Source organism: Falco cherrug, chromosome 3 (genome assembly GCF_023634085.1).
Source record: "Falco cherrug isolate bFalChe1 chromosome 3, bFalChe1.pri, whole genome shotgun sequence".
Taxonomy (NCBI): Eukaryota; Metazoa; Chordata; class Aves; order Falconiformes; family Falconidae; genus Falco; species Falco cherrug.
Window position 1 is genome coordinate 40,786,451 of NC_073699.1, and position 288,358 is coordinate 41,074,808.

Consider the following 288,358-nt stretch of genomic DNA (forward strand, 5'->3'; position numbering starts at 1 on the left):
TATATTAAAATATAATTCAGAAATACAAATTTGAAAATACTTAGCCACTGCTTTTATTTCATTTTATTGATGATAAATGCAGGATGTTCTGTTCATTGGCCATATGTGTTTTCCTCCTGATTTTAAGTACTTTTAAAAGTAGCGTTGGAGGGGGTTTGAGCAATTGATTCAACTTAATAAATTCTTTCTGGAGCTACTTAAAGTGAGGCTTTTTAAAATTACAAAACAAGAGCATTTTCAGTAACTTTGCAGTTTCAAAGTAATTGCTGTTATAAAGTGGCTTCCTTGAAACCGATGTGGGTTTCATTCAGATAATTATTTTGTATTTAAAAACCAAACTAAATGCACTATCAATTGACCAGGCAGTGTATGACATCGGTGTAGAGATCAGATTTATAAGCCTCTGTCCACAGTCTTTTTAGTATAATACTCCACAGGAGCATTTAAGACTTGTGTCAGTGATAGTAGGTTAGACTGTATTTAGCACCCTTAAATTTATAGATATATATGCTATCTGCAAGCGTGACTTTGTCTTTTGAAGTGTCGTTTTTCTCTTGACTTCTGCTCGTGGAAGAGCTGCTTACAAGAGACTGATTTTCTGGGATAGGAATCAGTGAAGAACCAAAACCAATAATGGTAGTCTCAAAGAAAGATGTAACAATCTGAAAACCCATTACACTGACCACAGTTGTTTCCCTTGTGCTGGTCTGCTTTTGGTATTTAAATCTCCACGATAAGATCTTAAAACTTATGTCTTGCCCACAACAGGTAGGAACCTGTTCTCTTGGAGCCCTTTAGAGTGTTTTCTGCCAAGTAGGTCAGGGTTAAATCTGTTCAGGTGAACATTCTGGACCCTTCCTCATCCCTGGAGTGCTAATGTACTTCTCCAGGGCATTTTATCTTTGAAGATAAAATCAAGCAGGGTTCCTCCTGTTCAGAGTCTTCTCTTAGTTTACTGCTACTGAAAAGGAGGAATATGTACTCCTCCTTCCTTTTCAGCCTCATGATTCACATTCCTACCTTGCATCTAGTTTTATTAGCTTTATTGACTACACTGAGATGATTTAGCATGTTAAATCAGTAGGAAACTGTCTTGAGAAGAAAAAGTGAAAATATTTCTTAACCAGCAAATCAAGTCAACTTGCTGGATAATTAAGAGTTTCAGAGGTAGTGCAAGAAATGAAAAGGATTCTGCAGCTGGAGTTTGAGAGGTGATGGCTGAAACCTGATCTGTGTCTTTAGACTTTTCTGCATAATGTAGAGTGCTAGTAGAAACCTTGTTTTATGCAAAAGCTGCATTATGTGCTATAAGAAGCCTGGGAGCTGGAGGTCTGGACTCCCTATGACAGTCTCAGTAGGGGATTCTGTCTGTTGTAACTGTTTTCTAGTCAAAATTTTGAAGTTGTTCCAAAGCCTTGGAGTGATCTATTACCTCTCCATTTAGATGCCTTGAGTTTCTATGCCCAGAATATTTTTGGTTGACTTTTTGGGTATTGTTTCTTCAAAATAGCAAGGTTGCTAAGCATTGCTCTGTGTGGATATTTTTGGTTAAGTTTTTATCAGACCAGCATTGTCAAACCTTCATCAAATACAGAGTTACAGAGTCGGTGAAGCTGCTCAGAAAATGCCCAGTTATTTTCCAAATGGCAGGCAATTATTATGCTACAAATCAAATATTCTTGAGATTAGATAGGAAGCCAAATGTGGTACAGTCATCTTCTAATACAGAAAACACTTGAGACAAATCTCAGATACAGATCTCATTTGTGTGCTTAAAGAACAGGACCTTTGCGCTGTGGTAGGAGGTTTTCAAGATAAAACCGCACTATTCCTTGTCTTACCCCTTCCTCTGAAGGGCTTGTTCAAAAGATGGATGAAATCTGGTGGTTTTGATCTCTGTTGTTTGTACTGAGTCAGTAAAGAGTGTGTGATAGCTGTCATTCTGACCGGTGATGAAGGATGAATAGCTCTTATTCATGTCTCCAGAAAACATCCTTACCTGTATTTCAACTGCACAAAATAAAGTACGTATGTAGACAATTTACTGAAGGTTAGTACTCTGAAAGTAGCAGTATAGGAAGTACACATCACTAAGTAAACAAGTCACAAAGACTGATAAAGCACCCAATCTCCAGATGATTTAGAGTGTATTGAGCCTGAAGTCTTGATCTGCATAAGGATTTGAATTTAGGAGGAAAAAAGAAATTGGGGGCATCACCTTGCACTAATGTGTTCTGTATCACGCTGAGTTTTGGACTGTAACTCTTTTTCAGTCTCTTAAATATCTGTGCATTATCATATGCCTCATGGGGTAACTTCTGTCTCCAGCATCATGCTGGAGTAACAGACTAATTCAGCTTCCTTGAACAAGTAGTAGTCCGGGCAGTCCTGTGTTGGGAATGATCTTCCAAGCGCTCCTGCAAATTGTGTTGACTTAACACAGTGAGGATGCCATATGGAGATAAGCTATGGATATGGAGATATAACATATATGGAGATAATACAGTGGGGTGGGAGGGAGAAATGAAAGGGGGAACCACTAGTTCTTGAGGGTAAGTCTGACAGATTTCTGAAGATTCTCAGAGAATGGTGGTGCAGTGGGTTTTTTGTCGCTTTTTGTGTGTGTGTGTGTGTTTTTGTTTTTATGAAGAGCACATCAATAATTGCACTGAGCTGTAATTCTGATGTTACGAAGTTCCTCGAAAATGGAAGAGGGCAAATGCAGTGTAACTATGGTCATGATGCAACTGAACGATCAAGGTCCTGTATGAAAACCAGGGTCAGAGTTTGTTGGGATATGCTATACAAAGAAAAACCACTGGTCCAATCAAACTTTACAACTGAGAGGATGGATAGCCCTCTCCATGAGCTGAGGTAATAGGTTTCTTTTTGCCTTTGCAATAATGTTTCCAGAAGCCCTAGTAAACTCGGAGCAAAGCAGACTTCATACTGTGCCTGAAGAGGTTCTGAAGTCTTTCAGGTGAGAAAAAAGGCTGGAGATACTGATTAGCCTTTATCCCATATCTCAACAGTAGGAGGAAAAAACCAAAACAAAGGTACAGTAAATGTAAAGAGTGGCTAGTAATGCAACTTAATTCTGCATATATGTAAAGCTCCAGCAGAACACTATCACAGACTTAAAATTATGATAAAATATTTGATCCTTTTTTATACCTGAACAAAATTAGACCCAAAAGTAATCAGTGTATTTAAAATTATATGTATATACTAAGTTTTTGAACACAATTTGGTTTTTTGTATTCAGTTTTCTTTCAGCTATGTGCCTTCTGCCACGTAAAAGGTATATTAAGATACGAGATTCTTCTGAGTTGATACATAATACTTCAACATATGTTTTAAACTAAGATTTTTAGCTTTGTAGCAATAGCATTATTATAAAAATGCTAGGTATTGAAATAATAGGACAGACTAGAGGCTTGTTGGAATTATATTTATCTATTGCAGAAAGTTCGGAAAATACCCCTTGTAACCTCATGCTGACACTCATTGAATGCATTTTTCTGCTGGGTACACTGACACTTAAGTATATGCTATACTGTGTGGTTGTTCTTCAAACTTCTAACAGTAAGTAAAGTAAAAATAAAATTTGATGTAAATAAAAAAAAACCCACAAACTTTTGTAGATGACATTATTGTGATTCAGCACTTGAATGAACTTTACTTACGCAAGAACTTGTAGTAAGTAGACTTATGAGAAGTACTTGCATTATTATCCATTGCTAAATTATATCAGAAGAATACATAAGAAATGGTGTACTTCTGTGCTCAGTTCTTAAAAAAAGTTCTTAAAAGGGGTAAGGAATCTCAGAAACAGAAAACTAAACAGAGGAGGAATGAGAAGGGGAAGATGACAAGCTACCACGGCTGAATACAGGGTATGTATAAAACTGTCTTAGCCAATGCTGGGTTTCCCGGAGTGTGTTTAAACAAGTTGTAAATGTCCTGTTAGTGTTCTGTTAGTATGAATAAAACCTTGCTATCACTTAGATACTCATGATACAGCCCTTCTGCAAAGTGTTGTTATCTGTGTTTGGGGTGTGAATTGTCTACAATATATAAGCTTACTACCAAAATTCACCTGGTTTATGTGCTGTACGAGTGTGTCTCTACCATGAGTGCTTGTAGCTCAACAGGATTCCCATCTTCATCTTTTTTTTGCTTAGTTTTCATATTGATCCACCGCTTGGTTTCAGGTCTTCGTTTTAAAAAAGACAAATCATCTCATGGTATAACAGATACTGGAGGAAATACGAGCTCTCAATTCCTTCTGATCTTGGCTTAAATAGCTGCTGTTTTTCGAATTACATTTGCTGTATCAAATGTTCTAACTCTCATAGCTATCATTAAAATACAATTGCCCTAGTAAAAAGATACAGGCATCTTTAAAGGAAATAAAAAAAAAATACCTGGTTTTGTTTCTAAGCCTGGGGAGTTTTGTTACTGCAGTCTTGCAAATCAGGTAGGGAATTGGTTGCTTCAGGTTCTGATGCTTCTACCTGGCTTTATCATGGATTTAGAAATTCCTGCTTTGTCTCACTTGGCAAATAATTAGTTGAGCCAATCAAAAAAGCAGATTTTTACAAACTAAATTAGGTGGCTTGTGGATTAAACTTGCAAGCCTTCTGTTTTTAATGACCAATAAAGTTTCTATTACTTTGAGATAAAGAACTTGAATATTCTTTTTAAAGCTAAAGATGATAAATTTGATATGTGCCCATTTTATTCTTTAAATTAGAAATTAAAAGGAAGACTTCACGAAACTATTTAGCCTTCAATCTCAGTTTGTGTATCCCCAAATCTAAGTGCTTTTATTTTTTTTTTTAATTATTTTTTTTCTGCTGCCTAGCTCTGCCTTCTGTAGGGGACATGTAAAAAAAACCTTGAAGAGGGCAAGGAGAAAAAGACCTTCCGCTGGCGGAACCCCGGGGGGTGTTGGGTGGGAGGGCACGGACTGGGGCTGTCCCAGCAGCGGGACCCCGGCCCCTCCGGGCGGGGGGTGGAGTGGGGGGGCGGCGCGGGCCCCCGGGGCTGCGGCCCCTGTGCCTGCGGCCTCGCCGGCTGCCTGCGGGGCAGCGCCCGGCCGCCGCGTCAGCTACCCGCCCCTCACCGCCCCGGGGGGAACGTGGTCTGACCGAACGCCTGCACTGGACGTTTTGCCATAAATCCCGAGGTTGTGCCCTGCTGCGGGAGCCGCCGTCTCAGAGGGGGAAGGAGCTGAGCTCGGAACTACGCCGGGGCGTTCCGGTGCGACGTAGAGCGAGATGAGCGACACTGGGGTGCGTGCGTGTGTGTGTGGGATAAATCCGGCTCTCTGTTATACTGTCTTGTTTACCCGCCTCTCCCTCTATTACTGCAAGCCTTTATTTTCTTTTTGCTTGCCTTAAGCCGCGCTGTTTCGCTCCTTCACGGCTTAATCTCTTTAGAGAGCAAGAACCGCCCGCCTCCAGCGCCGGCAGCGGCTGTCGGGAAACAGGCAGCAGCGGTTAGAAAACACGAGCAGCGCGGAGGCGAGAAGCTTGCCTGGCTGTTTCCAACACGCAGCAGCGCCGGGGCTCCCGTCGCGCCCAGCTGCCGGCAGCGCCCCGGCGGGGGAAGGGGAGCCCGGGGAGCCCCGGGCCCCGCTGGGGCGGCGGGCGGAGCGGGGGCCGCAGGGCCCCGCGTCGCCGCTGGGGGCGCTGCGCGCCGCCTCGCCGGGCCGGGAAAGGGACGCGGACGGGGCCATTCGTGCCGCGGGAGAGGGGGGGAGCGAGGCCCAGGCGCGGCGCCGGGAGCCCTCCGCGGGCGGCGGGGCGCGGCGGGGGCGGCGGCGGAGAGGCGGGGGAGGCCGGCGGGGGGCGGCGGGCGGCGCTGAGGCGGCGAGGCGGGGCGGCGGCGGCGGGAGGGCGCGGGGGGGGGCGGAGTGGTTGGGGCCGGCGGCGGCCGCGGCGGCGGCGGCGGGGTCAGTTCTCTTTAGTGTTTGCCGATGTTGGAGGCGCCTCCAAAGTGTCCCCGGGAAGCAGGTAACCGGGCCCGCGGGGCGGCCCCGCGCCCCGCCGCCGGTCGGGGAGGTCGCGGGACGGGGGGAGCCGGCCGGAGGGGAGGGGGCTGCTTCAGCCATCATGTCCGAGTCCCCGTCCCGTCTTCCTCCTCCTCCCGCCGGTGCAGCGGCTCCCGGGGCGAGGGCTCCGCCGGCCCCTCGGCGCCCTCCACCTCCCCGGGGCCCGGCAGGCGCTTCTGCGCCACGGCACTGTCGGCTCCGCTCCGGCGGGGGGCAGCGGTGCCAGAGGCATCGACCCCGCCATCCGGCCCGGGGCCGCCGCCCGCGCCCGGCCACCCGCCGAGGGGTGGAGGAGGCGGGTGGGGGCACAGGTGGGCCGCCCCAGCGCCGCCGCCTCCGGGGGCCGCGGAAGGCCCCCGCCGCCGCTCAGCTCCCCCCGCCCAACCCGAGTCTGGCCGCTGGCAGCGGCCGTTGCGCCAAGGCCGGGCCGCGGCCGTGCCGTGCCGTGCGGTGGGGCTGGGCTCGGCGGGGAGCGCGCCGGGCCTGCCCTGCCTCGGACCTCGGGAAGTAGTTGGGTGCGACCTGAACTTGCTCCTCGTCCTTTGGCCCGCCCCGGCCCGCCGTGCTGCCCCGGGCCCGGCGGCGGCGGGCAGAGGTGCGCGGCCTCGGGGGCGCTGGGTGGCAGCCGGCCGCCGCGGGGCGGGGGGCGCTGGGTATTCCTCGCCCGGCCCCCGGCGCGGACCTGGCAGCTCGGCCGCCGTCCTTTCCTGCGCCGTGGTTAGCCGCCCTCGCCATGCACGTCTTGTACAGCCCCCAGACTTCGGACAGGGCCCGAAACTTTGCCGGCAGGACCGGGCTCCCCCGCTCCCAAAATGGATGTCGGCGTCTCTTCCACAAAGCGATGGGCAGCGGGGCCGTTTGCCGGCCTTCGCCCGGCACGGGGGCGCCGGGGCTGGCGTCGAGGTGGGGGTGCGACCCGGGGGGGCACCGCTGTTAAATGGCGTAGCTCAGGCGGCAGGCAGCATTTTCCCAGTGTTCAGGTCTCTGCTAGTAGAAAGTTATCTCAGTCGCAGCCAGGCCTGGAAGTGTCGGCCATGCTCTCCTGGGAAAGCCGAGGCTGCTTGGGGTGTGCTGGGAGGGTGAATCCCACAGAGGAGCTGCTTGCCTGGTAGTGCTCAGGGTCCCACCTGCCAAGCCTGCGATACCCGAGTGAAAAATTTCCCCACAGTGCATCTGCCCGGTGTTGCCTTACGGCCAGCAAGTCGTTTCTGTGGATATCGAGACGTAAGCTTCTCGGGCCCTGCATGGAATGCTCCCTGCGCAACTACCATGGTACTAAAAAAAAGTTCATGGTATGCAAAAGGGTAGATGAAGTGTTGCTGTTGCAGCCCTTCTCTGCGTGAAATGTTGTCTTGAACAGTAGTGAGGAGCATGCATGAATAACCGTGGCATTGCAAGGCACAAGTAAGACTATTTCCTCTGGCATTGAGCTGCTGTAAGCAAGCAAACCTTGCTGTATCTTGCTTACATTACTAGTAGCATCGAGCTATGCAGGAGTAAGGTCTTCCTGAGCTGTGCGGTAATTCCATGTTAGCAATCTACACCGGTGTAGTAATGTTAATGTATTTAAGCCACTTACTAAATACAGGGAGGTTCTGTACAGGCTTTGTTGTGACATTGCTGCCTATATAAACAGTGTCAGGCTGACAGATTTCTGAATGACTTTTTTTTTCTAGAAAGCCAGCAGCAGCACGAGATTTCCCACTGCTGAACCTTGGATTTGCCCTGAAAAAACTCCTGGAGACAGATTTCTGGCTTGCCTGTCATTGCTAAGATTCCTGTTGGTGGCAACTAGGAACAGGATTGACACCACCTGCTTGCTCATAGTTTTGAGGGGAAGGGACAGATCAGATTTTCTTTGCTTTGAAGAGAACTTTTCAGTAATGTTGCTTAGCTTTAGCAGAAGTCATATAGCTTGGGTTTGGTTCAGGCTGTAGTCTGGAGGCCAACATCTTTATATATCTTGTTGCCAGTTTAAGCTACCTCATTCTCCAAGAATTTTGTCAAAACAATAATAAATTTGAATAATCTTACATCCTGAATTATGAAAGTAGGTTGTAAAGGAACTTCCTAAGTTTGCTTGCAGAAAAACCTGATCAGAAGTGTTTTAATGACTTGACCAAGTTTAAATAAACACTTAACTTGATCAGCCCCTTCCTTGTGGGCAAATATCAAGCTTGATTTTCCTACACAGTTATATAAACAAAGCTCCACTGTAATGCTGGTTCACGTTGGTGTGAATGTGGGAAGTGAATCAGATAGTCTTGTGTTTTATTTGTAAAGTGTCATGAAAAATGACCTTGGGAAGGTTAGGCAACAGGCTGTAGTAAGGCAGATCCTGTGATTCCAAGACTGCTTCTCCAACCACTAGGAAAGGTGCACCTGTCATGCTCTATCTAGACTGTTTTGACTTGCCCAAAATATGTGGCTATTGATTTGTCGGTCTTTGAAAAGACTGAAGAAACTCTCATCAATTATGTCCAGTCCTTCAGCCCAAAATACACCTTATAATACCATATCATTGGAGAGCGAGCCTTATAAAGTGTGCAGATTTTAGTGTCAGACTTCTTCGGTGTATACTTTGTAAATGCATGTATACGTGGGCACAGCTTTGCTCCCATTGGAGAGTCAAGTATCTCCTTCCTCACGTGGGTCACACTGATGTGGTGGGGCAGGACCTAACTGCTTTTTTCAGGATAACCTAACAATTTGACTTCTGTTAATAGGCTACTGAAGCTTCACTTCTCCTTCCCTTTTCCTTCCCTTGCTTACATTGATTTCCTATCAGCAGTAGCGAGATGTATAAGATAAGAGTTAGGCCTGTCTTTTGCCAGAACCAATTATTTTGCATTTCAGATCTTTGGGTCATGCATAGCCTGTATTTTTCACAACAGTTCTTCAATTTCTGTCTCTTTCCAAAAAGAGGAAGAGAAACAAGGGCAGAGAATGGCTCTCTTAAAGCTGCTGTAGGTACTGATGTCAAAATCTACATGGGAAACGGGGAATCCCTGCTACCCCTTTCTCCCTTCACACTTCTTGGCCGTTTCTGTTGCTGTTTTCACCATGTCAATGCTTGTGAATACACCCATGGAGGGGTCTGGGCTGCTGGAGGCCCTGCCTGGGGCTCTCACCCCACCACCCCTCTTTTGTCTGCTTGCTCTTCCTGACGGGTACCATACACGTGGTCTCTGAAACCTGCAGGTCGGAAGGATAAGGCAGGGGGTTCCGTTTGGTTGACGGGCATATAAAGCATAAGTCTGGGGTCCTGCAAAGGCAGGTCAGGGAATGGGGCTCGCAGTTTTGCTCAGGGAGGAGAGGATATGTGTGGTGCAAGGCAGGGAAATAGAATTGGTGAGAGCACATGGCAAAGTCTGGGAAGAGAGGAAATGGAACCTGTGTATAACATAGCTTATATATATATGTATAAGTCAAAGGCTTTGTGTTTAGGAGGTCTGCTCATTGTCAGCAACCAGTCATGATCAGCATTATCCAAAGTATGTTTGCATTAAAAGATCAAGAGTTCAGTAAAAATCTGAGAGATGTCTTGTCAGGCGTTGTTCTGGAAACTATTTAGAATAAAAAAATGGCTTGTCACAACTCCTAATCTAAAAATGAATTTTGAAAAACCATCTGTGATAGTGTAATACTAAAGTCACGTGCATGTCTGTAGCTGCTGAAGTTTGTTCATACTTCATCTCAACAGCAACTGTTTTGTCTTTTTTTTTGTTTTGTTTTGTTTTTTTTTTTTTTTAAGCTGGTAGTATTTGGAAAGTTTCCCAGTAGTGAAATCTGTACTCCAGGGTCACAGTGTGCTCACCTGTGACATACTGCATCTTTCCTTTCGCTTTAGTCAACTATGCTTCTGCGTAGGTCATCACTAGTATGTTACAAATTTATTGACACTTAACCAAATAAAACCAGACTATGAATTCTAATTTTTTTTTTCCTGACCAATAACACTTTTTTTCACACAGTAAATTATTTAATTTTGTGACTCCGCTATATTTCTGTATCCCCATAATCTTCTGATCTGGTGGCCATTAAACTGATGGGGGAGGGGGCTCTTTTTAGGTTAGTTAGACATCGGGGTTTGAGCACAGATTCCCATTGATGTTGGGGGAGGTCCCCAGTGATAGCCAGTGGCCAAGTATTATGGTGAGTATGGTTAACCTGCTATCTGTAGTTTCTGGGAAAGGGCAGCTTGCTAAGATGTTTACCATAGCACCACACACTCAAAGGGTATGTTTACAGTCTCATCTTATCCTGAAAACTTCCAAACAATCGTGCTGGCAGTGATCATGCTTCCAGTTTTGCTGCTTGCCAGCTTTGAGGAAGCTGTTTGCCTCCAAGCTGAAGGAAACTTTTTTTGAGCATAGGAGACCCGATTTTCTGGGGAAGTTTCTTGCAATGGAAATGGTCACCTGTTGGAACAAGAAGAGTTCTTTAAGAGTCAAATAACTTAATTTTTATTGCTGTTCTTAGTTTCTTATTTTTGGCAGCTGCTACATACTTGTAGTTTCCAGTTTCTTATACAGTAACCCCAGTTAAAAAAATTAGTGTTATACAAATATAAGGAAATTTCAATATACTGAACATGCAGATTGATGTCAGTACCTGCAGTTCTCCGGGTAAGTAACTGGGTGTAAGCGACAGAGAACTTCTTCCATGTCACCCAGAGGGCACACCCAAACAGCTGATACATGTTGAAGGGAAGAAATCAAGATACATTGTTCCTAAGGTGAAAATGCAGAGCTGATAGGAGCAATGTTGGGTCAATTTGTAGCATATCCAGTTGTAGCAATAGAAATAATGAAATAACAAAGTCTGTAGGAGCTTTGGCTTTGTTAGACAAGATAAGGACAAGAAATAATCTAAAATACCTTGTTGAAAAGGGATGTGTTCTTTTTTTATTTGTTTCAATTCTCGCCCCCCCCCCCCCCCCCCCCCCGATCCTTTTTCAGTCCTAGATACTGGGTTGCAGGGCTTTTTCCTTTCCAGACTCTGGAAAATATTTTCTCTGCTTACTGTTTCAGTCTTCTGTATCTGATAGTACTTAAACCTGCCTGCTTCAGACTGTGTTTCATCTGTGGTGGCAATGTCCCTTGAATGGACATCGCCAGTGGGTATTTTGCTTAAGAGTATACACCCAAGAGACATTCCTTTTGTACCTGTTTAAGGCCTGGGAATCTTAATGAATGATTCTAGATGGATTTTCTTGAAAACCCTTCTGACCCTTTTATAGTTCAGTGCAACACACTTACTAGTCTTTTATGAAATAGATATGCTTTCAGCTTCTGCATGGCAACTAAGGCTGTCTGTCCGTGCAAGGGGATGAGAAGCTTATCCTGGATCAGGAAGCAGGTAAAGCTCACCCTAGTTTCTCAGAGACATCTCTCAGCATTCTCTCTTAGCTGAATCCATGGGGTTAAATATGGGATTTGACCTCTTTGGAAAGAAGAATGATCTGCATCTTCTTTTCTTCGCCCCTCTTCAGCTGAATGGTCTTTTATCTCTTAGATCCTTAAACAAGTGAAAAGTCATTCAAGATTGCCAAGGCTGGATCCCATTTCCATGGACTTGATGGAGTTGTCATTCTGGATGTGGACATGCAGGCAACCATAGGTATTTGCCAGATCCCAGGAGGATAATTAATAAAGCACTTTTCTTCAGCTGTTATATTACAAGACTCTTCTGAAACTGACCATTCCACAAACTACTGTCAGTGGCAACTCACCAGAGAAGGTGGTTTTGGGGGACCTTTTTCATGTGACCATTAAACTATACCTAAAACTTTGACTCTCTTTTTCTGGTTCTGTTCACATCCCACTGCAGTGGGAGCCCCGTGATACTTTGTAACATACACCTTCATTACAGGTAGATAGGAGAGCAAACTGCTGCTGTAGCTGGTGAAATGGATCTTGTAATACTATAGCTTTAATACCATGCTTCAAGTATTTTAAAAGACATGCAAGCAACCCATTCTGGATCTGATTTTTTTTTTTTTTTTTTTTGTCACAGTAGTACTTTGAACCGTTTCAAGGCTTTTAAGCCAACTCTGCTCGTTAGGAATTTTGACATCTAGCACCAAAAAAGAGGCAGTTTTATTTGCTGTCATTGCAGATACTGCCTGGTACTGTTTACCTTTGCTGATGCACCCCATAGCTGACAGGAGCAAGGGAGACATAGTTACCATCAAAGTAATATGCCTGATATATCCACAAGATAGGGCACAGCAGAACACTGCAGGTGAACAGGCTTAGCCGAGACAGTTCTTGTTCCAGGGCCTGCTCTGCTTTTCAGATGTGGGTGTCTGCTATTGCATGGGATTGTAGACCTCTGCTCCACAGCTCTAGGGTCTGCACTTCTACCCAGATTTCTGCTGTGTGTCATCACAATTGAGATGTGGGGTGGCCTTTGGGCTAAGAGTACTATTTCCCTTTGTTAGTGAGGAGCATCCTTTTTTGCAGGAGGTGAGACTGTATTAGGTGTATATATGTAGCCAAATAGCACATGTTGCGTTGGAGATCCTAGAAAATGGGGCTCTTCCCTTCTAAAGTGTTTTTTGTTTTTTTGATTTTAGATTTGAAGGTAGGGAATGGGAGTCTTAGCTCAGTAATGAACAGAAGTTCTAGCTCCCTGCAAGTTCAGAAGCAAGTTTGTTCTTTCACTCTAGTTTAGGGTGGTTCCAGTGTAAAAAAATTATCTGTATTCACCCTGCTGAAGCTAATGTCCTTGGAGTCCTAAAAGTACAGTAAATGATAAGAAAGACATTCCTTTAAATGGCAGCTCAGTGTGTCATCCATCCATATTGTCTCCAGGTAGTTGTGAGCTTATGCTGTTGCAAACAGGGTTGCAATTCCTCGTATATGCAAACATCTTTTTCACTTTCACTCATTTCTAGGTGCCGCTTTCTTTTATTTGAATCATTTCATGTTACAACTGAGTCAGATTGCACTTTTAGCCAGTTGTCCTTTGTTTTATTTCTGACTCTTTATCTGTGTAAAAATACTTGAAAGAATTCCAGATTTTACTTCAGTTTGTTTACATTTTTTGCTCTAGTAGTTATAACTCCCTTTGGTCTGGGGAAACAAGTTATTCTGAGTCATCAACTGTACGGATGAAGATCTCTTATTTGCTGTTTTATGATATATCCTGCTTGGTACTCCTAACCACTAGTACATAAGGAGTTGGAGGAAAAAGTCTGGTTTTGTCATGCTGGTTCTGTACCCTCGCAGCATGCTCAGTTTGAACCAAATCTCCTTTTACTAGTACTCTTCCTTTCTGTTGTTGGTTGTTAGTTTAGTGTCCTTGCTGATTCAACTCCAGAAATTAACCTTTTGCCATCCTACCAGATGTGTGTAGTCTCTCTGCTGCAGAGATGTGTGCTTAATGTGTGAAAATTTGTAATGTTTAGCTAATGTTTAGTACTGGTGATGGATCCAGTAGGTTTTCTTCAGTGCTTTCTGCTTTTGTTAACTCTGAAAGGATCTATAAGTATGCCACTAGGATTTTTTGCCTCTTCCTGGGTTGTCAAGATCTTCTATAATCTGTAGCTTCTTCCAAAGATAAATAATTTCTCTGACTATGTTTCATCACACAACTTCATAATTTCTGTCCAAAGCATGGGCTTGCTGCAAGGAATCAATAGGCAATTACTGTCCTTTAGTACTTTGCTAAGTTGATGATTCTTTTCATTCTCAGGATACTTGAGGAGTGCCTTGATATGCTGCTAGCTGCATGTGGCTGGAATCAGTTAGCTCAGTTCCCTTTGGTGTTCTCTTCAACTCTTCCAGGTGCATGTCTCTTCCCATCTTGTTTGTTGGAGTCCAGTGTTAGTGGCCCCAGGTCACCACGGGCTACATATGATCTGTCTACTTCCTTAATTTTTGGAATCCTTGTTTTCATTGTTGTCGAGCTGGGCCCATGTCATCACTTTTGCACCAGTTCATGACCTTGCCCCCAAACATAACATCTCTAAACTGTTAATTTTCTCCAGTTGAAAACATGGGTTTTGTGCTTTTCTTCAGTCAGAAAACTTGGTATGCCAAATCCAGTATTCAGTAATTATTTTGCCTTTATTTGTCAACTGAGAAGAGCTGCACTTAAAACAGGGAGGAGGCTCTTTCAACTTCTTGTGGAACTGATCTGACAAGGTGCTTTATGACTGTGGGCAGAGGTCCCATTCTGTCCCCCAATGAGCAGGGAGTTAGTCTCATGAGCTGTATGTCAAAACTGTCTTACATCTAAGCATCGTAAAACGTGTCTATGGGAGAGCTGAGAGAAGGGAGAACTCCAGGAGTGATTCATGAACAGGAGATGTTCATTTGACCCCAGCTGTGTCTGGGAACTGTAACTTCTTGGAAGCTGTATGAGACTTCAAGGTGGGCATTCATCACTCCAGCTGTGAAATACTGTTTTGTTTAAATACACTTGTGGAGAACAAACAAAAAAAAAAAAAAAGGTGCACAAAACAGAATTTTGTCAACTTCTAACAACAGAGCAGAACGCCCACTGCTTTGTCCACTGAAACCACCTTCTCTGAGGATCTGGTAGCTGTTAATGATAGGGGAGTGACTACAGTACGAGGAGGGGTAGTAGCAGGAGCTGTGACTTTGCAAAGAAAAAGGCATGTTTCTGCTACTTCACCAAACTCTGTTACTTGAAATGATACGAGAAGTAGTTTGTCACAGGCAGTCAAGGAAAACAGAGATAATTTTCTGAATTCCATTAATAATATGCAGTTTCTAGTTAGGGAATAGAATTACTAGTTGCTAGCACAAATTGAAAAAAATACAGCTTGTAGAAATATATATAAGACAAATTTTAATATACTAATTAAATAAGAAGCTGGACTCTTGGAAGGAGCTCTGATTAGAGTCCGATATCACAAATAAGGAACCAATTACAGCTTTGATGCAAACGAGTCTGTAGTGGCAGTGTGTCAAGTCTGAGTCATGTTTTTTTCATTTACTTACTTAATCCCTGTCTGCACTTTTAAGCAGATGATTGATTGTTAAACTAGTGGCTTAGGCTTCCCTTCTTTTCATCTACTTTTCTTCATGAAAAGCTTAGTAACTGATTTTTGTTTAACCTAAGGTGAATGTGGTTTACCTGCCTATCATCTGCTGTAAGATAGTATGGTAACCGCTGTATGCGATGGCAACCAATAACCATTTCAATATAACACTTCGAGTCTCAGTGGAATATTTTGCACTCAAATGACTTATGCCAGAAAGTAAAAAAAAAAAAAAAAAAAAAAAATATTTCTAATAATTCATTCCACATTTTTCTAATCTCAGCTTCTGTGTTCACAGTTTCTGAAGTCACTAAATTAATTAGTTGTCTCCTTGAACCTTTCTGATATGTTTTGTGTGGGTAAATTTTGAGGTGGCCCTGGAAATTCAGCTCAATTTCTGTCAGTGTTGCAGAATCTCTCTTGGTTGTCCTACTCTCCTTTCTCTAAAGACTGGTGGACCAGGTGAGGTAATCTTGTCAAAAACATTAGATACAACTGTGTATCACAGAGTATCTGGGGAGATACAAGTTTTCAGTTTTCAAGAAGTCATAGATAGTTTGCAGTCACCATAAGGAAGAGGTCTAAAGAGTTACAATACTGGATAGGCAGCTTTTGTCCTTTGTTGTTGCTCCCAGTTGCAGTAAATGAGTACAAAGAAGGACATTACCCTCTTGTGTTAGGGATTGCCTGTGATGTCCTGCCACTGATCTGTAAGACTGTATAGACATCTGTAAGCTAGTTTTTTGGATACACCTCAAACCGTGATGGGTTTTGGATGTAGAAGGCCTTCCACAAAGAAGGCTCTAGTGACCACTTTGCCGTTTCACAGAGGAGTTTCACGTTTTCTTCTCTGCAGTAATTCAGGGTATCCTCGTGGGGTCAAACTGACGGTTGTGTCTGAACCAGTGCTCTGTTGGATGGTTTGGAGTCTTTTCTGGGCATAAAATTTGTGGTAGTGTGAGAACTGGGTTAGCTCATATCAGCTGTTGGAAACTTCCACATGTCTTTTACCATTTTCTCTGTTTTCTGGACAGCAACAATAAATTGAGACAAACTTTCTGATGAGTTTATCTTTTTAAGGTAGCAAGCTTTTATATAAAACAGCCTAATTCCCCCCTCCCTCCCCTTGGGCTTTAGGTTATAAATAGGTTGAAAAGTGTTGAGATGCCCAACTGGGTATTTCTGGTGCACCAGATTGGCTTTCCTTTTCTTTTATTTTTTTTTCTGGTATTGAAATTTTTGAGTTGATAATCTGTTAGATCTCCTTTGTCATTTCAAATTGGAGTTTTGTAATTAAGCTTCCCAAACTGCCCTTGTGCCAAGCAGCTGTCCCCATGAAGTGTTTGCTCTGGTTGCAGACTGTCTTCTCTAAGGGATTTCCGTGTTTCCAATTGTTTTGTTTCAGCCTTTGCTTCAGTGATCTTTGGTGTCGGTGAAGTTGTTTTGTGAGAGTAGCAATCCTTTTTTCCATCATGGTTTAAGATTAGCAGTAATACAGTTTCTCTGCTTAGGACCTCTGTTTCATGTCTGCCTGTGAAGTCTCCACTTAAGATTTCTAGCGGCTGCCCAGTGTACACAGGACCTGACTATAATTTCTCTGTTTGAAGAGAAAATTGGCTGTGTGTACAGGCTGGGATCATTCTGTTTTGCTGTACGTGGTAAGATACACTGTAGCCCAAGTTGATTCTTTCTCAGCTTTTTCATGTTGGCCTCGCTGTTGCCAGGGCTGCAAGGGAAGAGTTGCATTCCTGCCTGTCAATATGCTCCATTTTCTGTTAAGTTTCTCATTAAAAGTTTTTAGGCTCTTGCATATGCAAGAGTTTGATTCTGTAATTGTGTAGGTTTTAATAAGGTCCATGGTTGTTTATTTGTCTAAGACAGGTTTGGTGGTAGACTTTGGCTAGGCTTCAGTTGCCTGTATTCTGGCATCCAGTGCGGTTTGTGACACTAAGTTATCCTGTCAAGTCTTCAGCTGCCATTCAGCTGCGTGGTTTAGCTAATCCTAAATTAGAAGCCTACTTGATCACCTTGAATAACTGCCTGGGTCCACTGGCTGTATTGACTAGTGGTGTAACACATTTGTTTTAACACATACATTATTGCCATTTCATTGCCTTTTCATGCTGGGGTTTATCTGACCCATCTGCCACATGCAGTGTCAGGTGTGGCATGGGTCTTCTGACAGAGGATTTCTGCTTGTTGGAGCAGCAGCTGATGGAATGTGCAGGTATCCAGATACGATATCTTAGGACATCTCAGATGGCACTGGTAAACCATGAGTAGACTACTGATGTCCATACTGTATTTCCTTTTACTTTGGTGGTAGTTTAGGCACCTTGCCTATATTTGGGAACCTAAACTATAGATGTCTAATCCTTAACGTGAATCCTCATATCTTGCTGTACGGTGTATGGGTAACTGTTTTGGTGTGAGTACACTGTGCATGTAGATGGCCTTGTAGATCATGTTTTTCATATTAGTTACTTGTCTTTTGCTGTAGTGGCTTAAACAATTTACTACATCCAAAATACCTGCTTATTATATTTGCTGTGGGACATATGCAGTGTATTTCAAGTTGTATGAATCTTGATTGCACGGGGAAGCCTTTTCTGTCCTATCCCCCTTGCTAGCACATCATAATTAAACGGCAACAAAAATCCTCACTATTGGCCATTTTATTCATTGAGAAAATCTTAGGTTTTAGTCTTTGATTCCATAATTAGTTACCTTATTTGTCTGCTTTGGTTTTGTTTGGAAATTTTCCTTTCTTTTCAAAATTGCACAAAGCTATTGTAAAGAGAGTTGTTAGAGAAGGATGGGTGACAGATGTAAATAGTATGTAATGGTATTCTGGTCATTGATTCAGAGACTCATGCTTCGTGTAGCATCTCGGATCAACATAGTATTAGAAAATAGGGAACCAATACAGTTTCTTGCAAAAGAAGTCTGCAAGGTAAAGCAGTTTCTAGCTCAGCCTTCTGAGTCTTAAGTCCTTTTTTTACTTGTTTGTTTTAATGTGCTTGTCCTGTGTAGTAATTAAAAAGGGAAGCTGAGATGACTGCTGTTTGAAGAAGTGGCTGAAAAGTATTATGAGTGCAGATTTTTAATCTGTTCAATTTCCTACTTGATTTTTTTTTTCTCAAAAATACCTTCCTGTCTGTCCTCAGAGACCTTACTGATTGTATATAGGAGTTTTACAAAGGCTATTCCTCTCTGGATGATCATATCCTTACAAAAACAACATTTGTTTTCTGAAAGTGCGATGGCAGTTAATGTTCTGACCTGGTGTTCACTGCAGCTGCCTGGCCCTGCCTTGCCTTCCCAGGGGTTGATCTGCAACACTGTCCTGACTGTCCTGCTCCAGTTCAAGAGCAGAGGAGGCCGTCTGTAAGGAGCTGTAGTTTTCAGTCAGTCCTCAGGTACTGGGTTTAGTGCTGAGCACGTAGGGAAACTTTTTTGTAAGCCTTGCAGCTACTTGGTTTTTGAGTATTAGTCATTAGTCCCTAATACTCTCTGTCAATTCACCTTCCTTTTTGTGTGCATTTTTGTCTTTGGTTGTAAATTATTTTATCAAAATAACCAAAATAGAGTTAATTATCATTTCCCCACCCCCATACTTCAGGAAAGTAAAATGCTTATAAGGCCTGACTTCAGACTTCACTTGCTTGTCATGTATTACTTTGGTGTTAATTAGCTGCTAGCTATGTCCAGATTTCCACTGAAATTAAGATACACTAGTATAAGGCACTGTAAAACAAACAAACAAACCCCAACAAAAAACAAACAAACAAACAAAAAAACCCCACCAAGCATGCCCAGAAACAGGCCACAGGTTTCTGAAGATGAGGGAGGGATGAGATGGTGAGTTTTGTGTGGAACACTGCAGGAGCTGAACTTCAGCGTATGGTTTGACAGCGAAGCTAAGCTGGTTAACAGGAGTTGAAAGAGCTAATTCCTTGCACCCACTTCAGGTCAGGAGTTTATTGCCTTCCCTCTGCAGGCACGGATGCTTCTCTGATCTTCCCCCTTACCCACATGTGAGCTTGTTCAGTGAGGTAAATGGACAGAAAAATACTAGCTTTTTGCTGTAGGGGAGAAAGGACACAGGATTGTCCCTTGCTGTGGCAGTAAGTCATTATATTGGTTAAGGCTGTTGGCAAGCAACCCCCCTGGTAAGGCAAAGAGTAACAAAGTGATGGAGGAGAACTGGGGAGGACAAACAGTGGAGTCCAGCAGTACCATAGAATATATGTGGGTCCTGTGTGATTTCATGTGTAGTTTCTCAATTTTGCCTATATAAAATGTATAAACAAGATACATTTTGTTAATAATTCTAGATAACAGTCTGCTGACTGTTGCTTCAAGTCATGCTCTTGCTAAACTGCTACTGTGTGCTTATGTCATTACTTGATTTTGTAGAACAAAAAAGATTGAATTAACAGCTGCTCTAAAGGTAATGTAGAGCTGTGTGTTTTCTGTCATCCCTAAATAAGCTGCTAGAAATAACACAGTAAAAAGGAATTACAGAAAGCTTAGGACTTCTCTAGTACTTCTTATAATAATGTACATATGTATAAATACTTACCGTAAATGTGAGAACTGGCACACAAGAAATACATTTTACCTTCTGGCAGTTGTGTATGCTTATGTGTAACTGAGCGAGTGAAGTAATATCAGAATAGAAGGGAAATGGAGAGTTTAATGGAATTTTAAGGCTAAAGCTGAACCCAAACCTTCCATAGTTAGGAAGCTGTTAACTCTATTAGGGTTCTGTGACTTGAGACTTTTACAGAAGGATCGCATTAACAAGGTGCTAACAAAAGCAAGGGTTTGTCTGGAAGAAAACCTTGAGATGCTGCCTGCCTAGACCCTGCCCCCAGTCTATTGTAATGCTGTTCCTGAACCTTTCAATATTTTCATTAATGATGTGGATGAAACAGTACACTTATTAAATTTGTGGATGCTATAAAGCAGGCTTAGAGGAGACTAAATATTTTAGAACTAGAATTAGTCTTCAACGTGATCTTGAAAAATTGAAATTGTCTTTTAGCCTTTTTTTTTTTTAATAAGAGGATTCAAGGAAGGCAAGAACAAAGTCTCATTAGCTGCAGAACAGTCAGATTCACAAACAGCACAGGCTAGAAACTTGCTGGGTAGCAGTTCTGCAGAAAAGGAGCTGGGATCATTATGTGATACTGTTGTGAAAACCAGGCACTGATTAGAATGTATAAGCAGAAGTATTGGGTATATGAGATACAAAATATGTCAAGTAATTTTTCTCACTCAGCAGTGGCTGGCCTTCAGTTGTTAGCTTTGCAAAGCACTTCACAAATACGTAGTACGTGCTGTGTGTTGCGTACTTGTACACAGACTAGATTTGGTACGTTGGGTTGTATGACGGAGCAGTGTGAAAGTGTGGTAACACCCTCCTGCAGACAGACATTTTCATTTTCTGCACAGATGAAGTCTAGTCTTCTGTTTTGGCTGTTCAGGTCATTAGTTTCTCTGACTGTTGGTTTTTCATACAGCTACTTGTGTTTCAAGTCAGGTATTGCTTTTTAAATTTTTCCATGTTGTAAAAGTGTGTTTAACTTGAACGCTCGTTTGTTTTCCACATTCTGTGCTATCTTACCTACTTTATCTGTCTTTATTTATTCAATTACTGTGACATATTCTTAGAATCATTTCACCTGAGCATTTATTTCATATCTTATGTCGTAAAATCTAAGGACACAAAGTGATTCATGTTCCAGAAAAGTACAAGAAATTACAATAATCAGAAAAAACAAGAGTAATTCTTTACATTGTATGGTACTTTTTGGCATGACACAAGTGTTCTGCATCTGTGAAAACAACTAAATTAATGCTTGTGTTTGGTTTGCATGGCAAGGTTTTGGTGTCAGGGAGGCTACAGGGGTGGCTTCTATGAGAAGCTGCTAGAAGCTTCCCATATGCCTGATAGAGCCAGTGCCAGCCAGCTCCAAGGTGGACCCACAGCTGGCCAAGGCCAAGCCCATCAGCAGTGGTGGTAGTGCCTCTGGGATAATGTATTTAAGAAGGGGAAAAATATACTGTGCAACAGCAACTGCAGCTGGAGAGAGGAGTGAGAACATGTGAGAGAAGCGACTCTGCAGACACCCAGGTCAGTGCAGAAGGAGGCAGGAGGGGCTCCAAGGCTGGAGCAGAGGTTCCCCTGCAGCCCATGGTGAAGCCCACGGTGAGGCAGGCTGTCCTGCAGCACATGGAGGACCCCACACCAGAGCAGGTGGATGCCTGAAGGAGGCTGTGACCTGTGGGGAGCCCAGGCTGGAGCAGGTTTGCTGGCCGGGCTTGTGGCCCTGTGGGTGACCCACGCTGAATCTGTCCATTCCTGAAGGACTACATCCTGTGGAAGGGACCCACACTGGAGCAGTTCATGAAGAACTGCAGCCCATGGGAAGGACTCAGGCTGGAGAAGTTTGTGGAGGACTGTCTCCATGGGAGGAAACCCATGCTGGAGCAGGGGGAAGTGTGAGGAGGAAGGAGCAGCAGAGACAGCGTGGGAGGGACTGACCGTAACCCCCATTCCCTGTCCCCCTGCGCTGCTGGTGGGGAGGAGGGGGAGAAATCGGGAGGGAGGTTGTGCGCAAGACAAAGGGAGGGGTGGGGGGAAGATGTTTTTAAGATTTGGTTTTATTTTTCAATATTGGACTCTGATTTGACTGGTAAAAAAATATTCTTATTTCCCCAAGTTCAGTCTGTTTTGCCCATGATGGTAATAGCTGAGGGATCTCCCTGTCCTTATCTCGACCCAGGAGCCTTTTGTTGTATTTTCTGTCCCCTGTCCAGCTGAGGAGGGGAGCGACAGAGCGGCTTTGGGGGCGCCTGGCATCCAGCCAGGGTCAGCTGATTACAATGTTGTGTTTCTAGACTTAGAAGAAAAATGAATGCAATAATGGACAGCAATATTTTGACTCTGAAATGTGAGGCAGTTTTGTTCAGTTGTTTTAATAGGAGTTTGTTTTGTTTTGGTTATTTTTATTGAGAGGAAAATTCACAGCTTATACATAGTTTAAAAAGACAGTTAATACCTACTGTTTAATGAAACCCCTGTATGCCTATGTACAAATTGCTTTCAAAAGCAGAAGTGAAGTAAAATGCAATTATAGTATATTTACATCCTTTAAATGCCTGGTGTAGCATTTCTAATACAGCTGTGCGGTTTAGAGTAAGAGGTGAAAAAACAATGCAGCATTTCAGAAGGCGCCATAAGCTCTAGAATAGAACTACAGAAATGGCAGCACTGTGACTTGCAGGCTTTGACTGGGTAGACATGTATGTGATTAAGACTGCAAGAAATATCATTGCTGTGGTGTCTCAGCATGGCAGCTGGCTGCTCAATAAAGACACAAAGCTGGCAGCCACAGCTGCGCAGTCCAGCTTTCTCGGAGAGATCTAAGCCTCTGTAACCTCTGCCGAGCGTCGAGGGAAACTCCTGCGGAGACACTGGGGTGCAGTGGATTCCTAGTTGTGAGATGGGTTAGCCACCTGAAATGAGGTGTGGGGGCTTTTCTAATTGTATTCGCCACATCCTAAATTAACAGTTCCTTTTGTAAATGCCAGATTTTTCAAGAACATCCATGTAGAAGATTTAAAAACATTTTGATTACATAACTGCATTTCATCTCTGACCAGCTTAGTGAAATCTCTCTCCCCCAAGTCCTACATTTGGTTGTGTAGTAGCAAACTGGTCTGTGCTCATGGCTGGAAGGCCGCGAAATGTTTTTGCTTCACTTATGTACCAGTAAGTTATACTATTATATATGTAAAAATGTAAAAAATGTAAAGAAAAGATGCATCATGTAGGTTTTGTCCCCTTTTTGTCATGACATCAAAGATTATTTGCTTGTTGGTGTGAAGATGACATCACAGCACTATATCAACTATATTCTCTCTGTTGTCTCTCTCTATTAGTTCATTTTTAGAACCGATTACAAATTTATTGTTCCGTATCTCATGTACTTAAGAGTTAGTTCCTACAAGTATAATTACCTCCTGGGTATCTTTGTTTATACAGATTAATTTACAAAATCGGTATAGTTTCCTGTAGGAGTTCTGCACCTTTAGATATATAAGAAAACCCCAGTACCTAATGGGTGATGATTCTATTTTGATTTCACAGTTTAATTTCCTTTGTACTTTACTGTAGGACAAAGAGTGTCTTTGTTCTCCTAAATTTTATCTTGTTCATTTTTACAGTTCGTTGATACTAATATCAAACTGATTTTTTAATTCTTAATAGAAAAGGATCAATACTACAGTTTCTCCCTTTAGCACAGCAACACTATAGAACATATTTTATTTGCTTGTTAGGAAGTTCCGCTTTCTTGAAAAGAAGAATAAACTTTCAAAATACTGGAAGCTGAAAAGGATAATTCATAACTGGCAGGGTCTGAGAATAGGTGTTTGGTAGTACCTCATACAGTACTGTATGAGTGATGGCATTCCCGTACTCATATTTAACTGCTGAAATGTAAATACTCTAAGGATTTTCTTAAACTTTTAATTTTTGTGATGACTTTCTATATTGTCGGTTTAATTTTGAAGGTGTTTAATATATATGGCACGATTCTGCCATGTTTACATGACTAATGTTTACAGTTAATAAACTTTCTAAATTCATTCTGATATATACCAATATATTTACAATCAGTAGTATAGCAAAGAATTCTATAGTTACACACATTCTCAGTCTTTCAGATAGGCCCTTCTAACAATACTGCACTACTGTATGACATTTGCTGTTAAGTCACAGTAGGATTTTTAAAGTCTGAATTTAGTCCATATTTTTGAGCACATGAAGTACTGGAATACATCTCAGCTGATTGCATATGTATTTTTAAAATCTGTCACTATTAGCATTTTACTTATGATCCTTATGAAAAGGGCAAGTGATTGCATCTCAGCTTCATTTTTAATTTTTTTACATTTGCCTTTCCGGAGCTTTAAATCTGTTGTCTGTCTTTCCTCAGTAATAAAAACGGCATTCTAGTCTGAACCTTTTCTCCAAAGCACAGTCACAATAATAGGATTTATTATTTTCATTGTACTAGTGCAACTGTGCTAAAGTAGTTGCACTGTGTGGTGTACTGAGTAATTTGGGATCTCAATCCAACAATACTGTCCATCTGAGTAGAGATACTTGGATTTTTTTAACAGATCTGGGGAGGGGGGCGGGGCAGAAATACTGATGTAATCAGAATGTTTTATATAGTTGTACTTGTTTCAATAAGACCTTTGTTAGAAAGTTCTTCAGGTGTTGGATGGCATTTTTGCTTAGGAAGACAGAATTACCGCAGCAGAAGTAGCAAAGAGCTTACTAGTAAGGGTGCTGCTCGTGACGGAGGAGGGCTGGGCTCCTGTCCTCCTCTGCCTCAGCCAGAGGGACCAGAGATGCTGGTGAGAGAGATCCCAGTCCTCGGGCTGCTTGTTGACTGCTACGGTGTTTGCTTTTATCTGCTCTGTACAGATCATATCATGCCTGTGAACCCTAAAAAATACAGTGTACGTTCATGTTACTGAATTAAATACATCACCCTGTTTGGTCCTGATGCTAAAAGGAGAAGCCCAAGACTTTTCCCTGGAGGACTGAGAATGACTTCCTCTTTGCTTATTTGAGTGGATTGCCTAGGGTGCTTGCTGGCCTCTGAACTGCTCCCACGTGGTTTTTGCGGGAGTTCTTTGTCAGTAGCCAAAACTTTGCCAAGGAGCATACTTTCAGTGAATAGTATGAAGGAGCTGTGCCCAGCCCCTGGTTTGTTTATGAGTGTAAACTTAGTCAGAGAACATGTATTGGTAATAAACTCACTCATCTGGGCAGATGGAGAGAGATAATTAGTACCTAGCATATTCCAGGTAAATGCTTTAGGCACTGGGTTAGAAGCTGATTTAAGAAATTCTGGTACCTGTGCTAGTAATTTGTAGGATTGAAATGCTCCACCTGTTGACTGGATAAACAGTGATTTTTTCAGAACTTGTTATTTGGTGGGGTTTTTTAGTTGTTTGTTTTCTCATCTTACTTTTTCTCTTTTCTAGTTTGGTAGCAGGCAGAAAAAAGTAGGGATTTTCTCTTGTGGGCTTATTTGGTATTTTGTGTGCACTTTACTGAAAAACTATGGGAAAAGATTGCTGTGGCAGTTTGTTGCAAAGACATCCTCTGCTGAAGAAATTGGCAGGTGCTAATCTCATCTGCAGAATAATTATATGGAATTTTATTCTAGGATAATCATTCTTCCTGCTGTATTTCAGGCAGGGTCACCCCACAGTTGAGCAACAGAACTTGGAGTCAGGGCATGTGGATTTGCTCTGGTCATGTTCTTTGACTGTGAGCTCTGTGTATCTGTTTGGAAGTAATGTTTGCCAGGGGTGTGACTTCTGTGGGTAGTTTTGTGACCCAGGTCTAGGAGCAAAAATAAGATCTGTTGTTAATATCACTACCATCATTTGACATGCAAAATGCAAAGTTCCCTGCTTACAATATTTTGTTTATTGCAGTGATAGGCAATGGCACAAGTTAAGATGCAGACTACAGCAAACCTGTCTGGCCCTACCATGTCTCCTATGGTGCTACCCCTACCAGTTACAACTACAAATACGCTGGGTCTGCCGTCCTCAATGAATGGATCCATTTCGGAATCAGCTGCCAGCTGTAGCAGTCCTACGGCTGGCCTTGTAGATCCTGCGCCTTCTAGCAACTCACCGGGTAAGTTGGTCCAAGTATATTTTCTTTGGTCTTCAAATGAACCTTTTTGATGACTCATTAATTAAAAAAAAAATAAAAATTTGGCTTTAATGAGGATTAAAATAAACAAAAAAATCTCATAGAAAACTATTTTGGCTACATAGGCTGTTTACTAAGCTAAGTTTCTTTAACTGAGCTCAGACTTACAGTGAAGTGTTGGTCAATGATATAAAAGCTCAGAAAAGAACATGTCTGTTTTGTCAAATTCTGAGTGTATCTTTTACAGAGAAGTTTTAGTGGTGCAGGAAGGTCTCCAAGTGTATTTCTCTTCCCTAGAACAGAATGTCTTCAGACTGCTTGGCAGTATTTGGTGTTTCCTTTGTAGCCTAATAAATGCTGTAGTTCCTATGCTGAACTGGGTATAAAATACAGAAACGTTATCCTAAAAAATTAAGCACAAAATGGCTGTGGTTTAGGGATAAATACAATTACATTGAAAAAGAAATAGCAGAAAGTTAAAAAATAGTAAAGCAGTATACATGAAGTAAGTTGTCTAAGAAAAGCAGAACAAAATCCTTAAAGGGGGAGAAAAGGTGTTTGGGAGCGCTCTGAGAGTGACTTCACTGTTGTGAGAAAAGTCCAAAACACTGGGAAGAAGCAGGGAGAGGCAAGTGGGGACCACAGGGTTTCATCTGCTATATTTATCTTACAACTCTTATACTATCCACTTCCTCAAAGTGTTGAGAAAGCATTCTGAAAGAGTAGTGAATTCCTGGAACCAGTGTATTCCTGATGAGTAAACTTTGGTGATGTAGAAAATGTAGCATATGTGTATGTCCTTCTACACTGTTATCTTTTATAGAGGCATTTTGGAAAGAAATAGTTGTATTTTTTTAAAATTGCATGTAATCAGAATGGTTTTGTTAACCATTTACAGTGGTTATTGTAAAATGCTTATTCTCATATGATTAATATATAAATGGTTTAAAACATTGTATTTAGCATGTGGAAAAATTATTTTTTAGCTGAAGTATTTTCTTTTCTAAGCATGCTGCTGCTTTTGCAAAGCTTTGCGAAGTGCTGAGGAATACATTTCTCCACAAAAACTTTACAGACTCTTTATTTACAGCTCCTCTCCAAGATAACATGGCAAACCCCAAAGAGAAAACTCCAATGTGTCTGGTAAATGAGTTAGCCCGTTTCAATAGAATTCAACCCCAGTATAAGCTTCTGAATGAAAGAGGGCCTGCTCATGCCAAGGTAAGGTCACAGTTCCAGGTGATGAGCCATACCTTAAATGCTGAACAGATAATGTCATGGTCTGGATGAGTGCGCTTGTCAAACACAGCCCCATTTCTAGTGTAAGGGGTTTCTCACTGTTCTTTATTTTGCTTGCTTTTTTTTTTTTAACACTTTCAGAAAGTGTGTATTTATGTTGAAGCCCTTTAGATCATTTTGTACCTTACCTTGACTTCCACCTTTGAGTTGATATTTGTTGGCCTATATAAAGACCTTGTGACATTCTTTCCAGGGTATCACCACCCTTTTTTAATCATGATGGAGCATTTGCTTTTTAAGCTGCATGAAACCTTCTCCCCAGTCAGCATTCATCTGATAACTCACCTCTGCATTTGTGTCATGGTAGTGCAGATGACAACAGAGCTAGTTTGTGTCATTTTTTTAAAGTACTTACTGATACAATTCTCTGTAAAGTTAATTGCATTGATACCGTATCTTTGGATCTTGCGTTATAGGGCACAAACTTCTATACTGTTCTTTCCTTTAAATTCTGTGCATCTTTAAGATTCATGGTGATACTAAGATTCCTGATACGATTATAGCATTAAAGTTTCTACTGAGCTGACAGTTAATTCTGGTCAGTTCTCATACCAATTTGGACATCCAACTTAATTTCATAAGTACAAATCAGGGTGCTTTTGGATGATGGGGAACACAGAGGGATATTCTCATAATAATTTTCAGACATAATTTTGAATTTCTTCTCTAGTTAGGAGCAATCTGGGGGAGGAGAAGAAAACATGAAAACTCAGAGAGAGGCAATGGCATAGTTAATAGCTGCTTTATACTCAGTATTTATAGAGTGGCAAAATTGCATAGGACAGTGGGGTCACGCTGCAGATCAGTAACAGTTTCAGCTAGTCATGGGCTGTGTTGCAGCCGTTGCCCCTTGTTTCTCAGTTGCACATTCTGTTGTGAGCTGGCACAGAGTTGATGCAAATCACTGACCTTCTGGTCTGGCTGGTGTTCATGCATCCTTTGTGCTGGTGGAAATGATGTCAGCAGGTGCAGGGCTGCTGAGAATCGGCAAGCTTTTAGGATCCCTCATTACAAATGGAAATTGAAGTGCTCTTCTTCCTGGAGGCGTTTGGCACCACAGGATACACTGGTTGGTGGGTTTTAGGTTGCGACATGTTAAATCTGTTGTGCTTTCTGTAACTTTTCACTGTTGTGTTGTATATTTATTTTGCTACCTTTTTTCCATTATTGTGAGACAGGAAGTGCTTTGGTTGTACCAAAAGGTGTGGTTTTGGCTGCTCCTGTTCCTCAGCCATAAAGGGATTTGAGTTACACTGCATTCATACTATACATTAAATTCTAGCAGTACAAGAAATAGTTCACATATATTTGTTATTACTTTTAAAGGAATTAATGTAATTGAAATTACTTGAGCCTGTATTGGCTGCACTTTTGAAAGCCAGATTTTCAATGGATTTCTTAATTTTTCAGTTTTTCAATTTACCTGTTATTATTTTTAATTGCACTCATAGTGGTCAAAAAAAAAGATACGTATGTGATCTGTGTACTCAGAAGAATATTAAATCTGATTTTGACCTGTGCAGCAAACGAGAAGAACAAAGGAGGGAAAAGGATGAAGAACAAGACCTATAAAAAGCAGAGAAATTATTATGATTGTTAGGAGTTTACTATTAATGTTTTCCTAGCAATATGATGACATACCTGATATAACTTATGGAACAGAGCTGAGTTTGTCCTAGAAAGCATGACCTGAAGGATGTAATGCTGCTGCTGCTGGTGGTGTTTGCTATTTAAGGATTATCTCGTGTTGCTTTCTTCCTATACATACTTGTTCCTGTCCACTAGTGGTTTTCGTGATTTTCAGAGACGTGCTCTACAAGACAGCTGTCTGTGTTGTGACCACAAATGCTAGTAAATTTCTATATCCTTTTTTCTAGTTGTCTCTGGAAAGTAAGTTTTGACAACTGGAGTGACATGGGAAACTAGGAACAGTGGAGCTAGGGGAGAACTGATGGCTCCTGACAGTGTAGTTAGGATTTCTAGGAGTCTGCCCTCCAGGTGCATTTTTTATCATAAGTAAAACCAGAAAGTCTTTGTTAGCATAAACTACGTTTTTGAGTACGTTAGTCAGATTGATTATTTCTTCTGTGCTTCTATGTCAATGGCATCTCAGGAGACAAGTTTAAAAGAAGCAGTGGCAAAAGAAAGTGGATGGTGGTACAGAGAAGAGGGAAAAGGGTAAGGGATGTAGCACTTCAGAAGTCTGGGAAGGAGGAAAGTTCTACATGCAGAAAAAGTGAGGAGGAAAGACTTTCCAGAGCCAAGGGTGACTGACCTTATGAAGACAGCGGAGTGAAAACAAGCACAAAGTACAGTGGCCTTTGCATTTCTGCTCTCTAGCCATCAGGTAAATTAGGTTGGATGTAAGGAATAAAACATTGCTCGGAAAGTTGGTGAGAAATGCCTCTCATTCCATAGCAGAACTGGCAATCCGGTGTTGCAGATCTTGAGTACTTCATTGGCTGCTCCAGATTTTGGTTTAAGGCAGTTTTATTCCTTGAACTAAATTCCCACCTACTACTGTGTGTGGGTTTTGCAGGAGTTTTTTTTGTCAGGTGGGCAAAGTGAGAAGGTTAGAGCTCTGGCTATAGAAATTTATTGAGCAAGCCCTTTATTATCTTGAATTCCTGTTTATTGCTCTAAGTGCTAAGAGGACGGTTATAGGTAGATAAATAGCCGTTATTCATATTTTTATTTAAATTAATGATATTATTCTCCTATGAAAATACTACACTGATAACTGTCTTATAAAATATAATATATATAAACTTCAGATCCAGAAATCAAATTTCAGTTCTTCTAGTAATCAGGATGTATGTTTATAGATGATTTATATAATTACAGATATTTAGCTCTAATACCCAGCTTAGCTTTCAGGTGGGGATAGGGTTTGACAAAGTGCTGTCTCTGAGGAAATTGTCATGACTGCTGTGGAAAAAACAACATGGCGATAGGAACTGTGATACGGGTACTTGGCACTGTACTTCTGAAAATTACAGTATTCCAAAACTCAAGCCTGTAATTGAGACACAAGTAAATATTTATAGCATTCAGTCCATATGCACTGTATGCGTGTGTATAGGGCTGAGTTGGGAGGCACATACATACTTGTGTTTAAAGGCTTGTTTGCCAGTACATGCTAAATGAAAATACAGGTAAAGGCAAATTTAAAGTTTGCCCATCTCTAGATACCTGGTCCTGAATCTAGCTAGTTTAAATAATTTTAACAATTATAGAGCAAATAACTATCACAATAAAAATTTTACTTTATATGCTGCTCACACTAATATGTAGATTTCTTTATGTTGCCTCAAGTCAGTCAGTTTTCTGAGGTAGGTATATCTTAGTTTACGGTGCGCACCTGACTATTAAATCCTGCCTTATACGTATGGAATTGATATGGAAAAGACCTTGAGTTGTTACCCTTTCTCCTCTCATTCTTAGATGCTCAAATTTAAACAGAATGTGTATGTATCGTACAGAAGATAGACTCTAATATCTCAAATAGGCATTGAGTTTTATCTTCACAAGTCACACAGCATGGATACTGCAGATTTGAAAATGTATATGGTTTTTATCAGTAGTCCATTTCTGACCTCTGAATTTTTACAGTTCTGTCTTCACTATAGAAGCCACATTAAAGAACTGCAGTTTCATTCAAAAAGATAATACTTCTTTTCTTTCTTACTTTGTATTTTTGAACATATGTGAGTTGTGACTCAGCCCTAACAATACACATAGTTTTCAGAAATTGGATTGTGTGAGAAGTTCTTGCACTGGGTAAAAGTATTTGGGCCAAATTCTCCACCTCCTTGAAGAGTGTGCAGTCATTTATAGCTGTTCAGAATTATTACAAAATTATCGGTTATTTTTAATAGCATTGTTTACCTGTTTTCTACAGTTAAACAAAGCGACTAAATGCATTCAAATGTGTGAGGAAATGAGGTCTTAACCGACCAGTATATAGTCTTCCAAGAGCAGAGGATCAGCTTACAGTTATTATTACTTGGTTTAAATATTATTCTGTTCTTTGGTAGTTGACGTTAACATTATGCTACTTTGTCACTTGTAAGGCCAGATATTGGCCACTGATAGACTCACTGATGTCTGTAAGAATCAGATGTGTTATCTGGGAGTTGAATATAATGAAAAGAGAGCATGGTTTCTCTTCAGCCCTGGAAGTTTCTATACAGGTTGGTCTAATCCACAGTGATAATTTTGCTAGGGTTTACCTGTTCTTTGTCTTTGAAGATGTTCACAGTGCAGCTGACTCTGGGAGAACAGACTTGGGAAGCTGAAGGAAGTAGTATTAAAAAGGCCCAGCATGCTGCTGCTAGCAAAGCATTGAATGAAACTACCCTTCCCAAACCAACGCCTAGACCACCCAAAAATAATGTTAACAATAATCCAGGTATGACATTTTCCTCTGTGTGTTAAATCTTGTTGAAGTATTGGAATATTATACCACTAATAAAGACATTTTAAAAGGTGTAAGTTAAGTTGGAGGATGAGAATCAACATAGCTGTCTTATAGGTATGATAGTATAATGAAGAACCCCTAGTGAGTTTGCTCGGGAGAATTTTTAACGTGAATACCAAAAATGGTTGAACTGTAACTTAATGTATTATTTAGATAAGGCTCAGATGTATACAAAGTGATTGGATGTGATCAACAGTGGAAAGATGGGACAAAACCAGATTGAACTGACCATTATTACCATAGTAAAGCATTTTTCCCAAAGAGTTATTTTAGCTAACTTTCTAGTGAAATTGGAAATTTTATCCAGTCCAATCCTGTGAAATCACATCTGTTATGTAAATAAAAGGTCAGGATTTGGCATGAGAACTTGTGCAGGTATTTCCTGCATCGTGAGTTTTCCTTCACAGCAACCTGTGCTTTTGAAAAGCTTTCAGATGGCTTTAGAAACTCTTGTTTGAATAATAGAATTTATATTGGTGTCTTTACATCCTTCATTTTGAGGTGTTACCTGTGAGTTCCCTTCTATGTGTGCAATACCTTTTGAGATACACACCTCAGCCATGTGCTCAGTGATCTGTTCTGTCTTGTTAAAATAAATAAAAAAGAATTCCTAACTGTATTTCAAACTAATATAAAAGAAAGCAAACAGTGAGAAAAAAGTAATCTTTTTCTTTTTTACACTTCTTTTCCCTTCTTCCCTTTTTATTTCCCTCTGCTCCTCCCCCCTCCCTTTTTAAAAAAAGTCATCTTTAGCCACTTTCTTAAAATAGAGTAATTTTGCAGTTAATCTTCTCTATGTTGGAAAAAAAACCTGGAGTAATTTTGCTTTAGAGCTTGTATTATCCTGAGCATTAGCCATTAAGGATTGTTGGAGAGGGGTGCGGTAGTATTCTCTTGCTCCTCTGGATATCAATACATTGCTTCTCCAGACCCAGGACACTGGTTTTGCCCTGTGTCCTTCACAGTCACTGTGACTTTGGCTGTTAAGAAAGCAGGAGGGTCAGACCTCTATATAAAGAGATGCTGGGTTTGATTTTTGACATCGCAGAGAATCTCTCCACTTGTAGATTATTTTTTTTTTGGCTTTGAGCGTATTCTTAAAGGGAAAAGCTGATAATAAAAGAAATAAGCTTTAAGGGAATTCATTAAAAAATTGTGTCACTTAACACTGTAATTTTGCTCTAAGAAATGTGTATTGTATATGCACAGAAGTTTCTCATCAAAATGGCATTTTGCATTTTTACTATATAGTTGAATTCATAGTCATTCTTTGCTGTGGAAAATATAAAAATTGATGTTGATAGAAGTTTTTGAGTAAGTATTGCATAAATTTTTTCGTCATTTGTTATATAAAACCTCAATGGCTGACTGGTAAATTCATCATAGCTGTTTTAAGGCTAGATTCATTTGAACCTCTTATGAAAATATTTTGAGAAAATATTAACTGCTTTTAATTGGAATGTACATTTAACTTATTTAGGATTTTCTTACAACAGTACGAGTGGGGAATACAGTAGCTGAACATTTTATTTTAAAAACTAAAACAAAGTCATAGTGTAGCTTTTTATTTGGCATTTTGGAGACCATGCAAGTGGGCAAGTGCTGGCTGTTTTTCTATTTTTGTATTCTGTCACCAGTAGACGGCTGTAGTGACACTGATTTCCAGTAGTATTTTCAGCTTTTTACATCATTCTTGTTAGATCATTAGTTTTTAGTCATGGTCTCAAGTTTTCAAGTCTTGCAAATAACACATTTTTTTCTGACTTGTTGTAAGATTACCACATGACTGCAGTAATGCCTATTACTGTTTGCTTGTTTCAGTGCCTCTTTGCTGTATTTGTGTTTTTATTAAATGGTATTCAGCAGGATGAGATATTCTTTTATCTTTATAATTTCAGTAAGCGTCATAACGTATTATAAGCAGTTTGGAAAGATGAAGAACCAACTTGATTATAGCACTAACTTTCTCTTTCATACGTGAAGACTAATCTACTGGAACTGTATAGAGAATGCATTGAGATAAAGTTTAAATGTTCTTTTTCATTGCTTGTGATTAAGTTGGCATCTGTATTCCTGTCTTTTAGAGAAAACGAAGTGTCATTCAAGTTGTTTATTTTTTATTTAAGGCAAAATAATACTATGCAGCACTCTCTTTGCTGCTTATCTCAGTCCTGCTTGTGTGTTTTGCAGTGTTTGTGGTTTAAGTGCCTTACATGTATTTTCGGTTTTTGCAGGCAGTATAACTCCAACAGTGGAGCTGAATGGTCTGGCTATGAAAAGAGGAGAGCCTGCCATCTACAGGCCATTAGATCCAAAACCAATTCCCAATTATAGAGCAAATTATAATTTCCGGGGCATGTACAATCAGAGGTTTGTACTTTTTCTATTCTTTGATGTTTATCCTTTGCTTATCAATGTGTTCTAAATCTTTATGAACTTCCTAGATTATTTCAGGGTAAAATAAAACTAACATTTTTACAAAAGAGAGTCTCTGCAACCTTATTTAGAAACACACAGGATTTCCTTCTAAAAGAATACAGGTGCCCTAAGCATGTCACAAGGAATAAAGACATGTAAACCAACTGTTTCTATTTTTTTAATGTATATACTGGAGTTACAGTCTACAGCCGTGGCAGTGAGGAGGCAGAACATTTTAACTCCAGAGAGAGGTTTTGCTTTTCTATGCTGTGCTGTCATGTGATTTAGAATCTGTATCATTAAAAATGAAGCATTCTTTTCTAAGAAAAAAAATGGATATAAAATTAGGAAGGCTGCATTTTGAAAATTGGCTGGAAACCATTCTCAGGTTGCCATTTTTTTAACCATTCTGCCTGGTCAGCTTTCTGAATTCCTTAATCCTCAGTGTTTGGTTAGGAAAAATCCTTTATTTCACAGTTTATAAACCTATATGCAGAGAGCCCTCTATCAGTTCTGTCATTACTGTAGTAAGTTGGAGTAATTGTTGAGAAGATGGTATTCAAAATTTTGTTTGTAACAAGTTCTTAAAGATTAAAATAAATCAAAAATTTAAGTGGGTGGAACTGTTTTCTTAACTGACCATCCAAATACTTGATGCTTCAATTTGTTCTAAATTTTTGAAACATCTTCATCTTTGGTATTGTAGTATTTTGGTATTTGTAGTGCAGATAGAAAAACTGTTCTAGCTCATCCTGAATTAAATGTAATTTGTATCTAATGCAACAGTCTGCGATAAACTTAAGGTAATATATATATGTGTTAATTTGCAATCCCAAGAGCTGCTTTCTCCTTATTTTTTTCTCCATTTTTCCTTCTTTTTCTTGCAGAACAACTATATTAGAACAGGTCCTTTGGAGCTCCAAAAGTTATTGAGTGTAATCTGTAAAATAAGAAAAAAAAAAAACCAAAACAAAACAAGTCAGGAATTTCTAACAGCATGTTTTTCTCCATGGAAAATGTTTACTTTTTTGTAAAGGTTTGATTAATGGATTTCCTATAAATTTTCATGCATCGCATAGTTATCAAAAAGAATGAGGTTATTAGCTTGGAAGAAGTGTTTTGGTTCAAAATTACTCTTCTATTAAAAATTGAATTTATAGCAATGTTTAAAAATTAAGGAGTTTGAAATGAAAATGCAGCATTTCAGTGTTGTATAAGGAAAGTTTCAGCCAATTTAATCTTACTTTCCTTTTCACCTGATTTTTAAATCATGATAATGTTAGAGTTTTAACATTTCATTCTGTTGTTTTTTAAATAGCAGCAATACCTAGATCTGTAAAAGACAAACAAACATAACCTGAAAAAAGTCTTTCATTACTCTACAGAACAGTGCCTGTTTATTGTATACCTGTGTTATATTTCTAGTCACTGCTGACCTGAGTCTCTGCTTACCTCTGCCGTGGTTTAAACAGCTAAGTATGGCGCCTGAAATTATTTTTCTTAATATTTAGAAATCCTACATTTATTTGATTTGTTTTTATAGTGAGATTAGTTCGACTAAGGTAAAAAGGCTAGGCTGGAAAAAGCGTAAGCTAGTAAAAACCATGAAATGGGGAAATCTGGAATCTGAACTGAGTTACTGAAACATACTTGTTGGAGTAAGTACCAAAATACTTAGCAGTTGCTAACTTCTAAGATTTTATTTATTTTCATACAAAATGTTTAGTACGTCTAGTGCAATTTTTACATTTGCTTCTTTGGGAGCTTGCTTTCATGGGACCCATGCTCCCATGTTAGGGTAAAATGATACCTGAACTTTATTTCTCTGAGTGTATTAGGTAGTCAAGGGCATTTGATATTTCTGATCACAAAACAAAGAGGCGGGGTGGGCCAGAAGACCAGAATCTGTGCTTGCCTGATTCATCGTGCTTATTTGAGTGAGCACAGCTGCCAGTGGAGGATGGCCAATAATACTGCAGCTAGTAAACTGATAAATAACTAAAACTAAGTAGTAAATAACTGGATATGCGTGTCTGTCTGCATAAACACATGCCCTCTGTGCATATAGCAGCTCACACACAAATTCCAGAGTAAAGAGGAAACAGAAGAATGATGCCATATAGTACTGGTTTGGGACTACTTTTGTTTTAGAAATAATTGTTCATCACCTTGTTTTGCATTGGGAGGTGCTGGTCTGTTATGATCCCAGTAAGAAAGGCACTTAGACTCTGCAAGGTATCATTTAAAATGCTACTTATTAGAGCTGACAGTGTAAGAAGAGAATAGCACAGACAATCTTCCACCCCTTCAGATGCTGGGAGCCCTGAGCAGTGTAGCATCGAACAGGACTACGACCATGTGCAGCGTGCCACGTAGACCTCGGCTGCAGCAGAGATTCTCCCCTTCTCAGTCATTCACAGTCTTACAGGATTTTCTTACAAGGAGACAGCTCTTGTTGCAGTGATCAGAACAGGAACGATGTTCACCTGAGACCTTGCCGCGCGGTTAGGTAAAGGCAGGGCCCCACGGGTGGCACGGCGCGGGAGCCGCTTGCAGCGGGTCAGTGCTGCAGCCAGGCAGTTCGTGCCGCTCAGCCCTGCCCTGCGAGCCGTGCTGGGCACAGGCCCCGCGGCACGCTGCAGCGCGGCTCACGCTGGCTCGCTGTGGGTCGCTGGCTCCTCAACGCAGGATCCTTCCCCTCTGCCAGCTGGGATCGCTGTGCACCTCCTACCCACCCTCACCTCACCGGAGGGAAGCCTGCGACCAGATTCTGGATCTGTTCTAATAGCGAGCGAAGTCCCAAGTATGAAGCACATACTGTAGTACTGTATTATTTTCCTGTGATATGTTACATTTATTATCTTCTACTGCCATGTTTTATTTAGCATTCATTTGCTGATTTTTAGCAGTTGGGCAGCAGAATAGAAGTGTTATTGGAATTCCGAAATAACTGTAGCCCACGTAGATTGTTTAAAAACAAGATTTGAAAAATAATGTAGGTAATATGCTGTAATCAGTATTTTTCATTTTCATCAGTTTCTGACTGTAGATTATTATCTGTTATTAAAACAGATCCAATTTACTTAACATATTTTGTAAGCTGTTTTTGTCTTTTATACTGTATCTAGATTCCCTTTACTGATCTTCATTTAAAAAAATATACTTTTCAAATAGGTGAAGATACAGATTAAGATTAGGAGACTGTGTTTGGGAATTTTGGTTCTGGTAAAATGAATGGTTTGAGGAAACAATAAAGTGTTAAGTTCATCCTAGGGCATATCTTTAGACCAGTTGAGCCTAGTGTTTCAAGGGGCACAAAAGATCCTTTTCAGTAATTCAGGGAAGTCTGAGAGCTACTATTTGTATGCAAAGTTGAGGGCTAGCTTCCGTGTGGGCTAAGGTGATTTGTGTTGAGGTGGTGAAGTGATTCCTCCTTCCTTTGTCCCCAGCCTTTGTGTCCCTGCGAGTTTCCTGGCTCCAGCACTGGGAGTTGAGCAGCTCAGAAATGCATCAGTCCTGTGGAGGGGAGAGGAGGGAAGAAGTTAGTCCTAGACTTACAACTGTGCTTAAACACATCCTCACCTAGTCACACAAGAGCTTGTGCCCTCACCAGAGAGGGGCCAGGAATGTGTGTTTGGAAGTTAAAGGCACTTCAGGTTGATCTAAGCCTGTGACGAGCTACACTCTCACATGCAGTAGAGCATATTTATACGGGCAGTGTGTTGCAGAGAGGATGTTGAAACAGGTTTACATGCAAGGTGCAAAGATCCATTTGCAACCTCTGCAGCTGATGGCGTAAATTGATACCGAGGGTGAAAATTACTTTCGTAGAAAAAAAAGAAAGCAAACAAGTGAGCGGGGAAAAAAGGGAAAGGGGAAATGTTTTCCCAGTGGCCAGCTTGGAAGGGAAGTGGTGGGGTCTTCCAGAGGAGTGTCCTCCTCTGAGTGTCCTTCCCCATGCAGCAAGTGTTCCCCACAACACCTTCCCATAGTAATTCTGTGGTTTTCATGAGGACCTGCTGAAGCTCCCTGTTGCTTGTTCCTGCTTATGGTGCTGGTAGTGCTGCACCAGGGCCAGTGTTGAACACTGGCTGTCTGTTGAGCTTTGTGCATGCATATTGTTGTGCTCGGTGATGTATATCAAAAGCTGCTGCCAAGGGACAGGGAAAGGACAGGAGAGAAGGGCTATGGTGCCGTACAGATGCAGTCCTGACAATGTGTTGGTATTTGCAGGTGAAGGGCCTTAAGGAGAACAGCACGGGGAGAACACCAAGGGAAAAATACAGCAAGAGAAACTCTGGTAAACACTGGTCAGGCAGCTTAGGTGAAGGGTTACAGAGCTGCAAGTGGAAGGCAGGCACGAAATGCAAAACTGTTAGGCAGAGGTTAGGGCATTTAGGGCAGTGTCTAGTGCCAGGTACGCTTAGCGATTAGCCTTGTAACTCTTCCTGTGCTAAGATAGGAGTGCAGGGCAAGTCTGCTCCCGCCTTGGGGGAGCTAGGTAGACAGTCCAGCCTGGGAGTGTGTGGGGTGTGGATGTATTAACTTGGCTCTTCACTCAAGTTAGCGAATGCAATACTTGCTAGATTGGTAACAGGGTTGGGTCATTGCCATTACAATGCATCTCAACCCGAGCTGAAAAACTGTGTGATGCTGAGCTGAATCACGTGCAGTTATCAGCTTAGATCTCTGGTAGGTTGGGTATCTGTATACTGCTGTCCATTTCACAATATAGATCAGAACTTCAAACTTTTTTCATCATACTATGAGACAGCTTGGGAGTCCGCTCTGGATTTAATTATTCAAGTAAAATTTATGCAAGTTCGGTACTAGGAATCTTGATGGCCTCTGGTAAGGCAGAGCATTTAAAAAACCCATCAGCCCTGAATTCAGCCATGTTAGACAACTTTTTTATTTAGGAAAGGTTTCTATATTACTACTAGAGATTATAATAAAGGAAAAAAACACCTGTTTTGGCACTTAAAATTTACCAGTTGTGTACTACTTATTTAAAGCCTCATAAGCTAGAGTTCTGAGCAATTTTGCAACAAAGGGATGTGAGGACCTTTCAGTTAAGAAAAGCTGGAAATGGTGAATGTTGCAATTTATATAGCTTTATTTATGTAAGAGCTTTACAGACTGACTCTGGGGAAGGAGGTGCTGATGCTTTCAGGGACTGTTTGCTAACTGATGTAGGTTTTGTGTTTGTCAGCACATTTGGCACAGTTCAGTAGAACTGGCACAATACTAAGAGGCTAAACCTTGGAACAGTGGGTCAGGTTTGAGAAAGATTGGCAGAGCTGCGTATGAAACATGCGTAGTACTCATATCTATAGCCAGTGCTAGAACCCCTACTCCCTCGTATACCTGAGTGTGCAGTTGGCTTAAATCATGTTTAAAAAAAATTTAAAAATGGCTGTTCAAATTAGAGCAACTAAACAATGAAATAAGGTAATGATTCTGACTACGGGGTCATCCAGCTTGCCTTGTTGCCATTGAATGCTGGTTTATTTTATTTTAATTTACGTTTTTTCTTCAGTTAGAATTGATGAGAATAATTCCTGAAGTTTAATTGTCCTGCAGTATTTTCAATTATAGAATGTCTGTAAGCCACAAAACAGAAATGGTATCTTGCAGACTTACCTAAACTAAGTGTTTTCAGCTAAGAAATAAAACTACTAGAGACTGAACAGCAGCTTTTGATGTTTTAGTATGGAAAGTAGTGTTTAAGAGATCACAAAACTCAACCTTTGTTTTTTGGGAGAATTCAGAAGTTATTTGCTTATTATAGAAAGTTCCTTAAAATGTCTCACCACAATCTAGAGAGCTTGAAAAACCTTTATTTTTTTAAAAAAAAAGCTTTCAAAATTAAAACCACTTGTGAAGTATAAGAACAAAGAAAATACAAAACAATGACAAGCTAGAAAAGGGAAATAAAGTAATTGAAGCAGTTTCTTGCTTGGTTTTGAGGAATTTGGATGGTGTCATGCAAAGTGGTAGTGTCCCTGGGATAACCTACTGCTTCTGTGCACTTCGACAGTTTCTGCTGCACTGAGCCTTCATGTTAATTTTGTGTATGGTTGCTTCTTCCTGCGTGCATATTGTATACTACCGACTAAGGAGAAAACTATCAATCACCTTGTTCTCAGTGCATGGGAGGAAAGTGCACAGACCATTCCTCCTTTTCTTTTTCTTCACAGCCCTGCCATTCTGAGCACATACTTCTTTGATGTTAGTGAATGCTTGTTTAGAGTGCTGTTTGCAAGACCAAACTCAGAGAAATAGAGAAGCAGCATATTCTTGCCTCTTCTGGAGCCAGCCAAGCTGCCTGGCCACAAAGCACAGGGCATCACCCTACGTGGGCATGTATTTCCTACTTATCGGGTAGGTAGCTCCCGTGCTGGGTACTGAGCTGATGCATGGACTGTTTGCTTATGTATATCAGCCCCGTGCACCAGTGCCCTAAATACTGAATGAGCCCTTTAGAGATGAGGTATAGTAAAAGGAAGTTTGTGGACCAGTCTTTGGCCAACTATATCTGCAACTGCCAGCTTCATAGTGGACTAACATGTTCTCCAATCTAATGATTGAAAAGAGAATAGACTGGTGCAATTATTAGATAAATTACTTAAATTGGCAGATCAGATTAATGAAAGATTGTATGGTGAAAGAATGGAATAAAATGAAAAGTTTGGGGTTTTTATGATTGCAGAGTTAAAGATTAAGTATGTGCATCAAAGGGATCAGATTTGAAGCTAGTGTTGACATGAGTGCTTAGCAATGTAATCAAAATCCTCACCCAATTTCATTTGTTTCAGAAAAGTTACATAGTTCTATGAGGAAAGAAAAGAAAATTACCAGAACAGCTATAGAAGCCAAATATTGAAGTGAATGGGTTGCATTGCAGGAAACAATGTAAAATCTGTTGAGACTGTCCCCAGAAGTACACCTACAATTATACAACCCAGTTACCTAATTTACAGAAAGAGAATGAAGTCTGAAAATGTCCTGGCCTTTAGAAGTCCTTCTGCGCTGCCTGAGCACCCTCTTTACCTTCTGGCAGGAGACCTCTGTCTGCATGGAGAACATCCATTTAAAGCACAAATACTACAGTGTGTCATGTAAAGGGTTGTTGGATCTGAAAGATTTTGATCTGGTATTGATTAGATCAGCTGTAGCCTGGAAAAGGTGAAGTCTTTCCACGACTCTAGGCACGTGATTAGCCTATTATTTGTTGCTGGATTCCAGTTATCAAGTCTTTCTGCAACAGAGGAGGATTTTATGCACAGCTGTGTACAAAGCAGATTATTTTTTTTTTCCCCAAGCACGTGTACTGTGGCAGATGTGAGGAACATAAGTTGCCTAACCATAGGCCTCTAGTGCCGTTTGAGACATTGTAGGGTGTTTGAGACATGCACATGGGGCCGGTGGATTTGGTAGAAGACCTAGAGGAGACCTTTACTAGAGTCGCAGCTGAAGGGCAGGCAAGATACCCTAGAGCATTTCAAATGGCTCCATGTAGCTAAGTTTAGGCAGCTGAAGGAATCCCTAAAGGTGGGTTTCAATCATCATACCATTTCATGTAGTCCACCAAGACTCCATGGGAAACTTGTGCTTTTCGTGGATCAGTCCTGTGTCACATCATGTGCGTGTCTTAGGTTCACGACTACATCTCAGATGGTGCAGTGTGCCTGTGTTTAGGCAGCTAGATGCTGCTCTTTATAGTGCTGATGGGATTCAAAGCCAAGCTCATGTGCCTCAGATAGCCTCTGCTAGTGCTCTAGAAGCCCAGTCTCCCATTATAACCAGTGGAATGTCTAGTCAGAGCAGGCACTGGTGCAGAGTGCTGTTTGTCATGTCGTAAACGTGTCGTAAACTAGGATGTTTACATTTTGTATGGATCTCTCCAGAGCTTCACTCTAATAGTAACTTAGCTTCTACACATTAACTACCTACCTATATTTAGGCATCTAAATCTGAGAGTTAATCCTAAGAATGTTGATTTGCAGTAGTTTTATGAGTGCTATAGTGGGAGTCATCTGACTATTGCAGTGGGAGGACTGTAAAAAGAAAAATCTCTCCCTGGAGAGAGAGAGAGGGAGAGAAAAGTATCAGAAGAACAAACTCTTTAGGGACATATATTGATAGTCACAGTTCTACAGAGAGGCAGGCATGCAAGTACTGAAATGCTTTTGGTTGAACAAACGAGTATTTTGCTGCAGAAAGCTGTTAGGCTGTTGGCACCAGTGCTCTCACGCCCCAGGTGAAGCAGGCCTTCAGTGAAGCCTGTTGCCTTAAGCTGAATTAGTCACAGCAGAATAAACCCCTTAGGAGCAGTGTGGGGTGGCACTGGGATTTTTACCTTGCTAACAGTTGTCAGCTTCAGACTTCAGCCATAGGGGTATGACGTCCGTCCCCTAAAAAGGCCATAAAGTCAGAGGTGCTTTGCCGGCATTTCCAGTCAGTGTTGCAAAGTTTTGTCCTTAAAATTTGCGTTGTATGGATTAAGAGGTGTAGTGATAAAATGCTTACTGGCTGACTTTGAGAAAACTCCTTTCTGCATTCCTTGCCCTCCTCCCACCTTCTGGACAAATGGACAAAAACTCTTTTGAGAGAAATATAAAAACTACTTGGAAACAGAAATTAAGAGTTTGGTTAGAATAGGTTATATCTCCTTAAATATACTGTCATTGCATTCTGAACAACAGATATGGATTTCAGAAAGTTAAAATTTTGGGAAAGAAAGAATAGTCCTGAGAGTAATGCAGATAATTGTTCAGATTAGCCATTTAGTTGTTCAGCTGGAAATGACTGGTTTAGACCATTAGATGGCAGCATGAATTTGTGTTTTGGTGCAAGAATTTCACAGCAGAAGCACACTTTCAAAAGTTGCCTTTTTCTATTCTGAAGCTTTTCATTGCTTCAAAGTGTTGTAATTCCAGCATAATTAATTTAAACCAGATTTGCTGCAATGTTTTGTCTCATCATTTTCTTCTCCTATAATGATCGAGGTTGTAACACAATAACTTCAACGGCTTTTTCCCTTTTTTATGTAAATCTAGTGCGAGTAAAAGGTGGCAGTTTGTCAGCAATGAAAATTGAAGTGTTTGGTTTATCCACACAAAGACAGCAAGAATTCTGCGTTTCACTATATTATTTCATTACTCAGGTTTGACTTAAAAGGCATTTCCTTAAAGGTAAGGCTTCAGCTTGGCCACCAAACCTGTTCATATTGATAAAGCTTTCTTATGATTTGAACAGTTGAAGGGATTGAGATTGCCAGCTGATGGTTGATTCAGTTTTGTACTTTACCAGTTGAGATAGGATTTAGATCATATCTTAAAGCAAGGTCTTGTATATCACACTGTTATTAGCCTGCTAGTGTGTCAACATTGTGGTGTAATAATCCATTCATGGGCTTTTAAATGAATTCTTTGTGTTCATCTTTTGCATGCTGCATTTCACTTCCCGTGGCCTGTTTGTTCCCACTCATTGTCTGCCTCCCACACAGGCATATTGTTATAAGGAAAGTGTTGAGTACAGCTGTGCTAGGATTTTTCTTAGCTAGTGTTTGTTTCTAGGAAAGGAAAAGGGAGAAAGTCAGTCCATTTCCTGTTGGTTTCAAACAGCAGAAACATCTGTTTGTCTTAAGATAGTTTTTCCCAAAAGAACAGTGGCAAGGGAGCTTGCAGGTGATGAGCTTTGCCATTGCCAGTAGCTATCAGTTTAGACAATAATGATTAGTATGGTTGGCTTAAAAAAATATAAAAATTCCTTAAATGACAGAGGATATTTATTCCTGCAATAAAATTTTTGACAGCTAATGTTTAATTTCTACAGTGTTTTAAATCATAAAAGTACATAGAGCATCTGGGATAAGAATCTATAGACACCATTAAATTCTGTCCAGAATTGGTTTTTCTGCGGTCTTCTCACCCTGTTACAGTGAATTTCTACATTGCTCACAAAATGGTGTTAGGCAATATGTCCTGGTACAGCGTGCATGTAATCCTTCCAACAAATAAATCCTATTGCTACCACCCACTGCATTAATTGGTGCATTTAACCTATCGGGGATCAATGAAGTATATACTCTTAAGTGTATTTACAATATTACATTGAACAGCTGTTAAAATAATGTTAAGTAGACTAAAAATCAAGCTGTCAGAATAGAGAACAAGCTTTGTGGGTAGTATTCCCCAGACAGTGTCTGTTTGTTCTCCAAGTCAATGCACTTACCTGGTATCATAAAAGTCTTTTTAGCCTTAGCTATGGAGCATCTAGATGCTTCATCACTCTTCGTTCCTAAAATGTGATACATAAGGCATGACATTTTGCATTATTGTGGTGTTCTAAACTGTATTCACTCAAGACTGAGCAGTTTTATCATGGAACGTTTTGGGTTGGAAGGGACCTTAAAGTTGATCTAGTTCCAACTAAAAGCTGCTTTTATTTTAATCGTACAATGGTTTCGGTTGGAAGGGACATTACAGATCATCTAGTTCCACCCCCCCTGCCATGGGCAGGGACACCTTCCACCAGACCAGGTTGCTCAAAGCCCCATCCAGCCTGGCCTTGAACACTTCCAGGGATGGGGCAGCCACAGCTTCTCTGGGCAACCTGTTCCAGTGTCTAACCACACTCATAGTGAACAATTTCTTCTTTGTATGTAATCTAAATCTACCCTTTTGCAGTTTAAAGCTGTTACTTTTCTGTCCTATCACTACATGCCCTTGTAAAAAGTCCTTCTCCAGCTTTCTTGTAGGCCCCTGTTTAGGTACTGGAAGGCTGCTATATGGTCTCCCTGGAGACTTCTCAAGCCTGAACAACCCCAACTCTCAGCCTGTCTTTATAGGAGAGGTGCCCCAGCCCACGGCTCATCTCTGTGGCCCTCCTCTAGACTCGATCCAACAAGTCCATGTCATTCTTTGGGGACCACAGACCTGAACGCAGTGGTGGGGTCTTATGAGAGTGGAGTAAAGGGGAAGAATTGCCTCCCTTGACCTGCTAGCCACACTTGTTTTGATGCAGCCCAGGATTCAGTTGGCTTTCTGGGCTGCAAGTGCTTGTTGCTGGGTCGTGTTGAGCTTTTCATCCACCAACACCCCCAAGTCCTTCTCCTCAGGGCTGCGCTTAGTCCATTCTCTGCTCAGCCTGTGTTTGTGCTCGGGATTGCCCAGACCCACGTGCAGGACCTTGCATTTGGCCTTGAACTTCATGAGGTTTGCACAGACCCATCTCTCAAGCCTGTCAAAGTCCCTCTAGATGGCATCCCTTCCCTCCAGTGTGTTGACCGCACCACACAGCTTGGTGTTGTCAGCAGACTGACCTTGTGGCCCTATTTATGGAGTAGCTCCTAAGCCCTAGTACTTTATTCTTCTCTTAATTCATATTTTTCTTAATTTTATTTCAGCATATAGTGACCTCCCCAGACCACTTGCTTTCTTGCTCTGTCTGCTAAGAGGATGGCTCTTTCCTTTGTGGTCCTTGGCTCACATTCTGGCTATTTCTTCTGAAGCTTCCTTTAGTGGACAGGGTTCTTTTTCTTTCAGTTTTCAATTTCCTCAGATCTGTCTCTGTTCTGGAGTGGGTACATCTGGCTCCAGATCTATCTCTCCAAGTTTCAGCCATGACTTCTTGTTTTCATTTAGGCCAAAAGCATATACATGTGAAATACAGATCCTCCTCATCTTTGGTTTCACAGCGTGTGTCTTTCAGCACTGCTCTTCCACTTGAGAGACTTTCTGTAAACCTTCTGATTCAAAGATCTTCAGAGGCAACAGCCTGCTGCAGCACCTTGAGAATCTTTTCAGTCTGTGGGCTTGGCAGCTCCCCAGGTGTCCTTTCTCTAGACAAGGCAGCTTGACTTTCAGGATATGGACAGAAGACTGGTGTTGCAGGAGCAAGAACATTTTGGATGCGTGTGTTTCTTTCCACAGTTAGCTTTTTATTCACCCTTATCTTTTTCCTGTACTTCTGCTAAACTGTGGATATTTCAGTTGAGAGCCCTGTGGGATAACGGGTCTAATGGAAGCAAGCCTGCGTGGCCTCCTTTCTTGTTATGACCTTTCTGCTGTGTCCAGAACCTGAACATCAGTTACCAGTAAAAATACATTCTCTTTCCTTTGCCTGCTTTTTTGGTAATGACACAGGTGAGCTGCTGTTAGAACTCAAAACATTAGTTTCAGAGGCTGTCATAATTTTCCTGAGGGAAGCAAGCAGAAAGGTTAGTGGCTAATTTTTAAAGTTTCTAAGTCAGTAAGATCTGACTGGAACGGTACTCTCTTCTAGTCCAAGTTCTTTGTCCCTTTTGAACTCAAAGTTCTGCCACAGATTGAGGAAGTATTAAAGTTTCTCAAGAAAATTTTTCAAGATTCTTCTTTGACAATATATGGAGTCTGAATGCAGACTCCATTTCTCACCAGCAACCACTGTATTATAGTTTCTCTTCAGGTCTTGTGTACAGTAGTGACTTCGGTGGCTGTTTGTGTTCTGTGAAAGAAAGTACAGTTAACATCTCTTCTGAAATGCTAACTCCCAGGACCTTCTGAAAACCTGTTTGCCATTTTTGATTATTTTAAAGAGCAGTGCCAGTTTAAGTTGGCTATTGTAACAGAAAGGATAGTTGCACTTACAGCATCAGATACTTTGGCACCATGATTTGTTTGAATGATTTGTTTCACTGAAATGGGGCTGAATCCTCCAGTGATCAAAAGGGAAATAATTTCTGGAAAAAAAAAAACCCAACCCAAAACCCTCTTAGCTTTGAGGCTTGTTTCCATGACAGAAGAGGAGAAAGTGGAGTCTAATCACCTTACTGGTTTAGGTTCAAGCCTGGTATTAGTGTTAGTGAAACAGAAATGGGAATTCTTAAGGAGGTGGACATCAGCAGCTAGCCTTAGTTCTGTTCGGTAAAGGTAATCTCTATACTGACCTTGTTTACTAAGTCAAAAGTCTTAATAACCATTTCAGATGGGCATACGATCAACAGAAAGAGATTAAATTCTTTAGAAGGGAGAGGCAAGGAGGGACAGGCAGTGGATAGCCTAACATAAAGGTTAGGGAGTGTTTTGACTGTCTAGAGCTTAATGATTGTGACGATAGATAGGGTTGAGTGTTTATGGGTGAGAATCAGGAGGAAGGCCAACAAGGCAAATATCATGGTGGGAGTCTGTTACAGACCACCCAACCAGGATGAAGAGGCAGATGAAATTTTCTACAATCAGCTGAGAGAAGTCTCACAATTGCTAGCCCTTGTTCTCATGGGGGACTTCAACTTACCAGATGTCTGCTGGAAATACAACACGGCAGAAACAGTCTCAGAGATTCCTGAAGCATGTGGCAGATAACTTCCCGACACAGATGGCGGGTGAGCCAACCAGGGAAGGTGCCCCACTAGACCTGTTGTTTGTGAACAGAGAAGGAATTGTAGGTGATGTGATGGTTAGAGAACATCTTGGGCATAGCAATCACAAAATTATAGAGTTTTTGATTCTTGGACAAGTAAGGAGAGGGGGCGGCAGAACTGTCACCTTGGATTTGCAGAGGGCAGAGTTTGGCCTGCTTGGGAACCTGGTTGATGGAGTCCTTTGGGAGGCAGTTCTGAAGGGCAAAGGAGTCCAGGAAGGCTGGACATTCTTCGAGAAGGAAATCTGAAAGGCACAGGAGCAGGCTGTCCCCCCGTGCTGAAAGCCAAGCTGGTGGGAAATCAGGCAGCCCTGGCCGAACAGAGAGCTTTGGCTGGAACTCAGGAAGAGAGGGACAGTTTATGGCCTTTGGAGGAACGGGCAGGCCACTCGGAAGGACTACGGGGATGTCATGAGGTCATGCAGGGAGAAAATTAGAAGGGCCAAAGCCCAACTAGAACTTAATTTGGCTACTGCTGTAGAGGACGATTAAAAATGTTTCTGTAAATAAATTAGCAACAGAAGGAGGGCTAAGGAGAATCTCCATCCTTTATTGGATGTGGGGTAAACACAGTGACAAAGGATGAGGAGAAGGCTGAGGCACTTAATGCTTCTTTGCCTCTGTTTTTTGTAGTAAGACCAGTTGTTTCTGGCATACCCATCCCCCTGGGCAGGAAGACAGGGATGGGGAGCAGAATGAAGCCCCACTAATCCAAGGGGAAATGGTCAGCAACCTGCAACACCACTTAGACACACACCAGTCTATGGGGCTGGATGGGATCCACTCAGGGGTACTGAGGGAGGAGGTGGAAGTGCTTCACCGAGCCACTTCCCATCATTTATCAGCAGTCCTAGCTCACTGGGGAGGTCCCAGTTGACTGGAGGTTAGCCAGTGTGACGCCCACCTAAAAGAAAGCCCAGAAGGAGGCTCTGGGGAAGTACAGGCCTGTCAGCCTGATCTCGGTGCTGGGGAAGATTATGGAGCAGGTCATCTTGACTGCCATCATGCAACATGTACAGGTGATCAACAACCAGGAGATCAGGCCCAGCCAGCATGGGTTTATGAAAGGCTGGTCCTGACTGACTCACCTGATCTCCTTCTGTGACAAGGTGACCCGCCTAGTGGATGAGGGAAAGGCTGTGGACTTTGTCTACCTAGACTTTATTAAAGCCTTTGACACCGTTCCCCACAACATTCTCCTGGAGAAACTGGCTGCTCATGGCTTGGATGGGTGTACTCTACGCTGGGTAAGAAAGCTGGCTGGATGGCCAAGCCCAGAGAGTGGTGGTGACTGGAGTCACATCCAGCTGGTGACCAGTCACAGGTGGTGTTCCCAGGGCCCAGTGTCGGGGCCAGTCCTGTTTAATATTTTTATCAATGATCTGGATGGGGGGATTGAGTGCACTCTCAATGAGTTTGCAGGTGACACCAAGCTGGGTGGGAATGTCGATCTGCTTGAGGGCAGGAGGCTCTGCAGAGGGATCTGGACAGGCTGGACCGATGGGCCGAGGCCGAGTGTGTGAGGTTCAACCAGGCTCAGTGCCGGGTCCTGCACTTGGGTCACACCAGCCCCACGCAGCGCTACAGGCTGGGGCAGAGCGGCTGGGAAGCTGCCCAGAGGAAAAGGACCTGGGGGTGCTGGTCGACAGCCGGCTGAACGTGAGCCAGCAGTGTGCCCAGGTGGCCAGGAAGGCCAACAGCCCCCTGGCTTGTGTCAGAAACCGTGTGGCCAGCAGGACCAGGGCAGTGACCGTCCCCCTGCACTGGGCACTGGTGAGGCCGCCCCTCGAATGCCGTGTTCAGGTTTGGGCCCCTCACTGCAGGAGGGACACTGAGGGGCTGGAGCGTGTCCAGAGACGGGCAGCGAAGCTGGTGGAGGGGCTGGAGCACAAGGCTTATGAGGGGCGGCTGGGGGAACTGGGGGTGTTTAGCCTGGAGAAAAGGAGGCTTGGGGGGCTACCTTGTTGCTCTCTACCACTGCATGAAAAGAGACTGTACAAAGTGGCTGTTGGTCTCTTTACTCAAGTAACAGGTTATAGGACAAGAGGAAACAGCCTCAAGTCACACCAGGGGAGGTTTACATGGCATGCTAGGAAAAATTTTTTCACTAAAAGGGCTGTCAAGCACTGGAACAGGCTGCCCAAGGAAGTGGTTGATTCACCATCCCTGGAGGTATTCAAAAGATGTGAAGATGTGGTGTTTAGGAACTTGGTTTAGTGGTGGACTTAGCAGTGCTAGGTTAATGGTTGGACTTGATCATCTAAGATGTCTTTTCCAATCTAAACAATTCTATTATTCTATTCTAACAGTCCTTGGTATCTCTATCCTCTAAGTATTTTTTTTAATATTTTTTTTTTTTTTTTTAGTCTCTGCTTTCTGGAATAAAATTCCACACCACATTACAAACATTTCCTACCTTTTAGCAAGTCTACTACCTTATATTCTAGTATATTGATCTAACATGATCTTTTTTCTGTATGAATATTCAGTACTAAATTGTATTCAGTGGGCCAACTGAAACAAGTCGCTGTGCATTGGTGACCACTACTACTGCACTCTCATTGCCTCACTTATACATTTTTATTAGCAATTATTTTATATTTACTTGTCAGTCATTGGTGTAATTCCATTATGCCCGTTAACGTTTGAAAAGTGAAGAGTATTATGTTTGCTCTTCATGAATAAACTTCCCAAGAAAATCTGTTCTTTTTATGGTTTCAAGTAGAAAGGAATCCGAGCGCTGAAAGACTTTACCACTCATCCTTTTGGTTTCTGACCTTTTTGCCTCTTCCAAACTTCACAATGATTGATTAACAGACGCCTTCCCTAGCCCTCACGGGTGTGGGTAAAGCTTCCGTTGTAAGACCATCCCTGTTGTTTTCAGCATCCTGATAGGTACCGCACAGGGCAATACAAAATGCCCTCCCTTTCCGATTGACCAAGGTCTCATTATCTGACGTTTCATTTCTTTGCAAATCTGATGGCACAGGTGGGAAGATCTCTAGACAGAAGCTGTAGTATGTGATAGTACATTTTCAGAGGATGCAGGAATGATAACTGGTAAGGTAGGAGAGTGTGCATCCTCAGTTAACTGCACTCAGCTGCTGAGAGGTGGCTTGTTAAGACAGAATTAAGTGTGGTTTTTCAGTCATTTAATTGCCAAGTTTAAAACGATAGGTTACATTTTTTACTCAGGATAATGCAATTTAATGCTTGTATGTTTAGATTCCTCCAAGTGGGAGCAGAATGTAGCCCAATATACACTAGTTATTTCAATTTAAGTTAATTTGGATGGTGAGAATCGCTCTGTAAGCTTTCTTGGGCTGTTTTCCTTTGTGGACTTTTAGGTTAATTAAGTCATGTGATGTCCTAGGCCTGAGATGATTTTATTAGTAACATTTTTATTAGCATTATATTACCAGTATAAATATATGATAAAATTAAATGCGTGCAGTACTTCATTCCCATTTGCTTAGTCTCTGGGCTGGCAAGTGACATGATTTTTTTTTTTTTTTTTACATGAGTTTCTTGTGTAGAAAGAAAATGATATTGTAGTCAGATACGCAACATTGTTTATGTTCTTTTACTGTAATAGATATTTGGACGGCATTCTCAGTAACCACTCTGCATGCTTGTAAAGATTAGTGAGTAATACAGTTCATGGGAAATTTTATGAGCTGAAGTAGATAAGAGTTTGAGATGTTTGTTTTCTGGATGTCTGCTTTAACCTCTAAGTATACAGTGTACATCACAGCTTCATTATGTTTTCCCTTCTGTTCTTATTGTACTTGTTTTTATGTCACAGAAAAGAACATTTTCTTTTTCCTTGTATTTATCTTTTCCTCCCCCCTAGGCCCATCTCCATTTCAGCATTGTCCACTTGACATTTTCCAATGCCTTAAACTCTGGATGTAGTATTCCTGGTATGTTCTTGTATTAGTTATATGTTTTTGCGGTCAAGAATAAGTTGAAGTTCTGTTGACCATTTTCATTACTTAGTTGTTCAGTTGATAGATAAAAACATTTCTTCAGAGGTATGTAACATTTTGTTCTGTGCTCTCTTCTTGAATATGATTGTTGTTTTTCACTTGTTGTTTATACCTTAGTCTCTGACGTATTCCGATCCTTTAATTGCCAAGTTTAATTGCCAAGTTTAATTTCCAAGTACTTTGGAAGGTTCATCTTATAATCCTTTTTTCCCGAGGTTTTTTCCTTTTACTTCTTTGTAGCCCTCCCTTCCCCCCCATATCTCTTGCACTAGTTTTATTTTGTTTTAAAAAAAAGGTATTCAGGCTGGTTTTGAGACCCTTGTGGCACTTTAAAAAGTGCTTCTTCTAAACTTTAAGGTTTTAGACTGAAGGAGAGAGAGCGATAAAAGTGGAAGCAGAGATCTGAACTTACTATGCCTGGAAGCATCTCTCTGTAACTAGTATTACGTTGCTGGCCCAGTGTGTTTGCTGTATTACTTGTTAGCTTAATCCGTGACTGTTAAAGTATTTAACTTATAATGTCTGTAGCTTTCAGTTGGTTTCTTATAATTACTTTTGATGAGCAACTGTTTTTTACTTGTCAATGTACATATTTACTGCAAATAGTAAACAAAGTAGTGGTATGTGCAGGGAGTAAATAGTGAAGTATTTATTTCAGTCAAATGTCTGTATTGAGCAACTTGGAATTCAGACATACAATGATGTGGCAATATTATCGTCTTGTCATCACAAATTCTCCTGGGAAGATTCCATGTTAAATAATGTTACATTAAACCAAATCCCCCTCCCTTTTGTTTTTTACTCAGGAAAGTTTCAACTTGTGATCATGAAAACATGAGTCGATTTTTTTGATTAAGTTACTCATACTGCTTGAAGGAACTGCATAGTCTCTAGCCCGGGAAAAGAAGGGGAAAAAAACCCAGGGAATCATAATTAAACTTCATTAAATATTCACAGACTAAGCACAAAGTTTAAAAGAATGTATAAATAAATGAAGTAGAGAAGGATAAAAATTAACACAAAGTTACTCTGTACTAAAGGTAGATTGTTTCTAACTAATGTGTTAACCTTAAATGTTATGTGTCAACTTATTTTGTAGGTAAAGAGAGTAAAGCAGATGTTATATTTGTGTTATATTTGTTATATTTGTTATATTTTATAGCTTTAGATAAGGACACTGTTTTCATTAGGTAGGAAATAGGGATTTGTAAAAGAAATGCAAGGTGGGAAAGGAGAAAAAAATAGTCAGCGGTATTAAAAGTCAAACTTGGAGGAAGATTATTAAGTACAGTTCTTTCAATCTTAGAATCAACTTTTAAAATTTTTTTTGTTAAAGGTGCTTGTACAAAATGTAGGGAAAAGTTCATGGGATGTAGAAGGTATCATCGCTACACAGGAAGATCAAAATATCCAGGAAGAGTTGGATGATCATGAGGACTGACACATTAGGAATGGGATGAGACTAGACTTTCCAGTATAAAATGTAAGACTTAAGACTGTAGGCACTAGTAGTACTGACTCTGTTGTCACCTGAGGGTTATTCAGTTGGAAATCACAGAACAGGAATGTTGTCTAATACTATTAATTATTTGCAAGGTAAACTAAGAACAGCTAATGTGATTGAACCAGAGGAGAGGCAAATGTGATTTTTTAGGTATGTTAAGTGAGAAATTTCTGGTAAAGATATATAAATTGCTATTACACAGTACAATGTTAGCCTTTCATATGGTATATTGTCTACCATTCTTAACTCTTACATTTAAGAGCAGGAGCAAGTGTAGGGAAAGGCTGTGAGGGATTGTGAGGATAGTAGGTAACCTTTTATACAGCAGACTTCGAAAATACTGTGACTTGTTCCCTTGCAGAGCAAAGGCTGAGAGGGAATGGGAAAGCTCACCTTGGAGGGTAAACATAACATAAAAGTAAATGAACTGTGTAAGTCAAAGGATAGTATTGACACAAAACAGATTGTAAAAGTATAGCCAAGCTGAACAGTAGGAGATTCTTAAGTATCAGCTCAGCTTCCTAGATCATCCTCCCAAAAGAACTGGAAGCAAGTACTCTGTTTTCTAATAGACCTCAACAGGTGAAGATGACTATGCAGTTGCCTCCTGGATCTTGTCTGTTTAATGCAGGATTTGCTTACATTCTTACATCTGATATAGAGAAGGTTTGGGGTTTCTGTGTCTTGAAATAAGAAGCATCTTTGTTACATTTTCTCATTTTTTTAAAAAAAAATTAACAGATGTTTTTGAATCCCTTCTGTTAATATGTTTTCATCACATGGTTGTTCTTTACAGTTTTTCCATAGTCAATTAAACATTCTATTGCATAGGGGTTTCCTACAACTAGGTCAAAATTGGTTTAATAAACTGATCATAGCAAATGCTATATAGAGATAAAATATTGAATCATTCAGAATTAGTTAATTTTCAAATTTTAAAGATTTGGATTATAGTTTTAAACCATTTTTCAAATGAAGGATAACCTGGGACAAGTGTACATATTTTTTGTGGGTTTTAGGTCCCATCCTTGTAGCTGAGGGGAGGTCAACATTAGAAAGGTAAAAACAATAACAAGCTATATAAATAAGTCAGCTGAATAGAAATCTCAGAAAACTACGTGTCTAGTAAAGGATGTCTGTGATTAAAAAAATGTGACATAGTGCTTTGTCTTGCTTGTGTTACATTAAGAATGTTTTTGGAGGATGTGAAGGTAATCTAGAAGAGGACAGACAGACTGATTCAAAGGTAATGGACTACAGCTCTTAAAAGGAGTACTTGGAAAGGAGAGCCTCTTTGTTCCCAGGTGGTGTTGTGGACCTGCTGAAAGAAGCAGAAGGTGGACTGTATGAAGACAAAAGTGGCTATACTGGATGTTTCCTTCTTCAAAGCATAGAACTCACATCTGTTAGAAATGCACGTGGCTAATGGACTGCTTAGAAAAATAGGCCATGGCCTGGGAACAGCTGCATTAGACAACTTGCTCCCCTAGAGAAATTTCAAATGTTAGGAGAAAAAGTGTTCACAGCAAATGCTGTTTCCTACTCCCCTGCGTGGTCTGTGGCTCTATTCCTCCACTCGCAAAGCTCACAGCATTTTCCTGGTTAAGCAGTGTCAGCAGGGCTGCCAGTTTGACTGAGTTGATACGGAAAAGGAGCCGGAGGGAAGAAGTGCAGAGAATGACCCTTTCAGCACAGAGCTGGCATCTGAAGAATTACTTTACTGTGCCATGTTGTATCTCATATTTTAGTTGTCTTCATCTTGGCCAAAACGGGCCCTGTTCCTCATCACTTTGTATTATGAAATGGGAATAGCGTAATACTTGCTCTAACATTTGTGTAGTGGGGAAGTAATTGGGTTGATTTGTTCTTTTTTTATGTAGGTGAAGAATACACTGGCCTTTAGAATTTAGACAAAACCTCTCTGGAGTTTTTAACAGTGAAAAGGGGGCTAAATCTAAATAAACTTCTTGGTTTCCGTGAGCTGCAGCTTGCACTTGTTTTTTTCCCCCCTTCTATGAATAAAGTAACAATATTTATCAGAAACATTTATGCCATTGAGGAATCCAGAGAAATGTAGGATATGCAGTATGAACACATAACGTATGTACTAATACTTTATTTGTCTTTGTGTGTGTGGATTTGATGGCCAAAAAGGAAGAGGCCCCAAGGGCTCCTTAGTATGCAATTAATATTTTGGCTAGAAAAGCAGCAGATTGTTTCAGTATGCTTACATGTTATGACATCATATTCCAGTAAAATTATAATGAACAGAATTTTTGTTTGTCTCTGTGGCAAACCAAAATGAGTTTTCTAATTGTCAACAGACCTTGGTGATTTATTTAATTATAGTGGCGCCTGCTCACACCAACTTAGTTAAGGTCTGTCAGCATTTCTGTTATGAACCCCTATTTTCAGGGGTTTATAACTAGTTGTAAATATTTGCTCATTGCTGAAACTTGGCATTCAAGGTCACAGTCATAGAGCAAATATCCTTTTCCAGGTTGACTATTCTAAAGTGATATCAATAGCATTAACTAAAAAGTAGATTTCTGATGCTATGAAACTTAGAGGGAATAAAGAGAACCTGCTTTTCAGGCCTCTTATTTGAGGGATCTTCTTAAGAATCTCAAATGTCCAGAAGAGCCAGAGGAAAGTTGTTTTAATAGGTTATACATAACTAGTTGTTAAAGCATTATCCTTTCTCACTTTTTTTTTCTTCCAGTTTCTTCACATGTCCTTTTGCTGTCTTCTGGTCTTGTAATCTGTCATTTGGCTGTGTCTTGTCAGCTTATGTTCTGAGGAGTGTGCCAGTATCATCTGGGAATCTTTTTTACATCTCAATTTTCTGCAAAGGAAAATCCTAGCCTTTGTAGCTGCTGTGTAGAATGCAGGGAGATGCATATTCTTTAAATGTAGGTATTTTTACAACTTTCAGAAAATTAATGAGTCGCTATGTGAAGCGTTGCTGTAGGAAGTCCTGACTTTATCAGTTCTGTGGCTGAACGGAGCAAGAGAGGGCTGAGGAGTGCAGGACTGACATGTAGGGGTTCTTGTGATGGAAAATATTGTGCTGATATGTTATTGCATAATAATCAGTAAATTCTATATAGATATTCCAAAGATTGTTAATGTGTTCAGTCCTTTTTAGTAACTCAAATGTGATATATTGAGAAAGTCTGTTAATGATGACTGGCAGATATATCATCTTAACTTTGTATGGGTTTGTTCCTTACACGAGTGTGCATCTTCAGGATGCAGAATAATTCCATATTAAAACTCAATGTAATGGTTGCACTGTAGTTTCAGACTGTAATATTATGATTACTTGTAAGGCTTTTGTTAATGCAGTCTCTGTCCTCACCACTGGAAAGAGGAGGATGTTTTCTTTCTCTTTGACACGCTCCATATTGTAGAAAAGCCAATATCCTCACAGATTTAGTCCATTTTCTGAGGATTTCAGGTGCTCCTTTGCATTTTCCTGGGAATGTTCACATTATCAGTACTCTGTTAAATCTGCTTGAGGCCAAGCAGAGCAAGAAAAGTTTAATCAAAACCATGTAAAAGTCTAATCATTGTGCCAATGCCAAAGACCCGCATGAGGCTCTAGAGCCACAGGCTGAATATCATTTTTCCATATTATCACATAAATAGTTCCCTAAACACTCTTTAAAAGAAAAGGTGGGGAGGGAAAACTTGAGGGCCTGTTGTGGGATCTGAGTTTATAAAGTGGATTAAGGTTCATGTGCTTTCTTCCTTTGCATGTAACAGAGAGAAAGATAGGTCTAACAACTCAACAAGAAGCGGGAACTTCTGATGGATGTTGTATTTTCCCTCAGTCTAGGTAGCTGCTAACAGCATTTCCACCTTTCTTTTTATTCAGAGGACTGTGAAGTAGTGAGCTGGGATGTGCTGTCAAGGTCCCTACTGCTTTTGCGTGACAGAGCTTATCCTGTGCTAAGTTGCAGCTAACACAAGCAGCCAACAGATGCAGTGATTTCCATGCTGTAGTTCTAGGTCTTCCAAGAACTTCTGGGGTGGGGGAAGGATTACTGGGAATTCTGAGGAACCTGAGGATGCCTGTTGCTGCGGGGAAAGGATGGGAGGCTGCAGCTTCTAGCAAGCTCTAGCAGCTGCCAACAAGCTCTGTCAGCTACTCCTGATCAAAAGCTGCACTGAGCTTTTCTTCCAGCTGTCTCCTGATTAGAAAGAGTCAAGCACCCTTTCAGCAGGTACTAAGGAGAAGCCTGTATAAGCGCAGGGCCTAGAGCACCGCTCCCAAAAGCAGCTAGAAGATGCAGCAGTTTGCACAGCAATTCATGCTGAAGGGAGCCAGAAACTGCTGAGGACAGCACATGTGCGCTCAGCAAGGGTGGTGATGTGCCACATGGCACAGTTTCTAGCACCATCCAGAGCAGCTGTCCCTGGTACCTTGGAGACCTTGAGTCAGATCTAGATCCAGAGCTCTAGCTGGGATGGGGAGACCGTGGTCTTGTCTGCAGGAGATGTGCACTGTCAGAGAATCTGTGTTACCAAGTAAAGGAGATGTGGGAAGATGTCATCAAACTGTTGCTGAAATCACTGGAGCTGATGAGTAAGTGATCAATTGGATCTTCTCTGAGACCCTGCAGGTACCAGAGCCTGAATCTCCAGCCATACAGGGAGAGTCAGTGCTTATTGGGCTCTGAAGTGGGGAGTCCAATGACAGTGAAGGCTGGAAGCTTGTAATTTTGGGCACCAGGAGGACCCTAAAACTACAATTTCAGTGTTGTGGCATCAGATGAGGGCCTGGGAGCTCTCAAGGCATCCAATCCAGCCAACTCTGAGCCCTGCAGCAGCACCAGAAGGAACCAGCAAGTGGTAATAGTGGGCAACTTCCTACTGCAGGGGATGGCGACCACCATCTGTGAGCCTGACCTGCTGTGCAAGGAGGTTTGCTTCTCACTTAGGGCTTGGATTGGGACATGGTAGATAAACTGCCAAGGATTGTCTGTTCCTTAGACTGTTACCTACTGCTGATTTTCATTGTGGGTACCAGAGACACTGTAAGGGGACACATGGTGCATAACAGGCATGACTAAAGAGATTTTATTTTTACAACTGTGGCACTCGCTTTGAGGATCAATGCTTGGAAGAGACAGGATCCACCTGATCAAGTGGGGCAAGCGTCTTTATCAACAGGTTGGCCAATCTGGTCAAGAAAGCTCTGAATTGAAGGAGAGTGGAGTTGAGCAATAAACCAAGGGAGGAAGTTAGTAGGCAAAGACTTAAGGGTGGTGTTGACAAGAGATACCCTAAAACCAACAAAGCAGGGCTGAAGGGGTTCCACCCCAAGAGTATGCACACAAGTAAGGAAGAGCCTACAGGACAGCATGATGGGGGAAGTCCTTATACCCTTTCTGGGAAATCAGGACACTTGGGTTCCTATCTGAAGTGCCACTACACTAACACACTTAGCATGAAGAATGAACAGGAGGAATGAGAGGTCTGTGTGCAGCTGCTGCAGGGATACAACCTCACTGGGGTCGCAGAGGCATTTTAGTATAGCTCACACAAATGGAGTCCTGCAATCAATGTGTAGAGGATCTTTAGCAAGGCCCAGCCAGGATGGCAAGGACAGAGTGTCCTTTATGTGAGAGAGCAGTGGGAATGCACGGAGCTGTGCCTGGGGGTGAGTGATGAGGCAGCTAATAGCTTATGGGTCAGGGCTGGAGAGCATACCAATGCGGGCGATACTGCAATGAGTGTCTGCTGAATGATCAAGAAGTAGATGAAGTCTTTTTTAGGTAACTGGAAGAAGGTTAATGGCCATGGCCCTGGTCCTCATGGCAGATTTTAACCACCCAAGTATGTGTTGGAGGGACATCACAGTAGGACACAAGCAGTCCAAGGATTCTGGAGTGCATGAGTGACAACTTTCTGACATAGGCAACTGAGGAATCAGTGAGGATGGGCATTCCTGCCACAGCTCACACTTTCAAACAAAGAGGAACTGATCAGAGATGTGAAGGTTGAACTCAGTGCAGTGACCGTGAGATAGTGGCAAGATCTTGAGAGGAGAGAACAAGGCAAATATCACAGATCACAAACTGGACTTCAGGATGTCAGTTTTGTGTCTCTTCAGAGACCTGCTTGGAAGAATCCTGGGGAATACAGTCCTGAAGAGAGGAGTCCAAGAGAGCTTGTCAAGGTTCACCTCCTCCAAGTTCAAGAATGGTTTAGCCATACATCCTGACGTGCAGGTGGTCAAGAAAATGCAGCAGGAAGCCTGCATGGATGAACAAAGAACTGGCTAAACTCAAAACAGGGTTTGTGATGCAGGTGAGGTGACCCAGGATGAATGTAGAGACACTGTACAAGCATGCAGGTATGGGGTTAGGAAAACTGAAGTCCGTATGGAGTTGAATCTTGGAAGGTATGTGATGGGCAACAAGATGGGCTTCTACAGCAGCAAAAGGAAGACCAGGGATCCACTGTTGAGTGGGGCAGAGGGCCATGGAAAAGATGGAGGTACTCAAAATGCTTTCATCTCAGTCTTTAATGATAAGGCTGGCCTTCAGGAATCCCAGGTCCCTGAGATCAGTAGAAAAGTCTGGAGCAGGTAGGACTTACCCTCGATGGAGAAGGATTAGGTTGGGAAGCATTTAAACAGACAGGACAGGTCCCTGAGGCCACAGGTGCTGAGGGAGCTGAATGATGTCATAGTGATGTCACTCTTTATTATCTTTGAAAGATTGCTGTGTTGGGGAGGTTTCTGAGGACTGGAAGAAACCAAATGTCACTCCTATTTTCATGAAGGGTAAGAATAAGGATCTGGGAAAATAGTAAGTCAGTCAGCCTCACTTCAGTCCTTGAGATGATGGTGGAAACTGTTTCTGATCATGTTAAGAGTGACAGGTGACTGTAAATAGTCAGCATGGATTTAAGAAGGTCAGATTGTGCCAGGCCAATCTGCTAGCTTTGTACAGTGAGACAACTAGCTTGGTGGATGAGAGTAGCGGATGTGGTTTATCTTGACTTTATCATGGCTTCTGACATTGTCTCATAACGTCCTCATTGACAAACTTGTGAAGTATGGCCGGAATAAATGGACAGTGAGACAGTTTGAAAACTGGTTGAACTAGTCTCAAAGGATTATGATCAGTGGCACAAAGTGTAGCTGGAGGCCAGTTACACCAGTGGTCCATACTGGGGCCAGTATTGTTTAATATCTTCATTAATGATCTGGGTGATGCGGCAGAGTGTACCCAAGGTGAATTTGCAGATGGTACAAACCTGGGAGGAGTGGCTGATGCACCAAAGGGTTGGCTCCTCTGCCATCCAGAGGGACCTCAACAGGTGGGAGAAGTGGGCGGACAGTAACATAAAGTTTAGCAAAGGGAAATGCAAATCCCTGGACCTGGGCAGGAATAACTCCATAGATCACTACACAGTGGAGGCCAACTGGCTGGAAAGCAGCTTTGCAGAAAAGGACCCGGGGGTCCTGGTGGACACCAAGTTAAACATGAGCTGGTAATATACCCTTGCAACAGAGGCGGCCAGCAGCATCCTGGGCTGCATTTACAAAAGTGTTGTCAACAGCTTGAGGGATGTCATCCTTCCCCTCTGCTCAGCCCTGGTGAAGGGACTACATCTGGAATGCTGGGTCTAGTTTTGGGCTCCCCAGTACAAGAGAGACATGGACGTACCAGCACAAATCCAGGGAAGCACCACTAGAGTGATTAAGGAACTGGAGCATCTCTCATCTGAGGAGAGAGTGAGAGAGCTGGAACTGGTTAGCTAGAAGAGAAGGCTTGGGGGGATGTTTATCAATGCGTATAAAATCTGTGAAGGGGGTGAGTAAAGAAGGTGGAGCCAGGCTCTTTTTAGTGGTATCCGGTGAAAATGAGGCACAAACTGAAATACAAGAAATTCCATGTAATCATAAGAAAAGTAACGAACTTTTACTATGAGGGCAGTCAAACACCAGAGCAGATTGCCCGACAGGTTGTTGAATCAGCCACCCTCAGAGATACTCAAAACCCAACAAGAAGTGGCCCTGAGCAGTCTGCTTTAACTGACCTGCTTTGAGCAGCAGGGCTGGACTAGGGGATCTCCAGAGGTCACTTCCCACCTCAGCTATTCTGTTTCTATGATAAACTAGGGAAAGACTTTCAGAGGAATCACATTAGTAGTGTAGAGGAGCCAGGGACAGACAGCTTTAAGCTAGCTGTGGAAGAAGAGTTGATGGTGACTGTACTGATTGATGAAGCTTTTCATTGTTTTTCCCTTGATTTTAAATTAGTGTAATAATTTTCACTTTGGAAATACAGTTTGACCTATGATGTCAAAGGCCTGTTCCTGATTCTTAGATGTAAAATCTTTCAGCATATTATTTATATCTATTGCCTGCATATTCCCTAAATTTATTTTCTGTATTTCCTGAAACAATGTTGCAAACGAAATAAAACTAATAAATCAAGGGAAAATGCTGATACAGGAAATATTATATGTAAACTCATCAAGTGAAAGGAAACGGTGAAATTCTGCCTTTCACTTGAAAAACTGCCATTCTTTTTGAGGTAGATCTCAGTCTGAAGCCACTGTTTTTATTGTAGATTTTGTCATACTGATAGTGGCTTGGTATTATGTTTATACCTTCTAGAAGCAGAGGGAGGCAGAAGGTGAATGCTGCATGTCAGAAGCAATGAAGGACACTGTGGGGTGGGATAGAAATGAACGTTCTCGAAGTATCTGTTTCTTTGGTTTGACAGCTGCTTTGTGAACAAATTGCACCATGGTGTTTGGAATTCATTATGCATGTGGGACCTTTCTAATGTTCTTCCAGAAAGAGTGGTCAAATGCTGGAACGGTTTGCCCGGAGATGTTGTGGAATCTTCATCCCTGGAGATATCCACAATACCCTGGACAATGCCTGAAGAAGACGGTGTAAATTCAGAGCCTGACCCTGCTTTGGGTGCTGTGTTGGACTAGATAACCTCCAGGAGCCTTTCCAACCTGAGTTATTCTATAATTTTATGAAAATCTTACATCAGCCAATGCATTTCCAGACCTTAATAATTCCCTATAACTGTGTTAAACTGTAAACAGGAAAGCAAATACCCACTTTTTGCATGTCGTAAAGGCAACTTAGCTCACCCCTCCAAGGCCCTATAGCCAGAGGCTTGTTGGAGCCAGTGTTATGGTTTTGCCGTTTCCATATAAACGTATTTTTAGAATTAGGCACAAAGTTCAGGGACACTGAGACTGGAGTGCTTATTCACACTTGTTTGGGTTTGAAGTGTGCTGCTATCTGAAAAACTTTTTGTTTTGTAGTTGAAACAAATCAGTTACAATTATTAATGAAAAGTCAGAAAGTCTTCATACAAAAAAATCACCATCCCTATCAACAGATGAAAATAGAGAGAGCACACTCTAATAAAGATCCTTTAAGAGGAAGAAGGAAAATGTAGTATTCTGTTGTGTTTTTCAGTGGTTCAAGTTTTGTTGCGATGGACCTAGCTTTTGGCCATGCTTTTGGATTGCTGGGCTTTTTTACATTGCTGTAACATAAGTACAAGTTATTTGTCATAAATGAGAAGCCATTTCTGATAGGTATATATTTTTCCAAGGACTACATCTCCAGCGTGTTAGAAAATCCTTTGTTTGAGGAAGGAGCACAGGCAGACTAGACCACAGAATTAAGAGTTTAAAGCAAATTCCTTCACCTGTGTAGAATATAATTAGAGGACCTTTTGGAAATGTTCTATTAAAAGATTATAATTTTAACAGTGATTGGAACTAATTATCTGTGCTGAATTGCTTTTTCTGGGTGTGTGAGTGTGTGTGGTGGAATATTTCTTTTCTGTAGAAATTCATTATAAGGACAAGCTCTTATGTTTGTAGTTGTCACCATGCTGTGACAGGACCTCCCAAACCTGAGAATGGCATTATGCCTCTTTCTTCATTCTCTGCTAGCAAGAGACACGTTCCAGGGTAGGGAGTATGGATTGGGTTAGCTATTTTTATTACTGAAAATAGAGATGTGGAGCTGATATGGATAAAGATACTGCTTTCTTTGAGGAATAATAGCTGTGCCATTTCATAGGAAAATGTTACATTTTTTGCTTCATCTTTCTTTTGGGGCCTTTCAGACATACTCAGAAAAACAATCCCTGCCATTGTATTTGGTAATTTTTCTGTAGGAAGGAAAAAAAAAAAAAGGAAAACAATGTGGTGGTGATTGCTGCTTTTCTTTCAGTGCCCCGAAAATGTTTGGCTATTACAGTGTTGGAGGAGAGCTTCTACCTACCCTTCATTATGTTTTTGGAAGAGAACTCCTCGCTATCCTCTACAACAATTTCAATACTTGAACTTTAAAAAGAGGCTAGAAGTATGTTGTCCAGGTCCGTCACTTTCTGCCATCTGACTTTTTGTTGTCCCCAGGAGCTGAGCTATGCCAATAGGTTTCAAATGCGAGACCTATCGATCCTTCTTCCTCCGTGCCACTTTCCTGTGGGACAGGAGATGGCTCCCCAGCATGGTTTCCACTGGAGCTTTCTGTTCTTAGTTTAATCTTCTCAAGATGCAAACCAAGAATAGAGCAGAGCAGGGCTGTTGGGCTGAAGTGTAGCAGAGCTCTTTGCAGAGCCCTGCAAACATGAGTGAAGAGCTGGTTTGCACATAGGAGCTGCTGTCAGAGTTACTGATGGCTTTGCTGAGGCATAGTCCGTGTATTTGAGTCTTAGGTCTCACTCTGTGAGAAAATATAATGTTTTATCCCTAACTACTGCTCTATATTACAGAAAATTAATAGTTAAAAACTTGTAACTTGTATTGTTTTCTTTTTGTGACTTCTTTGTAGGTATCACTGCCCAGTGCCTAAAATTTTCTATGTCCAGTTAACTGTTGGCAACAGTGAGTTTTTTGGTGAAGGAAAGACTCGTCAAGCTGCTAGACATAATGCTGCAATGAAGGCCCTTCAAGCTCTCCAAAATGAGCCTATTCCAGAAAAATTACCTCAGGTTTGTGTTTCAGAAAACTGTTCCTAGTCTTCACGTTAAGATACCAAATCGAACAATTTAATTGCCAGTTTTTCAATGTTTAATTTTTAGTGTTTTTTTCATACTAGCTTCAATAATTAAAGTTGTAATGGTAACAAATTGTTACTATTATTTCTTTATAACAGCACACCTAACACGGAGCTAGAGTTAAATAACAAAAATAAGTGGGCATTTTAAAGATGGGATTGTCAACAGTGATTAAGTAAAAAATAAAATCAGAATAAAATCAAATATTTCTGTTTGTACCAAAAGTGGAGAAAATGTCCATTGAATCAGTGGCTTCATGGAGAATGAATTATTAATCTTAAATGTGTGTTGTGCCATGAATGTGATCTTTACAGTTGAAATGACTTGTCCCCAGTGTACCAAAGAACCTGACGGAGCTCGCTGACAGCTACTGATCACCTCTCTGATGGTTTTGGCCACTTAGTACCCTTTTTAATGGCTAGCTTTCTCACTGCTATGTTTCTAAACGGTATATATTGCTACATAAAAATGAAAATGTTGTGTCATATGTTAAAAAATATTTAACATAACAATTATTCTCAGAATAATCTTTGCAAATTGAAAGGACAAATATAATAAAATTGTCCAGTCAAATAAGCCAAAATAAATGCATAGGAGACAATGTTTTTATTTTGCATACTCTTTCCGATGATGTCTGTTGAACTCCTGTGCACAGTACAAAACATTACTAATAGTACCTTCAGTGCCTTGTGTGGTAGTTTTGAGCTGCTTTTGAAGGCTGGAAACAATTTACTATATTAAAAAATAATCTTTGTTCTTTCTGCCTCACCCTGGATGTACATCCTCCTTTTGATCCAAAGAGAGTTTGACTCACCCTTTTGTTTTGCCGTATTATTTTTCTGGATCAGGAAATTATCTTCAAAATCATTCACTATAATTAATATTGATTTTTTAAAAAAAAACAGGAAAAGTATTAAAAAATAATACATAAAGTCTTAGGAGGAATCCCTGTTCCTTCCTCATTGTGAATTTCCTTCTTTTCCCTTTTAGTTTACCGTCAAATATTTCGGTAATAATTAATCCTTAGCACAAACCTGTGGGAATCTCATATTATTGAAACATATTTTTAGGTCAGCATATTCTTAGGGTTTGAAAATGGTATGTTTCATATCATATTTTATCAAAAGAATCTTTGAATTCAAGATATCCATTAATCAGAATGGAAATCAAACCACTAAGTGTGCATAGGATAGTAGGTAGTAGGCAGAAGTAAATTGTATAGATAAGTAACATTGATATGTACCTGGTTTATATACTGAGTTTTCATAGCCATGTGCATACGTAATGTACCTAGCAAAAATAATAAAATCTTTAATTAATATTCTTGCCTAATTGGGTCTATTTAGTGTTTATTTACATCAGTGTCTCTTAGGTTGTTCAGACTTTTAGAAGATGTACTCATAGCAAATTGAGCTTCCTAAATTCTTGTGTTGACTCTCTCATGAGCTAATGAAGTAATGTCACTCTTCTCTTCACCACCGTAAGCTGTAAACTTATTATTCCTGTAAACTGAATGAAATCTGCAGTTACCTATGAGAAAAATAGGGAAGACTTGCCAGGAAACAAGATTGTAGAATAGCTGAGACATTCACATACTACTTGCAAGACCTGTGAGAGCACTGTGAGTTTCTGGTGCAGCAGTTGAAGACCACTTGGGTGTAGGATCTCAGTAGCAGGTGTCTGTGAGTAGGAGACTAAATCGAGTCCTCAGTCAGGAAAACCTCTGTGGCTTGGTTATGCTGAGAGTAAAGGGCTAGTAAGGGTTGCAGGCTAGTCATGAAGAAACATCTCTGTCACTTCATGGAGTTGTAGGTGACTGGAGAAGGCTGGAGGTAATGCTGTGCCTAGGTCATAATGAAGTACAAAAAGCTCCATCATGTGGAGCTGAGTGTAGCTCCCCAGAGGACTGTAGTTTGGTTGAAGTAGAGTTTAAGGGCTTCATGGTGCCAAGGTTCAGGCCCCTCCCTGCTGCTGGTCACATGAAGTGCAGGCAGGGCTGCTGTGTGGTGGTAGGATGTGCCCTCACCGTGGGACCTGGTCCAGCTCAGTAAAACTCTGCTTCCATCAGCAGAACTGATCTGCTTGGGTCAGCTATGGAAGGTGATCGATTCACCATTTCTCAGAACGTCATGCGTGGATCAGATCCAGTACACATGTAGAGTCTGGCTGGCCTCAGTTACATGGCTAGATTGAGCTGCTTTATTCCCCAGTCACTGCCACTGTGCTTCCAAGGAGAGCACAGAGGGGAGCGAGGACAGACCTGCTGGTACCAATCTAGCCTTGTATCCCATTAGTGACTCAGTGAATTTCACTGGAATAGGATCCATGGAATTTACCTTTTAGCTTTCATAACCCTGTTTGCTTAATGCAGCCTTCTATATATTCTTTCATTTCAAGATAGACTTTTTTTTTCCTTTTTTAAAAAAAGCAGTTAAGGATAAAATTTTTTATCCATACTAAACCACTGAAGAGGAGTATTGCTATCTTAATACTTCATTGCACAAATGTGTAGAAGAGCATAAGGTGAGCAGAAAGAAGAAGCAGTCAGCAAACAGGGCAGGGTTACAGGTTTCATAAAAGAGCTATTGTGTGTCTGCCAAAGCACGTCTTCTGTATCGTAGATGTGAGGCTAAGAAAGGCCTTACAATTAAAGTGTCAGTTGTGGAATGAGGATCAAATTTAAATCCAAAGTACTTGAGACACTCTGAACGTATTTTATCTTCCTTAGGGAAGTCATATGACTGAAGCCTGAAACATTATTGCTCCATACTAAGGTCTAAGTTTTAAAGTCTGCAATCCTCCCTATTCTGCACTCACAGTTAGTCTCTCTACTGTGTTTGGTGGAAAAATATGCAAAGAGCTAAATTGTGAGGGCAGAAGGGACAACCAGGGATTTTCTGGTCCAATGTGTTTGTACTAATCGTGAAATTTTAAGCAGTAATTTCTACGTTAGACTCTATATATCTGGTATAGCTGGAAAACCTAAACATTCTCGACCTAAAGGCTTGGTGGCAGTCCAGCGGGCTGTATATTATTTTATGTAAATTATGCCAGTGATTTATTATTCCCCATTTCAAAGATAATTTGCAAGGTATTTCTTCTTCACTCAGCTTCATTTTGTATCTAATTGGTATTTTCTTATCTTTGCTAAACGTGACAAGCAGGTATCAAAAATCTCTCCCCCTTATGCGTTTGCAGATTATGCTTAAGTAATTTTCAGTCTTTTTGTAGAACTGATTGTTTCCACTGTCTCAGTGTAAAGTTGTTTCTTCTAATCAGTAGTTCATCCTTGTGGCTTTTTTTGTCAGTGTTTCGGATTATCAGTGTCCTTTATAAAACACAAACTTAATTGAATACTAAGATAGTCATTAAGGTTTTTTACAGAATAGTAGTACCCCACTCTGTATGAATGAAACTTTTTATATCCACAAAATATGTTTTTACTTTTAAATATTGTGCTTTTAATTCTGTTCAGTTGATCTTTCTCAGTGAACCTAATCAGTGCTTTGCCTGTCTTATAACTAATGACCTACATCCTTGCTTTCAGTGTTACTTCACACTTCATTATATGAAATGAGCTAGAGGTCCTACATAATTTCATTCTAACTACCCTTGTTACTGCTTTGCACTGCACCCTTATTTTTTCCCAGCAGGTTCTACAAACTTTATACATTTTTATTTGTATTTAGCTCCAAATCAACACCAGGGATGTAAATTGCTTTTTTAGACTCAAAATTTTGCAACCATTTAATGAGAGTAGTTTGCATGCTGCAGCTGACTGCTGTATTTTTGGTCCTGTGTTATCTTAAAAATTGATACATTAAGAGTTAACAAACGGCAGGTAAACGATTGATAAATGTCACTTTGTGTAACAAATGTTAATGTGAAGAACGTAGTGATTTTTTAATGTTATTTTATAACTTCGGTATCTGCATTTTGTAGCTATGCTGGTGGCTGAAGGTTTAGATCAGGCTTTGTTATGTGAGATGGGGACTCTGCAGGAATCCACCTAATCCAGCCCAAGTTTCTTTGATGTTTACCTACACTAATAAAAAATTAGGAGCCTGGCCAAGGTTACGTGGTTGTTGAGAGATCCCAGTTTGAAACATTTAGAGCCTTGCAGTGTGAACGTAGCTGAAAGTGAAACCTCTGAGAACTAAGGAAGATGTGGCCTGGGGGACAAACACCAACAGGTAGAGGTTGTAGAAGGTGGTAGCTCCTTGACTGATCCCTGTGCTGGTGGTTGTGAGAAAAGTAAGACTTACGTAAAGGGTAAAACAAAGCTGAATTGTAGGCAGGATAATGTTTGCATGTGCCTTGTGTTGTTTTATCTCTTAGCCTCTCTGTTTGTTATGTTCCTATGGATAAATAAATAATGTTCTGTGTTGAGCAAGCTGTTCTCTGTCACTACCTTTTCACACTGGTCATAACTCCCAGAGGGAAGTTGATGGAGGGGCCATTAACCAGCTGGACCTGCTGAGGACACCTGTAACCTGGTGACCTAGTCAAAGTGTGGGGGTGATTCACTAAATTTCTTCTGAGAGAAGTACAGTCTTCTCTGCTTTCCAAGAAGCACAGAAAAATTCCTCCTTGCTTGGAAGGGGTACCCACAGAGAGACTGAGAAACAGGTCAAAAGATCTGTTTGATCCTCATGTTTGACACAAGAAGTGTGTATTCAGATGATTATTATCTATGTCATTAATAGGACTACAATCCATAGAAGTTATTTTGCCATCTATCATTTATTTATAAATTAATGTGTATGTCTTCCTTTATTATGAAGCATAAGTGTAGCATATATGGCTTCGTGGTCAGCAGGTGTCTGATAATGGGGTGCTGGGATGGATGTACAAACACAGATTTACAACATGACAGGAGAACTCAAAAGTCTTTGAGAAATTGGGAGAGAAGCATATTTATTTTTTTATCTTCTAAAATTTGTAATGTGATTATGTATTCTTCATTTTCAGAATGGAGAAACAGGAAAAGAATCAGAAGAAGATAAAGATGCAAACAAGTCTGAGATCAGTGTAGTGTTTGAAGTTGCTCTGAAGCGCAATATACCTGTCAGTTTTGAGGTATGTGTTACATATTTATCTGTTTACTAAGAAGTTATTAAAAAAATGTCACTAAACCTCAACACAGTTAATAATATTAATATATTATGAATATGACATTTAAAGTAATGCAAATTATAAATAATTAATTGGTAGGGTATCAGTGTCTAAGACACTGAGTTTGTATTATTAAATTGGATGCTTTTTCAGAAGTATTAGAGACCTTATATTTGGTTGCAAACAAGTGGATGGCAGAAAAGCAGTTCAGCCATCTTCTGTATAGTGCTGTGGGATTAGAATCAGTAGCCACACTCATTCTGATTTGAAATAATCTTCAAAACAGTTATCCAAAGTCTTTACTTCAACTGTAGGCATTCATACACTCTAAAATTCCCATTGAAGCATTTTGCATCTGATGTGCTGTTTTCAGAAAGTCATGAGTATCCTTTTAAGCTTCCATGCGGACTTCTTGTATATTTCTACTTAAGTCTTCATGATTATTATTTTTCATCTCATATGATTTTATGTATGAACCTGCTTCTGACACCTTTGCTTACCTTAAATAGTAAAGAAAATTGTATTGGAATAGCTCTAATACTATCAATGAACTAAATACAGGAGAATGAGTGATAGGAAATTTTTTTCTGATGAGAAAGTTCTTACACAAACGGGTTGTAAATATCTAATGTTATTGTGGTAGGAACCACCAGACTTTCAAGCTGTGGTTTTTTTCCTTTTTCCCTTTTTTTTTTAAAAAAATGCAGAAAATGTTAATGTAAGTGGCTCTTTAAAGTTTTATTTTTCTGCTTTCTGTTTTACATTTAAAGTGAGTATATATGAAAGGCATGGGTATTGCCTATACTGGTGATGGCTGTTTTCTCCAATGCTTTTTCCTTTTGAAGTATAGGCACATTATTTGCATGCCAAACAAATAAATTATGCTATGGCATGCCTTACAGTGTGCTGTACGCGGTTTACTGACATGTTTGGCCCATATCCATGAATTGGCCAATGTCAAATGAACTATTTGGACTTCCTTGGAAATCTGAGAAGTCTCTCAGAAGGTGGGTAAGAGAGCCAAAGGCAAAGATTATTGGTTTGGACTAAGGAATTCCTCAGTATAACAAATGCGTATGTGCTTCATAGATATGTTCTATGTAATATGGACTAATTAGAAAGTTGAGTTTAAAATCTTAAGGGTAAAACTGGGGTGTCTGGGGGTGTTGGTGTATCAATTTGTAACTACATAGAAAGAACATAACTCTTACATAAGATCAGACATAATGGAAACACATGCTTGTGTTTCAAAATGGAAGCTCATAATTAACATTTCAGTTTTCACACATCATTTTCTACCTTAAGTATTTTAAAGTATTTGAAATAGTTCCATACAAATCACTACCCTAAAATACAAAGAGATGTATGGTCATGGGTTACAGAGTAGCTTGGAGCTTGTTGGAAAGGAAAGAGGGACAGTGCTTTGAATGTCTTCTTAACTTCATTCCTGTGTTTCAGCTCATTTAAGGAAGAGCTTTTGATAAGGAGATAGTGAAGGCAAAGATACTTACTACAGGAAAAGTCTAATGTGTCACTTGCCAAAGAATGTTAACAACATGGAAAAAAGACAATTTCTTGCTCTCCTGACAGGTTTTGTGTTATTTCCTGCCTTTTAAATCTAAGTATAGGTGACATTCTTAAACAGAATTTTGGTTGAACTTGGTACTGGCTTTTACTTCAATAAAACTGCTAAGCAATTATGGGTAATCCCCAGGATCTGATGTTTCTAATAGGATTTTATTTACAAATGGTTTTGTGTTATTCCAGGCAGGCATCAAAGCTTTCTTTCTCTAGCTTTTTGCATGTGAGAGCTATAAAACTTCTCTTTTCTTCATCTGATGAAGCTTTAGCCAATATTCCAACAGTGCTGTGTTATGCAACAAAGTAACGGTTGTAAAGATATGTAAAGCTCTATGTAAACATGTCCTCAGAATTGCACGAGGGGTGGAAAATAAGAAGAGCATGCAGAACCCTGTGGGTTTCTTCTGTCTATCCTGTTCCATGTAATATGGGTGGTTTTAATTGCCTAGGAACTTTAGGATGAGTTTTAAGGAATTATTATCTATTGAATAATTAACAAAAGTAAAAGCATTCAATTCTAACAAAGAACAAGCTTTAGTCCATACTTATCACTGGTGCATCCTTAACTAACCTTTATTCATCAACTTTTAAGTCAAAATACAACTCCTCTAAGGCATTTGTGGGACTCTCAATAAACAATTTTTAAGGAGGTATACAAACCTGATTGCTGTAGGAATTGTTAGAATAGCTGTAAAATGATCATAATGCTTCTTTTTCCCTCCTTGACAGTAGGCTAACATCTTGCTTCTTTCATTTTTTTTGCAAGATATATGTTTTTTATTTCCGACTTGTCAGTAAGGAGTTGGGTGAGCCTAGAAGACATAACTGAGGTCAACAGCTTCAGGTATTAGAACATGCTGGGGTCTTTCAGATTGCCATTTTATTTTCAGTATTTTTCTTTGGATTGGATTGTTCTTTCTTTAGAATAGCAAAACATTAATATATTTATTTTTTTCATTCTCGGTATCAGGAGTGGGAGGATAGGGTGCCTAAACAAGCAAATTTTCTGGCCCTCCATTCCCTACCAGTGTTCCACTAGGAAATAAGTTGCAGTTTCTTGTGTCCCAGTCATACCGCAGTGAGGCAGGGATTCTGTATTTTGAACCAGGAGCAGACCGTATTGCTGACTCTGGGAGACTGAGCAAGTTTTCAGCAGGAAGTTTCACACCCATCTGGCTCCTGCTTTCCTGGAGATTAAGGCTTTCAGACTGGATGATTGACATACTGAATAGCTCTCATTCAGGTTTCGCGTGAAAACATCCAGGCTATTTTTTAATTTTGGTTTTTGAACTGTAAAAATCTGGTATGTCTGCCTGCACACATGGAAATATATTGGTATTTTAAAACTTCTAAATAATTGTGGATGTAGCTGACATGTTTTTGTTGACCTACTTTTTGTCTCTCTCTTTTTTTTTTTTTTTTTTAAATGTCCATTTAATCTTGTCATAACCTTTTGAATTTTCTACCTGGAATCTCATTAATAATTGAAGCAGTGTTGCACTCTTATTGTAATTGTACTGCTGGTTTTCATTTGTCAGCGTGATTCATTAAGTTGAGCCAAATTCACTCTTGATGTAACTTGACCTTAGATGTGTTTTGGCCCCATGTGTTTTCTCTTGCTGGAGTTATTCTCTAAATCAGTGGAACAGAAAAAGAAAAGTGTATTGAACTGTCACCCTTAATCAAATTCTCAGCTTTAAATTAGCCATGATTTGGTCCATGGGTCGTATCTGTCAACCAAGGAAATAGTTTAATGTACTAATGCATATAGTATTCTTGGACAGCAAAGGCTGAACTTCTTTTTAGTGTTTTCTGTCCAAGGCTTATAGCACAACTGTTTGAAATCATGTGGAGTAAAAAGATCTAAAATCTGGGGCTAACCAAAAATGTTGTTAGGTAATTTTTTTTTTTTTGCTAAATTACCAAATTTGGATGCGTAGCTTGATCTGAATCCCATCTGAATCCTATGGGGTTCATTCCATTGACAACACAAGACTTTTTTTCATTTACACACTAACAAAGAAATAGTTTCGAGTGTTTTCCAGGCAATTATTGACCTCGTGTCACATATTTAAAAGTTTAAAAGATAAAACCCACACCAAAATACATTAGTTTTATATTAAGAAATGTATTTTCATGTATATGAAAATATAATCTGGTTTTGTATTAGCATTCTTTTTCATATATATTTGTGTACATTTATATATATATATATATGAGAAAACTTATATAAAACTAATATTTTAGGAACTCAGCAATCATATTTCTTAAGCAAGTTACTTTGTCCTTTTTCATCTGGTCAGTGTAGACATTCTTGTATATTTTATTAATGCATTATATTGCATCTAAGTAAAAACACCTATATAATGGTATTAGTAAGACCACAGAAAGATTAAGGACCTTAGTAAGGTTAATTTAGCCACATTTTACAGCCAGCGTGTTGTAATACTTGGATAGCACTGTACGGGGATGGATTAAGATATGCCTTTAGAACAGATGCGGTGTGAGGAAGGTGTTGAGCACGGACAGGAAGCCCAGCTGCGCCTGCGAGCAGGAGATCCTGGGGCTGGGACTGGTGCGGGCAGTGCAGCCTCTCGTGCCTCAGCGTGGGCCAGTGCCTCAAAAGCACCGCTGCCTTCTCACGTGCTGAAGCACTAGTGGGTGACTTTCAAGTGAGGTGAATCCTGAAAACAACTTCCAAAACTATTATCTGGAAACTTAGAGTGGGAACACTCCTGGACTACAACAGAAAAATCCCATGCTGGCACAGATGTTGTCTTGTTCTGGGAAAATGTGGACAAAGTTGTCAGTTAATTTTCATTTTGTGTTTTTTTATTGATATATACTGTGATAATTGTTTTTGCTGGGTGAAGTTGCCACAAAAGAGAGCTTAAAAAAGAAATACAAGCCTAAGGAGACCTCATTACAGTGTAACAGCAAAACTAAATAATGCAAGGGACATGACCTTGATAAAAAGAACTTTAATACAAAACATGTTGTAATAATATTAAGGTTGAAGGTTTCAGCCCATTAAAAATATAGTTATTGCACCAAGAAGGCCCTAGCACCTTTACCTCAGTTCCCTTGCACTCCGGCATGATACTTCTTCAAAAATGGTTTGATGTAATTGCACCTACTGAAAAAATAATGTGTATTTGTATTGATTTTGAAAATAATACAAAGAGGTGCCTGTCAGATGCTCTAATATCTCCTTATACACATGTAACAAAGATTAAATTAGGTAGCTGCTTCCTCCCATCAAACAAAATAACTGAACCCTTTCCCAAATGAGGTCTTTAATTCCTGATGGACATTGTCCAGACCAGTAAATGGCGCACACATGAAGAGATGACTATCTTAGCACTTGCAGTGCTGCGGGTTGTTGGTGAATGAATCCCAACAGTATAGCCTCCGAAATGGAGACGTGTGTGTAAAAATGAAGACAGAACAGCAGCTAAAGGAAGGTACAACTTTCAGAACTTCTTTTTTTTTCCATATTATTGTAACTTTCAGTAGTGGAGATGTACTTCAAGTGGGTTCTCTCGTTGTCATCTCGAATATGTTGGGAAGGGAATGAATAAATGAAACCTTTCAGAACTGATTGGCTTTTGTGTGAGTTATGGTGGCTTTTTTGATAATTGTTTTTGGTACTGTTGGGAGGGACAACTGAGTCCTGGAGGCAAGACCGTGGCAGCCTTTCAAATGTATGGAATGTCACTCTGAATTGTGTACAGTGGCAAGGTAAGAGTTGAGAGCAGGCATGCTGCCTGCAGCTAGGACAGTGTAAAAATACAGACCTTTAAGACTGAAGTTTGGGACCATACATGAACTTCCTACATTTTAAAATGATAATAGAAGAAAATTATGAATGGGTCAAAGTGATGCCATATAAATATAGTTTTCAATATGTTTTATGTAAATAAATGGCCAAAGCCCGGTGGACCTTCACGAATTGAATTCCTTTAGTATGTGAAGTACCTTGCAAGGGAAAAACCAGCGTGTTGGTTTAGATATGCACTGTTACTGTGTTTCGTGTCATTGTATAAATCTTTTTGAAAATATAGGTCTGCTGTATTTTCTTTGAAAGACTGAGTGCAATGGTTAGATGTCTTTTATCCAATTAGCTTTATTTTTCTGTCCTCAAACTCGGTATTGTCATTAATACTTGTCCAGATTTTATGAAAATCCATGTGATGCCTTCAGTTAGCAGGAAAACTGCATTAGTAGTAAGTGCATTCCAGAGATACAAACACTAATATTCTTGTGGGGTGATCTGACTCAATGTTACTTTTGCTTAAAAGGTGATTAAAGAAAGTGGACCTCCTCACATGAAGAGCTTCGTTACACGAGTTACAGTGGGAGAATTCACTGCAGAAGGAGAAGGCAACAGTAAGAAACTCTCAAAGAAGCGTGCTGCAATGGCTGTCCTACAAGAACTTAAGAAACTTCCTCCTCTTCCTGTGATTGAAAAGCCAAAACTTTACTTTAAAAAACGTCCAAAAACAATATTGAAGGTATGCGTCCGCCTGTGACAGAATTAAGAATGTTTGCTCAGAAAGTAACAGAGTTACTTAAATTTAAAAGCAGTAAAGGCTTATTTGTCATTTTCTGTCAATATTGTTACTTTTTTGCCTATGCTAATATGTCTGTGCTTTTTTAAATTCTGAGAATGCTGTGAAATTCTCCAACATAATGGCTTGTAAAGTGCTCAGCTTAAGCACTGAGCTCACATCACTGAAGTCTTCGGGGGTTTGGTTCAAGTCTAAGGGAGGATGAAACTCCAAGCAGTTCCGTACAGCCCTGTGCATTTTTAGCATCATCTCCTCTGGGAGGCCCTACTAGGATATAGAAATATAGAATCATTTAGGTTGGAAAAGACCTTTAAGATCATTGGGTCCAACCATTAACCAAGGACTCCCAAGTTCTCTTCCTGGTTTCTCCCCCTTCCCCAGTTTGAAGAGGGAGAGAGATACGTGAAATAGTAGATGTATGGGGAAGTGGTACCCAGTCCAGCCTCCTCGCCTTGTGTAGCTAGATGTGGGAGTTTTGTGGCTTCAGCTTCAATTTGATATTTGAAAGATTTGAAAGAAGGCCAAGAGTTTGTTGACATCTCAGCCTAGCGTGTCACTTGTCAAGTGCCAAAGGACAATACTTTCTTTGTTTCATGTTCCTGTGTTAAGGTTGGCGTGTGTTTGATAATGCTCTTTAGCTTTCAGATACAGATAGAAAATGCACTGGAGACCAACCCATGGAGGACTTGCAGACTTTGAACGTCCCTCTATGAAAACATGCCCTGTCTCAGAGGATATTAATATGCTTCTTGCTGCACTGATGAGGCTTCCTTTTAGAGGCTCTGCATTCTTGTGAGCTCAGGCTCCTTAAATGGTGCTTTTATGCTTGGTGGCAGTAGATTTATTGCTACTTCTACAGTTCAGTCAGTCTGTGGTGACTAGCTGTGGTGTTTTTACTCATCCCAAATTCTTACAAAACCAAAGGGTCATCTGAAGTAATTAGTCTTCCAAATGTTCTAATGAAAGCAGCCACAGTGTCCATATATTTTTTGTGAAGCATCACTACCTAGTCTCAGCAGTGAACAATTAATCAGATTAACTTGTCATTTGTTCAGTGCAGAAGATGAGGCCTCGCAAGTGACCAAAATCTGCTATTTTTAATTTTATCTTAGGAAGTATTACTTTTTGAGGAAGCAGTCAAACTCTTTGTACATGATTTTCTCTTGTCTGGCATGTTGGATAGTCATTCAGGCATGCATAAGGGCATAATAATAGCCTTTCATACTCATTTTAGGTCAGTCCAAATAATGGTGGAGAGTACTCACTTTCTCTCTGATGTACAGAGAAAGTCACCTTTGCCCCATACTATGCAGATCAGTAACTTTGAGATTCAAATTGCAGGAAAAAACAGGAAACCTTCATGTCCAAAACTTGTGCTTCAGAATATAGTTTAGGACCTAAATTTCACCTCTTTTTCTGTATTTGCCTTTTGTTAGTTTTTAAAAAAAAAAAGTCTTCTGTTTTTCTGAATCATGTTATGTCCGCAGCTTGCATTATATTAGGCTGGATAACATTATACCAGTATAGCTTGAACTCAGTCCTCAGCAAATGTTATGTTGATAGATTGTAAAAATAAGTAAATCAGTACTTATTTTACTAAAGGTATTACCATCAGAAATCTGTATACTCAGTACACTGAGTGCAGAGTTCTGCAGGAGCAGCCAACCAAAAAGCCATTTCAAAAAAGCAAGTGCTTTGGAGAGTGCAAAACTGGGTTTGGAAAATGTACAAAGAACTTACTTCACCATCTTCTTTTAATTTCCCTTCAAAACAGAATGAGTCATTTTTCAAAAAAACCTGAGATTAATTAGATACCCATCTCCTACTGAAATTCCGGGGATCTAATTCTCAAAAACTTCTAAGATAAAATGGGCATAAAAAAGTATTTAATGGTAAACTATTAGCATTAATGCAGCTTTAAAGCGGCAAGAGCTGAAAGGCTATTGGCTCATTTTGGAAAGTTTTTCACAAGAAAGATGCTAAGGGTATAATAATGTAAAAATCTCTTCCATTACCAAATACAACTTACCATTACAATCTTAGATAGAATTATCCAAAGTTGGCCATGTTAGAGACATTAATATGTAGAAGGTTTTTATTTTTTGAATAACTAAGCTGCTGAAATTCTTTCAGTGTGCCCATTTCTTTCAATTTAATCTGCACGTTTTGAGTATCAAAAAAAGTGACAATAACTTATTTTTATTTGTATATGTATTTATGAGGCTATTTCTTATGGCCTGCACTTTATTTAGCCTGCTCTGCCTTTTATCTCTGCCTGGCTTCTTGCCCACACAGCTGCCTTTGTCCATGACTTTGTCTTAATTCTTCCACTTATATCTTCTCTAACAACTTGAGCAGTTACACTAAGTAGAATTCATTGCACAGCTTTCTTAATAAAATATCCCTCTCTGGTCTTTGCCTTCAGCTGCTGATCATCTCTTTAGCTTCTGGACCACTTGTTTGCTCTTATTTGAGAAGTTCAAACAAGCATGAGTGCTGATCTTCTTTTATCCTGCATATGAGTTCATGAAAAGGAAATCGCTGAATAACATAAAAACAATTCTACATTTAAATGCTGTTTACATTTGCAAGTTCATTCTTTGTGTTATGGTATATAAATCAGTTAAATATGAATTCAGATAATTTTTGGGGGTATTAATTTCTTCTCCCCAAGATCTACAAACAAATATTTTCATAGCTATTTGCTTTGAGAAAGCATTTGCCATGTGAGTAATAACATACTAAAAGGATTTCAGAACTAGGTTGTTAAGAACTGTTGTTTTTCACCTGCCTGTAATCTTGGACAGACCAGTCTCTCAGTCCTTTTGTTATCCCCCCATCAGATCAATTCCCCCACCAACCATATATTTTGACATGTTATTGTTTGGGTTATTGTCTGTTAAGCATTTGAAATACTTTGTGGGTGGCTCACAATATGCAACATTTCTAGCCATTGGAGACAGTCTTCCCTAGCTTCACTACATGAAAGTATTTTGAGGGTGAATTCCTATGACACACAAACAGAGTAAGCCTTGTACACCTTTAATTGCATTGTAGGACAGAAGGTAGGAGTGCTGAGAAGGAAGGCAGGAAGGCTGAGAGGCAGCTTCCTTGTAATATGGCAGACCTTGGTTTTCCCCGTGTAAATCCCACCTCTTCTTAGTGTACTGCATATTCCAGCGTTGTAACAACCTATTTTAAGGGGTTAGGGGGAAGGGTCATAGAAATAGGGCACTAAGATATAATTGGCTGATGAATCTGCTAGTTTTCATACATCCACATAGGACCTCCATAGATACATGAGGGTATTAGTAACTTACAGATGCTAGGTATGCACACTACCTGCAACAGTGGCAGAAAATAGGTGTATATTTCTTGCCACAGTTTTGCATTTGAAGATTCTTATCTTCTGTCTCATTGTCAGAAGACAGGAAAAAAATTACTTCTCATTCTCTCAAAGGGAGTATTAAAGAAGAGGTAACCCTAGTAAATGATTTATTGAAGCAGTATAATAGTTGTATGGAAATATGCTGAAATAATGGTTCTTTCTTTTAAACCTGTTTTAGACTGGACCAGAATATGGTCAAGGAATGAATCCCATCAGTCGTCTGGCTCAGATCCAGCAGGCCAAAAAGGAGAAGGAGCCAGAGTATGTTCTTCTTTCAGAGAGAGGAATGCCTCGCCGTCGAGAGTTTGTTATGCAGGTATCATCTGCTATCATGTTAGAGATAATACCCGTGCTATGTTATGTTAAAACTCAGGCAAAACGGTGGCATAATATGAAGTGGATCCTCCTGTGTTTAGCTTTTTGCTTTACAGTCAGTTGTACAAAAAGAGTATGAAATACTGTATCAGAAAGCCTGTTTGAACTTTCTTCTTTCTCTTGGTGAAACAAACGGCAATTAGGTTACGTGCCTTCTAGGTGCTTTTCTTGTAGTGGTTTTGCATTTTTTATACTCTTCTTATTTTTATTTCACCTGATGTTTTCTGTCTTTATCCCTGACAGTTCATGATTTATTTACTCATCTCTTTAAAAAAAAATAATTTTTTTTGCTATTGTTGATCAGAAGATTGCAATACAAACAAGTATTCTGAAGTATGGATATTAATATCTCCATATTACCAAGAATTTTGGTTTACAAAATAGTGTTGTAGTCTTTTCAGATTTTCAGCTTCTTTGTGGCTTTGTTCATGTCTGAAATACCACAAAAAAAGCCTTCCATCACATGTTCTAGCCTGTCCAGTTAAGGGCTCTGGACCTAATACAGAAACAGTAGATCATTAATGTTTCTTTAATTTTTAAATTAAGAACATATACGAAGATTTGATATAATCATGATATTTTGTTAGATAGCACAACAGGAGGTTGAGAAAGATTAGGAACAGGAAAGAATTCTTGTGTTTTCACTCAGGGGCAATTTTGTGCTGGAACAATTCAGAACAGGCATACCTCAACGTGTTTTGACTTGTCTACAAACCACACCAAAATGCCACTTCTGATCACAAGCAGAGTTTATGATGTTCCAGCACCTCCTTCTCCAGAAAATTAATTACGTTTTCACTTAAAACTCTAAGTCCCTCCTTCGTGTCTATCAAGACAGGCTAGCAATCTTAATTTCCTTGGACCTCAGTGGTCTTTCCTGATGATTTAGTATTTTTCTCTCTGAAGTAAAAGAAGATATTGGGTTCCTTTTGTTGCAGAATCTGATTTATGAATATAAACTTGGATTTCCAACTTTTTATGCTACCTGAAAGTATTTGAAAAAGAGTGGTCTTATCACAGACAGTCCATTTTCCCATGCTCAGAGCCCCCTGGGACTGTTTAAGAGATGGTTGTGTGAGGCATCGGAAGAGGACTGTGTAATGCAGTCCACTATTGGAAAGATGGGCTGGGAATTTGGTTTTCTAGTGGAGTAGTCTCAATAATGGCAAAATCTTTGGTTTGAATAAAAAAGAGAATCTTAAAAGTAGTGAATATGTAGAAGATTCCCTTATCTAAGAAGACTTGTGAAAGTCAAATAAATTCCATAGAACAGTTGCTTTATTATGAATACTTTTAAACAGCGTAGCTCCATTTTTCCCCTTTTGTAATATTTTCATACTAAACTCATGCTGCTGTTTCTCCCGCCTTCAGGAAGTCCCAGTGGATTCATTATGACATGCAAAAAACCTTATCAGAATAAAAAGCCTTTGTATAAACTACTTAAACAATGTTTTCATTTAATTTAATTGAATGTGGAAGTAAAATATCCAGAGATAATATGTTCATTTTTATCTGTCACACAAAGAGCAAGCTTAGATGTGATGAAATGGATCCAATTACTTGTCCTGACCACTAGATAAACAGAAGAAAACCTCTGATGACATTAGTTGCTGTTCTGTTCCCAAAGTTAATTTCAGAAAGCTCTTTCTCTTTGTAGTCAGACCTTTAATCCTTGATAGAGGTTATAATAATAGCTAAACCAGTTTTACAGGTCTGAGAAATAGCAATGCATTGATTGATTGTGAGCTATGTTATAAATTATCATTTTGACTTGTCCCATTAAGGTCTCTCAATTTTATTGCATATAAACTTGTAACAGATTGGCTATTTTCTAATTGTGATTACAGAACCACATAGAAAGTAAGGTTTCTATTTCAAGATTATTAATATTTCTGGTTCAGGTAGCCAAATCTTTTTGCTTAATTAGATATATATACTTTGAGGGAATATTAATGATCATTATTATTTATTTACATTCTCTTCGTTGTATTTAGAAGTAATAGGCATTCAGATAAAGAAAAATTAGAACTTTTATGAAAATACATATATGATGATTTGAGGAAAGTGAATAATAATTTAATAATATAAATTACTAAATAATATTAATTATTTATTTTTATATGTATTTTGTATGCCTCTTTCTACAACTTTTTTAAAGCTCCTTCCAGACTGTTTCAGGTCTTTGACCTCTAAGGTTTCTTCTGTTCAGATGATCTTGGCTATTTTACTGTTTTTATTCTGTATTAGTGTGCTTTTTTTAACACGCTTTCAAAATGTTAAACTATTTTAAGAGAAAATTTGGCAAATGGCTTAAGGGACAGAATGAAATACACTTTTCTAAGAGCTGTGAATGTTGCATAAGAATAGCAGTGACAGCGCTAATATCACAAACCAGACACATACAGCTTCAGGAGTTTGAGAATGATATCAAAGTCAGGGCATAAGTTAGAGCCTCACTCTTGTGGCTATCTATTGTCTATAATTTGTCTTTGTTTTGAGGTTCTAATTTCTCCTGGGTTTATGAAAGGCATCTTGTTTGTTGGAAACCCTTTGTGCAGTACAGACCACAGGTCCAATGAGGAGCCTTCTTTCCAAAGACTACTTTAATAAAAGCTTGTCAGGTGTGTGGAAGAAGAAAGCAGCCTTAGCCGCCATCTTCCTTGCAGCACAACAAAGTGGGCGGAATACAAATATTGTTTTCATCTTCCCTTAGGAACCACTGTCATTTAAATATCCAGGTCATTGTTTTTCTCTCAGTTGGTCTGGATACTATCCCAGTGATGCTGGGGAGCTGCTGCAGGCAACAATCCTACAAGAAAGTGGAGGTATGGATCCTGTAGCGCTTCCTGCACTAAGAAAGAGTGAGGGAGATGTTCAGCAGGGAGAGTGGGGTTGACACACAGGCTGGTGGAAGAGAGAGACAATGTGTGTGCACAGAAATACAGAAAAATGGGGCTCTTTGGTACCAGTTTGGGGACATTCTGAAATATCTAAACAAGATCTTCTGTGTGAAGCAGTATTGTAGTCCCCTTTTACACTATTCTTACTTTTTCAAGATTGCGTCTTCATCAAAAGAGCTGACAGCTGTTTGTAGGTCAGCGAGGTTCTTACATGGTGATGTTAGGGTGTCTTGCATTTATTGTTTTTATGATCAATGTTTTCTTTTTAAGGTAAAAGTAGGCAATGAGATTACTACTGGAACAGGCCCAAACAAGAAAATAGCTAAAAGAAATGCAGCAGAAGCTATGTTGCTACAGCTGGGTTACAAAGCCTCTACTCCTCTTCAGGACCAGCCAGAAAAGGTGAGAACCAATCGTTAACGATGCCCACATTTTACCCTTGTCTAGATTTTTAGCATTATCAGCTAATCATTTAGTAAGAACAGGAGCTTAAACTTGCACACACCCCTCTTTTAGGGAATTGCTTGTCAGAGATCAGCCTTTGTTTAGCTACACCTAGTAGTTAGTGCAGCCTCTCCTCCTGTAAGAGTAATTAAGAACAGAAATGTAGTTCCATAGAGTAGTGTTTGTGCAAAAGTGTACCTGTGATGTGTGCACCTATTTCTACTTGCAAATCAGTATGAATGTGGCTCTTGCTTTTATTCCATTTTGGGCATCCATGCGAGTACTGAGAGGAGTGATAATTAGTAATTTTCATAAATGAAGTAGCCACAGTAGTCAATGTTTGTATTCCTGCTGCATATGCACTAGAGGCATTCCAGAAAAATAATGGCCTTTTCAGGTTTGATGGCAGAGAAGGAAAATGTGTCTTTTTTTGGTTTTTTTTTTTTTTTATGGAGAAGGAATTACATTTTAACTTCATATATGTTCCAGGTATGTATTTCCATGTTAGTGATGTGCAACTTAGCACTCCTCTCTTGTCTTGAGTTTATTGATGGGAGGGTTTGTATCTAAAATTGGGTGTTAAGGTTTTGCCTTTTGTATCCTGAAAAGATACTTGGTAAGGTATTTGGCTAAGGGGTGGACTGTGAACAGCTTCTGTCATATGCAGAGCCACTGCATGTATATATTTTGATCATGGTTTAAATGTTTGCTGTCCCTGCATGAGCTAGCTCAGGTCAACAAAATGTTCTGCTGGGCTTTTCTAGGGACCACATGAAAAATCTGAATATAGTATATAACTATCTTCTGAAACACCCTTTCTTTTTCTTTAAAAAGTAAAATTATTTACATTTATGTGAAGATACACTGTTCTATACATTCTGTGCTCTTACCAGGAAAAGATAAATGCCATACTGGTTACTTGGCTCCACCTCCGTCTGTTTCCCTCTCCCTTGAAAGGAGCAGCCAGATCTGTGTATACTCACAGATCACAGTGTATGTTCACACTCACCTTCACTATGTTCTTCACTATATATTTTAGTCATGTACAAGTGTGCAATGCTCTAAACAGAGTACTGGAAAGCTAGATGGTGTTCCTTGTAAGAACACACTAGAGAGTCTAGCCATTTTAAAAAAGGCTTATGACAGTCAAGTGATAATTAATTTTCATCAGAATGCTGAGACTTTTCTGCTGCACAAGATACTTTCTACCAGTTTCAACTTTTTCTTCATTGCTGATTTGGCCATCAGACTTTTTGAAAAACAAAGCAAAACAGGAAAGTCAACTTTTTTTTTTTTTCTAATAGGAAAACATAGGTTTTCATTCTTGGATTTCAAATTGGCTGAACTATTTTTACTCAGTAATTTTCAGAGATAAAGCCTGAAAAAATTCAGCCCACAACATAGCTGCTTTGGAGAGCTCTACACAGTGGAAACTTGTGGTTACATTGAAATCCTTAAAAAATCTGAGTGCCTAAAAAGGGGCACTGCTGCTTTGTTTCCCCGTGTTTATTAAACTATTGCTTGCAAGTGCATTGTCTTTAAAAAAAACAGTTTAATTATGTACTTGCAGACGTAGATATCTTGGAATTGATAGAGTAGCATACAGTGGCCTAATGTTATTCTGAACACAATGAGCCAACGTGATAGTATCCAAAAAATGTGAACTACTCAAATTTGATGTAGTGGCAGTATTCAAGATCATAGAGCAAATTTTTATAGCTTTGTTGGGGTTAAGGACATAAAATATCTAGAACATCTGGCTTTATCTTCTGTATATAACAGACTGAACATATTTGCAGATACACAAGTTAATTTGTGTAGATAAAAGCATTTTAATTCTCAAATTAAACTGTGCCGGAGAAGAGGGGAAATAGCCCTCAGATCTCTACCAATTTGAGCATTGCAAAATTCCTTCTGTATAAATTGCACAATAAAGATGTACCATTAGAAGATACTTGTTTCTCTCTTTGTATCCAAGATGGGGCCCAGTGTAGATTAGTTGATGTATCATGTTGGCGTCAAAATGGACAATTTTCATTTATATTGGGTTTTATGCTTTCAAAAAAGGCAACTTCTCTTTCCCCTGCACCCCCCCCTCCCCTGCCCCGAGTCCTTTCATCCCCTTCCTCCTCCCTTTAGAAAAAGGGAGCTTTTTCCTTAACTCCACTGCATAAAATGTGACTGTATTCATTGTTTTAATGAAGACCTAAGAGTGTTACAAGAGCCATGCATGGTGCTGATGGCAGCACAGGTAAACAGGTAATCCAGGTAATGTAAAAAAGTAAAGGCTCTGCTCTTTTCTGAGGTAATCCGAGTCCTGGAAGAAATCAGTAATGGTTGTGCAGAGCCCTGAGGAGAGCAATTTGAAAGTGTCCTGGGAGACTTTTTGCAGCTATCAGAATTTTAGCTTTATGGATGAGAACGGAGAGTTGTATGTCTTCATTTTTTCATGTTTCCATCTTTTCATTTCTTGTTGCCACTTTTATTGTCTTAGAGAGAGGAAAACCAGAGTAGATCGCATTCCTGTGAGACAGCAGCATTAAGGATAACTTACTGATGGATAAATTCTTGTTAAATTCCCCATCATGATCAAGTTAAACAGTAAAAAGAGAGGAATGAAGAGAGTTGGAAATGTTCTTCTCGTATTGTAACAGCATGCTCATACTGATTTTCCTATCATGTTATGGATGCACAGCATGGATTCATGACAAAACCACACTGTTACAGACAGCAGTAAACGCAGACCTATTGTAAATTTCATATTGCTTATTAATTTGAAGAACTTCCATGTTTTCCAGTATACATATTATCTACTGCACAGTATGATTAAAAGGAGTTGTGTGAAATTAAAGTGCATGGAGGTAGGTGACCAGTTTTAGAGTCAGGTCTAATACCTATCCTCTGTTTCCACTAAGTGTCTCCCATTTTGATTGCATGTTGCCTAGGCTGTAAGCACATTGGGATGTACATGGTGAGGAAAGGCAGGGAAACAATCACTGGAAGAGCTGCTTAGCATAGTGTGCTCTTTCCTCCTCTTTCCCAAGGAAAACGTATCATCTCATAGTCTGCATTACAACATGATAGTAATCTAACCGGTGTTCGTACAGCCTCTGACATGCAAAGGCAGGTTTCAGCCGGCTGATCCTCCTTTGTGACTCTTCTGCTTTCCAGTCAGCCCCATCTTCCAGAGCGAATGGATATGACTTTGTCATGGCATATAGACTGCTTTGCTTTGAAGTTTTCTGTTTGTATAGAAAATCCCAGTGAAATCTAAAAAGTATCATTTGTTTCACATTCGTAGAGCTGGTTGTCAATAGCTCCTAGTTCATGAGGAAGCTTGGACTTGTTTATCCAAATTTACACATAAATCTAGAAAACTACCATGTTATTTGCTGTGTAGCCTTCAGGACTGGCCTAATTTTGAACTTCTGTGTTAATTGCTCCTCTTTTCTGTGTCACAGTAATACCTGGTGTTAAACGTAGAATTATTTTGAAGACAATTAGCTTCCTCAAAATAGCAGTAAAATATAGTAGTAAAGTAATTATAGTAAAATAGTGGAAAATTGCAATCTTTTCTTGCTTCCCCTTCAGTAACTAAATGGATTCCTAGCAAGTAAATATTTTAACATTACACCCAAAGTACTTTGTAGTGTTTATGCATTCTTTCATAGGCAGCTACTAGGATCTTCTTGTTTTAGAATGTAATTTCCCTGTTGTCTGTCTACGTTTCAGTGCTGCTTGAAACATTTGATTTTAAGTCTGATTTGGTATGAGTTGAGCCTAATCTTTGGGGGAACATTTATATTTCAGTGTTAGGCAATAGTTGTTAATGTTTATTTATGAAGGGTACATTCCTCAAATAACCTATTTTAGACAAAAGTTAAGATGTATTAGCAAAGTTTTGTGAGCAGATGTGGCAATCCCAAGTCATCCTTTTCAGAGTCTTTCAACTAAATTTATAAACATGAATGTTCTGTTTAAGAGTAGTTTGCTCTTTACTTATCTGCCTTTTTCTACCTGTTTCAGCTTGGAGAAAACAAGAGTTGGAACGGCCAGAATGTTGGGTTTCCTGAGCCAACAAGTAACAGTAAGTATTGCTTTCTAAATTTATATTTATTCTTCTTTGTCTCTGTAGGATTTGGATTATTTGAGACAATTAAAATGGTTTTTGTAAATATTTTAAGGTTTTTTTGGCAATTAGATGAATTAACTCTTGAGTGTCCTGCGTGTGAGTGTAAGTATTGAATGAGTGCAGGAACAAGGAGATTTTTATTTACTCACTGAATCATTGAATCCTTCAGGTTGTAAGGGATTTTAGAAGGTTGTCTAAACTGCCTGCTCAAAACAAGGTTGGTATAGACTTCAGACAAGTTTGCATATGTCTTTTTTCCAGTTCTCCAAGGACAGAGATTCCATAGCTTCTCTGGGCAGCCTGTTCCAATGCTTAATTATCTTCACATTGATTTTTTTTCCTTTCGTACCAGTCAGAAGTTTATAAGTATCAACTCCTGTTCTTCTGCTACATACCTCAGTAATGTTCCTGGCTCCATCTTTTTGGCAACCTCTTCTTAGGTATTGGAAGGCTACTATTAGGTCCCCCAAAGCATACCACTGTCCTCTAAGCCTGATTATCCAAACAGATTTTCATCATCTAGTAATTCATCTACCTAGACTCTAACATCACAGCTTGGATACAAGGATGCTGTCAGGAAGCCTTGACATGATGTCAAAATATTTGCTAAAGCCAAAGTAAATTACATCCGCTACTCTCCCTTCATTCATAAATGCAGTCATTTTATCATAAAAGGCAGTTGAATATATCCTTGGTAAATTCATGCTGATTGTTCCCACTGGTTTTTTTTTCTCCTTTGTGCACTCACAAATGGCTTTAAGAGGACTCACTGCATGATTTTCTCAGAGCTTAAGGTAAGGCTGACCAGCCTGCCTTTTTTTATGATGATGATGATGCCTTTCTCCAGGCATTGGAGACCTGTCCTGATTTCCATGGCTTTTTGAAGATTACTTAAGCCAGTTGACTCAGCATGCTAATTTTCATCCCATTTGGTCCAATGGACCTGTGTGTGTTGCACATTTCTCAAGACGTCCCTGACTCTGATCAGGTTCCACCACTGGTAGCTTCTCTCTTCCTTGAGCTATGTCTATAGACACAAAGGCCTGAGAGACCTCGTTGGTGAAGACTGACTTCAGTTTCACTGCAACAGGTAATGAACAGGACAGACCTTTGTGCCTTTATAACTAATTGCTTCCTTCCAGCCCTATTATCAATCCCCATCAATACTTCTAGAAGATTGCCGTTTGCATTGTCAAAATACCTAAGGGCATGGCCTGTGAAAAGTTTTCAGATCTTAACATCTTCAAATGTTAATGTATTGGACTTTGGGACAGCAGAATAAGACCTCTAGCTTTTCTCTCCTATCCTTGCAGTGTCTTGTAGCAAAGATATTTGTAGATGACATCACAACCATCTACTACTCCAACAAGAAAAAAAATTGCTTTCTCAGGCTTCATCTGGCAAGTAAATCCAAATCTAGAAAGAGAACCAAAGACAAACTCACTCAACAGGAGACAAAATCAACAAAAATTGTATTTTAAACCTGTGCTGACCAGAAAACTTATTTTTCACAGATTGACCTGCTCACAGACCTTTTTGCAGCCACCACAGGCCACAATACAGAAAGAAGTTTTAATTCTGGGATGCTTTTCTAAGCACAAAAGACATTTCTAGATGCCTTCATTTCCATTCTTCTGATCTCCAAGTAAATTGTATGTCAAAGGAGATGTAGCTATCATGTCAATAAACACAGAGCATTTATTTCTGATAGTGCTGTTCAGAGACCACTGTGCTTAATCCCCTAACTCACTTTTCAAGGGTTCCAGTCTAGAGGCCACATTTGTAATAATCAGTTGCTTAGAGTGTGTCATTTTTCACTGCAGAGGGACTGTGCTATCCTTTTGCAAAATAGGAAAGGTTTGAACCCAAAATGTTATCAACAGGCATGTATTTTTTTACTGATTTTTTTAACTCTTCACCTCATAGAGGGCCTTTCTCTTCTAGGATATTTTCTTTAAAACTTAGACTTTAACTGCGATAAAGGCATAAGAGGAGAATGAATATGTTGCAGTTGTGTAGAGGACAGACCAGTCTTTCTTCACCTTACAGTCTCACCCAGGATGCATGGAAGACCTAGAAATGAATTTTGCTTCTCTAAATGTGTTAATGTGGTATCACCTCTGGCTGAATGAATTACTGACAGGTCTTTTTGCATTTCTGATTGAAACCTCTGTTGGTATTTCTAAACTAAAATGGCCTTTCTGATAGAGTTATGACTCTGCTGTACTGATTGGCACTCTATTAAAGTATATTTTTATATAGAAAACCACTGTAGTAGTTTCCATACTGCGGATCTTTCAACATATAAATATCACACCATTTGTTTGTAATGTATAGGAAGGAACCACAGATTCCTGTATAGGAAATGTGCAGAATGTTTTTGTGTGTTATTTAGGTAACCAGTAAGTTCAGTTAATACCTTCCTACTGAATAGCTCTGTGAACAGGCCTGGGTTTTAGGATGTGACTGAGGTTAGGAGATTGCCACATTTGGAGAACATCTACACAGTATCACATGATATTTCTCACCAGTTTTCCATAGATATGATTATTTGTTGGAATACTGTGCTAATATTTAGTAGGGGGGTGGTCTGCCAGTATATGTTTACCTATGAGCACTTTGCCTGCTCTGCTTCTGGTAGAATATTATGTGTTAGTTATCTACACAGGGAATGCATGAAAAATCCTGAAGAACTAGTATCAGTAAGAAGAGTTTTACCTGTGCACACCCATTGATCTTCTTCTAAGCCCCAGAGTCCAAGGTAACTTCAGAGCTTTGTAGTTAAGGAGAACAGAGGAAATTTGAAGTGTCTTCTTTTAAATAAAAGAAATCACTTGCATGCATAACTTCTCGTGCACTTGTGAAGTGCAGGGGTTTTTCAAGGCAGTTCCAAGCAAGTTCCACTGTTTGAGATAAAAAATGTCACATCCCTTCAGGTATGAATATGCTAGTTTATATTTAAGAACAAGTTGTTGGTAGGTGAGTCTACTCTTGCAGTGTTATCGTTACTGTAGGAAGTTTTTTAAAGAGGGCAAATGGAGCAACTTCCTCCTTTCTGTATCCTTGCTTATAAGATAAATGTACAGTTTGCATTTTTTGTTACCCTAATACCTAACTTTCAGTGGTCTTGAAAATCTGATGCTCTGAGATTGCTACATCTACCATTTGGCAGCTCTTACTCAGATTTCCAGTAATTTTATTCCAGGAAAACAATTGTGTCCTGCTAGGACAGCACGTTGTGCACCAGTTTCCTCTTGCAGGCAGGTACTCTTTTGTTGTGTGCATAATGCACTGTATTTCAATCTGAAACTGTGTGAAATAAAACTGGAATAGTAAAGTGAAGTTGTATACTTCAGTACAACAAAAACAAAAATCATAACAGTTACATTTGTTAGTACAGTTGAAGAACAGATTTCTTTGTACCCCTACTATGTAGTTTGCTTTTGCTGAGAAATATCCTGCAGTCCCTATCCTCCTACATGCTCACTTAATGCATTTTTAGTGTTCCCTGTTAAATATACTTGAAAATTAACTTCTCCTGTTCCTCTCTATCATGTTACGTTTGCACTGGCAAAGCTTCTTCCCACAGGTTTATTTCTTTACCTTTCCTCTTCATTTCACAGTCTTAAAGATGAAACAAGAAGCTGTTGGATTCTTGCTTTGGGATATCTTAGGCATTTTTCACACGTTGAGTGTTTTTTTCCTGATACTTCTTGAAAAGACTGAGATACTGTACGCAGACCACAAGCATTTGTAGCCCATATAGGAGATGTTTACTGTCAACAGAATACTCATTTATTTCTCTGGATTTGACTTAAGTAGTTAGCAACAAAAACAAAACATGAAACAAACAAATAATCCTAATGCAAAGTGCATTTTCTTGGGAACATGTTCTGGTTTTATATTTCTGGATGGGGTAATCATAAACATCATACAGTATGTGTTCTAGGAGAAGCTGTAGATGAGTTATGAAGAACAAAAATATATAAAAATAAAAGGAAAAAGTGACAGTGTTTTTATAGATTATATTTTTAACAAGGAAAAAATTACCCTAACTGTTTCTATATGTTCCCCACCCTCCATTTTCAAGAATATAAATTTCCTTCATCTATTTCAAGCAATTTTGGGAGTCACAAAGTAAAGTATTAAAAAACTAATAGTAAAAAAACCAAACTTTCAGAGCAATCCTACCTCTCTGTAAAGGACAGGCTCTTTGTTTTTCTTGCCTAACATTTTATTACTAGGGATTCGTTCATAACTTTGCAGTCTTTGTTCTTCAGAGTACATCTGCTCCTGCTGTTTGTTCACCACCTGAAATCATAATCATTTGTTTGTGACATCACAATTAGTTACTGTGAAGATTATTAGATTGTCACCAACAGATGATTATGATTTCAGATGGTAAATGAGCAGCAGGAGCAGATGATCTCCTAAGGAACAAAGATACTTGATCTCATGCAATTGTTCTCAGTCAAAGGAAAAAAGCAATGAGAAAAAAGCAAGTAGATATTCAGAAGAGTTTCTTAAATGGGTGATGAGGCAATCTGAACATTTTTCCATAAATAACATGTATTTCAGTATTTTTTAAATCTACTTAAACAATAAGAGATTAAGAATATAAGAAATATAAAAAATGTGAAAATATATGGTGTTATTGTAAGCCCTAACTGTATGGTTACATTCAAATACTTCATTTAGACGTTTCTTTCCAGGTTTTGGGGATAAAACAGATGCAAAATAAATCATGTCATTATGAAATTTTGCATACTAATACATCTTCACTTCAGAGAAAACAAAACTTATGTGAACTTTATGGTTCTGGCCCTTACTAGTTTCATGAAGAGGTTTTTTTATACTCTTCTACATGTTTATTTTTCAACAGAGGATTTTGGGGAAGACTTCCAGTAGATAATTAATACCCCTGTATTTCCATGAACAGTAACTGAAGCCTACAGTTTGGGAATAAAGTTTTTCTATTGTATTTCAGACATTTTAAATGGGAATTTGTGTGTGTCATATTTTGCTGAAATATGTAATTCTTTTGGATGTATTTCAAAGGTGATTTGCAGTGGATTGTATGCAATTTTGCTCACTAAGTGCTGCTGTTTCATTGGACTTCACTTTCGAATTGCTTCCAAATGTACTAAGCTTCATCAATTATAATACACTCTTGCTAGGAGTTAGAGTGATACATCCATAAACATTTGTTGAATTATTTCTCATTTTGAATAGAAACCACAGTAACAGGGGTTGACAACACCGCTTATTTGAGAAAGCACAGGCCACGGAACAGTAGTTTTCCACCTGTTTGTTTGGTTTGTTTTGTGGGTTTTTTAGCAAGCATACTGTCAGGTGAACATTATACCATCACTGTGTGTTTAAGGGAGCAGTTTCATCAGCTGAGCCACTTGTCTACACTGTATGTCTCACAACCTTGGGTAGAGTTGCTTATGGCAGTCCGTTATGTTTAAATAACACCTCTCCTATGTTGCTGCTGAATGGATGTGCTAATTTTCAACACAAAACCAACAAAAGGATTCATCCCTTCTTCTAGCAAGGGTCTGAGATAACTAGATTTTCTTTCTAAATGAAGACATAGGAATATTAAATTTAGAAGCAGGGGAGATTTGTCCAGCTTTGTTTCTTCCCTGAGTTATTGAAGCTAGGAAATCTCTGCTGTATTTGACATTATTAATAATGTGTTATTTTTCAGTTTCATCTAGCATTGAGAATGAGTAACAATTTATCCAGAATAATACCAAATAAATACAACTTGCTTTTTTTTTTTTTTTTTTTTTGGAAGTATTTGAAAAAAACTTCTAAAACACCTAATACTAAAAAACACCTCATATTAACAAAACTGGGAAGGGAGCGTGGTTATTTTTTCTTTGCAGTTTTGAAGACTAGTGGCAAGATCCAAAATAGCATTTTTGTGGGTGAGTGGGATTTGGACACATTTCAGGTGTGTAAGACCACAACTGCAATTGGTCCTGCCTTTCCCCATGTTTCCACTTTTGAACTGCTCAGTGAGGTGCTTAAAGTACTGCAAGTTTCACTTCTTCAGGTGTGATGCTTTCTTTCTGAGTTTAGGGTACAATGTGTATTTCTAAAGTATCTAGTATTTTAAACACATGCCCAGAAAGTTGGAAGATTTAGATTTCATTTCCTTCTTCACCAGAAGGAGAGTACTTATGGGGTGCAGAGTCGTCTGTATAATGACAGCTGGCTTTTGGAGATGTGTATCTAGTGTAATTATGATTTGCAGACAGAAAATAAAAAAAACCAGATGCTGTCAAAATCTAAGAAATCCACAAAGAAGGAGTGGTCTAAAGGAATCATGTCTATCTGTTGATTTGTGAAGGAAGGTGCAAATATGTGTTCTGGTGTTCCCTGACTGGTTTTACAGGTATTATATTCTGCAAATATTAGATACAAGTTAAAAAAAAAAAAAGTGTTGCAAGCAACCTGCTGCCTGGTTCTTGAATGGTATGGATTGTGCTTATGTAAGAAACATACACGTGGGCTGTGAGGCTTGTCATTTGTACATCCTCAGGCTGAGAAGGATTCCAGGTCTGCTTTCTGACTGCTTAACTGTTAAGCACTTAATATATAAAATATATAAAGAGGGAACAGCCATCATGACATCAGTTAGCCAGCCCTGTGGATAGAGATAATTTCAGAGGAATTATCTTTTTGCTTTTCCTGGTCCCCTAAAATCCCTATATGAGTTACATTTGTTTAAGGTTGGTAGTTTATTCCTTTGAAAAAAACTGCATGTGAAAAAGCAACACAGAGCTCTTTGTGATGTTAACTCTCAAATTCATATTTATAATGTAATTATGCAAATTACCTGCATTTCGATTTCTGTCCTCAGCCAGGCAAATGGAGATGTACCATACAATTAACCTCAAGACTTGTTTCTCTAAATACATCCAGTTTTCTGGAAACTTTTCTCCTTCTCCTACTCCCTTCCCCACAACCTGGAACCCACCATGTACCTCACCCTTAGTCCAGGATAATAATGCCCTTGAAGAATCGAATCACTTGAACTAAGGCTTTATTACTGTCAGAATGAAGACTTAATTCTTTTCTCCATCCCCTTTCCTTTACATCAAACATATTATCCGTATGACTTCCACTCCCCCACCGCTTTCTCCTCCTCTGATTTCATCTTCACTTATGCTGTGCTTGTTGATGTTCCCCTTGACCTTCGTAGCTTCAGCAACCTCTCTATCTTTGTCCAGTAGACTTGCTCATTCTTTCATTTCTTCTATGTGTGGGTCATGCCTTTGTTTTCATCATCACCATTCTCATTCCCTCTTAATCTGTTAATGAATAGTCTTGCCTGCACAGGTCACCTCCAGTTACACTTAGGCACTCTCCTAATTGCTTTAGCCCCTCAAAAATCTCTTTCTTCAAGCTTTTGCAAGCACCTTGATCTGCCAGCTCACTAGCTTGATTTGCTTCTGCTCCAAATTCGCTGGTCCTCTTTACTAATAAGAATACAGTCCTTTCTTCTGCATGTAGATTGATTCTTTTCAGAACCTGCTTCATCCTAATGTTACATTATCTGGTACACCAGTAAATTGTTGGAAACTTATTATGGAGAAATTATCATGTAAAAATAATGGTGTAGGCATTACGTCTGTCCATTGGAATATTTCATTAGAATATCCTGTAGAAATTCCCCACTGCAAACACTTTTATTTTTACTAAAATCTTATGTTCCCAAGCAGGAGTAAATCCGTGGGAGATTTCAAAGGACTTTACTCACATGAGTTAAACACCAAATGTTACAGAAATATATACAACTTCAGTCTCCTGTGATACTGCAATTTCCTTTTTAGCTGTGCAGAAAATGTTCCAGTGAAATTAAGGGTATCAGGACCTGACTTCATGAAGAACTAAATAGTATTTACCTCAGTGTTGTGGTTATCTTAAGGTTAAATAAACTAGTATTTTAATGAGTGACATTATATAACACCAGTTTGTTTAAGGTCATGTAGACGAGATCTTTTGATTGAAGGATATTGTGTAATGACAAAATATTTTTTCATGTCTGAATATTGCAGTAGCTGGTAACTTAGAAATACCACAGATAGCTGTGTTAAGTAGGTAATGATTGCATCTTGGTATTTCAAGCCAAGATTGTGTGTAGACTGTTGCGGAGAACATAATGGCTATACTGTTCGCCTGTTCAGTTATTTGGCTGACGTTTTCTGCCTTCCTGCTGAGGTAATAACAAAAATTGAAAATATTCTAGTTTATAAATAGGCTTTTTAAGTGAGTGGAGTGTAGAATGATAATTTCTTTTTATGATAATGTTGACATTTTTCAGTGTTGTTACTGAAATAGTTTCTCTTTTTTGCTCCTGGTGGATTTGTAATGGGCTGTATTCTAGGGCATGTTGAGAACCTGCCAGTTCTGTGGAGAAATTATTGCAGGTCTAAGTCCTCCATGCCTCTTAAGGTTTTGTCCATTTTAACTCACATGGTAGGAAAGTCAGGATTAGGTCTGGGTCTAACTTTTCCTGATTAATGCCTTACTGCAAGATTTTACCGTGTACTTTAAGCAGCACAGTATAAGAAGGCTCTATCCGATGTGAATACAGGTAGCATAATCTGAAAGAAAGCTTTTCAATGGTTACTTATCAAGTGTTTTATTCCGTTCTGAAAATACTGATTATCTCTATGAACGATCTTTTCTTCATCCCGTGATGGTTATTTCAAACATCAGGGTGTTAAATTTAATTTATGAGCATGTCATATACATAAGTATACAATGGTTTACTTTGCATTGTTACACAAGACAGGAAAGCAGTGCTTCAGTGCTTCAACACTGCATGTGCTCTTCAGCGGTGTCAGGGGAAGTCATACATCAGCTGACGCTGCTTCTGACACACCAACAAGTATAGCTTTCCTGTGGGACAGGTGAGAGCCTAGGGAGAAAACTGTAGTTCTCAAAGAAAGAATAAAGTTGTGGTTTAGGCCAAGTGTACTGAGTGTCCATAAATGCAAAAAGTCAATGAGTGATCTCAAACCAGGAAAAGTCATTGAGTGAAGACAGAGGAAGAGTATCCCTACAGTGTTGATCAAGTAGAAAAGAGAAAATTAGCACATGCATGCAGATTGACAATACAACCTGATTCTGTAGGTGAAAAATCAGCTTTTCATGTTTTCTGATCTTCTTGACAGAAATAGAAGATTGAAAATGGGACACCAGCGGTACTGGTGTAGACACTAGTGCCTGTGAGTGTGGAAGCAACACTGTCATCACTGAATTTTTCTTAGCTTAGTAGCCCACTGCTGTGGGGTAACTTGAACTTGTCACTGTCCCTGTATTAGCAAATTCCATTTTGCAGAGTTTTATTACATTGAGGCTCATTTGGTCAAATTGTCAGTTGGTTTCCTTCCTCACCCCATTCCCCATGCAGAAAGTCCTTCCACTGACTAGTTTTGTTTTCCATGAACTCCAGAAGTTGTGAAGGTCCAGACAGTGGGGGACCCTTCTGTAGAAAGGTCTTCCTGTCTTCCCAGCTGAGGGGACCATACAGAGAAAGGGTTAGGAATAAAAATAATACTACTCCAACAGATCTTTCAGAGATTGCCTTTATTACTGCTGCTATGAAAAGAAGTGGAATCAAAGCACTGAGATTACGCTTCAAGGGGAAGGCTTGTGAAGGATAATTGGGCCTTTTTGAATCTTAATTGTACATTTGCCTTGGATTCTAAACTTTTTTGCAGTTGTGTAGTACATGAGAGAAAGTAGACAATGGAAGTTTGAGAAATTTAGTCTTAAATAAGAGACATCGTTGGTGTAGAGTTTTCGGAGATTTCAGAAGATTGTAAGAGACTGCTAGCAATTACTGCTGAAGATGAATAAGACATGTTTTTCAAATGTTACTGATTACATTGCATAGCTAGCCTGCATATTTCTGTAGCACATTTGCCCACAGGTTTAAGTAATATAAATGGAAATTATTTTAACATGTTTCATGAATGTACCTCTAAGTCAATGTCCAGCAGAAGGTACAATGTTGTTGGTCTAAATGGTAGTGTTATAGATCCTGTGACTCCTAATAATTACGATACTACCTTTGGAATATGGTGAAGTCATTATGGAATAAATATTTAGTGGACATAAAATTCGAAATTTGTTTTAGATGAAAGACTAACAAAAATATGAAAATATTCACCAAGAGATGTTCTGAAATGCATGAAGTTGTTAGAGGATAGTATTTCTTTCTCCCATGTCTTCTATTAAAGTGCTTGTTTGAAGACTAATTAAGGTATTTTTGAAGAGTTCTTTTGTTCTTATACTTATTGCTCTGTTGATATCATACTCCTTGTCCTGTGATAACATCTTTACTAGTGTAACAAAACAGTTAAGTATATACTCTTCTACAATAGTGAGGAATGATATTTAAAAAATCCTCAATAATATAATAAAAATAGATCATGAATTACAATTAATATATACTTGATAGAAATTTTCAATGACAGCAAGTTTTATTGGCTTTTAAACACAAGTTTGTAAGAAGCTTCGTGAAACATAGGCCCTGAATATAAAAAATTAATAGCTTGGAACTATATTAATGTAAAGTCTAGAATATTACATTACTTTGTTTTCAGAGGTAATCGATGATGGTAATATAATATCTGCCTCTCAGAGGCAATGTATGATTTAAATTAATTATTGCTTATAAAGCACTTTGAAGTCTTTAGCAGCAAGGTGTTGCATAAGTGTAAAAGTACTATTATTAATTTAACATCACCATTAAAGTCAGTACTTAGGAGCATTTGCTATACTCTGCCTAGTATCTTTTTATTCATCATATGCTGCATATTAGTTATTTTAACATTTAGAAAGCTTAGTAATCTGGAAGTATTCCAAACCATTGTTCCAGACAGCAGTTAGATATTTGGGTGGATCATGTAAAAACAGTGAAATGGCTGAGAAAGCATGTAAACTGTTTGTTTTAAGTAATATTACATCAATGGAACAGACATCTGCAGCACTGGACTTGATTTTAAACTTCTTTAAGCCTTTTTTAAGTTAACATTGTACTCTGTTTTTATAAAATTGATTTGGGGGAGCTATTATCATATTAGTTCTGAACAAGTATACTGTTTTATCTTTTGTTCAGTTTTCATTTCTGAATCTCAAATATTTGTAGGAAATTAGTTTTACAGTGGGCAGGTCTTAGGAGGTGGTGAACACCTGCCACTCAATATTATTGTTGCTGTTTGGCTTTGTAACCTAACATCAGCTATCAATATCTGTATTATCTATTTTAATTTTCATGTATGTTACCTCTTACATAAGACTATTTAAAAATATGAGCAGTGATAGTCTTGGAGGTTATAACCTCAGAAGGAGGGTATAAAATCACTCTACTATACAGTGATTATGCACTATAAAATAATGTTGTGTGTTTACACAGTTGTTGTTATCTATAAGGTTATATTCTAAATTGTCCCAAATGCAGAAAAAGAAATTATAGGGACCCCATCCTCTATCTTTCCCGGTAGCATTTCTTGCATTTGTGCTTAGCTCTAGAGTTCAACTCAGGGTCCACTGGCTTTGGAACCAATTGTGAGACTGGGTAAAACACCTTTAAAGTCAAAGTTCAGGGTGCAGCCAGGCTCCCCAGCCCCGTGAAGGTAGGTGGGGAGAGGAATCAGATGAATAACAGATACATCTTTGTGAATAGTGTAAGGTTTCTGAAAGCAATATTAATTTAAAAGCTGAAAGTGTAAATCAATTAAAAGATTCACCTGTAAGCAGTTTGCTGAGTCAGCAGTGAGGAAGTTCAATTTTCACCGTGTAGTTGAAATGAGGGTATTAATTACTGGTAATATTTTTTGAGTCTTCTTGTGGTAGTCGTTTTATTTAAAATAGTACTTGCACTACTGGGATTAGAGGAATCCTTTCTAGGTAACTGGAAATTAATTTTCATCTCCTCTTTAATTTATTCTCCATTCTGAGATTAATTTAATATGTACTGCAAATGGATTAAGCATTGAACTCTTGATTTCTCTTGGGATTACTAAATCAGTTAACAAACAGGTTTATCATCCCTAGAATGGAATGCCATATGGCTCAGGTTCACCCATGTTGTTTTCAGATATATGCTAGAAGATTCAAGTATGCTATTAATGTGAAATTACACATTTCAAGCTCATTTTTCAATTTATGAATAATAAGAAAGAGGTTTTCCTTTTCTATCGGCAAACCAGGTACTCATGTTTCCAACAAATGCTTCATCGTATATGAGAACTAGCAAACTTCAGACTTAATTCTGCACATTTCCATGCACAGGAATATCAGCAAAAATGATCAAATATGTATTTCTGTTTCCAAGCAGGTTTAGGATTAAGATGTTTTCTAAAAATATATTAAAAATTTTGAAATGTAGACAAATTGTCCCTAATTTACATGTCAGTGGAAATATTTACAAGTAATTCACATAAATAGATTTACGTATTTTTAATGTTTACCCTGACTCCTATTGATATTAATGATGATACGTACATGCTTTCCTTGTTCAGTATAAATGTTGTCCAAGGCAAGTAGCTGTTTGCAAACTATAGAATGCCATATATGCAGCTAAATAGATAAATAAATCCATTCCACTGAAGAGCAATCAGTCACATAAGAGTCATTAGCACAGTAACCATGTGGCTGCAGGGCAATTTAAGGTTATTTAAGCACAGGCTGCCACTGTAATTATAAGCCATCACTTGAGGCAGTGCTGCTACTGCAAGAAGCTGTCCTGCCCTTCTTCTGCCTCCAGCATCTCCTTCTCGTGAGCATCACTGCACTGTCCTAGACGTGCTGGTGCTGGCGCACAAGCAATAGAGCGGCTGGAGGGTACAAACAGCAGCTGTAGGTAGGAGAGAAAAGAACTACTGGTGGTGACAGTTCTGACATGGGCTAGTTTAAATTATTTGTGAAATAACCACCTAAATTATTTTATCAGGTAGGAGTCAGAAGATTGTAGTGAAATAATGATTGTGCAATAACGATTGTGCTACTATTTTGAAGGAGCAGCTGTTCCTCGTGGTGTGTGGATCTCCAAAACTTATTTGTTCGTGTTCTGTATTCTGTGCCAGCCACAGTTTTGCAGTGCAGGTTTGTACCCACTTAGAAAGAGTGGGAGAAGAGGAGCACTTCAGATCTGCATCGTTTCTAAATAAAATATACAGTTTCATTTGCAGTTACAGTGGAAAAAAGATACTGCTTCTAAAGCCTTACTTTGTTTTCCACTGCAAAATATGTTAATGAAAATTGTCTACACGTCAAACATTCTAGAGTAATGAGAATGATCTTTTTTTTATTTTCAGCACCAAAGGGAATACTCCATCTCTCTCCTGATGTTTATCAAGAGATGGAAGCAAGCCGCAACAAATCAGCCCCTGGTACCACTGTAAGCTATTTGTCATCCAAAGAAATGAGCCAGACTTCTAGCTCTTTCTTCAGCATATCTCCTACAACAAATAGCACAGCTACGATTGCCAGGGAACTTCTCATGAATGGAACGTCCCCAACTGCCGAAGCCATAGGTCTAAAAGGAATATCTCCTGCTTCCCCCTGTTCTACAGTGCAGCCTTCAAAACAGCTGGAGTATTTGGCAAGGATTCAAGGCTTTCAGGTATGGGAGGGGGAAAATGAAGCTCTTCAGCCAGAATCATAGCATTGCCATCAAGGTTTCACTCTTGCCTTCTTGAATGTGGGCATGCATGTAACTTATCTTGTAAAATTAGCTGGTGTCCAAGGCAGTTTCTGGGTCCAGGAGATACAACCCTGCACCAATATACATGTCCCTCCTTCTCTTTTTTGTTCCTTCCTTCCATTCACCTTACTGCAGGCCATCCTTCTCTCCTTTGTTTATTCTCCTTAAATAATTACAGGCTTAAATTATGCTTTTTACTTGCACTTCTTTGAGAGTCTTCACCTCTTACCATTAGAAGCTTTACATATTGCTCTGGCGTTGGCTCCTCTCTTTGACTCTGATCCAGAAGGTACTAACGCACGACTTTAACTTTGCGTTTGTCTTCTGGGCCGGGTCGTTAAAGCTGTTACTTTGCTTCCCACCCTGTACCTCTTAGTTGCACCCTTAGAACAATGTTTTGATCAGAAGGTGCAGCCTAGGAGCAGACCTGGTGTCAGAGCAATGTAGAATGTTTTTGACGTCACAGTCAGTGCTAGAGAGTTTACGATGAACCACGCTGGGTCAGCACATGAGTCCTTCAGCACTGGTAACCTGTATCCAGCAATGGCAAATACCCTACATTTCATAGGACAGTGGCAGCCTCTGTAGCACATCCAGTCATTTCTGCAGTGTGGAAGATGGGAAAAGGAAGCCTCTTCCTGATCACCATTACATGCAAAATTACACATGCATATGGGTAGTAGCTCTTTTTACTCTGTTGCACCATCGGAGGACAGGACCAGCTCTGTAGAAATGCTTTTTCCTGTCATAGGTTTTTGGTTTGTTTTTTCTTTTTCCTTTTCAGAGTTGTGAATTTGTTTCATTTGAAAAGTTGGTTTCGTATATTCTAGCACATGTAATCTGATCATGTAACCAAATTCTACAAATGGGAGGTTTCTGTTAGAATTTTTGCATGCCTGATAATGACTTTTTTTCATCAAAGCCCATGTAATTTACAAAGTATTCAGTTGTTGGAAGTGATTTAAAAGAGGCTGCTGGAATTCGAGAAATAGTGTCAGATGTTCTGTTGGCATAAGCAGCATAGTTAAATTACATTTGCATACATCAGATATCACCAGTTGTGGATTTGACCTAATGCTGTTTCTGTCTACAATGTACATTCTGCTCTCTTTTGGTCTTCATTTTTAAAATGTCATTTTTGATTCATTAGTTTGAATGTCTCTTAATGCAAGAAACGGTAAAAGCCTAAGCCTCACCGTAGTAGAGTTAAGCTGCTAATAGGAATTCAGTTTTCCTGAGTTCCATTTGTTACCTGCCTGCAGTAGAAATAGATGAATTCTGATGAAAAGAAATTCAGTCTGTGAAGTTTTCACTGCTCACTTTCACATCTTGTCAGACTGCTTGTGTCTACTACTAACACTTTATTTTCATAGAACTGATGCACAATTTATGTTACTGTTTTGATTCTTACTTGCCTCCAGTATGTGGTTACTGTAAAATGATTAGTTGTGTTTGTCCTGTTTTTTTTTTCTTGCTTTGATTCTAGATGCTTATGTAGAACTTGTTTTTAAAGGGTCTTACCTTGAGCCAAAACATATAGTCCGTTTTATCCGTACACTAGACTACTACTTTTTACTTGGCTCTGATACAAACCAAGGGGTTTGGTAGAGAATCTCTATTATTAACACCTGTCCACTGTGTATGTAATCGATGGTTTTACATCATCCTAGCATGCTTTTTAACACCTCGCTTGAATAAGCCTGGTATTGATGTGAAACTCTGCCGCTGCTGGGTGGCTGAGCTGAGGTGCAGCAGTAAACAGAATCTCTGTGGGAAATGGCTTGGTGGCCTGTCAGGTGCATATCACAGGTCTCTTCACCATTTCAGCCTAGAAAGCTCTTTGTGTTTTAAGAGTTTAAAAGCAGATTTCTTTACAGGTTAACTTTCTCAGGCATATTTACCAAGTAGAAAACTACTGCATTTGCAAACAGCTAGCTTGTTTCATGTTTCCTGAATGACCCAAAATGATTTTTAAACTGTTAGCATGTATTTGTATTCTGGTCCGGATGATAACCATAGTTTTGTCTTTCATTGAAGAACGTATACATTCTGTTCTGTTACAATGTATTTTTGAATTTTTTAAAAAATCAATAAATACTCATATGATGTTTCATTTGTAAATGTAAAAAATGTTATTTGCTTATTTGAATGGTTTTTTTGAACTTCTTTAGCTGCAGGGGACATGTCTTTAAAATGTGGTTATTTAATTTAAATTCTTCTAAACTGTTTCTGTATGATCTCAGCCATGTTCTATTGTAAGCCCTTAATATTAAGAGTTATTGGGACCAATGTATGGAAAAGTACTAAAAATTACATTTTTATGCTTTATGGCTTATTACTCTAAAGATACATATAATTGACAAGCAGCACCTCAGTGTCACTGAAAAACAGGTGTTTAGCTTGGATACTTTCAAGGCTCAGGCTTCAAATTACCAGTGATAATTAAACACAAATACTTCAAGCAAGCCTTTACAAACTCTGAATAAAGCATTTTTAGTGCTTGCTTCATATTTATGAATACGATCTACCAGTTAATTGCTTTGCAGACTTTGCCCGGAGATTGTTTAAAGGAAAATTCAGCTTTGGTAAAATTGTTTTTTTTAAGTAATTATGTGGTATTTTGGCCATTGTTTTGTAACTAGATTAGGAAAGTTACAGTTATTTTTACTGACCATTTAAGTGCAGTAAATTATTCAGAGAGTTTGTTTAAATGGAAACATTTTGAGAAGCTGTTTACACATGAATAATTTGAGCCTCCAGTTTTTACTGAGGCAGAACTCAAGTTGCAGGTAGTCCAGCAGGGAATTCCCCTGGGAGTTTCCATGAAGCAAAGATCATAAAAATTAAAAAGCCATGATTGAGTGCCTACAGTCAGTCCCGGTACGTGGCTCCAGCCATACTTGGCTTGCTGCGTTGGCAGGGCTCAGAGATCTTAACTTTTTCTCCGTGGTGGCTACATAATAAACCTCACACAGGATTTAGTTTCTCTATTATTAGTTTCTATATTTTTCTATATTTATTTCTCTATTCCTTTGATTGCAGTGTTTACACAATTCATATTCCCCCACTCCCCTCCCCACATTTGTTTAGTGGTTAACTGTTCCATTTTATACATTGATGGATTTAAATGTTTTATTGTTGGGCATTTCTAAATGTTTTTCGTTTCCCCAGCCGGTAGCAAAGGCACATGTTTCTGAGAGACGGCACACACAGGAGGAGTCCTGCTGGATGCTCTAGAGTCAGGATTACTTGTGGCTCACACATCCCAGTGCGTGGTTTTGAACTGTCAGCAGAGCTGGGCCTAAACTGAATTTCCATGGTTGTATTAGGGTTGACACTGAGCTCAAACCTTTCCCTACAGTGGCTTTAAACAAAACCAGCACTCGTTTTGCTTTGTTGGAGGGTGGATTGGGAAATCAAGTCTAGGAGTGCTTGGATCTCACTACTGAGATACACATGTAAGGAAAATTTCAGGGAAATTCAACCCTTGGTGAATTTCAAGGAAACAACTATAGTTTTGATCCGGTCTGTATGTAACTGCAAATTTCTTGGAGCAGGTCAGATTCTGAAAAGCACCTAAATACCATGTTCAAAATCAGTACAGGCACTGTGGATGCAAATAGCAAGTCATTTAAAGCTGTAAAATCATGTAAAAAGGTAGACGCTTCTTGGGACTTTCGTTAAACACCTATGCAGATTAGGTACCTGACTTGCCATTTGCTTGTAAGCCTGGGCACCCTGCGTGGTGTTTTGCAAATCTGGGCTATTGCCCCACACTGTGAACTCATTGCCTGAAGTCAGTCACACCTCTGAGACGCCTGTCTGGTGCCGTGTTGCCTGGTGCAGACACGTCCTCACGTGCTGTGCGGTGTCATTCTGCTGTGATTGATAATGGTACTTTCCTTGGTGTCTGCTCACTGCTTCTGTTGAAGGAAATAGTCACTGACAGAAAGAGTAAAAAGGGGGAAGTCTGGCTTCTTCAGACTTGGCGTAGTGTGTGAAGCAGCCATCAGTTGTAGGTCAGGCTGTGCTGTGACCATTTGGTGGTCTCTCTCGGATTTAGCTGTGGCTGCTAACGAGTGCAGCGTCACGGGGCTGGCGCCTGGCTTCCCAAGGAAAGGGCGGTGGGTGACCTTCGCATCTTCCTGCCTGAATTTGGGAAGGTTTGTGAATCCCCACCCTGTTTTACCTGAGATCTCTTTCTCTTTGACCAATATTAAATTTGCTGTCAGAACTTGATGACAGTGTTCATGATGGTTAAATAGTTCCTGCTCTTTTTAATAATGAAAAGTTTGGGCCTGGAAACTCTTTTCTCAAGCAAATCTAGACACAGCCATGAGAATCAGATTTGAGTTCAGTGGGAATTTCTAATACAAAAGGAATGAATAAGGGATTCAGGGTTCAGCCTGAAGGAAATAATTGGCACATAAATTATCCTCATCACATCAGAACTTTCATATCTTGAAATTTGATGCAATTGCCTTTATCTTCCTTCATTAACATTTTGCGTCCAAGTATGCCAACTCATTGGTGATGGCTGAAATAACAATTTCAATTAATTGTTATTTTTCCAAAGCAGGTCACAATTAAGAAATGTTGCTTATTTAGATAAATTAAAGTTCATTGGACTTGCCTAGACGGAAGCAGCTTTCTTTTCATTAGTTCTTGTTTATTACATGACCCAGCAAAATATGAATACTGAATTTGCAAGAGCTCCCTGGAAGTCTTCACATTAGCTTTTTCCTTCCTCCTCTCTTACCCCTGATGCTGTTTTTTACCTCAATAAAAGCAACAGCTTATCCCTTTTCAGTTTCTCTCTTTCTCTTCCCACAGCAAGCAGGATCTTTTTGAACTGAAGTTTTGTTGCTCTTTGCCGTCACACCAGGATCTTTTTTCCGATCTTCAGTATAACTTAGGACTGGAAAACTAAGGCCAGAATGTTTACTTGTACAGTTGTATCTCTGAAGGCAACAGACTGACACACCATTTGTGGATTTGGGCACCAGGATTGCACTTCAAAATTTTCCATAAACTTGTCACATTCACAAAAAAAGCCATCATAAATAAGGAGAACGCTACAGTTAAGATATTTACCGGTGTCTTCAGCTCTTGAAAAGCATGAATCTCTGAATCAGCTTTGAAAATTGCAAGAATTCATTAGTACGGATCGCAAGGTTCAGGAGAAAAACGGGCAGGAAAGAAACCCCAAGCATTCCCCATTGACTTCAGATTCAAATAGCTGCAGTAAAGGGAATGATGAGAATTTTTTTTTTTATTGTTCCAGTGAGTAGAAGTAAGGTGAAATAATTTTGATAAATGCTCAGTATGATGTCTTGTTCTAACCAGAACCTCCCTGCTGAGGAGGCCAGTGGGAAGAAATTAAAACAGACTAACAAGGGTGCTGTGATTGAAGTGAAAGCTTCAATAGAGGGCTTTGAAGCAGCGTGTTAAAATGAAGCTTCTGTGGTTTTGCAGAAAATCAGTGGGCATTTCCTGTCTCTGGGTCTCTGATGGGCTATAGACTACCTTTCCATCCCTAATGTCCTGTCTCAGTTTTTACAACAGATGATCTTCTCGTTGTTTTCATTTCCATTCCTCTTTCAGGATAGAAAGCACAACTTCTCTTTGCTTCTTTCAGCCTTTCTGGTGGCTCACTGCTTTGTGTAAAGTGGCCCCCCACTATGTTGTTCACCTTCAGTCTGAGCCTACAGTACAAAAGTTTTAGTTAGAAGTTTAATTGTTTTGTGGTGATTGTGTTCAGGTGATCATTTATTTAGGGGTGAAATGGAGCTGAGCTGTGGTAAACTGAACAAAACCCAAACCATCTCTTATGAGTCATGAATGGCTGATGTGATTTTCCTCAGATTACCCCGAATCACTTTTTTTTGGGGGGGGGGGCGGGGGGGAACCCACAAGTAAAATTTTACTGTGTTTTGGAGGGAAGGGTTCTATGTACCAAATCTATTATAATGAATGTAGTTGTAATTATAGTTAGTTGTCAGAGTGTATTTTGAAAGTTCCCTGCAGATGAATTAATCAAAAGGTACATTTTAGCAAGTCTGCAGCTAAAGCCAATGATGGAGAGTGTAGCAAGTGCTAAAAACTAGAATGTAAACTGGGAAGATACTGTTCTGTCCTTGAATGTGTCAGCTGCAGAAAGGTTTGTGGCCACTGAGAGCTTGGGACTGGAATCCCAGCAAATGGGCTAGTTCTGAGGCATACAAAAGTCTTATCAGTCATTCAAATTAGAAAACCTGAACAAAAAAGAAACTTTTGAAATTACCTCAGGCTTCCTGGCATCATTAATATAAAACAAATTTGAAGGCTGTGTCAGCAAACTGTCTCTATATAAATGTTTCTTTGAAGATCCTATCTCCAGAAATCTGGAGAAGTATGATACTAAAAAATTAAGGTGTTTGTAGAATTATGTTAGAGAATACTTTGGAAATAAGGCTGTTAAAGCAAATATTGCTTCATCCACATTTGAGACCAAATCCCCTATAATTCTATGTATATAGCTGTGCATCTAGCCTCTCCCTCAAGCCATTGGAGACTTCAATCCTAGCAGGATTGACCAGACTGCAAATATTAGTGAAATTGTTCTAAAATAGCAGTGTACAGCCAGGCCCAGAGGGAACTGTGATGATTCACCATAATGTTAACACTCAAAAGGGTGGGGGGAATTAATGACATTTAAAAATAAGTACCCAAGAAACCCCTTGAAGTAGCTGGAGAGTGACTGTGCTGCCATCTATTACCAATACCTACTTCTGCAAAACAAGCTGTGGAATTTGGTTCCTTTTGGTTCCTCTCATGGTGCCTTGGGTCTCAGTCAAGTGTACTAGTGCTGTACTTGCTCATTGGTGAGATTGGTTTCTGTGGAACGATGTGTGGAATGATGTTGTGCTGTGTCATCACTGAAGGTGTTGAAACCTGGCCGTTTACAGAACGGTATCATCTTCCTGTGTGTTTGTACTGTGCCATGCTCAATGGCCAGTACAATAATCTCAACAGCAATGGTTTTCTTCTTACCCATAGGGAGTAGAAGCACCTTTAGAAATAGCTGTCAGAGTCCTCGTTATCTCAGTTTCTCTCTCTTCTTCATACTTTGTTTTTTCTAATGTGAAGCTTGCACTTTCACCAAATAACAAAGTATTGCCTGATGTTCCGATTACTATCGACTTCTGTTGTGGATTAACCCCGGTGGGTAGTTTAAGCCTCACACAGCTGCTCTCTCCCTCCTTCCTGCTGGGATGAGGGAAAGAATCAGAAGGGCATGAGTGAGAAAATTCATGGGTTGAGATAAAGACAAAAGCTGTGTGTGCAAGCAAAGCAAAATAAGGGATACATTCCTGCTTCCCATCAGCCGGCAGGTGTTCAGCCATCTCCAGGAAAGCAGAGCTCCATCACATGTTACAGTTACTTGGGAACACAGGTGCCTTAATGCTAAATATCCGCCTTTCCTCCTTCTTTCCCCAGCTTTTATTGCCAAGCTGGATGTCATAGGTGTAGGATATACCTTTGGTCAGTTGGGGTCAGCTGCCTCAGCTGTGTCCCCCTCCCAGCTCCTTGCCTGTCCCCAGCCTGCTTGCTGGTGGGGCAGTGTGAGAAGCAGAAAAGGCCTTGATGCTGTGCAAGCACTGTTCAGCAATAGCTAAAACATAGGTGTGTTATCAATGATGTTTTGGTCACAAATCTGTGAAGCTTCATCCCAGCCAAAACCAGTATAATTCCCACCCCTTATTCCATACCATTTATGTCATGCTCAGGTCCCACGCTATCCAATAGACCAGGGGTCTCAAACTTTTTATCCAGGGGGCCGGCGCGTGGATGCAGTGGCAGGCAGTCATCTGCGGCTGCTTGGTTTCCCCCCCAGCCCCGGCGGGGGGGGGGGGGGGCAGGGGGGTTCTGTAAATACCGGGGGCCAGATTGAGGACCCTGGGGGGGTGTATCCAGCCTGCGGGCTGTAGTTTGAGGACCCCTGCAATAGATCCTCATTAACCAACCCCCCTTTCCCATCCTTTGATATATATGCAGATATCATTCCCTTAGACTAGGGGCCACCCTTTTAAAGTCTGCAAAATGTCCACTGAGTCCATTTAGTCCATGTTTACTCCATCTGTTACGGTAAATATTTAGAACAGGAGTTTGATGTTGTTACTGAGCACCAAAGTCAGCTCAGGTTGGGTCGCTGTTGCACTTTCACATCCTCTTGTGAGACTTGCCCTCTGTTGGTTCAGATGGTACCTGCTATACTTCCTGTAACATGCAACAAAAAATCTGGGTTACAACAGTTTAAAAGTATATACATTACAGTCTTCATCCCTTGTCCCTTTGGACTAGGCCATAGGGTTTAGCATTGCAGTGAACTCTTACCCTTGCCTCTTGTCCCAGCATGGGCTTAGCCACAGGCCCACAGTCAGGGCACATATGCTCCAGTGTGGGCTTGTCCACAGGCTACTGTCCCTTAGGGACACAGATGTACCTGCTCCAGCATGACCTTACCCATAGGCCGCGGTCCCTTCCAGGGAGTACCTGCTCTGGCATGGACTGCTCCACGGCCACATACACTTCTGAATGTGCCGGCTCCAGCATGCGCTTACCCACAGTTACAGTCCCCTAGTCTTGAGTTTCAGCCTGTCCAGTACAGCAGCATAGGAACAGCAGCAGCGCCCTGGCCACCTGCCAGCTCATTGCTGTTATCGGTGTGTTCCCAGGCAGAGCAGAACAGGGTGATAAGGAGGACGGGAAACAGCAGGAGTGAAAAACTGCCACTAACCAGCACTAGACTAATCTACAGTGAAGCCAGCCAGCCCCGTGGCAAGCCCAGGAGCCTGCCAATTAGTAGCTAAACAGCTATAAATTTGGTCTAGCATACTCTGATCAGATCTGTTATTTCAAACCCCTCATGCCCCACATCATTGGATGCCAGAAGGGACAGGTACGGGTGAACCCCAGGGACAGCTCAGCCTCACGCAGCAGCTCACTCATTCCCATCCCGTGGGATGGGGGAGAGAAGCAGAAGGGTAAATGTGAGAAAGATTGTGGGTTGAGATAAAGGCAGTTTAATAGGTAAAGCAAAGCTGTGTGCACAAGCAAAGCAAAATAAGGGATTCATTCACCACTTCCCACCGGCAGGCAGGTGTTCAGCCATTTCCTGAGAGCAGGGCTCTATCATGCGTAACGGTTCCTTGGGAAGACAAACTCTGTAACTCCAGACCTCCCCTTTTCTTCCTTCTTCCCCCGGCTTTATATGTTGAACATGACTTCACATGGTATGTGATATGCCTTTGGTCGGTTGGGGACAGCTGTCCCCGCTGTTTCCCCTCCCAACACCTTGTGCACCCCCAGCCTGCTCACTGGTGGCGTGGGGTGAGGGGCAGAAAAGGCCTTGGCCCTGTGTAAGCACTGATCAGCAATAGCTAAAACCCATTTATTTAAGACAACTACTATTTTTGTTGTCTTAAGAGGGAAAGAAGTTTCCTCCAAGGAAAAGCAGCAGATCGGTCAGGATTTTATTGATAATTTTAGTGGCATCTCTGATCTGCACAACACCAGGTTACCTATTAATTGAGAGTCCTTACCTGGGTCTCAGAAACTTGCAGGTATCCTGCTACACTGAAAATCAACTTTACACCTAATGGTTATGTTATGTGGGAAAGAGCTTCAAGGTCTCCAAATCCTAATTTATACATGAATAACCAAAAGTAAGAAGACGCTGGGAATGTGAAATAGACGGAGAGATAAAACAGAACAAGCTGATAGCAAGAACTGTTCTTGAGAGAGAGTGCTTCATGTAAAGATCTAAGCACCTGGACTTCATTGCATTCTGGTTTATAGGACTTTTTTAATCAACTGACTTCAGAGGGAAGGTAGACAGTACCACAGTTGATGGCAGTGACCTGGGGTAGATCTACAAGAAGTGATTTTATTAGTTTCCATTTATTTCAGAAATGTTTCTGTGGACTGTAGACCATCTAGTCCACATAATCCTATTTTTGACCTCAAAGGAAGTCAAAATACTGGTAGTCATTCTGCAAAAAAATAGCCATAAGCATCATTCTCATATCAGTTTCCATAAGGAAAGGTAAGCAAATTTGGAAACCTAGCATATTACTTCACTGAGACTACTGCAGGAGGTAATATTTGTTGCAGGAAGAATGTTTCTGAATTAATTCAAGAGTATGCAGAATTAGGAAAATAAATGAAATCTAACTACGAGGGGCAGTACATTTTCTAACACAAAGTCTCCAACCACCTGGCTTCCAGCCCGAAATCTGTCCAGACTAGCTTTCTTCTATTCTGGCCATTGTTACCTTTCTCCCTTTTACAAGGAAGAAGGCCCTTTATTCAAGTGCTGCTGAAGTTTTGCTCTTCTGGCCTCCAGAAACAGTCAGGTGCTTCTTTTTTTGTTTCAGTTTCTAAAAGGAAAGAAGGTAAACGGAGAATAACTGGCTAATGGCATTGCATGGGTCCCCAGGTGTGGTGTGGATGTCACCTTGGTAACATTTTAGCTTTTCTCCTTGGCATCGTGCAAATAACAATTTGAAATCCTCCCACATATCCCTGCCCATAACTTAGTCTGTGGAAAGAATGTGAATTATATTTTCATAACCAGTTTTAGATTATAGGGGGTTTATGTATGAAAAAGTTTAAAAGCTATCAGGATCTCTCAAAATAATGCAGCCAGCACTAAACACACCAGGCTGCGTTCCCTGCCAGAATCTTTCTAAGTAAACCTTAATGGGACTTGATAACTTAGCTACGGACCTTGGCTTGGAATACTGCCCAAACTTTGAAAGACTGGAAGTTTCAGCTGGCAAAAATGTGAAGGTGTGGTGGTGAATTCACAGCAGACCAGGGTTTAGTTTTAGTTACAATAAGGTAACTCAGCTCTCAAGCAACAACACTTAAAAAGAGAAGCAACAAGAAAAGATGAAGAAAGAGAAAAGAGACAAATCATAGATTATTCCTGTTTGTGACTGATGCCAAGGCTTTCAGAGACCCTTTTTTTGGCTGTCGCCTCCTTCAGTCTTGTTCAGAATTGGGAGCACAATGAAACAGGGTAATTTTCAGAAGTGAAATGGTTGTTTCTTGTCTAGATTAGGTGGTTCTTTGCGCATACTGCCCCGTATCTCGCTTAGTGCACAAAACCAGTGTCTGCACCAGTGTCAGACTTCCCAGCAAGCTCAGGCAGCTGGTTTTATACTCAAAATTTCACAGTGATCCTGTTCCCTCTTCATGAGTGCGGCATTTGGGGCTTTCACATGCAGTTCATAAAAAGAGAATAGTTAATATTGGCTTCACTCTTCACTTCAGTGACAACCTTCATCATGAAAAAGAGTGTTAAGAGCATGTTTCCATTCATGCTGTTACTAGAAAGCTATTTTAAACCCAAACAATTTTCTTTCTCTAAACTAACCAAGTTCCTCTCTCATCTCAGTCAGTTGTTCAGGATGATGCCCGAGACAGAGGTTCCTCCACAAATGCTCTATACCATGCTTGTCCTCTGTGTATGTTATTAGCAGAATACAAACTCTTGCACCTCCCTCCTATTTTTTAGGCCGTGTGATGAAAGCAGGAGATCCCAGGGTTGCCAGTTTTTCATATTTCCTTTGACTGTGAATGATAAAATTAACTTCAGCTCCTCTCCCTGAAAATACAGTACTTACCTGAATAATTATGGGTTGAATGGATCAGAGGCAGACAAGTTGTTTCTGCCAAAAACATGGCAGCTATAGTTTACATTATTTTTTAGTGCTTTGCAGTGTTTTAATTTCTGAATAATTAGTTTATTAATTTTTATCATGGTTTTATTATTCATTTTTGGGACGGAATATTGTATTCAGTGTTTTAATTCACTGTGGTTAAACTACTGTCTACTAGGTCTACAAAAAATAAGTATCTTTCTTATAGAATAAAGGAAGTGAACAGGGTAGCAAGGTACTTTTCAGTGTTAAGTGTGTTTTTTTTATAGAAAGCCATGCCCCACCTTCTGATTTCAGCTTCCCTATCACAGGTCTGAAACAGGTCTCTCTGCACTTTTGAATGCCAGCCATTGGAAATAGGGTTGCCTGCTTTGCATGTGCTCCACAGGAACACTGTCTTTATAAATACATACCTGGGTTAAGTTTTAAGAGATGGAAGGTAAACAGTAAGCACCTTAAGTTTTAAGAGATGGAAGGTAAACAGTAAGCACCTTACTGTACTATCCTGTACGCTGCTGCAACAGCAGTGATGTTAGCTAATTTTCTCTTAATTAGAACCAAACATCACATCCAGAGGTAGGACGGAGCTGGGTCTCCCTTGCTTGACTAAGCATAATACATGGCCAAACTTTCCAGATCTCCTGCACCACTGAAACAGGAGCTCTGAATTAAGAGGGTATCTAAATAGCATGAAAAAAAGGACATACAAACTTCTTTGGCTCAGATGATAAACAGATGATATTTAGCAGATATTTTATATATTCTCTTTGGGAACTGGATCAAGTAAGTTTTTTCACTCTCATTTGTACTTCACATGGTTTTATAGATGTCAATGTCTGCCTTACTGTAGTCAGGACTGTAAAATACTACCACAGTAACCTGTGACAGTGCCTGTAGTCTGCTTGTTATGTATTTATGGTACAGTAATGGTTTATTTCTTAGTCTAAACCCTGGGACTGTATCTTAATGAAGATTTAAGACTATGATACAGCTGCTATTCAAACTCTGTAAGAGAAGCCTGTTGGAATAGCTCAAGATTTACTGCTGAACTGTCAGTCTTCAAGCTACCAAGTGTCTTTACCCTTCCGTGCAGTAGCTACGGTGGAAGCTTTGCCCACTGCTGTGAAGCAGACACAGCGATTAATGAACCTGAGGCGCACTAATCAAACATATGTTTTCTTGACACAATGATTGTGTTATATATCACATCCGTATGTACAGGCCTTTATCTTTCCTTAATGATCTAGCAAGGGGGCTTTTTTAAATGTGGGTGTTTTTCATGCACTCCTTAGATTTGTTCCACAGGGGGTGACCGTTAAAAACATCTGACGGGCATGCAGTTAGCCAGCTCCCTGCTGAGATTAGTAAAATACTATATTTAGTAATAGCACTACATCAAGGAACTCCAACATTGCAGGAAACAGTTTGATTCAACACTTTTTTTCTGATTTTTTGAAATTTTTTTTATTGTATGTCTTTTTTTTTAACTGGAACAAATTTTTTCATCTTGGTCTTGTTTTTTATATCTATGCTTCAACTTTTCATAAAAGACTTTGTTCATACAATGGGATTTTTTCATCAGTTTTATTTTATTGTTTTTACTGTATTCCTGTTCTGCTCTCACAAATGAAATATATGGAATTGTAAAGCAGGTAGTAAGAATGTGAAGTGGCATTTGGAATCTCTCTCATGCTGCTCCATGTCTGAAGAGACTAGTTATTATTTGTTAGGAAAGCTCGATGGATAATACAAGGATTCACACTTTTAAGTACTAGAATACTATGCCGTGAAAGCTTCTGAGGAAATGGTTGAAACGAGCAAGTATACTGAATTTATTTTCACACCAGGAGAGTTTCTTCAACAATAAATATGCATGGAACAGAGTTTGAGCTCAAACAGAATTGTTTCATTTCTTTTAGTCCGTGACGTGACCAACAGTAGATGGGCAACAGAAAGAGGAAGATAAAAGATCAATATGGAAAAGGCAAGAATTTCACTGGGAAGCTAAAGAAAGAAAAATGTTTTATGAGACTCTTGTCCAAGTCAAAATTAGTATTTTAACATCTGATTTTTGAACCCATTCTGGTTTGCTTGTCACTGTAAATCCAGAGCAACCTGTATAAAATCTTGGAAATTATTCTGTAAATTCAGGACTAAATAGGGTGCTTTCCCTTTAAAGGGCAAATTTAAAGGAATACCATCCTTTGTTCTAACAAAATAGTCTGGGCTTGTCAATCCATAAGATTTGTGCATTGCTGAACATAATGGCATTTTATTACCTAGTTTATTTCTGTCTAGCATTCTAAGACTCCTGCTGATGCTTTGACTCAGAGTAGTTTCTGGTCTGGAAACATGAACTCCAGTGTCACAGATGACTTCTTTCTTTTGGTAATTCATATTATTATTTTAAGTTATTAAATGTTCAAGAGAGAAAGCGTTTGGCCAGACGGAAGTTGTGTTTCAAACTGTGAACATCTAAGCAGCAGTGTGTGAAAATAGTAGCTTTTATTTTTGCTCCCCTCGGTCTCTTGGTAATGCACAGTTAGCTCATTTCTAACAGCAGTTGAGTCTATTGTAGTTAAGCTTAGCTACTATGTAGTAGTATAACAGGTTTCTCACCTTCCTTGGTTGTGATAGTAAACGACAGCCCTTGTTCGTACAAAAGGATGGATGCTCAGATTCAGCAGTCCCCACTGAAGACCAGCAGTCTATCATGTTTTTGAAGTCAGGGATGTTGTATTTACAGAGTAATTTATGCAGATTAACTATGGCCATTATCCGAAATGGCATATTGATCCAGTGGTTTTAAGTAGCTTATTGCAATATTTTTACAGTTTCTATCAGATCACTAGCACATAGAGAAGTGTATTAAAGCTAGATTCAAGAGACATTTTTATATAAATATGAAATAAATGGGAAATTTGGAGCAGCACTGTGATAGAATTAACTTTACATGTAATGTCTTATGTGGTGCGATTTAGTTTTTCCTTTATAAAATAACATACAAGGTTGAGAATTTTGACTATGCCATTCCACATTCAGTTGTAACATTGTAAACATTCATCATCGTATGTCTTCCTTTATATGAAGCTATAAATGTCCATCAAAATATTTGCATCTCTTCAGTAATTTAAAATATTAAAAACAAGGGCCAGATTTCAACATAGTTGTTGAATTGTTTCAGACCTTTGCATACATTTCTATATACATACACCAGTTAGTAGTACCCCTCCATACATATTCATACCATGCAGCTTGTTCTTGACTGAAGCAATCTGTGAAAAGGATATACAGTTGCATCTCATGCGAATATCGAACATGAAAGCATACATGTATGAGTAAATCTATGGCATGTGCTTGTGGCAAAACTTAATTCTACAATTTATTTCATTATTTTGATGCCTGAGATGCACTTTGCATTTTACACATGGAGGTTTCATGCCCTGCCCACACAGCACAATGGAGCGCTGTGCTTGGGATTCCTGAGCTGGTTATACATGATTTATCTCAGGTACTCCACGTATGTAGTTACCCAGGAGAAAAGCTAGCAATGCTGTATGCTTTTTCCAATAAATGAGCAGGCTCACTTAGAGTTATTGCCGGGATCTTGTTGTTGTGGTAGCGCTTTGTGGTGTGAGACATACCTTGGAGGAGAATTACATGTAAATCACTCATAATAGTCTGAGGCTGGAGTCCTGCATTTTACTCAGAAACTTCCACAACCCTTAGTAGAAATGTCTGTTATGCTGGCCAGTATTTTCCAACCAGATCCTAATGCTGTTCTATAAAATCTCTGCTTATATGTTATCCAAATAAAATACTCTGAATTTTAATGAGTGAAATTTCATTGCTGTTTAATCCTTAAAATGCACTGAGCTGATTTGTGAGTGTCTCTTAATTACAAAAAATTAAAGCCTGAAAATTAGGTCCTGGACATAGATAGTAATTATTTTCGTAACTGTTTTATTTTTATCTTCATAATGTATGAAAAGGGAAAATGACCAATTGTGGGTAGGCCAGAGGCCGTAATGATGGGTTATAGTCCCAGCACTGCCATTCGCTCCTGCTGGTGCCAAGTGAATTTGGATGAGTCATTTAATGTCTGTCCACAAAGTGTCCTTACCTGCCTAACAGAGTTATTGTGGAGATGAGCTGTAGTTAAGCACTCTTGACTCTTAGGGCACTGAGGAACTTAGAGGTGTTATTGTCATTGTGAATCTCAGTAATGGCCACATAATCACCGTTGACCACTTGGCCAGTCTTCAGTCACCACTCCTTGGTCGCAGATACTGAATCAAGTATTTGCCATGCCTCCATGTTCCCCTGCCTAAGACGATATGATACTTTTAAATCATTTTTATAGACATTTAGGTTTCTCCTATACTTAGTCGTAATAACGTGGACATATAAACTGAAATATTTGCAATATACTGATGACCAAGAACCTAGAAGCATCTGCTGCTATTCAGACTATTTGATAACTATTCAGATACTACCATTGCTTTCTGAGTGCCTATTTTGGACATCCGGCTCAAATAGATAAATACCTAGCATTCTTGGTTGACAAAGGAAAAAAACAAAACAACCCCACAACTTTGGATCATAGATCAAATCTGAAGAAGAAAGGAATAAAATAGAGAGTTTGAGAATGTAGCAGCTGGACCAACAAATAACAAAACAGAATTACTGGGAAATTACACATACTCGTGTGAAATGTAAAAGAAATGGGAATGTTTCTGCTGACTGGACAACTCTGTAGACTAGAGATTTGATGGAAGGGCAAAGTTTGATTTTGTCACCCATTCAAAGCCCAGTCTTTTGGGTTTTATATCACTATTCATATAATTAACATATAAAGTGTTTATTTTGCTTCAACTGAAAATCTTCAACAGGGCAAGAGATAATCAGAGGACTGTTGTATAAGAAATTACAAAGTAATGGCCTTGATATATTCAGATGAGGCGAAAAGTGCATCATGAAATTCATTCGGGAAAGTTAAGCCTAGAAAGATACCAAAATTCTGAATTTATTGCAATTTCTATGTGGGACTCTAAAGCGGATGTGGACCAAATCTGCTATTGCAGATAGCAGTGTCATGTAATACTAATTATAATTTTTCTCCAGATATCTCCTGTTCTTTCAACTTGTTAGCCTTGCTTTATTCCAGTGGACTTTAGTGAAGTGTAACCTTATTCATATTATTTGCATTAAAAATAAGCTTACAAACGTGCTATGCAGTTCAGAAAGTGCTTCTTTTCCATATCTCCGTATGTGCTTTAAGACATGTACTTTTCTCTGTCACCAGATTTTGCCCCTTTTGCTATGTCATATTTGCAGTACAGAAACATCCTCTTTTTCTGCCCCATTTCTCTGCATCGCATTCCCACAACACGTACTCAGCAGAATATCTAGCTTGCAACCAGATACCACAGTTGTGGAAGCTTGATAAGTCCTTGTCATAACAGTAGTCCCTGATGTTTAAAGAACTTCGGTTTATATTTGCAAGCCAAATTTCATACCTTCATACCTCTTTCAATTAATCAAAGTTAAACCATTGTATATGTGAAGGGGCCTCTTGTGGTTTCTAAGTAAGTAGTATGGCTTTTCTGGCAGAGAGCCACAAGCAATTTAGTAGGCACATATTGTGGGGGTTGAGAGGAAGAGAGACAAGGATAATACAGAAAGCTTTAAGAAGGGCTGAGTGAAATCAGTATTTCTATACACAGTACAAGAACTTTACATTCAGTATCTTAGTTTTGGCTACAACAAAACTGTTTTGATGTCTCGTCAGTAAAGTAATTCCGAAATCCAGCACCGACTTGGTTTCCCTCTCACTCAGCCAGTTTAGCACTGCTTTTGCTCTAGCTGAGGTATTCCCAATTTACACCTGTGGCAGAAAAGAGGCACAGGGGATTTAATATGGACAGTGTGCAATTAAGTATCATATGCGTCACTAAATCATTTCCACAGGAATAACTCTATACAGTTCCTAGTTGTCTTCAGAAATAATAAAGTTTGATTGTGTAGCCTAAATGTCAAGATGAGGCTTTATCATGTAACTTTTGCCTGAGAGCTATACAGTTGTAAATAGATACTAACATAAAAGGTCTGTCTCCAGCAGAGCTGATCTCTCTTTCCATTTCTGACAGGGGTCACATAGCCAATGTAAATTACCACCATAAACTAAATTCCACCTCTCCTGTAGAACAAAGTGCTTGATCTGCCTGTCTAGAAGCCAGAAGCTATGCAGAGAACTGTAACAGTTCAACAATTCAGCATGAGTGGCAACCTGTTCTCAATAACGAAACACTGGCAACGTTCATTTTCATTTTGTTTCAGCATACTAAAATCCCCTTTCTTTAGGAGATTTAAGAACTATCTGAAGGGTACCTGAAGACAAGGAGAATAGTTCAAGTAGAAACACTACCTTCCTCTGTATTTCATGCAAGATTCTGGTTCAACATGCACATCTTGACATCAGTAGGGAACAAGTTGCTCTTAGAAAGGGATAGTCTAGACATCTCAAGAATAATGTGAATTCTTCTCCATTTTATCTGTCATTCAAATTCAAATATACAACATCAGCCACTTAAAAAGAATTAGTGGATTTTAGTAGAAATGGAATTACCATTGAAAAATTTAAACTATTAATGCCAAGTTTTGCAGGTAGAATGATTTACATGGATGTTTTATAACTAAGTTACACAATGCTATTAAAAATTACATCTAGGCTGGAAACTATAACTTGAAATTAGTTTCTTATATAGATACAACATCTTGAATTCAGTCTCAAAGGTCTCAGAAACTGAAGAACACAGCACTTGAAAAACTATCCAACAGACACATCACAGAAAATTTGGCCCCAGTTCAATATGTGACTACCTAGAATATTTTAGACACTCCTTGTTTTATATTAAAGATGAATTCAATGTAAATGTTCGGAATTCTTCTTACAAACTTGTTGAAAAGGGACAGTATTTTAGCATGACTCCCTTGTACAAACCTGGTGTTTAGCAGATTACGTATGTTATTCTGTTATAGGTACACTACAGTGATAGACAAAATGGCAAAGAGTGTATGACCTGTTTGACACTGTCTCCTGTGCAGATGACTTTCCAAGGTATCGGAAGCTCCATTGAAGCCAGCCATGACCAGGTATAATACCTTCACCCCACACTCTTGTAATTTTATTAATATCTAGTAAGGCCAGAATGTCAGCATTAGTAAATTTTAAATATCAGCACATCCTGTGCTTTTCATATGGCATGTTCTTCTCACTGGGATTTGCCTGTATTGCCATAGTAAAATCCTGATTAGATCTAAAGAGTGACCCAAAAAGGAGACAAAACTATACTGCCTTTTACATATTTTTAAGCCATGTTAGGAAAGCCTGAAGAGCTTGCTTTGCTTTTGAAGTCAGATGTAAGGTTTCTGCAAAGTTTTTGTTTGATTTTATGTATGTATCAGGTCTTGTCTGTCCTATTTTTACTAGAAGATTATGGGTCGCTGGGAAAGCTGAGAGATGAAGCCATCATCTCTAGATATCATCTGTCACAAGAAACTGGTATTTGAGAGAGGAAAGGGATTTTTAATCAGACTGTGTAATATTCCCGTTTTATTTGTCTGTTCCTAAAATGTTTAATTCAAGCTTTTGGCAAAAAGCCAGGAGAAAAAAACCAAAACCCCAAAAACTCTCTGTTAATTACTTATCACCCTGCTGCTTCAGATGGGAACTGAGGGGGACTTCCATTCTAGTCTTCTTGTCCTCCAGCACTCTTATGTATAAAAGCTAGACAAGACTTTGATACTCCTGGAGTTTTAAAACCAAAAAGGAAACAAGTAGAAGAAAACATTAAACTGAAAGTACCTTGCACTTTTCAGATCTTCAGTAGATCGGAAAAAGTACCATTTTTACTTGCCTTTGCAGGCTATCTTTAGATTGTACTGTGTTCACATTTACCATACAATTTATCAGACGGTCTGAGATTCTCTAAGGAAAAAGGAAAAGTCGCCTTAAGAATTATCAGAATTAGTAACTTTTGGGGAAAAGTTTCAGGCACTCTTAGCCATATTTTTGATAGGTGTTTTCTTTATTGGAAGTTTCTAAGTTGTTAACATAAGCTAAGCCCATTAGTTATTTACATGGTAACATGAGGATACTTCCTGTCCTCAAGTGTTTGGTGTTTTACAGTAATGGAGAGCTGTGGTAAGTGAGACCATACTTTGACATTCAATTCTCATTTCATCCAGCAACTCGTTTATGCTGTTCTAAAGTTGCTCCATTTTTCTTTCAGTAAAGATTGCCTTTTAAAATTTAGGTATAACTCAAATACAATATTTAGACTTTTCAATTAATTTAAGGTGATCCCTGTCAAACTGGTAACAGCTACATTCTGGGCTACCAGCCAGGTTGGCCTTTGTCTTAGCATTTATGTAAGCTAGAGTATGATATGTAAACAGAAAAAAGACTTTGTAAACAAAAAGCACATTTAAACCATCTGAATAATTATATATTTAAGACATCTAAATTAAAAAGTGTTATTGAGCCTTCGAAGCCAAGCACCTAGAAATCAGGAAATTCCAGATTATGTGCAGCATTAGTTTGATCCCAGGTATACCCACCCATTCAGTGCTCCAAACGGGACATTCTTCTGGCAGGAAAAAAAAATGCGTAAAGTCACATACATAAAGAATGTATCCTAGCATGTGTAGAAATAGGTAGAATTAAGTTTGCTTGGGCCATTATGTAGCTAGAATATCTTAATCTGGCTTCAATTTGAAGTTTAAAAAATGTTCATCATTGGTTTTAGTTAAGTCATTTTCCACAGGGTTCTTAAAAAAGGAAAGAAAAATGTTTTATTGTGTGATGGGGTACTGGTTGTGTTACTGAACCCACATCACTTGTGCAAAGATTTCATCTGAGCTGAGAGCAAAATAAAATAATCATCTAAAAGCCAAATGACAACCAGCGGGTATCAAAATAGATCCACATACTGGACACCATTCACAAATTTCTGCTTGTCCCCTTCCTAAATTTCAAAGGAATTCCACTTTCTGGGGAAGAGGGATGCTGTTGACTGGTTGTGTTTGATAAGGAAGGTGGCAGGACTGGATTGAAGCTTTATTTGCCATCACCTGAATAAACAGAGAAAAATTAATCAGCAAATAAACAGAAAGCTCACCAAGTGTTTGTCAGGCACTGGAATTAATTAGTATTAATATATATATAATTATATATAAATAAATAATTAATTAACTGGAAAAAATTAAAGCTCTTAATGGACTAACTAGAACAAAAATCCCCTTTTCTTTCTTGTTCCTGTAGGATTGGTATGGTTTTGCTTGGTTATCTACAATTCCCCATACAGAACTGCTGTACCTTTCTTAAGCTGAATTATCTACATCTTAAAGTTTCAAATGAAATAAGTACAAGATAGCCATATGCTATAAAACTTAGGTTCTAGAAACTCTTCTTTAACATATGCAATCTGTTGCTTTTAAATCATCTCTTTTGTAGTGTGTGGTAATTGGGACGGACTAGTCACCTCAAAGCCTGTGTTTTCATGGGAGGCATGTTGATTTGTGTCAGCTATGAAGCCTGACGTAGTTTGACCTCAGGATCCGTCCACTTCTGTGCTTATGAAGATATTTTTCCTCATGTTCATTCTAAAATATAGATTTGATAATTTCTAGGTTTTTAAATGGAAAACTGTCTGAATGAGACTCTGGAGTAGTTTGTGGGTGGGAAAGTGATGGAATCTGTTGGGTGAGAATGTCTAAGAAAAAACCTGTATACCAGATTTGTCACTATATTGTAGCAGAAGAACCATAGCTGACCATATATACCTTGATCAAAAAAAAGAAACAGAAATAATATATATAGAAAAAAAGAAAAGAAAAGAAAAGAAAAGAAAAGAAAAAGAGCAAGAGGTTCCCAATGGCATCTCCAGCACTATAGTCAACCTTTGAGATTGGGCTTGTCCTTCGTTATGTATCTCTCTACTCACATCCAGTGGGAGATTGTTACCCAGCAGATACCAGTGTGGTTACAATCCTACATAAATATATTATCTTGCTTTTTCAAATATGCCAAGACTTGACACAGCAGTTTTTCAAGTCACTTGGTCTTTTCCTATACTCTGTAGGGTGTTGTCATTCTTTAGATTGCTTTAGCTTGTGGTTTTAATGAGTTTAATTTTTTCCCCCACATACTTCATTTGAGCAGTTTCAGATTAAAATAAACATTTCATACTGTTACACTAATTAGAGTGTATTTCAAATGTGTGATTGACAAGGCATATCTCGTTTCATCATGAAGCGCTATTGTGGAACCAGTTGCTGAGTCTATCCTTTTTCTTTTGGCAAACAGTAAAAAAGGGAGAAGTTCATAAAGTACCACTGCATTCTAGCCTGCCACATGTTTTGTGGGGTTTTACATTCAGGTATGCCAACCTCTTTAGTAGAAATTTAATGGGGTTTAGAATATTTTTTTCCTCAGTGATTTCTTTTCTATTTTCTGTTTCCCAGTGCCTGACCATAGTTAGAAATATCTCTTTCCTTATGGCCACTATTCTTTGGGTTTTTTTCAGTAGAATGTAGCTACAAGAAGCTTTTAGTTAAAGTGGTCACCACTTTCTAGTGGCTTTCTTAAGCAAACTTGAGTTTGTCCTTAACAGTAATGAATCCTGGTACTTTTTGCCTTACTGTGGCCTGGAGAAAATGTATTCTCAGGGCTTCTGATGGACTTTATGCATGGAGTGTGAAGCTGAGGAATGAATTGAATGTATGCAATACAAAGTAGTAGAAAGGAAGTCCAGATAGTTATTCTGTTTGCGTCACTAAGACAATTCAAGGTATGAGGAGTGGGAGGCAAAAAAAGGGAAAATTCAAAGATAGAGGCTATATAAGCAAAAGCAGGTGGAATGGAGCAGAAAACTAAGAAAGTGCAGGTAAATGGGGCAGTAAATGTCTAAAGGCCACAGAAGTGGGATAAAGAGAGAAAGTCAGAGCTAAGTGGAAGTGGGTGCTCAAAAACCCCAGCAAAATGAATAAAGACATCTTCTCTCCTGCTTAGTCTGAAAGCCTTCGAGAGTTCTGCCTGCTTATCTTCTTAAATTATTGAACACTTAGCTGCTTGCTACCAATACAAATAAATATCTTTCAGCTTTAGTGAACTGGGTTATATGGACAGCTCTTTGAAGTCTTGAGCAAAGACATGCCAAGAACTTTTAGTTAGAAAATACAATGGTATCACAGCAAACTATTGGAGGAAATAGAGATTTCTATTTCCCATAAAGAGTCCTAGTCAATACCATAAAGTTGTTAGAGATGTACCTCACTCGGTACAAATTACTGGATTCCCTATAATGGTAGCTAACTTAAAATTTGATGGCCTGTGTCATACAAGATGTCCTGTGATGAAGTTTTGTTCTAAGAAGTGACACTTCTATTTCTGCTACATCTTGAACAAGCCAGTGCAAACTCAGCTTCCATGTTTGCATGTATAATTTGGAAACTTGTAATGTTACCGTCTTTAGTGGCTTTGTAATGATTGCTGTTTTTCTGAATGCTTCATCTCTAAGTGACTGTAGAGTTCTGCTTCAGGGGTATCATACCCCTATGGCTGTCATAACTGTGAAGAAAACCTTGGAAAAAACATCTTGGGTGCATTCTTAAAGCTTGCTGAACAGCAGCCAAATTGAAAGTATGAACATTCATTTTAAAATGAAATTAAATTCAGTCCTGGTGGTGAGGAAGAACAGATCTAGCCCATTTTGAGATTTTTGAATGCTTGCCATGGAGTACTCTGCCTGTACAACTGAATTTTTAACCCCCAGTAACTTGATGTTCATTGAGGGGTGACCAGTTTTCTACTTAAATTTCAGAAGACAGATCAAAGACCAGTGGATTTTCTTAAAGTCTCATTACTTCAATACTTTTTGATTATTTTGGATGTTTTAAATTATGTGTGGTTATTTGGAGCTGGCAATACTGCTCATTTGTTTACTATTGACTTCTGCTGTTTGCTTAACCCAACAGTCCCAATGAGATGTGCTGTTAAAGTGATGACAATGAATCTTTTATACTTATATTTTTAGTTCATGTTTTCTTAATCCCATCCATTATATTTGTGTTGTATATTAGACCATTGTTTTTAGAACTCTCCTACATGTTACAATGCATAAAATAGAATACTATTATTTTCTAGGACGGATAACAATTGTGTAATGTCGTATGTAATCTACCACTATTATCACTTTTATTCTCAAGTATAAAAATAGCTGGAATGAGAATAGGCAGGGGCGGAAATTATAGAAGTGGAAGAGCTACTGATGAGATAGACTTGATAAGAGATTCCAGCAGGGAGGGGCTGTACTGAAAGGAAGATGCCATGCTCAGCAGTTTCAGAAATCACTGATGGACAGCTTGACAGACAGCAGTGACAAGCGACCTGAAATATTGTATGAAGCAAACCATCACTGTTGACGGGCAAGCAGGCATTTCTGGGCAGGGTTAAGGGATTATAGTGATGCCCAGAGGTGAGCAGTTCCTGATGTCACTTGAATACAGCAAAGGTGGAAGTAGTTCTCTAGGGACAAAAGACCTCAGAGATGGGTGACAGGCTCGAGGGAGGGTGCTTGAAGCACTGAAACTCAAAGTTTAAGAAGAACTTTACCTTGTCACAGGAAATACATACTACATACAAAGGTCCACATCTCTGTATTTGTTACGGTCTGAGAATTGTTTGTAGAACATGCTCAGGAGGCAGCATCTAGGCAATTTATGCCAGCCAGTCACTGATTGACTTATCTGTAAGAAAAACAAGTGCCAAAAAAACTAATGGTGTAGTCAGTGAATGTGCAGAGGATGAGAATTTTTCCAATGCTGTAAGCAAAAAAGAGGATTGGGATTGGGGTTTTTTTTAGATACCTTTCCACATCAGAAAAAAAGTTTATTTACTGGACACTACATTAACTCCTTCTTAAAATTAATTGTTCTAAGGCAAAATTAGTATTTTCTAGATGTTCAAAAAACACAGTGGCTCTTTGTGTCCTGGTCATAGCCAAAAAAATAAGAAAATGTTAAGACTTTCTTTAAAAAAAATATATGTATTCCTTTTTTTTTGGCTGGTGTTATGTGCTTCACTTGTCAGCTCATTTCTACTTGATTTACTGTAAATGCAGTTCTCATTCCTTTGTGGTGGTTTCTTGAGTAAAATAAGAAAACTTTAGTTTGACTCAGTAAAAATCTAGCAGTTTTCTCCAAGCTTGGTGATTCCATCACTGTCCCTTCAGCATCAGGATTCCTACCCGATCTTGTAAAAACAACTCATGTAACTGGGTCTCCTTCTCCTGCCCGTGTGATCTGGCTGGCTGCTGCCTCCTCCTTGACAAGTCTGTAACCTTCAGGGTGGGTATGGCATGGCCACAGCTGAGTGCCTGGTGTTCCAAAAGAGGTGGTCCACATGGAACAGAAATATAAACTGCTTTTGATATATAGCTTGCTCTTCTCTTGTTATGTCGGGAAAGTTGCACCTCTAAGGCTGACGCTGTAGTCAGGAGTCATCCCATCAGGTTTTAGTTAGGCTCACCAGGTTGTTGTCTGCTATTTGGTACTTCTTCGCTGTCTGTTGTGCTCCCCACGACTGTGTGTGGAAGTGATGGTACATTCTCTCTGTATTCTTCACCTTCTGTTTTGCATTATCTCAGTCTGGCTGTACGTGACAGGACATTTGCTTTTCCCTGGCAGCTGCTGAAGTTTTCCTTGATGAGCCTGAGATCAAACGTTTGTATTTGTTCAGGATGTGTAATCTTTCATTTTCAAAAAGTGAGTTACTAATTAACTGCCAAATGGGAACAGAATGTAAACCAAGGCATGGCCATCTCCCTGCCAGACCTTTTCAGTGCTCTCATTCAGGGCTTCCTGAGTAGCTTCCCAATGTGACTGCCTCTTGCTGAAGGTGCAGAATAGGATTTTTCAGTGCTCTGTGTATGCATGTTTGTTTACACAGTAATGTCAGCAGGATATGAAATGCTACTGTTGCAGTCTCTGAGTGTTTTACATGCTTGGCATGTAAATGATGACAAACAGACCACATAAGTTTTGGGGACTGCTTCCTCCTCTGATGGAAAAAGAAGGTGGTGAAATATCCTTGTGACAACTATCAGTGAGGTTTCACAAGACTGGTGATGTTCAGAATGGCTGAGGTGTGAAGGGACCTCTGGAGATCATCTGGTCTAACTCCCCTGCTCAAGCACGGCCACCTAAAACAGGCTGCCCAGGTCTGTGTCCAGGCAGCTTTGGAATATTCTCAAGGTGGGAGACTCTGCCTTGGTTGTTCCTTCCAATTGACTTCATCTCCAATCCTGGCTGCTTCCTAAACCACTGAGCTGACAGAAACTAACTCAACTCGAGTTGAACTGATCCACTGGAGCTTAGATGAGTACCAGAGCTGAAACAAGTGAGATATCAGGACTGCCCAGCCAAGAGAAAAGGAGGGGGAGCCATCCTCTTCCACAGCAGCAAGCGGGTAGATCAGCTTACCCACCTTGTAAAATGTCACTTGAAGAGGATGAGGCAAAAATTAACTGTACAGAAAAGTGGTTTTCTTGTAGAAATGTTTGCCTTGTTTAGTACCCTTAAACCTGTTCACTGTATAGTAGCGTGATCTGGCATAAAGAACAGGGATGCACACAGGAGGGAGGAAAAGCAAAACCATAGCAGCCCTGACCTAGAGGAGTTTAGCTGTTTTGGGGCTGCACCTATAGTAGCTATTTGCATTAAAATGCCTTAGCAGGCTTTCAGTGTGATGTAGCATGTGGAAGTGAAAAGAAAGGCATTAAGAACATGCAATGAGCCAGCCTTCCATGGACCACAGGCCAGCTGTTTGCTATCCCTACTTTGCAATCTGTTTCTGTTTTGTTTTGTTTTGCTGTTACTTTAGGCTCAGCTGGCTGATGGTGAAATGTAAAAATCTTGAATTTTCACGCTGCTGTAGCTGTTAGGGAAAGGAAGCTTAAAAGGGAAAGGTATTAGAGAAGTTTGGAAGAGCTAAAAGTGTCAGTTTTCTGCCTTGTCACACTGCAGCAGGAAATTCAGCCCACTTGCAGCATCAAGAAATCTAACAGCTTTTCCCTGGCAGGAGAAAACAGAGGGAAGACAACAGAGGTAGGTTCTTCTCCTACTCAACAGTTAAAAATGGATAGACACACACCTACCAGACAAAAGATGGTGACAGAAATGGAGGCAAAATGAAGTGGAAAGAGACTTCTTTGGTAGCTTGTCTTGCAGTTCAGGTTGACAAAGATCTGGATTTTCCTCCCGACCCCTGATGAGCAGTATTTTCATTTTAATAGCTATGTTCATTTTAAGTTCTAGGACTGGTAAAGCCTTTCAAACCTTATGAATTAAAATTAACACTCAGTCAAAACCCAGCTGCCTATTTTGTAGGCACTTCCATTTTAGACAAAGGAAGTTATTAACAACCCTTACAACTTTTTTGCCCACCCTGTACTTGCCAGAGTTATTCTGTGGCATTTTCCACACACTAATCAAGTAATGCTATGTCTGTTTGTTGATACGTGTTTAACCACTTGTCATTCAATGAAGTTGCTTAACATACTAATTATATAATTGTAATTTCAAAATACATTTCCTTAACCATTCTACAAGACAAAATAATGATTTGCACATGTTGCATCTGAAGAACTGTGCTTTTGCCAGAATTGCATTTGCCACCTAATTTTTCCACTTCTCCTGAAATAATAGCACATGGCTGGCACTGTGCATTCGTCTAGTACAAATGAAGTTTCATAGGTTTTTGTTTGCATAATCATCATACAACCCCTGGTGCAAGTAGATACTACTGATGATGAGTTATTTTACCTACAAGCTCAGCAGTCCACACACTCACACAAGATGCAGAAGATGGAGATTTTATTATATGCCTATCCCTGCAGGAGCATGACTCCTCCGTAGGAGCCCTCCTCATGCCACAGGGCAGCACAGCTGGGTAGCCACAGGAACACAGAGTGATAACCACAGAGCAGACATCTTTGACTCACTAAACAGTGTGCTCAGTAGAAACTAAATTTGACATCCTTCATCCCTTCATTTCAAGGATTCATTTCACGAAGCCAGGATCTCATAATAAATGTTCTGACAATGGACTTAAAGGGAAATGAAGGAGGTTGGGTTTTACAAGTAATTACAGGGGAATAACTGAGCTTATGTCCTATGGAATACAGTGGGATACCAAAAATGAGTGCTCCTCTCTGTCACCTCTTTAGTTTCATCAAATTGGTACAATTTTCTTCTGAGTATCTGCTCATTTAAACTTTTCCTTCTTCTTTTTGAGATAGGTCTACACAACTTAACCAGACCTGCTGGTGGGCTAGTCTGAGCACTTCTGTAAACTTGGACTGTCTTCTGGCACCCCATTCCCACAGCAAGCTCCTGTCATCTGTTGTGTCTACATAACTTATGCACTCATCTGTATATAGTTTGGCCCATGGCTTTAGTGCTGAAGCACTTTTCTCAGTCTGTTGTAGGCAAACTCATGTCTGTTCTGGGCAGAGGTAGGATTATTGGAGGAACAAAGGAATAGTTTTGTCAAGTACTGGGAAGATTTATAAAAGTAGTCATGCATGCATGTTCAGTGCAAATTGTGGCAAGTTCCTGTACAATTTGAAGTTCGGTTCTAAAGTTACTTTCTTAGCTATGCTACCTGTAACATGGATCAATACATTAAAGGTCTGGATCTCTCCTTAGCATCAGGATATTGTGGAGGTATGTGTAGGACCACTAAGCTTAAATTCACTTCCTAGGCATCCATGGTACAACGACATCCTGCTTTCTTCCTTGGATGTTTTTTTTTAAATACCCCATCAAGAAAGAGATGAAGACTTACCCTAGCTTGATCACTAATGGTTTATCTGAAAAAATTATTTCACTTTCCTTTTTTACATGATTGCCATTGATGCCCTGATGGAAAGTGTCAGGCATCTCCAAAGGAAAAGGTGCTTATGTTCTTTCCTATAACTCATTTAACATAGCTTCCAAGTCCCTCTCTTGTCTCCCAAACTCACTTCACATACAGATTTTTGTAGTTACACTGCGTTTCTCAGATCATCAAGTCAGAACATCGTACTGTTTGAGACAGGAAGGAGTCCCCAACTAACCTTCTCTTCAAAGCTTCAAATGTGCAATATCCTCACTTGGTACAGGAGTTCCTGTGTCCCCAGAAGCTCCGTATGTACTTGTGGCCTCCATTTTGTAGCCCTTGCAGACTGACTGTGTTCCAATACTAATGCTTCATTCCAGTAAGATCCTTCACATATGCTAAATGTAAGAGTCCTTCCAAGTAAATCACTCTCTCAAGAATACAGAAATCGAGATAATAAACACTGAATTGGAGGTATCAAGCAAAACAAAACCAGTGAATTCTTAAGTTAAACTTTAATTTTTATATGCATTTCTTCATATTCATTCTTTCTCTTTCCCATCATTAGAGAGACTGTGAGACCTAGTTTTCCACAGATCCTTACGGCTGTACAAATAATTGATTTTACAGTCCAAAATCTCTTCTATCATCCTTCATCCCCTCAAAAAAACAGTTCAGATTCGTCCAAAATAAAGACAAAAATGCTTTTAGCCAAAAAAAATAATTCATTTTGTACTTGGCCATTTGTGGTGGAACTAGGAAAATGGCTGAGATTCACAAAACTGGTGGGAAAGATGATGAATTATTTTACCTACAAGCTCAGCAGTCCACACACTCACACAAGATGCAGAAGATGGAGATTTTATTATATGCCTATCCCCGCAGGAGCATGACTCCTCCGTAGGAACCCTCCTCATGCCACGGGGCAGCACAGCTGGGTAGCCACAGGAACACAGAGTGATAACCACAGAGCAGTCATCTTCTTTGACTCACTAAACAGTGTGCTCAGTAGAGCTGCATGAGCAGAAGAGTTTGAGGGAATTCTTGTTTTGTAATACCCCATAAGATGGGCAGTTAGGGTGCTGTTCTGAAAAGGGAAAAGAAGGGTTTGGATCCTCTTGGGAGTCAAAGAGCCTCAAGCTATGATTTTTCATAATCCAGTATCAACCACCAAAGTGAATCGTGCCCTTTGGGTTTTGCTACAAATGGCCAAAGCTAAGCAAACTATACCAGATGACTTCAACGTTTCTAAATTTATTTGCAGTTGAAATTGCAGAATACCTGTCACAAGTCTGGGAGCAGATTTAACCAAAACAAAACTGCTTTTTCAAATGTGTATATATTTTTCAGGAAGAATATGCTTACCTTGCTCTACAGCCAAACCCATCCCTGCCACCGGCACATACCCAGCTGGTGGCGGCATTGTTCAAACCTCCCAGCCTTGTGCTCCTCATGGCTGGAAGTTGCCACATGGACCCCAAGCAGAGACTGCTAGGTCAGGCTGCAAAGGCAATTTAAGGTAGTAAAACACGTTCAGCTGGAGTCACCGTGTTCCCTGGCTGTACCCACAAGGTCGTCATCTTCCTCCCTTTTGTAAATCTTCTAAGCATAACCTGCAGACAAAATGAGAGCTTCCCTTCCTCAGCATTCACCTATTCAGCTTTACATTTGCTACAGATTTTTTAAAACCTGGTTCTATGCCATGGATTCATAAAGGACTTTGGTTTATACCTCTGCCCCTGCTGAATCTCTTCTATTGGCAACTTGTTAGAGAAGTGCCAAAGGCTCAGTTCTTTGTGCACTGATAGCAGTGGGGCTCTGAGCAGTCCCTGTAGCTGTCATGCCTCAGCTATTTACATAAAAATCGCACCTTTTGCTGATACTGGCTACGAGGCTTATCCCCGTAACAAAAAGATTTTAGCTAGTTTGTGAGATCATAGAAAGCCATTTTATGTTTAGCCATTACTTCAAAACATCAGGCTGTTTAGCGAGTCCGTCCTATTTCAGACTATGCCCTAAATATTTCATGCTCTAACATTGTTTTGAATAATTGGGGTAATTTTTTCTAGCTCAGCATGCTGTATGAAATTATGAATTGAGGAGATTTTTATGTTTTCATATTTGATTCAGTACCCCATTGTCACTTATGCAAAATGGTACAATAATACACTGTCAGTCATTTAGGGGACAGCTGGGTGTACATGAAGCTTTGTTCATGTGAGTAGGGCTTCCTAGGGTGCCTCAGTTCATCAAGGCAGATGATACCGCAGGACCTGGGGCTTGATTCTGGAGTGTGCCAGAAAACAGGATCATTTTTCAAATTGAATAAAAAATAAACAGGGATCAGCAGGTAGAACTTTTTTTGTCGTCATGTAGTGAGGAAAATAATAGAAAAGAAAAAAATTGGAAAGGAATGTTTGCTATAATTTGCTAAGCTGAAAAATAGTTAATCAAGAGGACATGGGTTTGAGAGGGACTTAAGGAAATTAAAAGGAGGCATCAGATATTGACTTGACCCCAAAAATGCTTAAAGCCCCATTTGCCCTTACAGAACAAAAGTGTTAGCACAGAAGTCTGACATGCTGGTAAATATGTAATTTAGACATGTCAAACTACTTTGAGAAAAATTGCAAAAAGCTGAGAATTTTTTGGCCCTCATTTAAATAAACTGGATCTTGTGGAGTTTTTTGGAACTCTCCTGATAAGTGATGCTTAAAAGCCTTTTGATCAAATACCCTTTCTCAGGCAATTACATGTTCTTAATTTAGAGGCCAATTCAAAAGATTGCTTGTTACCTTCATTTAGCAAAGGTTCAACTGTTGCAGTTTTCTGATCCTTTTAAAAAAGGCAAACAGGGAGAGTTTACACAATAAAAGTTCTTTTTTATTCTCAAATTAATTATTTTGAAATATCTTACAGATTACATCAGTTTCTTACTTGCATTCATGTTGCAAGATGGCGACTATTGTATGTTGCTAGTGATGCATTAAATTAGTTGTTTACATTATAAAATCTAAACATATTAGAATCCTTTGTGTTTGTCTTCAAAGATTCCTATTATAATAAAGCTTTCTGAAACAAGTAAGGTTGTCTTTTTTGTTTAGTTTATGCATCAGTGGAGAACCTAAAGATCTGTAGCCTCTAGCCATCCCTGTCTGTGTTTAGTAGAGTGTAAGGAAATTGTGTTTGGGAAGATATATATTTTCATTTAAAAGAGAAAGTTATACTTTTAAATGAAACATTTTGCATTTGGAAAAGGTAACACCTAAGACAAATGTAGGCCACAATTGATCCTTTTTTTTCAAAGACTCTGTTTTACTGTGACTTTTAATTGGAGTAAAAGAAGTATGTATAAGGTACTGAAAATCAAAATTTTGGCTGTATCTCTCCTATTTCTGATGGCTTTGTGTCACTCTTCAGGTCAAAGTGTTTCTGAGAGTTAAGTAATGCAAGAACAACATTCAGTAAAGAACAGTATTTGGGATTTTAAAGAAATTGCAATTTGGACTCTCAGTTTTGCTTTTTAACAAATGTTTTAGAGATAATGAAAAGTGAAAAATAAAAGCAAAAGCTGCCTGCTTTACTACAGGTGGAGCTGCTCTGTGAAAATAACTTTCACTGCTGAGGGAAATTCATGAATACACTTTTAGCAGCAAAGGATCTTCTTGAAGAGTCTGCTGAGCAGCATGGCAATGAATATCCACACTTTCCCCTCAACACACTCCTTTTAAGTGCAATGTGTGTTAGTTCTTCAGCTAGAGAAATGACTGCTTTGATACACTTTATAGGTCATACTGCATCTGCCTTTTGAATCTGTGTTTTAATATGTTTAGATATACGTCTTCCTATCTTAACAGTGTTGGCAAGTCATAAGAAATGAGTAGGAATTTATTTACTGTCAAAAATCAAAATAACTTGCATTAAGCCAATGACCAAATAAAATTGTCACAGTTATACTTTCTATCAATGAATGTCACTGAAAGGAAGAGCGTCAGGCTAAGTGTTAACTTCAGAAGCAGATTATTTCTTGTGTACAAAATGCGCCTTTTAGGATAACAAGCCAAAAGTACTTTGTATCTAAATAGCCTCTAGGACATAAAGCAATATAACAAATGCTGAGTTATATTAAGTCTTGGGAAACGTGACAAAATAAGCAGTGGAATGAAGAGAACAGTACTGAAACCATTTGGAAAAATGGGAAGTGTAGAATTCTATGAAATTATGAAATATCTTAAGGAACATCTTGTTTCTGATCATGACTAAACAGTGAGGAAAGTGATAAGGAGTAAACTAGCTATTTTCAATAAATCTTCAACTTTAGACAAAAAAAGCTAAGTGATTAAAAGGTACTGAAGACTGTTTTGATTGAAGAAAAAAAGTGCAGGATTAAAAAAATATATATACTTATTTGCTTGAAGGACTTTTAAAATGAACATTATTGTTTATTAAAAGCATAAGAAGGTATGAAACAGTCTGATGTAACAGCTCACCAGAAGTTGTTTCAAAGGCTATCACTTGCTGAGGTGCTTAGACAAGATGTGTTCCATCAGCAGCCTAAGGACAGTGCCATGTGTAACAGGATAGTAGCGCTCATGATGTCTGAACAGTTTTAGTGAAGTTAAAGGTTAATCGTGAAGCTTCAAAAATAATATGGACTGTGATCCAAAGTACAAATTAAAGCCTCGAGAGAAAAATTAAATTCTAACTTTCAAATATACCCTCTTATTCTGGACTTCTGATTTGAGATTCCTTAAACTACAGTATTCAGAAACAAAGAACACCTACAGCTTTTAAGTGGATGGATGCTTTGCCTTTTGCAGGAGCATTATCCATTTAGTTTATAATGATACCAGATGAGTATCCACACCATTAGTTCATTGAGAAATTCTGAACAAAATGTCTTGGTCCTGTAAACATTTTCATACTCATGTAGGTCTACGTATGAGTCATCCCATTAGATTACTTGATGATCAGTCTGTAGAAATGTACAAACAGTCAGAAATGCAAGTTCAACTGATGTGAATGGAGGTTTATCTGAGGAGAAATACCAAAGGTAGCTACATTGCCTGGGTTTAATATCCCATCTTTGTTTTGGCTGGTGTCTTGTCTAAGTGAACATGCAAAACATGTAACAGAGTAAAACATGGCATCTCTGAACACAGTCATACTAAGAACTGATTTTCCTACAGTTAGTTTTAGATGTCCAAACTGCATGAAAGCTGCAGTTCCCATCCATATCACAATTTCTATAGTAGAATAAATAATTTGTATTTTGAATTCCCTTTTGATATTTCTTTTACAAGTTATTGTAGCTGGTACATACATGCCCATTTCTTCCTGCTGGCCAAAATTGAGTGAAGGGGAAAATTTTGTTCACGGGTTCAGAAAAAAAGGTGAAGGGAACTACTGAAAAGTAGACTCATTGTTGGAGGCACAGGAATTCCTGGCCCTTGTCCTGAGAACAAGTACGTGTACTGGGTTGTATCTTGAAGAGCCACAGTGTCTAATAGGTTTCCTTTGGGGTACTTCTCTCCTAGATCTCCTTTCTAAAACCTTGTTCCAAATCACAAATAATTTCACAGCTGTGAGAGCAGCAACCCAGGGTATCAAAGACTGGTATTTGACTGATGGTTTGAGTGTGGTTTTGACAGGGGTGGTCTTTATCAGGTGGAACAAGACTCTAGGACGTATGTTATGTATTTCTGCATTCCCGATAAAAGGTAAGCAAGTCAAGTTGCCAGCTAAGAGTGGTATAACTAGGTGACATGCTTTCGTTTCTATTATACAAAGTCAGAAAAGTCTTTTCAGGTCTTGAAATGGACAGTGTGAGTGCGCTGATGTAGTGCATTGGCACTGGAAACTTGCTAAAGACGATGTTACAGGCTTTGCATTGAAGTTTCCATTCTGTTCCTTGTCTGGAAGAAGAAAGAAAAGGCTCAATATCACTCATCCTATTGTAGTCTGAAATAAATTATGTGCCTTGCTTCTTGTCTGATCTTCCTCTACCTTTTACAAGATCTTGGTTTTGTCTTTGTTACTTTTGAGACAGTTCCCTGCAAATCTCCCTCATTGTAGATACTGTAGATACTGGTCCACTGTTAGGTTTCTCACACTTTCTGTCATAAGCAGAGTAACTTAAGTTTCTTTGGTTTTTAAATACAGGGAAGATTTTACATACTCATTCTTCTAACTCTTTTTCAGAATCATCTAATATCTCAATGTGTTTTTTAAACTTTGAAGCTTAGAGCTAAGCATGGTCAAGTTCTAGAATATCAGTGCTATCTCTACTGGTAGTAACACTTTCCTGTTTCTTCCTATCAGACTGTGTGTCTAAGGGTTTGCTGTTGTAGCCTTTGTATTACTTTTGCTAGTGTACTTTGTTCCATTTTTAAATTTTGTCCTTTTTTTTCTGGAATAAATGAGCTGCATCTGAAGGAGATGGAACTTGCATCATTGCAGATTACAAGTTGCAAGTTCCGTTTTTACAGTGGTTACATGTCAACATTAGGGGGTTGCTCCAAAATAACTGCTTTTTTCATCAGTTCTTGCTCTTTGTTGGGGAGAAAGCAGAGAATGCAGCAAGAATGTGTTATCTGTGTTGAAAGTAGGTCTTTACAGATAGAAAACAAGATTCAATTTCCCCTAAATTTCATTCTTTCATGCGTTGCATTCCTTGAGTACTGGGAGTAAAGTTCAAAATGTTAATATGCTGGTATGATTAAGATGCTTTTGATGAATGTGGTCTTTATGAGGGTGGACTCCCGTTCAGAATCAATCAATCAGTGCCCAGTGAGTTTTGTAAGTAAATGTCATTAAAGGTTGCATTTGTGGAGGATGTACTTGTGTTCTCTAAATAATCACCTGGTATATTCTCTGTAATATCCTTACATAGTGTCAAAAATTACAGAGAAAATAATTCTTAAAAAATGCAAGTCTTCTGTCTACAAATGCACAGGAAGCAGCATACATCTGAGCAGTCCTGTGTAAATCAATTGATTAATCCAGTCTTATGTCAAAATACTTATACGATGTTGAATAAAATAAAATTAAGGCTGTGAGCAGAAACAAAATTCTTACAGATTATCTCAGAACAAGGAAACTATATTGACATGCTGTCTGTACAACATAGGAAGTAATGTATATATTTTATACTCATCCTTACAGAAATTACAAAAAATTATATGTCAAATTACAAAGCACTTATGCAAGTAGTTTAATTCACAAGGATTACATGTATGTAAAGTCACTCAGCTACACAGCATTTTCAAGACTTGGCCCAGACTATCTGGATCTATCAACATACTTAAACCAACTTGACACTATGATATAGCCTGTATAAATTAATAAACTCTGTATACATCAGATACACAATCAAATTATATTTCATATTTGAAATATATTTAAAATATTTTCTTTTAATATAAACTTCTTCAGTACGATGTTTTTTCTGCTGAAATCTGAGATGATCTCTTTAATTGTGTAGTGTTGTGTTTCAGTAATTCAAGTAATGGTGCAGGTGGTACATGCAGTTTACTGATGTTAGAGATAGTATTTAAACAACTCCACGCTCAGAGGTAGTATATCAAAAGTTTTTAAATTGAGGGTGACAGGAACTGGTGCTGCACTTTCATGTTATCCAGCAATGTGGAAGAATTTTGACATACAGCTGGAATGATCAAACTGCATCAGTTTTACTGTCTAACTTCATTTGACATGAATTTCAAAGGTATTTGGAAATTATTAGATTGTATGCTACATTTGGAGAGTTTACCTTCCTTAGGGAACTTTTTTATGAAGTCTGATACAAGGCGGGGGGGGGGGTATGATCTCAAAACATTGCATAAAGCGGATATATTTTTTGGTAAGTCTCCTTTTGTGTTTCATTTGCGAGTCATGCAGAAGCTCTAGTTTCTACAGGAGGTGTTACTATAAAAGTGAAGCATGCATGCTGCTACTAACCTGCCCACAATATTTTACAAACGTACTTCTTCTAATGATACAGGAAGAGACTGGCCTGAAAATACAAAAGATTACTTCAGCTCATCAGTATTTCGTGTACATATAATAGGTAAAATTAGAAAACAAAGGTAACAGCAGGAAGCCCAGAGTAGTTCAGTGATACAAAGTTACTTCTAGTTCACATCATAAATCATATAATTTGTGCAAGGTTAGTAAATGTAGGATATTTACTGGTTTGTTGCTTTTTGACAGAAAAGCCAAGAAAAAATTCTCTAAATCTTTTTGTTCTGTTGCTTAATACTGACGTGGCTCAAAGAACATCACTGTAAGAACAGAGTTAAACAGTTTTTTATAGGGTAAAAACTATATGTAACTTAAAATTTTCTGCTAATGCTTGTATTTCTTCAGGATTCTGACAGCTGTGATGCATAGGACAACTGACTTTTGTAGTTACATATATGTACAAGTCATACAAAAGAAATGAGGATTTCAAAACATAACAAAAATAATCTATATTATAAACACAACAAAAAAATGCTATAAAAACTCATGAGTGAAAGTTAGTTATAAAAAAAACCCAAAAAACTTTTTGAAAATGCCTTCCTGGGTTTTTAATTTAAACTTTTTGGTTTTTATTTAGTTAATATGAAACTTTTACCTACATTTTTATTTACAGTAAGATCTTTTACGTCAATGGTGCCTTTTTGTGTCCAAGTACCAAGTGATTACTGAACAGTGATTCACAAAAGGTACCTCAGTATAATAGAATTTCATAGTTATCTGACAAAAAAGCGGATGATCATTTGGTGTTGGCCATGCTTATCTGCAGCAATAACAAAGGATTAAATGCTTCCTCGCTCCTGTGTAACAGTTCTCATACTTTCCCTGCTAGCTCACATAGGCAAGAGATATGTTTGTACTTGGTTCAGTAGAGACTGTAGGAGGGAGTTGGTTATTAAGAAATCAATGTATGTCCCATACAAGAAAAAACAGTGTCCTGTGTGATAGTGATTTCTGTTAAACAGAAGCTTATGGGGGGAAGGATTATGGTGTGTGATTGAGACACCTGTTGAGAAAATAGGCAACTATTGACAAGTCTGATTCATGACTGAGTGACTGCTCTGCTAGTCTTCACATGATCCCCACCGAGAGTGAGCCTCGACCGCCTGCTAAACAAGGGCTGTTTGAAGTTTCTTTTTAACATTTCCAAGACGTTAATTCAGCAGGACATCTCCACTGGGGTTCTCGATGTCACCAAATCAGCAGCTGTTGAAATCCATTCACTTCAGCATGAAATGTTTGCATAAGTTTTTTTCTTTTTTTCTTTTATTTGTGACAACAGCAAAGTAAATAAAACCCTAAAAATCCTGCACTACTCAACTCGTATATGTGTGAGAACAGCTTCTGGTTGCAATTGTAGCTGCTACGGCAAAATGTTTATTTGTAGACCACAATGGCAATCGGAGTAGTTTATTATGATACACAAAAAATACTGATTTTAATAGACATTTCTGTGACATTTTTCCAGTGTAAACATTAGTTAATTTTTGTGCCAGCTGTCAAACTTGTCTGAAAAGTGTTTTGAAATGGAATTGTCTTTGTTTTCAAATTTCAAAAAATCTTAAAAGTCTAAAAGCAAATGCTTCCTATTTTTTCCAGTTAGTAAATGAAACGCTGTTTCTTGGGTAGGAAAACATTTCTATCTGACTCACATTTCCCTGGGAAAACAGCTTGTATCATAGAATTAGTTTAGTTTGAAGGGGAAACAGAACAAGGCAAGACATATAAACATATTACAAAGCTTACTTTGATATTTAAATGCTTTTTTTTCTTTTCCTGGCCATCTGAAAAAAGGTGTGGTGAATGTAGTCAATTGTAAATAGAAACTCTGTATTTTCAGTCAGCTTCATTGTTAAACCCGAGAACTGCTGACCACATATGAAGACTCCCGGTTTGAGCCATCCCTCCTCTGTTTATTAAATCTGTTAAGACTTAAGTGTATTTTTACAAGTTCATTAATGTATTCCATTCTCTCTGATGTATTTTTTCCCACTATTATCAGATTTCATTACAGGGGAGGAATTATCAGATCAACCCATTATACAGCTGAGCAGCGTTAAGTCTGATTGGAATTTGGGCTTCCCTTCATTTACAGGGGGAATATTGTGTAAATCAGACTCTCGGGTTTCAGTGGGAGGCACAGGGCTGCACAGCATCCATTTGTCAAGTTGATTGCACCTCAGCAAGGTTGCATTAGCTTGTCTTTGAACAGAAGTGAAATCCTATGCGAAGCTCCCCTTTCTGTCATTTACACTAACATCCATCCTCTTAAACCACGGCCTCAGAGAAAAAACAAAGTGATGGCACAATATAATCAGTCACTCAGGTTGTCTGTCATATGTTTTCTTAAGGAAATGACTTTTAAGTTAGTGGAGCAGAAAATTGAAGAAAATTAGCAGAAGGCTGTTGTAGAAGCAGAAGGAATTTTTAAAAATTACAGATGTACGTAGAGAAGCATGGCTGTGTATAGCAAATAGAAATGCAGTTGATTCTGGTTTTTAGTTTAGTGTTAATATAATGCCAGCGTACCCAATATGCAATAATGCAATGTATAATGAAACTTTATGCATAAACTTGAATTAGGCTGTAAACGCACAATAAAAAGCTGGTATGCACATTTTCAGCTTTTATATCAGTGACTGTGTTTTATGATGCTGAATACTCAAGTAATTTGCACTCTTTTCCATGCGTCAGGAAAGCTGCCTACGTATCTCAGAAATGTTAAGCTGCAAAGGCCATTGTAAACAGCTTTGTGAGGAGGCTTGTAAGTTTTTTGAAAATCAGGAAACTGATTTTTTACATCTGATGTAAAATGGCAGCAGTAAATAGCATTAATTGTTTAAACCAATGCACAATGAAACTTGCACAGTCGCAACAGTTGCTACAGGGTTAATGCTGTAAATGAAGAGGAGATAAAGATGTACATTTTGCACAAAGTAAAAAGCACATTTTAATATACTTCTTTTTCTCCCTTCTTCCTAAACTCTTACCCACTCTGGAAGTAGTTCGTTAATTACAGGTACTTTGGTTTAACTTCAAACAGTAAGAGAATTAGTTTTGTGTTGTGTATCTTAAGGAAACATTTCTCAGTGTGGTGTTTTTTTAAAGGAGGGTTGTGCATGGCTATTTTAAAGTTAGAGCAAAATAGCACATTCCTAGTTTAAAATAAAACCTGTGAGCTCTTGCAACAAACTGGTGTGAATTTTGAATTTATTTAGTTATTTTGGAATAGATACGCCTCCTAAGGGCTTTCCAGACATGCAGTAAGTGATGTTACTAGCATCTGTCAAATGTACTTCTTTCTTTTCTTTCTTTTCTCCCTTTTCATTCTGCCCAAGGGAAAATTGCACGTGGTCTTTATTTGTTTATATGATGCAGGTACAGTAGTCTAAATCTTACAGTGAAGTAAGAGAAATATTACTCATCTTGGGTGAGAAACCTCTTTTCTTATATTCCTTTTTCCCCATTTTTTTCTGCTAGAAATAGAGGCACAAAACCTCACAAGACAAGTCAGGTTATTAAATTGATGCATTTTAACATGCCTTGGAAACTTTGGATGGACTATGGTATGACAATATGAAATTCTGATACTGATTTATACCAATGTGCTAGTACATTGTCACTTGGAAAGAGAAAGGAAATGTGTAGAAAAAAGGTTACTCTTTAAATACTATACAAAATGTATTTTTGTAATTTTCATGCACAACTGTAGTTTGCAGCTAGTGTAATTTTTTAGTTAGTATTAGATTTTTTATGTGTCCCTTGAAGAAAACTTTAATCGGCTTCACAATGTTGAATACATTTAAATTTTAATACCTTTACTCAACAGAGACACTATATATATATATACACATACACTAAAGTCAGTCAGATATGTAAAGGTCTGCAGGGTCAGAGCATAAGTGAATGCATCTCTCTCCTCAAAAATAAATCTTAAAAGATTTCAGAAAGAAATTATTTTTAAATACAGCATGTGAAATTATATAAAAAAAGTTACAGATTACAGAAATATCAAGTACACTGCTCATGGAATTCACATTTCATTAAGATATATATTACTTGAGGTTGTGATACGAAGATGATAATGGCTACATTTTGTGCTTCTTTTCCCTTTTATAACCTAATGTTAACATTTAGGAATTCGGAAACTTGAGAGCCCTAGTAGATCAATCTTGATTAGTTTATTTTTCTTTGTAAAGATTTTGATAGCCTGGTAATGCTTTTGTTTGAAAGAGTATTCTTTACTTCCTCTTGTGGGGGATGAAATATTGTTACACCCAGCTCTTCCTCTGAAATGGCGAAAAACAATTTAGGTAACTGAATCTTTGATGAGGAGACCTTAGATTGAAGTGTCTGGTGTTTAATTGCCCTTTTACTCATAATTCTTCTACATTTAACCTCAGAGGTGATTTTAAAAGTTACATCTTAATTGCATAGCCTCATTCAATCATTAGTACTTTGCCTTGCGGCAATTTATTACAACTTTATTTCCCTGAACTATCAATGAAGATGATGCTGAATTTTATATTAGCCAAATGTCCTTTTGAGATTAATGTGGTAATATAGATTTTATGCATGCTTTTCCTGCTTTAATATTTGTGTTATGGTTTGGGGTTATAGGTATAGCACAACCGCTGAAGTAGTTTAGAGAATGCTGCATGTATTGCCTCAAGAACTGATGCTGGAGATTTATTTGAAAATGTGCATCTGCAAGAGGAAATAATAGAAGGGCATTCTCTGATGTGCTTCTCTAGCTATTTTTACAGCTTACTCACACAGCGTTTTTCCCCTTTGAAGATAATAGTTGGAGTCCCGTTGTGAGGAAAGCACTGTAATCAGATGGGCTAGGAGAAGGGGATATGGGCACAAGGGTGCTGGGCCACAAATGCCACCATTAACACTGGGCAAGTCACTCTGTAAATTGTACTTCACTTTCACAGTGGTCTTTTGGAGGTTCCTACATTCTTAAAATTTTTAAGGGTTCCAGCTGCTAAGGCTATGGAATACCAAAACCCCCTTGTGTCAGTGCAGGATCAAGGTAGAATTCATCATGAGCATGTTTTCTGTTATGTTCTCTAATTTATTTGGAGAGATGTTTAAATATGGCAGGTAGAAAGCACTGACACCCCTAATGCTATCTATGTAACTGCCATAATTTAAAAAGTCACAGCCCTTCCATACCGTTCCTATCCAAATTCTCAGATTAGAACTGGCAGCTAGTGGCACCTACTATATAAGCATTTCTGCTTGCACAAAGCTCAGGGAGATTTCAATGGATGAAGCTAGTGTGACGAATACCTCCAGCCAGGTGTGCTGACCCCAGTGCCAAAAACATTGTCCTGCCTTTCCCCCACTCCTGGCTTCTCATTCCTGACCCTCTACCACACTTTTCTTTGAGCTATTGCAGCTGCTTATCCTGCAAGTATTGTGGGAGATGCAGCTGGGAGAGGACAGCACTGCTTCCTTCACTCACACCGCTGGCACTAGTGTTGGTTTGACTGCAGACTCTGGAGCCAGCTGATTTGGGTATGTAGGCAAACCAGAAGGGTCTCCACAGCTTTCCAAAAATGTGAATTTGAGGCATGCATGTTTGGGTGAAGTACCATGGAATTTGGTGAATGTTACATCCTTCCTTTAAGGAACAGGTAAGCTCATGCTAGCAGCAGTTCAAACAATAGCAGCCTCCACCCTAATCTCAGGCATATTTCACCTCCTGAAACAAAAGCATATGTAGGGACACTCAGGCATTTGAATGTGGTCGAAGAAGGGTACGACTGGATATTAAATTAATCTTTATGGAGATTCCGTATCTGGAAGAGGACAAAAGCAAAAGAAACTAAAACAGAGAAAGCAGGAGAAAAAGTGTAGCAAAAGCCTCAAAGGAAGACAAGAAAGTGAAAGTAAGAATGAAAGAATTGGATATTTAGATATCTAGAAAGAATAGATAAAATTAAGAAAGAAAGAATCAGTCCCACAAAGGTCTGCATGCTGGCTGAAAAGCCTTCAGGAAGGGATGGCAGAAATTTGGTTTTGGTTGTTGTGTATCTCCTGCATTCAAGAAAACAGGAGTGAAGTTGGGGGCGTGTGGCTTTGGAGGTGTTTTTTTAACTAGATATGCCTAAAAGATGCTTGACTTCATAATTTTCTCCTCCTAATAGAAACAACCCTCAGGGCCTCAAACTTTGGCTAATCATTTAGGTCAAAAGGGTAATAATAATGTAGAAGACCATGAATTAGAAGTGTACCCTGGGGAAAGCTTGACCCAATGCAGAAGTAGAAAATAACCATACAAAACTCTGTAACGGGATCCTCTGAAGCTGAATGGGAAAATGAGGGCTCGTACAAATATGCTCACCATCTAATATGAAACATAACTCCAGAAGTATGTATTTTTATTCCCTGTTACAAGAGTGAAACCACAGTGGAGTTACTGTAACACTGAGGCTGAACTAATCCCATCACAGGATCAGATCTTGGTAATAAATAGTTCCAGGTGCGATCCAAGGATTAGGAATGTTTAGATTTGTTTCAACTGAAAGGTGTGGAGTCTTTTCCAATCTTTCCATTGACGAGGGAGGGTTGTGTGAGGTGTGTAACTCCCTTCTCTTAAAAGAGAGACCTGCTTGTTGCATATCCCTTTTTACTGGTATATCTATCTCAAATACTTGACCAAGTAAGCTGATATCATTCTGCTTATGTTACAGATAGGGAGGTGAAGGATGAGGATGCTTAGTGCCTTGCTAAAAATCAGCCACCATGCCAGTGGCAAACCTGGAAGTATAAATGCTGGTGCTGTGCTCTACTTCGTGGGTTCTACTGCTTTCCAGGGCATCCTTACAGTTTGCCACTTTCTTTATCATGGAACTTTGGGTCTACTCTTCTGAATACGCCCATCTTGTGAGTGGCGTTAGTCAGAAATGGAATGAGCGTATATTTAAAGATTGTGCCATACTGAACATACATATAGGACCATGCTAAGGTTGGTAGGCAGTCTCATAGCCAGGCATCTATCTTTTTCAGTCTTCAGTTTTACAGTTTCATGGACTATGCCTAATCAAGTGCTTAAAGCTCTATGAAATAGGCTATACTTGTATATTTGGTTGCTAGCCTCAGTTCCCAGTTCCTTTCCACAGACTGTGGCTGTATTGGCAGCAGATAGATGACATAGCAGCAGACAGTTATCTCAGACACATAACTCAGATAAGTTTGTAGCTGAAAAAGGAGCTGTGCAGAGCTGGCTCCAAGGACGCACTAAGCATTTATTTCTATTTATGTACCATAGTCCCGGTTCACCATTTATACAACGGTATCAGAGCAACAGGTAGGTGGTGACTTCCACTCATAACCCAGAGTTTTCCATGTGTGCATCTCCCTTATGGGCAGGAACAAAACAGTTTGTGGCCTGCAGCATTTGCCTTTTCTGCCTAATCCATGTGTCCAGAGAGATCAGAATGGAAAGGGAAAGCATGGTGAAAGAGAAGGAGTCTGGAGAAGACTGCTCCTCTGCACCTACACTACACTTACAGGAAGAACGCAAGCGGGTGCTGTAGATCTGTGCAAAGAAAATAATCACCAGTAGGCACCAACTACAGAGCCTCAGACTATGCTTTCCTTCAGTCTGTGCTGCTGAGCAGAGGCTCTGAGCCAGGGACAAAGTGTTCTGGGGCACGTCCTCTGTAATACTTCTAGATTTCTTGAATAATTCACAAAGCTTTTGGACCTCTTTTCCCCAAACACACAGAAAGCCAGTTGCACTGTAGAAGACAGTTTGAGCAACTCCAAAAGGAAAGCTGCTACTTCTTCAGCCTTTATATAGGCATTTTATATCAGGTTTTATTATTCCCTATTTTCAGGGGATGATGAAGCTGACCACTTGTTTTTTGCAGAGTTAATACACTGTAGTGATGTACTTTTTGTCTCTTTATTGGGGCTTTATTGCCTTACTTACATTGTAACAGCAATAGTGATGTTTTGCATATAGTCATATTGCCTTTGATTTGGAACAATACCAAGAAACTGGAGTGCTTCATGATTTAATTATTTGTGTTCTTAGCAAGAATAATTAAAGGATCATGCCAAAATATTATCAGAGTACAAAAATTTAGCATGCCAAAGGCGAAGCTATTTAAGTGGCATAGCAATGATTTATTTGCTGATGAAGATTCACATTTAGAAACTCTCTCTTCACTGTTCACTGTTGGTAGTTAGAAGTGTAGAAAGTGTAGTTATCAAAAAACATTAGGAGGAAGAGAGAATAGATTTGCAAGTGACCTGTGATTGTAGATGCTTTGGTTTAAAAGAACAATCATCAGAGAAACTGATTTTTCAGAACCAAGCAAATATAACCAAGCCACGGGCAGGTATTCGAAAGTCAACCAGCACTGACTCAGCTATTCATGCTAATCCTCTTCTAAATTTTCACCATAAAGTTTCTGGGCTCTCGTTACTCATCTGGAACACCGCTTTAATCCGTAAGTATTAGCTTGTTTCAGAAGTGTTGCAGGTGAATAGGAAAAACTGGTGATTAAGTTGTTCTGAATAATTAAGCAATCTAAGACATTGTAAAATTACTGTAGTCCATGTATGTCTTATGAAATAGATCCTTTATTTACCATTAGATCTTTTTAAGCCACAAACATCTACCTGCTTATTTTTTCATAAGTATTTTCTCTATAAAATTAATTAATTAATTCCTAAACAATAGATTTAACTGTCCCCAGTACTATGCAGTTTTGCATGGTGCATATACCTTGACCTACAAAATTAATCCACAGCTTTTCTTGACGAATTCTTGTATGCTTACAAACACTGGTCTGTTGCAGGAGAGACTTAAAAGGATTTATCTGTAGGTGCTTGAGGGAACAATCATTTTACTATGATACTCAGATCTGCATATCACATTTAACATTTGAAATACATCGGTAGCACTAAGGCAGTTTGGATGTCTCAGCATCTGACTGGTCCTGGAAAGAATATCGGTGGTATCCCGCAAAGTGCTGATCTTCAACATTTTTAGTGCTTTGCAGAATTGATTTCTCAGTCCCAAGGCAATTGTCCATATCATGCAAGTGCTGCATACTATTATAGTCAGAAGCCTCTGTTTGAGAGTTATCCAAGAAAGAATACCAGTATTTTGTTTCCAAGTTCTTTTTGTGAAATATTTGGCTCCAATGCCTAGGTAATATTCATAAAGCTCTTTGAAAGTCTCTCTTTAGAAAAAGATGTATTTCTTCTATGGGCATAGTTCATTTTTAAACCAAATCTAGCTAAAAATTGCCACATAAGCTGTTTTTTCAACAGAGGGCCAATAGCCATATTTTTGTCTTCACACAGAAGGAATACATTTATGTATTTTAAAAGTATGCATTTGAGTAGTCCTATAAAATAAGCAACATAAAGGTGCCATATTGAATTAATTAAGATTTCTCTCTCGTGTGTAATCCCAAGTATCTAGATACTTATCATTTTATTGGCAGAGGGAGCAAGTACATGGCTTGGCATATCAGCTGGGCTATGAGTATCTGAACATTAACACACTTCCAAGCTCATGTTTTGGTTTGGGTTTCTGCCTTCAGCATTGGTTAAGAAGTCCCCACTGATGATGCTATCTCCAGACCATATTTAGCAGACAGATTTTTCCCATCCCATTATCACCCCTCCAAAGCCAGGAGATGGGAGTGTTCTCTGGTTCCTGGTCCCCTTGGCCATTCAATGCTCATCTTTCTTGCTGCTCTTTGTCCACTAGAGCATAACCACAGGCAAAATGAGACAGCACATCTGCTGGGCTGTGGAGGAGCCAGGCCCTAGAGAACCATGATTCCCATGGCTATTGCAGAAGGGCTCAAAGAAAACTAAAGGCAAAGGACAGGTCACTGGTTTGGTTGTCTTCTTTGATATAAATAATTATCAAGAAACAATATTTTTCACTTCATAACCAGAATCAGTACCATTTTTGTTTGACATAGTGACGTCTTATGTTGTTAAAAAGAGCCCTTGATGGCTACTAGGGATTAGTAGGGGAAAATATTTCACTTGTAGGTCACCTGCATGAATCTGGCTGGGGACATGGGTGATTGACAGCTGTTCAAATGTGATGTCTGTAGGAGGCCCCCGTGAAGGAAGCTGCGAGTTTTGATCTGGGTAGGCAAGTGTCAGCACTACAGACCCACACTGCCATAATCAGCAGTCTCTGCCCTCAGTGCCATGCTGGCTGCTGGAGGGGGGACCACGTGGAAACCCAGCCTCAGGGTGGCAGGTGAGGATGCTGGTGGGACACGGGGGCTTTCTGCTGCCAGTGCTGTGCTTGTACAGGGAAGCAGAATAAATTCTGCATCCCATGCAAGCTCTCTCCTGGAGTAAGGTTATGCAACTGAAGCAGGAGCCTGTCCCAAACCACTTTGTACAGGCTATTCTTTTTAAGCGCATTACTGTGTGGTGTAGCCCATGAGAAAGCAGACGCCAAAGAAAGGATTTAATGCACTTCACTATTTCTGTCCCAGATTGTTTCCCGCAAACCTGCATTTCACCAGTCTTTTCTCTTACCACTTCAGCTCCTTGCTACATTTTCCCATGCAAGCTATTTTTCCCTTGTAAATGATGTGAAGCAAATACCTAATGTTATCTTTACTGCTGACGCAAGAAAATTAGAGGAGGTATATTACAGTTCTGTTCAGTATTCTTTCCAGAGAAAACTGCTGGTTAGGTCAATTTACTTGGCACTGTACACTGCTTTAATCTTAACTTGAGGCCCGCTGTAGATATACAGCAGCTGGGTCTAATGTCTTCATGCATGGTTGCAAGCAAGCCAGTTAATTTCTGTTTGTTGAGAGGTAGGAATCGAGCAATTTTTTCTCTGTTTAATGAAAACATTGTGGGGCTGGTAACAGGTGAATAAGCAATACTGGGTAATAAAACAACCTGGAATTACTGCCTGAACTTTGAAGGGCTGGATTCCACAACAGAGAAGTTACAGTTTCATCCCATTTATAATGGCAGTACTTTAGCCGCAAATCTTGGATTAGAAGAATTAAAAAGAAAAACTGGCTTGACAGACCTTGTTCGGGAGAAAACATGTCACCAGTGAAGAAGCGCTTAGCTTCAAGTCTACTTGCAGTGCTGCAAGCTGCTAACTGGGGTGGTGAGTGTATCGCTAGACCTATATGCAGACTAAAAAAGCTAAACAAGTTGTTCCCCCTGTCACACTGAGGTCTGCTCAGGCTCTCGACGACCTCTCAGGTTGTATCCATCAAGCTTGCTGTATGTCCATGGAGGTAGCACTGGCTATGCAGAGTGTTACCCATGTAACGGATGGCCCCAGTTCCTGCCACATTGTGTGTAGTCCTCGAAGACTGGGATTAAATTCACTGGATCTTTTGACTTTAAACAGGTCTTTAGAGTTATAACCAGTCAAAAAGTTAACTACTTAAAAATAGGTGCTAATGAAACCTCCGATGTTCTGATTAAATATAAGATGCAAGAGCTATGGATCTGTACTTCTCCCTATAAACAATTAGGCTCCTATCATATTAATGGTAGCTTAATTCCAGATACGCCTTACTGTTATACCTTAAAATTATCCAAACCTGTTCATATATTTAGGAAACAAAACTTTAGATTAAATAGACAACAAATCTTAAGACTAGAAAATGAAATCCTGGTCTTTCTTCTCCCATATGACCACCTACAGAGTCAGACAGCTGTCTCCTGTCATGCTGGGAACCTTAAGCTGTTGCCTGCACGGTGCTGCAGCCCCAGCGGGAGGAGTGGAGCACCCCCTCAGCTGAGGCAGTGATGTGGGCAAGGTGAGAAAGAGAGAGAAATAATCTGAGGGGATACAATCTTTTTTTTTTTCACCTCAATTTAATTATTTTTTTGTTATTGTTCCTGTGTCTGTATTCATAGAATGATAGAATTATCATAGAATCGTAGAATGGTTTGGGTTGGAACGACTTTAAAGGTCATCTAGTTCCACCCCCCCTGCCATGGGCAGGGACACCTTCCACTAGATCTAGGTATTCAGACTAGAAGAGCATGCTTCCAAACACCATAATATTTCATTACAAGACTTCCTTCATCTGTACAGCCTAGCTTCTCTCGTTTAGTGCATAGGCAGTTACAAGAAGTGGGAAATCTCAGGCTAAGAGGGATGCCCAATCAGCCCTTCTTACTCTATAGCTGGTGTTACTGCCAAAGTCTGTATTATCAAACCACCAACTGGGAGAAGCTGCATTTCAGAAACCTTTTACCAAAGAATCTATAAAAGACTATAAAAAATGAAAACCTGCACAGGATAGAGACTAAACAGAATTAATCCTATATGTGTAATTTCCGTAGAATGTATCTCCATTGTTAGCTAAAAAGACAGCTAAGATGCAAACTTTAGTGTGAAGTTTCCTCTCAAGCTTGACTGCTTAAAGCACTTTCCTGCAAAATTCTGTGTTTACCTAAGCCCTTAGGTGAAAAGCCACCTTCCCCTCCCCTACCTCTACTGGAACTAATGAGCCATGCCTGTTATCCTCCCAAAAGTCTCAGCTCAGCAGAAATTAATCCACTTTCTTTGCCCAGTTCTAACACATGCCACCACGTTAAAGCCAGGAGAATGAACCTTCTTACCCTTTTACGCTCACTGGAGGATTGACTGACAGACAGGTAGTACTTCTTTGTGTTTCATTAGTCATTATGTAGTTTGACACTAAAGCTAAACCAACTTAATTGCTAAGCTGCTACCAAAAAAGGCAGTTTCATCTCTTTCCTACCATCTTGCTCCCAACTGCATGGTTGCCCTGGGTCCTCTGAGCAGGCATCTGCCCCCACAGAGACTCAGTGCAGAGGTCTAGAGCTAGAAAAAATGAACCCTGCAAGAATATGTGATTTGATTTACAGCTGCCCTTGGGGGTCCAGGTGCCCATGATGGTGGAAGACTGGGGCAGGAGCATGTTCCTGGGATGGGGAACAAGAGGTTGGATAACTAATTTTAGCAGTGACACGGTGTTAGATCAGCTTAGCCATCTTGCCAAACTAGCCTTGGTATTCTGTAGAGAATAGCACAATTGCACTATTCCACAATAAACCTGTGGTTTCTGTTGTGAGTCAGCCTATGTAACTGATTTAACTTTCCCAGTGATTCATGTTTCTAATGTAGTTCATTGGGCATGGTTGCACAAACCATCTGTTAGTGGTGACACTTAACATCTACGCCTGACGCACCACCCCTTGTCTTGATGCAACTCTTCAGGCCTGTAGGATGAATGAGATGGGAAAGCATAACTTCTTTTTTTCTGGTAAATTAGTTGTAGGCAAGTCACTGATACGTCCTGATAGACACCTGTAGCAGCATTATTAATGGACCAGCACAAAGGCTGCAGTGGTGATGGGGGGTGGAGAAGAACTACTTAAGCAGTTGGCACCAAAAGAAATAGTTGTATAACCATTGCTGTAGTAGGGGTTTGGCAAAGGCTTTCCTTTATCTAAAGTGTAAGGGACATTCGCTTTTGGAGCAGAAGGTCTGAGTTTAACCATACTGCCAACATGCCACACTGTGGATCATTCTGACAATCTCAAAGATTAACGGGGTAATGCATTTGCTTCTTGTTGTCAGTCAAAGTGGGTGCGACTGAGCCCTGAGCATAGGGTAAGATAAAGCAGCTGTCTGACCAAAACTGTCAGTAAGTTAGTCGAGAAGGAGCTTCTAGGATTAGATAACATATTCAGGGCTGGTTGTTCATGCAGGATGAATGTGGGAAGAAGGGGCTGGTGACAAGAGAGGAGTTTCGCAGGTGTCACATCACCTGTTTGAAAGCATGCTCACCTTTCTGAAACTGCTAAGCTGGAGCAGACAGGCTGAGCAAATGACAGGACAAATCTGAACCTGCAAAATATTGTAATTGTATACATATGCCTTCGTTAGCATCTGAAGGAGTTACACTTACATCAGCATCTTCTAACTACAGCTCCCTGTTTTCTCTGCTACTATTTTTCAATAAATGCCATCTCATGAGCCGCTGCAGGGCCAATGCACTCTCAGATTCTCAGCAGGGGGTTACTGAAGTGGAAGAAGAATGACAGTAGGATCAGTCCCACAGCATGGCAGTAGTATTTTACAAACAGCTTTGAAGCATTTGGATATGTAAAGTTTTGCAGTTGCATGTAAAGTTCTCTGATGTGTTTCAGAACAATTAAAGATCTTGCCATACACTCCAGCCTTCTTTTTGTGTGGCTGTTGGTTATGTGCAAATCTTTGAGCTGACTCCTAGAAATGTCGTGAGCATGTTGGATGCCTGCATGATTCAGGGTGCAGTTTGAAATGTGTTCAGCATCCCTCGCTGACTGCAGCCCATGGAACTGGAGTGCTCTCAACACCTCACCACAGCAGGCTCTTTAACAAGTGGACTGCATTACGTTAGCTTCCTTGGAAGGAAATCCAAGTACTGCTCTCTTAAAATCATTTCTGCCTTTCTTTCTGCCCAGATTTGTAGGGATTGACAAACTTTCTATCAAGTAATTCCTTAGTGCTACTTTGCTCTGCAGTGTGTGAAGGAGGATGTTTGTCACGCGGATCAGCCTGCAAGTCAGACCTGTAGGGCATGTCACTGGCACGTCAGCTTCTTACACGGAGGCTAAAACCAGTTTGTGTCAATGCTCCCCATTAGCCACCCTAATTTTCAGAAGGAAACTTGACTGTCACTTCAACTTAATTGCATCGTTTCCCAACATGCAATGATGTGCAGGTTTTGTTTTCCTAACTGTACCGTGTGTAAAGGCTTTATAAGGATACCTAAAATGTTGGTTGGTTTGTAAATGAAAGTTGGTATTTCGCATTCATCCTCTTTCTTATGACCCTTCAAAACAGAGACGGAGCTACCTATATACAATTTCATTGTTCTCCCTATTAAAAAAATGCATTCATTTCATGCTAATTGTGGGTAACCTTATAATCAGAACAGGATCAGTTGAAGTTATTTTAAAGTATGTCTAGCGAGTGTAGCTGCATACTGCGTAACATTAAAAACTTTGAATATTTCACATGTGTAAATATGCTTTATTACCAAAAGTTTACTTCATGTACTGTGAGCCCTGATCTTTATTTTAGGACTCTGTTTTACTTCTAGCTGTCTCTGTTACTAAATTTGAGGTATACAGCTCCAATTCGCAGCTCAGTCACCTTCTATCTAAAAAATATGTTTTGCTTGTTTCCCCTGAAAAATTCTGAATTTCTAATTATGAAAGGGAGCTGGTTATCGTTGTTTGAGGTGTTTGTTTGACAAGCAGTCATGCAGAAATAGTGCAATGTGTAGGCTTCCAGTATAAATAGAAGCAATCACGATCCAAACTGCGGATAAGTAATTAGAATAATAAGTAGAAATAAAGAAGCTTTGTTAGTTTGCATTCCTTTTTCTGAAGCAGCTAAGGGAAAGTGTAGAAACTGATCCTTATCTTGAGTTTTTTCCCCAAAAATAAGGATAAAATTGGATTTAAGAATAAGAGCTTACCATATGAATTTAGGTTTATGGAGGATGTACTCTAGACTGTCAAAAATAGTATGCCTAAGGCAGATTTGCTTCTAAAGAGAAGAATGCAATAAAGCTTAGGGTTATACTGAAACTGAACTGCAATATATTATGAAATAGTTTGGTTCAGTAATTCCTGGATTGTTGCATTCAGATTTTCAGCTACTACAGTTCTTTGTTTTTTTAAAAAATCCTCTGATAAATGCAAAGGACTAGTGAAGTTAAGGGTCTAACTTTTCTTTCTGTCTGAACCTTTCACAGCAAGGAGATAATAATTTACACTTACCAAGAACTGAATAGACCTGAAGCTATTAAATGTGTTTAAAAGAGGTGATTGAGAATAGTGACAATGAAGCTAGCTCAGCAAAAAGTGACCATCACACCTATGTAATAGACCATAGTCCAAATCTAACTAAGAAAGCTCTGAAAAGTTGGTCTCCTTTCAGATATTTTTCACCCTCTGAACTAGGATGTGGAGGATGAAATCAAAGAAGACTGCACATGTATGGTCTGTACAGTCTCTGGCATGACTTAATCAGCCTCAATGCTGCTCTAATTTATAGCAGATCAAACTAGTCTTCTGATTCTTCGTTGTATAATCTACTGAACACAACAGTCTTTTTGGATTATTCTTTGCTACAGGTTTGTTAATGTTCTGGGAAAAAAAAAAAAAAAAGCAGATGAAACCCTTTTTTTCTGGTACTGACAGTTCTTGTTTGTAGACTAGTTGTATAAATAACTCCAGGACATCTGACATCTTATTCATATAAAATGTGTTGGCAAAATTTGGCATGAGTTGGTTCCATTTCATCAACTTTCTTTTTGGTTCTCTTTTTTTTTTCTCTTTTCTGTGGGAGTATTTTTTTTTTTTTATCATTTTGGAATCTGGAAGTTTATTCGTGTCTCCTTAAGTGTATAATAGTTCAAGGAACACATAATCCCTTTTAGGCAGCAGCTTTTACAACATGTGGTGGGTGCCTCTGAATCAGCATCAAATGTTGGCATCTCCACTTCCTCCTTCATCAGAAGTAGTGAAGTTTCATCAGAACTAGTGAGAAAAAAAGTATTTCAAGAGAACGTAAAGAAGTGGTGCTTCTTTCCTCAGAGAGGAAAAAAAACCCAAAACAGCTTTAATATTAAATGGAAGAACACAAAGGCACTTTTCAAAACCATCCTGTCTACTTCCTTCAAATTTAACAAGGAATTAAAAAAATCTCACTGAGAATGGACACTGTTAATAATAATGAGAATTGAATATGACAGAGCTCCTTTGCCTGCATATTTGTAATGTGATTTGATGGGTTTTTGTGTGTGGAAATCTTGGATTCAGAAATACCCTGTTTCTGGAAGGTCTAGAAAAGAGCAAAATTCAGAATAAAGTAATTTTCGATCTGTACGGTCAGATTAATAAAACACCTTACCACCTACTTTCTCCAGCTTTCTTATCCATTTGATAAAACTACTGGCAAAAATATTTGACCTTACTATTTAGAAAAATCACTTCTGAGCTTTTGAGCTCCTGAGGCTAGTATACACTCTGGCTGTCTCCCAGCTTCATACAGGGACAAGAAGCAGGTGCTTAGCAGCCCTCCCTCCTGGCTCCCCTCCACTCTGACTTTCTCCAGACATAATCCAAGCGCTTGGGTTGGGAGAGGCATTGCAGCAAGACCCCTGGAGCAGGCAGCAGATACCTGCTACTTCGGCGTTCAGCGTATGTACCCTGGGAACTGCTCTGATGCAGACCCTGGGAGTAGTCAGCAAGGGAGTGAAATGTGCTGGGTCTTGCCCTGAAGAGTGCTGGAAGTCTGTGGAGCATGGCCATTCTCCTGCCTGATGTTCACATCTCAAATAATTCCAGTGTATCCAAATCTTCTTCCTCCAAACTTCAAATCCCATTGTTCAACATGCTGAACTCTGCAAGAAATAATTCAAAGAAATGCTTCAGGCAATGGAACATAAAACTTAGAAAGGGCCAAAGGTTTCTGCTTGTAATGGGATCCCAGTATCACTTAAATTCATGGATTACCTGACCCTTTTTTCTTCTTACATTTATAAGACAGAAAATCCACAATGTTTCAGCTTTCAGGAGCTTAGTGAGAAGAGCCTATTGTGCTATAGGTAGGTATAACCCTCATCTCTCTTGCCAGCCTCCCTGGTTGGAATAACAGCCTGAGAACAGGTCACTTTATATAAAATAATAACTTTGGGAGATTCATGGCTTTGCTCTTCCCAGATTATGAGCCCAGACACAAAAGTCTGACCAAAGCAATGGAGCCTTTAGAAAACCTTTCCAGAGGAAAGGCTGGATGTCTAAGCTGTTTTCCCATCCCTACTCAAAGAATGATTTTTCTGGGATCATATATCAACAAATAAACTTTTAGCTAAGCTATGGGAACAAAACCAAGTGGTTTTGGCCAGTAATAACATCACAGTTGAGTGAGGATGATGCAGAAACCTGAATTTTCAGAACTTAATTTTGTCTCATATTTCTAATACTCTATTTGAAATTAATAGATGACATTCTATCTTATTTTTATTTTAACTTTATTTCACAATTAGATTTTTCATCAAAGCCACAACATTTCTCAATGTTGAAATGAATATTCTCTGATAACTTAATTCCATTTCTGGATGCAACAGACCTAGATTCCTTTCTACACTAAATGGAAACAGAGTGCAGGGTATTTAATATCCTGTCATTGAGACAGTGCAGGCTGCTACTATACAGTGAGTAGTATGTAAGTACATGAGTTTTAAGAATTAACATGAGCTGGTAAGTTAATAAAAGAGTAAGATGTAAGGATAGTCATTGTTTTTACATCTAAGTAAGACCACCCTAAATAATTTCAAGCAGTCTGAACATTTTGAACAGTCTTTTTTAGGATAATCTGTGCAACTAACTCTTCATAACATTAATACTTTGAAATAATTGATTTTCAAATACTGAAGCAAGCAGAGCATGAAGTTTAAGACTGTAAAGTAATAAAGACTAATCAGTTTCATGTAAAAACCTATTTTTAAAAATGCAGTACAAGTTCAGTGAAGCACAACTCAAGTTTTAAGAAAGCCTTTGTTCATCTCATGTGGAAAGAGCCCTTTCATTTATTATACAGATATCTTTTATTTTCTTGAAAGAAACACAGTATTGTTTAGAGGAGGTGGGCATTCATAGCTATGTTAGTTATAACAATCTACAGTCTTAGGCTCTTGAATTCAGGATATACAGCTGTTTATGACTTTATATACTCTATAGCCAAGTAAGGTAAACACCCACATGGGCTAGAGCAGAACTGTTAGCAAGCTAACCACTTGCTTTCATCATCTGAATTCAGTACCTGTTATCGCTCCATTGTTGCCCAGTAGTATAATGAGTCTGGCTGGAATTGAATTAATTTTATTCATACTAGCTTCTGTGATGTTACAGTTTAGATTTGCGACAAAACCAGTGTTGGTAACACAGTGCTTGCACAGGGTCAGGGACTTCTCTGTTTCTCATTTTGCCCCAATGTAAGCAGCTGGGATGGGCAAGAGGTTGGGGGGACACACAGCTGTGACAACTGACCCTAACTGACCAAGGAGATATTCCATGCTGTATAACATTGTGTTCAACAATAAAACAGGGGGAGAGTTTTTCCAAGGTAACCATCACTTGGGGAGTAGCTGAGCATCAATCTGCTTGTGGGACATGGTGAGTGATTGCCTTTGCATCACTTGGTTTTATCTCCTTTTTCTTCACTTATTAAACTGTGTTTATGAATCCATGAGTTTTTCTCACTTTTGCCATTGCAGTTCTCTTCTGCATCCCCCTGGGGGACAGCGAGCAAGCAGCTGGGTGGGAGCTCAGCTGCCAGCCAGAGTCAACCCACCACAAGTAGGCAAAATGTCTTTGGACACTTTCAACTGTTTCAGTTCAGCAGAATATGGGGTTCTGTGTTAACAACGCGTATAGTACTGAAAGCTTGCGGCTTGGTTTGATAACTTACCTTGCTGGCAATATGCAACTTTATTCTCACATTGTACAAAGGTGTGGGCTAGGTATCCCTTCCTCTCTCCTCGCCTCTCCTCTCCTCTCCTCTCCTCTCCTCTCCTCTCCTCTCCTCTCCTCTCCTCTCCTCTCCTCTCCTCTCCTCTCCTCTCCTCTCCTCTCCTCTCCTCTCCTCTCCTCTCCTCTCCTCTCCTCTCCTCTCCTCTCCTCTCCTCTCCTCTCCTCTCCTCTCCTCTCTGTTGAGAATGCAGCAGATGAGTACCCACAGTTCAAGACTTTGATCCCATACGTATTCCTTAAGCCTAATCGGCCAAAGAAGTGTTAGAAGGCCATGGATTCTGAGTGTGCCATGTACTAGGCTCAAAAAGGAGGGTCCGTGTACCTAATCTGCACAGAAATCAGATAGCTGGACCTGCAGTGTCTTCTTGTCACATATAAATATCTTCACTTCAATCCTATCATTAGTTTATACTAAACTGGAGACTTGGGTAGAAAACGTGACCTGACCTTTTATTTTTATACAGCATTTCCTGATTTAATCCTGAGAAATGTGTCCAGTGCATGATAGAATCTGTTGCTTTTTCTCTACACTATGCAGAAATGAACACTTCAAAATTCAGTTTTAATTTTCAGTCTTGGGTTATATGCAGTATGTTCATCAGTGGTCTGGAAGTAAGCATGAAATCATCTCTTGGTAATGTTTGCTGGTAGCACAACGACCAGCAGGGTGTTAAATGGTGGTAAATTGTAGAATACAATGCAGTAAGCCTAGCTGATTCAACAAAGTGCATCCTGACACAGCTAACTACACGATTATTCATCAAGGAACAAGAGATCAAAGCCATGCTGACAGAACGGAGAATTTTAGCCTAAAAGTAAGTAACCGATCAGCGGTCGTATAAGATGGGCAACAGAATAAAAGTTTCCGTTACAGTACTTCACCATGAATGTCAGAGGTAATAGTAAGTATGAGTTACAAGGTATGTCCTTGTATATGGCATTGGTCAAGCTGATGCTGGAAGAAATCATCTAGTCCTGATGTCAGCATTTTTAAAGGGATATGGAAACACTGAGGTAAGTTCAGAAAACAGCCACAAAAGAATTATTTGCTAGAGTAAGTAAGGGAAATGCCTTCTGGCGAGAGACTTGAAAGCTTGTTTGGTGTCATGTCTAAAGGAAAAAACTGACTTGACTCTGTCAGTACTTACAAAGAAAAAATTTTTGGTTCCTAAGGGACTCTTCAATCCAGCTGAGGAGGACATAATAAGAACCAATAGTAAAAATCTGAAGGTACCCAAATTCAGATGACAAAGAATGAGTTCTGAGCAGAAAAATGCTTTCCCATGAAAAGAAGCTGCTGTCTCTGACATTCTGTGAAGACAGGGTGTCTCTGGTCAACACACCAGGACAGCACTATCATAGTAGGGCCTACAGGAGGACAGACTAACGCCAACTCAGATTGCCTTCTGGCTTTATGAATTGATGAATCTATGTGGTCTATAACTATGGAACAGAAATCTTACTAACCTGTAACTTTCATCGTTGGTCCAAGTGGCCCAGACCAAGAAAAGCAATGCACACTGTCAGAGAGGGAGAGGAGCTAATCTGAAGAAAGCGTACCTGGGCATGGGGCTAACATGCTTTCATAATGAGTTCTCAGGTAGGAATGAATTCTGCTACCTGAGGGTGCTTCTTTTTGAAATTGGTGATTTGGTCGGGTGTCTTTTTCACTTCTCTTTGGGGTTTTGAGTAGTGAATTCGTTGTGTTTGCATTGTGTTTTAGGCCTGTCTCCATCTTCTGTAGAAGCTGTTTCCAGCTATGATGAATTTCTCAAAATAGGAAAGGAAGCCTGGCATCCGGCCTCTGGTTAATACAAGCACAATTCAGAACTGCAGTTTTGTAAATGGTTTGAATCAACACAACCAGGCTCCTTATTTGGTTTGTTTGCTGTTGTTTTCTGAGGAGAAGGCAGGAAGGGTTGCTGTTTAAATTCTTACATGTAACTTAGTCTCTAGTCTCTATTCTTACCTCTTGTTCAATGCTGGGATTGAAGAACAGACCTCTGAGTGTCAAACATTGTGGGTCACCGGAGTTCTTTATCTGTCTAACAAGTTCCTTGAACACTGCTACTACTTTTTCAGCATTGGGTAGTTTTTTTCAATGAATCTTTTTTTCAATAAAAACATGATTAATACTTTCCTCTGGATACTGTGCCTTACTTACCAAGGCATATGTTTCCTTCTACAATATTTTTGTTTGTAGAGTAAGCCCACTTTTGCCCATGTTTTATAAGTGGGCAAATATTAAAAATATTTTTTTAATATTAAAATATTAAATAAAAGTTCTCAAAAGCATTTGGTGACTTAACTTGGGCTCCAAAGCTGTGGGTTCAGAGCCCTTCTTGGTTCTTGAACTGGCAAACAGTAACACTCAGTTTGAGTATTCCCTCTTAGATGCATCATTCAAATGAAAACACAGCCATGGTCTGTTTTTTTTATCTACTGGAGGATTTCCCTCTTTCTAAAGATCCCCTTGTTCTCTAGAAAAAGATACATTATTTTCTACTGCGATCTTAAAGAGATGGATTTAGGGTAGGGGGTTACCCTGCATCATAGAGGAAATTCTTCTGAAGCCACAGAGTAGTGAAGTGTTTTTCAGCAGCCCCAGTGCAAGCTTTTCTTTTCTTCCCCACTTAATAATCAGAAGCCATTAACAAGGCTTAGCATATCCAGGTTGATCTTCCTTAAGTCGTTATTGCTGTCTAGTTCCATTAGTGTGAAACAGGGTTCTGCAGTGTACAGGGGACACCCCACTCCAGCATCATCCCCTCCCTGCCATGGATCCTGCTTTTTTGTTCCATATAAAGAACTCCACAAGCTGATTTTTAGACATCTCAGACCACTCTGCAGAAATGGGCAGAAATTTTCACAACATGGACAGGTAATATTGTTCCATGATTTATAACTACTATGATTTATAACTGCTATGCTGGAGTTCTAATACCCGAAGCTTCCTCATAAACTATATAGTCACTAAAACATCTTGCATACCTTTCAGACACCTATCATGCTTCTAGGTTGGGCTAGTTTTATGCGTTTCTCTATAGTGAAAGTGCAGAGAGAAGCATTTCCAGAGGTTGATTCCTACCACCTATCTGTTTAGGACAGGATAAATCGTGCTCCAGAGATAACCTGTCTCCTCCTGCTCACAATAGACAATGAACTTTAACTATGCTCTTGGCGAGTTCAGGGTTAAGTGAGAATAGATCCATCCATTAATTACTAGCCTTCCATTTCTTCTCCAATCAACAGTTTATTAGGGAGTTTGTAAAAATAAAAGATACTACTAGTTATGAAACAATTAACTTTATAAATAAGGATAGTTCTAAGTTTTGCAAGAGCATCACCTGTAGTGATGCACTCTAGCATTTGCAGACATTTTTCAAAAAATGTTTACAGGAGAAAACACCTTTGAAAATTTGGTACATCTAGACCCGGGTAAGTGGTACGTGGTGTTAGGATCCTGCAGGATCAATTTTATGAATGGAGTTCTTGTTCTGAGCAGTCCGGTTCCCAGTAGTTATTCCTCTTCAAAGAAAGTCAGAGTTTTGTTTAGCTTGAGGCTGGGCACAGAAATCTAGCCATATTTAGCTCTAAGAGACTATGTATTTCACTGGTAGAGTAGCTATGAAGGATGACTTTAAACTAGCGGAAAAATGTTTCAAAGTGGAGGGACAATTTAAATTCTTTAACCTCCACTTGTATTAGCTACTTCTTGGCTTCTAGTGTATGAAAGCTTCTTGGTGTGTGCCCTTCCTGAGGTCGAGTAGGACGTGGGAGAGATTGCGCTTGGATGTCTGGAGTGCTACCACTTGGGGGGGAAAATGTGTAGCATTCCAACAGATATAATTAATGACAAGTGTTGTTGTCTTTCTGCTGTGCCATCCACCCAATAGCTGCCTGGTGCTGACCCCTTGCTGTCCTGCTGACCTCTCCAAAGTTTATTTTAAAAAGGCATCCTTGCTTTCCCAAACTTTTCAGCTAGGCTTCCCTTGGGCTTCTTGTTCAGTGCATGCCCAAAGACTATGCCTGTGTCCACTGCTCAGTGATCAGACACAAGTGTTTCCATTAGAGGGATGATTAATGGAAACTTCCTTGGGAATGGAAAAGGGAGAAGTGGGTAATGCAAGTCAAGAAATGTCTTAAAAATGAACAAAGGAACTTTGTTCCTTTGTTTCAAAAATAACTTTTGTTCCAAGGCTGCCACAAATTGCCCTTCCTCACTTGGGTCCTGCCCACATCAGTAAAATGCTACAGTTGTTTCCGCAGTGATGGGCTTGAGAGAAGTTTGTGCTTTCAACCCGCTTTGTAGTGAGTGACCACATCAAATAATTCCACCAGCTGAATTGGCTTCTATGTTGGCAGATTTAGTTGATATATGTTGTGTTGTTTAGTTGATTAATGCTGTGTGGTGCAGGTGCATGGAGTTTTCTACATCTAAATGCAAAGTAATAAAACAATGAACAGGACAATGAAGAGTGTACAGGAATCCAAAATGGCTATTTTGAGAGGACAGCTGTCAAGTAACTTCTGCCTGGTAGCATTCTCCAAAGAGAAGACTACATGACTGAAGTCCTTTATTTGCATGATGAGGATCACAGATCAATTTCTGTCTGATCTCAAGCCTCACCTCACCCTCTGCTTCCCAGGATGTTAAAGGCAAAACCTCATTTCTTCCATTTCCATTAGACCCTGTGCTCAGCTCTTTGGATGCCCAGGGATAGCACCCACCCTGTTAGCCAAGGCAACCTGCAGACTGAAATGGTGCAACAATGAAACGGGCACAATGACTGATTTTTCACTGCTGAGAGGAACTGGTGAAAAATGTGAATGAGGGACAGAGAGTAATAACCTTGGGAGGAGGCGAGGAGCTCTGTGCTGCCGCTTCCTTGGGAAAGCTACCAGGTCAGACCTTCCACAGTGCTTTATAAGGAAGAAGCTTCACTGTTTTCCAGGAGAAATCAGTGCTTTTTTTGCTTGCTCTTTTTCGTCTAACAGTGTATTAAGAGCTTTGTAGAGAAAACAATAGAAAATGTTACCTTCCCACAGGCCAGACAGCACGGGCAGCTCCTCTGCCTGCCAAACTTTGCTGCTCATCAGAAACAATCAACCCTGGGTACTTGTTGTTATTGGGTGTGTGCATATTGTATTCTATATGGAGTCAACTTTTCAAGGCTAGAGCTTGACCCTGTTGCCACATCAGAAAAACTGGGCAGTGGCACCGTGGTACAACAGGGAGACTGGGGCATGGGGCTGGAGTGGCTCTTTTCTGCTCAGCAAACCGGGTCTAAAACTCCTTTGCCATCCGTACAAATAAATTAATTCCATCTTTTATTCATTAAACCAGATCTGCACATGCTCCTGCCCTCTTCCGTGGCCAAACCCCACCAGGCATGATGTGCTTGGGAAAGGCTGGCGCTGGCTGGGACCTCCATGTGCCTGCACAAAGAGAAGGCCAGCCCCTCCCCTGCATAGCAAAGGCATGCTGCTTTTGTGACATCTGGGCCACTGCAGCTGTTATAAGGAGGGGTTTGCTCTTTTTAGAAATTATTAGCAAAGTAAGCATGCTGTTTATTAAAATATGTGGTGTACATTGTGAACTTCTAACTGTGATACAAAAAATATCAGTATGCAATTCCAACAATTTATTGAAAACTCCTTCCTGCCCCTCCCCAGTGAAAAGTAGGCATCACATTTTATTGAACATACAACTTAGATAAAATTTTTTTACCTTTCTGTTTTGCCTTTAGAATTCATAATAATTTGTATTCAATGATAAACATTGCAAGTTAAAATTGCATATTGACTATCATATCAAAATACTGGGAGAAATTATTTGACTTTAGCCCTTTTATATGACCAGCCTTGATGAAATCACTGCAATAGTTAAAACACAGGGGAGCTAGCGATCATGAAGAGCAGCTAGAAACTTTTTTCTTATGTTTCCTGAAAAGCACTGTTCATGTACAAGTGTGTCGTTAACTCAGTGTGCAGCTGCTGGTAACAGTGATGCTGGTAGCACAGCTTTTAACCAGGCACAATACTGTAAGTAAGACTTAGAAAAGATCAAATGTTAGCAATATAGCAGTATAAGAAGCATATATGACTATATGAGGGAACAAACTGTGTAAATACGGCAGAAGATACCATCTTAAGAATAATAATTTTATTCATTTTAGCACAAATTTTTTTGCCATCTTAATAAATCTTCTTAATCACAGTCTGTTAAGTGTAATAATGATTAGATTTTTTTTCTTCAAGATTGTTGAGTTTTTGTCAGCTACCATTCTTATTTTATTTATATATAGAAGGTTTTTTTACTCCATTTGAATGATTGATACTCATTCACTGCATTGTTAATTGTTGCACCCTTACTGCAGAAGACTAACAAGCTTTGTCAGTTCATTACTGCTTCTTTTGTTTTCTTTTGTATTATTAATACCTATTGTTGATACCAAATTACAGTTCAGTCAGTTGTGACTTAAAGACAAGAATGAGATTAATGCTAGGGAAATATAAATAATTAACCATTTTGTGGGGGTGGCTGATTTTAATGAAGTGAGTTTCCTTACTAAATACATGTTTGAATGATCGAATTCCTCTATGGCATAGCTAGAAAGAAATGCCACAACATTTGCAAAAGGGAATGTGGTTGTATCATACCATTAACTTCTTATTTGAGTAAAAAAATTTCGGCCTTATAGGAGTTTAAATTGAGTAGAAACAGGCCAAAAAATGGATAGATCATAGACCCCACCTTCAGGGCAATTGGATTAGTCTCCTGCTTTAGCATCAATATTGTGTGCCTTACATCTCATGAAGCCTCACCTAAGAAGTAACAGAGGTTTACACTTTCAAGACAATCTATAGACAGAGATTTGGCTATACTCTTTTACGTCACTTTTAGATAGGCGCATGGGTTTTTTTTATATCTAGAATAATTTGCTTCTGGTGGCCAGGCAAGGAGAAAAACTATGGTTCTGAGTGAGAAATATGGTCTACAGAAACACTATTTTCCTGAAAGAACTGAAAGGTTTTCACCATTTGATCTTCTCTTTTTGTAATAAAAGAAAGAAGTTTGGCATATGGATTTCTAAAGATTAGGGTGAATGTTCACATGTAACAAGTAATGAGGACAAAATGGGTTTCATAGAGGAGCAGGCTGAAATGCAATAGGCACTGGGGTGCATTAGTAAGCCTTCTTTTTTACTGTTGGTTCCAGGTTTAGTAAAGACACACAAGAGAGATATTGTCCTCAGTATGGGGATTAAGTTGTCTTCTTCTCCAAGTTTTTAAAAAATTATTCCTCATTTAGGGGGAAAATAGTTAGATAAGCATGAAAGTATTCCTTACTGATGGCTGTTCCAGGAACTTGCTTTATATTTTGTTAGAACCATTGTAGTACTATCATTTGCAAACTGACATTGGTTTACATCGCAGTTTGGATGATCTTCTCCAGTTGTATAATCACAGACCAGCATGCAGAGTCTGTGGGTGGTTTTAAGAGTTTTTCTAGTTTTCTTTGTTTCAGGAGTTTGGTGTCCAGACATTATATGATTTGTTTATACTGATTTCATGGTGAAGGAAAGAATAAGTCTGATCTTCTCTTCTCTTTATTGTAACTTGATAGCTGGACACTTATCTCGAGCATGGTTTCAGTTAGGCCTTATTTGTGCTTGAAGAATATTGCTGTATAATATGCATGGTTATGAATGTATTTTCTCTGCTTCTGGTAGCAGCCTTAAAAAGCTAGTGTTCCTTTCATGCTATGATTGTATTGTTTATCTGACAGCTAAAAGTATTAAATTCTTAGAGCTAATTGAGACTGGACATAATGTTTTAGTCTCTACTGCCTTTTACATTACATTAGTATTTCTGCATTTATTGTGAGTATGTTGATTTTAAGTAACTTAATTTTACTCTATCATGGCAGAGTAAAACTGCCTGTAGCCTGATCCTGGAAACCCTCTCGCAGGGTTTGCATACATGAGCAGACTTACTGGAATAATTTTCATAAAGAGTGCTTGAGTAGTGAAGGATTATTATTATTATTTATCTTAATAAAATCTTTTATTAAGATAGAGCTGTATAATAATTAATATGCCTCATGTAGAAAAATATTATATAAAACAGCATCCTGATGACTTTTCTTAGCTGTGGTTGGAGCAGTCGCTAGCGGTTTCTATGCTTTACACAGTAACATAGACTTACTCAGGAAACGCAAACTCAAACTCTGTTCCTTTCGCAGCCTTAAGGTATTAATAATGACATGCCACAGGAGACTGTCTAAATGCAAGTACAGCTATTTATCTACCTCCCCAGATAACCAGAGTCTCTGTATAATAAAATCTAAAACACTCAGGATTGCATGAAGAAAGCATGAGAAGGAATATTATTGCATCCTACCTGTTAAGGAAGCCCCTGAAAAGCAGAAGTACTGGATTGCAGTTCCTGCTTTCATCACTTCTGAACTTAGTGTTCAGAAATATCAATTAGAAAAAGATCAGAAATTATCTAGGAAGTGTGGGGTGATCCTCAGGTTACTTCAGTAACTGCTGTGATCATTAACCTATGGAGTCATGTTCTTCCTTGCAGTATCTTTTCTTTGACCCATGAATGCTGAGTTACTTTTTGTGCAACAGCAATCTTCCTTGTAACTGATCCTGGAGGTTAGATTGTCACCTAGGAGGTGGGATATGTGGTTTGTTTACCTAAAGCTAAGAAATTGAAAATCTGTATGTCTTGTATTCTGGACAAGTGTGCTCACATCCCTACTGTTGACAAAAAGGGGAGTCTCACCTCCACACGCTTCTTTGGTGGTCATCTCAGCGCAAATAGTGAGCTCTGCTCAGGCCTGTTGAAGAGCTGGAAGAGACAGCTGCCTTGAGGAGAGGATTGTGCATCTGTAGACACTAGCTGACCAAACTGCCACGTCCTCTGTGTGTGGTCCTGGCATCATGGCTGAACTCCAGAGAGGAGCAAGAGTTCACCTCTGGGCTTGGAGCACCTCATTGCCTGCAGGTAGCTCTGTAATCAGCCTGTAGCTTCCTCAGGTCATTCTTCAGAGAAACCTGGCATTCCTCTTAACATGGAATAAAGAAACTGAGCACTTAGCTTCAGGTCTTTGGTTTTATTCCAGGGATGTGCTATTTAAAACTTTGTTCTTATAGTGCCTAATTTGTAAGCACCTGGATTCTTCATTGAAGCTAACCCTGACAGGTTATTTTGCAACTAGCAAGATTTTGAATAAGCTCTTTTTGACAGCTGTGGTTAATAGATTTTAATAATAGATGCTAGGATGAAATGATAAAATAACCATTAGCAGATTTTCCAGACTAAAAGCCAACTGTTCAGTAAAGTTGTTGGACATATATTTTTGATTGTAATGGTAAATTGAGGAAAAGCAGGTCCATGGTTGCACAGCTCAGTTAATCAGAGTCAAGGAGTGCCTAATCTGCATTGCTGAGCTGCCAGCTGGAGAGGTTCCTGAATTTAAGAAGTCATTCTTGAGGAAATCTGGTGCCTGCTTGCATATGCCTCACTTGAAGCAATTTTTGAACTAAATAGTACCCGATGAATGCCATTCTTCATAGGGGAGCAATGTCGGACGGCCTTCATGGTGGTATCTGAAAGTGCCTGATCCATCCCACATCGTTCAGTACTCTTTTTATCTTTCCACCTGTGTTGCAGTAGCAGCCAGAAGTAGGAGTTAATGACTGTAGAGCAAATCCAGGTGCACACAGCCAGTTCCTACTGAAATCAACATATAAACAACAGTAGAAACTGAATCTGAGGGTAGATTTGGCCATTCCATTAAAAAGGAGAGCTGCAAGCAGTTGAAAATATAAAATAATCCAATAAAAAGTACATCTGCCACTTCACAAAATGAATAGGAAAGTAGCTGGTGCTGATCGTAAGTGAAGAGTAAACCTTTACCTCAAGATGCACAGGATAAAGAAATGGTTGAATTTGTGTGTAAAATAGCAACACTGGACTAGGCAGGGGAAAAATATTTATTACAGGAGTTTTTGGCAATGCTGTCATTTAACTTCATCACTGGAGTGATGAGTCACTGAAGGCAGATTAGTTTTTTATTTCACCTTTAGGAAATATCTGAATACCCTCACAGGATTTTGAGGTAAAAGGAGAAGCAATGAAATCATGATACTGCTCCTGTATTGCAAAAAAGCAGGTTAAAATATTCTACTTTTAAAAAATATTATTTAAAACATGAATATAAGCTTGAGAAGGGATGGGGGGGGACAAAAATAGTATAGCTTTGTTTTGTTGCTAGAAAACCAAGTTTTTTTCTTTCCTCCTTGCTGTATAATAAAGGCAGTTTCTGGGGCACTTGAAAGGTATTCTCATACCTGAGACAGAAAGCTGAGTCCAAGCATAAGGGTCAACCTCTCCACTCCCTTACCAAGGAGCCAGACAAAGTACAGCTTGCATTTTATCCACCGGATTCAGCAGCATCTTGCAGGTTTTCCAGATATTGTCAGAATCCTCAGATCCAAATGGTAAATTGGAATTTACACATCTAATCTAAACTTTTTAAAAATCTGTGGAAGAAGCCCACTTTCTAAAAATTAACCTTTTCAGCTGCTGCATTCTGTCAGAATACATGGCACTCTCCATACACTAGCTCTCCCTAAAAAGTGGTTTTATTTTGCAGTTCACCTCTAATGCCAAACACTGAGAGCTGGGATTGCTGGACACTACAGGCTGGTAAGGAATGTATAGGAGCTTAACAGCAGGAGCAACAGACTCAGGTTAACAATTCAGTGACCAGGAACAAATGTGCCCTTTATTTCATCTCCCAGCTAAAATCCTAGATGCAGTTTATTGGCTTTAAACTTTTCTCATTTAGTAGAAAAATAAAAGCTTAGTGTTTCTTCTTTAAATGGGACATATATGGCTCTACAAATTAATCCAGCGCAGGGGTATTCTTTGTTTAAAAGACATGGAATTTGTTTGACAGTTAACTATTAAACTGTATTTAAAATACCTGAAATTTCCTCTGAAGAAGTCTATGCCTCTACTGAAAATTACAAAATCAAATTTACAGTGCAAGTGATGGAAATTATGGAAATGCTTGATGATTCCAAAGTCAGGAGCTAAGTATATGTCTGACAAATACTGTGCTGCAGTGGATCTCCAAGGTCACACAGCAGATTAGTGACAGAGTCACTGTCTTTTGAATGAAACAGATTTTCTATTCCACAAAACACGTCAAGAGTTCAAGTGTTTTCATTTACTTTGAAATGAACTAGAGACATCTTGGATTTTTTTCACACAGAAGAACCAACAAGTATATGTATGTGCTACACCAAGCATAGTCATTAGTCCAGTGGTTCTGTGTGGCACTTGTCTGTGATACTGTTACTGAGGAGTCTATCCTGGACCTAGGAAAGCTTTTCTCAAAACTGGCATATTCTCATAAAAAGGTTTGTTTCCTGGTCTAGTGTTTTTCTGAGAAAGCATGTTGGCCAGCTCTCCTCCTGACTTTTAGTTCAGTGTCCTACCCAGCTGGTCATGTGTCCTCCCCAGCAAATACGTACAAGTCCCCTCTTTGAGGAGCAGCAAGATCTGCAGCATCTTCATAGTACTTATGATGTACTTCTCAAATTTTGGTTCTTGACATAAAAAGGCTGGAATGAAGGATATGGTGTTGTGCATACCCAAGTGAAGGCAGGGAGCCAACAAAATGCTGTTGTAATTACAAGTGAACATTCTTGTATCATAAAACTGCAAAGAAAAAGCTATAAATCAGAGCTGGCCTGGTGGTCCCTGGCAGCAAAGCACAGGAGATTTGAGCTCGTTCCCTGAGCTAGCCAAGAGTGGAATCCTCATGGAGGCAGCGGCTCATTCCAAGGGAAGGGCATTGCTCGTGTCTCCTGAGTGATGGTGATGAAGCACTGATTTTGGTGGGAGTCAGATCCAGCCTTCAGCCATGCAGGAGTAATACTCTGAAAAGTGCTGGCCATTGTGGAAAATAAAGCAAGCTGAGAACCAGAGGAATTTTATCAAGAACTCTTGTGTGTTTGTTTAGGGGCCTACAGCTTTCAGTGTTAGGTTTGTGCTATTGTCCAGATCCCTATTTGATCACTTCTTGTTGTACTTGAGTACGTAAGATTGTCCTTTGATTCAGGTGTCTCGTTTCATGTTTCCATACACCTGCCCATGACACTGAACCGTGCTAAAACCTTTCTATGGGCATTAGAAGAAATGCAATGAAATTAACTATCCAAAATGCCCCTACTGAAGTTCCTGTCACTAATGAACATGGACTCAAACTTAATTTTCAGTTAGAAATGGGGTTTTCTTCTGTCCTGGAACATTTTTCCTTTTTTTCTTTCTGGTGTCTGGTGAGAATGTAGGTCTTTAAAAATCATTGATCTGCCTGAGTAATTTCCAGTTTAAAAAATAAGTAAGTTAGTAGGCAGAAGGGTAGGAAAGTATTAAAGCTTTTAGCATTGGGCAGTTTTCTAGAGACTTTTTAAATACAAGCTGGGGGTGGGGTGAGGGGTATTTCCTGTCCCTCTAAAAGATGTGGCTTGATCTGAGCCCACTTTTACAGTTCCAGAGGGGCAAAATAAGATATTCTACTGTTGTTAAAATAAAAATATCCTGAGTGTACAAATGATTACAGCAAAACAACCCCTAAACTGACAGCTGCACAAACAGCACTTGCCCAGCAGTGGTAGTCAGCTACTAGGAATGCCCAGTTTCCCATCAGATTGGTAAGAATTTATAATTAATAGCACATATGGGGACTCTTCTGTAATGAAATGACAATTTAATCTGCCAACCTGATTATGGAGGAGGTAAAGGAGAGAGCGCAGAAATTCAGAGTTTCACTTTGCCGAGCACATTACCTCCCTGTTGATAGTAGTACGAGACCAAGACAGACAGTGTTTTCCAGAATCAGCCCCTACATTGGTTTAAGAGCTGCAATCCTGAAATGTGAAGGGCTCTTTCTCAAACAGATGTGACCCCCTTCAACCCTGATAAACTTCCTGAAAAGATGAGGGAAATCTGTACTGCACAGGATTTGCTCAGCACATGGAGGGATTGAGTTAGTAATGTCCCTGATAATTGTGGATACCTCATTGTAGGAGTCAGTTTTTATTTAAATTTTTTTAATAGGAGTATACACATCTGTCTTTATACCCAGCAGCTTTTCTGGCCCACAAGAAGTCCTCTGTGAGTTTCCCCAACCGAGCTCAGTGGGATCTCTGTCAGCTGCAAGATTTATGTCATCTTTTTCAGTCCTGAGAACTGTTCCTTAAGCTTTTCACATCTGGATTTAATTGGAAAGACATTAAAAGACATTAAGTGTGCTGGAAAGGCATATTTTAGAGAAGATCTTTATAGACACTTCCATTAAAGGAGCTGATGGTTGTAGGTTAAAATGGGATGAGGACAAGCCATCAACAGTTAGCAAGGACAAAATTACATTACAAACTACTTCAGATGAGAAGTTCGGCCTGTAGCTCTCGGGCTTGACTCTGATCTCACTTAAATCAACTTCAATTAGGAGAAAAAATACCAGTTAATGCAGTGTAAAAAATACTCTGAGATCAGAATCAAAAACTTCTGCCTTTTGGAAACACTCAAATTTCTAATTACATGCCATATATGCTAAATATAATGCTTTTAGATGTCAACCTAGATTTGGTACTTTGTTGGATGTACATGCACACTGGTAAAATGAGACCTGGAAAATGAAGAGGGGGATTGTCGTTTGGGCTCTGAGGGTGGAAGTGTCCTCCTGCAAATGCCAATGCGCAGGCCACAGGGGTAGAATGACACAAAAGCAGAGATACGATGCAATTTAGTACATGGGCTTCATTACAGACGGTGTAATGCAAGAATCTATAGCCCTAAACTCCCCCGTTGTTCCAGCTATAATGTGCTGCTTGAAGAAGCCAATGGACAGTCCTTTGCATTAAGTGTAATCTATTGGTTTTGTCTTTAAACCAATGTTTCTAGTCATGTTTAGACTGACATGCACTTACAATCTAAAGTAGTGGTCTTACTATGAGACATCAAACATTCTTTCACTTTAAAATTGCTAAAACTGAGCAACCTAATATTTAGGAAATTACCTCCATGTCTAAAGCAAAGTGTACGGTCTTTAGAAATAGAAACATGTTGAGCTTTAAAGGAAAAAATATGTATTTTTGTAAAACCTGGAGGGGAAAAAAGTACTCTTCAGAATATTTCAGCAGAACGAGTTTGTTAGAGGCTCTCACCTGTCCTCTTCTCCTAAACCCCAGTATGTCATGGAAAGTGTTTAGCATTAATGGGAAGATCATAGAATGTTGGATGACAGCGACAGGAAGGAGGCATTTGAACTAAAATTGTGGCTGTAGTGTAGACTCTTATTTTCTGTCATTAACCACCTTTTTTCAGAATCTCTCTCTGTCTGTCTTGGGCTATGATAAAATGTATGTAAACTAGTAAAACTGATTCTTACTTTTATTGCCTGACCTTGGGCCAGCCCTTTATGTGCTCATGCACTCTCTTTTCACTTCAGTTTTCTTCCCCTTAAAACCAGGGATAATAAAACTACCTCTGATCCTTAGTGTCGTTTTGTCTCATGAAGAAGAGGATATTTGCAATGAGAGGTGAAAGGTATTTAAGCACTAGTGAGTGTGTTTTATGAGTTTAATTTACTAAGTGGAAGAGTAACCACACTGAAGTAAGCATTGAGTAATATCTGATAGTTTGAATTTTATTGTGTACTAATTTTGGTGTGGATCTTTAAGAATTCATAAAAAAAAAATTAATATCCAGGTTTTTGACTACTCTGCCTAAGCAGTTGCCTAAGAAACCCACTTAAATAACAGAATAAATGCTTTTATCTTTTTTTAAATACAGCTCGGTTTAGGGCTCATTCATTTTATTAAGAGAGTTCTGGCTATATCTACACTACTAATGTGTAGGGCCCTTTGTCTGATAGGAAATGACATGGTCTTTGCCTCATTTATGTACCGATAGCTATGCAGTGAAGGCTGTGGTAGTGATGTTAAAAACAGGATGGAACTGTGGAGGACAGGCAAATGAAGATGATTGCCTGTTGGAGCCGTTTTTAGAAGTCAGCCAAGAACCTCAATCCACTTATTTAAAATCAAGATCAAAATCTCCTGCAATACATATAGGGTTAATGACAGTGGACTTGCAAATCTATGGCTGTGATGTGGAGAAATGCCTATAAATAAATAATTAAATAAACCAAATTGTTCTGAGAACACAGCTGACAAGGATATTTTCCAGCCATTAAGTGATGAAAGAGACAGTGATTCACGGCCTTTCTTCCGTGCTGGTGCAGGATTTTGCTGCTGTTCTCAGTTTTGGGTTGAAAGCCATGTTTCTTAAAATCTTCTGTGATTTTTGTCTGCAGCTTCTTAGCCATGCTAGTGTTGTCTCAATTGCATGATTTAAACCTCTACCTACCCACACAATAATTGGCCATCTAAGTGCTCTCATTTGGAAGTCTAATGAGTTAGATGTCTACCTCCTTCTGAAAGTTAGTGTTTAAGTAGCTTTTGTCTGAGGATACAAAATTAGAAGCAAGATTAATTTAAGATTAATTGCTGTCTGGAGAAATTCTGTTGTATATATGTAGTGTGAAAGCTTGGAAATTTAATTTTAAAATATGTTTCTTCATGTTCATAGCTAAGCTGTGATGACACATGATTCTTTCTTTGTTCTTTCCATTGCAACAATTGAGGGGGAAAAAATGAAGTTTTCAATCTAGAAATAAATTTACTTCAAATGGACTTCCCAATTTCTAGACTTCCCAATTTTCTAGACAACTTAAGAATGTACACTGAAAAGGTACTTAAATTATCTGATGAAAGAGGCTTGATTAGGATTTATTTTCACTGCTGATACTGGAGCTGAACTCTCACACTTCACCATTGCAGCATGTAGACACACCTCAGTAGATAGGGCATTGAACCTGAAAGCTCTTTCAAGATGTTCATGAAGAAGTGCTAGCTTACTGGTTTCCAGCACAGACTGCCATGGAGGCAAAAGTTAGCATTTTAGTAACACTTGATAATATTGCTCTTCATTGTTGAAAATATGTGAAGAGGGAGGGGTCTGAGAAGATACAGACTTAAGAATAGTCCCACAGAGTCTGAGTCCTGTACAGATCTTTTAGCAATCCTTTCCTCTTATTCCCATCCACAAGTAAGAATGCAACCTCACCTTAGCAACCAGACTAGCCTCTCCGTGCTGGATTAATCTCTTGCATTTTTTTGTGTTAATTTTTTGAAGTTTGACTTTCAGTATTATTTAGGAAATATTCTTCATACAAAAGCATACCTTTAAGATATTTTAAAAATTAAGATCTTTTCAGCATGGTTTTCTCTCTTTGTGACTAGAAAATCTTGTATCACCATTATAGCAATACAACTGTCTCACCTCAGATGACCATGCAGCCCCTTCTTGGTCTGTGAGAGGATGCTTTGCCATTCACTGCTCCTGGAATTATTGCATAGTCCCAATAATAGTGGTCAGATATCTAGTGTGGTGGTTCACGTGCAAAAATAAGCCATACCTAAGTGACTCTACTGTTAACTCAAGCAGTCCCTTTACTTAAGTGGATTGTTAAAGATGAAATGCCATGGAAATAAAATTCCATGTTGAATAGGGTCTTTCACTCCATGTACTTCTTGGAATATCGAGAGGCATGGAGGAATGAGTACACGTGTCTGATAAAACTAGATGGAAGAAGCTGACATGCATGCTGTTACTGATAAAAGCGTGGCTTAATATGTTGGAAAAATTGCTCAAGAACAGTTAATCCTCACTTTAGGATTACCCCAGAAAGCTGGCAAGGTCAGGCTGTACGGGGATTGTGTGTCATTTAAATTCGGGCTGCATGTCTTGCCTGGGGGTAGCATTAACTGCTACAAGGGACTTGTTCTAAGCTACATCTGTAAAACATCATTCTTTGTTTGAAGATAGCACACTCCTTCTATCCTCCAAGCTCCTTCTCTTGACAGGTGCAGTCAGTACCCTTAATTGTAGTGCCTATCAGGTGACTGCCTTTGTGCAGAGATTAATCAGTTTGGAAAATGCTATTTCCATGTAAACTACATGAGTTAATCAGATTATAACCCTGTGTTTTTCATGCATAACATAAACTGTGTGAGGAAAGTGCTTAAAGTCATTTAATTAAGGTTTACATTGTGCAGTGTGAAAAGCCTTTCTGAGTTTAATTTTTAAACAGATGTTAACATTGGTTCACATGAAATCTAATCAGCTGGGGAGAACGGCACGTTGTGAGGAAAGTGGTGAAAACTCCTAGCAGAAGTTATTGCTTGCAATAGAGTAAATTTATTTACAACAGAAGCTGTGAGGAAAAGGGTTTTGTTTGCAATACTATCACCTGTTTTTTGCTTAGCTTGTACATAGCCAACCTGGTAAATCCAAAAGAATTATATGGATATGTTAAGAAGTGAAATTTTAGCTACTTTGTGTGTATGTATGTAAGTCTATACAAGCAAATATATCTTCCCTTTGTGCATTTCTTTATGCATGCAATTTTGGGTGTGGACAAGCTAAAGCCAGGTGGAAGCTTGGTCAAAAATGTCTTCATCAAGAGAAAGCAGAAAGAATCACCAAGAACAATAATTTTGAATACATACAAATTTAAATAGTTGCTCAGCTTTGGGACACTAAGTCCTCAAACTCACCTCTACAGCTGTGATATTGTTGGGTTTTTTTCAATAGCCTTTAAATGTGAAATTTAAATCCACATATTAAAAAGTCATGAAGTGCATCTCATTACTGATGCAGACAGCTTTGCCACAGTGATATTGCACAGATGATATTGTCCTTTGAAGCCTCAGTTGTCAGGGAGAGGGGAACAACCTCCCTGATTTGGGGGGCATTTTTTCTCTTGGCTTAAAAAACAAATTAACACTGGTGGTAAATACACTTGCTACCGGTTTTAATTCATGCATTAACTCTGCTGTTGTCTAGGCTTCTGACTTGCAAGTGAAATTGAGGACTAGAGTTAGACCTGTCTATCATTTTGACCTGGCATGCAAGCATTTTCTCAAGCCTAAACTTGGGCGCAGCCTGAAACTTCTTCATCTACATGGCACGTGGCTACAGACACTATGACCACAACGAGTCATTTGAATGTGCAAACTCAACCTTGAACTAAGACCCAGCTACTAAAGCCAGTGAAATCTTGTCCTTCATGACCTTCTCTAGACCCTGACTTAGTTCAGTTTTACAGTGTATTTCTGCCCATAATTTTATGTCTTCAGAAAACACTGATTAAGACCAAGCTGAATATGATTTTTTTATGTACTTAGAAAACTGATGTTAGGAGACATACCACCAGTAAACTATCAGTATCAAGCACCGTGTTTATTAGGATTGTCTCAGACCTCCTTGGTAAAGTCAACTGGAAAGGCCTCAGAGAACAACAACCTTCTAGATTTTTCAGCTTCATGGAATAATCTGAAATGTAATATCGATTTAAGAGGAAAAACACAAACCACATACTGTGCTAAAACAAACGTGAAAATTTTATCGTGAGGATGTGTTCTTAAATGTACATGGGCTACTGTAGAGCCTGTCTGCTGTTCTTGCTAAAAGAATGATCTAATGTTACTAGATTGTCATTATAAGACACTTAATCCCCAGAGTGAGAAACAGGAAGAATATTCACGAGTTTCAATGCTATTTACTAATTGCCAATTGACTTGAGGAAAGCTAAAAAATTACTGGAAACATCCATCCCTATCCTGATACACACACAAACTAATAATGGAAATGGCAGCCAAGACAAACAGCTAGCAATGCGGTGCATCCTGTTGGCATCATATTTTTGGCACTGTTGTAGCTACACAGAAAACAAGTGATACAAGAAATGTGTAAGGACATCTGTTCTGTAACCTATGGGGCTTCACTCACAAAACAGTTGTAAAACCTTCTGGGGGAGAGAAAAATTTCTCTATATCTGTGCAGATGCTCTATTGTAAGAAAAATATCAATGGAAGGAAGTGTTGAGCCTTTAAAAGAGGAAATTGTTCACCAGATTCACTGTCAAATGTTCCATTCTTTTCTTTCCTTTTCATTTAACCTAAGTTATCTGCCATTCACAAATTATATTTAAGCCAAGTGGTGTAAATCTGTTGGGACTAATAGAACTGAATCATGGATTAAATTAGCCCAGTGTCTGCTTGTAACTCTTCTTCGCTTTGGATTACTTGGGCTCTCTGTCACTCTCCTGACTATTCAGGTCACAGCCTCTCAGCTACCAGCTTCCTTCCTGAATCCAGCATCTTCATGTCTATCTAAGGGGCATGACAGGGAGAGGAGAAACATTAAGGACATCTTCTAAGGTCCAAAGAATTGTTTACTTACCAGCTTCTCTCAACTTTGCTGATCCTTCCAAATGTAAGCAGGCTATGGGAGAAAGAAAAGGGGGAGGTTTTAAGACACTGCAAAGCTCACTCAACTGTTCAGCTACTGCCATTCAGTCATATCCCATGGATGGGCATTTTAAATGGAAAGAAACTTTCCCCAAATTCAAAAGTTGGGATATTAAGTAGTTAGGCTTACCCCACAAGTGTCTTATGGAGAGAAAGACATGGTTCCATGAAAAAAAAAAAAATCAGATCTCATATAAACCTGGAACACATTAGGAAACTGGAAGATAAAGAGGGACTGTGAGATGTAAGAGATGGGGAGGACTTGGGGAAGGAAAATTTAGCTCTGGGAGTAGCCGGGAGTCCTGGGTGAGAGAAAATTTAGGAGCGGGGGGGGGAAAATGTAGGGCCCTGGGTAGGGTGAGATTTGTGAAGAAGTAGAAGTGATTGCCTCTGCTGTAAAAGAAGTCAGATTCTGGGGTGGATAGTAGGGAGGGGAAGACCAGGGGCACTGGAGTGGCTTGGGAAAGACGTGGGACTGAGGCAGATGTAGAGAGTGGCAACTCAGTACTGAGAAGCATAAGCTTTTGAAGAGATTGTCAGCTTCCAGAGCAGCAAAGGTGAGAGGCCTAGCAATGAGGGATGGTGCAAAGAACTGGCTCTTCAACAGAGCTCACACAAACACTCTGACACCTCTACTTGGAAGATCAAGGATACAGGTACAGGACTGCTTTCCTGCTGCTTCCCCGCTCTGATATTTTGTTTCAGAAATACAATAGATCTGAGATCTTGAATATTTTATACCACATTTCAGTTTAGGAAGTGCATGGCTTGAAGAAGGTCGAAATGGAGAAATGAGACTGTACTGCATTACAAGCGGTAGGATCTGGGTGTTGTATTTGTATTAAACATGCTTATTATTAAACATCTTGAATTGTACTTTCATTTTATGTATCCTCTAATTGTTCCGTATTTACTTCCTTGACACCCATATAGTAATGACCAATTCTTACAGACAAAGGGTTCAATATTTTATATTGTAGTACTTATTCCCTTGCTGTTAGAAGAGATGACCTTGTGATCTGTTTCTATTGAGATAGTGGCCTCCTGGAAGTTCCAAAGCAGTTTTTCTGGAGAGCAACCCTGAAAGCTGCTCTGCAATGTTTGTGGTATGCCTTGCAATAGCCAGTTCTATGAATAAAACAGCAGTAACAGATGTACTCATATACAAAGCAGTTCTACACAGTAATTAGGAAATTCAGGTTCATCTAATTAATATCTTCATGATTTGGGGATTTCAGTACCACTGATCAAGATCAGACTGTTCTACATAACATATGATAAACCTGTCACCTAATCTTGAATGAAACATTACTTGGCTCTACTTCTTACCAACTATGAACATGGCCTTTTCATCCAAGGCACTGTACAAACAAATAACCTGAACAAATAGTTCTTCCACAACAAGTTTACAATTCCACATCAGACCCAGAAGCTAAGAATGGATATAAAAAAGTAAACAAGGTGGGTTCAGAAACAGATGAGGTAGCAGTGAAACTGTTGTCATGGTTTAACCTGAGCCAGCAACAAAGTAGCACGCAGCTGCTAGATCGGTCCCCATCACACCCTGGTGGGAGAATCAGAAAAAGTTAAAACTCATCAGTTGAGATAAGAACAGGTTAATAATTGAAAAAGAGTAAAAATATTAATAATAATAATGACAATATAAATAATAATTGTAATGAAGAGGAGAGGGAGAGAGAGGAATAAAACCCAAGGGAAAAAGCAATCAAATGATGCACAATATAATTGCTCACCACCAGCTGATCGATGCCCAGCCAGTTCCCCAGCAGTGATCGGACACCCCTGGCCAACTCTCCCCTGTTTGTATACTGAGTATGATGTTCTGTGGCATGGAATATCCCTTTGGCTAGTTCAGGTCAGCTGTCCTGGCTATGCTCTCCCCCGGCTTCTTGTGCACCTCCTCACTGGCAGAGCATGGGAAACTGAAAAGTCCTTGAGTTAGTCTCAGCAACCACTAAAACATCAGTGTGTTATCAACATTATTCTCATACTACATCCAAAACACAGCACTGTATCAGCTACTAAGAAGAAAATTAACTCTATCCCAGCCGAAACGAGGACAACCGTGTAGGAAAAGCAGATGTCTCAGCATGCATCTCTCCTTGCAATGCTACCTGGTAATGTTTTTTGGAATATCATACATAAGAAGAAAGGAGATCCTGATTGTTTTGCTAATGTGCATCAGGAAAAATGGACATGAGAAGACAGGACATTCATGTGTGCCCTTCTCTACCAATTGAATTGTTTGGTTCTCATAGTTGCTAACCCATGACTGACTAAAGTACAATAGAGAAGCAGTCCTGTGCAAGGAATCACAGGCACTCCCCTTCCTCACGTGGTGAGTAGTGCTTGCTCTGAGATGAAAAGGACCCCAGGGAGAGAAGGAGAAGAGAGAAACTGGGATGAATAAATGTGTCAGGTTACTGGAACAAAGAAGTTGAGAGGAGAGTAGATGTTTCCACTGGGCAAAATTGTTTGGGTTGATTCAGAAACGGTGATTTTGCTGTGCAGTCAAGATGGAGGATGGAAAGGCAGATCATGATTAGAGCTTATAGGACTTGAGAATCTACATCTAAAACTACAAGGGATGCTATGAAGTCATAGAGAAAGAGCTGTCTTATAAAAAATGCAAATATATCAATATGTCAGGAAAACCAGAAGATATGAGGAAAGGGAGAATTCATTCACTTGAGAACTCAATGGGTGATAAAGGTGAAAGATCCAGTAATGGGAGAAATTGTTATTGAGGCTCAGCCTTTAGTCGTAGCATGGAAAAAAGATAAAAAGAAAGATGCAGGCAGCAGAGATTTTAAGATGAAGGGGGAAAATATGTCAATGAATGGGAAGGAGGAACAGATTAGCTGTCAGATATAGGGACCCCAGAACACATGGTAAAGGTAGAGTGTATGAGTAAATAACAGTGATAATCTGAGGTTTACCAAGACACATCATAAAATGTTTAGCTTTTTATTTGTTTGCTAGAGCAAAACCCGTAAAACTTCACAGACTAGAAAGATTCCAGCTTTATGGGTGAAGTACCTTGTACAGCCTTCTGAAGCTTTAGCAGCTAGTTATTACTATAGACATATCTGGGATACATGCCTCTTACTTTAGGGCAGCCTGGCAATTTTTGTGCTGTTATTCATCTCACCAAAATATACATCGTCTAATAATATTTAAATTGTATAAACATACCTTTCAAGGGAAGGAGCTGTTGAGAGAGTCCAGGCAAAGATTTAGTATGAAAGCAAATCCAGTACTTCATTACAATGACAACTCCTGTTCCGGACAGAGTCCTTGCTCTCTGAGAGGAATGGAAAATGGAGATAGAGACATGGATTCTTTCTGTCCTGACAATTAAGAAGAGAGCAACTTCCAATCTTTTAAACAGCAGTTGTTGCCTCACTGTGAAGAACAGTTCCATAGGGCCTGCAGTTAATTCAGTGTTTGAGGTGTTACCTTAGGTAACAGCGTCTGTGAAAAGTTACCTTTCATTCCCCCTGTGATTAGTTCTGAATGTATCTTAGGTGGGAGTGAATAAAGAGAAAAATCCAGTTTTGAGTTCTGCCTTACATTTCATCTTCCAGACAGAACTGACCTCAACTGTTTTACTGGGCTGGGTGTGTTTTCAAAGTCAGCCACGTAGTGCCTGAGAGTTTCATAATCACCTTTTGCTAAATGAATTACAAAAAAATCACTTGTCTTTTACCAAAGCAGTTAGGGGGGAGAGAAGAACAATTTTGAGTCCTAAAGCAGGACTCATGAAGATGAGAGAGAAGCTGGGCAATAAAGAATGCACTTGTGAAGAAAAATATCAGCTGAAAATTGATCATTCTTCTATTGCTGATGCTTCATAATCATCCTGTATTGCCTCACCCTGTTTAGCACACTTCACTACCTTTATATAAGACATCAGTCTGCTGTATTGTTTGATATCCAGCCTTGAGTGTCAATAGTATCCTATGACCCTCTTCCCATTGCACATATCTTACGCAATCATCTATAAGACAGGAGTTTGTCCATAGGAGCTCTGGAAAGCGTAGGCTCTGGGAAAACTAGTGAAGTTTTCTTCTCTGGGAAGCTAGTGAGACGTCACAGGCCAGAAAGGCAAGAATCCTACAAATATATCATGTTCTTCATGTAGGTGCTGAAGCTTTCATTAACACAACTGGAAGTCACTCATATACCCAGGGAGAAGATGACGTCCTCAAATCCATGCACAAGCACAGCTGTCTATCACGGAGCTGTTATGTACCCACTCTTGTTAGCTCTGTAGGCTAAATTGCTTCAATATACAGAAAATTATTTAAATCTAGAATCTCAAAATACAACCTTCCTTCACTTGGTGTTAATACAGTTGTGTCAGTGGGAGTTTTGACAACTAATTTTTTCTTTAGGCAGCATTAAGTGCCTTGAAACAGTTTTCAGAACAAGGACTGGATCCAGTGGAAGGGGCTATGAAAGTTGAAAACGGATCACATGAAATGTAAGTACCATTTAAATCCTCTGCATTTTAATGCCTGTGTGGTGTGATAGATAAGAAAAGTTAATTAAGAGCTTAGTTGCCCTTTTAAACCTGTGCAAAACTATTTCCTCTGGAATTTATGTAGTTTGTGACAATTTGAGAGGATAAACAAGATTTCAGGTTTAGCATTACTGATAATGTTTACTAATGAGCTATAAGACAGTCAGTCCTCCTATGGAAATCCTAAAGAAAAGGATTTTCTTTTTATTGTATGGATTCTGTATAAGTAGCATAACACGATTTTTGTCAAGTATGTTGTAGCACGTGATACTGCCTGTAAATTAGGATAGCTATCTGCCAATAAGTCTTTATGTCTGCAAGAGGAATTTTACCCTAGAGAATTTAAAAGTTGAAATATCTTCCAGGTCTGAAAAAACTCTTATATGGAATATTAGCTTTAAGTAGTAGACAATATAACCAGGTTTCACACAGGATTTTCAATTATTTAAGAAAGCAGGATTGTCTGTCCAGTACAGATTTTTTTTCCAGCTGCTAGTCTGTTTACGTAAGAAGGTAGTCTTGTGTTACTAAATAAATTAGGAAGTAATAGAATAAAAGAAAGAAGACTAAAAGTGGCATTTGGAATTTTCAATGGATATATTGTGGCTATTTATAAACTAATTTAATCAGAAACATTTTTCCATATGATCTCATCAGCATAGTATTTGAACATAAATATTGTTGTTTCACTTTAAAATGTTACCTTCCACAGTGACCTTTGAATCTCATGTGCCATCTGGTAATAAACATGTCTTAAAGATGTGCAACCCTGGACCTTACCGCTCTTGTTAATGTATTAATCTTTCAGACAAGTCAAGCATCTGGGAGAGAAAGCAGACAATAAACAGACTAACTCAGGCACCATTGCTCAGGACTGCAAGGATTCAAAGGCTGTCGTCTAGGAGCTTCCCAGCACCCACGGCTGCCACTGCATCCTTATAAACCTGTCAACACGCAATAGGGTGTATGTGTACAAGGAAATGAATGACTAATACCATTATTTGAGTCTTATGTGAAGACAACACTATTCTAACACAAGAGATAGTATACATGGTACTGTTTATTCAACTGTGGAAAAAAATAAAATTGAACATTTCCCTTAGGACTCGAGATCAGAGCGTAACTCGATTGCCCAGAGGCAGAAGAAGTCTGATCATGTTACTGGAGGTTAAAATAACAACTAATTAACAAAAGCATTAGAAAAAAAAGGGAAACTTTAAAATTGATTAATATGGAGGAAAACAAGTCAGCATTGGTTCAGTTATACAATTTTTTCGTAGTGTAGTTTTAAGTTCGGCTTACTGTTTTTTAAATAATGCTTGAATATTTTAAAATTAACCAATGACAGTGCTGTGAGAATTGTAGTTGTTGTCTTCATATATAGTCATACAGCTTATCTTTTTATGCAGACATTATGCATTCTTCATTCTATATGAATATGTATGACTTTAAGATGCACTACTCAGAGTTGTATGCAAACAGAAGTTTAAATCATGACAAGTATTTGCTTAACACGAACAGATGTTAGCTATGATCAGTCTTGATATACTCCGGGAAAAAGCAGATACGGTATTTGATTTTCCTTGCCATAATCAATTAAAGAGGCGTCTTGCCTCCAAGCAACATTTTCCCCTTCGATTCTGCTCTCTGTTGTGTGAAGCACATCTACACCCCATTCCGTGTGTTGTACCAACCCACCATTTGCATCAACTGAGTGTTTTTAATCTCTGCATTTGGACCAAGAGCAAAAGGTAGGACTGCAACATTATCAACCCAAGGATGGAAAACTGTTGATGTAAAGATCATTCTTTTGTGAAAGGAGTGGCAGCAGAGATAAGACCTGTGGCTGCTCTGTACCAGCATATTTCTTTTAAGTGTATGGCCAAATGCAGTAAAACCACATCAGTTCATGTGTACAATGGCAGTGTCGTCTCTTTCTTTATCATTTATAGGTAGACAACTAAGAGAATGAAGTGAAAAAAAGTTCAATTACAAACTAATGAATGGCTACCGTGCGAAAGCCAGGGTTCAACCTACCTTCCCCCATGGCACCACCTTCTACAAACTCACTGTGTTAGACCAGTCATCCTGGCATTTAAGTCATTTATTTATCCAAAACAGAGACATTTTATTTTATGTAAACCTGATGCAATAAACATATAAAGCTTCAACTGACGGCATAACAGTCACGACAACATTGCACAAGATTTTGGAAGCATGTAAATCAGGGATCGCAACTGAAGTGACTCACACAGGAAAGCAGAGAAAGAGCAGTGTAAGGAAATAGTGCAAAGTACGGTGGCATTGATTGGGACAGGCTTTCAGGGTAGCACACATCATGCTCGTACAGAATCAGTGGTGACTAAAATTTTTTTAGTGTCCTTTCTTCTACTTCATGTTTCTTATGGGTATGATTCACTCCTCTCCCAGCAGATTAGGAACCTTTGTGCTAAAATTTGGCAGTTTTCTAGGGTCTGACTCCAAAAAAGAGTCAGGAATAAGCTGCACCTTTCCGTTCCCACAAAACTGGGAGATTTCCAGAGGCATTTGGCACCTGGCAGGCTGAAGTTATTCAGGCAGCAGCACACAAAAATAATTAGCTTTTGCACACCAGCTTTCTCAGGGATATGTTACCTGCCTAACTGGCAACAAGAGCAGAAATTCTACTGCTCCTTCACCTCAGCGGCCAGCTCAGAGAACTCAGAAACAGGCCCAGTCTGTACTTTAGCAGTACCTGCCAGTATGCAGAATGTGAATGGCATTACTATCCCCTCCCATGGAGAACGAGAACAAAAGGGAGAGGCAAATCCATTCCTTGACAACTCTGTCCTAAGGGCAAGAGGCTGAACTTGCTGGGGAGAATATGACAAGGAGACTGGCAGTGTTGTCTCCCTGGGATTAGAACCATCATGATGTGTTGTTCCCTGTCCTGTCACTACAGAGAAACCCTTTGTACTGGTTTGCTGAGAAGCTGAAGGTACAGCTTGATTCTTCATGCCATTCTGTAGGCACAGCCATAAAAATGTGCCCAGTAAACTTTAGATCAGTTGCTTTGTTGCAGGTGGCCTCTGCAGAGTGCCAGGCTTGCTCCAGTGTATGTGGAGAACAGCACAGTGATGCTCGCCTCGTTCTAAAAGAGCAAATTGCAGCCAAATGCCTGCAGCCAGCTATCCAGGCCCAAGGTGGCTCCTTCAGCCCCTCCAGTCAAGACAACAGTAAAGGATCATCTCTATGAAACTGTTATCATCTCAGGTCCTCTTGCTGGTCAGAAGCATCCTTGATTCTAACTCTGACAAAAAACAAAGCAACTACCTGAGTTGGGGGGCTTACTCTTTTTTTCTCACAACTATGGAAACACAGAGCAGATGGGGGAGGAGGGTCATACAGTAGCAGGATTTCTATTTTCTAAATGCAGCGTTGACAAATTAGTTGTCGTAATCACAAGTAAGAAAGCTCTGTGCAGCCTGAGGTAAAGTGCACACAGATGGCAGTTTTAAAGCACCTCCCAAGCCACAGGTTAAAAGCCTCACCTAAGAGGCTCCAATGGAGGCTAAACCAGAGCTTTTCCTGGCATAATCTGAAGATAGAGTTCCTTCTCCCTACAGGTACGGATGGGATCACGGAGGCCTCAGTATGGAACTCGGCACGATACCTCACCTGAGTTCCATGATGTTGTTTTGGTGTCACTAAGGCACTCCAAGGTTCCTGTCTCAATGAAGAGGTTTCAGTCTGTCCACCTGCATATCACACAGGAGAAGTTTCTCAGAAAATCATGCAGTATTTACACACACATATACAGAAATGCACTTCAAATGTAGTCTGGCATTATCACTAGCAAACTCCAAAAAGCCTGAAGATAATTTTTGTATGAGAGGTGTTGCAGCAGCCAGTGGACTTGTCTCTGATCTTCAGTCTTGTTGGTTCACAGCTGTTCCGCTTAGTTCCTGAGCTGGCAGCATGTGGAAGCTGCTGGGGAGGGCTTAATTCCAATGATCTGAACTCCACTTTATTTTCCTTCAGTAACCTGATGTTTTTTCTGACTTTGCTTCCTAAAATTAGAGAAGAGTTTGTAAATAGGAGCATGTGGAGCTGAGCAAATGTTATATTTGGTTTTGTTTAATAATTAGCTAATGGTGGTCACTGGAAGAGTATCAATATGTTTGAATTTTATTATTCATTCTAAAAAGTTAAGTTTACTTTTATGACAGCAGTTAATACTTTTTTTTACTTTTATTTTTTAGAATATACTTTCTTTCAGATAAAGACTTTGTCAAACTTCTGTTTGCAAAGCACAGAGAACAGTTTAGTTCCCTGTTGAGCATGCATCCCATACCTCTCATCCTGGATCTCAGAGCACTTTCAGATGTGGATCTAAGGTGCAAACTGGTGCTTAGGAGTAAGACAGGAATAAGGAACAAGGTTTAGGATAGGCAGTCTGCCTATCTAGCAAACTACTGAAGGCACTGTGGTGAACACTGTGTTCAACTCTTTAAGGACTCAGAACTCAAATTGCCATCAGTTCTGGACTTATAGCGCTCAATAACTGGAGAGAATTATGCTAAAGAGAAAATAGGACCTTTGGGTATCCTCTCAGAAAATCTTCTCAATGCCTTCCAGGGTTCAACAAACTCCAAACTTGCGAAGGAAAAGACTCATCACTGAGCAAATGGGCATATCTGATAGCACTCGAAGGACAAGAATTCACATAGTTAATTTTACATCTGAGTTATCGTCTCCAGTAGCATACTGGCCCACCAACAACTCAACACACTCTGGAAGTTTCTGTTCTCGCATTGACACATGTAGCACTGATTTCCAAAGGGACAGAAGTGCTGCTTCCAACTAATGCAAAACGCAGCAGCATCAGGGCCGTAGAGCTGGAGAAGGTAGTGCCGACTTCTGTCCCCAGCCATCCCAGCATTCACCTTCCGTTTACAGTGGAGCTGAACTTACCCCTCAGCTAGAGTCCCTGCTGAATTCAAGAGAGAATTATGCCAGAGTCCCTGCTGAATTCAAAAGAGAATTATGCTATCATATAATTTCCCCTGATCGAAGTCACAGGATTTAAAAGATTTAGCACTCAGCAGCAGCATTTTTAAAGGGTCTTTGGATAACGAGTAGTGAGGAACCTCAGGGGCTCTTTTTCCCTCTGCCACCTCTCCCTTCTGAAGCATGAGGAAAGGCCTGAGCCAGAACAGATTTTAAAAATCAGTAGGGGAGTAGTCGGCATGAATGACTGCAGGAATATGGAATCTCCTCCTTCTTGGCCTGAAGTGACAATGAAATTGAATCCTTCCTGAAGTGTATGCAAAGCCCTTGATCTCTCTGACAGTACTTTACTATGTGCATTTTATTGGTGGGTGGCTGCTTGTTGTTGTTCTCGTCTCTCTGGCCTGCTCCAATTCCCCACGAAACAGCAGAAAGTTTCCTATTTCCTGCAGCGAGTGTTGAGCAAAAAATTTAAGCTGGATTTGTTTTCCAGTTAATAGGCAGAGGGTTGCTTTTTTGTTTCTTGGTTGGTTTCAAAACACTATGTAAAAAAAAAAAGGTTTGGTAAAATTTCTTTATCCTCCCTCAGAAACACCCAGCATTTCCCCACTCCCAGATGCGCCCCATGAGCAGGTAAGATTTTCTTTGTTCAAATAAGTGACCTTTGCGACCCCTGAGAAAAGTCAGCAGAGGGTGGAAGGTTGTTTTTAATGATGGTGAAGACAGAGACTATGTTAGAGCCCTGAGTACAACATTGCATGGTGGTTTTTGTGTGCTCTGTGGGGACATCATTCTGGGACCAGTGAGAAGGGATAGTGACTGTCCTTCACCAGCCTCCCAGCTCAAACATGGCAAGTTATCCGTGTGTATATTTGGCATAGCTCCCCAAGGACATCTCCAGAAGGGCTGGAAGGAGAGAAACATGTCCTGAGTAACAGCTTACTCTGCCTTTCCCACAGCTAATGAACCTCCAGCTGAAGGGGTAAGGTGCTCTCAGGATGAGGCACAGGGAAATGCAGCTTCCCCCCTGGGTATTTACCTCTCCCAAAGGTCCCTCTCTGTAACTGCATTCCTGAGCCGTGATATGAGCTGAGCAAGTGTGTACGTCAGTAGATGAGATGTGTATGAAGTGTTGTGGTGGTATGATTTCTATTATTCCACATGAACGGCACTGGCTTTTGTTTTTGATCATACAGCTTGTTATTTGCTTTATGCAGTTAGTCATGGTTGGCTGTGCACTTTTGTGCTTGGTGTTTTAACTCCGTAGCACTTCAGTACAAAGGAAATCCAAAAAACAACAATGAAAATGTTTCTAATCTGTTCTTAATTAAATAGAACTCAATAATTGATTTATGAGAAGAGGGAAAGCAAAACAGAGTGGTTGCTAACCTGCAAATATAACTTATTTAAGAGCAAAACATTCCTTTATTTGTGATTACCATGATCTAGGGGAGCCTGAATATCCATGAAGTTTTAGCCAACAACACACAATAAATGAGAGGAAGATTAACCTGGATGAAACAGTTTATGCCTCTCACTACAATGCATTAAAAATATCTTTGTGCATTGAAACAGATCACCTTAGCCTGCTTATTTACTTTTGTTTGTGATTATATGTGAGGCATAGATTTTCTTTTTTATAAGCCACTGGTACCTGTTAAAAATGTTCAAGGGCAAAAATAATTAAGTCTAATTCCTTGTTTTAAAATTGCCTGTTTCCACCCCCTGCCCCACCCCCAATTCACTGTAGTTGAACTGGGCTGGGGATAGATTTGGTTGCTTTTTTTTTTTTTTTTTTTTTTTTTTTTGGTTTAAAGGTAGGAGATCTTCATGTGTGGTTCAAAGCAAAGAAGACACATTTAAATACGGTAGGGAAAAAGAAATCAAAATGTGATATCCGTCTGTGGCGCGAAAATTGAATTATCCATTGCCTAAAATATACATGATTTTTTTGAAACTGAAAGACTGAGCTCCATCCAGGCTGTTCTGAAGACAGTAGATGTTTGTCCATTGATTTCAATAGAACCTGAATTTAATCCAATATTGTACCCCCAAGCCACGTAGCTAGCTAGGTCAAATACAAAAGTAATAACCCAAGTATTTAAACTGAGCTTTATTGCCTTGTATTATCATAAAATGACAATTTATTGCAAATCAAACTTTACTTCCTCCTATATGGAAACAAAATGTAAAGTAGAAGAGGTGCAGAAATTTTTTTCTTGTCAGTCAAGATGCACCAGTCCAGAGTGCAGCACACTAATAATACTCCAACCAGCTTTTACACTCAACCTTGTTAACCAAGGCACCAGTTGTCGTATCACTAGGGTTACTGGTGATCGAAAATTCAACTCTAATGATAACTCATAAAGTTGGGAATTGTTCACACATGCACTAGAAACAGTGTAGGTAGGTATCTGGTAAGCAAAGACTACAGTTCCCATGTACAATACCTGGTAGGAGTAAATAATTAAATGAGCACAGAAAAGAAATCATTCCTTACAAAAGAAAAGCCACCAGGCCTAAGGCTGTGCAGTCAACTTATGCAGCTCACTTCAACAAAGTTCCTCTTATTATTGTGAAATATTTGTTGCATGTGATCAACACAGCACAGAGAAAGATGTTGCTACTATTTCAATGTTTCTTTTAACTCATAGACAAAATAACCCAGGGCCAGAATGTTAATAGGACTGACCTAGTTCAAATATACCAGCAAGGATGAGATTTTCTGATGTCTTCTGAAAATCTGATCCCAACTGGGCACAATTATCATGAGTATCTCCTTCGGAGTAATTCTGAAACTGCTTTTGAAATACCAGCAGATCTATCAGCCTATTGTGAAGACCTACAAAAGTAAGTGGCTTGTTGAGGAGGAAGGATGCTGTCAAGGCATTGACACCCTTGTGTACAAAATTTTGCAGCAGATTTTGCAGGCATCTGAAGGTAAGCACAGGAGACTTCTTTTCCTTCCCTTTGCATCAGTAGTACTCCTAACTGCTGTGTTTACACAAGAGATGATGCAGAAGATTACACATAGATTTCAAAAAGATTGTGAAAACATTTTCATGAAACAAAAGTTTATGAGAAATCAGAGACCTCATAACTTCCATGATTTTTTTTTTGCTGTTTTCTTTTAAATTTTAGTTTATCAAAAAATCCTAACAAAATTTTGCAAAAACCTAGAAAAAGGGAAAGCACTGGTTTTTTTGAATGGTGTTAAACATTTTCTCCATATATAGTATTTATATATTATGTCATTATATACACATACTATGCTTAAATATTATACATATATTTGCGTGTTTCTGTGTATGTGAAAGGATTCAGACTACATATATTGGGGGGGCATTTAAGTACATATATATACACAATGATCTATCTAACAATTTGAAAACTGAACGCTGTTTTAAGAAGCACCTACTTTCTAGATACACAAATGTTTAAGTGCCTTACTTGGGGGCAAACTAGGTATGAAAAAATCTCTGTGCACCCCAGATATAACACAAAACATCTTCCAGTCCACAGACAGCCAGCTTCTCAAAGCGGAAGATTGCCCATGTAAATCCCCATTTCTGGGCATGTTCAGAAGCACGTGAACTATTTCCTACTCCAGACACTTTGGGACTCTGAAGCTGGATGCTCCCTTTTTCCCAAGTAGAAGATACCCTATCCTGTAAGACATTCAGGGATTCTTACCAGTTTGGGCAAGATAGAAAGTACTGATGAATGAGGAATTCCTGCTCATAAAAATCTGCTTTTTACTCAGTAGCTAAGACTGGAGATTAATTTTTTTCCTCTGCACCTTTCTTGAGAGAATGCCCTAAGCCACCAGGCTGTAGTGTCTGCTAAAGAAGGGTGTCATCCATCTCTCCAGCTGGTCCTCTTCACTTTGGACAGACCTATTCAGAAGCATTCACTAAATCAGTGAGAAAGGAGAAGTATTCCCAATACCTAGTGCTGAGGGTACTTACAGGGTAGGCTAGAAGGAGCCTGGTGTTCCCAGTTTTTTCCTAAAAATAGTGAAGTATCAATATTAGCTAATCGAGGCAGTTATTCAGGTTCACTTTTGTACTCTCTGAACTACTGAATATTAAACTATTCTGTATAAAATGGAATGGTTTCTATGGAGATGGAAAGTGGCCTGCTGAATTCCATGTTTTGATGGCTAAAGCATTCTTCGAAGGTGGAAAAGTATATCCTATCTGCTAATCAGACATTGTCAGTGCAACAAAAATTCATAGTCATCTCACCCTGTGCATCTTACAATTCAGTCTGGTCTGCAAAAGCACATGGGAAGTACAGCAGCTGAATATGATGTACATATGCCACCCTCCCCATAAGGAAACAGAAGTCTTTTTACTGAGAAGAAAACTACCTTCCCTTATGACTACCACACTGGAGTAATGAGCTTCCCTCTAAGCAACAGGTGATGTAAGCCCGAGAAATGTATGATCATGACATACTTGCTGTCTTTACAGAAAGGCTCATTCTCGTGGATTCTTGGAATAAGAAACCATCTATTGCATCTGAAGTCAAGAGGGAACTATGTTCTAACAAGTACCTGAGGTTTATTTTCCTTGTTAAATGTATTACAAACACTGAGAGTCCTTTGCTTTTTTCTTTAATCCAGAAGTTGTATTTTAACATCACCTAGAGCCTCAAGCTCCTTGGCTTCTCAGCAGTTTTTGCTTGCATATTTGCTTTCCTTGACTTAATCTTTTCTTTATTGATAACTTAGATCCATTCAGATTCATTCTGTCATATTTGAGAGAGAAAAGAGTGCAACAAAATTTGAGAACAAAAGGGATGAGTGCATTGGAAATAAAATCAGCAGTTTTATTTTAATGCTTAAGGCCTTTACAAAGGAACAATTTGTGCGACATTGCTGAAAGCCAAAGAAATCTTAATACAAAAAGAATCAATAGTTTGATAAAACCCAGACCTCCTGTGTTATGCAATTAAAGGTTAGAAGGGCGATAAGAGCTTTAATTTACTTTTGGGAGATATTAATCAGATTTCGGATTAACTTAAAATATGCTTCCTGTGCATTTCTTGCCAGGTGAAGGCCCTTCAATGTTTCCTCTGGTGCAGAGGAAGAGAAAACACCTTCCCAAAGTGAGGTGAACTCCACAAACCTAGATATGCTATCAGGAGGCTTTCTCCAAACTCTGTAATTCTGTGATTTTTCTTCCAGCGGCCAGGAAAGCCAGTGGTATGAATTCCCATATGTGCTAGTTTGATGTGAGCTCTGTTATTATTAATTATTTATACAGCACCGTGCGTGTGCATGATTCTTTATAGACAAAAGATAATATCCCCCAAGAGCTTGCAAACCACATGGCCCAGTGGTACAAACACTTCTTTAGCTTTCCGAGGATGTTCTACCTGGAATAATCCACCGACGTCAGTGGGCTACTTAGGTGCTGGTAAGTGCTTTGCTGGGTGGGAAGTGTTTGCAGGATTAGGCTGCAGTTAAACCATGAAGTGATCATGGGTGATGAGGGAAGGGAGGGTGAGCGTTCCAGCAATAAGATCACGCTGTTGCTCTGGTTATAACGAAGGTGTCAAGGGGTTAGGGCATTTTTAACGTTTTATGTTATTTGTGATCCTGTTACCAAGAAGGAAAAGCAACCCCTTTACAGGCCACACGGAAGAAGTGAGCTGCTGAGGAGGAAGACTTGCTTCAATCTGGGGGAGAGGCACAGCCCATTATGCGCGGGAGAGGACTCCAGAGGTACGGAGGAATGCGCAAGAGGAGATGCTGACCATATGCTGGGAGAGTCTCCATCCTTTGCTGCAGCTAGCACGTGTCCACTACATCCTTGAGAGCTTTTTTTTCTTTTCTTTTTTTTTTTTTTTTTTTTTTTTAATTGAGGGCATTTTCAGAAGTTTCCCAGTACATTTCCAGCTCTTGGCAAGACCCAGACACATCTGTGACATTTAGCTGATAGCCTCCTTAGTGAAGGGAAGGTTGCCAATGAATCCTTGTGCAACTGTTTATGCTACAAACCAAAATGTACAACTGCCAGTTTCACTCTTACAACACAGAGTGCATTTTTCCTCCTTAATTGAAAGTGTAGAACACAACAGAGCCTTTAAATACCAAGAAAACAACCAGCTGAAACAAGTAGTAAGAGAGACATCAAGGATGACAGGCAGTAGGCCCTCCGCCCAGTGAGACATGCAGCTAGGGCATGCTCTATTTTTAAAAGTAGCCCACAGACTTTAAGAAGAATATAGGATTTGGGGTGCAGGGGAGGAGTTGTTCCAGGATTGCAAGGCACTTCAGAGAAATACATCCATGGGGAAGGGATGCTGCCTTTGGAGTAAAGGCACAGACTAGCTATGGGCTTGGGATGAGGCCCCAGAGAAAGCCAGTGGTAGCAGAGAGGGCTTGCCTGGTCTCAGCAGAAATCTTTGCTGGGAGGCTTTTTCACGTGAAAACTTTTGCACAGAAGCAGCAGAAATGGTGCAAAGAGCAGCCTGGAGCATCAGCACCCCTCTACCCCACCAAAGGCTGTACAAATGGACTGAGTGGCTGGAGAAAAACCCTGCCTTTGCAGGGTTAGTGGAGAAGCCTGTAAACTCTCTGCAGTTTTGCTTTTCTGACAGAGCCAAGACTTAAATTCTGTGAGAAAATAGTTTTAATTCTGAAAGTAACAAAATGAAGGAAACTAGCAAGGAAATTCAAGCAGGAGATTAGCTTTCAGCCACTTTCTGCAGCATGAACATTTTGAGTTCTCAGCATTTTGTGGGAACTGAATGGGTGCCACAATGGTGAAATGAGCTGAGAGACACCTCACCCCTACACTTGGGGGGAGGGGGGGGTGTGAGGATGGCACATGCACAGGAACAGACATCACCAGCCCTCACTTTTCTGAATCCCCCCCCCAGACTTAATCCCTCTGTGATTTGTGAGACTCTTCTCCTTCCTGAGCTCGTCTGTGATACATGACTAAATTAGTTTCCATACATTTTTAAAAGTTTTTAAATAATTCTGACAGATCACAAAGAGCACTTGAAGCAAACATATGTGTAGGCAGATCCATAGATTATGGAACTGGGATACTCTAAATTTTCTCTGCCCTTTATGGTGTTTAACCTGTTCCAGACAGTATTACTGTTTTCTCTTACAGTTTTAAACTTGAATTTTTATACTTTATTAGTAACATGCTTTGAATTCTACATAAAAAGACCTGGTGATGTAAGCAGCCAGATCTTCCCGACTGACAAATCTTTTACATATGACAAATACAAAACTAACCAAGAGATGGTTTGGTTCTGAGCTTGTTTTCCTTACTGTATAGACAGCTTTTGATGTAAGAACCCTGTATATATTTACTCAATGCATCTGACACTTGAGATCAGGCTTTTATTGGTACAAGGTACTCCAGACTGTCAGTCACAGTGAAATGAGCCATTGTCCTCACAGACAATTAGTATGCCTCTCCCCTTGTAAAGGCATGTTTTTAAAGTTGCTTCTGACCTCCAGCATGAATGGCGTCACACATACTTCAGCTGTAATGCATGCAAAATAACACTAGATGCACCACCAAGAAGCACTGAAACTCTCTCCTGTCTCCTGCGTGCAGGTGAAGATAGGGCTGATGCTTTACAGGTCTAACTGGTGGCTCCTAGTATTCGCTTACTCTCAACAGGCAGCTCTCGGTAGTACGTAGGTACTCGTCAAGTTTGAATCAATGCTGACCTAGTCTAGTATTTCATCAGTTGTGACCAGGTCCTCTGTAGTGGAGTGGAGTGGAGGGTCCAGAAAGATCAAGAGATGAAGTAACTCCGAGTGAGGAAGGGAATGGTCCTTCCAGCTCAGCAGATGGCTGTGGTGCTCCTGCCAACATCTCTGGGAGCATCACGGTCCCATGACACAGCCAGCAGCCAAGGGGAAAATTCACAGGGAACGAGTGTCCATCTTCTTCCTTCTGACTCTTGAGAATAAAAGTGACATGGGACATCACCTTAGATCAGGCAGATGCAGCCTCTAAGCATGTTTGTACTTCTTTTAACATCACTACCAGACTGTAGCTACAGAATTTTACATTGGCTTTTGTACTGAACTGCCAACAGAACTCCCAAGAGATTTGGTCTCAAAAGTATACTTAAAGAGGGAATATTGTCTGGATGTAATTTAGCTGCTGTTGCCCAGCAATTCCATAGATCCTTTTGACTTGTGACATTAAATATATGGAGCAAGCACATGAATGGATTAACATACACAGTCCTATAATTAGCTATGTTATTAAATTTGTGAAGTAGTTGAGGGGAAAGGGGCTTGTTTGCCATCTGTTTAAAAAGTATCTATCTTTCCACTGAAATCTGGATATAAAAAACCCCAGACATGTGGGCATGACTGCCTTACATACATTACTGGGATTATTTCCCTTGAGTTAACCAAAGACAAGCATGATTCATATATCGGTAGAATGTTGTGCAAAAATGTGCATAGCATTTTTTCACATAACGCTCTGTTTCCTTCCCATTGTAAATTATGAATCATGTAAACATCATGAATTACAGGGTTTGGCTGGTCTGGGGTTTTTATTTTTTCACAGTGACCCTAAAAACTATGTAATGGAAGAGTAATTGTACCAAGCAGTACGGTAAATTCCATGAAAATTATTTTTTAATCCTACTCTTGTCGCTATGTAACCACATAGTCATTTGCTTCAATTTCCCTGGAAAACTTGGAGTAATCAAACTATGATTTTAGAATCCAGATACACACACGCCAGTCAAATTTCCATTGACTTTGAACAGAAATCATGTTTGTACAGGAAGAAAAAAAAATTGTCATTGGTTAGAAAAGAGATCCATATTAAATACTTAATCATTAACCCCAGTTATATGGAAATTGTCTTAAAAATGTGAAAACAAACTGCATTCTAAATAGCTTAGAGTAAAACCTTAATTCAGAAACTCTTCACTAGAGCTCTGTCACTCACTCAGAAGTCTCATGAAAACTTGTGCTGTGAGAACACAAGAAAAAGACAGGATAAAAGAAAAAAATCACCCTAAACTGAGAGATTCCAGAGAATGGAAAATGCTCCAATACAGTAACTGAGCAGTACCATAAATTGATATTTTTATGTAGAGCCTTAATTTTAATGCCACATTTTTTTAGAGTGATGAGCAAGTATTTGTGATTTCCAATTAACCATTTAGCAACAGTTCCTGCAACATGCAGACCAAGTGTTTTAATAGCTTTTTTTTCGAAAAGTGCACATGATAGCAGTACAGAGGCATAGTTGAAAACAAGGGAACCTGGATCTGAGCAGTTTTTTCTATTTGCCTCATACCTAAAAGGATGTTCGGTTAAGTCAGAGGCAAAGAGACCCACTCCAATATTATAACTATGAGTTTGGGGTTCATTCTCATATCAGTAAGAATTAAAACTGAAAGTCACGATAAAGCAATGGAGAAGGCACAGCATAAACCAACAGAACATAAAGACGAGGGAGCTGTGAGGTACATTGACACATGTCTAACTTCAGCCTTCCCATAGAGTCATTGGAGAGGGTTAAGCTTTCAGCGTGGGTGCTCTGAGTCACTGCCTGGAGGAGCTCAAGGGGTGGTTATTTATACAGCATATTAACCACACAGGAGTATATAGGAGGTCTAAAGTTCAGGAGCTGAACATGAATACTCCCCAAAAGGTGTGGAGTTTGCATTTCATTCTATTTGCCACTATCCCCATGGCCCCCGTGAGCTCCTCCAAGCCACATTATAGAAGACCAAGAAACTTTCTAATTTACACCAGCCAGAAACAGCTGCTATCAGTGATCCAGACTAAAGTTTCTCTGGCTATGACCTCCTCTCTGGCAGTGGTAAAAAACAAGCTATATGTTGGCTGTTTGTCCCTGCACAGAACAAAGTGGCCAAGATAAACTAGCTGGGTATTCTTTGCATGCGAAAAAGAAAACAAAATGAAAACCAGAAAAGAAACTCCCTACTAAGGACCCTCATCCATCTGTTTTTCTTTAGGGATGCTTTAACATTAGCTAAATATCACTTATTTACACCTGAAGAAGTTAAATGATCTTATTCCCATGAACTCTCTTACAAATGCTGTCCTGGCCTGTGATTTATATAAAAGTAGCTGTTCCCTTAATTTTATTCACAATAGCTTCATTCTTACCGTATGAACCTGCTTTGTCAGTATTCGCTTTGATTTATGGAAGATTTCAAACCACCAAAATAACTATCCCTTTTCTTTTCATTAAAGCTAATCCCCACAAAGACACTTTCATCTGCTGATTAGTCATGCTCCAGCAATCCTTGCTAACCAGAGGCTAAGTTATTGATGTGTTAAAGATGTAATCGCAGAGATTCAAGACCACTGAAGAAAATTCAACATGTTGTTTGACAGTGTCAGAATTTAACAGTGTCTTGCCTTATTGAACCAGCCTGGGTAGCACATGCTCAGCAGCACGGACAAATCTCTTCAGTTAGTCTACGGGCAAGAAAAGCTGTGTTGGAAAGCGTTTCAAGTCTACATGGACATGCTGCACTATGGAACATGAAGAGAGGGGGTAGGGTTTTCCCAAAAACTTCAGGGAAGTGGGGCCCCCACCTCATTCAGCAGGAACAAACCAAACCGTGGAGTTTCTCTAAATTGCACCCAAGTTTCTGAGCCAAAAGGAGCAACACATTTTCCATTATAACCCATACATGTAATTCTGAAAAATTCACTGTCATGGCTTGTATTTCCCAGGCCTTGTCTCAGCTGAATGCTTGTTTAGAAACTATTTGAGCAAACCCTTCTTGCACCTTTTCATGCTTAAACAATTCTGACCACTGTGAAACAAAACTTTCTTCCCGGCCATTGCTGTCTTTAAGTGCTTTTCCATTTAGATGATGACAAGCTATGATGAAGCTCATATACTAGCAGCAGTTTCCCATGAATTCACAAAGACGATAATCCCAAATGTTTACCTTAATAAATGTGATAAATGTGCTAAGGAGAATAAAGAATTGTGGAGCTCTACACCCTGGCTTAGAGCTAACGGGAGTCTTGAAGACTAATCCACCACCCAGCGAGGCAGCTTGTATTACGCTTCAGAAAAGGGAACGTGACAAGCCTGAACCTCCAGCTCCAGCAGTCAGCACCTCTCTGACACAGCTGTGATTAGCAGCTACATGACACATGTTTAAGTTAATCAGAATACATCCTTGTCACAGGTACATCACAACTCCCTCAGTTGCATGTGTATTCATGGTGATGCTTCACTATCTTGACCCTAACAGCTTTGTGCTGTTTAAGAAATTAAACATGAGTGAGACCTGCTCTAATTCCCAACTGACTGTACAACTGGCATGTAGAGGTCTTCAAGAAATCATGCGTAATCACTTTTTGGGGCATAAACATATATTCAGTTGCCACTACCCATAATTATCCAGTAATAAGACCCACTTCACTCAGGTCTTCTCCATCATCAGTGGACAATTGTAGATTAGTGGTTGCCACAGTCAGCCTGGCCCTGAAGATGGGTTAGCTGTTCTTGCATAGTATGAAGCCTGAACAGATGTGCCCTGCTGAGCCTGAGCTGGCCGCCTTCAGGGCTAGGCCAGGTGTCACTGCATCATGTCTCCAGACTGAAGGAGATGACAGCATAGAGATCCCTACACAGAGGCTCAAGAGGGTCCGAAAGCAGCTGATGGTGTTGTACTGGGACGGGAGCTGGGCTGGCTCTGTGCACCCACCGAAGCATCTCTGCAGAAGTTCTGAACCCTCTGTGTGCTGCTCCTCCTCCCACAACTGTGTTAAACAAATAGCCAGGCACTGACTGCACAAACTCAGGTGCCTGCTTTGTCCCATTTTCAAAACTGCTGCGTTATCACTCTCTCTGTTCAATGAGCTAAAAGATGCTCCAGGTTTGGACCCTCTGTTCCACAATCTTAACATTATTTATGTTTGACCTGGATCAGTACAGCCATATGCCTTTCCTGTCTTCTGTCATTCAATCTCAAGTGCTGTTCACTAATAGACTTGATCCTCATTTCCAGGCTTTACCCGTTCCTTTCATGTCTTGTGCTAAAAGACACTGATGATGCTTCTTCTGCCCCATCCAGCCTTGTACTCCTCTGTATCACTGATTTTTTTCCACATGGCTTGATGTTTCACCCATATTATGTCAGTGTCCCTTATTTTGCAGCACAAATGCATCATCTGTCCCTTCTGTTTAGTAAATCCATGAGCCAGATCAGAATCCCCCTTTCCTCATGGATATTAGACACAGAGCAATATGTACAGGGTTCATGGCAGCCAGCTTTCTGCCTTCTTACTAGCAGCTGCTTCTTCATCTGGTGTATTTCTGGACGGACAGTGTCCAGTTCCAGGGCAAATACTGGAACTCTTTAGGAATGTTCTTGGAATCCTCTGGCTGTGCTCCGTCTGAGAGCCCAAATCTACTGAGCACATATAAATTGGTCCATTGGTAATTTGTGCTGGAAAGCCCTGCTGAATATAGGAATATGCCAGGAACACAAAATTCTCAGATCCTCTTTTCAGATGAAATGGCTGCTTCTCACCCTGTTTACCTTTCAGCTTTGTCCTGGCCAGCTAAGACTGGTGACTGTTCCACACACCATACCAAAGATTTGGTCCATCTAGGCACAAATCATGCTTGCAAGGGCAGGGGAGCTGAACTCTGCACCACAATTGGAGCTGGTCCTGAAGATTGCCTGCGGGGTGATGCCCTCTGAGTCCTGTGCCAGCCATTTGTTTGGTGGTGTTATTACAGCAAAATAAGCCAAATGAACCTATTAGAATTTTATCCCTCATATACAGTAGGATTTTGTATTATCTGCAGCTGGGACAGTCTGACCTTAGGCTGTATGGCAAATGAAAAAAACAAATTTCTTTCAATGCCTGAACTGTATCAAGTCTGCTCTGATTTGTGTCAGGTCCAGCACTCATAACTCCTCTGTAATTGTACATTTAAGGCAATGGTTTAGTTCCTATATTTTGTGCAGCCTAAATGGAAGACTTAAGAATTGGACTTCCATTTTGAAATACCTTTATTTCTTCACTTTTGGAAAATGATTAATTACTGTGAGCAATTGATGAGATTAAAATGTACAAAATCACTCATAACCTGTATATGTCAAATTCCAGGGCAATTAGGCTATTACTAGTGAAGAAAGGCAGCACAGAGGAAAAACATGTTTTCACTGTGACCTGGCAGTTCACTGACTCAGAGATAGCCTATCTGTACCAGATCTGTAAAGCAATCCAGAATATTTCAGCCAGCTGGGATGGATAATGCTGACACACGCGAGACAGAGCCTGTAGTTTTATCTCACAGAGGCAGTAACAGCACTCTACGTAATTAACAGGTGTCACGTTGTTCCAGGGGTTTTGAATGATCCCACCCTGGTTTTATTCTAATGAACAGTTTAGTTTGCACCCACATTGACTGTCCCTAGGCCTCTGTGAGTAGGCAGGTACTGATTACACAGGTAATCAGTTTGTACAGCTCTTCGAGGGACTCCATCCCCATTGCTGCACCTGGACAATCACATGCATGAATGCGGTAAGGAGTGCACCTTGTTCCTTTACCCCAGGCAGTGTTGTTCACTCTCATTCGGAGGCGGCAAGCACCCAGCTCCTTCACTGTTATTTTGCAGATCTGGAGAACAAACCATTGCTTCTTTTTTAAAGGACATCCCATTAATCAGTTTGTGAATGCTGATGTATATCCCTTTGCCAATGGCTTAGCAATCCTTTCTCTTCTCGTTACCCAAGGTGATTTTACACACTTCCTGGTAAGATCCTGTTTCTTGATGACAGTATAACCAGAAAGGTACCCATTAATTGGCCTTCTCAGTCCTCCTCTTTTCTTCTTTCAGCTAGCTTCTCTTTATGGAGAGTTACCTTGGAGCAAGAGAGCTCTATCCTGTGGCACCTGAGAAAGCATGCCTGGGGACCCTCAGGCTCAGAGTAACCTTTGCCCGTCCCAGGTGGGCTGCTTTTTCTGTTGAGTGCTTGGGTGTGCTCTTTGTCCCCCTTTCTTTTTGTTGGTTTGTGATTTGGGGTTTTTTTTGCTCCCCAGAGGTATACCTCCTGTAGTCTTCAAAAACATGCTGGTTGTATGACTGATGAAGGAGGAGTGGGATTAGCAAAAATCATTTCACTTTTTCTGTCACCAGTAGCTGTATCTATACTAGTAACTCAGACTCTGCCAACCCTGAGACCTAGAGGCATGTTCTAGCCACATCCACACTCCTGAACTTTCTTGCCCACCAAAGCATGGGCTAGGCACATTCTCTCTACCTAATGGATCTGGCCCATAGCCTGTGCCATCTGACACACGCTGGGAAGATTTTAGGAGAATGCTACTTGGCATTAGCCAGAACTGTGCCAGGGACCCTAACAACAGTTTAACAACACAAACATGTTTTAGTGCCTGGCAACATTCTTTGGTACTACTTATTTTACGAACGCAGGAATAGCCAGTGTGTCCTGAACAGATCTCAGGTCTCATTTTATTCCTTCCATTATATTACCCAAAGAAACCTGAGCACTCTTAAACCCCTTTCCAGCCTAAGAACTCCTATATTCAAGATGTAATTACTCCAGGGCAGTAATTCCTGAATGGTAAAAACCCCCATATTTCTGGACAGCACTTCCGTGGGCATTTGCATTAGCACACTTGGTCTCATGCACACACACAGAAAGTGACCATATGTGAGAAAGAATTTGCAGAGAATCTGAGTGACAGCACAGAGATTTTTGTTTGTTTTTCAGGGCACATCCAGCACTTGGTGATATGACTGGAAACCATGACATTCTGCTCATGTTTGGAAGCCTATGGGACAGGAATTGCTGGTCTTACCTCTTGTTTGTAATCTTTGGCTATTCACGGCATTTAAATTGTGTCTAGCTGCTGTGCAGACTTATGGAGAAGGTAGAATGAATCATACTTGTAGCGTGAATGTGTCTTTTATGCTAGGATGTTCTTTCACTGGAGAAGTTCATAGCAGCTAGTTGGGTCTAATGGACCTGAATCTGATGCCATGCCGCCTGTATGATTTCTTCTGTAACCTATGAATTTACCTCCTTCACAGGCCTTGAAAAAGAACTGCTTAAATGATTTCAAGTGGGCATGTTGAAGCCTTGCTGGTGTAAGCTCTACAGGGTAATATAAGCCATCTCATACTTTGGCAATGGCAGAAGATCCTTAATGCTAATACAAATCCATGAATGGTAGCAGAGGTTTTGCCTGGTGCCACTTTATTAAAGTTAGTAGGATAGCTACAAGCTATGGTGTTTCTACCTCCTCTACTCTGATTATTGCTTAGAATCAAGTGCCAGACTAATTAGTTCACTGCTGAAGAACTCTGCATGGCTTTTGTAGCAGATTTCATATCCCATACAAGGCAACAATTCACAGCTCTGAGTCCAAGCACAAGAGGGCATTCCAGATGGGACTGGAAAAGAAAAAAGCATTAGTATCAGATAACTTTAAACCAGCTCATGTAGTGCATTTCCCTCACTAGTGCTCCACCACCCACCACCCCAGCTGGCTTCAGATTCATCTGTTGAATACCCAACTGAACGCACAGGACATGCAACACTCACAGTGTACATAGATGTGATAAAATTCAGTTCTTACCTCCTTGTCAAAGGGCCCTAGGCTGTGGATCACAAATGTAAATGAGTATAGCTGAATGCTTTTCCATTTTCGCTTTTGTTTTTACCATGGGGGTTTGAAGTGTCACATTCTGCAATATAACTTCCCTTTTCTAGTCACAAACAAATGACATCTGGCCACTTTCAATAATAAACTTGAGGAGAAGGGACATTTCCTTTCAGCTTGTTGGGCCCCTACTTAACCTTCAAATTCCTATGAGAGCTGGGGAGAAAAAAACCCTTTTTAAAAAAAAATCCCCTAATGATTAAACTCACTGATGAAAAAAACTTTCCTTTGAGCCTCTGAGTACCATTTGCTTCACACAATCTCAAACATCCCAACGCAGTTAATGTTTGAGGAGCTGTTTGATGCCCCCACTCTCGTTTTTACATTATACAGGAAACTCTTGCAGGAAATGAACGTTCCGTCAGCCGCCTTCTCCCTCAACACCTTGGGCTTACAAGTCTAATACAGAAAGCATACAAGGAAGAATTAAGGTTGGGGTAAGAGCACCAGAGAGGCAGGCCAGACATCAATAAATCATGCACCTTGATTTTCCTGCCTGGCATAACATTCAATTTTCTTTCCGGAGATGCTTCTGGGTTTCACTGAGCAAGAAGGTTTCAGTACCTGTCCCACAGTGGGGCTCATCATTCAGGTTTTTGTGGGCTGAGTCTGCTTTGTGTCTGTGTCATTTCAGTGGGCATTTTCAAAGGAACACAAAGAAATTCAATACCTCTCTTCCATTTCACATGAAAGAACGGGCTCCTGGCCCTTTATGTATCCCCAGCCTGAATATTCTTGTCACTGTAACAATGTGGTGCACCTCTTTGTTCGGATGGAAAGAGCCCAGTTTCAACCAGACTCACCCAACAGGGAGCAAAAAATGGCTGAGGTTATCAAGATGAATAAAAATTGGGGAAGGCATTGTGAGCAGGGGTAATGAAAAGCTCTTTTCTTCAGTTCTTAGTCAACAGAAATAGCAGACACATTATTTTAAAGATTAGATTGTTCAGGCCAAACCACTGCCAATGATGCAATGTGTAGTAAGTCCAGAAAAGGCAATTCAGTGACTGTATAAGGAACTGCATGACCTCCTCCTCATGACCTACAAGAGCTTCTTTTAGAACTGATCCAGGACAAGGGAAAGATTTCTTATAGTTCCTACGGCCTGGACAGTGGCACCATCCCTGCCACCCAGCTGGTTAAAAGTTTTCCAGATAAATGTGGTTTTTTTCTTTCTGTTGAAAACACAAATATACTGAAAATGATTTTTGTTGAAAATACTGAAATGCTAGGTGGAAATGTACCAGTTCTGACTCCATTTTTGCCTGTCTGCCCAGCCAGCTGCCTGCTCAGCTTGGTTGCAGCTCCCTTGGCAGGTGTAGGACTTCTGTCTTGCAAAATGCTTGGGAAAGCACCTTTCGGTTTCAATACACTAGGAAGTGCCACAGCAAGAGCTGTCTGGTTTTGTCAAAGCAAATGGGCAGCTTGACAAATTAAACCTAGTGAGGACTGTGGGAGCCGTAGATTCAAACTTCTGGGCTGTCATCATCACAGTCTGAAACAAGAACATTTATTTAAAAGAATGCATTACACTTTGCCATGGACCCACAGAACAGTAACAGTCCCTCAGAGTTTCTGTGGAAGAAGAGGTCAGTTAGTGCTTTTCCTGCTAAAGGGCGCTGGCAGGCCACACCAGCCCAGGTGAGTTCGCCAGCACACATCTGCTTCCTCCTCAGGCTGCAACAGGCACAGCACTTTTGCTGTGCCACAGTGGAGTGCAGCATCTTCCAGATCCCTTTAAATGCAGCCCTCTCCTTTTGAGGCTGGGAGCATGTTTATGTTTGGGAAAATGCAAGTGAACCTCTTGCAGTGCATGAAGAAATCCTCTGCATTGATTCCGTCGTGTCCAACAGAGACAGCAAGCTTTTACCTTTGCCATCCTAGGCTCAAAGGCCGTTACAGGCTCTCCTGTGATTAGCAGTGTGGCTATGCTGGTTTGGGAAGTTCTTAAATAGTCTGAAACACCCACTGTAGAAGGCAGTGAGCTGGCAGGTCTGCTGATGCTAACATCACCAAGTCACATTTCAGCCCTCTTGCACACCCATCCTTCTCTTGCAATAGTCCTTTAGGAAGGGAAACAGCCTTTTTTTTTTAAAAAAAAAAAGGGGGGCAACAAAAACAAACAGCAAGAGTAACAGAGTCATGTGCTGCAGCATCCGGGGTGTTTAAGGAACACAACAGCTATGGCATGAATCACAGAGCTATCTCAGGGATTGTAACACCAGGAAGAAGTTTATACACAGCTCAACATGCAACTCTGCAAAGCAATGATGAATTGTCAGTGCCATTGTGCAGCCTGCAAGATTTTACCTGGTAATAGATGACATGAAAAATCTAATGTGGGTGGTGTTGCTCCCTGGCTGCCCTCGCTTACAAGGTTTGTCCTTTGGCACGTAACCAGCCACACGACGCTCTGCCAAAGAGCAGCCAGATGGCCTCTGCACCAGCCCCACAAATGCCATTGCTGTGCTGTGGAGGCAAGCACATGGCATTTAGAAATGAGAAAATAAGATGTTTTTAAATATCTGTGTCCATCTACAGAAAGGTCTGCAGCAGACACAAGGCAACAGGGCTGGTGAGCCTACTGCTGCTGCGAGGCTCGCACAGTCGCGCTTCAGAAAATGCCACAAGATTTAAACTATTACTATAATGGACTGGTCTCTTCCTCTGTTGTCTTCTGAGGTGATCCTCCAAGGCTTGTGCTTCTCACAGCTTCTCTGCCACAAGGGCTTCTAGGAAAAATAGTATGGGATCTCCCAGGATGAGTCACAGCATGAGACCACACTGACTTCTATGCTGAGATGAAGAAAAACACAACAGCGCTGGTTAAAAACAGATAACTCTAACCTCCTGTCTCTGCCTGGGGACACAGGAGCTCAGGCCATGTCACTGAATGTGGGTTGCTGACTTAAGAGCCGGTGGCTGTGTACTATTCCCATCTCCAGTTCAGAGGGGGTGCTCTGGGAGTCAATTTTCTAGTCCGTGAGAAGTTCACCCACAGTTTACATTTTTCAATATTTTCATGGTGACTTACAGTGTTATTGAACTCTGAGGACAATCTTTCTGGCCCTGGATGACCAGCTCGTTTTACAGGTCCCAGCCTTGCCTCTAGCTCTCTATGCTTGCAGCCTGTTGTCCAAATACTTCCTTTGTCTCTGAAACCCTGTGTTCCAGTGCTCTGCAGCCTCTCCCATATCGCCCTGACCTGCTACAAAACCTCTTTCCAAAAGCTATCATTTATCAGTATGTTCCTGATGAGAACAGTTGATCAAAGCAAAAATGTGGCTTGTTGGACTTGCATGTATCAGTGAACCCTACAGCGTATCTGATGTGAGCACCCATCTTCACGGCAGCTGAGCTAACTAGAACCATGATTAGCTGCACATTGCCTCAAAAAAAAGGGCTTGGCTGTGGCTGGCAAGTTAGCTGGGGTCACTGTGGGGGGAAAAGGCTGGCCTTGTGTGAGAGTGAATGAATGCCAAGCTGACCCCAGCACTTCTGAAGCCTCTGAGAAGAGCCCAGAGCAGAGAGAGCGTGTGAGCACACGTGTGGGGTCCCCTCCAATCTGCTCACAGTACGCAGGTGGCAGAAACATTGCCTGGCTTGGAAAGTCATGGTGCTACTGCATTGCCTGACTGGCACAGAGAAGTTCCTGTGTTTATGGTAAAATGACCAAAAACAAGGCCTGAGAGGATTTTTTAGTAATCAAGATCATTTTCTATCCCGCAAGCAGGAAAACAGAGGGGCATTGCAAGACAGAAAGATTTTGTTAAGCGGATTAACATATTAACTAAAAATAAAGATTGGACATACTTGGAAATCTAGGATAATCTTGTTTTTCTGGTGTCAACAGAAACCACTCAAGCCTCTCTCCTCTGTTTTCCGTAGCATTCAAATTTGTACTATCCGGCAAATTTATGAGTTAATCTATATTGTACGTAAAAGATAGAGCCCATGCTGACTTTTGGGTCCAGATGATCTAGTGATTGGCATGTTTGGATTCAGCAACCACATGCTAAATAGTTTACCAGAAGGTTTATTTTTAAATACAGAATTGGTCTTTTTTGACTTAATTAATTCACATTTTTTTCAGCATCTCCCTATCGTTTTCTCCATCCATACTTGTGAACCTGATCAGGGAGGGTTTTTTTTAAAACCTTCTGTAGTCTCCACTTAGCCTGAAATGTCAAACCTCACTGCCCTCCCAACAGCAGTCCTGATGTGTGCCCGAGCCTGGCCAGAGTCCATAGCAGTCCGAGTGGTGGAGACATCCCTTGGGGATAATGGTGTCCACCCTGGGCTGTGCTGTCTCGGTGTGGCCAGTTGAAACTCATTTCAGCTGCTTGGGTACCTACTGGTGTGCTGTGACCTGCATGGTGTTCACCATACAATGTGCAGGCCCATGCAGGCTTTTTTGCCTTTCCTCATGCTCACGGCTCCTGTTTGGCTTTTTCTGCTGCAAACACGTTTGGCTAAGCTAGCTGATACATGGACCTCCAGTTGCTCTGGGCTCCTTAGCGTGGCCCCCTCCCTTGCATTAAGCAGAACAATCTCACAGGTGGCTGGAGGATCACCCCAGGACCTTGGTCTAGGTGATTATCTATTATGGCATCCTTTTAGGAAAGTGCCCAGAAAGCCAATAGCTCTGCAGGGATACAGGGGCTCGGTGCCTTCACTGCCTGTGTTATGTCTAAATTGTGTTAATGAAGGTAGTGGATTTATTTTCCCATCTGTCAGCCCCAAGGGGACCCTCTTGGTGTACATACTCAATGTACACTTGGTGACCAGTTATACCACTGCAGCTCAAAGTCTCGGGAGTCTGAGAACCCCCTCCCCCAATCCATTAGAAAGCACAAGGACTCCCGTGGGGGAATATTTTGGCTGCCCACCAGTGGCACAGCCTGGGCGCAGCGTGTCTGCTGGCCAGAAAGCGACCATTTACCTTCACATTGGGGTAGATCTATCCCGTGACTCCTATCTACCCTACTCTCTTGCAACTTAAAAATTATTTCTTCTTTTAAGCTGCAAAAGCAGCTGAAATCTCGCAAGAATTAATGAAAAATTAATGTCATAGCATTCTTCTGAGGAACCTTCCAATGGGTTTATATGCATATGTGTATGCATTTATGTACATACACATGCACACAAGACTGCACCATTTCAGCAGGGAACTTTCTATTTTACATTCTACTCGGGCTAACACTTGCACTTTAATACCAGATATCACTGCGAGACATAATGAGGGTCATTAAATGTATTTATTAGCTTATTAAACTGAACTGCCTTCACTGTTGCAGCTGGCCTGTGTTTTATAGAAACCCCAGCAAATCCCCAAAGTCACACAACAGGAGCCCAACACACTTTAGCTGATGACAGTGTAAATATCGAATTTACTAGGGCTAGCAAGTGGCAAACACAGTTCTGGTATGTTATTTAAAAACCTGCCATGAGGCATAGTACGTAATTCTCAACTCATAAGGTTAGAGTTGCTTTGGAAGCAAATATGAGAAGAATTTGTCAGGATTTAGTGATATTTTCAGGGATACAGTTGAATTAGAAGCACTCAGGAAGCTCTTCCAATACTAGCTGCTGCTCTGACCCAATGACCACTGAAGTGAAAGACTTAAACTGGTTATATGGGTTGGTCTAACATGGGTTTTAATAATAATACATGAGACAGATATACTTGAAGTGCCCACATCTTTATCAAAGTCTTTATCAAAAAATGGACAGTAAGTTTATATTTTTAGCTAAATTCAGGCAGGAAGAGGGAGAGCCCAGTGGGTGCTGGTTGTCTCAGTGGGGTCTATCTGTGTGTGTGCAGGTAAATGCATGTGTGCTTTTTCACTAATCAGCATGTCTTTCTCATAGGCTGTTGTCCGCAATGCATCTTTTTCTCTGACTTTTAAGACATGAACATTTCTTCTTTTGCACTGAGGTTCCTTATCCATTATTTACAGCGTTTGGGGGACTACAATAACGGGGTCTTCTCAGTGCCCTAAGCATGGGTGAAGGCAAGCATGGTGCCAACGCAGGATGGGGTTCTGCTGCTCACCACCTCCTCCCAAAGGTTTGGCTGGGGGGAAACACTGCTAAGGAGCCCAGCTGCAGCCAAGCCCCACAACTGTGGGGACCAAGCCGGGAGCTCTTCCCCCAGCAAAACCCCAGGAGGACTGGGCTCAATCTCCCAGCCCCACAAATGTCACAAGGGTTGGGATCCTGGAATTGTGCCAGGGTGGTGCCACTCTTTGACCCTCACTTTCCCGCAGTCCCACATGTGTGAGGATGATGGGAAAGGCTCCAACCCTCTCAGACATTTCTGGAGCTATTCCTCCAGGGCAAAGGCAAATGGGCAAGTCCCTGGAGAGATCGGTAGATGCAGTATCAGCCACACTTTCAGCCAGAGATGGCTCTGCATCACCAGAAAGAAATCAGAAAGGGATTAGTCACAAGGAAGTACGCTTTGTTTTTAAAAGCTGCTCTCATCCAAACAGCCCTCTCAAACCTGGTCATGAGGAGAGTGTCCCAAGGCACTGGATGAGCAATGCAGCCAGGTGAAGATAGAAAAGCTGCTCAGCTGCAGCCAGATAGCTATGACTAAGAATGATGACCTCACAAAACCGCTGTCTGCCTTAACAAAAAAAAATAAATCCTGTGTCTCTTTTCACTCCTGTTACAATGAACTCATGAATGGTTTTGCATCATTTTCCATAAAGCAGAAGGAAAACCCCTGCTGAGGTATTTTTACTCTCACTCTATCTCACTGTCCTGCTCTAACACCCACAGTTCTCCTGAAGATACAGTCACTGCTTATTCAAAGTTCAAGTGTAGGGGGACCTTGAACTGTTCTGCCAAAAGCTTTCCCCTTCCCCCACCACCCCCGCCTGAATCACTGGCTCAAACATAATGGCAAAGGGTGTCACATTCTTCTTACTGTAATTCTGTAAAGCAGACTGGGATATTTTCCGAGATTTCTTGTAAAGCTGGATGCAAGCAAGTCTCTGTGTGTGTGTATGTATGCATACACCCAGCTGCCAGTAAATCATCTTAAACATGTGTGTTTGGAAAATTAATGGCCAATTTGGCTGTTTTCTCATAATGAAGAGTGTGTATTCAAATTATAATTGAAGATTTACTCCAGGCTTTGTTCTTACAAGCTCTTTGTTAAATTTCATACGAGCAACACAAAAGCGTATCCCAGATAGATGAAAGGCATGAATTATAAGTACCCACACCCCTGTATACACATTTTTATAATGGCTTAGACTGGCATGAGCCAGGAAATTCAGAGTTTGGACTCACATGGCCTTAATTTGTACCTTTGAACACACAAACTCTTCTCTTTCTAGGGGTATATTTTAAAAATAACCAGTGGGACTTAACCCCAAATTTCTGTGCAGCCCTGATCATATTGGCTCTTCCTTTTCCAGCTTTATCTTTTACAGCCTTTCTTGCTCATTTGTCAAAAGATAACACTTAGAAAGAGGAATTGGGAAAGGATCAATTAGTTTTCTATAAGACCTATGTTATTTTGGAAGCACTGGAGCATTTTTTTCATTGTAATCTATATCTTAAGCATATATAAGTTTTATATGTTCTTATAAACACAGTGAAAAATATTGTAATTAAGTGATCCAAGGACTCAACAGTTATGAAATGCTAGAATAAGTTGCTTGCAGAAGCCCATTCACTTTTCTTATGCTTATATATAAGGAGATGGCTTCCTCTTAAGGTCAATCCTTGTTCACTCTGGCGCTTGCCCTTATCAGCTCCCTCTGCCCCTCCTGTCCTCCTGGGTCCCTGTCACCCTGGCCAGCCAAGCCCAGTCCTCCAAAGCAGTCATCAGATCACAACCTTTCACCCCTCTTACCCTGTTTTTCCACCTTGCTCCTAAGCTCCTGCCCCACAAAAGCCAGAGCCATCTTCCAGCTCTCCTATCAAAGCATGTTCCTCACTGAAGAGTCTGGCACATCACGGTGGAGGGAAATCGGCTGTAGATCATGCATTTATTTCACACGTACACAAACACACCTTCTTTCAGCACGTCTCCAACACACTTCACCTGCCATCTGTCCAGGTCAGTAGGATAGAAATAGTACCAGTTTGCAGATGAAGGCAAGGAAAGCACATGGGGGTTGAAGATATGAGAGAGTTTAAAGCCAGCCTGGCAGTATGGGGCATCTGCTTGAGCTGAGCATCCTGGACCCACAGGACACCCTATGCCTGCACAGACCTGACTGTTCATGTGCAGCAAGGGGTGCTGACGTGCTGCAGCAGCAATTTCTCAGGGAGCTGCGGACATCTGGTTACCTGAGCTGCTCAACATTTGGAAGCTGGAAGATCTCTGGTCTCACAGAGGAAAAGGCTGATGGGTCTGGCAGGCCTGACTTAGGCAAAAAGCATGAAATCAAACCTGCAAGCCGCTCTGCCCAGCCACTTTTCTCCACAGGCATAAAGATGCACTTGTCCCCTCCCAGCTTACTTTGTATGTTCATTTGGCCCTTAGGCCAAGAAAAGGAAGAAGAAAACTGGATCCCTGACAAAGAGCGGGGTTTTCTTCTAGGAAATGAACCTGAAAGGTTTTGACTGAAGAGGGAAGCAGTAGTCCAGGCTGTGCCACCCTTGCATGCAAAAAGTCCTTTCTCACCACGCCGCTTCCCAGAACCTTCCTTTGTTGAAGCTGAGCCAGAAGAGAGCAAAGCAGCAGGGACAGGATGACTGCTCCACAGCTGAATGTTGTGGGACTTGTCTGGAAAGCAGCTGAATTCTTGTCTCTTCTCCTGTATCTTCTTTTTTAACTCAGTGACCAGCCAGTTTAAAAAATGCCTTATCAAGGCTCCCCCAAAAGAGGCTGTGGTGTCATGGCCCTTCCTATGCTGCCTGGGTGGCTCCTGCATCGCGGAATTTGTCCAGGGATTTGATTCTGAGAAAAGCCTGGGGAGAGGCAGTACCCTGAACAGAGCGCTGGCTGACAGCAACGTGAAACAGGGAGCAAAAGGACTGTCACCTGCAGCTTGAGACCTCCAGGGAAAGCATAGTTTCTGATTTTTTTTGTAAGTAAACAGGATTGTCTCAGAGAGACAGCTGACTCCATCTTCAGTTTCCCGTGTAACACCTGCAGCTCCACACATTTGGCTAAAGTTTGGGTCAAAAAAAGGGTAACATTAATATAATCAAAAGTAATGTAATGAATTTAACTGAGTGAATGGTTTCTAAACAGCCCAAGGTCTTTTGGGCTGTGGACTGCTGGGATTCTGGACCTGAAACTTGTTAGTCTTTTCCAGAAATGCCAGCGGGCATTAGAAAGGATATTGAGTATATTCTCGCTGACAGCTTGATTGACCTTGTGTTCCCAGGGAGCCTAGAAAGGCTTCCACCCACATGGAGACATTTCCAGTGCCCTCAAGGTGTGCTTTAGGGTTTCGGCTCTGGTTGCCTCCCTCTCTCCCATTTCCTACTGGGGAGAATGGGACTAGTGCAGAAGACCACAGTCCTGGCATTGCCCACTGTACAACTGAACATAAAGAGCATGGAAGATTCACACCCTGAAGAGAAATATCTCTGAAATCATATCCTGAGTATTCCCTTAGCTCTGTATCATCTTACTTTGTCCAGTTCTTTAAGATGCATTTTTATTCCCAGCTTTGCTCACGGCATCTTCCAGAGCTCTGCCAGTTCCTCTCCACCGATCTGTTCCTTAGTTTACATCTCTCGATACAGATCTTCTCTGTGGCTGAAAGGATGTACCCTCCCCCAAAACCCCCACACCTCCTCATAAATCTTTGAAAAACCCCTGATGATAAAAAGGAGCTTGTTGGTTATTCTCACTGCACTGACAGGTAAATCAGCCTGGAGGAACAAGGAGCTTTCTGCCCTCACACCAATGGCGGCACAGCCTCCCCTCCACTGCTGCCAGTGGTCTTCAAGAGTACAGAATAACAAAACAAGTACCTCTAAAAAGCGTAGAAAATGAGACACTCTGTGTAAATTCTGGTAAAAGGTTTCTTTACACTAGTCGCTTTGTGTGGTCAGGAACACCAATGGGGTAGAGAAGCTGTGGAAGCTGTTTTCTTGCCTTTTGACAGAGGCAGCATCATTTGGCTGGGTTTAATATAGTACCACTTATGACAAAATACTGCTGCAAGCAGTAGAAAATTGCTTGCCACGTGGACAGATTTCACACAGAATAAGCCATGTGGTTTGCTTGCAGATTCAGGGTATTGAATGAGAGGAGGTGAGGATGAGAGTTTCATGACACGCATCTGTGTGTCCATACACAGTATCTCTCTCTACAAAGCCCACACTATAAGCTGCATCATTGCAAACCCAAGAAGAATGCTGTAAGATGTTGTAAGAAACAACTGATATGTGCAGGAAATAACAGATTTAAAACCTGAAATCTTTTTTATTCTTTACTTCTAGTCCACTCAAGTTTCAATTGTTTCAAAGGGCTTTCCTAAAAGAAAAAAAAAAAAAAAAAAAAAGAAAACAAAGCCAAAAAAAGCCTGAGCAGCAATTTGAGCTTATGCTTTGTGTAGAACTCTCAAGCTTGAGCTTGTGAAAGTATTTTGATTCAAGACACAAGCTGCTCAGTTCACTAACACATCTCAGAGCCTACAAGTAATCACATGGTTTGCTTCTGTAACCCAGGCAGTTAGCTGAAGGATCCATCCCACTAAGCTATTTTTATTATCCTGGCATTTTTTTGTTTATCTCCCAGTTGAAGAACTTTCTTAAACTCATTGATATACTTTTTGGGTATCAGCCATTGGGACACTGGGTGCACAGGTGCTCTGAAAGATGCGCAGTATTAGGTTACAGAATAGCCCTGATGTGGTCTTTTGACTTTTGGGTCTGATTGTTCAAAAAAATAAAGAAGAAAAAACAGCAATTGACTACATTTCATTAAAGCTTTCCATCCAGCAAACAGGCCAGGAGAATTTCTTAATCCTATCTGTTTCATTTGGGGACCTTATGTGTAATATCAAACAGATTAAATGAATTGCATCACTCCCTGATTCAGCACATGCAGACCCTTGCCATTGAAGTTTCCCAGTCAATCCATCCTCTTCCCCCCGACATAAATAAAGTCAGGAGTGGAGGATCCCCTTCAAGGAAATTTATCTCTTTGACAGTCAAACAGGTGGCGAAGTTAATGTGAAGTCTCAAGAGAACTTGGTTGGTAAGAATGGCCCTGCAATAACTAACCGCAATGATTTACAAGGGACTAAATTGCCAGATTAGGCCTTGATAATTTTTCAACTCTTGACTTCATTATTACCTTGTGGATCTGGATCTTACATCACCTCTAGGAATGCCTGGGATCAAATTAAAGTGGAAACACCTGGTTGAAAGTCAGTTCAACATACAGATTTAAGAACTAGGGGGCTTTTTTCCTGTGCTGGATCTGCTTTTCATGCATGGTAGACAGCTATAAAATTCTGTTTTGCTGTGTTTGAGCTTTGTTTTAAAATACCAGTTTGCCTTGTGTCTGCACTTGCTAATAACCACTGCTCTTTGCAAGTACACTCGCTGCTTAGACGTCTATAGATCTGACATGTGAAGCAGACTTAGTAGTTAAATGAAGTGTCCAAGTGAAGTAAACTGCAAACTCAAAGACTTAAACCAGGATGAAAATCTGTGGTTTGATCTAACATAGCATGACTATCTAGGGATAAAGGCAGAGGTACTCATGCAGCCAGGATTTGCAGAGAAGCAAGATGATCCAGTACTTAAGCTGATACGCAAAGCATTTCTTTTCAGTAACGTGTGAGATCCACATAATTTTTGCCAGGAATTTGTAGCCTGAACAACCCAGTGGAAAGCTCAGAGGCACAGTGGGCAGTGAGATTTAGCAGTTGGAGACACAGTGATGCTACACAGCACTGCCTGAGGAGTGTCTCCTGCAAGCCTTTATGCCTTCCTTTTTGCACCTCAGTTGTCCTTCTCCAGCTCTTCCGCGCAGATGGGAGGCTGCAGCCTGAACCCATGGCTGGGTTACCACGAGCCAGGGACTTCAGCACTGGCACAGGACAGGCAAAGCCTAATGACATAACAGCAGCAGGTCCCTTTCACAGGACACCAGGTGGAAAGTCAACAATTTGTCTAGTCCAAACTGCTGCCAAGCCGCCTAATGAGAAGATGGTTATTTATAAAGTAAAAAAGAAATTCTTTGGGTTTGTTCTGCTGCTGCTTCCAAACAAGCAGTGACTGTTTCAACAGAGAAAGCCTCCACCTCCCAATGTGTCCCAGTAATTTTAATGGGAGACTGCCTGGATGGCTTCAAGTGACAGATTTGGCCTAACAACCTTGATCCTTGAAAAGTAAGCAGTTCAACCACGGGCGCCATATAGAACAGCTTAACTCGATCTGGAGCCACTGCACATGGCTGGCAGCACCCGTGGGCACCACACGGCAGCCAGAAGCCAGGGTACTGGTGAGTCCGGGAAGGGCTTGTCACCACGTTTCAGCAACTGATGCATTGCTTTGTCCTTTTCAAGGAGTGAGGTGTGCACCCATGTGCGGTGCCTTTCTGTTTGAAAAAGTTGCATGTGCAACTGGCTCCCGCCTGAGGAGAAATCAAAAGTGCTTGAGAGAAAGCAACTGCCTACAGGGGCACTGGAGATACCTGCAGACACTGCTCTGCCTGAGGGGTCAGAGTTTCCTAACCATCTATGCAGACTCCTGTTCATGCACATACATTCTCACACTGTCTTTTTCTGCCAGCTGAAATAGGTGTTAGGAAATGTGTTCTCCGCCTATGGCTTTGTGTTTTATTTTACCGGGGCTAGAGATGCTTTCATAGGGCTGTAAGTGGACAGTGCAGCACCGTGGCTCAAAGGGCAACTTCTCCAGCCCAGAAGGTTTGGCTGGCCCCGTGCATGGGTCAGCCTGCAAGTAGTAACTCTCTCTGCTGTTCCATTGCGGGCACTTGAAGCTTCCCAGTGTAGGCTGGGAGAGAAGCAAAAGCATGAAGATGATAGTAAATAACTTCCCTTTTCCCTTGTGAGAATAACACAACAGATGGGAAGCTCTCGCACTGCCCAGGTGGTTTGGTTCCTGGCACCCCCCCCAGGGCCAAACCCATCATTCCCAGCATGGAGAGGAGGCAAGGATGCAGCACCTCAGCAGGTGAGAAGCCTCAGAGTCCTGACCATGATGCTGGAATTGTCTTCAGGGAGTGGGACTCAAGGAAAAACTCCAGACAGTGACAGAACAGGAAGTTACAGCAGCTGTAGGAGCTGTGGTTAATGAATTTCCCAGTGGGGCTTTAGCTTTTGCTCTGCCTTGCTCCCTCTGGCCCAGAGTGCCGTATTAGTTTCTCCGCTTCCCAGCCATCCCAGTCCCACAAGCTGTTTCGTGTAAGAATTTTCAAGGCAGCAGATTGTGTTATGAGTCCCCAGTGAGAGAATAATTTTAGGTCCGATTCCAAATATCCAGTAACAAAGGCTCAGCTTCCCAAGGTGAATCCCAGGACCACTGACAGCATCTCCCCATCTGATCATTCAAGCATCAGGAGGAAGGCAAAAATGAAAATATGTGATTTTTTTGAGAAAACAAGAAACTTGGGTCCCACAAGCTCAAAGTTTGTGGAATTTCATGTACAGTTTTGCCCTTTGAATAAAAAGGGGCTACCTTGGCTGACCTGACTGCTCTTATTAGATGCTCTAGGTCTTCAGACAAGAACCTTCACAGGGGACTGCAAATATTTATACCATCAAAAGCCCAAAGAAAGTTAAAAGATGCTTGTTGGATACTCTGGGAACACTTTACCTCCAAGTCTATTGTATTTGCTAATTCCAGCTAAATTCTGGAATCTTTTCCAGGAATGGAGAACTTGGGCAAAATTTTTCTTCCAGTTCCTGTCCCAGTCCCAGTCCCAACCTGAGCTGGACAGTGGCTTGGTGAAAGTTACTACTGCTCAGTTTCAGAAAGAGACAAATAAATTATTTCCTTGAGAAAACACCATCTCACCAACAGCTGTGGCTCAGAACTGCTCTGCCTATAAATAAAGATTCCATATTGGAGTAGAGTTCAAATTATTTTTAAAAACTTACTCCCAAAGCTTCTAACTTCTTCGTAGACCTGGCATTACTGCAGAGAGCTCAGTTTGTTCCTCATCTAGTAAGGACAATTAAACATCTTCTAATTGCTTGATTTGCTGTAGTTTGCTACACAAAATAAAAATGTGGAAGAATGCTAAACCAGACTGAACTACCACTTGAGCAACCTGCATTTTCAGAACCACGCTAGTATTCTTCAGAAATTTCCAGTTTAGCCCTGGGACTAACAAAGTGCCTTGTTTCACGTATGCCAACAGATGTATTATGTGAGTCGCATGTTATTTTTAAATGTCGAAATTTTTAGTTTAACAACCAGAGAAGTAGTCACTTCTGTAAGTTCAGAAATAAAATATGGAGAGCAATTGTTTAAATGATTTTTATTTTGAGCCACTGCAGGCAGAGAAAAGCTGGCATTTCTTGCCAGGTTGTTTGGATTGTGGCTACAAGTGACAGATGAAAAAATCCATGTATCAGTGTTTTTGCTGGACTGTTCTAGTTTATGCTCCCTCCGCTGGAAGCCTTGGTCTCATCTGCTTCATGCTTATTTCCCACCACTGTGAGCACTTGCTGGACGAGAAGCTGGCAAACCTCAGCATGTCAAGCACTGCAGTTCATGGACAAGCCCTGGGAAAGCAGAGGCCTTGAGGAAACACTGGTCCCTTAGAGCTGTATCTGCATTAGGGCTCCCACTGTTGCTACCAGAAGTGAGGTTGAACTAGTAGGAGTAACAAGACAAGACCTGGTGATGAAGCCTCTGTGCAGACACCCATAAAATGAAGAGCACTGATGCTAGCTTGATTTGGGGATATTTGGGAGATCTTAATTCCACCCTCTCTTCCGATCCTGCTGTTGACATGAAGCTCCTTAACTTACATGCCAGAGGTTTAACCAGCCAGGAGCTCCTTTCTAGAGCAGCTGGAAAGGTCAATATTTCTGGCTTTCAGCATGGCAGAGAGACCTCACATCCTACTCACCCTGGCATGCTTCCACCTGCCCATTAGCTACTGACGTATGTAAAAACCTAACTTGTATCGTGTAAGGTTTGTTCTAAACAGTGGCTCAAAATGTTCTTGCCTGTTAAGAAAACAGAAAAGGTTTAAACTAACCTTGCTTATCAGTAATTTAAGCAGATGTGTCCCAATGAAAGTTTGTAATTATCTTCTAAGGCCTTGTTTAGACATGACAGTTGATGTAGAAGACAGTACAACAAGAATCCAAAATGCATCGGCTAGCCCTGAATGAGTCCCAGAGCACTGAACTTCTTACTCCAGACCATTGCTCTTGTTTAAGTTAGGCTGAAACAATTTAGGCTTATTGCAGATTATAAGGGTACACACACACACACACAAACAGAGGCACACACTTGAGCACAGTTGTTCCAGGATAACTTCTGAGCAGGGATGTGCGTAGACGAGCCCTAGCAGTTTTGCCGAGGGCTGTGGCTGCCTGCAGCTGCAGTGAGAAGGGAGGGCTGCATGTCAGCACACGAGTGGGACACCCTGCACGCACACACTGCAACAGAAACTGCTAGTGTGGGGCATGGAGGGGAGATCCCTAGAGCCATCTTTGCACCCCATTCTTCCTCTCCTGCTGAAAACCTGTCCCAAGACAGAGCTACTAGCTTTCCTAATGGCTCAGCTCTAGTTATTCCCCACAGTTTACTGCCACAGCAGCTTTTATCGGTAATTGGATTAGGAAAGAAAGGCTACAGTTATCCCAGTGCCACTGGCCCAGGCACATTGTTTGCCGAAATGTTTTCAGTCAGAACAGGTAACATTTTGAAGGCAGTTTGGTCAGCCTGTATGGACAGGGATGTGTTTAAAGGATTCATTTTTTCAATATATATTGTGGCTCCTTGGCTAAGAGCTGCAATCGTCCTGCTTAGGAAGAGGGAAACACACATCCTGCCAATTTAACTTCGGCACAAACACACGCACAAACACTTATCCTGACTTCTGCACATTCATCATTTAGCTCAAAAGCTTTTTTTGTGTGGAAGAAATGGATTGTTTGTGTATTGTCAGCATTAAGCAGATAGATAAGTATGTAAGCTGGAATGTTATTTCTAAAGTTATTTTAAATATTTGGGTTGTCCACTTAAACTTTGTTTAAATAAAGTTAGTATGAATTTCTTAATTTCTTTGATGACATGATAAAGCCATACTTTCTGTCATTACACACATCGGTATTTAATGGCCAGGCTGAAACATAACAGGCTAATTAGGACACCAGGTTTTTGGGCTTTATGTAACTACGTTTCTAACTTTGTCAGGGACTGTCCCTAGACTTCCCAGCTCTTTTTGCAAGGGAGGGGAGCAGCTGTGTGACTAAACACCTGGAATTTAGGGTTAGGAGCTTCATGACAAAGTAAGCCTTAAATCAGTTGCCCTCATCCACCAGTTCAGCCTAACCTGCTGTTTCAGGGGCTGTTAGAAGACCTTGTCTCTGTCATAGACAGTTTTATTTCCTGTTTGTGGGGTATGAACTTGGCAGCAATGGAAAACTGAGCAGAGCCCCAAAGCTTCTGTACTTGGAAAACTTGGGTTTAAAGTATTAACAGACAGAAACAGACTCTGAATACTTACCAGATTACCATTTGCATTATGATCATCTGTTTTTGTTCAACAGGTGCTTAGGACTACTCTACTCAGAGACACGGAGAAAAATTAGAAATCAGATTCAGAGGTTAAGTTAATGCTTTTATATACATTAAATTCTTGCACAGGTGCACACTTTTAGAACCATAGTGGTCCATAACTTAATCCTTTTATTTATGTGTGTTCACTACACAGCTTTGATTCCTCTGAATTTTCCGGAGTTGCTCCTGAAGATAAGGTTCATCAAAGTTTGTCTACACACAAAAGTTACAACAGACTATGATGGTGTTTGAATGTAAAGAATAATGCTTGCTCCTGAATTATTTATTCATTATGAAGAAAAGGGGTATTGTTCCTGATCAGCTTACCTCACTTAGAGGTCTTCTGGACAGGTCATCCTGATGCAAGCTAAAGTACACACTTGCTGTGTGCTAACAGCTCTACGTACACCACCCGAACCGGCCTAACGGGGTGAGGGGAAAGAACAATTTATACTATATTGGACATCTAGCTTAGGTGCTCCAAGCTGCAACTACATTAATACATAAAATAACCAACAAGTACATAGTCCAGGAAACTCCTAATACCAAAAGCAAAGATACTTGAAGCCCAGACTTGTCTTATCTCACACCGGTTACTTAATGGGTACACGCAGTGTAGACACCTGGCAATCCCAGATTCCTTTTAAAGACTGGGGGATGGAAGAGAAGGAAGACTTACTTTAAAAACAGCTTAGATTTTACGGAGACAAGTTTGTTTCCCCAGACACCTCTGTTATATGAAACAGAGGTAAAGTCTATGTTTATAGGCTCCTACTTAGCTATATAATGAGATTAATCCAGGCTCTACCACCTGTTGGAACTTTCCATATACGAGGTTGACATAGAAGATACGAATTCAGATTACTCTACATTTCCTTCCTATGCATTCTAGCTGTTAAAGAGATGCTAATTCACTTTCGTAGTGTGCCTGCTTTTCTTCATCACACAATCACAGAATGGCTGAAGTGGGAAGAGACCTCTGGATGTCACCTGGTCCAACTTCCCTGCTCAAGCAGGGCCACCTAAAGCCAGCTGCCCAGGACCGTGTCCAGGTGGCTTTTGAGTATCTCCAAGGATAGAGACTCCACAGCCTCTCCGGGAAACCTGTGTCGGTGCTCAGTCACCACCACAGTGAAAACCTGTTTCCTGACATACAGAGGGATCCTGCTGTGTTTCGTTGTGTGCCCATTGCCTCTGGTCCAGTCACTGAGCACCACTGGGAAAAGCCTGGCTCTAAAAGACTGTGTAGACGTTTCCTTGGGAACTACACAGACAAATCCTCGAAGTGTAAGCCCGGGAGTAAGCTACCACAGGGTAAGTCTGGTTGTGAACACACTTCTGATAGACCAGTTATATTGCCTGTGCATGTATATTTACCACAGGGCAAGCGTGAAGAATTTTATTCCTCAGAAAAGAAAAAGTTATCTCACACCTTCTGAGCTTTGGAACATACGTAAACCCTTAAGGTGCCATTCCTGTGACCAAGCACAGGTGGTAACATCTGAACTAGTCATCCAGATACCTTCTGTAGCGAGGAAGCAGCCAGCTCCTGTGTTGTGCAAGTATCTAATCATCAGATAGGAACACAACTAAAACTTGCCAAAAACCCCCAAGTCCATAAATCAGGTAGCTCCTACTTCTCTCCACTGACTGTTAACCCTAGAGCACCACTGCAGACGCATCAAGGGTGTGATTTATCCTGCTTGCTGGGAAGTACAGTGCCATAGAACAATCTTCAAGCATCTTGTTTACATGACTATCCCACCTGGTTGTTACAGCAAGAGAGACGGGAAGATACCAAGAGGTGCACCTATACTGGCTCATCTGGGTTCAACAGTGAACTTTTGTGGCATCATTCTACAGAATGAAGGAAAACATTCCTACACCATGTTACTGGTTTAAAGTATTGATTTAAAACTTTCACCTGAGCTAATCAACCTACATTGGCTTTGTGCTGAAATAACGCAGTGCTATCGGTTAGCCATAACCCTGAAGAGACACCCTAATTCTCATAGTTTCTGATCATAGTGTTAAAGGAAGCTCACAGCATCATGTGGTCTATGCAGCAGTTTAGGTCAATTTAAATAGGGGAAACCCCAGTTCCCACTCCATCCTCAGTCACAAGTCTCCTCTTCCTACTTTGCAGTAGTCACCCATGCAACTGGGAAGCCATCAAGTCAACAGAAAACTCTCTTGGACAGGTGACCACCTTCTTTATGTGTTGTTTTTTTAAGGTGTGACTAGAAGTGACAGAAGTTACTTGACAATTTAGAATAACATAAAATTAGCCTCAAAGATCCTCCCCACAAGGACTTAAGCAATTTTCACCAGATCTACAAGGTATCTGTATCACCTTTCTCTATATGTATCTAACTTACTTTTTTATAGAAGATTAAAAGTTAAGGGTCTGAACAAGTTTTAGAAATATGCTCGCAGAGCATACCAGTCACAAGCTGCATCCCTCAGCCACACATTTCAAGAACTCAGATGAATCATGATGTTTCTGGAATGGTAGTAAATTCAGAGCAACAAGGATGACAACATATACAATGATTGAAGTAGAATTCTATAAGCCCTGAAAGTTTCTTTTTAAGTAAGTCTGCAACCATTGTACATCGGCATGATGCTTTATAGAAACTTGGTATTAGGCCAGCTTATTTTTCCTTTTTCTGTCATGCTAATAAGTATCTTGAGTATCAATATATCAAACTTTAAAAGTTGCTTCTTACTCTGAGCAATATAGATTGCAACAAAGTATTATAGATTCAGACTTCTTAGAAAAACAAATATGCATTAAAATGATGCTGTGTAATAGAATGAAATTTGCTGTACTTGCCTTAGTGACTTTGCTAGAAGAACATGCGAGTTAATTTGGCCCTGGGGATGTCATTAAGAGGATTTTTCAAAAGAGCATGGAATTCGAAGTAAGGGTTCATGTAAACAATTTCTTCTACTTTAGATTAATTTCTAAACAGGCTCAGTTAACACCACTATTCTCCACAAAGATATTTTTTTATTATTTTATACATATGTGCTATATATATGTAAATGCAGTGATAACTACAGCTGTACTGAAACTACATTTGCTTTTTATTTCACTAAAACTTCACCCACACCAGGTCATTTTCATGTAGATCTAAATGAAGCTCCATGGAAAACAAATTAATATTCTTCAAAAGCTCTTTCACCAGTTACTTCATCGATGAGTTTAGAAACTAGAGAAACAATATTTACTGATAGACTTGAGAGATAGATTACACTGTAAACCATGTAGCTGACAAAGTGGATACAGGAATTGAGCAATAACTAGTGAAACTGTGTTGATACCAGAGAGCTATGGAACAGGCATAATTAGTTTGCATTAGTTTAGTCTTTAAAGGAAGAATTCCAATCAGTGTTTTAAGGAAAAGGTGGCTCGCTTTAATAACCACAGCATTGGTCACTATTTAACAAGACATTCTAAAAAAGTAATCACAATTTGTCTGATAGTAGTTTACAAGTGGATGGTGTACATTAAGATACAGAGGTAGTAGTTCACTTTTACAATGCTTCACTAATACAGATTACCAAATTCAAGGCACAAAATTGTTCGCTTTACAAAAAATACTGTAAAAAGGTCATCTGCTGTTCTACAATGTGAGTACAACTCAAAAAAATCTTTACACCCTTCCATATTCTGTATGTAGAGTTAGTTGCATTAGGCATTGTTCTATTTTTCCTTTGCTAATAACTGGCATATGACCGGCACTTACATAAACAGTTTGTATCTCAGCTGAGTTGCTTTGTCTTTTAGGCACAAGTCCAGTTGCAGAAATTTAATACAACAGCTTCCTTGGGGGGTGGGAGAAGTCTGTCAGAAGTGAGAATGAGGAGGAAGAAAAGAAACATATAGTCATAAAAGTAGATTGGACTCTGATATAGAGGGAAACAGAACAGAGCATATTTCAAATCAAGTGACTTGAAAAAAGTCAGTTTAAATCATTGACTGCATTCCTAGAAAACCAGATGCCCAGTAGAAGTTTGCTCTGAGAGTATTTGAGACATTCACTTGACTTTGAATTGGCAGAGATTTGCAAATTTCTTTTTATCTTTGTTTAAATAGAACACACACAGTTGCTACAAAACAGAATTACACCACAATTTGGCCATGTGTCCTTTAGAGAGCTTGGGTGAACAAGTGAAGAGATGCATTCAGAAACTGTCCTTGAATTTGCTAAAAGGTCATGAGCAGTAGCTTAAATTGCAAGATTACCCTTGCTCCCCTTCCCAAATAACATAGGGAAAGACAAACAATTTCTGAAACGTTTCACCTTCTAGTTGGGAGACAGCTCTTGTAAGCCTTGGCAGGCTGAGGAAGAGATATCACACAGTGCATCCCTACAAGTAGTATGACTAGTTTACTGTACATACAGTGATATTCTAAAGGACAATCGTGGCAGCTACATTGTAAATTCACTTCGCTTACCTATCACATTTTCCAAGTACTCTAGTCAGTTTTATTTACAGTATATAAAAAAACCATTGATTTTTAGAGTTCAATACACAGGTTTAGGACCCAAGAGAATGCCACAGTAAGATGTTGACATTTGCATCTGTTAGATGCAAGTGCACTTCGCAATTCAGTCATGTAACATTATCGCATTCACCTATAAATGTTAGTCCATCACAAACAGCGTTAAATTCCATTTTTTGCTTCATTGTTGTTTGTAGCCTGTTTCCTTTGAGCGATGAAAGGGTACATACACTTGTCTGCTCCCAAAAATCGGTACATGCATACAACTGCTTCAAAGGGCAGAATACTGTGAAAAAGAGATTATAAAATTGTTAGAAGACAGCATAAACCAAAACCTATGCTTACACTATGTATTTGGTCACCTTAGAAGCACCATACTAGCTACTGGAGAGGCTTCTAAGACTCTAAAAGCATTTTTAATTCACAGGGATACTTACAGAGTGAATGGAAACTCCAGAGCCCCAACCACACAGGCAAGCAAAAAGGAGGAAGCAGCTACTTATTTGCATGCCTCCAGCTTACACCAGATTTTCTGCTGCTTCCTCATAAGCAGCGTGATAGCTTGTTTTAAAGAGGTGGGGGGCAAGGGCATCACAGAAGGCCTAAAAGCAAAGCATCTGTTCAAAGCCACATCAGCAGAGGTCATCAGACATTTAAGATATTCTTTAATGTGGGATTAGTGTTAGTTAATGCCATTCTTTGATCACCAGATGTCTAGCAACCTTGATTTATATTCTAAACTCAATCATCCATCCTCAAAAAGAGAGGTCCGGAGTAAAGAGAGCAATTTCCTTTTTCCCCTCCAGATAAAATTCCAAGAGATGACTATGTGATGGATACCTGGCTACAGACCCCTCCCCTCCTTCCCACGTTTACAAAACGTTACTTTTATTTCAAGTGTAGTACTCAGGGGCTCTAGTGAAGGCCTACGATGGGATTTCCTCAGACCCTGGAAACAGTGGCAAGCACTCACTCAGTGGAAAGCAGTGCACAGAACCTGGCCATTAGGAGTTATGACCACTGAAGCACTGAGAAGTAGATGTCACTGGTACAGGTGTCCTCACTGCCAGAAGTACTGCTTGTGCAGTAGTGACTGGAGGGCCTTTGATCTAAGTCCTGCTGCCTGGGGCATGGATTATGCCGAACCTTTGATCTCCCTGTTGGAAGCTGAAGTGTTGAACCAAGAAAACTGGGAGGGCCTTTGATGTGACTTGCAGCACAAGGCACTGCTTGTGCAGAGAGCACTGAAGCATCCTCTGAGCTTCTGGTTGAAGAAGCTAGTTCTTAAAGATGCTGACAATGGCCTTGGTTTGTTGGCAGAAGAGACACGTATCCAAGAAAGAGGTGAGCGGTGAAGGCTCCGCTAGTCTTTGGTGAGCCTGTCCACCATAAAAACTTGTGGCAGAGGAGAACCACTGACTTGCAAGTGGAATAAAAGTCACCAAGGTCCTCAGTTCCAAACCATCCCTTGCAGAACAAAAATAAGAAAATGCTGTATTTTAAAGGCTCCTGCTACACACTACAGATTTAAAACAAAAACACAGACAGCTGTGAAGCTGTTCTCTGTAAACTAGAATGCAAGTGATGTTGCATTAGTGGAATTGAGCCAACTTCTGTATTACTCTGCATCACTGAATCGTCAGTTTGGTAACAGATTAAACAGGGTTCCCATCCAAAAACTGCAGTGTGTTAGACAGAACAAAGGAGGTAATTCCTTTAAATAGCACTTTCTCCAAACTTTGACTCTGAAAATTGGTTCTAAACACACAGATTTTCGGTTTATCTACCATATCTATGCAAGTCCTAGAGAATGTGCAGGAGTGCCTCCTACGTGCTGGTTCTAGAGACAAACAGCTAGATGTTCCTTTGCTGGAAGCTATCTCATGCCCCATTTCTAAGTGGGAACCTAAACAATGAAATAAAAGTCTGTTGAAGAGAAAATAGGAAATTCAGGAGAATAGGAGATACCAGAATTGTAAAAGAAGGATGCATAATAAATGGAATCTCAGTTTTACAGAGCTTCCCAAGCAAACAACCTACATTCATGCAAGCCAAGAGAGACATGAATTCTAACAAAACAGCACCTATGGTCTGCATGGGTGGGAGGGTGTTTACATCCAGAAAGTAGACATGCTTATGTATTTTAGTAGTATTTTGCAGATTGTATTGCCAACTAACTGGCACTTCTGCTCTTACCTTTTCATGAAGGTGACCATATACATGAGGCGAGGCGTGCAGATCATTGGCTGGTCTGTAAGGATAGCTCTCATAGCCTGCTTCACACAGTATTCTGGCTTCAAGGGTGGAAGGAAAGGCTCAATTTCTTTTCTGAAATATTTGATTAAGACCGATTAATAAGATACATAAAGGACCGCAGATCTCAGTGAAGAGTTCATTAACTCACTTTCTTTGGAATGCCTCAGCAGGGACAATTTTTTATATTCACTGTTAAGTTACAAAGATCATAGCTCAAACTTGTGTTGCCCAAGTACAAAAGAAGACAATGAATTTAGATAGTCTCTTTTTTGAGTCTCACACTAACATATATTAAAGCAGATACAATACATATTTTAATATTTTATGGTAACAGTTTCATTACCTTCAAGTACTTTTATGACAGTACAAACACAGAGCAGAACGGAAATTTTACTCACCTGATCCTGCACCCTCTAAACATTCCTGTATCTACAAGATAAGGGCAGACTAAAGTTGTTTTGATTCCATCCTTTTCAGCAGCCTTCAATTCATGGCTCAAAGACTCGTGGAAACCTACAGCTCCAAATTTGCTGGCACAATAATCCTGTGTTGGCAATGAACAAAGAAAAAAAAAAAGGCAACTTAAAAAGGACAGATACAAATCATGTCCAAAGCCAAAGCATATCTGAGGTGATTCTGCACAGATTTTCAAAACAACAACAAAAGACACCCACTGAATGATGTGAACTCATTTATCATCATACTTTTAAGGCAATTAGCATAGAATCATGAAAGCAGGAAAGCCGAATGTAGGAGGATATTACCTTGGAATCAAGTCTTTGAATCAGGCAGGCTCACATGGCAAGTTACTCTGATTACCAGTTTGCTTAATATTAAACGTTACAACAAAAGACTGAGATACCTAATACTACCTTGGGTCACATTTGAAAAAGCTTGGAGAGTTGGCAGGGCATAGGTGTAACACAGTTAAATACTTTAGTTTTAAAGATAGTTTCAACAGAAGATATAATGGAGATTTGAGTGTGTTATTTAATTTTCAGCAGAGGATATAGCTTTTATATCTCATAAAAATACTAAGTTCAGCAACGTTTAAAAAATAATTGCATAGGCAGCAGCAGCATTTGAGTTTTCTGTTGGATGTGTCCACCTCTGCTGGTGGTCACACCCACAGTCTAGGAAATTCTTTGTAGTTTTCTCAAGACAGTAAATACTCTAAAAAGCCTTAAGTTACACCAGATCCATTCATTTCTGTTATGAAACGCTGCAGTTGAAGGTCCTGGACTGAGTCTTACCTATATAGAAAGAAACCTGTACTAACAGGGTAATATGACCATTATTCCGTTACACACATTAATTTTCACTAACTGAATACCTTTTGTTCAACACTTGCGTTTGTGCTAATGACCTCAAAAGCAAGATAATAGGCTCTAATCCTAACCTAGTTTTATATACCAAACAAGCCTCACAAACTGGTGTTCTCAGCTGCTAGCCACTAGACAACCTAATGGTTATAACTAGGAGCCTATTAAACCAGGTGAGCCATATATTCTAGAAGGAACGCTGGCAGCTGTTTCCTCACAGAAGCGGCAGACTGAAAGCAATACTTTTGAAAACCATTGCCTCTGGCTTCAAGCTTAAGACTGAAGATCTTGACAGGAGTCGGTAGGTGGGCACCTTTAAGGTTCCTAAATTTATCAGGTAATTCAAAGATATTTAGCATTCTGAAATCCTTAGCCATCCCAGGCTTTCACGCTAAGTGGCAAGTCCACCTGCAAAGCAGGTGAATACAGTGGCTGCCTGAGTCCTGTGGATCCCACCCACAGGGAGCCATGCCTTGATATGGTACTCAGCACCATAGTTTCCAAGTATCTTTGAAAAGTTGACTTTATTTTCTCTAGCTGATAATACAAAAGATCTTATCTTAAGCCAGAAGTGCTAAATTTATTGTTAGCTGTACTTTAACAAACCTCCACTCCAGCAGTACTGAACAATCCCAAGGAACTTGCAACTGTCACGATGTGTCCATGATTCATTTCCAGCATCTTGGGAAGGAACGCTTTAGTGGTCTATAAAGTAAAAAAGAAAAAAGTAAGCCAACAAAACCCCTCAAAATAAAAAAAAAAATCAATCCCACACCGCAAACATACTACATTAGTGACAATTGTTCAAAACCTCTATCTCAGTTTATTATCAAGAATTTAGAGTACGAACACTGCACGGATTTTTAACTTCTCAGTTAGTGAAAAATGCCAACAGAAAATCTACACCTTGTTTGTGAATTCAGACAGCAAGGCAGCAAGGACTGTATCTCCAGAAATCCTAAGGTTAAAGGATCAATTGAGCTCAGACATGTTTATTTTTCTGCAAGAGACTAGTTATCAGAAAGAGATAATTTGACCCTAAAATGGAAGTCACATTTTTTTAAGACAAAAAAAGGAATGCAAAGTGTTTAATTACACCATCCAGCACATCTGTGTTAAGACCAGTGCCTATTATCAGTTTTAATTATTGACAGTGTTTTTAAGTTAGATATGAGCTAGTTTTATCCAATTAACTTATCTTGGGCATTTTACATTAAAGAAATACTTCAGGCAGAGCTTTTGCTGATGTTACTTTTTATATATAATACAGTAAACATCTGCTAATGTAAATTACTTTCCAACTTTATTAGTATCCATCATCATTGCTTTAAATAAAAATACAAACCCCACATTTTCTATTATCAATTCCTTATTTTAAGAGTTTCAAAATAAAACAAAGTAAAATAAACCAAAAGCAAGTCTCAAGATGAAATTTTGATTTTAACCTTCAATTTTTATGCTTCTGTTATAACAAAGTTAATTTCTGTTTTAAAAACCCAAGTCAGAGTTAACACCTTTAAAATACTAAATTTTAAGCAATAAATTGAAGCGGGTTGCTAGAAGATCACCCCTGCTAGAATGAATACCTACCTTGTCATGCCTGTTTTCTGAAGCTGACTCAACACTCATTTCTGAAATAAGTGCTAAGCTGACCACCATATATGCTTAAAAAAAAAAAATGAAAGAGTAAAATGGTATGTGTAGTTATGATTTACTTCAGCTTCTAGGCTGTCAGTATACTATGAGATCACTTTCAAATTGCCAAAGATCTTCAGACAACACTTTTTAATCATAAACAACCCTAGTTAAAATATAAATCTATTAATGACAGTGCTATTATTCTATTCTAATTTAGTCAGTACCACAAGTGCTTAATCCTCCCAGAAACCTGGTCTTCCTGTGTAATTTGGATCCAAACTCAGAACATGCAAACACCCCTTAAATATTTGCTACTTGCCTAATTGTTGGTTTGAGTTGTGTCAGCTGCATTCTTAAAACGACATGCAAACTACAGCTGAATCCATCTAATTCCATTCTTATGCTGTCTGCATTTTCCAATCACAGACGTCAGGACAGTTTTGCTCTAATGATTTTCACATGTTCTTGTACAACATTTTTGCCTGCAGGTGTTAAATGACTAATCCAGACCTCCTAACATCACACAAAAGAGTGTTTTCACTGGACAGCTGGCAGATGATAGAAGATTAACAGACCTCCTGACTCCTTGCCTTTTCTACTGTTGATTCATACAACTCCTAGATTTTGTCATAACTGCATAACGAAGCTAATTATAAAAAATAATCTGTGAGCAAGCTGCCTTGCATTTCTTTCTTTCCTCATGGCAGGGATCTCTAAACCTCTTATATAGAGCCTCAGACAAGAATTTAGTTTGCTGTTCAAACTAATCTGTGCCAGGCACACAAAGTTTCAGCCTCTCTTCCCATGTTGCATGGCAACAAAGCCCAGCCATCACAGGGCAGCGCAGTCTGAAAAGGTAAGAGGCTTCACTTGGGCAGCACTGAAGTTTTACAGTATGTTATTAATCTGTAGCCTGCCTTATGCACCCCAACACCGACGGTGCGTATGCTAGCCCTGATGCTCCGTGATATCCCTGTAAGAGATCCATGCTCCCAACTCCGTCCTGCTAACAATTTAGTTCCCTCCAGAGCATTAGTCAGCTCCGTCAGCAGTTTCCACTTACATCTCAGTTATCTGTCCACATCACATTGGAATGACTGATTGCCACCTCACATTGCCAGAAAGCTTGATAATGCAGACTGAAGCTCTGCCTGCAAACCACAGCAACTACAGAAATGAAGGGGCACTCGCCTTGGAGTTTGTCTTGGGGGAAAGAAAGAAGGGAAAGTAGTAGTAATAGATTTTTTTTTTTTCCCCTACCACTTTCAAGGCATGAATCAATGTTTTCTTCCAAGAGATAAACAACAGCCAAGTGCACCAGGCTTTGTTTCTATTATCTTTACTATGGCACTGCTTTTTCCCCTTTTCTCTTTTTTTAAACATGATGAACTATAACAAGGTGTCCATAAGCGTCTATATCTATGGCTGAAGAAGAGAATTTTCACAGGCAGATAGATAGACAGATAGATATGGGAAATAACCAGAACAACTGCAGAGCAGTAAATTTCAGAAAGCCTGCTCAACTAAGCAACACTACTTCAAAGCGTAAAGATTACAAAGACTGAATTTTCAGAGCTTGTGGCTAAAGTAACTCATTTCCAACCAAGAGGAAATTGGCAGATGACGAATAAACCCTGCTGAGGACACTTTTGGGTGACGTCTTCAGGAATTCAAGTGAAGACCAAACAACTCCAGCAGCAGAACTACAGTCACTTCATGTAAGTCATCTCTTAAAAGGCCGTTTATGGCCACATAGGAAAAAACACAGCTCCTCTGCTCTGAAGACAATTAGCAATTCATGGAAATCTTTGCGCGAGACCTTGTTCTGAAACAGCCTGTTCAGAGCAGGCCCCTGTATGTCATCATGGGACATCATCCTGCAAATCCATTTAAAACCTGAAGCTGAGGCAGTCTATAAAGACAGCACAACCATCACACGTTGAAAACTCAGCAGTCAACTATCAACATCTCAGCTAAATGGATATCTGAGAAAGTCATCTCGGTTGCTGCCATCCTCCAGCCATCTGCAACAGCTGGGAGTCAGTACTTGAAAACAAGCACTGTCAGAGGCAGACACACCCTATGGGGGGACACATTTCCAGTCTCAGAGTAAAGGCTTGCCCGCTGCTCCTCCCAGCCTTCTCTTGCTGGGAAAAACAATCCCAAAGTGAAGTTATTCTCTTTCGTGGTATAAGCAATCCCCAAATAAATCAGTGCTCTTACTGAGCTTTTGGCACAGCTCACTTCCTTCATCAAAGCAGCTTCCTCCATACTCTGGTCCCCGTTTTTTCTGCCTGTTACATAAACCAGATCAACCTAGTTTCTTGTTTCTAGTTTCTTTCAGCTTCAGCTACATCTGCCTACCAGACCTGAAGTCTTCTGTGTGCTGTTTGTGCTGCTGAGAAACTAGTTAAGAGCTTGACTGGTTCAGGGCAAGATGCTTCCTGGGTGGCCTTCCCATCTGGAGTTTGTCTGAACAGGTAGCACAGCCTTCCAAGGTGATGCATGGACATGATAATCCTCCATTTAAAAACCCAAAAGTATTAGAAGATACCAAGAAATACGTTTTGACCATGACATTAGAGGTCATGAACCAGGCCCCCAAAAATAATTCAAATCAAGTGATTTAATCAAACTATCTGCCTTCTGGTATGATCCTTTAGGTTTCAGTTTTACCTCTCACAGCTGCAGAGGAAGACATTTAACCAAAATTTTTAAGTACTTAAAGTCAGAACTAGGTCTTTTATTAATGACAAACATTAACAGTTTTCAACGCTGAGGAGAAACCGTTAAGTAGAATATAGTGGATGAAAAGAATTGTGTTCTGATGCAGAGTGAGGAATCAGGGAAGTTATGCAGTGTTCAACATCAAGAAATGTAAGTTATGCATCTTCTTTACTCAGAATTAGCTTTTTCTTTCTTTCTTTTTTTCTTTAGAAAAAATGAAAGACCCCAAAGGCCTAGTACAAATATGCATTTTCTAACCTGCAGTATGGTTTAGCTACAGCAACTAGACAGGATAGGTAGAACACACAAAAGTGTTCTGAATAGAGAGTAGAGCTAGTTTTTTGAGCTAGTATAATCTTTAAGCTTTTTGGAGTCTAGAGATCAATCCCTAATCTTCTAAGCATTTTCCTCTATGCTTCTGAATATACCAGTAAGAACAAACTATTCCCAGTAGCTGTAATCAAACATCTATTTCATGTGCACACAGCTTTGATGACTTATTTCTCACAAGTGTGAAACTGAACAAGCATTTACATGTCACTTCATAGCTTTTGTAATCTGTTCTCAACATTTTGGTTTACGGCAAATTAACTTCTAACAGTCTAGCACTTCTTCCCTCCCCTTCCCCAAATTCTTTAGTTCCATTCTTAATGAAACTCAAAAGATTGTGCAACACAAAGAACAGCACAGCTGCAATGTCAAGACAAATTAGTCTAAATACAGCAAATGAGAATATGAAGAAACACTGTGTTTGGGAAAGTGATTTTTTTAATTAAATTTTGGATTAATTATTCTTAAAGAAGAAAGCAAGCATCCATAGAAAACAATGTTAGCTGTATGCAGCTCAAGACAATGGATACTGAATGCAGAAAGCACACCACAGTAGAAAAGTGCTTGCTACCTCATGTTTAGAGAGTTGTCTTTATATCAAAGACGGAAATAAAGCACATACCAACATGTAAGGTCCTTTAAGTATGTATTTTTCACTACAGTAATTTTTTTCATACCTTCTACCTTCTGTCAATGTTCAACAGCTCTTTTAAACTATTTTGATGGTGTAAACAAGCTGCTTTACTGTAAGGCAGAAATTCCTTTATGCCCAAGAACAACTCATTTTCCATACAGGCCCTTCAGGTAAGGAGAATGGAGCATGGTTATTTTTTGCTATAGTTACCCACAGCAGTGGTGTACTGGTATAACAGATACGACATTTCCTCCCAAGCCACAGCTACTCCTGACTGCCAGCACAGCTGCATAACAGTGCAAACAAGTGCAGCATTTGGGTATTGTTTCATCTTCATGTTAAACACTATTCAGTCAGACCCAAGACGCAAAACTGGTGTGATTAGTTAAGGACTCATCCAGCCAACTCTGGGAACTAAGGTACCAGAGATAATTAACAGCCTGCTGCCATGTGTGTTAGCTAATCTTATAACTACTATCACGAAGCAACAGAGCTGGTGACAAGAAAATGTTGCCCCAAGTTTTCATCTAAAATACACATTACACCCTCTCTCTCCCTCAGCATGGATGTTCAGCCTTTTTTTCTTCCCACTATTCACAGACCACATCAGGACATGCTGCAGGTTCTCCTACTCCTGTGTAGGACAGCATGTGAGCACTCACTCCACCACGGAATGAAATACAGATTTCCACATGCCCCGGTTTCTCTTTCCAATCCAGTAACTGAGAAGGAATGCACGAAGGTCTGACAGAAGCGCACTTCTTAACTCTTCTGCAGACAGGCTATGGCAGCCTTGCTTTAAAATAGGTTTGTCCAAAGTTGGTAGTATAGCACTAATGCACTACTTTATGTTAAAAGGGAAAGAGGTGCCTGAAAGGCAGAAAAACCCCACGGCAAGCTTATCAGTAAATATACTGAAGTTATTTTCAGCTAGAGCCGTACAGCTCAGCTTATTCAGAAAACAGCTACTTTAAATACATTTTAAAACACAGGGTAAAACTTCACTGACAGGATTACAGTGAAAGCCATTGCCAAACAGTTTTAGAAGAGGCCTTGAAAATACACCCTAGAACTCTCAAAGGAGAATTTATTCAAGTTAAAGGCTATAATATTCAAAATTCCTTCTCATGCATCAAACCATTCAGTTACAAGCCTGGGTTTAACCATTTATTTTCCTCCTAGCTTTTTTACTTGGTTTCAATGAGAACTGAGAATAATTGCTTGTCATTTGCACTGTCATTTCAATAACTTTCCCCACATTATCTCCACATCCTTCTTAAATTCCATTATACAAACATCTCCAAAATAACAGCTTAAGGTAAGATTAGAAACTGTGCTAAGGCTACATGAAAATGCCAAGTTTGAAGACTAGGGAGACCACACAGCACAAAGGACACGGCTTTGCCAGTAACAGGCTGAATGCAGAAGGTAGACAGAAGTCTACAACTACTGTTGACCTTGCTAACATAAGGGACCAAAGCCATACTTTAAAGGATCTCAGATGTTTCTGCTGACTGTTTTCAAGAAGTGCTGGGTCCCTTTTGGATAATTAGCCACTGTCTAAGTAAATATTTGAATAGCTGTGGAAATTAGTACTATTTTTGATCTTCAGTTTCTATTCTCAAGAAATGATAATGAAAAATAGGCCAGAATTACCCAGTCTTCCTAAAGTAATGAATTAAAAGTCACACATTTCTCTGGATTTTTGATGGGTCTACCCAGATCCTTTTGGAGCAAAAAGGATCATGATATAAACGTGATGTCCTCAAGCCAAGCTTCCATAGTCAGTTGGATTCAAAGCACGAAAGGAAACTATTCAAGGATTGCCCTCAAGTGTGGCTTGAACAGGCCCTCTGCTCAAAACAAAAAAGCTAGACCTTCCAATATTTCATCTCAAAAGGAGTCCCTTAGTTATTTAGCTCCTGGCAGGCAACACAATCTTCAATTTCCCACTAAAGCTTTATTTGTCCTTCACATAAAAACCCACTGTTTTGGGGCCATGGGGATTCCTTTAATATTGAACTGCAACAGCAGTTAATGCTTAACATACATGCACAGTAATAATGTTACAGTTGCCTTGCAACCAGAAGCTCATGAAAGAACAAGATAGACTTAAACAGAAGTCTGTAATGATGACAAGTAACAAGGAAGCAAAGCCACCCCCCCACCCCCACCCACTTTGGATAGCCTACATTTGCAGAGTGAAACTACAGATAAGATCTACCCAGGTTAAGAGGTGAAGGTAACAAAATAAATAATACCATGAAGAATTAAGCCACAATGAAAAGCAACAAAGTTAATTTAAAACTGTATTTGATTTACAGAGAAATAAGCATCTTTTTTCCTTTCTTCAGCTCTGTATGAAATACTGCTTTGAAGTACATGAAGTCTTAGCTTAGTAAAAACAAACTATTACTTGAATCACTTGGTTTTTTTAATTCATTATTAATTCATGTCAGTAATTAACATTCCTGTTTTTTCCACCCTCATGACTGATCCATAAAAATAAAATGCCCTGCTTCTCAACAGACATATTTAATCAGCTGAGAAGCACCAAAGTTGTGCAAAACTAGGTTAAATCTTACTAGTTTTTGAAGTTTGAACTTACTGGTTACTGAAGTTTGTAAGTGGGTTTATTAATAATAACAAACATCTGTCATGCCATTTGCTAAAGAACAAGTATGCTACAGTCCACATTTACTTTACTACCTTGTTTAGCATTTGTAGTTATTTAGGGTCCAGTTCAAAAATTCCTTCAATTTTCAAAGCCAATAGTTAACTGTTTGCTGTGAATGGTTCAGTTATTGTAGTGGTTCCTCTTACATGGAGTCAACCCATGTTGAGTATATCAGCAGAAAACTGAAACTGAATTAAGTAGTTTCCTTAATCAGAACTTAGTGCCACAAAGCTGTTTACAATGGGTAGACAGTAAAGATAAGATAACTAATGCTATTTAAAAAAAAAAATAATCACAGGAAACTAATACCACTAGTTATCTCTCAAACATTAATCATTGATTTCCACTCTTCACTACTAGAACTAATTATGCCATGCCTAGGGCAACTGAACATTGCCTGGCTAAATTGCCTTTTGTATAGTTTGTTAACAAGGCTTAGTTGAAAAAGGGTTGTGCCCACAGAGAGTGAGATACGAAAAGTGCTTCGGGAAGGACATTGCAACAGAAACTTTTCTTACTGTTGCTTTATCATGTCACTACATTGTCTCCCCCCTTCCCTTTCTCTTAAATGCTTCGTTTCCTGTTATCTTACCCCAAATTGGGTAACTAGGACTGGAAGAGAAAGCAGCTCTGTTCTTCTCATCTGAAGTGTAGGTTAAGTACTCAAGAATGCTACCTAAACTAATACAATTCCTGCTTCAGATAATTTCTTGAGAATCAAGGTGGGAAAGGTATTATTACCTAAGCTTTACAGGGGCCTGCTGCTAATTAAACTCCAGGTCTTTTACACAGAGCTTTTCTGCATCCCCCACCCAGTGCATCACTCTAGAGCAGGGGTCCTCAAACTACAGCCCGTGGGCCAGATACGGCCCCCCAGGGTCCTCAATCCGGCCCCCGGTATTTACAGAACCCCCCTGCCCCCCCCCTCCCCGGGGGCTGGGGGGGGAAACCAAGCAGCCGCAGATGACTGCCTGCCACTGCATCCTTGCGCCGGCCCCCTGGATAAACAGTTTGAGGACCCCTGGTCCAGATTTTGAGATTTGAGCTTTACCTAGGGCAGGGGTTTAGATTCATATAACAAAGCCAAAGGTGGCCCTGATTTGTCCTTAAGAACATTTCACTTCTGCTTAGAGAATCCACTACTTTATGCTTTTGGGGCATGAAAGAAGTTCAGGTATTCAAGCTGAACTACCCTTGTGACTTCTATACCAGCAAATGGAAACTAAAGCCTTTATGTTATTGGTATGCAGTCTCCATCTTTGTGCTCCCTTTTATGTTCTTTCTTCATAAGAGGAAAAAGATTTTAGATTTACGCAGTTTTAAAATTATTTCCACCCTCAAACATCAGGCCTGTCCTGTAAAGTGTCTGATACTTCTAATGACCATAGGCCACCAGTCATTTCTGTGGAAGCATCCAGCTGCTTTTAATGGACATTCTTGCATATATACTGCCACAAACGCACACCAACTTTTCTACTTTCATCTGTACTTGCAGACATTACCTTGTTGATGTACAACTGCTTCATACATATGCAGCAGTATGTATCACTGTTTAAATCACCTATTGTATATTTAGACCTCTTCCCTCCAGAGTCTGCAAATCTTTGATCTTATATGGCTATGAAAAATGAAGCACATTCTCACAGCTTGACCAGAGAAGCTGTGAAAATCTCCATCCTCGGAGATATTCAAAAGCTGTTGGGACATAGTCCTGAGCCACCGGCTCTAGGTAGCTGTGCTTGAGCAGGAGCATTGGACCAGATGACCTCCAGAGGTCCAATCCAACCTCAGCCATTCTGTGATTCTCCACTTCAGTATACCAGCTCCCTGCTCAACAGCCCATTCCTCTTTCATGCACAGAGGAAGAAGTTCCTAAGCCAGCACAGACCTTGCAGTCTTTGTCCTTATGTCCTTATCAACACAGAATCTTAACGGGAAAGGATGCTGATTCTTCTGCCCTATCTTTCCTGTATCTCCCCTACGGAAGCTCTTGCCTGTAGTAAATTATCCTGCTCTGTCTGAAACTGTCTGTTTTACTTCCACTTCTCCTTCGGTCTCAAGTCCTTTCAACTGGAGAGAGTCCAATGAAGCCATGCAGAGCACCTAGATGAACTTCTTGTGGGATTAACATTTTTCAGCTGAGTTCAGAACATACACATACCATGCTGTTTTCAAAAACTAATGATGTCCCCCCAGCTATTAGATGCCACCCAATAACTACACTACCTTGTCCGCTTAAGGATATTCTGAGCCCTCACAGACAATTCTGCCTGCCCTGAATTTTAACGGTTTTTAAAGCTTGGACAGAGCAATCATACTGGATTCTCGACAGCTAGCAATGAACAGGGAGAAAGACAGTATCTCTGCTTGAACAGTGTATAAGCGCAGCACACAAGTTGCCAATGATGTCTGTTGTGGATTTCAAATGCCAAACTAATCTAAAAACTCATAAGGATTACTAAGAGGTAAGATGACATGGTAAGAGGGCTGTTGGAGGTTCAGCTATGAGTTTAGCCTGCCTTATGCTGCAAAAGAAGCAAGACACAAGTTTAGACTGAAGTGCATCTTGGGAACAAATGTATACACGCAGATTTCTCCAGCCAGCACAAATTTAAGGCATAATAAAGCATGAGAACTGAAGCTTTCAAAGTATTCATGCTCAAAAGCTGATCTCTTCCCTCCTGCCCAAAGGCATCTTATTAGACAAGTTGATATTTATTCTCTGTAAATATTAATCTCATGCTACACTCAGACTATCATAGCTACGAAACCACAACTGCTATTAAATTTAAAGCAAGTATTACACAGTTGGCAGCAGCCACTGAAAAGTAACAGGCAGTTTAAAGAAAGTGAATCCTTCTGCTCAGATCTACCATGTCAGCATTTGAGCTTTCCATGTACCCAAGACCAACACAGAGCTCCAACATAGCCATGACAGCTCAGTTACACTCCTGTAAATTCAGGAACTTAAGTTACAATCCCAGTAGGCAGCACCACCAACTGTACTCTTCCACAGGCAGATCTATCAGTGAAGATGACCTAACCTGCATTTATTCAAATGCCAAATTTGAAGTTACTTTATAGAGTTTGCTGGTCAATATCTTGTATCTTGCTGATTCAAGAAGTTAACACTTGGCTACCCCTTTCCACAAAAGCTGGTTTAATCCCTGTTGAAGTCAAGTGACTAGAAATTCTACTTTGTTTATATACTGACAAATGGCCGTGTCAAAGGATTTGTAGTGTTTCAGAGCTATGTTGACATTAGTGTAACAAACACATTAGTCCTTCACCTTCATTAGCACAAGTTTGCAGCAAATGTCCAGCCATTTGGAGAGCTGTTATTTATTGCTAGCTATTTGATAATCTTGACAAAAATGAAAACATGTCCCTATGAGTCAGTGAAAAAGCCACAAAACAAATTAATTTTAGAACAATTATTAGATAACGAGCTCAGAATATTCTGTTCAGTGAACAAGAACCCAATCCAACTTTTAAATACACATTTTTCTTCAGCTTGCCATAAGCTTAGTCATCCTCTGGAATATTTAGCAAAAGCTGGTATTTTAGACTGCATGCTTCCAAAAAATTACTAGAAAACAGTACTGTCAGAACTACTTATGGAAAATATGAAGTCATCATTCATGTTTTACGATTTATATAACAGACTTTTCAAGAAGTGGCTAAAGAGAAAAAGAATGTCTAATGTTTTATGGATACCTTAAGGCCAGTACCTCCATAGCACTGCAATTGCTATAGTACATGCATGCAGATGACAGCTGAGTCACTTTACTCCCCAACTCAGTCACTAAGTAATTTTTTTGAATCAATTACTTTATAAAAAGAAAGCGATTATGCCATAACTGAGCACCTCACAAGAGGAACAAGATTAGAAGGAAAGCTTTCCTTTTTACATAACCATCTTTCTTAGCAGAAACAAAAATAAAGAAAATATTATAGCTGAATGGAAAGGTAGCTTCAAATTTTAGTTAGGAAACAGTAAGACCCTAAAAGGCTCCAACTTCTTATGTAACTCCTTGAATGAGAAGTAACATTTTCAGGATGCATTGAGCTTAGAGGTTTTTAAAAAACAAGGTGTTTCTGTTTCATACTTATCCCTACCCTCCCAAAAAAAGGGTGTACAGAAAATAAATAGACTTAGGAGGTAAATTTTTGCTTCATAAGCCAACAAAGGCTAAAATGACAAAACCCTCCAGCTAATACAGCTAAACAGCAACTAATACAATTTTCAAGAATTCTACTTGCACAGGCATTTTAACCAAACACCAGCAAACTGCTCGCTTTCTTAGGGGGTGAGTTTTCAAAGACAGAGAGGTACTTCCTTCCTGTGCCTGCCTGTAGAATCTATGCTCATTTCCCACAAGCTGAAACGTGGCTCTGGCCTGGTTTTTCCACATTCAAACCACGTTAGTACAACTGATTTCCAGAGAAGTTGCACAGTGCAGTAGGCACAGAGATAGTTACTCTTGATGGTACATAACAGCAATCATAGTAATAGTGCAAGGCAAAGAAGCTAGAGCTGTTAACACAACGTTATCTGATGTGTTCAGAAAACTTACCTTTATCTAAGGGTTTTTAATAGTGTGTAATTAAAATATTGCAGTCTCTTTATTAGTCAAGTTGTTACATTCAGACTGTTAAGCCAGTGTCAGATTTACTAGACCTTGGACCCATTTATGACTACTTAACTATTTAGAGCCTGTAAATTCTATTCCAGAAAAATGTCTCCAAGAATGACATTTCATTAGACAGCCGCAGATATCCTGTGTACACAGCTACATGGTTTTATCCTATCCCTCCTCACCCTTTCCCCAAACACCTCACACACACACTGCCTAGTCCAAGTCTGAAATGTTGATGCAGTGATTCTAGTCTTTAAATGAAAAAACTAGTCAACTTGGGCAAGCAAATGAACAGCTTTCCTCCCTGCCCTCCAGACAAGTTAGTGAGCTGAACTGGCTCACCCGAGGATCCGAGGAATACCAACCCTAGTGCAAAGTAAGATGCAGATTCAACGGGTGGTCCCACATGGCAGCTTGCCACCACTAAGCTGCCTTATAGTTTCATCCTAAGTCAACAGAAGTTTTGGTCAAGTTACTTCTCAGCCTATGCTCAAGCACTTTTCCAAGCCAAGGCTGAAAAGGGAGTGCTCAAGAAGCTGTCACACAAGTTCAAACAGATGGCAGAAGTGACCAGCACCAGGGCACATTTAGGTGTAGAATTCAACAGCCAAACAAACTTGAATTTCAAAAGGCTCACACCAAGTCAGCCACCTTGGCTCCACAGTTGTTCTGGCATTCCTTGGCCTACCATGCCCTCCCATTCCAGTTGTGATAATTCACTCGTGTCAAGTGTTAATTTGACTGGGCTGGCATATAAATCATTACACTAATATAATTATTTACAAGAACAGACTATTCATTCAGAAGTGTAAGCACAGATGTAAATCTCTCCCCGGTTTGTGACATCTTCTTTCAAACTAACCCCTCAAACTGAGATGTTACCAGTCTCAAAATCTATGCCTACTCAACTACACTGTATTTGCATTTTGAAAAATTTTTAAACAGACTAAGAAGTCTAAGACCACAGAAAAAAGCATAGAGCATCACACATAAATCAGCTTCACTTTGCCTTGGCAGAAAGACCTCTACCATTTTTCACAGAAGACAGACAGGTATCAGTAACTCAGTTTTACCATCAGTGTGAATAGCCAGAAAACCTCAAAGGTCAAGGGAGCAAGATTTATCAAGAGAGTGATGCTCTGGCTTTTACATACAGAGGACTGTGGAAAGGTTTAGTACTAGAGATACATAACAAAATCCTTCCCTCCTCCCCCCAAAAAAAAACCCTGAAGTGAAATCAAAGCACGACAAGCATTGGGAAAGAATAATAGTTTGCAGCTGATACAGATAAAAGTAGAAAAGTTTTTAAAAGTTCAGTGCTAAAGTGGAAGGGATGGTGCTAGAAAACATTCCATTCATCCTTCCTCAACTTGTCTAGTCAGAGTAATTGATGACACTGAGAGCTACAGAAAAGGATTGCTTACCCACACAGATCAGTCAAGACAGGTCTTAGGCAGTGATGCAAACGCTGGGTTAGCAGGACACTTAGCCACACCATAATTAGGCTTGCTTTTCTCCACCATTCAGCACATGAACATTCCTGTCTTCTAGAAGTCTGCTATTGTTGCTTGGTTATTACAGAAATTTAATAACATAATGAGATTTCATTAATTTAGCTGCTTTTCATAAGATTACTTCTAGAAAGAAGAATCTGGAACTTTATGGAACTTTAAACTCCATTGCTCTCTTAACCTCCACAGGACAAGAAAGGCATACATGCAATCTTTTAGACTATTTCACTGAAACAGAGAAGAGCCGCTCTCTCCACTTCTAGCAAGGTTAGGCCCTGTGCTGGCAAAGACTATCATTCCATTCAAGGTTTGCCTGTGTCCCCAAATCCTTCACAAGTATCAACATAATATCAGACGAAAGTCAGTCTTCGAAGTCTGCTTTTTCAGCTGACCTGCCCCATTCTATAAGAAGGGGGAATTAAATTATTGCACTAATAGCTCATCCAAGACCATTTCTTCGGAGTAGATTAGCAATCCTGAAAGCGTTCATACAGTTTGCTGAGAAGTCTCCGACCCTCAGAAACAGTCACAGAAGACTGAAGAGTGAGATTATCCCAGAGTCTTACCTCTGTGAGCTATACTGCAATGCCAGCTTTATTTTAGATGGCAACAGAATTGCAAGCCACTAAAATCTGACTGATACTTCAAATATGTTTCAAGTAGTTTGAGAAGTCCTGGCATGGTCTCTTCAGGACAACTTTCCTTTTCCTTAATGGAACTTTCACATTGCTTTTCTGTTAAATATATTACTGTTTTCACCTAAACTCTTCAAGTTTCATACAGTTTAGTACATGGAAGTAACTAGCTGATCACACCTTATGCTACCATCTTGGACACCAATCTACAGGCACAAACAATCCACAGGTCACAATCTGAGAATCTCTATTTTCTATCGTTTCAGAGTCTAAGATCCATCCACCTTTCCAATAGTGTGGCAAATTAATTTGCAAAGTATGCCTACGAGAAGCTGTCACAAAAGCACCGATGTGATCAAAGCAGTTTAAGGGAATGGTCATTTCATATTTAACTGACTGGGATGAAACCCAAATACTTTATATCATTAAAGAGAAGGAAGGGAAATGCATGAATTCAGATGCTGTTTGATCAAGAAGTCAGCATTCTTCACCACACAAATAAGATGCTGTAGCACAGAAAGTATGTGTAGGAAGGCTGGTGTTCTAACATTTTCAAAGGATCTTTGATATGATTTTCCCACTGCCCTGATGGAAGTGTTGCTAATTAAACAAGAATACTGTAAGTTGTTTTGCTCAGACTCCTTGATACGTAACTACTCATTTATCATCATGATACAGTAGACAATGGAGAACCACAACTGAAGAACCTCAATAGACCTCGGGGAACAAGCACTGAGTAACCTGTAGAACAGCTACAGTTCAGAGGGCAGCACTCTGGAATCCCAGTTATAGGTACCTGAACTCATGTGATTCCTACACAAGGCAAATGAAAGGGCGTTTTGCTTAAGACAGACCCTCCTACCACCCCATCCCAACTTGCCGACTCTTCAGGTGAGTACATTGTCTGAAGAATCATTTTTATCTTCACCCATGTCTACTCTGAAACTGATATAAGATCATCACTTCTACAGCCAAAGCTTAGACCGGGGTCCTCAAACCCTGCCCCCCCCCCCCAACCCCTTGGGTTGGGGGGGGGAACCAAGCAGCCGCAGATGACTGCCTGCCACTTCATTCATGCCGGCCCCCTGGTTAAAAAGTTTGAGGACCCCTGGCTTAGACATTCAGATACCTAACTAAATTGTTTTAAATGGTTTGCATTGGTGGCCCACCCTCCCCACCCCCCAAAGAAGGATCAGAAAACTGGAAAATTTCCAATATTTTGGTTTTTTGTTTTTGTTTTTTTTTTTTAAATTATCACAGCAACTAAAATGTGACTACAAGGCTAGATTACAGATTGCAAGATACAGGTTACAAGACTGTATGCTAGTGATAACAGTGCTGGACACGAGCTCCTGGTAGATCACAGAATAAATCTGTGAGGAAAGCTCTGGGCCAGTAGTCCTAGGCCCACTCAAGCTCCAGAAATATATATCTCCACCCATTTGTTTCCTAAAACTTGTGTTAAGTACATTTCTTTATCAAATGTGAAAGTGCAGTTTTCTAGAGCATGCATCTGGAAGACAGTATTTTCTCAATTGATAGATTCCCTCTATTTTCTTAAGAAATGAACCCAAGAACATACCAACTGCAGAACCATACTAAAGCACTTACAAGTTTTAAGCACAACTAATATGACTATTTCCATAGCTAAGAGTATGACTGCTTTTTCCTTCATATCCACTACCCAGCATGGTACCACAGTATATGAAACACATGTGCTGTCCAGGGTAATTTACTAGTTGCATGTAGTTGGAATCATTTTGCAAGGGAAGAGTTAGTTTTGATGACACTTTTTGAATTACATGCACATGTTCTTCCTGAATCTGATCCAACTCATTTTTCAAAAGTCAAGAAAGTTGTAGATTAAACTTTCAAGTAAACTTCTGCATCTTCAGATACATTATAAATTTTTTTAAAAAAATAATAAATTAAAGCAGGTAATTCCATTCATGCAAAATGCTAAATATAGCTAGCTACCCTGTCAGTGAAATAGCGTCTATATTTGATCATAGATGTTAGAATCCTAAAAACGAAGACAAAAATGAAACTGCTATGCCAACAAGCCACAAGACTCAGCATGGTAGTTTCAAACAACATGACTTAAGCAGTCTTTTCATCTGCAGAAAGTTCTGTGTGCACACTAAGTGCAATACTTCCATATTTAAACTAAACAAACTATAGGCATGAGTGAGCTTTATTTAATACCAGGGAGCTTGAAGAGACCAGAACAACAATGTATAAGTATTGATAAAATATAGATACCTATAAACTACTGTTATTTTCCAAGGCTTTAGCAGCTGCATAAATAAGCATTTGACTTATTAACTCTGAATTAACTTTCTTTCCAAGGTACATTTAAGTTTTAGCCTGTTTACGAATGCCCTAATTACCCGAGTAATATTTCCCTCTTTACTCAGTATTTATTTCTTCCTGTACCAATGTCAGGCCACCTAAAAGATTTATTCAATTCTTACAAAGACAAATATGCCCACATAACATCAAAAATCAAGTTTAAGCAAATTAAAATAATTACTTTGGTTAAGTTATCAGTTCACAAGTCTTCAAACTCTTGGCCCTAGTCTCTTACTATGTGGACTTTTTTTTATTTTAATAAATATGCAGAACTGGAGCTGAATGCTTTTGCTTCCCCCTTTTGGTAAGTTGAAGAGAACTCTAGGAGAGCTTTAAGCTGAAAGTTTTGTGGAGGATCCACACAACGGGGAAACATCACTGTTCCCAGAGCTTAATACTGAAAGTCTGTCCTACAGAAGGGCCTTCATGTCACACAACCTCACAGATCCTGATCATTGCCTTGTCCCTGTCCCTCCATGAGTCCCATTCAATGGCCAAATCTAAAAGGATTTCCCAGGTACTATGCTGATGTACAATAATACCCATTTCACCAGCAACAGCTTTATTCTTCCAGTAAAAAAGAAAAAAGGCTTAGCATAGGTACAAAAATCCAAAATTATCCTGAAATATCCAAAATTATCCTGAGTTCGCACAGTAGTTTTATTAAATACACTTCTACAGTTTAAAACACAGTATTTTGATACTTCAGTTAAGCTTTATTGTAAAACCACAAGAAAGAAAAACTGTTATTCCTATATTTGCTTAAAACTGATTAAACAGCTTTATCTTACACTGTGGTTTAATGTTTTTCAAATCTGAATCGTGACATACCACAAGAAAATTTCCTTGCCTGCAGAAGTTCTGTTCCAGTAATTGACAATTGCAGCCAAGTAAGTTATTATTCTCACAACAGACTGGCAGGAAAGATAGTGTTACACTCCTGGTACAGCTTTATGCATCTGCAAATTATAGTAAACCAGAGCTGGCTTGTTTCAAACCAGGAATGGATTTTGTCCCTGTGTTTTCAATATCAGAAGCATTCAAGTTATCACAGCATGAAATAACAGGTTTTTAATACTGCAGTGGATTTTATGCTGTGGAAATTGCTACATGATGCAGTGGTGACATGTTTATATAGAACACTCGCAGGAAGGATTATACAAATCATGAATGTCAGCAAAATGGAAAGCATCTGTTTAGGCTGTGGCATGCTGCTAAGGCTCTCCTGACTGCCAGTTTGTGATATGGTACACAGCCCAGTTGGGGTCACAACAGAAAACCAGTGACAAGACTCCCACGTCACTGCCTGCTACAGAAGTTAGGCAGCCCTCAGATCATAGTCACTAGCAAAGCAAGTTCAGATCACCTGCATTCTGCATGGACAGCAGGCAATCAATCTTATTTCAGATGTTTCAATGAGACAGTACTAGAGCCCCATTTTTTGTTTTTATATAGAAGCACCTTGAGGCTTGATTAACAATCAAGGGCTGAGGATGAATTTCCCCTGTAACACATTAAAAAACCAACCCCCAACAAAACCCCAGAAAGTACAGACACTTAACTACTGAAGCAATATTACATGGAAGATCCATGTCTTTATAAAATCCATTTACAGCTTTTTGGACGAAACACCCTCCAAGAATAGTTAAAAGCCTACATAATGCTCCAGAGTATTAGCTTTGCTTTTGGACCACCAGTTTAGCTGACATGGAAAAGACTAGCTGCATAAGACTTCACACATCTAGACACATTGTTCTATTTAAGTTAGCATTGACTTGCATCAAAAAAGTTGGCTTCAAATCAGCTGATTCAGATGATATCTTATGAATTAAGTACTATTACTTTTAACAGAAGTCCACCCACTGTTGGTCAAGCCAATCTTTTCTGGGATCATGAAGGGGAAGACAAGGAAAAAAGCTTTGCCAACAGCAAAAAATAAGAGAAGCAAAGCAGAACACAGGATCTGCAGGAAGCATACATATGAACAGATCCTCAGTTAAATATAAAGGGTGTTGACTGCTCCTTAGAAGCTTAAGCCAAGATCTCAAGTTCCACAGTTCAGATCTAACTATACCTTCTTGGAGTCTTTTTTTTTTATTTTAAAGTCACTTCACAATGTAACATTTAAAGATGAATGAAACTGTTATGGAAACCAAATCACAGCAATACTAGACTCTAAGTATAGCTTTCTATTACTGTAAGAGACTCTGAACACACAGAGGGTGCTTTAAAAAGGTCTCTGAAACAATTTTATAAATAATTGTATGACTTGGGCCTGAAGGAAGAACAGCTGGAGGATTTAGGATCCTCCCATATTTTAATTCATGGTGATGTCATAATTTAGAGTTCTTGGAAACTTTGTCAATTCAGCATTTAAACCACATCAATAACAGTCATTAAATCTAGTGTACATCTCTTGTTTGCTTAAGCGTCAGTTTAACTTTTATGAAGGGGAACATGCAGAGCTCTTAGTTGTAAGAAGCTGTATGAACTTTCTCGGAACTTTTCAAATTGCCTGAAAAAAATACTTTTGGAGTTTAAAAGAGTTTCTAAACACACCGTCCCATGTGCACTTAAGTTTAAGCACTCTCTCTGCAAGCTTTACTATACATTGGGAAAAGACTGCTCTGCCATTAAGTGTTTCACAGCGCAGACTTGAAGGGGCTCCTTTAGGGTTATGAAACAGCATTTCGCTTCCATATTAAAAAAGTTAGGTTTGGGAGGGCCTCCTAAGTTTTGAGGATGAAGCATTTTACAAAATTTTGTTATGAAAAGGTAAGACTAGCCAAAAAGGGCTTAAGTTGAAGTATATTTCGGATTGCTTAATCCTTTGATTGTTATGCAAGTGTATTTCATAACCTTATTTGAAGGACCAAAGAAGTTTTAATACTAACAATGGGCTCAGTCTGACAGCTAATGCTAACCCAAGTGTGCATCATGCCCTCCTTCAACACTCAAATTTATGTAACTTCATACTATCGTGCGTTTAAAAATAAATCATACAGTGAAACAAGATTTAGATAGACAAAGAGAATAATATCACAGTTTGTTCTCCTTTATTAGGATCTGCTAGTTATGGAGACAATATCACCCCAGAAACCACATTAAAGATTTTCTTACTTCTACCAGCAGCTCCCAGAGAAAGCTATGAGGACAAATACACAAGATTCCTGAAAAAGTGTTCTTGGCTTGATTTCTTGAGAAATCTTTTTTGCCTTTCCTCCCAGCCCTCAAAAGGAACAATTTGCCTCCAAGGCAATTCAAACAACATTTCCAGCAGGGGTTTTCAGTATTTTTTTTTTCCCCCAGAAATGTGAAAGTTTGCTATTGTAACCATCATTAAAACAGCATCTTAAGGCTGCTAACACACTGGCAGAAAACTATGGCAGGAAGGCTGAAAAGGCGTTCATTAACAGTAACAACCTTTAAGCAGATTCAGAGGTTATGCTTGCAAAGGATTTCATATCCAAGGCTACAGAAAAGAGCACAAGACTTAGAACTCAGGATATAGTTGATTTGAGACTATTTGTTAATCATTTTAATACCCACCATTCCTGTTAGAACAGTAACTTAAAAATAAGAAACCCCTGAAGTGGTGAGCTTGCAAATGAAAGGAAGTGCAAAACTCAAGGAGACAGGAGTTAAGCAACAGCAGCTAATTTTTCAAGGTTAACTAACAAAAAGGGCAGCAGAAAGCAGTTTATAGTTACCCAGAAGTGTGCGTGACAGTTGACCATCATGGTCCTCTCAATAAGCTCATCAGGACACTCCAGCAGATGGTGCCCAGAGACCACACCAGCGTTGTTAACCAGGACAGACACCTCACCAACCTCCTTGCGGACCCTCTCAGCTGTCGAGTAGACATTCTCTCTTTTGCCCACATCACAGGTGTATGTGTAGACCTGCAAGCTGCAAGGGGGCAGCGCATCTTTTTCTCCATCTCCTAGGGAATACAGACAAGAGAACAGGGACGGGGAGGGGGAAGATAAAGTTCTTACTTGTACTTTGACACTCAGGCAAGTAGTCGAGTGGGAGCAGCACACGCACTCCCGTTACAGAAAACTTTTCTTTACTTCGGTATCACCACAGTACACAAGGACTCATCTATTTACTACTGCTGCCAAAGCGCTGTAAGAAGAGCTGCAGGTTTCAGAGCCGCTGCCGGGTCCCGGGCCAGTCTCTGCTCCGCACCGCGGGGCCCGGGCCCCAGGCCGCCCCGGCTGGCGGGGGCACCGGCGGCACGTCTGCCGACCCCACGCCCGCCGGGCTCCGCTCCGGAGCCGCTCCCACCTGCCCTGCCCGCCGCAGGTGAGCGCGGCTGCGGGCTGGAGCCGCCGGGCACGCCGCCCCGGCTAACTGCTCCCCGCCCCGGGCCGGGGCAAGGCCGGCGGCTGGGCAGGTGGGAGGCGGGGGGCAGCGCCCGGGCCGCGGGACAGCGCGGGGAACCCGCTCCGGCAGGTCGCCGCTTACCTCTGGGGGCGGCGGCGGCCGCCTCGGCCATCTCCCGGTAGATGTGGCGCACCATGCCCGCCGTCTCCTCGTTGCTCTGCGTGTTGATGTCCCACAGCACCAGCAGCGCCCGGCGCCGGGCAAACTCCAGGGCGAAGAGGCGGCCCAGGCCGCTGCCCGCCCCGGTGATCAGGCACACCTGCCCCGCCACGCTCTTCTCCTTGGGCCGCACCAGCCACTTGGCCGCGGCCAGCACGAAAGCCCACAGCACTCTGAAAGTCACCACGAAGAGCTCCAGCAGGATGTTCATGCTGCCGGACCCCAGCGCCGCGGGGTGACCCACGCGTCCCGGCACGGCCGCCCGCGGAGCCGCAGGGCACGGACGGACGCTGGCGGCGCGGACACTCTACGCGGCCGAGACGGCTCCTCCTCACCGCCACCCGGCTCCCCCACCTGGGGCCGCCCCTGTTCGGGACCCTCCCGCTGCAGGCGAGGAGCGCGACTCCGCTCCCGTCGCTGAGGGTCCCACCGCACCGCCCGGGGCCGGGCTCCCCCTCTCCGCGCCGCTCGCACTCGGACCAGGCGCCGCCGCGGTCCCGCGCCCTGCCTCAGCCACACACACCAAGGAAGGAGACCGGACACTGCGCCGTACCGCCAGCCGCCGCCTCCCGCTCCCCTACCCCCCGCGGCCCCGCTACTGGCAGTGAGCATCTTGCTCGCTCGGCCCCCTATATAGGGCGGGCCGGGCAGCCGAGCCCCTCCTCCGGGCTCCCCAGCCCTCCCCCGGCCCGGCCCGGCCCGCCCCACATTCCCGGGACCCCCCGCTCCTCCCTGCCCCGCTCCGCCCCGCCGCCGGGGGCGGGTCCCGCGGCAGCGCCAGGCCCTCGCCCGGCCGGAACAGGCCCGGCCGGTTCTCCGCGCCGCTCGGGTGCGGGCGCCCCGGCAACTGCCAGCGGCCGGGGCTCGGCAGACGCCCGCCCCCCGCGGCGGGACGCGGGGACTACACGTCCCAGGGTGCGCAGCGCCCCGCGGGCCCCCGCCGTAGCGCCATCTCGAGGCAGCGACCGTGCCAGCGGGCGGTTCGGCCGGGGCCGGGGAGGAGCGGCGGTGGCTGGTGGGGGGGAAACGGCGTGTCAGGCAGGCCCGCGGCGGCCCTTACGGCGCCGGAGCGTGGGTGAAAAGAGTACGAACGAACGTAAAGGGCTCGCGCTCACGGCTAGAGACGCACGGAAGCGGCGAGCTGCCGGGGTCCCCGCGGGTTCCGTGGAGGCCTGGGGGCCTAGGGTTTCCCTGCTGTGCAACGAGGAGCCGCTTAACAAAACCCCAGTGTTTTGGTTGTTGGTTTGGGGGGGGGGAGGGGAATGTCAGTCAGCCAAATACAGACACTATTAATGTCTAACCAGCCACCGAGTGAAATGGGGACTCTGGGGTGCCGGCACGCAGAAAGCGTTATCTCCCGTCAGACAACAGCTGCCGCTTCCTGCATACAATATATACACACCAGCGGGCAGGGGGGGCCGGGAGCGGCGGGGGCCGGGCGCTCGCAGCCGGAGGGGCTTCGCCAGACGCAGGCGGGCAGGACTCACCCCGCCGGCAGGCATGTACCGGAGCGCTGCGCTGCGCGTCCTTCTCTGCGCGGCCGCCACTTTTCAGAAAAGCTGCTGGGACTTTGTATTTGCGAACGCTGCCTCTGCGATTTAGCAGAAATTGGCGCGCAAAAGTTTCGGGAGAACGCGCAAGCGACTTTTTCCTTCAGCAGGTGTCCCGTCGCACGTTTCCGTGCTGACTTTAGTTGCTTTCTTTTGTAATAGGTCTAACGAAATCAAGCGATACTTTAATGAGATCGGAAACTGCGCCCGCGGTTCCCAATCCCCGGTGCGCCCCGCTGCGTGGTGCTGCAGGCGCGGCGTGCCCGGTGCGGGGCCGGACACACCGCCCGGGAAACCCGGGGCCTCCCGCTGGAAGCTCTTCGGGGCCCGGGGTCGAGCGCAGTTACAAATCACGAGCGGGGCCCGGCCTTGCTTCGGTCTTGCCCCCACTTCCCTGGCTCTCCGCGCTGCCAGCTTGCCGGTGTGGAGGCGGCCGAGGAGGGGGGCGGCGGGAGCGGCACTTCCCTGGCGTCAGCCTCCATCCCCGCCTCGGTGCTGACAGCGCGGGGCGGGAGGTGGCGTCCCACACGCTTTCGATGCAGGCTGGAAGGCTGGAATAGGGGGAAACCCTGCGCTGCACGGTTAGGCGGCGCAGCCGCTCCCCGCCCGGCCCCGGATACAGCCAGTGCCGGCCCGGCCGGGCGGGGGGCGGCTCCCGGGTGCTCTTACGTCAGGCGCTCGCCGGACAGCCCGGCGCCGCACCGCGGGCGGGCACCGCAGCGGACGCACAAACGCGGGGTCCTGCCGGCACTAGGGCCCAGCCCGCGCAGGCCGATGGGTTAAGTCGGCTCTGCGCATGCGCCCGCCCTTTCCCTTCCGGCGTTGATCATGGCGGAGAAGGAGTAAGTGGCCGTCCCGCCCCGTGATAATCCGCCGCCATCGGCGGCTGTGGTGGTGCTAGCTCTCTGCTTCCGCCGCTGGGACGCGGCGCGCAGCCCCTCTGTCGCTAGGCCTCCGCCGGTGGCGCGGGAAGAAGCATAAATGGCCTGGGGCTGGCAGCGGTGGGGGGATAGGGCCCGGCCCGGCGGGGATGCAGGCGCCGATGGTCCTGTACTGTCCTGTCCGTCCCGCAGGCGGGGGTTGCTGCCCCGCCGGCCCTCGGTGAGGCGGGGAAGGAGAGCTGGCCGCCCGGCGCCGCTTTCCTGGGGGGCCGTGGGGCGGCCCTTCTCCCTGGTGGGGCGGCCCTTCTCCCTGGCTGGGCGGTCAGTGCCGCGCTGCGGTGCGCGAAGTGGTGCGTGTCGTGCGTTAGGGAGGCGTACCCGGGTAGGCTGAGGGTAAGAGCTCGACCGGGTATTTGTGGCTCTGTAAACACCGATCTCGGTAGTTGTGTCACGTCTAAGAGTTTAAGTAAGTGTGAAGTCTTGCAGAAGAAATTTCAGAATATTGCCAAACTATTTTCAGTCAAAGTATCCGTTTAAACGTGTATTAACCTAAAACAGATGTGCTTGAAACGTTAGATTGTAGCGAAGTAGGGTAAAAACTTCCTCTCCCTCAAGTGGTCTCCGTTTTTATTGTTGTGTATGTAGAGTGTGTGCAGCTCAACAGCTAGTCTGTCAGATTTCCTCGTGTAAAAGATGATCTGCTCAGGCGGGGTCAAGTCCTGGGAAATGTGGGAACAAGGAAGATGCCTCAATGAACTGGCTCGAGGCAATGTTAAGAGCTTGCATTGATCGTCATGTGTAACTTTAAAGTACGGTTTTTACATATCAGCTAAAAAGGGGTTTTTTCTCTTTTTGTTTAGAGCAAAGAAGGTGCCATCTGTACCGGAAAGCCTGCTGAAAAAGCGGCAGGCTTATGCAGCTATAAAAGTCAAACGTCAGAAGAAGATGTTGGCTATTAAAAAGGTGAGTGTTTCACAAGTCCTTAACTAGGATTGCTTATCTGTTGTTCTATCAGCTGTTAGTGCTGATCTAATGCAGTACATAAATTTACAGTGTTTAGGTTTAGCACCTTAATATTTCTTTAATTTTTTGGATTCATGTGCTTTATCTCTTTTGGTCAATAAGAAGCCACTTCTGGACAGAGTAAGGGCAAGGTATGGAGTTATCTGTAAGATGAAAGTTAGTCCTCTACAAGGCAAGGGTTATGGCCTTTGAGGGTAAGCTTGATGCAAGATAACGTTGTTAAAGCAGCACTGATTTGTTGAGTCTTCCCTGACTCAGTATCCCCCAGAGTGATTCTTAGCTCTGTGATGTGGGCAGTTGTTCCTTTAATCTGTGTTACTTGTGGGAAGTTCTAGAACATGTTACATTATTTGAAGGTGATTTTCACGTGTTAAAAAGCATTGTATAATCTTAAGTAATTTTCAATTGATTTCAGCACCGTAAAGCACAAAGAAAACTCATCTATGCAAGAGCCCAAGCTTACCACAAGGAGTACAGGCACATGTATAGGCAGGAGATCCGTATGGCCAGGATGGCCCGAAAAGCTGGCAATTACTATGTTCCAGCGGAACCAAAACTGGCATTCGTGATCAGGATAAGAGGGTAAGATTAAGTACAGATGTAAACAGTTCTACGTACATTTCTGTCTGTTTTGAGGGCTTAAGTATGTAAATAAAATCAAGCCTTCCTCTTGTGGCTTGAAAAGTTGTTGGCAGTATGTTGTACATGCACTAAAGGCTTATTTAATTAAATGTAAAATCATTATGCTGGCTGTGTCTATGATCTTCAGGCATCCCTGAATTTTAAGAAGGCAAGGCTACAAATACGTGCAGATAGTTCTGTTTCACCTTAATGTCGAAAAATTACATGCCAGTATTCCCTAACATTCTGCTAAGCTTTGTTTGAAGTGTTTCAAGTCTCCTTTGGTAAAGTGTTACAAAAAACTAACAAGGTGTGACTGAAAGAATTATGTTCAGGAGAGCACAAGATAGTTCTAAATTGTTTCAGTAGAATGTGTATTTCGGTTTTCATGGAAGGTATGTTTTACCTTCATACTGAAATATATAGAGATAGTGCATAATTTACTAAGCTTGGTTTGTGTGATTGGTAAAATAGTGATGCATTCCATACGGAAACAATGCTATTGTGGGGTTTTTTAACCTAATACTTAGTATCTTCTGGGATGTAGATAACTGAGGCTTTTTTCTTACGTTCTCTAGCACCAATGGTGTCAGCCCTAAGGTCCGCAAGGTATTGCAACTTCTTCGCCTGCGTCAGATTTTTAATGGCACGTTTGTAAAACTCAACAAAGCTTCTATCAACATGTTGCGGATTGTTGAACCCTATATTGCATGGGGGTGAGTTAAGGGGCCACTTCTAGCAAATCAGCATGCAAATGTTGAGTGCCTTTTGCATTTTGCTATGCTAGATTTGCAGGTTTCCCGTGTATTTAAAATCTTTTTGTATAGCCTGCATACTCTGCCTGCTTTGAATTGAAAATGTGATTTAAGGCAGTGCTTTAAAAGGTAGCGCCTGCTAGATATGTTTACACTGTCATACTAGTGTTCCTGGGAACTTGGTATAAGGAAGACTTGCTCCTCTGTTGCCTTTGTATTTACTTTTGGGACATGCTGAAATGATCTTAAATGGGGGGATGGTGACTTGGAATGTGGCTCGGAAAGACTTAAGGTGTTTTTTTTTTCATGACTGTTTTCAGTTATCCCAATCTGAAGTCTGTGCATGAATTGATCTACAAGCGTGGTTATGGCAAGATCAACAAGCAGCGCATTGCTCTTACTGATAATTCCCTGATTCAGAAACGCCTTGGTAAATACCGGTTCACTTAACAAGAAACAAACTTGTTGCATTTGGGTGATTAATGCAGAGCTGGACGGTATCTCTGGAGAACAGTAGCGATTGATTAATAATATCTACTTCTGTCTTAACAGCTTAATACAAAGCAAGCTGGAAGTAAATTTTGTTAGGAAATATTGAAAACCAGTGTAAAGAATCAAATACTAGCATTTTGAATTTGTAATTGTAAATGCAAACTCCTTGACCTTTAGTGGGTGGGTAGATCTTCCAGTAAGGAAGAGGGTCTGCAGCAGGAAAAATACTATACAAAGCTTTGAAGTTTCAGACTTCAGTATTGGATGTTATTTGTGTCTTAGACCTTCATGATCTGCTAAGCAGACTTTTTAAACTTCTTGTCAGAAGAACTAGCTAGTAAAAGTGATTAGTGTGTTTAGTAAAAACGAAGTGTGGCTGTCATTTGTCAGGAAGTAGACTGAAGTAGGAGGCTTCTTATTTTCCAGTCATGCCATGAATGAAAGCAAACACTGATGTCATTTGATTTGTGTATCACTTCAAATTGGACTGTCATGTTTGTTCCTGTTGCAGTGCAATAGACAATTAGATTATAAAGCTACAAGTATTATACTATAATTACTTGCCTTTTTAGCATTATATTTTCTGAGCAGTTAACTTGAAACATGTCACTGAGGACTCTGGAAAGGTGTTAAGAAAACATGCTATTGCATTATTCAACAGTGTGAGTAGTTCAGTGAATTTCCCTTGAGCTACACAGAACTACGGTTTAAGTGTATGTAATCTAGCTTTTCTTCTAAGAACAGAGTCTCTTTTCCTAAGATTCACGAAGTGAGGTTTGAATTTTTTTGTTCATTTCTGGCTACAAATATTCAGCCCTTAAAACTGATACCTCTTCCACATGGAACAATAATGTTGAGTTGGCTGCAGCTAATCAGTTTTAACTGGAAAAGTCAGTCATTAGGTGTTGTGGTAGAGCAGGTGCTTTCTGACTTCTTGAAGTTTATCAAAATAAATAGGTATGACAATAATAAATTGATAATTTTTTGCTTGTTATTGACCAGTGGCTCTGTAACCCTACTTTTTGAAAATGATATTTCTGAATTTTAGGAAAGCTTGGCATCATTTGCATGGAAGATGTGATCCATGAAATTTACACTGTTGGCAAGAACTTCAAAGTTGTGAACAACTTCCTTTGGCCCTTCAAGTTATCCTCTCCTCGGGGTGGAATGAAGAAGAAAACAATCCACTTCGTGGAAGGTGGGGATGCTGGTAACAGAGAAGACCAGATCAACAGACTCATAAGGAGAATGAACTAATGGTGAGATACTACCAAAGGTTAATACTAACCACTGTTCCATCTCTGCTGTGTAGGTTGCTGCCATAATTGGTTGAACATTCAGATTTAGTATATATTCACTCATGTTTGTGTGGCAACTACAGTATAAAGCTTCTTGGACAATACAGTATTCTGATTTTATCTTTTAAATCTTAATAAAGCATAAACATTTGTGAAGAAATTAGGTATTCATTATAGGAGATATGTTTAGAAAGTATAAGCATTACCAATAACTTTTTCATTTACCAATAACTTGTTTTAAAACCTTATTTGAGTTTTTTGATGGGAAGCCTTGAGATCTTGCCTAAAAATTTCAGCCCTCATTAATGAATTTGTGTTATGATCAAAGTCTTGCAATTGCAAGTACAGTGTTCTTTCAGATTGTGCGATTTCTGCTATAAGAGCCTGTTTAGGACTAGGAGAAATTAAATTATCAATTGACACCATTTTAGTCTTCTAAATTTTCAGCTTGTTCAAGCTTAAAAATGATTCAGTTTAAGCTTTCATGTTAACATGTCCAGGGTGTTAATTTTGAGAGACTAACTTGCCCATTTGAATAGTCTTGTCATTTAGAAGTAGGAAGGTTTATTAACACTTAAAGCAGTTTAACAGTGACAGCTGAGTCCTGAAGTTATAGTATCTAGCTCAAACAATCTGTCATACCATTATTGTTGTCACTCTGCTTTTCCTGCTTTGATGAGAACTCTTTTGCCATTCAGAGCCAAAAGCCAAAACTGTGTTTTCAGAATTCTTGTACTTCCACCTTTTTTACACACTAAACTAGCTTTGATGTTACCCATCGCTTATTGTCAGTCAAAGATAAAATGACTTTTTGGTGTGATGAATATGCTGGAATTTAGGAAAACTTCATTTGTTAGGATGCTTGGAAAGAATAACAAGCAGGGACCCAGTGTTTCTGAAACTGATTCCTCCAAAGACAAGAAGTTTTTTTGATTGTTATGTTTGGGTTTGGTTTTTTTAGACATCAGATGTGCAGTTTACTTGGGAATTTCTAACTTCCAGAGGTTGGTTAATAAAAAAAATAGTGGGTAGTGTTGTGACTTTAAAGCTTAAAATGGGAGCAGTTGCGGTTTGGATGAGTTCTCAGAATTTTTTCTGAAGGGAGGTAGGTCTTTTTTTGTTGTTTTGGTTTGTTTGTTTAAGCCTTTTATGCCTTGTTGGCTGTGAAAACATTTCTAGAAAGTTGAGCTCATAGAGGTCTGCCATCTGTCCAAGGAACTAAAGGAGACCTATGAAATACCTTTCCATGTGATAGCTTTTTTTTTTCTTGAAGCTTTTTTGTTCATCCTCAGTTTCTGCTCCCTCAAGCTGCTTGCATGTTGCTTTGCTGTCTCCATCTGCAAAGCAGCAGTTCTAAAGCACTAGTTACATAGCATGTGGAGACTTGAGCTTTAGGAAAACAATTGCTTCCTGGGGAAAGTGTTATTGTAAAGCTTTTTGATTCAACTGTGGGAGGAAGTTTTGCTGCTGGTGGTACAAACTTAAAAGTTCAGTACTGGCAGATGTTTCACTTAATTAGTGCATGAGGCTTCATAACCAAGATTGAGCAAAACTACTTTCACTTTGTGAAACTGGTTTCTGAGCAAAAGATGGAAGCTGCTATTTTTAATCAAAACCCTGCAGCTTTTCTGTCAGTGTAGATCCTTTCCCCATCTTCTCTGACAGACATCAGAAGTATACTGGTGGTCTTGTTTTCAGGAGCTTTCCTACAGGAAGGAAGCTTCTAGTACTGTTGCGGTGGCTGTGCATGCCTGAGGAGCAGTATATTGGCACGAAAACGAGGGATATTCAGCTGGTTGCTTGTGGTTTTCAGTGGACTTCTAGCTCAGCATCCGATGTAAATAGCAGACATCAGGTTTTACGCCATCTTTCAATTTAGGAAGTGACCATGCAGTTCCTTTTTTACGGTTGTAAACAGTTAGTTCTGCTTGGACACCAAACATACTTGCCGCTGATGTAAAGCTGAGATAACAGATTGTTATCATCTCCTGCACTTCTATTCCTGCTCTTCTCCTACTGTTTTGAATAGAGTGCATGTTGAAAATGCAAGTAATGTACATGTAGAAAATAGATGAATGTTGTAGTTTCTAGAGCAACTAGAGCAGTAGGTTCAGATGAGATACCTGGCCTTTCTGAATGACAATACTTGTATCTGAAGATGAGCATTTATTCCGCTTCCCTATATGTAAATGGTTTCCTGCTATTTGTCTTTTTACTTCAGTGGTAGTCTCAAAATTAAGACTTTCAGTACTGATTTCTTCATACAGACTGGGGGAAAAGAGCATAGTACTTGATAGTGAATTTAGACAGTTCAGTATTGGCAAGATACTGAGTTTCACTAGCTCTCAAGCAGCTTTAGAGGACCTGGTCTCAAGTCTGCTTTTTGCTTTCATTTTTGTATGTAAACACCCCCTGAAATGTGCTGAAGATAGTTACTGTGGCAAAAGTTAGAATGTCCGCAATGCCTCAGTGTGATTCCTCCCTGCTATGCTTTTACACATACAGTAAATCAGGTACTAGTAGTTCAAGGTAGAAATGTTTATATTGTTAGTTCTGGCACTTGAAATCTGTTTTGAGTGAGGAGATGTTAATCTAGGAGTTAGTTGTGGTGTGCAAGACTATTGTAGTCTTAAATCCAGTGTAATAAAATTAGTATTTTCAGCCTAAATTACAAGCTGAATATGTATTAGCTTATACCAAAGGTAATGTATATACCAAAGAAATAAATTAATTCTTTGGGTGGCCAAAGTAGATTCAGATCTACATCTTTCTAATGATAACTTTTTTTTCTTCCCCTTCCAGATTCAGATGCCCAGCTGCAATCTTTCAAACTCTGGTCTGTTAATAAAACCATCTTGCACAAAACAGTGTGTTCTCTCAAATGGTCTCTCTTCATGATCGTCTTCTCTAGTGGGTAGTGGTTGCTAAGTTAACTTTGGTGTAACCTTTTTCAAAAAGCCATGTGTAGTTTGAATTCGCAGTACATAGATAATACAGTTTCACCACCTTCTGGAGGAAGAAGGTTTGGAAGGATTTGTGAAGGTAATGGATTGTTTTTTGAGTGGCAAGAATTATTTATTTTGTTTGTAATTAAAGGTACAGTAAATGACAAACTGAGCTGGATGCTGTTGGACAGGATTTCTACTTAGTTGTAGTGCACCAGAAAGCTTTGTGAGAAAATTCTTCTATGTAAAGAAGGGGAAAGGCTAAATCAGTTCTTAACATGTAAAGATCCTGTTTTTAATGTTATTATAATTACTTCCAGCTCTGAACACCTTCAGATGATTTATTTTTACCAATGGAAACATGGAATACTTAAATCAAAAATTATTTTCTACATTCTAGATAATTAGCTTTACATAGTTGGTTCACAGTGTTTTATTTCAGATACTATAGAAGCGGAGACCAGAATTAATGAGGATGTGAACAGCTTTTGATAATGCGTAGGTCTAGTAGAGGAGAGATTAGAAACCCGGGATTAAAGTGCCTAATTCTGCTTACATTCAAAACTGACTTGTCTCTTGCAAGCAGTTCACTGAAGGAGCCTTAGCCTGCTGAGACATTTGGTAGGACAGATCAAGTCGTGTCTGCTCCAACTGAAATGCTTTTGTCAGCTGCAGGTGGGTTGTATTTACATCAACTAAAATTCAGTGGCATTGATTTTGTTTTCCTAATTTGTGCAAAAGCTGATTTATGCACTTTCAGTAAAACTCTTTAACAGCAATGCTAGTTTATTAAAGCTTGTCAAAATCTAGTTTTGTTTTTAAATAACTTGGGGAATTAGTGGCTTAACTGAAGTAGTTGTCTGCTTTTGTTTGTTAATGTGTTAGAACATTGGCAAAAGAGCTGCGTGTCAGATTGATCAGTGTTACCAGATACTTGAACAACTGAGTTCTAAAACCTAAAGTGACAATTCCCCTGTTGTGAGACAAGCTCCAAAATCTTGAAATACAGCTTCTTGTGTCTAAATATGAAAATACCAACACCTTTGTCCATTTAAGCTAGTAACTGCACTAAATCAGAAGACCTTAACAATTCCTTACAGATACTCAGTGCAAGTAATTAGACTACTGATACATGCTTGAAATGGGTTTAATAAGTTGATGAGGTGAAAACCATGGAAGTTTAAGCATCATGATAAGCAGTATGATTTACAAGGAAAAAAACATTTTCTTAAAGTTGCTGGATGAAGGGAAAAAGTCTTGTGAAAATTAATCACTTGCACTGTTAATGGGAAACCTCTGTTCTCATCTTGATCCAGTCTCAATCTGGCTCCTTTCAGTTTAAAACTGCACCATTGGGCAATGACCCCAGGGGATATACCTGAGGAGAGTTTTGTTGACTTCAGCATCCTTGTTTCTTCCTGTCAATTGTAGTTAATCTGTGACTTTGCTACAAGGTTTTCAATTACTTCCCTTTGACGGTATGCGTGCTGTAGTATATTCTTAATAGAAAAGCTTTTCGTGGATGTAATGAAGCCATACAAATGAATAGCAAACTTTGGATGATAAGTATAGAGGATAAAATATAAACTAATGAAGTTAATCAGAGCTGTAGGACTTTGTCTGATAAGAATGCCCTGTGGGTCCCAAACTTTGCTTAAGAAATACCTACACTAAAGCATTAGTGAGGAGAAAGCTAATTTGGTTTGCCTTGTACTCCAGCAACTCAATTTTTATTACCTGCCTCTGAAATGCACTTTCAGATAACAGCTGCAAAATGTTAATACATCGTGTGGGAACCAAATATTAAAGCATAGCTGTGTTTAAGCCGGTAATCCTGTGTAGTTGGTCGCCTTTCAAGCTTTAAAGATTTTTAGTGTTGCTCTTCAGGCATGTCCCATAGTAGGCAATTACAGAAACAACTCATGATCTAATAGTAAGGTCAGGATTTGCGCTGGAAATGAAGCATGATCCACTTACCGAGTGCATGAATAGTGCATTTCAGAGCATTTGAGTTGAAAACGTAGTTGATAAAGACAGTCACTTAGTCCCTAAACAATAAGTAATGCAGATCCTTTGTCAACATTCTATGATAAAGTTCAGGTTCTTGCAAACATGCTGTTATTTTCTCACTGTCTGTAAGTGCCAGCTGCTAACACATTCTGGAATAAAATTTCTATTAATTCGTCCTCTTTCAGAATGACCAACATCTTCCTTTTTTTTTCCTCAGAACTGAAGCCAGATGCTTTACTTAATAGCTGTTGGAGAAGCAACAGGATACTGTTTGAAATGCTAACAATTCACAGTTTTTTCAGGCATGGTAAGGTTTATAGGCTCTACAGTTAATTGATACACTTTTTTTTTTTTTCTGGTGTCCAGCTCACAGCCTGTTTCACTATCACCAAGTATAAAGTCATACATCTGGAAACAGAATGGGAGCCCATCCCAAGAATCAGTCTTTTGAGAGAAAGTTGGGAGATGTGATGGATAGTCAGCTGAACATAAGCTCCCACTTGGCCAAATGCAATTCTTGGATGCATTCAAAAGGGAATATCAGATGGTATGGGGGAGGTAATACTACTTTTGTTCCAGTAGTGCTTACACTAGTGCCAAATGCAGTATCCAGCTCTTGTGCCAAAAATCAAGCACATGCTTTACAATACTCCGAAGTAAGCTCTCAAAGGCCGACGTGGTTAGTCAGTGAGCATCTACCTATAATTACCTTCATGGAGAAAAGTAGTTTGATAATAGAGAATTCTTTGATCTAAAAAAGCTATAATAGGATGAAATGTCTTGAAATTGAAGCCAGATAAATTTTAGCTTTAAGCAAACAATTTTAATGGAACATAATTAGACACTGCAAAGCTTAACCAGTGGTCTGCCAGATTCTTTGTCACTGGTCATTTCTAAATTGAGATTTGGGTGGTTTTTTTCTTCCTTTAAAGTACATGCTATGCTTCTAAGAGATTTGTTCAGGGCACTCCCAGAGCTTCTCTTACTCACAGAGGTTACTAAATGTAGGCTCTTCAGGTACCCGAAGGATACAAGTTAGAGCCTTGTTGTAAGATGTCTGGCCACCCAGAGTGAAATTCAGAATGATGGTGGTGGGTGTTACACGCTTCACAAGGGAACTTGGAATAATGCAATGTGTGAAGTAGCAAGTTACCCACACCTTAGCATAAATAGTGCTCAGGAGAGGTATGGTAGGACGTCATGTACCTTTTATGGCTTTGCTGCTTCTGCCCATTTGGAATCCAGATCTCTGCTCTCTCCTGAGGACTGGGACCCATGTGTGTTAAGAGAATTAAGCAGGGCTTGTCAGTTCTGAGTTCCCCAGCAAAGTGGTTCCCCTGCTTCATAAAACTGATTTGCTCACACTTAGAAAACTAGATGCATGGATTTTGTTTAAACATTCCTTCCATCTCCCAGTTTCCACAAGACTGTCCTTTCCACAGGACTGTACGTGAGAAAATAACTGTGTTGCACCTTATTGAAGCTGTGCCAAAGTCTAAAGTGGGGAGAAGATCATGGATTTTAGCTTACATTAGGAAACTGCATTGCAGACAGAGTTACAAATCTGAAAACACACTAGCTTGAAAGGGAACAAAATTTTATTGTCCCAAATCCCAGGAGAAATGTTCTGCTCAGCTAGTTTTGTTAGGTGTAAGTTGTAGTGGGAATTTCTTTGTCTTCTGGGATCTTTAATGTGATTGTGCCAAGGTCTCTTTTGTGAAGTTCACGTTCTTGGCATACTTGTTTTTTCTAAAAGCTTTTGTACCATACCAGACTACTTCAGGCATCTAGGGTGCCAAAAATATTTGCCCTGCCTAAATACAGGTTTAGATATAAGCAGATCTTACATGGTGCCATTTTTCATGACTGAAAAGTCTGACAAATTGAGTACTGAGCTCATGACTTGCAAGTACAAAGAAAAATAAGGATGTTCAGAAATTATTTTCTACACAAAGCTTAGATCATTTTTCAGTCTGTATGTGATCACATCTGTCATTTCTAGCCTGATCCATGAAAACGAGGAGTACTTGTGACCTTAGTCATGGTGCAAGTAAAAGCAAATTTTCAAACTTTAGAGCTGTAAGCAATTTTCCCTTAATTATTTTTCTAAAGATAAAAAAAACTCCACAAAAGCAGCTTTTATCTGCTAAGTATTTCTTTATATAAACCACTCATTGTACCAAATATCTTTCATTATTTAATGAGTAGGTACTTGGAGGAAAACAATAAGAAATAAGGGAGTGTACAGTCACAGGGCCATAGAATATATATAGGGAAGAAGCCACATGAAAAAATCTAGGGCAGAGGAGGAAAAGGGAGCAGAGGGAGGTGTAAGCAGCAGTATTACTCTTTGCTTGCTTAGTACTGTTTTGGCAGTGCAAGGAGGCTGTAAATCCAGTTTAACTAGCCAGCATGCCACATGCTTTACATGTTTCCCGTCCCGAGTTGTGCTGGCAGTCAGAGGTGTTTTGTACGACTTAACTAGTCTTTGGAGCCTGGCTGGAGCACCAGCCGTCTCATGCTGAATGTGTGCTGCCCAGGCCCTGCAGTGGTGTCATGAAGCTGTACTCACGGCACATTTCCACTCCTGCTGCACTTTGTTAGGAGTTTTGCAAGGATTACTGCACCCGGCCATATCTGATGGCTTCTGTTATCCACAATATTATGCTCTTTTTTTTTTTTTTTTTTTTTCATTGCACAATAAAATCCAATTGAAGTTTTCAAGTCCTGATCACTGAATATCTTGTGTATAGAATAACACAGTAGCACCTAATAATTTCAGCACAATGCATGTTTAAATTTTTGATACTAATACTGTATATTACACATCATTATAACAAGATTTCCATGATAGAAAAAAATAAGATACAGTGAGCTAAAACAATTAGGAAAATGGGATTCAAGGAAGTCTCTAAACATCTCTAGTTTTAGTTTGAAAGACAGACTTTTTTTTTTCTTTAACTTTTTGCCAGTTTTTACGTAACACAACTGAACTGTAAGAGAACAAGTTTAACTTAATACTGTAATACTGGCACTTTGTGCCAATCCCAGTCTTATAATTTTAACTATTTTTAACCTGAAATTAATTTTTTGTGGGTTTTTCCTGTTCCTTCCGGCTATGAAATAAATTAATTTTTTTTGTTTGTGAAAGGAGAAAGAAAAATTGGTTGAGGCTTTTCTTCATACAAATGGTCTACTAATACACACACACACATGCACCCCTTTGTGGGAAAAGCTGTCAGGATTGAAGGCAGCATAAACAGTGGGTGACAGTTCAGTTGGGTTTAGTTAGGCATAGGAAGTGTTAATTGTGTTAAGAAGAAATTAAACTAATTAAATGGTAGTGTCTATGTAACATTCTTTACTCTAGAAGACAAAAGGAGCCAGGATATAAATGTTGCATTTGTAACCCAAATTGTTGAAGGTAAGGGGGTTTAGCTCAACCTGAGTACAGTGTTAACTGGTAGATGATGTTACTTTTATTATTATTATTATTATTGTGGTTTATTTCAGTTTAGAGCCTGGTGGTTCTTTGAAGCTTCTACATGATCTTTGCTCTTCCACTTTTTATGACTATCTCAAGTAAGTGTTTTGAGGACATGAAACTTGGTAGACAAAAGTTCTGGAAAAAAAACCACAATACTCCTTTAATCCTTTTATTTGCTTTACTTACTGTGTAAAGCTAAAAATTAGCTGGCTCAATGTAGAATGAAGTGAGTGACTCCAGAGAATATGTATTTTAAACTGTACTTCCAGTCTAGCTTGTATCGGATACCTTATGAAGGACTGAGTTAATTACCTTCTAGCCTCACAGTACTAACATCTGGCTTTCTGTCACGGTATTCATTTCTGCTCTGCTGGATCGCAGTCCCTGGCTTTCCCAAATGAAGGGTAAATATTTCTAACTACTGTTCTACAGCTTCCATTTCTAAAGGTTTAGTGTGACAGCATTCTTAGTAGACTTTGAAGTACTTCACCATTGACATCAGTGCTACACTTTTCTTTCTGCTGGAAGAACAGACCTACGGAGACATGACGTGCCAAGGTTTACCTAGCAAACTGGTAGCTGAGCCAAGACTCAGCCCACAGGAACAGGAGGGGAATCTACAGCCTGGAAGGAAGCCTCTGAGCGGTGTCGGGAGCCAGTGGCTGTGGCTGGGAATGGGATTTGTGCCAGCCACTGTACTGTGACCAGGTAGGGCTCTGAAGCCAGGTCTTTGTGATCACAAATTGGGGAAGGTGTACCTGAGAAACTACCATTATAAAACCGTGATTGCTGTCGTCCTCCCCGCAACTCCCCAGCTGAGCGATCCTTGCAGACAGGCTTGGGACTTACCCTCCAGAATCCTGTCCTGGATTTAGTCTTCCTGAACTTGAATCCCTGACTCGGGAAAGGTGGTAATGCTCATTGCTCTTGTTAGCAGATTAGTCTAGCACACTTACCTCTAAAGAGGTTGCCTGTGTGTACTCAGTAATTTTTGGTGACACAGACAGGTTCAAATTCATGTATATCAGTCTGCAGCAAAAATGGCAACCTACACTTCTTAGAAATTGAGTTTTTCTGAGTAATGGCTACGCTTTCTTTTGAACTCTGCATGACATATGGTCTGAGTTATCCTACTGGCTCGAGTATCTTTTAATCTATATACATCTATCATGGATGTTAAATAAATCTAGACTTGATATAATTACAGAGATTTCTTTGCCCTGCCAAAATGTTCATTACTCTGGACAGCCACAGTAGGAAAATTTTAGGAGACAGTTTTGGCTCCTGCAGGACTAAGCTTGTAGGCACACTTTAAATACCAGTTCAGGTACCTATCTGCAAAGGGAACTGGGTCCAGAGCCAGGTCTTGAACCAGCAGTTTTCAGCTGGAGTGAGGGCTGGGCTGGGCGGTCAGAGGGGCAATATCCTTGGACTACTCCCTTAGGTCTGCTCTTTTTCATGTATTCAAATGAGCAAGGCCTTCTTCTGAAAGTCACTCACTACTTGCTTCTTTTCTTACCATATTTACCCTTGGGTGCTGTGAAAGCTTAAGCTGTGAAAAAACAGGGAATGGGAATGCAATAACACTTTAATTTCTATCTCTTCCCTTAGTGTGCTGCTTTTCACCAAGCCCATTCATTCTCCACTACACAAGCAATCTAGATTAGTAATTGGTTGTGTTGGAGTAGCAAGCCAAGACCTGAGATAAATTTGCAGAGTTTTTGTTCTGGATGCTGTACTAGCACTTCGCAGAAGACTTTTGTTGTACTGAGGAAACTATAAACTAAAATGAATGAAGTTTGTAATTCAAGTGATGGTATATACATGTGATCTTTCAAATATGATCTCAGTGAATCATGTTACATTAAAAACACTGATATATAGTTAAATTTAAATTCACTTTTTGTTAAATGCCTAAATTATTACTGGGGTTTTTTGTTCACTTGTTGCTTTTTTGCCTTCTCTCACAAAACATGCATGCTTGAGCAAAAGGGGCTATTTCTGCCTGAGTTATGCTTTTCAGAATGCAGATCTTGATTCTAGTATTTAGTTTCTTACCATGTTTTCAATCTGAGTGTTCCAAACCAAGATTTTGCAATGGGAATAAACTTCTCTTAACTTTTGCTCAGAAGCTGAGCTTCTGACGTGAATATAATACTTTTTTTTTTAACGATAAGCTGACAATTCTGAAAAAAACAGTAAAAATACTAAATTTTTCTTCCTATTTGTTATATGACATGTTTTAACAGTATAAGTGTGTGGGTTACAGTTGGTATGCATGGGAAATGGAAGGAAATCTGTAGGAAAAGTCTGTGTATCCCTGAAGAAAAGCAGGACTTTTCTCCAGCTAGGAATCAGGATGATGTTCTCCCTCCATAGGAAGAGAACTCCTTTTTCCCAAGGACTCCTGTTACTTGACCATTTGCAATGTCTCTTCTTGAGATTCTGAGCTTAAACCTGTATATTTGTAGTACGGAAGTACCATTAGTAGCTTTTGGGTCTTTAGGACCTTCAGATCCTATTGAGATGCCAAATTTAATGGTGCTGACAGCTCTATCAGACAGAAAGGCTCCTTTTGCAGTAACATCCTGTGGAAATGTTCCTCCTGGTAACGTCCCTTTACAAAGCTACACATAGCTGAAGGCTATAGAGAGGCAATTGCTCTAGTGTGTTGAAGCTATTTTGTTTCAAGCAATTGTGCTTAGACTGGAACCCAACAATACTACTATTAGTTACATGAAATTTCATTAAAATTACATCCAGAGCAGGCTTTGGTTGGGAAGAAAAAATAGCCCCCAGTCCAAAAGCTGCCCATTATCTAGCTGGAGCCTTCACAAGTGAAGTACAGTTCCTGTAATCAATGTATGGTTTTGCATGCTGCTGAATACCTATGAGGTAGGATGTATCAGAGCACATGTCAAGCTATAACCTCTGCAAAAAGTTTTGGTCACTTTCTGAAAGTTCGCTTAGGCAAAGAGAGGCCTTTTAAGCATGCACGTTTCGTGGGGTCCACATCCTAGGAATGGCTGGGAAAGACGGGACATGGTTTACAACCAGTGGTAATTAAGCATTACAAATAGTTGTAGGTACTCAACTCCATGCACTTTTTGGTCTCTTAAACAAAGCCTGTAGGGACATGGCAGGTCAATTTGTAAATGAATCTCTAGATGGAGCCAAAACAGATCTAATGTATGAGTTTTCCAGACAAAGAAATGACCTTAGGATTTTCTACTGAAGGCCTACAGCTCTGAGAAGACATCTAATTCCAAAACAGGTTTTTATATCCACCTCAAAAATACTGAGGTTTCTTACTGATCTTTTTAGGATTTAAAGTCTAAAGAGTTGCAGTGCTTGTAGTCTAAATAATTGCGTATCAGGGCATTTTACTACACATTAATGGCTAATGTAATGCTCGAATCCATTAATCTCACAGTAATTCTGCACCTATGCATCAATTACTTTACAAAATCAGTATGACAGTCTTGTGGTGTGTCCTCCAGTATCTGCCTCCACGTTAATGATTTCCTGAATTGTCAGCACTGATAAGTGCCTGTCACACATGTTCCCTTTTGGTGCTGTATTTGTGGTGTGATGTCTGGTTTGCCAGTCATTTACTTGCCAACTGCTCTAGAGAAGCATATACCAGCCATGTTGTATGCACAGGCTTAAGAATCCTAACTGTTGTTGCCTGAAGTGCCTATTGGTAGTTTAGGATAGACCAATGCTTGAAATCCTTCTTGTCATTGAGAAAAAAATTTGCAGAGTGAAATGTAACCCTAAGTAAAAATAACCCTTGGTTAGTTTTATATATTACTTTTTATTATTTCCATAATGTAGACCATATCAGAATAAAGAGACTGTTTGAAGTTGCTTTTGCTTTCATTTTTCCCGCATACATTTTTTTTTCATTTTGCTTTCATTTTTCCTGTTTATAGGAAAGCGTGGTTTCACAGGCTCTCAGTGGTAACTGCTATACCTGGAAGAGTAGGAAAGCATGTATGTTAAAAGTGACCAAATTATAACCAGCTTTGTGAGTTATCAAGGTCCTTTTTGGCACAGAACATCCTCTATCCTGCTGTCTCACTGGAGCCGAAGTTAGCTGCACCATGGGACAGCACGTTTCCAGACAATCTTGTAACAAAACATGGTGAGTTTGTGCCATATTATGTGAAGACTAGGAGAAAACTACATCTGAGTTTTCTGCACTGTTCTCCCTGAACAGCTGCTTAGACTACATGATCTTGGGTGGATGTTCCCAGCGTCGCGATTGCTTTCTACCTTGGCAAAAAAATAAGATCCCAGCAGTGACTGTGCTCACAGATCCTGCAGAATATGCAGTGAAGCAAGGTGAGAACCATGAGCATTGTGTGGCATGGAACTCAGCTGGTACTAGTTCACAGTAATTGCCTGTGGATGTTGCAACTGGTCCTCAGCAAGAGCTCTTACAAAGACTGCAAGTAACCCTTAGTTGCTCAGCTAAAAGTTCCACGCCACCTCATTTTATTTTTGATTTCACTGAATGAGATAACTCTCTTTTCAGACAGCAGCACTCATATGTTGAGTGACCCAGAAACTTTTTGCACCATTTAGTAGATGATCTTTACTCAAACCATGTGACTGGTGGAAGAACCGCAAGTGCATCCATCTCTCTGTGGACTCAGTTGCAGGGAAGTACCTGCCTTTGCTCAGTGTGTTGTTGATGAAGGGTGTCCATTAGACAAAAAATGTGAAAGCAACTATGGGAACTTTGTCAAGGTAATAAAACCACTCTGGCTTTGTTAAGGTAATAAAACCACACTCTGTTTTCAGTGATTTACACTTTTCCTAGTGACCTGCAAAGAGAGAATGATGTAGATCTGGTTAATGTATGTAGAAAACATCTTTGCCACTATCTGCTGTTGAATGTGGATAGCAGTGATATGGCAGTATAGTTCTAGCACGATATTCCTCTGTGATCCCTGGCAAAGCACCAAGAGCCAGATAAACATTCATAGTGAAATGTCAAAATAGTAGAACTGTATCTCTAGCCCCAGAGCAACAACGAAATGTGATTTATGTGAACAGAAAAGTGTGCTCTGTTGTGACAAGGAGCTAGCTTTGAAGTAAATGAGAACTTTGGTAAGAGAGATGAATCATGAAAAAAACCAGGTTAGAAGGAAGATCTTGAAGTCAGTCACCTGCTTAAAGTACCCTAACTTCAAAGTTAGGTTGGGTTGCTCAGAGCAGCAGTTGCTCAGTCCCTTGAGTTTTGAAATTCTACAGGGCTGGAGATGCTACAGTCATTTCTCCGTGATACCTAATTACTCTTATGTAACTAATTTTCTCTCTTGGAGATTATGGCAGTTGCCTCTTGTTCCTTTTGCTGTGTGCCTCCATGATGATGGAGTCAGGTTCTACTCTCTGTAACCTCCATTTAGGTAATTCAAGACTGCAGTTAAGAGTCCCCTTCTCTCTTGTCCTTTAGCCTTCTGTTCTTTCTCTGGGCTAAACAAACCCAGTTCCTTCAGCCTCTCATCATGTATATCCCTTCTCCCTGAACACCTTAATAGCCCTCTAGATTTTGTGTTTTGTTGACATATCTCTTGGAAAGCCCCAAACTGGACACAGTATGCCAGATGTAGGTTTACCAGTGCTAGGTAGAGCTTATCATGCTCTAGCTAACATAGGTCAGTATGCAATTAGCCTTTACCGTTGCAAGGCCACATTGACGGGTTTATGTCTACCAGGATCCTCACATCTTTTTCTGAAGAAATGCTTCTTAAATCCAGTTTAAAGCCCTCCTCGATTGGTTAGCCCATCTGTTGGCAAATATGCCTTTGCGCTACTTTTTCAGATGGATCCTGTCTTTCCTTGGCATTTCTCATTCTTCAGACTCCCATGCTCATAGAGGCCAAATTCCTTCTGATGACGCTAAACAAGCAGATGGATACTGAGCTGTACTTTTACTTGGGCCTGAACTGTTCCCCTTGATCAGCAGGGTTGCAAGGAATACCATCTGGAGCTCCATACCCTTCACCCTTGTCCCCAGAGGACAGCAGTAGTCTTCTCAAGGCCTGCACTAGTAGTATAGTACCATTAGTGCCCATGTAGAAGAACATCAAAGACTAGATTTACTCAGCAATTTACCCACAGTGTCCCAAATCCAGGCCCTGGGCAAGCAGCAACTCTCTTAGAGACAGCAGCTTCATGCAACAGATGGGTGCTTCTGTCTCCCACAGAAGCACTATCATCCATTGCTTCCATTTTTAGCCCTGGTTCCCATCTGCCAGTCAGGCATGGCTGGCCTGGATGCCCCTTCTGCCAGACATTGCTCCTCCTCTTGTCAGGGCCCTGTCATTGCTCTCCAGCTGAATAGCTGCAGTTGGAAAAAGAGCTCTATCTGGTTGTGGAAGTCACCAGTATCCATCCTGTCTTCTACTAGAAGCATGGCGAATCATAGAATCATTCAAGTTGGAAAAGGCCTTTAAGATCATTGAGTACAGCCACTAACCCAGCACTGCCAAGTCCACCACTAAACCATGTCCCTAAGTGCCACATCTTCACATCTTTTAAATACCTCCAGGGATGGTGACACAACCACTTCCCTGGGCAGCCTGTTCCAGTGCTTGACAGCCCTTTTGGTGAAGAATTTTTTCCCCAATACCCACTCTAAACCTCCCCTGATGTGACTTGAGGCTGCTTCCTCTTGTGCTATCACCTGTTACTTGGGAGAAGAGACCAACAGCCACTTTGTACAGTCACCTTGCAGGTAGTTGTAGAGAGCGAAAAGGTCTCCCCTCGACCTTCTTTTCTCCAGACTAAACCACCCCAGTTCCCTCAGCGGCTTCTCATAAGCCTTGTGCTCCAGCCCCTCCACCAGCTTCGCTGCCCGTCTCTGGACACGCTCCAGCCCCTCAATGTCCCTCCTGCAGTGAGGGGCCCGAACCTGAACACGGCATTCGAGGGGCGGCCTCACCAGTGCAGGGGGACGGTCACTGCCCTGGTCCTGCTGGCCACACTGTTTCTGACAGAAGCCAGGGGGCTGTTGGCCTTCCTGGCCACCTGGGCACACTGCTGGCTCACGTTCAGCTGGCTGTCGACCAGCACTCCCAGGTCCTTTTCCTCTGGGCAGCTTCCCAGCCGCTCTGCCCCAGCCTGTAGCGCTGCGTGGGGTTGGTGTGACCCAAGTGCAGGACCCGGCACTGAGCCTTGTTGAACCTCACACACTCGGCCTCGGCCCATCGGTCCAGCCTGTCCAGATCCCTCTGCAGAGCCTCCTGCCCTCAAGCAGATCGACATTCCCACCCAGCTTGGTGTCACCTGCAAACTCGTTGAGAGTGCACTCAATCCCCCCATCCAGATCATTGATAAAAATATTAAACAGGACTGGCCCTGACACTGGGCCCTGGGAACACCACCTGTGACTGGTCACCAGCTGGATGTGACTCCAGTCACCACCACTCTCTGGGCTTGGCCATCCAGCCAGCTTTCTTACCCAGCGTAGAGTACACCCATCCAAGCCATGAGCAGCCAGTTTCTCCAGGAGAATGTTGTGGGGAACGGCGTCAAAGGCTTTAATAAAGTCAAGGTAGACAACATCCACAGCCTTTCCCTCATCCACTAGGCAGGTCACCTTGTCATAGAAGGAGATCAGGTGAGTCAATTAGAGCCTGCCTTTCATAAACCCATGCTGGCTGGGCCTGACCACCTGGTTTTCTTGTATGTGCTGCTTGATGGAACTCATGATGATCTGCTCCATAAAACCCCTTGTAGGTGGGCATCACAGTGGCAAACATCTAGTCAACAGGGGCTTCCCCAGTGAGCCAGGACTGTTGATAAATGATGGGAAGTGGCTCGATGAGCACTTCCCCCGGCTCCCTCAGCACCCTTGGGTGGATCCTATCTGGCTCCATAGACTTCTGTGTGTCTAAGTGGTGTAGCAGGTCGCTGACCATTTCCCCTTGGATTACTGGGGCTTCATTCTTCTTGTCCCTGTCTTCCTGCTCAGGAGGCTGGGTACCCAAAGAACAACTGGTCTTACTGTTCCTCCTCATGCACACTGTGGAGCTTGGGCTCTTGTCTCTCTCTGCAAAGGTCCCATCTTCTCTTCATCCTCTCTGATACTACTGAATGCTCAGCTCCTCTGTTGTTCCTTCAACTGCTTGCTTACCTGGTGACTTGACCAGGGCCCATTTCCAGCAGGTGACACTGCTGTAGCCCCACCTATGTTCTCAGGGAGGAGCACCCAGCACTACATGCAGTGGCTTGCCATTGTGTGTCAAAGGGACCTCAGATTTCTGCTGTGTGGCCTCCTGCTCTTTTTCCTCATGTCTTCTCTTCTCATCCTTCTATTTTGTTCTAAGCCCTAGCCCTTGCCTCTAGGAATGAATCAAGTTTGTGTAGACAAAGAGAATTTTGTTTTCAGAATCACTATGTGGTTTATTGCTGAAGCTTAATGACAATGAGTGAGATAAGGGGATGCTGGGAGAAGAGAGGTTCATACTACTGTGAATAATTGAATTCCACTGCATTTAAATGGTTGCAACTGTATGTTTCCCAATTTTCTGTGCCTGGCCAGAAATCTCAGTCTATTACTTGCAAAAGCCTTGAGAACTCACAGTAAGAGCAGTGGGATTTGCATTTTTGTATATGAAGTGTTATTCATTAGAAGTACCTTGAACAAACCAGATCCAGAACGCCTCAGATAAGGCAACCAAAATCAGCAAGTGTTTTGAAATGTACTCTCTGTGTGGAGCAGCCCGTCTTCTACAACAACAGTAAAATAACTTGCTTTGTGAAACTTTTTGAGATGTGTGCACTGTATTGAGGAAAACTCCTAAGAGAATTCGTAGCTCTGGCTTCAGAATAATATGTAATACATCATCTTGAGGGCCACACACTGAATAACAAAGGGAAAACAATACTGAACTGTTGTTCGTTAAGTGAGCATCATTCATCTGATGCACCAAAGGAGGCAGGGGGGCTGCTGAATAAAAAGTCCGTTGACTATATAATGATGCTACAGCTTATTCTAAGGGTCAGTGAAGGAAGAGCATGACTTCTGTGGTATGAACTCTAGTATTAGCACATTATGGAGAGCTTAAGCTAGACATGAACTTCCCATCACAGTTACCATCAGGAAACGGTTTACCTTTTTGCTGAATGCAGACCAGCCTCATAATGTCTCATACCACCTACTCTATATACAGCGCAACAATACTCTGCACTGTCACTTTTTTAGTTATCATTTCAGAGTTACATCACTAATTGTTTACCAGCCTCCCCAGCTCACCACCATTTCCCCATTTGTTTTTCCAGCCTTCATGCTTTAGTCACCTTAATTTGTCTGAGGAAGATGATGACAGTGATGAAAACATAACTATTCAAAAGGAGGCAGTGAGATTATCAGGCTTGTCAGCTGGAGGAGATGCTGGCTTTTTGGGGGCTAGCATCTGTGGCTTTGTGTCTGTCAAATTTGGTCGCTTTATGAGGCCGAAAGCCTGACCTTAATCTTTTCTGCCTTCTTGCTGCCTATTTCTGAATGGTTATATTTTCATCATTGTCATAATCTTTCTCTAACTTGAATGAATTTGAGTTTTCTATCAAGGATGAAGGGTGGAGAAAGGAGGTAATGATGACAGTTGGCAATCTGTGACAGATCATACTGAAACATTCAGCTGTCAAACAGCCAGCATCTCCCTCAGTTGATGGTCCAGCTTCTGACTCTTCACCTTCCATACCATATACACTGTACTCATGTATTTAAATTGCACTTACTCCCTGTATGCATCTCCCTTCTATTACATTCATTCTTACGGGAAAAACTGCTTTGCTGTCTGCTGATTTGCTAATCACTGCACTTTTTAGGAATGCAGCCTTCATGGATGGAGGCATAATGTTGTATCAAAGTACCCACAAAGGTAACTGCTGTGTGACATTGCATGGTAGATTAAAATAGTGTTACACTAGTATATGTTGATGCCAAACCGGCACAGAGTAACTGCTCAGAGGCCAATTTTGTCTTTAAGCAGCAAAGGTATTCATTTCGCGCAGCGTTGGGGAGCTAGCCGATTCACACCGGACAAACTAGCTCCAAAGTTTCAGTGAAAAGTCAGGTATTTTATACAGTTTTCGGGAGAGGTTACGCAACATCTTTACATACATGCTCATTTGATTTTGACACCTAATCATTCCATTTACAATAGGGGGGATCTAGGTGGGGTAGACCTTTCAATTTTCTTTGTTCAATGATTTCCTAACTTGATGGTCTCCTTATCTCCTTCAGGTGCCCACCTTATCTTTTCTAATTATTCAGAGTCCATTCAGTAGAACCTTTTCTAATTATTCAGAGTATATTCCTTTCTCAACACAAACAGAGCATCACTCAGAGCATTGTACCAAAGTCATCCTGACTAATCTTTTTTTTTTTTTTTTTTTAAGACCTTGTTCTGTTTCATTCCCCCCTTTTCTTAAGACTTATGAATTCTTTCGTCAAGTTTCAAAGACAGAGGGCTTTGGTAGACATGTGTCATTGTCCATATTATTTGTGTTCTTTTAACTATGGCATTTAGTTTATACCACAGACAGACGTTCAAGAGGGATAATAGGATCATTCCTCCCAATGTGATTAGTATGGGATGTATTAAATAGTGGAATACTTGTGTTGCTTTAGGGCAATGTCCTGCGAAGATGCCCCACCAATAATGTTCTTTTACTTGTTCTACATTGGCTACGATAGATTTTTTTTATTTCAGAGTCATGTTTTACCTGCCAAAGCATGCATTGAGCTGTTCTGTTTACTTCTTGGACCAGTTTTTCTATGTCAGGGTGTCTGAGCATTGCTTTAAAGAGACTAATGTTCATGCCTGTCTGTAATTTAGGTACATCATGATACAGGGTATAATCAGCTTCAATTAACTGTCTAGTAGTTACAGGAACAACATAATCAGTCACGGCCTACAATTCTAGTAAAATTACATACACAAAAATTAGTACCTTTGGCTTTTTCATGATAATTATTGATAGTAATGTTAACACAAGAAGTTCTAACACATGCACATCCATTTCCTACGTAAAACACTTGTGATTGGGCTTCAATATGTGGAAACATTTCAAAAGTACACGTACCCTTTTTAATTTCTAGACATGGATCTTCATTCTCTATTACTGCATTTTCACAGTTGTATCCCAGTTGTTCTCTGGGGATACATGCCTCAGTGCTAATTGATTGCCATTTGCCTTTGGTCTGATCATAACTTGCCCAAACATTATGGTCCATGGGTCTGACAATGACTTTTTGGTGTATGGCTCCTAATGTCAATACAGGAAAGATTGTCTGTTCTTTTGCTGCACTAATTGTGAGCACATACGCCTCAATTTGTTCATGTTGTGGGTTGTAGGTGAAGTAGGATTCAATAGTAGCTTTTGCTCATAAGGTCCAATGAAGGTTAGATTATGGATAATTTCACGTCTTATGTAATGAGTTGTAGGTGTGTCAGTTGTCCCAATAAATGGTTTGACAGTTGTTTTAATAGGTGGCTTAGTAGTAGGACTTTCTTTCAGTTTAATGATAATTGAAACTGATTGATCTAGCAATAGTTTAAGCTCACACTGGGCTTTGTTTAAACTGGTCCTTCCCTTTTTTGCCAAACATTATTGTCTATATCTTCCATATGACTAAATGTAAGTGACCGGTTCTTCATAGATGTTACTATTAAATGCTTGACATGTTTTGTCTCTTGTCCTATTAAATTAACACCTTTACACCCCGCCTGAATCTCATCTTCCATTTTTCCTATTATGGTATTTAATGTATTCTAAGTCTTATTCCAGTCTTGTTGCATATATGATTTGTTATTAGATAAAACATAAATGGCTAGACCTGGGTTAGGCTCTAGGTTCATTGAGAGCAGCGTGCCAACTCATGGAAGTGATTCGATAATTTGTGCATCAGACCACGGCCATTCTAAAATGGGAGCTTGAGATGAAGTTATACTTATCAAAAGTCCAAGAATCAGCATTGGGAAGGCTTGAGAACAGGTGCTCCTCATTCAGAAGTCCGTGGTTTCTCAGGAGCCTTCTTGGCTCAGGAATAGTGAATCCAAGTGAGTCACTCTTTTATCCGTACTGCTGTGAAGGTAGTCAGTAACACCTGGAAGGGTCTGTCCCACTTTTCTTGCAGAGGGTCTCCTGAAAAATTCTTAATATATACCAAATCACCAGGACTAAATGGATGTATTTTATAATCAGGTTGCTTAGGCTGGTGTTCTAATACTACTGTAGCATTTTTATTTAATTGTTTCCCTACAGTTACAACATAATCATACACATACTGGTTACCTATATGATCTAGAACTTCACTATTTATAACTTGTATCACATAGGGTCTGCCATACAAGATTTCAAATGGGCTTAGCTTCTCTTTTGATCTTGGTTTGACCCTCAGTCTGACTAGAGCAATAGGTAAAGCTTGATACCAATATAAATTTGTTTCTTGGCATATTTTGGCAATTTGTTGTTTTAATAAGATGGTTCATTTTTTCTACTTGCCCACTTGCTTGGGGTCTGTAGGGTGTATGCAGTTGCCAATTATTTTTAATGCTTTACTTATTGCTCGTACAACTTGTGCACAAAAATGTGAGCCCCTGTCTGAAGAGATGCTCTTAGGTACCCCAAATTGTGGTATGATTTTGTTCAACAGAACTTTAATGACTTCCCTTGACTTATTTGGAAAGCTTCAGGCCATCCAGAAAATGTATCAGTTAAAACCAAGGGATAACGGTACCCCCCTTTTCTTGGAAGTTCAGAGAAATCAATTTGCCAAATTTCACCTGTGAGTTGTCCCTTGCTTATTGCCCCTTGTTGTATTTTGGTTCCAATATTTGGGTTATTTTTCAGACAGAGTTCGCATCGAGATGTGACCTGTTTAGTTGTGGTAAATGGGTTTGTTCCTGCCACTCTGACTCTTAAATGCTGATAAAGTGGGTCTAAGCCCCAATGAGTCTTATCGTGTTCTGCTTTTACAAATTGCCATACTAGTTTTCCTGGCAATACTAATTGTCCCGTTTTCAGTTGACCCCACCCATTGTCCAATAGCTTACCTTCATTTTCACGTATCCACTTATAGTCTGTTTCTTGATATCCTGGCTGGAAATTTATGTCTAGTTTTTCTGGTACTAGAGCTGCTATTGATAATTCTTTGCTTCTTGCAGCAGCTAGTTTACCTTCTCCATCAGCTTTCCTGTTACCTATTTCTGGAATGGTGTTACCCTTCAGGTGTCCCTTACAATGCATTATAGCCACTTGCGTTGGGAGTTGGACGGCTTCTAACAACTGTAGGATTTCCTTTGCATGTTTTATAGCTTTTCCTTGGGCAGTCAATAGTCCTCATTCTTTCCAGATTGCTTCATGGGCATGGATGATAGTGAAGGCATACTTGGAATCAGTCCATATATTTATTTGTCTTCCCTTTGCCAGTTCAAGAGCTCGGGTGAGGGCTATCAGTTCTTCTTTCTGAGCTGAAGTCCCAGGAGGCAAAGGATTTTATTCAATTACCTGTTTGGTGGTGGTTACAGCGTAGCCAGCCATCCTTATACCTTGTCTTACAAAGCTGCTGCTATCTGAGAACCAGTTGTCTGTATCCTTGAATGGTTCTTCTTTAAGGTGTGGGTGCCTGGAGTATACTGCTTCAATGGTCTCCAAGCAGTCATGGACAACCGGTTTAGCTGGAATTCTTCCTTCTAGGAATGAAGCTGGTTTGACAATGTTAGTTACCTGTATGGTCACGTCATCTGATTAGGAACCGGGAAGGTGACAACCAGTGGTTGCCTTTTTGCTCCAATACTGCTGATACAGTATGGGACACCAATACAGTCATTTTCTGTCCCATCGTAAGTTCCCTAGCTTCTTCTATATTCTTTACTACTGCAGCCACTGCCCTCGGGCAGGTAGGCCATCCTTTGCTTACTTCATCCAACTGCACGGAGAAGTATGCTACGGCTCTTTTGTATGGTCCTAATTGCAAATGCCATCAACTGTCATTCCTAGAAAGGTTCGTAGATCTCTCACCATTTCTGGTCTGGGTGTCTGGCAGATAGCTTCCTTCCTTCTCATTCCCAGGGAATGTTGTCCACCAGAGACTTCATATCCCAGGTATACCACTTTTTCTTGCACCAGTTGTGCTTTCTGTTGGGAGACTCTATAACCACTTAAACCCAAGAAGTTTAAAAGAGAGATTGTTCATTGTACACATTCTTCTTCTGTTTCGGTTGCTATTAAGTCATCTACATATTGTAGAAGAATGCCATGTCCCAATAGTTGTTCCCATTGTTCCAATTCTTTGGCTAGTTGGTTACCAAACAAAGTGGGACTATTTTTAAACCCCTGTGGTAAAACCATCCAGCTTAGTTGCATCTTTCTTCCTCTATTGACAGATTCCCATTCAAAAGCAAAAATATTTTGACTTTCCTGAGCTAGGGGTAGACAGAAAAAGGCATCTTTTAAGTCTAACACTGTAAACCAAATCAAGTTATCCCTTCGTTTTGTTAAAAGCCTGTATGTGTTTGCTGCTATGGAGTGCAAAGTTTTAGTTATTTCATTTACTGCCCTTAAATCTTGGACTAGTCTATAAGTTCCATTTCTTTTTGTTTGTTTTGTTTTTTTTTTTTTTTGACCAGGAGAATAGGGGTGTTAAAGTCTGATTCACATTCTAAGTCCCAATTTCAAGAAGTTTTCAATTATTGGTTCAATTCCTTTTCTATCTTCTAACCTCAATGGATATTGTTTCTTGGCCACTGGCTTTGCTCCTGGTTAATTTCCTTTTCCATTTGTCCCAGTTGATTCACTCCCTACAATTTTGTCAGTCTAAATATTTATACTATGACTCAGTGCCCCAGTGGGTCTTATAATGTTCTTCCTTCCTGGATGACCCTCTTATAACAGAGGGGGTCATTCCTCACATCAAGGTCTGGCATGGCATATGTTCCCACCGCTCAACACCTACTGGGTTGCAGCCAACAGCAGAGCTGAAGATTCTTCTTGGTGGCAAACACAGAGGCCAACCCAGTCTTGCCCTTGACTATGGTAGGAGGCACTTGACCATTATTCCTTGTACTTCGTTGTCAATGCAGAGTTTCATCTGTGCATCCCATAACAAGTCACTGTCATGGCAAAACACAGATTTACATTAGTAGTAGAACTACTACAGAGTTTTTGTGCCAATATCCCCCACAGCCCTGCTGACCAAGGGATATTGTTTTATCCAAGCTAGGCAGGCCTCCCCCTTTTCATTTTTACTGTAACAGGCAAAGCAACTCAAACCTTTTTCTAGTCTTATTAGATCATCCTTATAGTCTTTCACAACCAACTTCCAAGCATCTAAATTTCCCCATCAAAGATGTCTGACCCCCGGCCCCATTGCCTGCCCTAAAGGGGCCAGTTACCTGTCCTGTTGTACTGCAAATTCGTGCAGCAATTGGGGTGATATTTTCAGGTCCTTCTGTTCCATTGTCAGCAACAGCAACCCCCTCCTCCTCACCACCAGAAGGATTCAGGGCAGGAGATGCTCTTCCTGCTCTGCTGGTTACAAATGCCTGCCTCTGCAACAGCACTTCTGCTTTAACTCTTTCTTACCCTGAATGCAAATCTGCTACTTGTTGCTTTAAGCCTATGCTCTTGCATATGATGCCTTTGCAGGCAACCAGCAAACACCCTGCCGTCTGTCCAGCAGGACCCAGTCGCACTTCGAGCGGGTGCGGGGGTTTGTACAAACTCACCCCAATACTTTCACACTTTCACAGGGTCCTTGACTCCCAGCCCTCCGCTTCAGGTCCTACATTAGTGCAAGTTTTTGTCTTACAACGTGCTTCATTCTGGTTGCTCCACAGGAGGAACCACAACCTCAGCTCTTTTTTTTTTACAATACATAGCAATCATACATTACACAAAAATTTCAACAAGAACATCTTTCTAGTTTAGGTCTCAGTTTTCCCCTATCCTTTTCTAGAGCCATAATCAAAGGATCAGGTGGTGTTAATCCCTCACTCCTTCTGCCACACAAACATATCTGCACACATTACTTCATCCCACTTTTGTTCTCTACAGAGAAACCGCATAAGCTGTAAAATTGTGTTGTAATTAAGACTTCCTTCGGGCAGCCACCTTTTTCACCATCACCTAATGTATACAGAGGCCACCAAATCTGACAATATTTTAAAAATGTCTTTTTGTTCAAAATTCCACTGGTAATTCTGCCAAATTCTTTTCAGTGCTTCAAAATACATCCCAGGGGTGTTTAGGTATTTATTTCTTTGCTCGGTCCGCCCCCCCATCTCCCTAATAAGTCTGTTATTTTTGTCTACAATGTTATTACTGGAGACACCGTACTTATATCAGAACATACACCACAGTTCAAGACCTCGATTTAACCTTATTTCTTGGTCTTTTTGGTTTTTGTTTGGGGTTGTGGGTTTTGGGGGTTTTTTTTTGGGGGGGGGTGAGGAAGGAGATAATATATCTTAGACACTTGCCACCCTTTGCTTGAATACACAGACAGCACCTACGACACTAAGGGCAGAGGCTAGTTCATGCTTTTCCCAAATGATGTTAGTTCTAATGATTTGTCCACAGTCTCCCGCTCTAATTTCTAATTATGCATTCCAACACTTCATAAATGGATTTTTCAATCACTCCGTCTGTCTCTGGCTGGCCCCTCGCGGGGAACACGGACACGCAGAGCGGGGCTCCCCACTCTTGGCAGTGACACCGCGTCTCTGAGACCCACCGCACCCTCCGGGCAGCCCCCGGTCACAGGTGGTGTTACACGGTACCGTGCACTTACATACAGCTCTAGTAACGCTGACAGTTCGTGTTATCACACAAAGTACGTATTTCAATGAACAATTGCCAAAACCCAAATTCTAATTTTTTTCTGGCCTTAAGCAGCATGTTAAGTTTTCAGTTATTTGCCTAGAATTACCAGAATATTTTTTTCTCTCTTTTTTTTTTACACACGATTCACAACTCTTAATTTTGAATATGTAACAAGACAACACATAAAACAAACAAGACACAGAGCGCTATTTCAGTTGTTACGTTCTAGGAATTCCCCAAATCTTAAGACACCCTAAAGGAAGTTTTTGGCTTCCCAAATCTTAAGACAATCAAAAAGGGCTATTACCCTTTTCAGAAGATGTCCCTTCTCTCAGCCCTGCAAGACGGGTCCCATGTTTTGTCTTATGGGGTAAAACCAAATCTGAAGACACCCTAAAGGAAGTTTTTGGCTTCCCAAATCTTAAGACAATCAAATATTCAAACCAGAGAATAAATATAAATACCTTTTATGTTGTACAGAAGTCCCTGTCCACCTGTGTGCGAAGCCGAGGGGCAGGCGAGTCTCACCGACAGAAGATCCAGTCGGTGGCCCCGAGGGTCCCCAGGCCCCTGGATTCCAGCACCGGAGGAGAGTTCTCCTGCCTGGCTTGCCGAATTGATGCCAAACCGGCACAGAGTAACTGCTCAGAGACCAATTCTGTCTCCAAGCAGCAAAGGTATTCATTTCGCGCAGCGTTGGGGAGCTAGCCGATTCACACCGGACAAACTAGCTCCAAAGTTTCAGTGAAAAGTCAGGTATTTTATACAGTTTTCGGGAGAGGTTACGCAACATCTTTACATGCATGCTCATTTGATTTTGACACCTAATCATTCCATTTACAATAGGGGGGATCTAGGTGGGGTAGACCTTTCAATTTTCTTTGTTCAATGATTTCCTGACTTGATGGTCTCCTTATCTCCTTCAGGTGCCCACCTTATCTTTTCTAATTATTCAGAGTCCATTCAGTGGAACCTTTTCTAATTATTCAGAGTATATTCCTTTCTCAACACAAACAGAGCATCACTCAGAGCATTGTACCAAAGTCATCCTGACTAATCTTTCTTTTTTAAGACCTTGTTCTTTTTCCATGTCATCAACCTAAGTCTGCTGATGCAAGGAAGCATGTAATCAATCCTTTATCACTTCAAGCAAAGTGGACCAGTTCAGTTTAATCTGTCAGTGGTGGTGGTTTCAACTAACCTACTTAAGTTTGCCAGGGGAATAGGGCTTACACTTACTTTTGCAGGAACCTGTAGAGGTAGTAACCTTCAGATGGTGGTCAGTGATGCACCAAAGGGCACTACCACTAGAGCTGAAAATGGGCATTTTTCTAAGGATTTATAGCAATGATCTTTTAAAGATGGCCCTTTCTACTGGTAGGAAGCAGAATAAACTGTACAGGGAATAGAAAACCAGTTTAGACTGTGTGTTCTTTCTTAATGGATTCATAACAATCCAAAGACAGGAACTGAATGCATTTACCTGCTAATGTCAGGTATCCAGCTACTATAGTGAGTGTTACAAAGACTCATGAATCCAGGTTTCCTTTAGCACTCAGGATCACAGTGCTGTGGGGTTTCTGCTGGCTCCCTGTCCTATGGATAAAGGAATAATATACATTGTAATTGTCTTTTTCCAAAACCTAGTATTTTGGGGCACACAATTGCAAGTAAGAGGAGCCACTTCCCATCATCTTACACCACATGCTCCTGGAGATCTCAGTATTTGTAAACATTTTTTTCCCTTATCCATATTTACACAGAAGAAATTTAATTAGAAGTTAGGATAAAGAAGGCTCTAGCAAGCAAAACAATCCAGCAAAACCTTAGAGCTAACTTTGGTAATTCTTGCTGTATTTCCTGTTCCAAGAAATAAACAACTGATTCTTTACTGATGTTGCACCACAGGAAGAGTGCAAGAGCAACAACAGAGATCTTGGGCTGATGTCAGTGTTTCCCATGACAATAGTTTTCTTGAGGTAGTCTTTCTAGCAGTCAGGTCTTGTTGCAAGATTTCATCTATTACTGGTAAGAAAGAAAAGAGAACACCCACAGACAGTCTCTTCTGGGAAGTGGGCAAAATCTTGGTCTGGTTTTCATCCAGCAAATAAACTAACAGCAGCTAGATTTCAGTCTGCTGTAGAGATTTCTCACAGGCATATTCTCCCTCAGCGGAATCAGGTTAACTCCTTTTACTTGTTCAGTGTTTTCTTTTAAAAACTACATTACTTTACACAGGAAATGTTCAGTATTTACAAAATATTCCTAAAAAATTGTAAAATTTGACGTTTTTGTGCTGAGACATACAATGACCTCTGAGTCTCTAGAGCAATAAGGGCTCCTTTACTTCAAATCATGAAGAGAAAAAACTTTGAAAACTTGGTATTCAAGAGAGAGGTTATGGATAGTGTGTAGTTCTGCATGGAGGTGGTTCAAGCTGAGCTGATCTTTTTAGCGTTGGCTCTGGCTTAACATTGCTACTTGGAAGTAGATGTTATACAGAAGCCCTGCTGGCTCTTCCTCATGCTCCCCAGTACTTCAGGGAAGATTTAGTGGTTTATGCAGAATCCCAGACTAGGGCTGGCTTAGAAATGCACACAATGGAGGTCACGAGTAAATAAGCTTTCTGGGAAACTAAAGACCAAAGATGATGAACAGAGAGGTCTCTCGCAGAATGACTCTCACTTGGGTTGATGCTGAGACTGACTTGTTAGAGCTCAATGCAACCAAACCAGGCTCATGCAGAACCCTTCTACACTGACAGTCTACCTCTGCAGTATCCTTCTCTGGCTGTGTATGGAACCAGCTCCAGGGACAGTTAGTCTGTAACCATGATGGTGCTGAAAGCTGAACAACTGTAGTAGTTCATGTGAGTGCTGCACCAGTAAGCACAGCCAGAAACAGGCTGGCTCTTAATTGCACCAGCTCTGTGTCTGGGACATGGTTAAAATCCGTACCACAAATAACCTCAATAACTGAAGGATGAGTTTACTGATGAGTATTGCATATTTTTATGATGAGCTTTAAATTACTGAAGTTTCACTGAAGTTCACACATGTAAAAGCTACAAAGCCAAAAGAACTCAAGACTTGCATGTTCTAGGAGAGACCAGCAAGTGTTATCTGCAAAAGCAAGACACAGTGAGGTCAGCTTTATACAGATATGTCAAGAAAGGATGAATATATACATGTCAAGTGACCTCTTAATTATCTTTGAGTCATCTCTCTGGACTGTAGATTAACTATACCATAGGCAAGTGCCAGACTGGTTGAAACTACCAGGATTTATTAAGAACAGAACTGTACTAGTGTGGCTACTGCTGCTAGGGCAGGTTTTCAACAGGTTAGTCCCTGGAGTTCCAGAGACCCACAAACAATGTCCTGCTATTGCCCCATACTATTCTTTGCAAGAAGTTTCCTTTTACAAGAGCTTATAGAGACAGACTTTACCTAGCTATTTTGTATGAACAATACATATCAGTAGATGGAGAGGCAAAAAATCATCCTGACAGAAACTGGTTTTGATGGAAGAAAGTGAAAGACAGGCAACCAAGTGTAACCAGATAGAGGTGTGTTATTTTGCTTAAATATTTTTTTAAGAAGGTTATGATGGAAGAAACTGTAAAGCAATGAGAAGAAACTTCATTTTTTTTAAGACTTTTTCCCTACAGGATTCAAAAATATTTCAAGTAATGTTTAATTCAAATGGAACTTTAACTGTTCCTTAAAAAAAAAAAAAAAGCCTTTTTTTCCAGTAACATAATTTTCATTGAAAGAAAACTGAACTGCTCTCTAAACTTTTAACAGAAAACCCTTATTAGGAACACAGAAGTTGATGGCCTTCCCCACACCCATGAAGACCAAACCAAAGCAGTTCAGCATGGTTTGTCATGAGATCATCATCTAAATACACTTTCCGCAGAGATCCTCCATCTCGGGTATTCCCTCCCTCCAATTCTAAACTTAGGAGTGAAAAGTTCCAAGTTTGGGGTTTTTGGCATCTTTTCCTACCTTCCCTCCTTTCACACACGCTGCTCTCTCTTTAGTGACAAAACCCATGGGTCTTAAATGGAGCTTTGAAGAGCAATGTATTTGTGACTTTCTAAAGCACTTTCACTGTCTTACTTACCTAACTAAATCTAAATGTTGTTGCCAGTTATTTAGTCAGGAGTAACTCAAAACAGAATGATCCAGCTCAAGCAGCTGACAGATTCAGGAAAACTGATAGGGTGAACTTGATTTTTATCAGTTAAGAAGTTTTAAGCTTTTCAAAACATAAAAAAAAATCTGACTAATATAGGTCAATGCAAAAGCCCATGTAATGACAAGCAAAAAGTTATTTTTGGATATTAATGTATTGCCTATCAATTCTAGATTGTCCTAGTTTAGCAAAAAGCAGAAGAAACATACCACAGCACTTATGCAGGAGGCTAGAGCTAGTGTTTTTTACACAAAAGAATCAGCATGACAGTTCTGAGCATATTCTAAAACTAAAATCATTAAAAATGCTGTTGAAGTCTTAAATACTTATTTTAAGACTGAATCTAATTCTAGATTTCAGACACTCAGGACTGTTTACCAAGTAAGGCATCAGACTGCTTAGTTTCTTTGAGATAAGTAATTTCTTTCAGTATTATTTAATGGTAATTGAATCAACTAAAAACGTCACATATTCAGAACCAGCTGTTCAGAATTATACTCCACAATTTTCTGGATTACAGCAAGAAAGGTAGCAACTAAATTATCTATACACACCCCCACCCCCCCTCCATTTATTTTCTATAATGGTTACAGAATGGTAACTATTGAAATTAAAAAGCCAACAGATTTGAATTATGCCAAACCACCCAACCTGCAGCATTAAAACCAGCATTTTATGGATCAAATTCAATCTATAAATCGAAACCAAACTCTACAAAGACTAATCCAAATAATTATGGAAAAGGCTTTTACAATAACAAAACTAAATTTGTTCTGGTGAAATGATCAAGAAAAAGTTCTAGTTCAGGCCTTGGTAAAGGCTTTGGAGCTTTTAGCTATGGGACCAACAAGAAGAGCTTTCCAGGTTATCATTTCAGCTAACAAGCTAAAGAGATAAACATATTCCCAAGTATTCAGGATTTTAAAGATAGTTTAAGGATAGTTATACAATAGTACCTGGATATTTGTATTCTAGAAATCCTAGGAAGGATTCCTAGAAAAAAGTTGTTCTTTGTCATAGAGAAACAGCTGAAGAGTCCAGCCCAGGACAGAATATTAAGTGCAACCAGCTGCATTCCCTGTTTCAGGGAGCTCTGCCACAGATGTCACAACTGCTGGACTGTTGTTGTCAAACAATGTCAAACAAAGTGAAGACACGCAAGTGCAGAAAACAGTCTAGCTGGCTGAAGAGAGTGCAGAAGTGGGGGAGCGCTGACATCCTGGCTGATTGTCTTAATTCAGATTTAGACTTACACAGTGAGGATCAGGAGGAGCATTAAGGATAAACGATTTCTGCACCTCCGTTTGCTAAAGATGCTCATGTCAAATGGCAAGAAAGTTTTTCAGGAAGGAGACTGTCCTCAGTATCCATAAGATGATGTTACCATGGTTCAAATTCCTGAGAAGACTGCAGGATATTGAAGTTGAACAGCATGATGAGGGTGAGGATGACTAGGTAAATACCTGAAATTTGGAAAAGCCAGAGGGGAAAAAAAATCAACTACATGAAAGTGCAGTTTGATCTCTCTGAATGAAATATATGAGAAGGAGCATCCTTTTATTGCTGCAGAAAATGATACTATGAGCCATGTGTTCAACGATTGGTTACATATTTGAGAGTTTTCTGTGTCTACGAAGGTTCATTCTGTGGAGACATGCAAAGTCATACATTCAAACCCCAAAGAAACATTAGTGGAAAACACTAAACAGAATATATTTGATTTGGACTGGAACATAGCCAAATGCAACTATCTATATTTCAATTGGTGTTTTGGATTTTAGCTGGCAGAAAGAGTTAGTTAAACTCGGTTAAATAAAAGAAAGAATTCCCTATGAAAAAAAGAAAGATAGAATAATGTGTCTTTCAATTTTAAGACTGTTTGAGCACCAGTTCAACAACTCTATTCAAGTCCTCAGAATCAGACAGACATGTTCTGCAACTACAATTGTACAAGCTAACAAGATTTTTGGTAAGGCCTCTGAAAACAGAGTCCTGACCAGATAAAGTTGTGATGAACTGTCACAAAACAAGTGGGTTTCTCTTTTTAACTTAACTAGACAGAACAGTTATTGAGGAAATACTCTGGGAAAAGAGAATAGAGTTCATTACCTATACAACACATTGGCAAGATGTCAAAACTACAATGTGAAAACTTAGAGCAAACTGGGGAAGTAGAAAATAAAATCTTGTCAATGACTGATACAAATAAAATTCAACATGTTCAAGAATGACCCTATCCACTTGGAAGATTCACTCTCTTTGAAACAAAACCAGCTGAAAGCACATGAAAACCTTGAGATACTTGAGGCAGTTGATGAAAAAATAAAACAACACAATACAGGTTTTTCAAATTATAAAACCCAGGCCTGATTAGCCAGTCAATTTCCTTTATTGGCAAAAGTTTCCTACGGCTAATTTTGAAAATCATCCAGAAGTATTCCATTTAGCTACATTGCAAGAGGAAAGAAAAATCCATAAAAAGAAAAAAACCCCATAGCCTTAACAGCTGAATCATGAAGATACTCTCTCAGAGAAGGATAGCAGGTTCATAGCCTGATTCCTGAGCATGTTTCATCGTAATAATGACATTCAAAGAACAGATTGTGTGGACATTTATATAACAGTTGGCAAGGTATCACAGCTTCATTTATGTACGATCAACTTAATTTACAGTTTTACTTGTTCCATTAACTTCCATGACCCATAGATGATGACCTAAATGAAATAAACATATGCTTTCTGACTTTACAATAGAACAACTATTTAACAAGCAAAATGTAACTTCCATGCTGGGCAAGACTTAATGATCTATTCACCACAATTTCTTCTTTTGATAGTAGTTGACATCTAGTACATCAGGGAGAAGCAAAAATTTATCTCCCCTACATTAAATTATCTAGCTACAGGCCTTTTCAGTCAGCACATTATCCAGCCACTTTAAAATTTCAGCCTGTGCCTAAATTTGGGATGTCCTTCATAGCTCTGTTCCACAAATTAAGCATTTCCTTTTCTACTAATGTGTTAAAAATAATCTAGGTATTTTGGGGAGTGATCCTTTCTTCTAACCTTTTAGTCACTGTAATATGTGAATGAAAATTAGACTAATTTACTATCTTTTCATATCCTTTATGTATCACATCGATGTTCCTTCCTGGGTTCTATAATATAATCATTGTTTACTGTCCTCATGAACATCACCACATCTCTAAATCATTCATTCAATAAAAATGCTTAGCAAACATGTTTATCATCCACCGATTTGTTGTATAGACTTGTCTGAATTTTAAAAATACCGAGCACCTGCAGCTCCTACAGGCTTCTTCAGAAATCAGAACCTAGCTTCATTGTTTTTCCCCTCCAAAGCTGATATTCACACAGTGAAACTTGGTGTATTTTTTTCCCCACAATTTGGCACTTTGTGTTAAAGGAGATGAAAGCATTGTCTTCTTAAACCAGCTAAATTTAGCGTCAAATCTTTGACAGTTCTTAAAGGTCTGAATGACTTTCAAGGCAACTATTACATTTTATCAAGTTTCAGAGTTGGTTTGCATATTGTGGTAGTTTTCTGCAAATCCTGCAGCATCTTCTGCTTTATTATAGGAGATCAGTAAAGAAGTAAGTCACTAAACAGCATGTTTCTTAAGAAGTTTTCAGATCAAAGACACAACCCAATCATCTGGCAATAAAATGGTTATTTGACATCATCAGTGTGCAACACTTTTGTACTAATTTAGTTTCCAAGTAACTATCCACAAATAGTGAACATTTAACAAAGGTTAACATTTTACAAAGTTCGTTGTTTTTCTACCCATGTCATCTGAAATACTATCTTGAACCATAAGCAGCTACAATCTAAATGGTGTATCAATTGGGAAGTATATATAAAATTAAAGGTCAGTTCCAGCTGATTTTCAGACAGAATAGTGCTATATGTAATAAAGAAAAGTCACAAGAGGTTTGAGGTTTTGGTTTTTGTTTGTTTGTTTTTTACATAGTCTGAATATTTACATTCATGGTTTGGAGAACTAGACTGTTGGCCTTTCAATAGACTTGGATAAAACGCTGGAAACACTGAGGGGAGGAGGGGGAGCTGGGACAGAGCATGCTACTACTAACCAGGAAGTGTGGAGAAAGAAAGCATCAATAATAATTACAAATGAGATGATGGATGCCATTTGAAAACTACATGCCAGGAATTGCCTTTTTGTGTGATAAAAGAGTTTGGCGAGTGAGACATCCAAAGACCTGCAAGCAAACCAGGAAGTATCAGATGCCTGATTGTGCATGATGTCAAGTATCACTTTGGTAGTTTTCACTGATGAATTTAGAGAAACTTTTGACACTCAAACAACTTTTAGACAATTGGTGGCTTTTGAAAAGGGCTAGAACAGTACGTGTCTTATGACAGACAGCATGCTGCACTGGCAGATGCTAAAAGGGGACTTAAAAATATCAGTTCCTTCTCACCAACGTTTTTGTGCCCGAGTATGAACTTTATGTCAAAAAAGATTGCCTACTTACTTTGTGGAAAGTTAGGCATATAGTTAGGGAAAATTCTTAATACGTAGGTTAAGAATATTCACAAAAGATAGA

General features: G+C 40.2%; 3 protein-coding genes and 2 long non-coding RNA genes across 10 annotated transcripts; 3 read left to right on the plus strand and 2 right to left on the minus strand.

Moving 5' to 3' along the window:
* The first annotated feature begins 5,154 nt into the window (after positions 1-5,154).
* On the plus strand, positions 5,155-182,391 carry STAU2 (staufen double-stranded RNA binding protein 2). Of its 5 annotated transcripts, none has more exons than XM_005443188.4 (15): positions 5,155-5,297; positions 25,608-25,815; positions 26,924-27,054; positions 31,384-31,543; positions 33,847-33,982; positions 63,771-63,930; positions 68,968-69,075; positions 74,994-75,206; positions 78,830-78,967; positions 82,197-82,328; positions 86,397-86,457; positions 99,849-100,156; positions 118,987-119,100; positions 180,345-180,433; positions 181,281-182,391. In XM_005443188.4, exons 2-15 carry the CDS (start codon positions 25,617-25,619, stop codon positions 181,372-181,374), a joined length of 2,043 nt encoding a protein of 680 aa, XP_005443245.1. In that variant the 5' UTR covers positions 5,155-5,297; positions 25,608-25,616; the 3' UTR covers positions 181,375-182,391. The 5 variants fall into 5 exon arrangements, with proteins under 5 accessions (XP_005443245.1, XP_055562145.1, XP_055562143.1 ...); XM_055706168.1 differs by lacking the exon at positions 5,155-5,297 and adding an exon at positions 5,909-6,020; XM_055706170.1 differs by lacking the exons at positions 180,345-180,433; positions 181,281-182,391 and adding an exon at positions 121,271-139,526 and having other exon boundaries at positions 5,156-5,297.
* On the minus strand, positions 101,656-109,345 carry LOC129735735 (uncharacterized). Its single transcript, XR_008731576.1, has 2 exons — positions 108,614-109,345; positions 101,656-108,496 (listed from the first exon to the last, which is right to left on the minus strand). It is a non-coding gene; the product is annotated as an uncharacterized LOC129735735 (long non-coding RNA).
* A 5,331-nt stretch (positions 182,392-187,722) lies between the features above and the next one.
* Positions 187,723-202,252, plus strand: LOC129735736 (uncharacterized). The gene is made up of 3 exons (XR_008731577.1): positions 187,723-191,192; positions 195,696-199,432; positions 200,220-202,252. It is a non-coding gene; the product is annotated as an uncharacterized LOC129735736 (long non-coding RNA).
* Positions 202,253-221,269: 19,017 nt separating this feature from the next.
* Positions 221,270-248,285, minus strand: RDH10 (retinol dehydrogenase 10). Of its 2 annotated transcripts, XM_055706153.1 has the most exons (7): positions 247,578-248,285; positions 246,818-247,050; positions 226,570-226,668; positions 225,040-225,185; positions 224,582-224,713; positions 222,519-222,671; positions 221,270-221,722 (listed from the first exon to the last, which is right to left on the minus strand). In XM_055706153.1, exons 1-6 carry the CDS (start codon positions 247,864-247,866, stop codon positions 222,548-222,550), a joined length of 1,023 nt encoding a protein of 340 aa, XP_055562128.1. In that variant the 5' UTR covers positions 247,867-248,285; the 3' UTR covers positions 221,270-221,722; positions 222,519-222,547. The 2 variants fall into 2 exon arrangements, with proteins under 2 accessions (XP_055562128.1, XP_055562127.1); XM_055706152.1 differs by having other exon boundaries at positions 221,270-222,671; positions 247,578-248,283.
* Positions 248,286-249,891: 1,606 nt separating this feature from the next.
* On the plus strand, positions 249,892-257,140 carry RPL7 (ribosomal protein L7). Its single transcript, XM_055706154.1, has 7 exons — positions 249,892-250,047; positions 250,947-251,049; positions 251,525-251,691; positions 252,309-252,446; positions 252,806-252,915; positions 254,026-254,236; positions 257,078-257,140. Exons 1-6 carry the CDS (start codon positions 250,034-250,036, stop codon positions 254,232-254,234), a joined length of 741 nt encoding a protein of 246 aa, XP_055562129.1. The 5' UTR covers positions 249,892-250,033; the 3' UTR covers positions 254,235-254,236; positions 257,078-257,140.
* Positions 257,141-288,358: the final 31,218 nt, after the last annotated feature.

Excerpts from the sequence above, each read along its gene's own strand:
- STAU2 (XM_005443188.4), top strand. The coding sequence starts at position 25,617 with ATGGCACAAGTTAAGATGCAGACTACAGCAAACCTGTCTGGCCCTACC. Across the intron at positions 86,458-99,848 it reads TCCTGAGCCAACAAGTAACA|CACCAAAGGGAATACTCCAT; the intron begins GTAAGTATTGCT and ends TTTTATTTTCAG. Across the intron at positions 180,434-181,280 it reads GAAAACGGATCACATGAAAT|ACAAGTCAAGCATCTGGGAG; the intron begins GTAAGTACCATT and ends TTAATCTTTCAG.
- RDH10 (XM_055706153.1), bottom strand. The coding sequence starts at position 247,866 with ATGAACATCCTGCTGGAGCTCTTCGTGGTGACTTTCAGAGTGCTGTGG. Across the intron at positions 247,051-247,577 it reads GGCCGCCGCCGCCCCCAGAG|GAGATGGAGAAAAAGATGCG; the intron begins GTAAGCGGCGAC and ends TGTATTCCCTAG. Across the intron at positions 224,714-225,039 it reads TTTAGAGGGTGCAGGATCAG|AAAAGAAATTGAGCCTTTCC; the intron begins GTGAGTAAAATT and ends CAAATATTTCAG.
- RPL7 (XM_055706154.1), top strand. Across the intron at positions 251,692-252,308 it reads TTCGTGATCAGGATAAGAGG|CACCAATGGTGTCAGCCCTA; the intron begins GTAAGATTAAGT and ends TACGTTCTCTAG. Across the intron at positions 252,916-254,025 it reads CCTGATTCAGAAACGCCTTG|GAAAGCTTGGCATCATTTGC; the intron begins GTAAATACCGGT and ends TCTGAATTTTAG.